Source organism: Pezoporus wallicus, unplaced genomic scaffold (genome assembly GCF_028554395.1).
Source record: "Pezoporus wallicus isolate ANWC-B61680 ecotype Strahan unplaced genomic scaffold, APGP_CSIRO_Pwel_v1 contig_8013, whole genome shotgun sequence".
In the NCBI taxonomy this organism is placed as follows: Eukaryota; Metazoa; Chordata; class Aves; order Psittaciformes; family Psittacidae; genus Pezoporus; species Pezoporus wallicus.
The window spans coordinates 799060-1037673 of NW_026636761.1; the positions used below are offsets into that span (position 1 = coordinate 799060).

The 238614-nt window shown below is 49.9% G+C and overlaps 9 protein-coding genes and 2 long non-coding RNA genes across 17 annotated transcripts in view; 9 read left to right on the top strand and 2 right to left on the bottom strand.

Moving 5' to 3' along the window:
• Window positions 1-1803: 1803 nt before the first annotated feature.
• On the top strand, window positions 1804-9164 carry PRDM12 (PR/SET domain 12). The gene is made up of 5 exons (XM_057401455.1): window positions 1804-2317; window positions 3151-3341; window positions 4228-4383; window positions 8102-8213; window positions 8701-9164. Exons 1-5 carry the CDS (start codon window positions 2104-2106, stop codon window positions 9081-9083), a joined length of 1056 nt encoding a protein of 351 aa, XP_057257438.1. The 5' UTR covers window positions 1804-2103; the 3' UTR covers window positions 9084-9164.
• Window positions 9165-10950: 1786 nt separating this feature from the next.
• Window positions 10951-15117, top strand: EXOSC2 (exosome component 2). The gene is made up of 9 exons (XM_057401547.1): window positions 10951-11226; window positions 11304-11405; window positions 11518-11563; window positions 11814-11903; window positions 12419-12484; window positions 12631-12699; window positions 13544-13720; window positions 13906-14034; window positions 14316-15117. Exons 1-9 carry the CDS (start codon window positions 11102-11104, stop codon window positions 14394-14396), a joined length of 885 nt encoding a protein of 294 aa, XP_057257530.1. The 5' UTR covers window positions 10951-11101; the 3' UTR covers window positions 14397-15117.
• Window positions 15118-20762: 5645 nt separating this feature from the next.
• Window positions 20763-99234, top strand: ABL1 (ABL proto-oncogene 1, non-receptor tyrosine kinase). 2 transcript variants are annotated; one of them, XM_057401545.1, is made up of 11 exons: window positions 20763-22015; window positions 76034-76207; window positions 76845-77140; window positions 82626-82898; window positions 87044-87128; window positions 87492-87669; window positions 89817-90001; window positions 92101-92253; window positions 92876-92965; window positions 93285-93449; window positions 95730-99234. In XM_057401545.1, the coding sequence occupies exons 1-11, from the start codon at window positions 21880-21882 to the stop codon at window positions 97427-97429; spliced, it is 3435 nt and encodes a 1144-aa protein (XP_057257528.1). In that variant the 5' UTR covers window positions 20763-21879; the 3' UTR covers window positions 97430-99234. The 2 variants fall into 2 exon arrangements, with proteins under 2 accessions (XP_057257528.1, XP_057257529.1); XM_057401546.1 differs by lacking the exon at window positions 20763-22015 and adding an exon at window positions 66529-66720.
• Window positions 99235-108800: 9566 nt separating this feature from the next.
• On the bottom strand, window positions 108801-121894 carry FIBCD1 (fibrinogen C domain containing 1). 2 transcript variants are annotated; one of them, XM_057401550.1, is made up of 7 exons: window positions 120317-120456; window positions 116579-117055; window positions 115633-115792; window positions 114742-114878; window positions 110169-110265; window positions 109719-109898; window positions 108801-109477 (listed from the first exon to the last, which is right to left on the bottom strand). In XM_057401550.1, the coding sequence occupies exons 2-7, from the start codon at window positions 117050-117052 to the stop codon at window positions 109218-109220; spliced, it is 1308 nt and encodes a 435-aa protein (XP_057257533.1). In that variant the 5' UTR covers window positions 117053-117055; window positions 120317-120456; the 3' UTR covers window positions 108801-109217. The 2 variants fall into 2 exon arrangements, with proteins under 2 accessions (XP_057257533.1, XP_057257532.1); XM_057401549.1 differs by lacking the exon at window positions 120317-120456 and adding an exon at window positions 121679-121894 and having other exon boundaries at window positions 108802-109477.
• An 11739-nt stretch (window positions 121895-133633) lies between these two features.
• Window positions 133634-151218, top strand: LAMC3 (laminin subunit gamma 3). Of its 2 annotated transcripts, none has more exons than XM_057401551.1 (28): window positions 133634-134083; window positions 137419-137723; window positions 137882-138012; window positions 138956-139122; window positions 139654-139842; window positions 139995-140112; window positions 140193-140291; window positions 140602-140738; window positions 142103-142219; window positions 142484-142676; window positions 142885-142997; window positions 143220-143438; window positions 145187-145375; window positions 145459-145704; window positions 146033-146186; window positions 146277-146419; window positions 146501-146679; window positions 146771-146909; window positions 147320-147525; window positions 147789-147865; window positions 147958-148092; window positions 148391-148535; window positions 148648-148809; window positions 149092-149194; window positions 149307-149506; window positions 149762-149908; window positions 150114-150213; window positions 150830-151218. In XM_057401551.1, the coding sequence occupies exons 1-28, from the start codon at window positions 133666-133668 to the stop codon at window positions 151078-151080; spliced, it is 4782 nt and encodes a 1593-aa protein (XP_057257534.1). In that variant the 5' UTR covers window positions 133634-133665; the 3' UTR covers window positions 151081-151218. The 2 variants fall into 2 exon arrangements, with proteins under 2 accessions (XP_057257534.1, XP_057257535.1); XM_057401552.1 differs by having other exon boundaries at window positions 133638-134083; window positions 148651-148809.
• Window positions 151219-153217: 1999 nt separating this feature from the next.
• AIF1L (allograft inflammatory factor 1 like) lies at window positions 153218-164733 on the top strand. The gene is made up of 5 exons (XM_057401553.1): window positions 153218-153348; window positions 157886-157952; window positions 160892-160933; window positions 162006-162168; window positions 163790-164733. Exons 1-5 carry the CDS (start codon window positions 153271-153273, stop codon window positions 163875-163877), a joined length of 438 nt encoding a protein of 145 aa, XP_057257536.1. The 5' UTR covers window positions 153218-153270; the 3' UTR covers window positions 163878-164733.
• Window positions 164734-166406: 1673 nt separating this feature from the next.
• Window positions 166407-210114, top strand: NUP214 (nucleoporin 214). 4 transcript variants are annotated; one of them, XM_057401554.1, is made up of 36 exons: window positions 166407-166510; window positions 167816-168011; window positions 168801-168952; window positions 169220-169424; window positions 169841-169911; window positions 170246-170309; window positions 171006-171109; window positions 171714-171820; window positions 172428-172494; window positions 173064-173187; window positions 175118-175279; window positions 176346-176802; window positions 178162-178337; window positions 178997-179088; window positions 179650-179739; window positions 180082-180231; window positions 180469-180627; window positions 182763-182866; window positions 183386-183568; window positions 184053-184138; window positions 184240-184323; window positions 184654-184890; window positions 185635-185796; window positions 186695-186803; window positions 189945-190020; window positions 190720-190828; window positions 191986-192091; window positions 193751-193824; window positions 195621-197372; window positions 198864-198937; window positions 199435-199591; window positions 201714-201863; window positions 204587-204758; window positions 208131-208273; window positions 209099-209123; window positions 209818-210114. In XM_057401554.1, exons 1-36 carry the CDS (start codon window positions 166469-166471, stop codon window positions 209849-209851), a joined length of 6255 nt encoding a protein of 2084 aa, XP_057257537.1. In that variant the 5' UTR covers window positions 166407-166468; the 3' UTR covers window positions 209852-210114. The 4 variants fall into 4 exon arrangements, with proteins under 4 accessions (XP_057257537.1, XP_057257540.1, XP_057257538.1 ...); XM_057401557.1 differs by having other exon boundaries at window positions 166454-166510; window positions 199438-199591; XM_057401555.1 differs by having other exon boundaries at window positions 166454-166510; window positions 198867-198937.
• A 10096-nt stretch (window positions 210115-220210) lies between these two features.
• FAM78A (family with sequence similarity 78 member A) lies at window positions 220211-229695 on the bottom strand. The gene is made up of 2 exons (XM_057401559.1): window positions 228769-229695; window positions 220211-221110 (listed from the first exon to the last, which is right to left on the bottom strand). Exons 1-2 carry the CDS (start codon window positions 229029-229031, stop codon window positions 220582-220584), a joined length of 792 nt encoding a protein of 263 aa, XP_057257542.1. The 5' UTR covers window positions 229032-229695; the 3' UTR covers window positions 220211-220581.
• On the top strand, window positions 226597-231112 carry LOC130595126 (uncharacterized). The gene is made up of 3 exons (XR_008971231.1): window positions 226597-226898; window positions 227024-227169; window positions 230999-231112. It is a non-coding gene; the product is annotated as an uncharacterized LOC130595126 (long non-coding RNA).
• A 751-nt stretch (window positions 231113-231863) lies between these two features.
• Window positions 231864-232545, top strand: LOC130595128 (uncharacterized). Its single transcript, XR_008971232.1, has 3 exons — window positions 231864-231955; window positions 232209-232345; window positions 232449-232545. It is a non-coding gene; the product is annotated as an uncharacterized LOC130595128 (long non-coding RNA).
• A 2574-nt stretch (window positions 232546-235119) lies between these two features.
• The window catches only part of PLPP7 (phospholipid phosphatase 7 (inactive)), a 12957-nt gene continuing 9462 nt past the window's right edge, over window positions 235120-238614 (top strand). The window contains exon 1 of the mRNA XM_057401560.1: window positions 235120-235879. Coding sequence (XP_057257543.1) covers window positions 235429-235879 — 451 coding nt within the window. The 5' untranslated portion in view covers window positions 235120-235428. The remainder of the gene's footprint in view (window positions 235880-238614) is intronic.

Below are 238614 nucleotides of genomic sequence, written 5' to 3' on the forward strand. Positions count from 1 at the left end.
TAAACTTGTTTCCTCTTAAATGTTAAAAAGGAGGGATAGCTGCGATATTAAAAAAAAAAGAGAGGGATGAGGAGGGGGCACACCAAAGCACCTTCCTAGGACCGGGAAGAAGCTTTGGGAAACAGCTGGGGATATTTAAAACCACGCGGAAAATGGAAGGGTTTTTCTTTCCCATCTTTTTTGCCATCACCCCCCTCCCGCATCCCCGCATCCCCGCATCCCCCGCAGCCGGGCCGAGCTGCAGCGCAGCCCCGCAGGGGTTTTAAGGGCATCTATTATATTTTTTGTCCCGGGATAACTTGAGGGAGGGGGGGAAATCCTTAAGGAAAAAGGCAACGCGAGGGATCGGCTGCTCGGCGGCCGCAGGAAGCGCTGGCTGCGGGAGCTTTCCACCTGATGCGTTCTATTTAGCGAAGCTGCGATGTTCGCACGCGGCTGGCGGCTCCCGTAGCCAAAATCCAGCGAAATAAACCCAAATAAACTCCTCTCTTAATGCACATTAAACCCCAAAGCAAGCCCGGCAGGTTGTTAACCTCCCCTTTCCAGGGGAGGGCTGCCTGTCTCCGGGCAAACACGCTCCGTAACCGCAGGTTTAGGTTGATTCCTGCCATTTGCCCCTCTTCTTGATTGGGCTAATAGAAATAATTGCACCTGGGCTGTAACATCATTTTCGCCTGACAAGGGGAGAAGCTGCCCGACAGCCTCACCCGATAAATACCCACCGGGGCCGTGGGGTTAGAGGGATTGGATTGTGCCAGTTTCTTGCCCCGGCCCGGTTCGGCCCCGCGGGGCTACAGTTGCAGGAGCCGACTTTGAGAGCTTGAGGAATTTGGGGACCCATCCTTCTTTCCTCCCCCCCGAGCTCAGCCCTTTACAGCCCCTCGTCCCCATGAAAATCAAAAGAACAAGGCTAAGGAGAGGGCTCTAAGCTCCGACACAGCAGGATTGGGTTTAAATCCAGCAAAGATTAACCCTTTGCTGAGTTGAAAGCTGCGGGCCCTAAGCGGGGGAGAGTACTGAGTTTTGGGGGGCCATTCTAATGTCACCTTCCCGGGGAGCAGGGTTGGCCGGGGAATGGTTTTGGGTGCGGGAATGAGGGTGCTGTGGTGGCAAAGCCCCGGAGATGCTCAGGATACTGTTGTCGTTGTGGGGAAGTGGAGGATCCACTCTTGCCCCTTCCACCCGTAGGCACAGTTCGCGGTCGTTCCCACCTTCCCTGGGTAAATGCAACGGGGATGCGGGATTCGGAACGGGCCGGGCTGGAGGCTGCATCCGGGAGAGCCCGGCCCCGGTTGCATGCGGGAAACAGCCCCGAGGGTGCGTCCCCTCTCACTCTGTGCTTGGGGACCCTCCCTAGGATTTGGGGGGCAGCGCCGGCCCCTCCCGCTGTCTCCGGTACCGACGCTTCGGCTCGGGGATGCGGGGGGCAGTGGGGATCCGCGGCGGCTCAGGGCTCACCGGGGGAACTCGGGTCCGTTCTCCCGGGGCCGCGGGGGCCCGAAGCCGCTGAGCAGGACTGGGAGACGGCCCCGGCTCCTCTGATTTCGTTGTGATGCGCAGCGGCCCCAAAGCGCCGCGTTTCACCCCAAAAAACGAGCGCAAGGACCGGGTGGGGAGCGGGGCCGGGCCGGAGGGCGCGCCCCGTCTGTGGGGCACCGGGGGGCTCATTGCTGCCCATTTCGTTGCCTTTTCGCCGTTCCCGGAGGGTGGCCGGGGGGCAGGTGCCCGGGTTTGCGTTTGTCTGGGCCAGGGGGGTGCGAGGGGCCGAAGCGGTGCGTGTGTACATGTGTGTATATACGTGTGTATATATATGTATATACGTGTGTATGTGTGTGCATGCGTGTGTGCTCGCCGTGTCCCTCCCTCCAGCCACCCCACCCCCGGGGAGGGGAGGGAAAAGAAGAAGGGGAGGGGGGGGCTCCGACGGCTCGCCTCGCTCCGGCAGCCCCAGTCTCTCCGCCAACGTCAGGGAGGTCATTAATAACCAATTAGGAGGGTCAATGAAGCTCATATATAGCCGGGCGGGAGCCACCGAGCCGCACGGAGCCCGGCCCGCCGCCTGCGCCCCGCCGAGCCCGGCCCGCCCGCCGCTGCCTCGCCCCCATGATGGGCTCGGTGCTCCCCGCCGAAGCGCTGGTGCTCAAGCCCGGGCTGAAGCCGCAGGGGCTCTCGCTGGCAGAGGTGATCACCTCCGACATCCTGCACAGCTTCCTCTACGGCCGCTGGAGAAACGTCCTGGGCGAGCAGCTCTTCGAGGAGAAGAGCAGCCCCAAGACCGCCTTCACTGCTGAGGTCCTGGCTCAGTCCTTCTCCGGAGGTGAGTGCACACCCCACACACACACACACACCCGGACCCTCCGGACCCCCTTCCTCATCCTCGGGACGGGCCCCCCCAGTGCCCGGCAGCGGGACGTGGCTGCCGGCGCCCGGCTCTCCCCAGCCGTGTAATAGCAGTTGACTGGGGAAGAAGGGCTTTAAATTCATTTGGTTAACTTGGGCTTGACCTGAGAAAGTTCCCACTTAAACCGCGGGCTGGGGGGAGCCGGGGGGGGGACGACCCGTATTCAGCCGCCCGGGACAATATCTTTTCTCTCGCCCCGGCACCGCCGGGGCGTCCCGGCTCCCTTTTCCCCCTCTCGGATTTTCTGTTCCTCTCTTAATTTACCATGAAGGCTAATTCCATTTCCATTCACTATATGTCAACCATCTCATCTCCCCATTTTGTAAGAGGAATTCCTGGGCCCTTTTAAACAAGCCCTTGCGCCATTCAGGCACAATGTACCGCTACAGCATTCCTAAAGGACTAATGAATTTAGAATTAGCAATTTCTTTCTAGTTGAGTTTAATGAATGCAGATCACTTTAACAGCATGACAAATTGCTGGATGGGGCGAAATAGACACCATTTAACCTCCTTTCTCAGCCCCGTTCCCTCGCCCGGCCGGGGCTGCTTTTCCCAGGTATCTCCTCAATGCCCCGGGGGGAACCTTGTACCGCTTTGTAGGAGCCCGGTTGGGCGTTTCAAAGGCTCAGCCCCGGGATTTGGGTCCCCTCTGTCCCCTCCTCGGGCTTCCCCGCGGTGGGGTGGGCAGGGGGTGAATGGAAGGAGGGCGGCAGGTCCCGGTCCGAGCCCCCTTGCCGCTGCCCGCAGAGGTGCAGAAGCTGTCCAGCCTGGTGCTGCCGTCGGAAGTGATCATCGCCCAGAGCTCCATCCCCGGGGAAGGGCTCGGCATCTTCTCCAAGACCTGGATCAAGGCTGGCACCGAGATGGGACCGTTCACGGGCAGGGTCATCTCGCCCGAGCATGTGGACCTGTGCAAGAACAACAACCTCATGTGGGAGGTAACGACATCCCCAGTATCCCCAGCCCCGGGGAGCAGCAGGGATGTGGTGCCGGGGCCCACGGGCTTTGCCCTGTGCTTGTGTGCTGTCAGGCACCCTCCCTGTGCCTCCCCGCCCGTGCGAAGGGCTGGCTTCCTCCAGGGCAGGTGGGGTTGGGAGACCCAAGGCCTTCTTCATCCAGCTCTTGGATGAACCCTGAAAGGCTGCTGCTCATGTCCCGTGCAGCAGGATCACACCCTGTCCTTCCCCGTGCACAGCGCATGAAAACAGCTCTGCCTTGTCCCCTGCTTTGTCCCAGCCCTGGGGCTCTTAACCTCAAATGAAGCCATGGGGTTCTGAGCTGCCAGGACATCATGCTGGGTTGATACCCAGCGGGTAGAGGTTTTTTTCCTCTAGTTATATTTGTTTCACTCGGTGTTAGACTTGCACTTCTTAATGATTATTATAAATTTATGCCTAATAGAAACTTGCCTCACCTTTCCTACCATGTTCCAAAGCTTCTTCCCCTGAGGTCCAGGTCTGGCAGGCACCATTCCAGGGATACTCTGGCTCCCATGGGCAGCAGCAGGGTGTTGCCCCCCCTTCTGCAAAGGGGCATTGAGGCCGGGAGCTGCGTTATCCCCGTGGGCATGGGCTGGTAGGGCCAGCTGCGCCTGCAAAGCAGAAGCAGAGCTCCTTTCTTCAGTTCCCATGCGGCTGTGTGGTCCAGCACCATGAGCAGGAAGGGTTTGGCAATTTCCTGGCTGCTGGAGGGGTCTCAGCGCTGATGCTGTGCTGGCTTTGAGCTTGTCCCTGTCCACCCAGGGATGTTATCCCAGGTGCAGGAGGTGATGAGGTTCATTCCACTGTGGCAGCATTGCTACCAAATGTTCTTTTCCCTTCCCAGGTCTTCAATGAAGATGGCACTGTGCGGTACTTCATCGATGCCAGCCAGGAGGACCACCGCAGCTGGATGACCTACATCAAATGTGCGCGGAATGAGCAGGAGCAGAACCTGGAGGTGGTCCAGATTGGGAACAGCATCTTCTACAAGGCTATTGAGGTAAGCGGGGCAAGGAGCAGCAGCAGCAGCAGGGGACCCCACAGACCCTCCCTTTTCCTTTTGGGCTGCTGCTGTGTGTCTGTGGGAGCACAGGGCAGCTTTGCCGTAGCCGGCACCCAGACCCCCTGGCACAGGCGGGCCCTGCAGGGAACAGCCATTGCATGAGCTTCAGGGAACAGCAAAGGACCCTTCTTCTCTCTGTCCCCTTTCAGTGGGTTCATGGGATGATGTGTGCTGAGCAGAGGGAGAGCAAACAACACCAAGCTTGTTTTGGGGTGTAAAGCATAAGAGCCGGAATCCTGGCCCAGGAGGGGATTTGGTCAGGAAAGGGGCGTTGATGTCCTCTTGATTTTTGTGCAGAACCCTCTTCTCTGCAGCAGGGCAAGTATGGGGAGTCCTGTGCCCCTGCAAAGCTTTTGCCCAGGGTCATAAGCAACTCTGTCTGTAAACAGCAGAATCAGGCCTTTGGGAGCCAGGCAGGGAGTGGTGCTGGTACCCCCATGCCTTGGGCTACCCACAGTGGGGCTGTGGAGAATGGACCGACTCTGCCTGACTCATCCATGTGCTCCTGTATCAAGTGCTGGCAGAGGCACGGGGACAGGCACTGGCTCCCAGGGATGTCCCAGGGCGCAGGTTGTCATGCTGTGGGATTAAAGGTGGAGGTACCCACAGCTCCCTACGGGAGATGTTGGGATAGAGATGGGAGCCTGGCTCCCTAGCTTTATTGATGCCACCTACGTACAAGTCACGCAGCACCAGTGGTGTGACAGTGGGGACCAGCCCTGCTTGTGTTGAGTGTTCCCGTAACCCGGTGGTAGCTCGGGGAGGTGTCACAAGAGGGAACATCTCCCAGCACTGTGGGACTGTTTCTGGTATTGGGTCCATACCTGCATGGGCTGCTGCCCTGCCTGCAGCTGGGAGAGGCTCTTGGCTAGGAAAGAGTGCAGGTGCCACTGGGTCTTTGGAAGGGCAGCTCCTGGGATCAGCCTGGGCTCCTAGGCTGTTTTACAGAGGAGTGGATGCTCAAACGCTCCTCAGCACAGGACCATGGCCCAATCCTGCACTGAGATAGCATCAGCGCTGGGTGTGGGATTGGTGCAGCAGGATGGGAAAAGCATATTGGGTGGCTGAGAACAGGTATTGTGCTGGGGAAAGTCCCATATGCCTCTCGGTTCTGCCACCTTTCCCCGCACAGCGCTCAAGCAAGAGCCCCAAGCGCTCCTGTGCTGCTCTCCCCATCCTGAACAGCCCTCCATAGGCTTCAACTGTGCCCAGTTTTGAGACCGGATGCTCCCCTGGGCAGCTGTACAATAGTGACAGCAGCTTAATTGCTTCTTATTACTGTTCCTATTCTGCAAAGAAGTAAAATAATTCCACGTGGCCATGGTGTAATTCAGCCATGTATCTCACAGCCTGTGTGAACATGGATGACGGGGCAGATGAGTTGATATCTGGGGAAGTGCATGTAGAGGCCCTCTTATAATCATGGTCAGTTTGCAGGCTTGTTCCCAGGGCTGAAGCAGTGAGCGCCAGAGCAGGACAAGTTTAATTCTCTTTGTCATGAGCAGAGATGTTGAGAGTGGTGAACCCCAAGTGATGGGGAGAACTAGGTGTGGGGATGAAGGGTGCCTGTGGCATGGTGCTCCTGCTCCCACTGCCACCAGGTCAGCACAAGAGGAGCAGAAGGGCTGAGGCTTTACGTGTTTGACTGCAAGAAAGGGAAGCAAGGAGTGTTTGAGGAGCTGGGTCACAGCCAGGCATGACGGGCTGAGGATCTGCATCTTCTGTGGGCTCTCTATTCACCCCTCTACAGCACATGTGTGCATGCACACACACATGCGGTCCAAAACCGCTTGTTCCAACTCATTGGAGTTTGTGCACCCAATAAGAAAAGGAAAAGGAGAGGATTTTCCTTTTGTGCTTCTCTCTCCATTTGTTAATCCCCTAATGTGGAGTTGCGGGCACACAGATATCTGTACCTCGGGCCTCAGCAGCCCCTGTTGTCACCCGTTTTCCTGCCTTGTCACTTCTCTCACCACAAACCCTGAACCGAGAGCACAGCATCACCCTGAGACCAGCCAGAACTGCTCAGTCTTGGGCAGGGGATGCAGTGACCTGAACCTGGGGGTGCTGTGCATGGGCACTGTCACCCTCCATCCCCTGCCAGCCATGAGGGGCTTACTGATCTCCTTATCCCCTCCCCATGCAAAGCTTCCTGCTTGCTGCATCCCCTTCCTAGTGGGCACCATGAGCTGGGCCCATCGCTCTGTACCCACCTCTGCTGCACCATCACTGCAGTGCAATATGCCTTAGGGTCTCTTTCTCATCTACCCTCCACAAAATCAGGTTTATTTTACGCCTTTTTTTGCCATTTGTCTTTAATATTTCCATGTGTTTTTTTCTGTTCCTGCCCTCAACAATTCCAAGCTTCTGCTGCTGGAAAATAAAATGAGAGCAGCAAGTTTTAGCCTTTGGTCTGAAGGCCACGAGATTCCTGCCAGGGCAGTTTAAATTGCTTTGGGGCATAAGCACACGTGTGCTCACCTCCTGCTGGTGCTCCAGCAGGATAAAACCTGCACACACATGTATGCACCCCTGTAATGTGGTGTGTCCTTTCAGCAATCTTTTATTCTCTTTGCTTCTATTAAAAATAACTCATTTTCTGCTAAAAGAAAATGAAACTGCACCAATTTGGGATGCAAGATGATATAGCCTTTCCCGTATACCTACTCTGCAGCCCCAGTGAGGTCTTTAAGCAGATGGGCACTTAAGCATATGAAGTCAAATTCCTGCTTTCGGGTGCTTAAAATTAGGCACATTATCAGTCTTTGAGTGATGCAACTCGTGAGCTGTGTTTCATGTGGATGATGCTTTTCTTGGTCTACTTGCGTATGGAAAGCTGTTATCTGAAATGCAGGAGTCTCCCATTTCTAAATTACGTTCTTAATGCCAGGGACCTGCAAGGGGAAAATGCATATATTTTGTAAAGTGATGTTATTAGTGTTGCCTGAACCGGTGTCGGAGCACCCAGCTTCCCAGTCATGGCCGCTTCATGCGGGGAGGCTTGAACGGCGTTTTCAGGCTGGTTGCTCCAGCTGCCCCAGCAGTGCAGAACGTAACGGGAATAACAGAGGAATGAGAAGTGCCATCATTTCAGGAAAACTGGAGCATGGGTGGTGCACAGACCTTTTCCTGGCCCTATAGATCTTGGGCTGTTGCAGGCACCGTGGCTTTGGTGTGGGTTGTGGGCAGCATCTCACACCTGTACTACGCTCTCCCATACCAGTCCCTGATCTCTCCTTTGATCCCTGGGCTGATGAGCCCTTTGCTGGCTCCTTGCTTTGGTCTGTCGCTTGTGCATCCACGCAGTTCGTGGGCCCACAAATGGTTTATTTCTCTATGTCTCTGAGAGCTGCAGGGACCCCAGCTCCACCTGTGTGCTCTGTAGCTGCTTATTTGCTGTCATGTTTGTGGCCCAGCCTGGGGGAGAGCAAGGTGCAGGTTTGTGCCGGCAGTGGATGATGCTGAGCTGTGGCATTGCCTCCAGTGCTGCAGCGTGGGCTGTGCTGAGTACTGGGGACTTGCTGGCAGGTCCCAGACAGCAGCAGGGCCTCGCAGGATATGGGCTATAGCCAGGGTAGGTCTGAAGTGACCGTTCAAGGGTGTTCATCTCTGCTCATCGCTGCTCCCAACATGCCATCTCTATTTCTTTTTATAGATGATTCCTCCAGACCAAGAGCTGCTGGTCTGGTATGGGAACTCCCATAACACTTTCCTGGGCATCCCAGGTGTGCCAGGGCTGGAAGAGGAGCAGAAGAAGAACAAGCATGGTAGGTAACATTGGAAACAGCCTTGGGTGCAGCATCTCTGCCTGTTCTGCATCAACCATGTCCACAGTTCTGAGGCCACAGGGTGGGCATGGGGCAGGTGTATCCCAGAGGATATGTCAGATTCTGAAGGGAACTGGGGATGACATAGGGACTATGAGACAGATCCATACAGCTTGAGTGGACCCCCAGTAATTCTGGGGGTTGCCCATGGCTGCTGTTAGTGCTGTGGTTGACTGCCTGACACAGCTGGGTGGGGAAAACTGCTTTTTGTGCCCCTCTACGGGGCCACATGTTGGCTTCAGTGTTTCCCCCTCACCTAAATTCGCATGAGCCCATTCCCAGCTCTAGTCCCATCCTGAAGGCCCAGGAACCAGCCTGTGACCCCAAAGGGAGCCAGTGAGGGGGCTCAGGGTGGTTATTTAGGACTGCCCCATTGGGGTTCAGGCTGTGCCCTGGAGCAGCTCCTGACGGTCCCTATTGTCCCCAGAGGACTTCCACGCGGTGGAGACGGGGGCCAGCACGACGGGGCGCATGCGCTGCGTCATCTGCCACCGCGGCTTCAACTCCCGCAGCAACCTGCGCTCCCACATGCGCATCCACACGCTGGACAAGCCCTTCGTGTGCCGCTTCTGCAACCGCCGCTTCAGCCAGTCCTCCACCCTCCGCAACCACGTCCGCTTGCACACCGGCGAGCGGCCCTACAAGTGCCAGGTTTGCCAAAGTGCCTATTCCCAGCTTGCCGGGCTGCGGGCGCACCAGAAGAGCGCTCGCCATCGGCCCCCCAACGCCTCCCTGCAGGCTCACTCGCCGGCACTGCCCGTGCCCCATCCTGCTTCTCTGGCCCATCACATCCCCACCATGGTGCTGTGAAGCCCTCAGCGCGGCAGCGGGTTTTGGGACAGCAAAGACCGGTGCTGAGGCATGCAGTGGACTAGGGGTGGTTGACCCGTGGCAGAGCTGGGGGGCAGAGGCAGGGCTGCTTTTTGTGTTGGTGGGGTTTTGGAGCATTGCTGTTTGTGTGGGGTATGGTAGGGGGGGTGGTGAAGGACCCCCCCCAGCTCTGAGCCGCACCATGCAGGATGCTCCCTGGGGAGATGCGGTGTAGGATGGGTGCTGCTGGTCCCTGGGGTGAGCAGGGGGACAAGGGCCACAGCTGGATGGTGTGTGTGGATGTGCTGGTGCACTGGGGCAACCTAAAAGCTTCCTGGTGAGTCCTGCCTGGGTGTGACACATAACCTGATAGAAGGAAAAGCTGCTCTTATCCCTTCTCCTGTGCTCCAGCAAGTGTCCAGCTCATGCATATCCCACTGAAAGACTGTCACAGCCCTATTCGTGCCTGTTTGGCTCCGGTGGCTCTTTCCAAGCGACCCATTTCCCTCCTCATTGAGCAAAGGGTTGCGTTTGCCCCCACCCTTGCCTGCCCTCCTCCAGCCCTGAGCCGTGCACTGGGGGTTTGCCAGACCCCACGGAGCGATGCCATGGGCAGAGGGGAGGGGGGGGGGGGGACAGGCCATGTTCCACAGGGATGCTCCCCGCTGGAAGTGCCCATCTACGGGCAGGTTTTGTGGGGTCTGATCCCCGGAACGCTTCGGCTGCTCCTTCTGCTGCCCTCCGGGGACAGAGGAAACCGGTCCCTGGGCCAGCTCTGTCCCCAAGGACAACTCCAAGCGCCCTCTGGAGTCCTGCCATAGGCGAGAGGGGAGGGCTGTGTATCATAGAGCTCGACAGAAGCTATTCTAATCTTAATTCTAAGTCTAAGGTGTATAAAGTTCTCACTAAACGGTGTTTTGACTTCCCGAGAAGAACAAGTGTCACTTTAACCGTGTAAATATTTATGTAAACATTATTTACAGAACTTTGATATTCTATATTATTTGATTGTATATGTACACAGTGTAAATACATTTGTACCTCTCTCTTGTATTCTAAATAAAAACTACTTGGAACATTTATCGTTTAGAAGAGGGGACAGTATGGAGAGCTTTATTTGGTTAAGGGGGGGGGATGTAGTGGTTGGAATGAGTGGAGATTTCAACCAAATAAGAGGTGAATTAGGAGATGTAGCATCATTTGTTGGAGCGAATAGTGCAGTTGGGAAGAGGAAAGACCCGTTTCAGGTATGAAAGAGAAGAGGTGGGTGCTGGCTGCAAGCAGGTACCAGTGTGAGGTCTGGTACCTCCCTGTGCCCACATTTATGCTCTATCCGAAGCAACAGCTATTGAGATCCTTCAATATCTTCCATGAATTAATGGTCATATTCCAGCTGTGATGGGCTACACACACAAGTCCCGCTTGGAGGAATAGTCTGATTTTTGGTGCTAAGGAAAAGAAGGATTTGCCGGAGGTCATTGCTGCCTTCTTTTTCCTTGGTATTTCCTCAGGACCTCTCAAATCTAGCTGGGCTTGAATTAAATGCTCAAAACTTCCACCCACCCCTATTATTTACCATTAGAAGAGCTCTGCCAAGGGAACTGTCAACTCACCCCTTAAGCCAAGTCTAACCACCACCCGGGTGTACACCTTCCTGCAGTCCCTACATGTGGGCTTGCGGCATTAAACACTGGGTTCCCCAATGCCCCTTGTCCTGCCTAATGCAGCAGGGCAGGCTCATGGGTTAGGGTTAGCCGGAGGTGGCCTCCCAAAGCGGGGTGCTGGGCCCCCCGTGCAGCCGGCCCCCGCTCAGCCCCACAGCCTGCCCTCACTAAACATGGCCGCCCTCTGCCTTTGCTTCCCTGACAGGAACCAATATGGCTGCCCGGACACCTCAGCGCCGCCCTCAGTCAAGATGGCGACGCCAGCGCCTTCAGGCGCCTTCCCGCCAGTAGCCAACATGGCGGCCGGAAGGTGCCTGCGGACGAGGTCACGGTGCTGCACCGCCCTCAGTCAAGATGGCCGCGGTCACCATGCGGTTGCCAGTGCCCCGCAAGCCGGCGGTGGTGACGGCGCCTCAGGGCCCCGAGAAGCACTTGGTGGCTCCGGGGGACACGATCACCACGGATACGGGCTACATGAGGTGAGGCGATGGCGAAGAGGAGGGGGCGAGGGTTGCCTGTCCTCGGGCTGTCCTCAGGCAGCCGCTTGTCTCCACAGGGGCCACGGCACCTATGTGGAGGATGACAAGCTCATCGCCTCGGTGGCCGGCGTGGTGGAGAGGGTGAACAAGCTGATCTGTGTCCGAGCGCTGAACACCCGGTGAGCGCGGGGAGGGTGCGTGCTGTGCGGGGTGAGGGCTGGCTCCCGGCCGGGCCTGGCGCCGGGCACGATGAGGTGTGTGACGGGCTGCTCTCCCTGTCCCCGCTCCCAGGTACAACGGTGAGGTCGGCGATGTCGTGGTCGGGAGGATTACGGAGGTAAAGCCCAGGGATGTGCCGCGGAGGAGGAGGGTGTCCCGCTACGTGTCTGTGCCGTGGTGTGACCCGCAGCGCTTGTGACACTGCTGGAAGCACGTTGTGCGGAAGCGCTGGGGTGGGGTTTAAAGCAGGCGAGGCGGCTGGAGGCAGCCTCAACCCCTGCAGCCTGGGCTGGCCGCAGGACATCCCGCTCTGCTGAAGAGCTGCTCAGCTCTACGTGCGTGTCAGCAGATGATCCTTCCTTCTCCAGGTTCAGCAGAAGCGATGGAAAGTGGAGACGTATTCCAGGCTAGATTCAGTCCTGCTGCTGTCATCTATCAACTTACCCGGTGGGGAACTGGTGAGTGTAGGCCAGCAGTGCCGGAGCCCTGTTGTCCTCTGCTTGCTTGGAAGCTGTGGTGCCTTTCGCACAGTACCCAAGGGCAGTGTTGGGTCTGGGGAGTGGGTCTGCAGTGCTCCGGTATCTTTAACTCATGGTGTTATTTGGACATAAACACTTAAATGTGCTAGTCTGGCTTTCCTTTGGCAACCACACTGTGTTTTGCTTAGCACCCAATGGTCCCCCTGCAGTGTCTTTAACTGATGTTTTCTCTTTCTGAACTACATGTAACTTGTCTTGCATTCTGCTAGGAAATCATGAGGGGAGAGGTGGGGTGGCCATGAGGGGTATGAGCAGCAGCTGTATAGTGTGGGCCACTATAGGGGGTGGCTGGGACTGGAGATCATGAGGGGAGATCAGTTTGTCCTTAGTGACATGGTTTAGTGGTGGGCTTGACAGGCCTGGGTTGATGGTTGGGCTCAATGATCATACAGGTCTTTACCAACCTGGTTGATTCTATGATTCTGTGATTTCAGAGGAGGAGATCAATAGAAGATGAGCTTGCAATGAGGGACTGTCTGCAGGAAGGGGACCTCATCAGTGTATCCTTCCACTGTTTGCACTCAGAAGAACCAAGGGTGCAGGGAAAACAGCCTGGCTGGTAGTGAGAGCTCTCTGCTGCAGGCAGTCAGTGGCTGTTGGCACCGGGCAGCAGTAGAGACCTTGTTTCCTTAAGTGGCACTGACAGGCAGAGGTGCAGTCTATATTTACTGATGGGGCATTGTCGCTGCACACCCGGAGTCTGAAATACGGGAAGGTAAGTTGTTCAAAAGCACTTGATCTTGGCCTAATTCTGCTCCATGTGACATCCTTTTGGAGGGACTTTGAAGAAAGCGGCTCTGGAGTAGAGCAGATGTTGTTATAACCCATTCCTGCAGGTTAAGGAAGAATATTAGTTCCTATGTGGTTACATGGATTGGAGTTTACCCAAAGTAGAGGAAGTGCCCTTGAGGTGCCCTTTGAGCTGTTGTTCTCTCGGACCACACTTACAGCCTGCAAACCCCCACTAGCCACTTGGGAATTAAACCCTGGGGAGAAATCTTCTGACTCAAACTTCATCACTGCTCTTCTGCAGGCCATTGCACCTGTGACTTCTTTCTTTTTCTCCAGAGCTCTATTTTGGGCTTCATGCAGTTGGCATTTATCTCTGGTTTTGTGCATTGAAATAAGCCAAGGGGCCACTGGAGTGCAGGCTGCAGTTTGGGATTACCAGACCAAGGGTATTAGCACTTAGAAGATGAAAGGGAAGTGTTCTTATTGCACAAAGGGCGAAGGACAGTGATTGGATTAAGAGGGAAAGTGTTCTGCTTAATTGGGCCTGTCCTCATTTTTCTGCAGGGATGGTTGATGTGTAGTTACGATCAAGATATTAACATTTGTGCCAAGCACTTAGAGTATTCTTCATCTTCAAAGGACTGCACAGGCACTAGCTAATCCTCGCAGCACTCCCAGAGGCAGGCAGGTTTTATATTCACTGTTTCACAGGAAAAGGTGTTAAAATTGACTGGTTCCTAGACTGGGAACAGAGTGTGTATCGGTGACTTGATGTGATCTGTGGTGGCTCATGTCTCTCATGCTGAGTCTCGTGGTCTCCTCTTCAGCTTTCCCAGGGTGTGCTCATTCAGGTCTCACCATCTCTTGTGAAACGCCAGAAGACTCACTTCCATGACCTGCCCTGTGGTGCATCTGTGATCCTCGGCAACAATGGTTACATCTGGATCTACCCAACTTCAGAGCAGAGAGATGAAGAGACTGGGGGCTTCGTCGCCAACTTGGAGGTGAGGGTTCAGGGAAGATCAGCCTTCTCCTACCAGTGATGTTTTCTTAGTCTAACATAGTCAGAGGCATGTGAACAACCTGAGGGCTTTCCAGATTTGGTATTAGGTTCATGGCAAAGCTTTTTTTACAGTAGGCTTGCATTATTTCCCTGTGTATTAATCTCTTTTCCTTTGTTCTTCCTCAGCCTGTTTCCATGTCTGACCGGGAGGTGATCTCACGGGTCCGAAACTGCATTGTAGCTCTGGTTACTCATAAGCTGATGCTCTTTGACACCAGCGTCCTATATTGCTACGAAGCATCCCTTCCTCATCAGGTACAGAAACTGGGGGTGTTTACTTTATTCCATGCTGTGGGGAGGGAATGGAAAGGCCTCCTCAGCTGCTGAAGTTAGGTGGTGAGGCTTCCTTTTGGCTTTCCAAAGCATCCTTGTAGTAAGTGACAATATGAACTTCCCCACTTCTGCCATAGTCTTGTTTGGCCACAACCTACTAAACTCACTGCTCATTGCTGTGTGTCAGGGATCCTTGTCCCCATCGAGTGTGCAAAAGTAGTAGTTGGTTTTTGGTGCCAATGTTACTTTTCTTTCCACTCCAGATCAAAGACATTCTCAAACCGGAGGTGATGGAGCAGATCGTTCTGGAAACCCAACATAGGTTGCTGGATCTGGAGGGATAGAGCTCATGCCCAGAAGCAGTCATTGGAAGTTCTGACATGGCAGCTTTTGATTCCCAGTATTTTATTTTTTTTTTTTCAGTGTTCTAGACCCCAACATTCATTTCATGCTTGGGAAACCACCAGAATTCCTCATTTTAACTCCCAGGATGCTTCCTGAGCTCTTTTAGTACAATAGTACTAAGCAGTACTTAAGTACAATAGCCTTCTAGTGCAGCATCCTGAAAAACTGGTATCTGACCTTTGTGAAGATGCAGGTACAAATGGGACATATCCCATAGCACTTGTGGCTGTGTCTAGTGCTCCTGAACCTCCTGCAGAATGATGGAGAGGAAGGCATGTGTTTTCTGATGCTTCTCTCTCCCCAAAAGGTTTCTGAATGGTTTTGATTTTCCTTTTCTGTGATACAGATTTGCCAGTGTGGCCTTTGATTGACAGCTCTTGTTCTTCTCTTTTGTACCTCTGATACACAGTCTTAGTCTTTAGGAACAGGAGTATCCACACCTTGGCTAACCACATTTTGGGTCTGGCTGTTTGTGGCTCAAGGGTATGAAGTTGGAGGTGCCACGAGTCCACATGAACGAGTAGCCGTGGGCAAGCAGTGTCTTCTCTGCCTGCGTGTTCTGCTGGTAACTTTATTACGACTACTGTAGTGAACTCCTCCTATGAGGAGGCTCCAGTATTGTTTTCTGTTAAATATTTTACATTCAATAAATTTTTGGAACAGATCAGTCATTCAGGAGTGTGTGCATTACCTTGTCTTTCTCCAGAATGAATTAGGTCTAACTGGAGAGCTACAGCTGGTTTGTTTCCTTGTGAAAGGAGACGGTTGCACTCAGAATGGTTGCAACATCCTCTTATCTCCCCCTCAACACCTGCTCTTCATCCCATCCAAGCAGGACATAACCTTCCTCTTCAGCATATCCTCTGTGCAGAATTCCTGTGTAAGCAGATTGCCTGCTGTTGTTCACAGTGGCTCTCTTAATACTGCTGCTCTGCAGGATCTCATGGAGGTGAGTCTTGCAGCATCTTTGTCTAGGGGGTCACAGGGAGCCAGCCCAGTATGATGCTGGTGAAGATCTCAGGCCAGTGGTTAGAGGTGTGCATGCTGAGCCAAATGCAGGCAGCCACTTGCCTTCTCTGTACAGAATGGATGTGATGCTTTCCTTGGTGCATCCTCTCAGATCTCTGGTGCTATATTAGGTCTGTCTTTGTTATACATATTGTGTATATCTATTGTATTTGCATTGTATTAGAGCTGCTTGAACCACAGTGTGTAATTCTTTAAAAGGATGAAAAAGCAAAATGTCAGCCCTATTTGTCCCTGAATCTAATTCTAACATTGCAAATTCTCATGCTTGCCCCAGGCTAAAAGGAAAAATTCTTTGCTCAATCTTTTGCTGGGAACTAGAAATACCCTTCGGTGCATGTCGCCTAATTGAGGCTGCTCTGCTTCTGGTCCACAGCAAGCACTAGGTGGCAGCTTCGGATCGTGTTTGTAGCATCCCCTTTCCCCGGCAGCTCTGCCTCATTGCCCTGCCGAATAGCAAAGGCTGGATGTCTGCCACCCCTACTGCTACCTAAACATTCGAGCATTATGGAGCTCAGTGGCTAAGGACAAGCAAGGACATGGCTAATCCGTTCTGCTGCTGCACAGCTCGAACTTCTGTCCGTGCTGCCTCTGTAAAATAAATTCTTGGGGATATTCCTGGAATGCTCAACACAAGACTTGGGAGTTGTTAATTTTGAGGTTTTGTGACGTTTCCTGAATAAGTGTTGCAACTATTGCATCCTCAGGATAACTTGGGACATCTGAAAACTAAAGCTTGATGGTGACACTTCCAAGTCTATGCATGAAGCTAGTGGCAGCATTACCCATACCTGTGTGGACAGGAACAGTGCAAAAAGGCTGAAAGGTTTCGCAGCATCTGCATATCTTAATTAGAAAAGTACCTCTTTTTTCCCTATCCAGTTGCTGTAGTTTAGCAGCTGTTTATCTTACTACCATATGGGGAGATTCAGGGATTTCTGCTGTGAGGCTTCTAGCTAATAAGCAGATTGGGGATATATATGCAATGAGATAAAGTATTTGACGTTCACTTTTTTAAAGCATTTTTGAAGGCTGATGGAGAGCTCTGTAGTTAATCCAGGAGATCTCTTTGCATCTTTGCCGCTTAAATTTAAACAACTGTGTGTCAGTTAAAGAGCAAAGGGCTGAAGAGACTATACTTCACTACCATCTGGAGAGATGTGATACCTGGAAATGGTTCTGATGAGCTGGCACAGGAACGCAAAATGCTTCTTTGTCCTCAAGCAACCTCTTTGCAGGCACCTAACAGGTCAGAAAGGGCTGGGGAGGGTGGTAGTTATGAGGTGTGAAGCACTGTTGGTGATGTGCTGAGGAAGTGTGCTTTGGGGGTTAATTTAGAGTTGGATCATGCTCATGTATTTAGCGTGAGCTGTCAGACCTGCAAGGTGAAACAGCACCAGGTTCTCATAATACAGATCTTGATAAATGGGTGCTGGTGTCTGCAGCAGGCTGTGTGGGCTGCACAGCTGAGTTCTTACAGATATTCATTTTCCTTTTTCCTCTATTTGTTTTTTTTTTTTCTCTCTACAGGGCAGTCTTTAAAACTGTGGTCCATCTCCAGGCTTCTTATGCTCGCCCTCTCTCCACATTGTGAACCTTCTTTGGTTATTTATTATCAATAAATGAATATACAACCTGCAAACCTGCTCAAGATCTGGACTTCAGATGCTTCAACTCTGAGCTTTCCAATTCCTCCTGCTTGCTGCAGCATTCCTGATATTTTGGCCTTAGGGATGTGTTAAATGGGGGGGGGGGAGTGTGTGACTCATGCAGTTCCTATGCTCCTGAATACTTTCATTTTTAAAACTAAGCTGGTAAGGTTTGGTTATGGATCTTTCCTGATGTGGGCAGAGAACCAAAGGTACCAGTATTTCGCTCCTTGTCCATGAGGGGGTAATTGCTGTTCTTTGCAAATTCAGCCAGTGTTGTATCAAGCCCAGACCTCAGTTCTGTAACAAGCCTTCCATGAGGTCATTGCTGGCAGTTCCTGCAGCCCCATCAAGCACAGCTTTGCAAACCAGCAGGTAACAGGTGATGACAGTGACAAAACTGCGTGGGGAGGGAGAAACTTCCTGAGCAGTTTCAAAGGTGTCTGAGAAACGCACCAGGGCAGCTGCCATTTACTGTTGATTTGGCTGCGTCACCACTTTTCTTTCTCTTGACAAATGTCAAGGGCCAACAGTGCTCATCCATCTTTAAAGCAACTGGATGTGCTGCTGGGGCTTCTGGTTTCCATACGGAGAGGTTTCATGTTCAGTCATGACCCGCAGTATGGCAAATGGCTCTTCCTTAATGCCCAGCAGATATTAATGGGTTGCCAGATGGGATCTGGGGGAGGCTTTGGCAAACAGTGGCAGCACGTGTATTTCAGGTGGGGGGAGCTGGGGCCCCTTTTTCCATAGGCAGGTCCACACAAAATGGTAGGCAGGCTGTATAAAAAAAGAGTTTGAAATGGGAAGTGCTCAAGATGTAAAGGAGGACTCCAGCAAAAGCAGTGCCCTCTTTAATCCTTGAAGTAGTCTGTGGGATTTTGCTAGGCATCTTCTAAGCAGGAAGGGTGAAAAGGAAGAAACCATGGCTTCTCCGGTTTGAGAACAAAACCACAGTCAGAAGCAGGGTGGGAAAAGCCTAAGTCGTCTTTAGTTTTTATATGAGAATCTAAATGCCAGGCATTAAAGCAGCTTAGAGCAATCTGATTTCTTTGGTCACCAGTGTGTGACGGTGTGAAGCCTGTTTGTAAACAGGCTGTGGTACCTGCCTGTGCTGCTTACTCCGGGGTTAATACAGGGCACAGATGTGTTTGAAAAATGGAGCTAATAAATAGTTCCCTCGCTGGTGAGTGCTGCCTGCAGAAAGGAGAACACAAAATCACTCATCTAAAGGAAAAATTTTCCAGTTTCTTGGTGCCAGTGTTTGATTCATTTACTAATATGAAGAACGGCAACTCCTCCCTCTACTCCCAGTAATAACCATTGGGACTTTAAATTTGTGCTAATGGGTTATTAATCCAATTACTGCTGCTCATTATATTACTTCTGTATCATCCGCATGCAGTTTTGCTGTTCAGTTGAAGTGAATGGTATAAATACAAAGCTCTGAGCAGACTTTAGAAGATACCAAAACCCCACTGAGATTATCAATCTTGAAATGGTTGTCTTGGGTTCCTGAGGACTGTTAATTAATATGCTAAGGTTTATTATATGGTTGAAGCTTAAAGATACTGTTCTGGAGGAAGGGGAGGAAACCTCCCTGGAGCTGCTGGGTGTAACAACTCACACTTAATGGAAGTGGGAGTGCTTCAAAAGGAACTGAGATTTGGTATGAAGTCCGTGGGATGTACACAGGCCACAGGTAGGGCTCGAGTGACAGAAACAGTCTGTAGGCTTTTTCATTTATTCTGCAGTCACCCAAGCTTCTGTCTTTTTCTTTAACAATTTCTAAATCCATCAGGCAGCTTCAGCTTTGTTAACACGAGACAGTCATGTTCACAGAACTGGCAAGCACCTGGTCTATTAGTTAGCACATTCATCTGCAGAGATCTCAGTGAGGCAGCGAGAAGCCTATATGCAGCCTGTGTTGTCCAGAACACAAGTCCTACTTATTTGCAATGACTTGTAGTGTATTTTGGTCAAGGTCTCCAGAGCACACAGACCTTCTGGAGTTCACTCTGCTCTGGGATTGTTTTTAGGAACAGATTTCTCTGAGGCTGCTTGGCCTGTGTTGACAGACAGCTTTGTTCCTTCAGTTTCCTTCAATCCACGGGAGCTGAGCGGGTGTTAGATCACAGCAGTGAGAGCTGATCTCCATTAATGATTTAAATCTTCTGATTTAACTCAGAAATTCTGAGTTTAAGAGCTGTGACCCTGGGTTTATCTCAGTATAACGCACCAGAATTTCTCCCTCCCCCGTGTAACACAAAGAGCCTCAATGCAATTTGAGTCACTGATAGAGAAATGCAGTGGGAATGGGTTGGGATCATTCTCAAGGCTAAAAATGAGTGAGGTAGGCGCAGGCTGGCATATCAGAGGTGGAGAATCCCATAGGGCCACATGAAGCTCTATATTTCAGATGCTGTTGTTGGAAGATGAAGAAGACACGTCTGCTGGGGACCTTGAATATGGCGCAGGAGACACGGAGTCTGTTTGGATTTGTCACAAGGGAGGAGTCAGTACAAACAAGCCGCTCCGTGGCCAGATGGTTACCCCGAGCAGGCGGCTAGGACATGAAACTGCATCTGTGTGTTCTCCTGTTGTGGAGCGGGAGCAACCACAGACCTTTGACCAAACCACCCTGACCTCAAGCTGCTGCCTCAACCCTCTTCTATTCCCAGGGTGAACCGGAGTACATACGAGAAGCTGAGTATCTCCAGCGTCACAGCGTCTTTAGCTCAGGGAGTGCTTGTGTTGCACACAAGGGCAGCACAGCACAGGCTGAAGAATTCGGGGTTTTTACCTCACCTCTGTACTAAACGGCACCTAAAAGCAGATTAACAACTGCCATATTCATTGGCCTCTATGGCTGGACTTGGGATCAATGTGCTCTGAAAGCATCAGTAAGGAAGCGAAGTCCTTTGTGCAAGCAGGGTGACAGATCCCAGCTGTGAAGCTGACGGTTGTGTGCACAGTGACACCGGGAGCACCTCTTCTTCCCTGTCTGTCTCAGCAAGAAAGCCAGGGGCCTCCCCAGCCTCTGTGCAGGAGGGATTCTGTGCCTATCTTGAGGGCCACCGAGCTCTTGTTTTCATATCCGTAAGAAAACAACTTAGGTCGCCCATACAAAGGGGTCAGGGAGTTGACACGGCATTTCTGGCTCCTGAGCTAGCACTTGCTAGCGATGTTACATGAGCAACCCTTGTTCCACTTGTCATTTCCACCACCATCCTCCCCTTCATCCCACTTCCCTCATGGTTCCCCTTCGGTTTTTCTCATCTTCCCTTTCATGCCTTTTCCACCCACCCCGTTTTCTCCTCAGAACCCTTCATGGCACCCCCACTTCCCTCATGGCTTCATGTCCCCCAGCCCCCTCTCGCCTCTCCATTCTCCTCACGTCCCCGCTCACGGCTCACCCCCAACCCCTGCTCGGTCCCTCACAGGCTCCCCCATCCCTTCAGGGTCCCCCCCTTCGCTGCCCCACACCGCGCCCCTTCCCCACCGGGCCCGCCATGGCGGCGGGCGCGGCACCCAGCCGAGGCCTGCACCGGGCAGCGGCCGGGCGGGAGGCGGGGGCGGTGGAGGAGGAGGGGCCGGAAGGGGATGTGACCGCCCGCCCCGCCGGCCGGGGACGGGGCTGCGCCGCGCCGGGGGTTCCGGGATCTCCCTCGCCGCCCGCAGCCGCCCCCCGCCAGTGTCGCTGCCCTCCCTGGCGGCACCCCCGGGGCACCCCCGGCCCTTCGCCTCTCTCCTCCTGCCAGGCCTGGAGGGCTCCCCTTGAGCCGCCCGGCCCCGCCGCCCCCAGCCCGGGCCCCCTCAGCACGTCCCGCCGTGGCCGGGCCGGGTTCGGCCCCGCTCCCGCTGCCCGCCCGGGCCTCGCCCTCCGCCGGCGTCCCCCGCGGGGATGCAGCCGGCCCGCTCACCCCCGCTTGACCTCTTCTGGCTGCTGTGCAGGAACCGGCCTCCTGGAGCGCGTCTCCGGCCTCGCTCCGCGGCTCCGGGCTCGCTCTGAGGCGGGCAGCAGGCCACCTGCGCCGGGCCCCAGCACTGCTTCGACGCCGCCATGACCCCCCGGGCCCGCTTGGCCTCCGGCGGGGTGCGGGAGAGGAGGTAGCGGCGGTGAGAGCGGCCGAGACCTGCGATGGAAGGAGGCGAGGCGTGGTGAGGAGCCCCTCGCCCTGAGGAGCCAGGCCCGAAGCTTCGCCTTGCTGGTGGACATGGTGCTGGTGTGCTTGATCCTGCTAGACTTCGGCGATACTTGAAGCCAAATACGTGGCTCTTTGGCCTTTGCTAACTCAATGCTATGCAAAAGAAAAGGAGGAAAAAAAAAAAGAAACCTTGACACTGATTGCAGTGGGAATGGCTGTTTCCTGCCCTGGGTGAGCCTACGTGTGGTTTCTTGCTTGTGAGATGAACTATTAATTCTCCTTTACCTGGTGGAAGACGCACTACACATGGCGACCTGAACCTTTGGTAGCGCTTGTTCGTTGTTAAGCAGTTGGAACTTTTACTTGTTTTCTTTGCATAAAGCCACCTAAGGAGCCTTGCTGCTGTCTTCAGAAGCATTGGAGAAACCTGCGCTTGTCTTAATTCTTCACCTCAAGTGACTTTATCACCCAGTGTGTGCACCCAGCGCACCCACCTGAAATACGTTTGTCTCCAAAGCTCCTTCCCAGCCTGCAAGATCAGGGATCACAGACTTCTTCGAACACTTCTCGTCCTGGGAAAGGCTGCCCATAGTTACTTTATGGGGCAGCAGCCTGGAAAAGTTCTTGGGGACCAAAGGAGGCCGAGTCTGCCTGCCCTGCACTTTATCAAGGGAGCAGGGAAGAAGGAGTCATCAAGGCATGGGGGCCCACACTGTAACGTCTTCGTCGAACATGGTAAGAGGTTTCTGTGGGTATTTCTTTTGGTTTAACTTTGATTTGCCGAGCTAGATGTGATACAGATCTACTGAAGGGCATGGTGCGGATACAGGGATGCTGTACTTTATGGAAGTCTTCTGTTTTCTCTCCCTTAATGCAAATCTTTTGTGATTGTTTAGTAAGAAAACACTTGGGGCAGATTGCTTGAAACCTGGGGCGAGATTATTGCAAAGCTAAATGTGACATACAAGGAAGTAACTTTTTAACTTTGTATAAGCTTCTCATTTCTGCCTTAGCTGTGTGCTGGTTTACAGTCTGGGAAGGTGTTTCATCCTTTTAGTTGCCTGTTCTGGACGTATAGACCAACCACAGTCGATGGGAATGCTGTGATCAGGGACAAGTGGCTTTTAATTATCTTTACAAAAGGGACTCTGCAACTTGGGGAAAAGACTTTTGCAAGGTTTGTGGCTATTGCTGCTTGAAACTGGTTGGAATAGAAGTTTCCTGTTGATTTGCTTCATGTGGTTACAGCACTTCTGGTTAGTGGTTTCTCAGAGTGATTTAAACCTTCATTTCGTGCAGTGATGGATTTCAGTGCTAGAGGATAAAGGTGGCCAAGTTAAGAGTGCAGCAACCCCTGTCACTTGCTGGTCTTCTGCAAGTTAACAGGGGACTGAGAATCTCAGGTAAGAAGCCAGATGAAAAGCTCAGTAGGACTCAGAGACAGGTTTAGTGATGGCTTCAAACGTTGCTTTATTTGTCTTTAAAAAGTAACCAAAGAAATTATAAACTGAAGGCATCTCTACCAAAGTGTGGCACAGAAATGCATTGTTTTGCTGAAACTTCTTGAAGCAATCCTTGCTTTTGCACAATGCTTTTTAAATTCTAATATTCCTTGAGAAGACGTGCTCCTGGCTGCTCTCTCCAGCTGGGGAACGGGGTTTTGCCAAACCTTTTTCCATAGTTTTTGTCCTGTCGAGGAAGTTTATCTGTGGACAAAACTGCATCTGTAATCTCAGCTAGAAACGGAAATATCTGCTGTGTCTGAGAGCACAGTGTAGTTAATGGCAAAGTTTTGATTTAGTTTCGTTTTAGCTGGGCTTTGCTTTCAAACTGGCTCTTATTCTGTGTTTCTAGAAGGGCCCAAGAAATCCCCTGCAGGGTTCAGCAAAGGCAAATCCTGTGTATGTACTCCTGCACTGACATACTGGTTTGAGTTCCAGCAGGGTTCTTTCTTTGAATTTCCCATACAATGTTTGTGCACTGAGGAAACTGAAGGTGATTAAGGGAAGGTTAAAGAACATAACTAACTTGTAATGAATGCAGCTAACTCGGCCCTCTGATGATGAACCCACCGCTGCATTTTCCCAAACCATGCTGTCAGTCCTGGAATACACCCGCTCCTCCACCCGCAGTTTGGTTGCTTCTTTCCCTACTTTGGACAGAGTTTCGAGGTCAGATAAGATGCAGCGAGAGCACTGGCTGCAAGCAATACAATATTAAACTACCTTTTGGTGTTTTGATGTAGCAGAAGAGCCAGAAATGCTCCTTTTTGATCATCCAACAGCAGTAGGCAGATGGTAACTTCTTGCCAGCATGACCTGAGGTCAGAAGATCCGAGCACTGTTGCAAAGAAAAATGGCGTCTATCATGTCCATACACCATATGTCCACAAGAGAGCTCAGTGTGTGATTTAGAAAAGAATAATGTTGAAAGGGGACATCAAGGCTAGGACATCTGTTAAAAGAACTGTAAAAGATCAGTCTCGCTTATCCACATGAGGAAGAGTTTCTTCCTTTGAGTGTATGGGATGGTTCTTCGAAGTACAGACAGAATCTGTACCGCTGTCGTTTGTTCAGCTCTTTTCTGAGTTTGGGTTGCTCATACCCTGAAAAATGCGATCTTAAAATGATGTGGAAAAATAAAAGGGGGAACCAAGTTAATTTTAGAAAGTTCTGTGTTTCTCTCTAGTTTTCTTGATAATTTCTTTGAAGTATACAATCTGACATACTTTATAATTGGTAGGACTGAAAACATTAAATACTATTCTGCCTATTCAGGTCTGGTGCCATGGGCTGTAGTTTGTAAAAATAGCTGGGTGTTTTTTCAGGGCTTGAATTCTTGCATGTTTGTTGTGCAGTATATTTTCATTACACAGTTTCTTCTAAATGCCAAACACTGTATCTGGCTTCTCTGTCACACTGTGCAAACTAGTTTGTCCCAGGAAAATAATGTTTCTTACTTTTCATAATTAAGAAATGCTTAAGGAGAAATTCCAGGGTGGACTTCTTAAAGTAATCCCCTCGGGATAGTCCAATTCTTGAAATAACTTCTTTGAAGTTCTTATATATTAAAACTCATGATTAAACGAAGAAAAAGCAGAGCTGGTAGTAGCGTGGCTCTCCTGTTATGGTTGTGTTTTGGTAAAGCCATTTCAGGACCCTGTTTCAGTGGCATCACTACCTGCTAAGTTCTACTGAGGCTCACTCAGCAGACCCTAAGCAGTGATTTTAGAGCATTGAAGACCTTCATTGCTCCAGTGGTACTGAGTCTTAGCTGAAAGGGTTCGTGTTAGCAGATACTAACAGTATAAGGCAGAATAACTTTCAGGCAAGTAATTCTGTTTCTTGGTCGTCGCACTCTTTGTGGCACTCAAAGCAATGCATCGAGAGCTTCTGAAAAGCGAGGAGGCAATTGGCCAGAAGTCGGCTCTGCTGGTGATCAAATGTGCTGTGAGAATAATGCAGAAAGGCTCTAAATTGTGTCATGAGTTGACAACTGAGGAGTGCAGTAAGGGGGGAAAAATAATCTATGGGCAAGTTTGGTTCTTCTGTCTTTGTGTTGCTGCTTTTTCCACCAAGGGTGTTTTACAAGCTGGAGTTCATGCTGGTGTGGTTTCCCTGGGCTGCAGAGCAGGCCCTGATGGGATTTTTACAGATTTCATCTTGACACAGATTACTTCATCTCTTAGACTGCTTGTAAGCTTGAAATTGAGAGCAAGTACAAAGGAAATGTTTGTGTCTACCCCTGTGCTTTTCTCAGCTGCGAAATGAGTCTGTAGTTGCTGCTTTTTGGGACCATCCAACTGAGAGAAAAGCTGTGGTCAGTAGACAGTTAGTGGGAAAGACTTTGTCAACACATTTCAAAGTTTGTGTGCTCAGGTATCTTGTGCCTTTCTAGAGCATGAACCTCAGCAAAACTCATATTTCTGAAAAGAAAGGTGTATTCCCACAGGGCTCAACTCAGATCCTGGAGTTTGCAGCGTTTGACTGGAGTGATCGGCAAACATTATGCCTTCTCTAACTCTTGGGTAGGCGTTGCTGTGCTGAATGGTAAGCAGATTCCCTGAAGCATCTTGGTAGAACAGTACCTCCAAGTAAAAGCAGCACTTGAAGGCTTACAAAATGAATTTGAATCATTAGACCTGAGATGCTGAGGTGAAGAGAAGATGCTGGGATATCTCTTCAGTGAGGTGATGGTGATGGATTTGGTCCACAGCTTTGAATTCTGTTTGCTGTCCTGTTGCTGCTATGGTCAGCAGCACAGCTGTGTTCGGAGAGGTGAAATCCTGAGCAGTGTCTTCACTTGTCAAGCCAAGAGTTTTATACATGTATTCCTTGCTGTGTAAATCGTGACAGTGATCAGGAATGGGGCCATCTTTTCATGGGCACATTGGTGGGAACTTAAGTGTAGGGTTTTTGATTTAATAATGCAAATTTATGGTAAATATCTTGATATATATATAGGTCTTTAAAATGATGCTACAGATGTATGTATTTGCTGTCATTGGTGCTAGTTTTGCTGTGGCATTCAGAGAAATTATGTGGGAGGAAGAAGAAACCTTCTAAAGAGGTTTTCATTATGAGATGTTCTTATATGCTGCTGCTTGTTATATAGAATGGATCACTGATGGATAGCAACCTGGTCTTACAACATTTTTGTAGTTTTGTGGTGTTTGAGTCATTCTGTAAAGTAATTACAGCTATGGCTAACTATAAAGAAGGAACTTTGTTTTTGAAAGTGTTACACCTTTACACTACCAGGAAGAAGCAGTTGTTGAGCTTTATTTTAAGTACCTTTAGAATATACTTAATAAAGTACTTGCACAGGAATTTTCTTTTCTCAGTTTCTTGTAGTGATAAAATGTGGTCTTTGTGATAGCTTCTCTTCCAGCAGATAAGTGATAGGGAAGCATAAACAAACTGTTTACCTTGCCGTAGAGACAGACTTCAGGAACTGGATCCATTTTTCGTATTCCTTTAATGCTGAGTATGTACCTTATACCTTTATAGCTGAAGTCAGCCTACTACAGTCTCTTTCATATTGGGTCTGAACTCTTTCCTTACAAGGGTGCTGAAAGTTTTAATTAGGCTGTAATTGGCCAAATCAGATCTATAGCATGAGCCTGCCACAGCTGCTAGTTGCAGAAATGCCCCATGACATTCACTAATAGACAAAAATACCAATTAAAAGTATATTTTCCTGTATTATTGGAAAATTTATTTTTAAGAGTCTTCAAGTTTCATAATCTATCTTATTTTTGCTGTTAAATTTCATGTTTCAACTGTCTGGATTGTGAAAGTGAGTAAATTACTTTATAATTGGTTTCTTCATCAGGACTTAGTGATTGACCAGCATATACAGGTACATACTACAGTATATGCCGTTATAATTACATTGGCGTCTGTTATTTTTATGAAATGCCAATTGTTTCATACCATATTTTATCTTATTTCTTTTGTTGTAAAGTCTTACTAATAACTATGGCTTTGGATATACTTTTTTTCAGCTGGGCTGTCCAGGGCACGTTGTGATCTAGCAGTACTATATGATTTTGTACTCATTATCCTTTACCCATCAGATGAGCTCAATAGATCTTCTTTATATGCAATATACATTTATTAGGTAGTCAATTGTTCATACATAGAAGTGATTTCAGTGAGATTCCTTCCATACTAGAATTCTGTTTCTTTAAACCCGGGTAGTTATAGACCCTGCATTTATCTCTTTCCATTGTTCCTCAGGGTGTTTTTATACCCTATCTTTGCTTCACCAGCTCCAAAACCTGAGACTTGAAAGAAACTGCTTTACTACACCCAATTCCACTTTAGGCCATTCATCTGAAACTGTATGATTCGCACTGGCCTGATAGAGGTCTGTTATGTAGAGCCTGCCTTCGGTATCTCAGGACTGCATTCTGAACTGACAAACTTTCCCTGTAGGTAGGTTGGAGATTTGTCAGCTCCCAAACTTTAATTTCCATCTCTATTAGGAGAGATTTATCCCCAGCTTTTGAGATCAGTTGCTTATGTATCCAACTGCCATGTGCTTCAGTACTAGTCTGGTTAATGCTGCTCATTGAATGCAGACTTGTTTACTGCCTCTGACTATATCCCTTTTCATTGTAAAGCTCTTGCTATATTTTTTCCTACTTCAATTTTCAAATACCAGTAGATTTTGCTAAGATCCTCCACAAAACTTGATCTATGGCTGGGATGTTAGGAAAGAGACCTAAGACTTGATAAACTGCTCTTCTGCAAGCTGAGGTGGAAGATGACAATGATGGGGAAAGGCTAATCCTTTTCCTGGGCAAAAGCAGTTCTGTTTTGTGCACTGACTAATCTTTGAAAACTTGCCATGTTTAAGCAGTTTATCTCTGTCATGACAACTAGGTAGTGCTTGCTTGTATTCCAGACTTCCATTAATGGATTGTGCTGGTTCTGCGTTCTTACTTAGAGATTTTAAGAGGAATGCTGTGTGAGAAGATCAGGAAAGGGAGGCTAGGAAAGCTGCAGGGTATTAGAATAGAAATCACTGCTTGTAGGTGCTCATCTCATTCAGCACACTTCAACATTTACCAACAAACGTTTGGTATTTTAAAATGAAGAGTTGAAATCTGAAGCTTGAAAGTGGGGAGTTGATGCTCTTGAGAGTTGGGAATCCCGAGTGTCATCCCTCGTGCTCTCCGCAAGCATGCGGATGGAGCAAGCGTGTCCTGAATACCAGCTTGCTTTAGTTTTTGCTTAAAGTACTTTCTGAAGTTGGTGTTGAAATTAGTTTGAGGGCTTTTGTGTTCTTTCCCATCATTTCTTTCTTGCTGTTACTGGTTAGGTTGTGAAAAGCATGAGCTTGCCTTTCCGCAGAGTGATTGCTGCTAATTTACATGGGCGCAAGCAAGATCATCATTCTTTCATGAGCGAGGAGGCTGCTTGATTTATGTTGTGTCATTTCTGTGCACTGTTTTTACCTAATGAATAGAATTTCACAATGGATTATTAATCACTAAGACTTTGGTTTCATTGTGTGTATTAAAGAATCCATACTGCTAGACGTTACCTGCCTTGAGAAGCTTCTTATCCATTAGTGCCGCTTCTCCGCAGCATTCGGGTGCGTTCATCTTCTAGACTTCAGTTCCTACCATACCTTCTCAATACTTCTATGCCTTTCTAGAGCCTGTGTTGTGTCCAGTCTGCCAGAAGCTGGGGTTAATGTGTGATGAAGACCCTATTGAATTATGTATTGTGCTGCCTGTTAAATTCTTGGGGTTTGGGATGGCAAAGCTCACTGAAGTACAGGATTCCCCCCTTTGCTGTGTGTTCCATATCCAGTGTCCATCATCATTGGAAGTACAGTTTGATCTGGGCATGTTTCCTGTGTTTGTCTTCACACTGATGCCGTATAGGTGGAAGTTTCACTTACTCTAACCATCCAGAATCTAATAACACACATGCATCAGCCCTATCAGGTTTTTGCAGTGACCCCAACAAGCTGGTCAGCTCCAATCCACATCTGGTGTCACTGATAGCTTTTTCATGGCCTTTTTATTGGGGCGTGTGTTCCCAGAACAAACAGTGTTGTTTTCCCAGAGGTGGAATGTGTGAATGGCAGTGGAATAAGGACATGGAAACTTTAAATAGGAAATTGCTTGGGCTTTCAGGAAATATTTGCTGTTTCATTTGTTTTCAAGTTGCACAATTTCCAAGGCTGCTTTTGAGGTGTTGTCTGATCTGTTGTAACTCGGGCTGTTCTCGAGGTCTCAGTTTCTTGTGGCATGACCACAGTGGGCTGTCAACAGGGCTGTTCTGCAGTAAACTCCACTGGTTTTATACTAGGGTTTTTGGTATGCCTTTATAATAAACCTGGAGAAAACCGAACTGTCATTTGATGCATTGGCCACCAGGTGTCTTCTTTGAATCTTGTTCAAAATGTGCTTTGGTTAAATCAAACCCCCTGCAGTAAGAAGCGTCTTGGAAATGAGCAAAAACTAATGGCAGGAACCAGGGTCAGAAGTGTCAACCGTGAATTTCAGGAATAGCGGCTGTCAAGTCCCTTTAGTTACTTTTAGAGCCTATAATCTTCTTGAGCTTGCTTGCTGATGGAGAAAGAGGTTGGTAGGTGATGTTTGCTTTTGCTGTAATGGGAAAATCTTGCTCCCTTGCCACCTCAAGCTCCATTTCAGCCTGTTCTTCATTTAAGAAAAACCCCAACCAACCAGAAAGAGTTTTCAGTGCTGTATTCCTTTTCCCTCACTGCTGTCTTCTACATTTAATCTCATTCCCCTGTCTCTTTTGTTATGCCACACTGACTCTTTAGAATTATATACATATTTTTAATTTCTTTTTTTTATTAAATTCTGTGGTCCTCTCAGTACAGAAATGGATTCTGTAAATCCTCTCATAGCATTGTGACTGGCATTTCTAAACATGCGAGCTTCTCCTGGTGAGGGTGCTCGGGGAATAACTGAAACCAGATTCAGCCTGTTACAGCTATTTCTACAGTTGGTGTTGTCTGAATGTCAGAATCGCTATTGCAGAGCTAATTGTGGAGTTAAACTGTTAGGAACTCATAACAATGCTTACAAAAGCAAAGCTGTAATCTAGTAAGCCTCTATTTTACTCAAATCTCTTTTGGGTGGGAGAATTCTATAATAATGAAGAAGATTTACTGCATCTAGCAAAACAGTGTAAGCTATAAATATGTATGCTTGAATGGGTTTTTATTTTTATTAGCTCTAAGTTCTCTTCATATATTCTGTAAATCTGACAACACATAATGTTCATTTAAAAGGTACATTCTAGTTTAGCCAGAATTACTGGAACAGCCATTAGAGCTATTGTTGTCTGGCTACACCTTAGGTTTGCAAATAACTTGGGAAGGCTCAAATGAAAGATTTTGAATTAATGCCAAGCTGTTATTTCGTCTTTAATATATTTACCTTGATGGATAAGAAGATGCATTTAAAATTCTCTGCAATCAAACCTTTACTTCTTTTAACACTATTGATGGATTGCACTAAGTGTGCTTGCTGTATACATTCTTACCCCCCCCCCCCCCCCAGTGTGCAGCTATTTAATACAAAATGGATGTTCTTTACAGGAAATTAACTGGAGGGAAGACGAAGCTATTCCCATCACTTGATACTGTTGATGTTCATGTAGAAGCTGCAATTCATTTGGGTTCTGCGGATTGTCTGTTATGTCTAAATAGAGCCTCCCACGCAGAGATTTGGATGTTAAGGTGCTATCACGTTTCAGGTGTTAAGTAGTAATTATTGTGATGAGGTGATCACATAAGACAGTGAAAGTGTTGCTCAACCTTTCACATTCCATGTCATGAGGAGAAGAAGATCTGTTGGGGAAACTTCGGTGTAATTAGACCTCACTGAAAGAATTACTGGTGCATTTTACCTTGCTCTTGTTAGAGAGTGGGTACACAGTGAGGCTGTGTGATGACAGGTTCACCACCAGATGTGTGTTGTGTGTTGATCACCAAGTACAGCTTGGAGACATATTCTGAATGGCTTTAAACTGGAAGATTTAGGCTAGATATAAGGGAAAGAAGTTCTTCCCTGTGCGGGTGGTGACGCCTTGGCACAGGTTGCTCAGAGAAGCTGTGGCTGCCCCATCCTTGTCAGTGTTCAAAGCCAGGCTGGACAGGGCTTGAAATAACCTGCTCTAGTGGAAAGCGTCCCTGCCGGTGACAGGGGGTTAGAAGTAGCTGATCTCTAAGGTCCCTTCCAACCTAAACCATTCTGTGATTCTCATTTTGAAATGCTAAAGGCTGTTACTGGTTAGCAAAATGCAAAGAGCTAGTAACACCTCTTAAATAAATGCGTAATGTTTTGAGCCAAGCAAAACGATGAATTAGAATAATAAAAGATGGATGTTCAGAGGCAACTACTAGCTTTAAATGCTAATAAAACCATCTTGATTACTGCAGGTTTTGCCTCTGCAAAGCAAAGGTACTGCATGACAGTTCATTGAAGAGCTGCCACAATGTTGATAAGCAGAGCTCTCCTGAGAGCAATTGTGAACTTCACCGAGTGGTAGCGTGGCTTGGTAATTGTAGTTAAAAACACAGGATTTGAAGAACATTAAATAAAATAGTGCTGCGTTTGTTATCAGTTAAGGATTCAGGGAACCATGAAATGTTAACATGAAATATTTGCATCCCACTCATTGGAATAAGTAGCACAAATCCATCAAGGTGATTTTTGTTCTAATTTGATAGCTTGGGTTACTTTTCTCCAGAAAAGTGAATGTTGTAGTGTGTTGGCCACATTCACATCATTTAATCCTGCCTAGCTACAGAGGCACTAAAACCACCAAAGTGAAAGATGCAGACGCCAACAGAGGAGATGCTTTCCAACTCAGACATCTCTGTCCTCTGCAAGGTCTCCAAATTAGGAAGTGGTGGGCTTCAGATGGCCTTCAGAACCTGATGATCTGGAGCCCCTGGAATGAGAACACGTTTCATGGCCACCAAAAAGTCTTGAATCACCCGGTGTTGCGGGTGCCTCATCACCCTGGTCTCCGTGAGTCATGGTGCAGCGGTGGAACGCTGTCTGCTGGTTGATAAAGGGTGGATGTTGTGGCTGAGATGGGGGAGATTACTGGTAACCTGCTTCTGTAATCACTGATACTGTGTGGTACCTGAAGTGCTTGGTTGGGCTGCGGTATTTTGGCTGCTCTACCTTTAAATTAGTTTGCATAGCTCCTTAGATGTCACTGTTTTTAAATCCCAGAATTAGAAGGACAGCAGCTCTTCTGTGGTTACGAGGCTTTCATCTGCTGAAGTTGTATTTCAGAAGGTTGATGAGCTGCTTGTGGAATGCTCCCCTAAGGCGAATCAAGCCCTTTGGGGAGGCGGACGGAGGACTGGAGCCAATCAGACAGGCATTTTACGTTTCAATTATTAATGTGGTACTTTTTTGTGAGTCTCAAATTGGAATTGCTGGCAGCTGAATTTTAAAAATGTACCACTTCTAAAATTTTTAAAAGTTATGCTAACCCCATGCAAGTAGAGGTGCTTTCTTCTACCTCAGAGACCTCTTTACTACACCCATACACAATCCCACTTGGATTTGAGGGCTCTTTATCCTTGCTTCTGTATGTACTTTGCCACCATGGAGGTACCCAGTTGAGCAGTGTACATAAAGGATGAGTCAGTGAGAGCCCTGCAGCCTCCTTTGGAGAATAAGGTCTTAACTTAAGGGGAGATGCATTGAAAAGGTAATTGTAGGGTGTTTCCTGACATGTAGTGAAACTCTGATTTATCTAAAATGGATACAAATATGCAGTTCAGTGTAAAAGGATCACAGGGATGCTGAGCACAAAGCTGAACAAACGGCTTTCTTCAAACAAAGTGGAAGAGAGGAGGTTGGATGCTTTCCCTTGCTCCTCTCTCCCCATCCAAAAAGTGCTTACAAGAAAGCATCTCGGAGTAATTCTTTAAGCAAAGTGCTATCAAAAAAAGGGGGCGAGGGGGGCAAAGGAAGCCTGTGGGTGAGCTTTTGCTAAGAAGTTCTGTCAGCGCACCTACACCCTCATGCTGTATTGCTGTGGGTCTAATGAAGCTCTGTGAACGCAGGTCCTGCCTGAATGAAACCCCACCAGATCTGGGGACACTGGTGCCAGGAGCTGCCTGTGTTCATCTTCTCACACCACACAGCCCCTCCAGCTCCTCTTGAGAACAACCTGTCCTGAGTCTTGATTTCAGAGGCGAACACCTCAACCTAAGCGGGGAGGGAACTTGGATCGTGGCTGAAGTTCTTATGGAAGGTTTGGCTTGAAGAGCTGGCCTTGCAGGGCTTGGCCTGGGGGTGTTTTATGAGACTCACAAGCAAAAGCAGATAAGAGGGATGGGGGAGGAGGAGGGAAATGTGCACGGCTTCTCCGGGGCTCTTCCGCCACTTCCTGCTGCGGGGGCGGTTATGAGCCAGCCGGGATGACAGAGCTCCTGCTATTTGGAAACGTAGTGTACCACAGATAAACCACCATAAGGACCTTCATTCCTGCTTTCCCTTGTGCCACCTCTGCTCTTCCTCCCACATCTGGCTCTTGCAGACGGTAGCAAGGAAAACTTGCTACCAAACCAGATAAAACCAGGGGAAATAAAAGCAGCTTTCCTCTATACCTGACATCAGTTTGAAAGTATAATTGAATTTGTTTCAATTGTTTCCTCTCAGTGCAGGGATTGTCCTTGGATAAGCTGGATGTCTGTTTTCAGGCTGGGTAATTGAGGTTTATGGAGGTAGTGATTCCAGGGATGTGCCAGTGCCGAGACAAGTGAAATGCTGCATTCCTCCTTGCAGCAGGGAACAGCAGTGTGCATCTTGGGTAGTTAACAAGTACCTGCTTGGCTTGTTCATAAGTGGAAAAACATCATTTGTCTTCATGTTCTTTAACATCATAAAGCTGCAGCTTCTTGCTCTATAAGCCCCTATAAATAGGTAATAAGACTTCTCCGTAGGAGTGGAAGAGGGTTAAGTAGAGGTGGAAGTGCTTGAAGGTACTCAGGGATGGGATAATTTGTGTTTGTTGGCTTAAATTAAAGCGCTGCCTTTTGTATAAGTAATAGCTCCGATACAGAGTGCTGTGCACATTCATTCTGCTTTGATTTTTCATTAGGGTAGGAGAAGATTTAAACTCTTAACTGTATAAGGATCCCTAGTAGATGCCTATCCAATAGCCACCTGGCCTTTGCAGGTATGTAGTGTACCCTCTGACATTTCCCACTCATCTTGTCGCTGCTCACCTTTTATCTACCATTTGCTGAAGCTGATTTGTTGTTTGTTTGTTTTATAATTGGTTTTATCCGTACCAAATTGTCCCTTTTCCTCTTAGGGAAACAACCGTCTGTCCTCAAATTGGATGCTCTTGCAGGTTGGCTGATCGCTTTGGATTCCATCGGACTGTGAAAATCCTGCTGTTGAGCTGGAGGAACTGAAATCCTTGTTTACAAAAGAAAACCATCATTTCTTACTGCCTGCTTGAAAAGCTGCTGGCCTGTGCTTGCAGGTGACCTGCCAAGGATTTAACAAAGAAAAATTGGATTTTATCCTCTTTTTTCTTCTCCCCTGGTTTTAAGATGGTCAAAGCTGGCGTAAAAAATGGTGGTGCTCTGAGAGGGGCTTTGTCTGCCCTAAGCAGCAAAAAAGAGCGAACTTAATCTTGTTTTTCTTCTTGAGTCAACTTTTAAGCTCTTGGATATATTAGTTTGCTATTGAAAATACTACTTTTTTCCTCTCTGCCCCTTTATGAGAAGGGAAATGGAGCCTTGCCCACTCAATTTGCTATTTTGACATCTTCTTTCTATAGTTCTGCGTAGTTGTTCCTTCCTGCTGCATTTTGGGAAGATGGTGCTTAGAGACTGGTGGTGTCCTTTTTGGACATGAAATGCATGTGAGATGCCAGTAGCACTAAGCTGACGTGCAGATATCCCTGCTCTGCTCTCCCACCACAGCCTGTAACTCTTCAGCTATTGCTCTAATCACAAGTGTGTTGTAATCTCAGATTGCTGCTTCTGTAATTAAATGTACAAGTTCATGTAATTTGTGAACAGTTTGATTTAGGGAAGACTTTGGCAGTCTCTAATGTGCAAAATATTACCTCCAACTGTTTAGTGGGAACAAAAATCATACCTGTTCTTGGGAAACTTGCTCGTCAGCTTTCCTGGTGCCACTGATCAAAGTTTTGCCCAAACCCATCTCTATGACTGGATCATACTGTCTGAGTGAGGGATTATGTAGACAGAAAGGTGTTGTGTGCTCAAAATAATCAAATAATCAAAAGCTTTCTTTTGAAAACCTGTATTTATTTTCCTCTTAGATTGCAATTACATGGGGTGGGTCTTTGATTTCCACTTAGTTCTTGCCAGCTCTTGAGGTCTGACCTGGAGCTTGCTGGGAGGCTGGTGATGTGATTGCAGCACTTCAGTGTGGGGCAGACACTTATGACTTCTGTTTCAGACACTTTTTCTCATCCGGCCTGTTGATTTTTATGTATTTTAACAAATAGTAGTAGCAGCAGCTGAAGAAACCAGGTTCACCTCTGGCAATCTCCCTTCTTCCATCAGCCCTGATCAAAACAGGGATGGGAAAGAGCAACGTAATTGTAGGGAAATGTTATATGTCTCCTTCATACCATAAACCCTGTACTTTAGGAAAGATTGTATTGCTGGGCTCAACAGCCCAGAAACATTGTCCTTCCATCTTTATCATGTTGTCCTTTCACTGCAAATAAGATTTTTGTAAGATGCTGTCTGAATTAATGCCATTTGGGTTTTTTTTTTTGGTATGTAAGGTTGTCTTCCTAGTGTTGTACAATGATCATTCCAGCTGAGATTGAGGTCCTCAATCAGCATCCATGTCTCAAAGATGACAAACAGCTAAAGCCAGGAGGAGACTCCATCTCGCTGTTGCCATCCTTGGGGCTTTGAGATTTGGGTTCATAGCACTTGGTATTTTTTCTGCCTCATGTCTAGGGACATTTTATCATCCTCCTCTTTCCTGTTCCAAGCAATTACCATTTATTTTATCTTCAAGCAGCAGCCTGTGGCAGTAAATTTTAGGAGATTCCTTCCCGCCCTTTATTAAGCCCTACATAATAGCTTCCGCTACTCAACTCACACATTCATTAAGAAGAATTAAACGAGTGCTGGCGGCCATTAGCAGAACGTTTAATAACCTCTCGGAGGGAAGGTGCAGCAGATTGGAATAGATGAACAAGGAGCAAAACCAAATGAAATAACATCATGCTCAAAGTCCTTAAAACCCCAGCTTATTTACATGAATGCAGCGCTTGGAAAGGTGCCGGTTTGAGACCCCTGGCAGGAGTCCCCAGTGTGGGAGGTCCATAGGTGGTGATGGTGAGCGCTTGATAGTGCTTGGTGGAAGGGTTGTGGGCTTTTTTACAAGGAGAAGGGGCATTTTAGTACGTTCTGCCCACTTGCCTAACTGCTGACGCTCTCAGCGAGGCTGATGGCTGAGCTTATGGACATCTGTCTTATAGGAGCTGGGCCATAACTAATAGTTCATCTCATCTGATATCAACCACACCACAGTCTTTAGATGCTGATGATGGCTGATCCCTGCTAGGTTGGATTACATGAAAAACCAAGACATCACCAGTGAGCAAATCACTCCTTCGTTGGTTCTAACTTCTGGTTTAAAGAAGATGCACTAGCTCTACTCCTTTCCAGTGTTTACCAGTGTTTTAATGTCTGTGTATGGTCTGATCTGTGTAGATGAAGGAAAGTCACTGGGACTTGTGTGAAATGTTCTTTTAGCAGTTTGGGAGAGTGGTTATGGATATGTACTTCCTCTTGTCTTGGTGGAAGATAAAATAGAGCTTTAAGTAGACACCAGCTACTGTTTCACCAGTCTGGTGTCTACTCCTGCATGTAAATTGTGATAGCTGTGCACACCGGCTTAAAACACTGTTCACGTGCTGGGCTTCCAATGGTAAGTGTATCTTTGCCTTTACTCCTCCAGGATCCAATATTGCCACATTGCTTTAGCACACTCAAGGCTTCAGCCTGACTTTTACTTGCAAAAGCAGAAAATTTCTAATAAATAAAAAAGGTGAAGGCTTTACAGTAGTACATCTGTGGCTAGCATTTCATAATGACAATGCTGAAAACCTTCATTTCACTGTTAACTTGTTCTAGAGAGAAAACTGATTCAAATATAATCCAGGTATTGTGGATGGCAGATTTTGTTGAGGTTTATTTTGTGGGGTGTTTTTCTGCTGTAGTCATTCCTGATCTCATTTGAGGAGCTCAGCAAGTTGAGAACAGTGACACAATAATTGCTGTTATTGAACCAAAGATGCAGCTTAAGACTTTTACCTGGATCACTAGATTCGATTGATATTTTAATTTGATTTTCTGGCAGATGAAAGATAATGAGAATCAGCTCAGTTGGATGTAGTTGCACTGGAGAATTCCAAATTTTTTTAATTGCTGTTTATTCCCTACTTCCTAGCACATGCACGTTTCCTCTTTTAAACTCTTCATTATATTTTAAGCATCAACAGCATATGAATGGAGTGAATCTGCACAAATCACTTCAATACACAATATGTTGCTAATACACTCAATAACTTATTTTAGTCTCTGTGCCAGATAATAGCTCAGATAATGGATTTCAGACACGTTGTAAATAACACTGGAGTGAGATGGTACAGACATTTGTTTTTAATGTACAAACGTGTATGTGAACCTGGTTATCTGCTTTTTAAATGGCCTCATCACCTTTCATCAAAGGGAAGAAGTAACAGGGAGAGGGGAAGACTTTGAGCAGATTGGTTTTGGATCTCTCTTGTTGTTTGATACATGGGCAACAAAGTGTTACTGACAGCAGAAATGAAGAGTGGAAGAGCTTAGTGAAAGAGCAGGATGAAATGCTGATGGTGAGCTAACATATTCTTACAGGGTCACTCCCTTGCTAGTAGGAAGCAGCTTTGGTAAGTCTTGCTGTTTTCCTCCAAGTTTGCAGTATTTCACAGTTGAGCCCTGCCTTCTGAATGCAGGTTGTCAAAGCTTTAACCACAACCAATGAGCCGCCCTACCTCCATCTCCAGTTTTTCCTTCTCCCCTTACCCTTTTCCTTGTGGTGTGAGCTGCTAATACTGGAGCAGATCTCTCTCAGTTTTAATTCCACTGGCAGCTTTTGTCCCAGATTGGAGAAGCTTGGTTCAAGGGGCAATGTAAATTGAAAATGGCTGCCCTCATGCTAATAAAAGCTAAAAAATTATAATAATATCTTTATCAGCTTGAACCAATTCCCTGAACCTTTCCTCCTCTCAAGTAATAGAGGCCATTCAGTGCTCTGACATTTGATCGGGAGCTCAGGCAGCCGCAGAGGCGAGCAGCAGCTTGCTAATGGATTTCTGATTGTCCTCCTGGTCCATTCTCCTCCTGATGAATGGTGCAGTCAGCTCTTGCAGTCTGGGGAAGGGATAAAAACACTTTGCCATCATGTCATTACATTTCTCTGGGAGAGGAGAAGAGCAGATTTCCTCTGCTGTCCCAATGGCTTGCTCTCCTGCCCAATTAGAGAGATATATTGAGGAGCAGCCTCCCTATTGAAGCTGAAATCAGTTTTACAGCTTATATTGGGTTTTTCCTGGGTGGCTGGTGGAATCTCTGCTTGCTCTGGGGAAGCAAGCTAGATCTAGCTTTCCTACCACTGTTCTTGTGACTGCCTTGAAGCACTGATGTTACATAGCTGACCGATGGGGGTCTATGTGGGGAGATGTGTGTTGGAGGGTGGTTCTCTGCCTCCTGGACAAAACACCTTTTTATGCCAGACCTCTGTTTCAGGTGAATGTAGCCACCTCTACCCAAAGTCAGCAGAGAGGGTCCCCCTGCAGACCTGCCTTCAATAGGGCTATTATGCACCGAGCTCTGAAATGTGCTGCTGTTGGTTTAGTAACACAGGTTATATAGGCTTGGGGTCCTGTTGTAGGACTTGTGAATGCTAGTGGGTAAATTAAGGATGAGCTTTTTATGGGATAACAAGCATGTTGAAAATGAATAACAACGTGGAAAACCCCCTTAATCTTAAGAATGATTCATTAGAATGTTTTTATCAACTTAAAACCAGCATTTGCAGCCCCTTTACCATCCCTAACAACCTGAACCAGCTCATTTCTTTCCCTTGAAGGATTGATTCACTTCCCTCTACTCCCGGTGAGGTGTGAAAGTGGATTTTGGGCTTTGTAATTAAGATATCTTGAGTTATTTCTGATTTGTCAACATGACTAATGAAAGGGCTTGTGCATTACATCTCCTTTCACTGCTGTGCTCCTGCATGTGGAGGCATTTTGGGGGCTTGGTGGGAGTAAATCAGCTGTGTGCCAGCCTGTGGACTGGGATCACTGGAGTAATGGCACAGTTTAACCCGGTGAGATCCCCTTCAGGCTGTGTTTTGTTTTGTTTAAAAACTCCAGGCTAATTTAGGCCTGGGTTTTGAGCTGCTTGAAGGTAGCTGGTGATAAACTGTGCTGTAACACACCTGCGTTATGAACATTAATAATGCCTTACAATTCGTTTTATTCCCAGGCATCTGAGAAACACCTGCTGAGTGATTTAGCTGGAATTTCAATAGACAGATCTTCTTCTCTACTTTTAGAAGAAATAACTAGTGTATTGTTGGCTTAGTGCTGTTTTGTGGCTTAAAGGTTCAGGCTGTGCATTGCTTTCCATCGCAATCTTCTTATGTTCCACAGCTACCTCTGTTGGCCTGGTTCAGATAAACAGCATTAACTTGTATTAAACCCTGCACCCTGCATGTGTAAACTGTGCTGCCTTTCGCTTGCACAGAGAAGTTGTACCAAGGGTAAGTCCTTTCCATGCAGGCAGTTGCCTCTAGGGAGAGCTGATGTACAGTACAGGAGCACTCTGTTCTTGGTGGCTTTTCAGGAACAATATTTATTGGACTCATCTGCTTGTGAGGAGAGCACTGTTTGCTCAGCACATGTTGTCTTTTGGTAGGATTTTGAAATGAAATTCCCTTAGTTGTAAGAAGCTTCTAAGTGAGATCTTCATGCTTCTCTAGAAGGGAGAAGGCCAGTTTATCTTCTTCTCTTGCTGTTCCTCACTTGTTTTGACTGGTTATTCCCATTTTTCCTGTTTTCATCATCTTTCTGCTTCTTTGTTTATCTCTAGTCACTTCAGAAAATGCAGAGCTGGCACGATTTCCTGCAAACATGGATCAGTTTCAAGGGCATCTCATACAGACCTACTGAGCACTCATCACAGGAGGGCTAATGTTCAGGGCATAATACCTGATGGTGTCACGTTGCCCAGTCCCATCCCTGCTGAGACACGCAGCTGGAGCTCCCCTCTCTGCTCTTTTGTTTGACTCCTCCATAAAAGCAAGTTGATTTTATTAACTTGTAATAGTTATACCCCTGTCCCGTGGACCAGATATCTGTACAGGCTTCCATTACCTCTTTGTTCATAGCGCGGAAACGTGCTTTTCTCCTGTGGATCCATAATGCTTTGATTTAGTGGCTGGTCTGGGGCCTTGTTTGCTGTTTGAGCTACAGCCAGTTGGGTTTGTTCTTTTCTAGACAGGGTGCCAGCAAACTGCTGTAGTCCCATGTTTCCAAACTTTCCCAATGACGTAGGAAATCACCCCTGTGCCAGAACCACCAGGAATCTTCCTTATCAAACATGGCTTTTTCCTTTCCTTGTGATTACAGTCTTGCTGAAAGGCAGTGTTCAGGCAAACGTTCCTCTTTGTGATCCCTGGGATGGGTTGTCAGTTTGTTAGGCTTCCAGCAGTCCTGTTTATTCACGTGTGCCTCTTTAAGTCTTGGGATGCAGCAGGTCATTTTCTGCTTTTGTTCACTGCAAAGCAGTTAGATAATAATTTATGGCTTTGTTTCTGCTTTCAAATCCCTTCAGAAAATGATGGCATATTCTTAACCCAAGAACCAGAGCACTGAGTCCCCTGTACCAGTGAGAAGCTGTTTCTCATCTGCCTTAGCACAGCACTGGGGCACTCTGCTGCTGATTGGGCCCTTTGGCTCTTACTTAAATGAATAATGAATTTTCCCATTCAACCAGAACTGGGTAAGTGGTAGAAGGGATGTACGTGCTAGATCCCTGCCTGGGAGCAGCAATGTGACTGGAAAATCAACTGTACTTCAGGCTTGCTGGCTGATGTGAAGGAGTATTTGCCAGTACGTGATGCCATTAGTACTTTAGGGTCTGTCTGCCCCCCACTAGCAGGTAGCTGTTGTGTGTAACAAGCAGTGGAGGTTTCATCCTAACCCAGTAAAACGTTTGTGTTGCAGGTATGGAATTAGTGCCTGGGTTTATTGGTTATCTAATAGCATGGTCTTCTGCTGTTTAACCTCTTGAAGGGTAATTAAGGAAAGGAATGGCAGCATAGCAGCCTTATTGTCAATCTGAATATGACTGGGTACAAGTAAGCAGTACTTTGTGTGCTGAAATTGGGTTTTTAGCCTTCCCTCCACCCCCTGCTCAGTGCCTGGCATTTTTTTCCCAGCTTGACATAAATATTTGGCTAAGACTGAAGGGATGAACAGAATTACGTACTATCAGCAGAATTAGAGGGGGGTTGGAAAAGCTCTGCCAATCACATCATGCACTGGGTGCAGCTAAGGCTTGACTTAATGCATTTTATTGTATTTGGCATATGCTAAGCAGGATGAAGATACAGTGGGTGCAGGTCATCGCCCACTGCGCGTTTCCCAGGCTTTGGGAGAGCCCTCCATCCAGGAGTTTGAGCAGGCCTCAAGCCTGGAACGAGCGGCATGTGTCGGTACCCGCTCTGCAATGTGACCTCTGCTGCATTCCCCAGGCTCATTCCTGGCATAACTTGGCCTCTCCATCCCCACCCCCTGTCCTGCCTGGTTCATGGTCAGGCTGGAGAACCCTGGTAACCCCAGCAGCGTGACTGCTTCATGGGAGAGCCAGATTTGAGGCACACTTAGCTGTTTGCTTGGAGGGTAGAGATAAGTCAGGGGCCGAGCCCACCGTGGCACAACAGAAATACTGGGACAGGAGGGGCTGGGACACAGGGGGAAAAGGCTTTCATCCCTTCACTGGTGTGTATCATGTGTGCTAAAGCAGAACACCAGCATTGCTGTCCTAGCAACATAAGAGCTCATGTAGCAGGAGAGGTGGAGAACACCTAAAAATGGCCTGGTTTAGGCAATGGCTTCTGTTAAATTTTATTTATGTGGAAGAAAATAGCCAACTGTACTTTCCTTGGCTTGCCAAGCTTTAGATCTGTGCAACCTCCCCATGTGAAGATGCTTGTCCTTGTTAGGGGTTGGGTAACCTTTTCTGCAGTAATTTAAGCAGAAGAAGAAATCCATAATGGAGTGTCAGCTAATGGGTTATGAGTCTTTATGTGTGACCTTTGGATTATAGCAAAATGTCTTAACAGGGAAGACCTTTTGCCTTGGGTTTTCTTCCAGGGTGTGCTCACCAGCCTGAGAACAGCTGTTGGAATGAGGTCTAATTAAGGTTTAACTGGAGATATCCACTAGAAGGACAGAGATAGGAACACTGGGAGAAATTAAAGAGACTAAAACGTGAAGGCTTTAAAGAAGAATAAACTGAGGAATGGAAGCTGATGCAATATTGGTGCAGTGGAAGAGCAAGAAAGGGTTGAGGAGCCACTCTGAAGCCAAAGGGCATTAGAAGAGCTGAGCTGGCAGATGTCAGAAGTCCAACTGGCTCAATTATTTTGGGCTGGAAGAGAAAAGGAGGTGAGGAACATCAGGGCAAGAGTTTGAAGAGCTAGCAAGTGAAAAGGGGTGGGTTTTGGATGACGGAAGTATAAATGGAGAAGGGCAGGAGGCATGTTGGGGTGAAGTGACAAGTGGAAAGTGGTTTGCTGGAGGGCCCTGCAGTTCTTGGAGGATGTATGGTAATGCTCATGCCCCGATGAATGGGAGTGGGTGTTGAATTACTAGCAGAAATGCCTTTTCTCCAAAATATCATTGTTAATCTCTTGCAGTGTCAGTGCTGTGTTTAAGTAGAAGTTCACAGCCCTTGCTTTTGTCACGTCAGAGTTCCAGGGGGTTTTGTTGCTGGCAAGCCTATTTACAGTGGCACAAGGGAAGTAAATTGCTCTTCAGGTGTCCCTGGTGCTGCTCTGGGAAGACAAAACAAAACCCCACAAATCAAAAGCCCTGCAGCAGATCCTGGTGGAATTGTTTGGGTGGGAAAAACCTGAGTGAACGCTCCTGATCTTCCTTGTAGCTCTGCAGAAACTGAGGCATCAAGAAGCGCAATGGGTTGTCCTTGGCCGTGCAGGTATAGTGCAGAGGCTGTTGTGCCTTGCCTAGGAAGTTCTGCCCTATACATTCTAGCCATAAAGAAAATAGGGCCCTTAAATAAAATATTCAGTCAGACTCTCTTTAAGCATCCCCTGGAGTTTCCTTTCTGTTCAGTTGCGTGCCAGAATGGGTTTGAAAGTTCTGCTGCTGAAAGTGGAAAACTGCACATTAGCACTTTCCATTGAATTTTCTAATTGTGAGCATGTGCATTTAGTGCCTTTAGGTTTTCATCGTGCCTTTAGAGTCACTTTGGGCTCTTTATGGAGGGAAGTGCCTTTTTCCTAGGAATCTGGGAATGTTTGAAATGTTGAGGACAGATTTAGTGTCTTTTGATGAGGAGGTTAGCCTGGAGCTTAGAGCAAAGGCCTGCGGGCTGTGAAAGTGCAGGGCTATTATGCTCACTGAGCCAACCGACTTTCCTCTCTGTGTGACCTCCAGCAAGTCCTGAGACCTCTTTGCGTATCATTCAACCCAGCTGGAAAACCTAAGTAAACAGCAGGAACCTTGCTGGAAGCCAGAAGCCTTGACTGCATGAGTTATTCTGGGGAAATGGAGTAAGTCATGAATGAGAATCAGGTAAACAACATGGAGATCGGATTGTTTTAAAGAGAAAATCATTCTGTAAATACCCAAAACCACTTTAATTTGGCTGGGTTTGAATGGGTGAAATGGTGGCTCTGTCCTACTTTACAGCAAGGGGGGGGGGGGAATAATAGATAACTGCAGTTTTCATCAGTCTGTTTACAGAGTCTGTAGAAATCAAGTTAATATTTCTATTAGACACATGCTTGGGCCCCATGCCACAAGCACTCATTTTTAAACCCTTCAATCTTGTATCATTTATGGAGATTGTATTGTCAGAAATAGCACTGTAAATAATTTATTTAGCTGCCAATGCTTTTCTAAAGGTCTCTAGGCATAATGCAAGATTTCCTCCAGGAGCTGTAACGCTTCCAGATCAGTTTGCTGTGGCAAAGGGATTCTTTATTTTGAGACAGACAAGAAGGATGGTGGAAATGATGGGCTATTTCAGGGGGTGGCTGGCGCCTCTTTCTTTTGCATCATTATTTTAATCTAGAGCAGAGCAATTAGTAAGTGAAATTATCGGTATCTCATTGTTCCATGGGTTGAATGGAATGAGTCAAACATCTCGGTGCACACAACCTCCTGCAACCACACTGGTGCTGTAACAGGTGACATGCTTCAGCATACATAGGCTTCAGTTTACGTATTTGATGTGTTTTCCCCTCTGTCAAGTGATGCCATTTCTAACTCTACTGTCAGTTGTAGAAGAAACGTGGCACTGTCTTCTCTTTGTACCGTTCAGTGCAAATCCCTCGTGGGCTGCCTGGTTTCCCCTCTCCTCCAGGCAGCTGGTGAACACTCATCCTCACATTCTCGGCCATCCAGACCAACTGCAGCTGGGTCTTGCGGCCTGCAACACAAGACTGAAATCAGTCAAGTTTCTCTGACTTCCAGAGACCAGAAACTTTGCTGGTTGAAGGGAAAGCCCAAATAAACATCAGCAATGTACTGGGAGGCTTGCAGGAAAGTCACTATTTCCAATTGACTCTTGAAAATCTTCCCAGATCTTTAGCGCCGTTATGGATTTCTGGGTAATGAGCAGAGTGCAAAGAAAGTTCCATGTAAACTGATTTGGTGCACTCCCCAAACAAATTAGAAGGCAAGAATCTAATAGGAAAGCAGGCAGAGGTAGCTGAAATTGCCTCCACAAGCTTTGTTTGCTGAAAGTTTAGACCCAGACAGCTGATTTAGCTTTAGCTGTGGTACATCAAAGCTCTTTCTGAAGCATTGGCAGCCAATCATGCGGAGACTACGTGGGTATCGCTTGCCCCATCAGCGTGCTCTGCTGGTCTGTACCCACCCATGACCCCCAAAGATCAGTGGTTGTTGATGGAAATCATAGTGATTCCTGAAATCTTGTCCTTGAGGACCCTTATGTCTCCTTATCCCCTTCAGTTATGTGTGGAGAAATCAGCAGCTTCGCATGAATTAAGATTATAAGCAATGTAAAAGAGAATCCCTAGCTTTGGAGGAATAACAAGCAGCACAGCCTGGCTACGGTTGTGTTGGAGGTGGCGATTTACAGGTATGGGATGAAAGAATGGATCCTGTACTTCCTACGTGAATCGTGATGTGCCTGATGCAGCCCAGCAGCCTCCTGTCCCTGTGGGCACGATGTTAGTGCCGTTTGCTAACAGCTTTGCCAGCCAGGCTCCAGCTTGATTAATAGATGAATCCTCAAACGCCTGTTTGGCGTAGATGTATGTATGCTTAAAAACTGCCTTTTGGAGTGCTTTGGGAAAACACTATAATAGTTAAAAAATAACTTGTATCTCTTCATGGCAGGTATAAAACATTGCGTTTTGACTCGAGCTGCAGATTAAAGCAGGAGGCTGTGTCTTTCCTTCTTTTTGTTTTAAACAAGCTGCATCCTTTATTGGCCTCTCCTGTGCGCCTCGAGGCCCCAAGGCGGCTGTTTCATATGAAACGGTATCGGTAGACTTTGTTGTCAATGATTTTTGTGCTTCAAAGGAAAGGATCAGAAACTGAATTTATCAGTTTTTAGACTGAAAGAACAAACTTCACAGTATTTGAAGTTTCTTTCCGAGATGATTTTTCTTTTTCAGGGCTCATTTTGGATTTGTGGTGTGATCTGTCCCGATGTTTTCATCAGTTTGCTTCCATACACAGGGTGTCTGGGGAGGGTGAACTCTGTGCTCGTGTCCCTTCAGCTGATGGTGTCTTTGTGGCTTTGCTTTTCTGCTGGTCCGCTGACCCCAGCACAGCCATTCGTAGCTCTGCCACTTGGTGACAGTCTTTTAAAGCAAAACCCTCACCGGTGAAACGAAGGTTTGAACTTGACTGACTCCTGTGTCCCCCTCCGCAGCAGATCTTGGTGTAAATAAGTACTGGGGCATAAGAACTTATCTGTGCGCCAAGCAGCGGTGTGGACACCCAGCTCTCCAATGCCAGTTTGCTCTAAATGCTATCAGTTATCAATCCCCATTAAATCACTCGCTGGAACATCCTGTGCAGGTAGGATTTGTGGAGTAAATGACAGGTCTGCATCACTGGATCTTGCTGGGAGGGGCTGTGACCTGGGATGACACATACCCACATGTTCACACCTCATCGGCAGCCTCTTAAGGCTGCTCAAGCCATATTTCTCCTCTCTATAGACTCATATAAAGGCACAATGTTAGGTGGGTGAGGGTTTCTGCTAATTTTTCAAGTGAAGAAAACATGCTTTAGGCAGGTTTCCTGGGTGGTGTTTTTCTGTCCATGTGGTAGCTGGTGCATACCTAGTAGAGAGGTATCTCACCTCTCTATCATACTCTATCAAGAGTAGAGAGAGAACTATGGAAAACTCATCTGAGCAACCTGGTGTAGTGGAAGGTGTCCCTGCCCATGGCAGGGGATTGGAACTGGATGAGCTTTAAGGTCCCTTCCAACCCAAACCATTCTGTGATTCTATTTGCAGTTATGTATTTGCAGCTGTATGTTTTATATGTCTATTTGCAGCTATGTGGTTTATAATCCCAGGCTCATAAAACAGAATACCTGAATACCTGGTTAAGACTAGAGTTTCCTCTAGAATAAACCAGCTGAATGGGGATGCTGAAGGCAACAGAGAGATCCTGATGCAGGGCCTTCTGCTCACCTAATCAAGCTTTTGATGTAAAACATAAATGTTACTCCCTTGCAGCTCCCTTGTTGGATTTTTCTTGTTTCTTAAATTCCCAGGACAGGAACATTGGTATTACAGAAAATGGTTCTCCCTTTTCAGCACTGAGACCCCTGTTTCTGAGCTGTGTGACCAGGGAGAGCAGGTCCCACACACCACTGGGAGTAGGTGAGCAGGAGACATCCAGGCTTCTGCAAGCCACAGGAGCAATCCCCAAATGCTTCCATCTTGCTCAGTTCCAGACAAAAAGTGGTTCCCAACACAAACTCTGAGGGATTCCTGTTGGTTTTTTTTACAGCCTGAGATGCACCAGCCTCTCCTGGTGCCGTATGTGTCTGCTTGTCACTGGAGGACAGCAGTCTCTCTGAGCCATCTTTATGTCTCTAGCAGCAGTATCTCCTCTGTCTGGGCAAAGGATGCTGTCTGCAGTGCTGCTTCAGCTGCTGCTTTCAGAGTCGGTTCTCTGCTTCTGATTCTGAATGGTTTTTAGAGGACAGAAGGGGAAGGAGGGGCAGAAATCCTCCATATTCCCAGTTTTGACACGACACCAGTGATATAGGTTAGTTTTCATGCTCTGTGATTAAGGCAGGGCATGCTTCCCTTCTGTAAATCTTCTGATGCAGAGTAATATTCATAAACCAGATCTTTATTATATATAGGATGCTTTTGGGTTTTCTTGTTGAGCTCAGAATTTCCATCACAATAAAGTGTATTGCTGAGAGCTGTGGATGAGCACCACCAAGGGCACAGTCTTGGCTCCCTTTCAGTAGGTTGGTACCTAACTTTAGGTTGTGTAAGCAATTAGTTTGGGACATCTGGCTTGTGACCACAGCCGGAGGACAATATATTGGATTATTTAGGAGGACTGATGTGCCAGGGAGATGAATTTTGAACTGCATTCCTTTCCATCTCCCTTATACACTGGAGGAGCAAAGGAGCAGCTTCTGCAGCTCAAAACTGGTCTGCTCCAGCTGACCTGAAGGAGCCCTCGCTTGTGTCAACACTGAAGACTCAGCCCTCTTGGAAGCCAGGTTGTGAATGCTGGGTTTTTTTCTGTGCTTTTCCTCCTTTCTGTATTTCCTGCAATATTAATAAGCTGTTTTGAAGTTACTGCCATCAGTTTCTCATCTGCGGTGCCCACGAGGCAGCGCTCCGTCGCTGGCTGCGATGACATTGTTTGGCACAAGCGGCTGCCAGGTGAGTGAAAGTCGATCTGGAGTTGTGGAGTGAGTGGAAATAATGTGGCCTGGGACATGTGTATGTAATTTGTTCAGATGATTCAAATGAGAGCCATGGCAACTGAGATAAACAGAGGAAAAGATACTGGAAAACCAGCAGCGGCTTCATTTTAATAGCACAGCCTTTCCTTCAGACAGCTCAGATGTTTACTATAAGAGCTCCATCTTCCCGCGTGGCTCTTCCTCCCCACCACCCCCACTGCTTCGCATGCCCTTAGTCATGAGATCAGATGGCTTCTTGGGTAAAGCACCACAGGCCAAATTCCATAGTTTCTACTTGAGCTAAAAGCCATTGGCTCCCTTCAAATAGGGGCTGCGGAATTTTTCTCACTGTTTGCACATAGAATCATAGAATGGTTTGGGTTGGAAAGGCTGTTAAGATCCTCTAGTTCCAACCCCCTGCCATGGGCAGGGACACCTCACCTTAGACCATGGCTCTGTCCAACCTGGCCTTGAACACTGCCAGGGATGGGGCATTTACCACTTCTTTGGGCAGCCTGTGCTAGTGCCTCACCACCCTCCCAGTAAAGAACTTCAGTGGTTCAAAGGAACCTTATCAAAAACAGATCTCATTTTAGTTTCAAAAGGCACTTTGTGAAAGCATTATGGATTATTATGATGTCTGAGCTCGGGATGTGCTTTTGCTAGAGATAAAACTATTGGGCAATCATAAAGTCAGTGCTGAACAAAGGTAATGTCTGAAATGTAAAGAGCGGAGTAAAGCACAGCACCACCACTCCTCCAATGTAAAGTTAAGGGTAAAGTTGGCTAATCTGTGGCTGTTGAATAACAAACAGCTCTTGAAAAGATCAAGTATGACTCCCATGCCAGGGCTCTATCACATGCTTGGCAGCGGGGCCGTCCTGCTGTGTGGCTTCTGGGCAACTGAAACCTCAAGCTGCAAGTGGAAACGACCCAGCGAGAGCAGCAGCCGCTTTGTGCTGCGCTGTGAAGAGAGGACTGGGGATGAGGACCCGAGTTCTGATCCAAGTAAATGATCCGGATGGCTGTGCTCACTCTCCGGGGTTGTGTAATCTTGCGTTGGGCTGCACTTGGGTATGCTTATCCCAAATCCCACCCCCCAAGGGAGCTGGTGGTGATTCACCTCTCTGAATCACAATTCCTGACAGCTTTTCTAATCGCTGTCCTTAGTGCGTCCTTGCTTCACGGGCTGCACATCCAGTTGGATTGGAAGAAACAAGCTCTCAAGCAGTTTAAATGCTGGTCAATTTCCTACACCAATACATTAATCCTGCATCAGAGTTCTGTCTTTGTGGCTCGTTTCTTTCTGCAGTTGCTTCAAGAATGAGCTAGGAGACACAGAAAATTAACAAAAGCCATTTAGTTAGCTGTAGAGATGTGATAAATATCCAGTAATTTGACTGTGAGGAAAAGCATGCCGTGGATATGCTTTTCAGTTCACGCTTTAAAACTGAATGTATTTATTTATTTAGAAAACCTGCTCTTTTTGTCATGGTTTGGCAGATCCTCAAGTCTCTGCCATTCCAAGATGCTGCAAATACCAATAAAAAAGTCTAAATAAAGTTATTTGAGCATACTTAACACTCTAAATACCTTCTTCCACATATGGTTCAATATAAAACTCCAAGTGTCTATACTGGGAATGCTAAACCATGTGTGCTTTTTTTGAATGACTGAAAATAAGGATTAGAGCTAATTTTGCATCATTTCACAGTAGGAATGGAGCCAGGCTGCTGGTGGCTGAACTCTGGGTTAACTCTGTGAAGCCAACCTGCGTTTCTTAGCAGGTACATGCACCAATGCCTCTGCCTGGTGGCTCTGAGCTACCTGCATGCGCCGTAAGGTCACAAATACTGTGATGTCTATGACAGATGAATGTTTGGTGCTGCCTCCCTAGGTGCAGGTCTGGAGATGCTGCCTTCATTGAGCCAGCAAGGCACCAGTCAGGAACCCTCTGCTAGCAAGGGATTTGCCTGTGTGTTGTGAAGTTGGGTTGGTCCTAGACATTTATCTTGCTTAACTTGGCTTGAAGTGAATAAGCAGGCTCTGTAGCAAGGATGCCTTTTCCCCAGGACGTGTGTTATCGGTGTTGGTGTAGGTGATAAAACAAGACACTCTCATCTTTCTCTTGGGTTTTCTTTCTCCACTTCATTATTCCATCTTATATGTTTATGTCACTTCCAATTCTCTGCTCTGAAAGATTTCACTGTGTTGAAACCTGAAGCCTACAAGCAGGACGCAGACTTTTTTCAGCTGCCTTTGCTATTGAGCAGCGAACCTGAGTCAGAAACCCAGTGTTTATTTTGCTTTTGGTACCATTCCTGTGTGAAAAAATTTACATAAAAGGGCTGTTTGCTCACTTGCAGTGGCTGGGGGAGCACAAGGAGCTGAGTGAAGGGATTCAAAAGGAAGAGATACAGAGTTCAGTCTTGACTCATGGAAGATGCTTTCCATAATCCCATGTTTTTGCGTTATCTATCTCCATGGTGGCTTCATGGAGTCCACCACTGGCACAAGTGCTTGGCCTGTGTGAGTGTTCCCTAAACCATAGAATGGTTTGGGTTGGGAGGGACCTTAAATCTCCTATAGGTTCAACCCCCTGCCATGGGCAGGGACACCTTCCACTAGAGCAGGTTGCTCAGTGTCCCCTCCTGGAACAGGTTTTCACTTTCTTTTTCTGCCTGCCCTTGCTGTCAGGTAGAACTGAGAACCAGTGGGGAGAACTTGGGAGGGATTTTCAATTTGTGGGGTGCTTTGAAAGGGGGCAGTTTGAGAGCAGAGCTTTGCAGGAACAGTCAATGCCAGAACTGGAACTATGAACCAACAGGGCCAAGGGGCTGAGCTGGATGGCTTGGAGTTAGTGGTGGGCCAGCTCTCGTAGGTGTTCAGTCAGAAGCAAACTATTTTCCATAGGATTTCAGAGTGGAAACTTAAGCTTTCCTAGAAGTATTCCGGAGGAGCAGGACTGCCAGTGATTAATGCCTTTCCAATAGGGATAGGAACTGCAGCTTGCTCCCTGCTTCACGGGGGTGATGCCTACTCAGGAAGAACACCTGATTTATTGGGTTCTTTGGTGGCCAGTTTCTGACTGGAAATGTTTGGAGCCTGTTTTGAAGCTGTGCAGAAGAGCGTGCTTGCGTCATCCAGAAAATGCAGTGAGTCAGTGGAGTCCTGAGGGAGCTGTAACGGCTCAAACAGAAACTTGGAAAACGAAATGGGGATGGATTTAAAGACACAGCGTTTGCGGCCTCTGCTCTGTTCGGGGATGGTCTGCGCTCAACCAAGGCATCAGTGGTGAAGGGGTTCGGTGAGGGCTTTGCTGCTGCTGTAAATACAAGTGGAGCTTTATAAGAACGATCCACCCGGGGCAGGGTGTGGAACTGGAAGAGGGTGTTAAGCTAGTTCTACTTGCCATTATGCTCAGGATTTTGGTATTTGGGGAATCTCCATGAATTCCTCATTGATTATGTGTGTTTTGGTATGTTAATGAATAACTTATTGGGAGGGACAGGAAGGAAGGCGGGGGGCAGCCTCTCCGTTTGGACCCCACTCATCTTTCTCGTCAACGTTTTCAACCGCCTTCAGATTTGGGATGGTCTCTACAGAGTTGCAAACTGTGCTATTGCAGCAGTGCAGCTGTGGTGGGGTGGCTCTTGGGCCGTTTCATCTGCCCGGGGAAGACAAGGTCCTGTTAAGGAACCACTGTGGGGTTTGTAAAGACATGCCCAGCTCCTGGCTGGGTCATAGCAGGTGTTAGAAGCTGGTGCCATCACTACGGGGAGGTTTGCTGTTAATAGACACTGCTCTTTTCATGTCCACCCACAGCTAGATAAAAGGGATACAGGATATACCCTTCCTTCAGACCAAACGCTGAATCACAGGAGGTCATTTCAGGAGTTAGGTATGCTCGTCTGGTTCCTATCCCAGGTGAAATAACCGAGGGCTGTGTGATACTGTTGGTGCATTGGCTGTTTTATTTGAGACCTTTGTAATTCTGGCCACTGCAGTATTTGGGCACCTCGAAACCACAGCTGAATTCATCTTTATGTTTCTGCAGGGAAAAAGCATCCATACAGTGGCACAAAAGTGAAGTCAAAGATAATGTCTTGTGCTTTATGTATTCCCTGTCGAATCCCTATTGGTTTTGCTTCAGAATTCAGAGCCTGTTTTCTGCACTTACAAGACCAACAGGCTGAGGCTGTTCCTCACAGCAAAAGTAATAAAACACAGCAAAAAGCCCTGATGAATCTCCCCTCTGGGTAGGCTTTTCCCTTACTGGGACAGAACATTTGTAACCCAGCTTCAGGTGCTGAACTTGGCTGATTTTATCTGAGCATGATGTACCAAAGCTGGCCGTCCCTTGCAGGTAAGGCAATCCTCCAGAGAGAGTGTTCTGAAAATAAAAGAACCAGTTTCTGGAGAGCCAAGAACGAAGAAAAATGAGAAAATCTGTCTTTTCCTGCTTATTTGGGGGTTTTGAGCTCAGTCTCTGGGCTCCCTCAGGAGTCCTCCCATGGTATCTTGGTAGCTACGTGGCTTAATAGGGTGCTGAAGTGTTCTGAATGAACATTCCTGTTTGTCCCAGCAGCTGCATCACAAATCTCCCAGCTCCCAGGGTCTGGAGCTGTCTCCCTATGGTTAGATTGTTTGAATGAATCATAGAATCCCAGCCTGGTTTGGGTTGGAAGGGACCTTAAAGCTCATCCATCTCCAACCCCTGCCACAGGCAGGGACCCCTTCCACTAGATCAGCTTGCTCCAAGCCCCTGTGTCCAACCTGGCCTTGAACACTGCCAGGGATGGGGCAGCCACAGCTTCTCTGGGCACCCTGTGCCAGCGCCTCGGCACCCTCACAGGGAAGAGCTTCTGCCTAAGAGCTCATCTCAGTCTCCCCTCTGTCAGTTTAAAGCCATCACCCCTTGTCCTGTCACTACAAGGCCTTGTCAAAAGTCCCTCTTCAGCTTTCTTGTCAGTTGTTTTAAGTACTGGGAGATTGGGCGCAGCAGGATTCCATGCCAGGCCTTCGGTTCCATGCATTTCCTAATTCACTGCATATACCCATTGCTTGAGTTCGCTTCCATTGGGTTGTACACTGACCTGCGTATTCTTCTGTGTGTGCAGGCTCTTCTGCCGCTTTCTTATCAGCAATATAAAAACATTCCGTGGCTGCAGCGTGCATGCACATCCCTGTTACCGTTCAGCTTTAACTCTCTTGCTGTAGCCAGTATATTGAGACCATGAAAGCTTCGTTAGTTCATTTTGCTTGAAGAGCGATACGGCCCCAGCGATGCTTATGCAAATGGATGATTCATTTATATCTTCAGAGTTGAATTTAAATACCTATAAAATTTTAGGTTTAGGCAAGTCATTGCATTATAGTTTTGCAGCTTCTGTGAAAGAGAGGTTTCTTTTTTTACACCCAGGGCTGTATTTCAGACCTGTGACCTTCTTCCTACAAAGCAAAGCTATTTCATTACATCATAGCTGTGCAATTTGACTTCTGATAGCTGACATTTGCATTTGTGTTGAAGCCATTAAATATTTGTCTGCTTAAAAAGCTGTAGAGGTTTCCATGTTAGCATGTAAATGGTAATTAAAAAAATAACTTAAAAAGTGCTATTCTTTTGGCCTTTTTGTTGGAAACAAAGGAATCATAGTTTTCCCTTCCATCATCACCCTCTGCTAGAAGAAATGATTAATGACTTCTTTGCCTTTGCAACTGCAGTATTTGGTTGCAGACTGGCTTCACTACTGATAAATACAGAAATTATTTCTGCAGTTAATCAGATGTTATCATATCCACAGCAGGTGACTAAGACCATACTCAGATGTAGTTGCTCTCCCTCCGCTGCAGTAAGCATCATCTCTGAGGGCAGGTTCCCCTCCGTGGCACTTTCCCCCTTTGTATATTGGTACCAGTTCACAATTTACATTAGCTTAAGTAATTGAGGAGCTTAGAGCCCAGGATCTGCTGCCATTCACTGTGGTTTGAGGCACTGTGGTTTCCGTGCTGCTCCCAGTAAAGTTAGATTTCAGGTAAATTGGATGAGACTTGTGTGAATCCTTTGGGGTGGAATGGATCAACGTATACTTGAAGCAGAATGATGTGTCAGTCTCTTACAATGTGTGTGCTTGCAGGCTTAGCATAGATGTTGAATATTTTAACTTAGTATTTATTATCATTAGTTATGGCCAACAGTTTTGAATCCTGCTGGATTCCAGCACTTGCTTCTCCCCCTGAACTGGCCAAAACGCATCTTTGGTCTCTCTGTAACTTTAAATTGCCTTTTTGTTCCTTCCTTGAACCTCTTTTGTCACCTATCTTTTGCCAGCAAGTCTTGTGAAAGCAGCACCCCTTGTGATTCAGATCAACTGACTCTTTGGCACAGGGACTGCAGCAGTGCTAGGGAGGACCCCTCCTGCTGGAGCCAGCCAGGGGCCATTGCCTACCCCCCTGTGCTGCGATGCACGTTGCTCAGTAGCAGGATGCTGGGTGAATGGGATGGAGAAAACCTTCCTCTGCCCACGCTGGAATGGGTAGCACTAAGATCCATAGGAATGTGTTCTTGGCATGGCAGGCTCAGGTCCTGCAGAGTTAAATTCCTCACTCAAGCTCACCCCTTTGGTAACACCTCCATGCCACTGATTATTCATCTTAAAACCCACAACAACAAAGGGGTAATTGCCCAGGTTTTGTAAAATGGCTATTTTTGCACATTCAGCCTCAGATGGCGTTTGACCCTTAATACAGATGGTTTCACTTCATGTATTTTGTTTAAACAATCCCTGTTCCTGGAAGTGGTTTCAGAATAGGCTGTTCCTCGTTGCTGTTTGTGTTTGCTTTTTCTTATGGTATTAGAAGAAGCTTGAAGAGAGCAGATTCAGGAAAGGGCAGGAATCAGCATTAACAGGCAGTTGTGGAAGCCTTTGTGTTTTCCAATTACAGTGCTGCAGCTTTGTTGACTCCTCACAGCTTTCAGGACTGAAGTGGTTTGGAGCGCTTCGGTTAGCCTGTAGAGCTCACTGCGTTTGTATTACTCCTCTGACTATGTTGTAGACCTCGGGGAGTCCCAGCACGTTCACGTGGAACAGTTTGTCATCTGAAATACCTGCTTTTCCCTAGTGTTCCCCCATGGGACAGGATTCTTGGTGTTCCAGCACACGAAAACCTCCCCTTTCTCTTGGGTACAAGTGAAGCGTTTCTGTGCGAGGGGGAGAAAAGTTGTCTGTTATCCTTGGATCTATCTCCTTTTCATGTCTGTTCTAATCCCTGCATGTGCAGGCTTCTCACAGGTTGTGCAGGATGTGGTGTTGATGCTGAATGCACCCTGGGTGAGCTGTGAAAAGCCTGCATCAAGTTCAGCCTCAGGAGCCTTTCCATGCTGCCCTCTGCCATAGCCACACTGCTGCCGAGGCAGCTCCACTTGATGGAAAGAATGCGAGTGCCCTCGAAGTACTTGAGAGATGTGTTCTATAAACTGGAAGCTGGTGAATTGGGTGTGTTACAGAACGCTTCACGTTCACATGGCACCTTCTAGCAGTGGAGCTCAAGGCTGCGACCTGATTTATAGCTGGCTTGTCCAGAAGCCAGGTGCCATGAGAGTCGTTCATGTCTGGAAGACAACAGGGGCACAAGTCAAGTAATTGGTTTGTCTGCAGTTACAGGAGAAATGTAAACCAGAGTTGGACATACCCGTGGCTTGTCTGTTCCTAGAGCGTATTTTTAAGCTGAAAGGTTAATTTCCCCTTACTTGTTTCATTCCTAAAATCATTTCATCTTAAAATACAGACCCAGGGCTTGACAGTGTTAAGCAAAAGTGAGCCAAGCTATTATCAGCTCTTCCCAAAGCAATAACCTGCTAATTCTCCCAATGACACTGTGACATCCTTCATATAACACTTCAGGTACAGTTGAAAACTGAGAAATCACATAGTCGGTGGGGTTCTTCCTCTTTGCTTGTTCTTGATCTTACAAATGGTATGTTACACAGCTTAAAATCTTTTGTGTTACCTCTTCAGTATCTTCTATTACCCAATGCAAGTGGTGCACTGGCTTCATTCCCCCTTGCCTCTGGAGCAAGTCCTGTTCCTTACCCCAGACCTTCCTCTGCTTTGAGATTAGTTTTAAAATAGGTTCTCCTGGCACTCGAGCTGCAGCGTGTGTTGAAGGAGGGCTTAGGGGAACACAGCAGCTCTTTCACCCTCCGAAAATCCTCTGGCCACATTCCAGGAGCAAGACTTACAAAGTCTGAGCTGAACCGGGAGAGGGGAGTAAACGGGGACGTGTGGCCTAACAAGAACCAGTTGGTTTTTGTGCTGGGTTTTCCCACTTCTTGGTTCAAGCCAGAGCTTTCCTTCTCCTTTAGTGGTACATGTTCTAGACTGCTTTGGTTAGTTCACTTTGTAGGCTTGATGTAACTTGATATAACGTACCAAACTTGGCTGGGCAGGCAGAAGAGCTTGCACAGGAGGCTTGAATACACTGTGGACTAGTAAGTTAAGTCTTCCTGCACTACATTTAGAGTAACCCCAAATTTTTATATCAGATACCATCTGGTAAAGTCAAATGAAGGTGTTCTACCAGGGTTATACATGGCAGTTTCCATTCCTTTTACAGTATGTTGGGAGAGAGGTGCAGTGTCAGGAAGTGTTGGATATTTGTGTTTACTGGGTGTGTTGTGTGACTTCTGCTTCATGGAGAAAGCAAGAACAAAGTAAGAGCTTGTACTAGAGGCTCACAATGTGAAGAAATAACATGGAGTGTACCCAACTTACGTATCACTGACATGAGACCTCAGTATGGACCGGGGGTCAATCAGAAACAGGAAAAGGTGTGAATTTAATAATGGAGTGGTGGTTTATCTTCTGCCTGGAACTTCATGGAACACCCCCAGAATCAGGAGAAGCTCATAGAGGAGCTACAGAGGAACTTCCTACTCCAGAAAGGGTTTCTGTATTTTCAGAGAGCATTGTCCCAGCTGCAGCACTGTTGCATATCTGGGTACCTGTCAGCTCTCCAGGAATTTGAGGCATTGCCTTTCCTACATCCAGGCTGGAGCGTGGCCAGTTACTTGAGGCTGGCTAAAGTACTTCCATGTCAGATGGAAGCAGGTCTTGCAGTGCTGAATGTCTCCGTGGTCTGTTTGATGCTCTCTGAATGATGAATGAAATGCATCTATATCTCATCCACTCCTACATTCACATCTATTGCTTCTGGATTCGTTTAGAGGTGTGGGAATGGTCGGTAGGATTAAGCTGTGCATACAACTCACTACCAGTGATATTCTCAGTATTTTGAATTAAGAAACAGCTCTCTGGGCCCCTTTTGATGCCAGCACTGTATTTGTATGAACATGTCATGAGGAAAGTCCTCACATTCTTGAACTGGGTCACCACATGGTTGTGTGAGCACTGGTGCCAACAAGAGGGAGAAGATGGGAAAGGCTGGACTGAGGCACTGTGGATTTAGATGGGGTTAACTGTATGAGGACCTTCGCTCCATGTCAGCATGATCTTTTCCCAACTGATCTCCATGTTTGCCTGTAGCACTCTGTTTCCTACCACCGTGCTCCATTGTGCGTATTTTCAGAGCTGTGGCAGGTATTTTACTTGTTCATTTGCTTGTTCAATCATTTGTGCACGTCCTCAAAATCCAGTTCTCCCCCCCTGAACAGTGGAGTGTTCAGTGAGGATCAGCTGAGCCTGCAGTGAAAGCTGTGGCAGCTCCAGGGCTGTGTGGAGCAGGGTGGGATAGCTTATAGGGTGCTGACTGTTGCTATTCAGTTATAGTTCCGCACTTCTCTTTATTTTCTGTCTCGTATGTGGGCAGACAGAATCTACAGCCTTTATTCACGCCAGCAGCTGTAAACCTCAGACCACATGTAATGTATCTGCTCTGTGAATGGCTCTGATTAATGATGGGCAGGTAGAGCAGAGAGGGAATGAATAGAAAGGAACTTTGGATTTCTCAGAACCCACGGAGAGGCAGAGTTTGGGGTTACTGGAGACCAGGAGCACTGATTTCTTTTTTACACCTTCGTTCTTTATCTTGCCTCTTTTGACTGGAAAGACAGAAAACATGGAGGTATTCCGCAGTCTCATGCCTTTTTCTAGATCTAAATGCAGATACGACAAGCATTATACTTTAAGCATACCAAAGAAACTTATCCTGAAAGGGTTTAACTTAAGAACTTTGCCCCTGACGAATTCAACATCAGACTTTTGTGTTGTTGTAATGGTGCAACCTGGAAGGAATATAACTTTTGGCTCTCGCCCCAAAGTTCAAATTAAAATGCTTCTTTTCAATGTGTTTACTGTTTAGGACTTGAAATACTGCTTTTAAATCCTTGTGAAACTTTAGTGCTAGGTCAAGTGCTTAGACTGCATTTGCCTATGCTCAGCAGTGCATGAACAGAATGGGTACCACTCTCTGCATCCTTGCTCTGGTTGGACCAATGCATCTTTGTATTTGCCTTTCTTCACAGTGAAGTTGCTTATTTCTGTCTGAGGTTTCTGCCTGTTGGCCTCATTCTTCACAAGGAGAAATTACTAGTCCTGCCTTTACGTCATAGTCCCAGCAGGACTCTTAAAACTTCCCATATTGTGTCTTGACAACAAAATAAAATGCTGGCCTGTTTGGAGGGAACCATTGCTGCGGGCAGTTGCATTTAACTGGATTTACTCCTTTCTGGGAGCATATATTGAATTTATTACAATGGGAATAAGAAGCCATTAGTGCTACGGAGCACCAGGCACTTCAGCTGCATGTCTGACAGAGGCTGAGAGTAGATGCGGAGGGTGGATAAATAGTAATTCCAATCAAGTGATTGTAGATGGTTTTATATAGCATCCTTTAGACTTCTGTAGATGCTTTTTTAGTTATGTAGTTACAAAGGGCTTCTGCTTTCTCCACATAAGATGTACTCCCCTGTGGCTGAATTAGGAAGTCTTGAGTTTCTGATTGGAGGAACTGTTGGGTTTTGTTGTTCATTTGGGTATGTTATTCAAAAAAAAAAAAAAAGAAAATACACTCATTGCAGCGTCAGGAAAGGTTTATGCTGTGATCCTGTACAGGTTTCTGTCTGTCAATACTGATGTATTTCAAAAGCATAACTCTTCTTGGGATTAGATCCCTAGAGAAAAATGATCTCTGCAATTGAATTCGTCCTGGTCTCTTGGTGCTGTGTGTGTTGCTCAACGTTACGCAGTTCAGAAAGTGATTGTAATCTTTGCTGAACTCAATGCTGAAAGAGCCTAGGTGAGCAGGGACTAGATGAGAAGTGTCTGGCTGGGCAGGGAGCCCTCCCTCACCCCAAAATAGCTGTGAAAGTGTCTATACTGCTGTGAAAGTGTCTATACTGCTGTGAGACCTCCTTTGTGTGGTCAGCTCCAAGGCAAAGGAGCTGAACTGCTGCTGGGTTTGATGGATTATTTGTTTATTGACGGGTTATTCCTTATGTCTGCTATGCAGGAGGGATTTTATCCTTTGCTTTTCAAGTACTTTAGTGACTCCTATACGCATGGCAGCACAAGTGTGCTGGCCACGTTCACAGACCCGTGCCCCACATTAAACTCTCCGCTTAGGAGATAAGATGCAGCCCAACTGCATGACTTGGGTGGAGAGGGCAAGACAGGAGTTCCAGCGATTCCACTTATGTTAATTCAATAGCTGATGCACAAAAGGGGTTTTCACACTGGCCAGGGGTAAGGCGCTCAGTGTGCATTGATGTTCCCCCAATGTGGATGATGAGATGTGGATAACAACCAGGCTTCAGGCACCTCATGCGGTGATGCTCGGCAGACCTCACCTCCTCCATGCGCCTCCCAATCCCTGCTGGGTCTAGTGCAGCAGTGGCTCAGTAATACTTGTTTTCTTTTCTCCTTCTCCCCTTCCACCCCCTCCTCACGTGTAATCTGAGCTCTTAGGCCTGCTCCTCTGCTTTGGCAGATTTTGCAGCTCTTGAATGGAAGAAATTAACCACTTCCTTGCTGTCAGGACTGAACCATGTTTTACTGGTCCTCCTGGCTCTTCCTGCCCAGTGCGGTCAGAATTACACAAGACAGCCCCTGAACTCACCAGCTTGGAGCTCCCCCTTTTAACCTGTTGTTTTAACTTCACTTTTTCATCTGCATTTCCTTGCCTTTTCATTTGAAAGAAATACGGAAACGCTCCCACTCCACATCTGAGTCAGTGTTTGGCAAAGCAACGCCTCTAAAATTTATTTTCTGATACTTTCCAAGTATGTATCTTTACTGGTTGTGTCCTGGCTCTCTGTAACCTCTCTCCTCTGGTCTGGCAGGAAATTACTGAACTTCAGTAGGATCCCTAAACTGATGTGACTCTACCTATTGCACAGAAACTTTGAGTCTCCGCACCCTTTAAGGGCCTTAACAGACTGTCCAGGCACTGGAAGTTGGGTGGTTATAGTGAGCAGAAGTTTGTGTGGTGGTTGTGGGTTTTAGGTACTCTGCCATTTTTATCTTTTCAGATCTGAATAGTGCAAGATGCTTCTTTTTTTTTTTTCCTTGCCTGCAGATGTTTCACAAAGCATTTAATGGAAGAGGCCCAAAACTTTCCCAGTGATTTGTGAAGAGCCCCTTTGGACTTGAATTTAACCTCGCAGGCTTCAAATGCAAACACCCCAGGCAGTTCCCTGTGGAGCTCGCATCCCAGCTTGCTTCTTTACATAAGTATGGTGAGGACTGAGCACCATTGTAGGGATTCAGTTTGTACTCTCTGCCTTCTGCCCTGCTGCTTGAGAGGAGGTTCATGTAGTTGAACATCCCATCTCTGAACTCCCACTGCTTCCAGCCGCCTCCTTCACTCAGGAAAAGTGCAAATAACAAACATCTGTTAAATCAAGGATTAAAACCAACAAATGCACATGTTTTGTTGCAAAATCCCCTGTTTTCTGGTGGTGTTTGCAGTGGACTTTCTGTAACCTGGGTTTGTTGTTTCTTTCTTTTCTCTTTTTGAAGTTTCTTCCTGTGGGAGCAGGATGTGTGAAGTGCAAGAAGTGTTAATATTTCATTGTATGTGCAGATACTTCTCTGTGCTCTTGCAGGGCCTTTCATGCTGTGCTGGATGGTATCTGAAGGAAGGAAAACACTCTCTGCCCTCAGGTGTTAACTAGCCTTTGTTCAAATTCATGTGTGGGTTGGGCTTTAATTTACAATATTGTCCCTTGTCGAATGGTCAAAATAACAGAAAGAGGCTTTTGTTTTCAATGTGCTATTTGAACTAACCCGGTTGAGTTTTGGGAAGAGCTTTAATGGCAAAGTATAATAATGGTCTCTATAGAAATGCTTTGCATGTGAGCTGGAAAAGGAGGGATGTCTACATAAGAGCTGGAAGAAAACAGACAGTAGCATCACTGGTGGAGTGGTTTTGAGGTAGGGCAGCACTAGAGAAACTCGGGGTGGCATTACACAGATCACTGAGGGCACAAAGGTTCGTCTGAGCAAGGCAGAGCCAGAAAACCACTTGAGCCCTCTTTGTCTTTGTCTGGTATTACTAATCCCAGGGGCATTGCTCATTCCCGGTGATCACCAAATAAGTGGAAGTCGGAGATCCTTCAGTGTCTTGGGCGCTTGGCCTTTGTCCTGAAGTGCATGAGCCAACTTGGAAAGTTTGACTGGGCTGATGTAGTCATTCCCTGTGCAGACACCAGTAAGGGCTTTTCTCCCCCTGTACCTGTTACGTGGCAGGTATTACAGCTACATCACAAACGTAACTCCCTTTCTGCGTAGTGCTGCCATTGCCAAGTCAGCAGGGAACGTTGGAGTATCCTGGAAGACTTGTCTTTGCTTGTGGTTTGGAGGAGTTACAAGGTGTCAATGAACAATTAGGGAGACTAAGAGGTGATTGACTCAAGTGATGGTTGTTTAAATCAGAGGTGGCTTCTAATGGCTGGGTGTGGGATGTGCACTCAGGAGGAACCCTGCCAGCCTTGGACTCGCGTAGTGCCGTGCTTTCTTTGGCATACCATAGTAGAGCTCTCATGACTTAACGTGCATGACCCACTGAGGCTGTGCTCATTACAAACAGTTTTAAAAGACTCCACCAGACTGTGTGTTGTGCTGCATATGCCAAGAAGGTAGAGCTCAGCAGGCAGGATTTCAAAGCTTCTAGTCCTCTCAATCGAGTACATACCAGTATCTACCCAAACGTTTGGCACATTGTATGCAAGAGTGGATGGAGGTGTTTAATGATGGAGGATGTGAAAACAAAGGAAAACTGGAATGTGTCAGACAAGCAGAGACACTGGCACAGGGTGCCCAGAGAAGCTGTGACTGCCCCATCCCTGGCAGTGTTCAAGGCCAGGTTGGACACAGGGGCTTGGAGCAAGCTGCTCTAGTGGAAGGGGTCCCTGCTCGTGGCAGGGGTTGGAGCTAGATGAGCTTTAAGGTCCCTTCCAACCCAAACCAGTCTGGGATTTTATGGTTTGTTGTTACATCAAAGCCCAGCTTTGTTATGGATGCATCTGTACCAGGTCCTGTGGTCACTTGTGGATTTCAACATAGGCTTCTTTGATCATTTTCATATACACATACATTTGTAATCAGGTAATGGTGTTTGAATGCGTTATTCCACTTTGTGAAAGATGCTATCAGAAGAGAGCTGTGTGGTATGGCACTGCTTTGTGGCATGGACCTGTTCTTAAACCTCAAGACAGTGACCTGTGAATGCCCAAAATCATGTGGAACCTTATCCCTTACTAAGAAAAATGCATCTTAGAAGTGAAGTGATTCTACATTTCATTGCTTCAGATAACAAAGTGCTTTATAACTGGCACAGAGTTAGTCTTTAACACATGTGGGGATGTTCCCAGCTGCATTTAGAGAACAGCAGGATAAAGCGCAGGTAATGCATAACTGTAAGCAAGAATCTTTCTTCCTGGTGCCCTCCTGTACTCCTTTGCTTTAACCACTGGTTTGTGCTGCTTCTGTTTCACATGGCTTTTTCCATCCCACAACAGCTGAACATGCCTATCAAAAAGCACCCGGTGTTTGGGGCTGCAAACTGTTTTCTTTCTGGGTTTCAAAAAAGGATTCTGAAACAAAATGAAGCTCTGCTTTTCAATGGGTGATGAGCACTCAAGCTGTTTTTAATGGTATCGCAGCGCAATTCACTCCAGCTGCAAACGGCATGGGATCGTGCCAAAACTCACTTTCTGTTCATGGAGTCCAGTCCTTTCACTGCTGCTGGTGTGTGTGTGTGATTGTTCCCTTTTGGAAGAATCATTCCTCAAGCTTCGGGTAGCTTTAAGAAAGTAAAGAACAAATAGTTTTCTGCTAGAAGCAGCTCAAACATGAAGGCAATTGGCTAAATAGGTTTATGCTCTTGTATGAGCATGGCCAATAAAGGCTAATGGATACTGGATTGCATTAACAAGAGCAGAGCCAGCAGGTCGAAGGAAGTGATTATTTCCCTCTTTTTGGCGCTTGTGAGGCCACATCTGGAGCATGGAGCCCAGCTCCCTCCTTCCCCTGCAGCAGAGGCTGATGCTGGAGCAGGGGGTGAGGGGACTGAAGGGGTCCCTGGGCTCTCATAACCACCCAGCTGGGGCCTGGAGAGGCTTTTAGGGTTTGATGCTGCCCAGGATGCTCGGTTGAAGTTTAGGTGCAGAAAGCCCAGAACAACCTGGAATAGATACCTCGGAGGAGGAGGTACAATTGGCGACTGTCTGCTCCCAACCAAAATAGTTTTGTCATTCAGCAGCAGAGCCTCAGTTGAAGGCTGCATTGGTCCTTTGGATTCTGTAGTCCAAAGGCTGCATGCTTTTCATAACTGATTTTATTCTGAGATGTCTATATGACAGGCAAGCATGAAAGGGATTAATAGATGTCAGCCATAAGAGGAGCAGAGTTCCCGTGACACTGGCAGTGTGGCTTTTATTCTTCTTCACCAGTTAATTTCATGGCACTCAGGAAAGGCAGAGGGTGTTTGCTCAAAGTATTTACAGCCTGGTTTGCCATAGTACAAAGGAGGAAACGTTGAAGGATGATGTTTGTGGCAGAGGGACCACACAAGCTTGTCTGCATGGAAACATAAAGGGAATTAATTGGTAGCTCTTTGTGTGTAACTCCCCAAGTGGATGCGTTTCTCCTACAGTGAGGTTCTTCTGCGGGCGGGTTAATTTCATTTCAGATGAGGCATTCTTCTTCGGGAATAAACACCCCAGGAGTTCATCAGGAATGTAATCCGCATTAATTCTAGTGGTGCTCATTGTATTAACCTTAATTGTAGCGGCTGGGTGGTGTTCAGGGGAGGCAGCCTTTGTACTGCGGGAGGAATGCTCTGGGGACTCTGCATTCCTGCAGCTGCAGCAGAAGGAGAAGCAGGATAAGGATGCTCCTCATATGGAAAAGAAGTTGTGTGCAAGAGGCCTGGTCTGCTCTTACAACGTTTCTTCATCCCTAGCTCCCTAAACGCCAACACTGGGCCTAAACACGTGATGGCTGAGTTCCTCCTGTGATTTCTGTAACCTTTCTCCTCCAAATCTGCTTTGAACTTCTCTTCCTTTTATTTTCCCCTCTCCCCAGTGCAGTTCTGCACAAGCTCTCTGTTGCATTCCCAAATGAAGGCAGGCAGGCAGGGAACAAGTGAGGTGCTGGTGTCTTTTGAAACTCTCGTGCTCCCGTAAAATAGAAATCCTTCTCCAGAAGCAAAGGGAGACGTGGGGAGAACCGCATCGTTGTCTTTCTGATGCGCATGGAAGCTGCCAGAGGTGGGGGATTGGGTCTGTGGCCTCTTCTCTTCTCTGGGCTCTCTAAATTGAGGAGAGGTTTAAGTTCCCTCGCTGCTCCCTGGTTTGTTAAATGGTGATACCCACATCCATCTCCTCTTTGGAAAAGTGTGACAGCGCTTTGTACGTCAAGCTGTCCTTGCTGTGATTATTTCTTTGCTAGAACTGATGTGACTTGTAGTTTAAAAAAGGCAAATGCTATTATTGCAGTTCAGTATGGGTTGAGAGAGTAAGGATTTCCTTCCAAGCCGTCTTTCATGTGTATACCCCATGGATCAGAAGAACTGAGGCAAAGTATTGCTGTAAAGCAGTGTTTAAGGAGTCTGAGCAGTGTTTGCTGTTTCAGAAGCATGGTCCTCAGATGCTGGAAACACAGAGAGTTTCCCCTCAAGTATTAAATGTCTGAAAAGATTGAGGGCAAAAGAGCACTAGCTAGTCAGTAACCTTTCCAAAACACACTGCTAGCTGTGCAGGGAAGTTTCCTAGGACAAAGATGAAGATTTGCTGCTTTGTTGATCCTGTGTGTGACACACAAAGTGCTCCGGTTCCAACCCACTGCCATGGCCAGGGACACCTTCCACTAGAGCAGGTTGCTCCAAGCCCTGTCCAACCTGGCCTTGAGCACTGCAGGGATCTCCTTTATATATAAATATATATTCTTTATATATATATATATATTCACACACGCACACATAGAGAATGCAAGTATCTAACAAAAATGCTGGCTGTTCTAAAGGAGGCACACAATGATACTAAAAAGTAATCTATACAAATGTAAAACTGGGGTCAATAATTAACATGTAGCCCTGAGAAACCTGCAATGGAAAGGCACAGTTTGCAGGGGAAAAGAATAGTTGGTAGTGGGAGAGTGAAAACTTGCCCCCTTGTGCAAGAGGAGTCATATCCTGTGAGTGTCATTGCATCAGCTGAGATTTCAATCTGTTTGCCTGTAATTGCCACAGAGCTTCTCCGACAGCATCCTTTGGGAAGGACCTCCAGCTCCCCTGCAGTTTTTGTGCTGGGTTACAGATGGGCACAGCTCTGTTTGCTTTTCCCTGTTGCATGGCACGGTATTTGAACAATTCCCTTAATACACTGTGAAATGACACGCTTTGAACTGTTGGCTATTGCCTACAATTCACTTGGTTTAATAACAGAGCCACGCACCACAAACACCAAAGCAGCAGTGCTGTTACCGCTCAGTCCTGCCTTTCCCCCTTCCCCAGGCTGGGGGAACTTGTTGCTTGTTGGGAGAGGAGGCAGCAGGGTGCAGGCAGGAGGAGGGTTAAGGAGCGAGGGCGTTGCTCGCCTGCCTGATGTCATGGAGCAGGCAGGGCTGAAGGGGGCCCTTTGTTGGCAGCAGAGTCCCAGAGCCCTGCCTGCACCCAGCGCCCCGCATGCGGGCAGCTGCCGCCGACTGCGGGCAGCAGCCACTCTGCCCGACTCGGTTGGTTTGGCTTTTTGCCTTCTCTTCTATTTCCCTTCTTTTATTCCTCTCCTTTCTTTTCCCCCCATCTTTCTCCCGCCAAAAGAGTTGGGAAGGAGGGAACATGGCTGGAGTTAACTCCCCGGGAGAGGAGATGCGGGGCCCCAGGATTTTCCGCCTCCCGGGCTCGCCCTTGTAATGCTTTTCAGAGCGCTGGATTTCTTAAACTTTTCTTGGATGTTTTGATTTAAACTTTCCTGGACATTTTCTTTTTAAACTTTTCCTGGATTTTTGAGACTCTTCCCAGATTTTTTTTTTTTTTGTTAGACTTTTAAAAGACTTTTACCGGATAATTCCACAGCGCGAGAAGAAGCTGAAAGGGGGGGGGGGGGGAAGGGAAACCAGACAGCCGAAGCCAAACTCTAACAAATGAAAATGTTGGAGATTTGCTTGAAATTGGTGGGTTGCAAATCAAAGAAGGGGCTTTCCTCCTCCTCCAGCTGCTACCTGGAAGGTGAGTACCCAGAGGGACCAAGGGACCATCAGCTGGGGGGGGGTTCTGTGCTTGCAAAGGGCATGGCCTGATGCTGCCACCATCCCAGACGTGAGTTTTATCCCTTGCTCGCGGGTTGGGGCCAGGCTTGGGGAGACGTTTGGTGCTGGCTGGGCTTTGGCATTCAGGGGACCGTGGGGTGTTCGTGGCATCCGGACCCCAGGTGACTTTCATTAGGAGCAGTATACAAAGGGAGCGCGGCTCTACCATTTATGGTTGTAAAATGTCAAGTGATCTTCTTGCCGAGCCCATAAACAAAGCCCTATCTTCAGGCCTCGGCTTCATACTTGCTTCACCAGGGAAGATTCTCCCTTGTTTTGAACAAGGGGGATGGTAAAACTCAACCCCAGGCGCAGGAAGAAAGTTTAGATGAGCCCATCAGTAAAATATTTTCAGCGTGCGTTCATACATGAGCTGTTAGTTCACTTTGGTTGTTCTCTTCAAACTTTGCTCTCCACTCATTTAACTGAATTCTTTGTGTTTGCTTTTAAAAGGTGATTTTTGACTTATACCCGTGGTCATTTGTAGATGTTAAACACATGGACCCGTCTAGTTCACATTGGAAGCCTGGGTGATGGAGGTACTGTGCTGTGCTGGAGGACTTGGGGCTGAGGTCTTGCTTGGCCTGACTTCAGGCAAGTTCTTCACCCCAGCCCCTTCGCTGTGCTAGCGGGGCTGTGTCCATCCCAGGACTTCTCCAACTTCTTTTGTGTTGCTGGATGTTGCTGCAGTAAAAATAATCCTCCTGCCAGGAGGACCGTGCTAACTCATCAAATCAGAAGCACGCAAGGCAGCAGCTGATTTCCTGGGGCCTATCGCAAGGCACTGTTGCTCAACTCACAAATATTCAGCGGAGAAATGGTCCTCAGAAATTCATGGGTTAGGAATCCAAAAGCTACAAATGGCTTCTTGTGGCAAACCCACTTGAAGGCGCTTTGGAACGAGGGGCTGTATTTATCAGATGCATTTAGTGGCTCTGAAGAATTTTCTACCCTCTAAAATCAAAGAAGTTTCCAAAGAACTTTCTTTTACGTATTTAAAGTTTCAGAAACCCAATAGCGGGCAGATGCACGTGAATAATAACTTTGATCTTTCCTACAGGACTGAACTCTTCTGTGAACTTTTTAGGTCTTTAAAACCTCTGTGTCCCCTGCCTCTGGCATTGCTCAGGCTGGGTGTTGTGGAGGAGCTCTGAGCCGTGCTGGGCCTCCTTTCTGTGCCCTTGGATCTTTCAACACAGCCCTGGGAGAAGAGGCAGAGCATATGGGGCCTCTCTTCCCTGCAGAACTGAATGCGAAGGGATGATGTTACAAGGGTGTTACCCTGGCTGTTTTTGCAGCTTTTCTCTTTTGTTTGTGTTACAACCACTCCCCCTCTCCCCAATTTGCAATGCAGTTGCATAATAGGATTACAGCAGGGGTTGACTTGAACCATATAGGTGGTATCCAGTTAAAACCAGGGTCATTGACACAATAAGTACTGGAGTATTTCTACTTTCTGCTTCCTGAGGACGTGGTTGCGCATTTGCTTTTTATGGTGGGATGGGAAATGAGCATTGGAACAACTTTTAAGTGATCTATCAAAGTAGCTCAGTCTCATTTCTCAGCCCAGCATGGGGCAAAAGTGAAGGCAGCATCCATGGGGTGTATTAAAGGTGAACAAAGGTGGCAACCATGACTTTAGTGCTGTGACAGTTAGGGCATAGGCAGCCCAGGACTCACCGCAATCGACTGTGGATCTTGTGGAGGGTGAGAAGTGAGGGTCTATGCTTATATGGGGGGGACAACCCCAAGGGTAACACAAGTAGGATTTTCTGTTACGTCTTTCTGAAGCTGAAGGTCTCAGCCTTTCTTATTAAAGTTATTGTGAATCTGAAAGCTCGGTTGAGGGCTCTTCAAAAGAGTGGTGGTGCCTTGCCCCAAACCCCTGTACTACAAAGGCACAAGTGAAAACCACTTGTTTGCACTACCTTTAAGAAGGTGAGCTTTTCTATGCGGGTTTGTTAATTTGGATAGAAGCCACTTCAGTGTGGCAGAAGGTGAGAAGGAGGCAGGTTTGTGTCAAGAGTTAGAAACTGGGGACCATTGGTCCTGGATCCCTGTGAGCAGCGTGTGATGGCTGGTCCATTCCTGTGCACATCTCACAGCCTCGCTGAAGCTTCTGAAAGGATTAAGGAGATGATGGTGCTATCATTGGAGGATTTAACTCTGTTCCTGTTATCTTCATTGTATGGGAAGCTGTTGAGGACCTGAGGGGAAAGGTGAAAGTGTCTGTACTATAGTAGACTATAGAACTTTAGACATGACTGCTTAAAGGTCCATTAGTTGTGTGGGAAACCAGTTGCAGCCAGGAGGATAGATTAAATTTTACCTAATTCAATTTCTTCTCTTGGTTTTCATGATTGAACACAAACACGACAACGTTTGGTTCATGAAGAGCGTGGGGCTGTAACAAAATCAAATCTGTTTATTGTATCTTTAAAGACACTTCTTGAAAATCCTGGGTTGAGATTGGGTTTGATACAAGGCTGATTTAATGCCAGGTGCATGTAGGTGTGCGTGTCTTTAACCAAGTAATCAGGAATGTTTTGTTTCCGTGGTGGTCCCCTTCTGAAAGGCTTTTATGCTCTGTTAGTTTGCAGGAGCAAGGATTATAGAGTGCTCTGTGGTGGTGTGGAGGGATGGCAGGTCCTGCATCCCTCTGCTGTGCTCTTTGCTGTGCACAGGCAGGTTTGCCTGCCAAAAAAGTTGAGACCTTTTCTTAACTTGATCAAAAATAAGTTTAATCTGGTTCTAACCATTGCTGAGATTTCATATTGATGTTTGAGCTGGCCATTTTTGCCCTCGTTTCTATTCCCACTAGTAAATACTATTTTAAAATGTGAGAGATCTGAATTCCTGTCATCTGCTTTCTCCTTTCTGCCTTTGCCAAACTGAATAATTCCTCACCCACTTCACACCAAGAAAGGGTAAAGAGTAGAAGGGAAGAGGCACAGCAAGTACTGCTGCCAATCTGATCTGGAAAACAGAACGTGTCCATGTCCCAAATAGGGGCTGGAATAGTCTTGCTGCCTTTTTGGGCTTGTTCTACCACCGAAAGGCAGAAGCCTTGTATAAAACCTGTCAGCATTCTCTGTAAAGTTTAAAACCCATTTTGGGGACACCAGTAAAAGTTCCCTGTTGTCTGTCTGCAATGATTCTGCTCTGCCAGCTGTCAGATTGGGTGTCTTTTCTCTTCTTTTTTCCCTAGTGTGTCTTGTTACAGCTCCAGCAGACGAGCCTGGGGAGGAGCAGCAGCCTGTAGCCATTGCCCCATTCCTAGAGAGTTTCTCTGTATGCACTGGGGCATGTATTGAGCCAGACCCAACCTGCAGTGCCAACGACTCGCCCTGCCCTGGTTCGCTGGGATCGGCAGGCAGGTCCTTGGTTCATCAGTTAGGAAGAGTGAGTGCTTTAAGGCAGCATTGCTGCCTCCCAGGGAAGAGCCTTCTGTTTGTTTCCTGTCTTCCTTGGCTATTTTCTGCTCCTTGCCTCTTGGCCTCTCATCAACCATTGCTCAGTAGAGTCCTTGCTTTTAAATGTGTTTCTGGCTTTGTAATGGTTTGCTGGTTATGTGCTTGTTCCAGCGGTTCTCGCCTGTCCCATCCTCATTAAAAAATCTAGTGCTTGCTACCATTTCCCATGGGATGTGGTGAGGAAAGGATTATCATTTCGTAGCAAAAGCTGTAAATGTTTTCAGACCTAAAATTGATCATCCACAGGCACATTAATCCTTCCCTGAGCAGTCTGGGGCTGCTTAGTGAAGCAGGGAAATACGACAGTAAATCTTGATGATTCTTGCTTGGTGCTTTCCCTCCCCAGGGCAGAAACAAACTTCCTTTCTTCTGCTTCCTACATAAGGAAACCAAACCAAAACTGTAAAGATAAAGCTTTCAGAAATACACACGTCATTGGGGTTTGCTTGGATCCTGGTTATTCTTTCCCCTTCCTCTTCCAGAGGTTATATTTTAAGGTCACGCAGCAGCTTAGTAGCAATTTTGGGAATAAAATCCAAATTTCTGCCATACCCACTATTCCAGCTCCAGATGTCTATAACTGTGATTAGCTGGCTGGAGAAAGATGATGTTTACCATGTCACTAAGGGGTTGTAAATGGAGTAAACAGAGTGGTTGACCTTGAGTGGGACCTGCAAGCTGATATAAGAGTGAACTTTCAAAAAGAGACACAACCAGAACAACAAAACCAAGCCAAAAGCCCACAACCAATGAAAAAAAAACAATTACAAAAGCCCCAAGATGACAGATTCATCACTTGGAGGACCAGGAGAAGCCACATCAGGGATTCTTAGTGTTAAACAAGAAGAATGTGGACCTGTTGGAGCAAGGCCAGAGGATGCCACAAAGATGCTGCGAGGGCTGGAGCAGCTCTCCTCTGGAGCCAGGCTGAGAGAGCTGGGCTGGTTCAGCCTGGAGAAGAGAAGGCTCCTTAAGGGGAGACCTTAGAGCAGCTCCAGTGCCTAAAGGGGTTCCAGGAAACCTGGAAGAGGGGCTTTGGACAAGGGATGTAGGGACAGGCCAAGGGGAATGGCTTTAACCTGCCAGAAGGGAGACTGAGCTGAGCTCCTAGGCAGAAGCTCTTCCCTGTGAGGGTGCTGAGGCACTGGCACAGGGTGCCCAGAGAAGCTGTGGCTGCCCCATCCCTGGCAGTGTTCAAGGCCAGGTTGGACACAGGGACCTGGAGCAAGCTGCTCTAGTGGAAGGGGTCCCTGCCTGTGGCAGGGGTTGGAACTGGATGAGTTTTCAAGTCACTTCCAACCCAAACCATTAGATGATTCTATAATGTCAGCCAAGAACAGAAGCAACAGCCATTGCCTGTGTTACAGAAGGTTTCATGGCCTGTGCTGTGGAGCAGTGACAGGAGAGGCTGAGCATGATCTCACTGAATGGGCGAGTGATGAGTCTGAAATAAAACATGAAACCTGCCTTGGTTTTAAAATCCTTGTTCCATCAGGCATAGGGAACCTGTGAAGGCCACTAAGGAAATACTGGCACAGAGAGGCAGCTGCTCCATCACATGTGCTCAAGAGTCGGGAACGTTTGAATGCCTTAAATCTGCACAACAACGATTCTGCCATTTATCGTCATTTCTTACAGGGGAAAAAGGAGAACGGGGAGAATGTAGGGTAAGGAGAAGCTTTAGACAGCAGCATGTGCTGTACCTCCAAAGACATTACTAGATGTATTCTGCGCTGCCTTGCTCTAGAAACCTCGTGATAAAAATGCCAGCACAGTTTGTAAGACCACAGGATGTTTGTTCTGTAGGGAGACAGGAGGTCTCTTCTTCCCTTGGGACTGCCCCACGGTCAGCTGTGGAGGAGCTGAATGTCATTCCATGCTTTTGCCTGTTTTCCAACCCTTCCCTTAAATTACTAAGGGAATTTTACTTGTGTTGGCCTGGACCAGAGCTATTCATACCTGAGAACAACTTCTTACACAGTCACTAGCAGTGATTCATGACTTCATATAAACAGTAATTAGCAGGAGATGGTTACATTATGAAACCTTGTAGTGTGCAAACATAAATATCTCCTAGTAAAAACTTAATTTAGAGGGGAAATGAAGATGTTCTTATGGTTAATACCTTAAAATAAAAGCTGCTGCTGTCTTATTTTGAAGTCTGCTCTGGTGTAATTAAGAGTTGTCATTTAGTCGGTGTTAGTGTTGAACTGAATCACAGCGCTGCTTTGGGACTCCTCCTGGGAATCCAGGTGCCATCCGGAGCACAGCGTGATCAAAGTAATGAATTGCAGTCTTGCTGTGACACAGCAGAAGACAAAGTGGATGCGTGGAAGGAATCACAGTGCAGAGATAACAGATTGCATTGCGCTCACTTCCTGCCCCACTGCCGTGGCAGGATACCCTCCTGTAGGTATAGCAGCCAGGCTGATTTATGAAGGAGGAATCTGACCCATTGGAGAGCTCAGCAGTGCTGTAAAATTGTGGTTAAAACCAGCAGTAGGAGGTGAAAAGGCTGTAATTTGTTGAAGAAGACCCTCAATATGTATGAACAGCAAGGTCTCATTCCTGCTCTCAAGGACTGTAATGTCTCAGCAGATTTGCTAGGAATGAATACTGCTGACAGCCGGCTGTACGTGCCTCCCAGATGGACGCGTCCTGTCTGCTTCTCTCGCTTCGTGGGTTTGTGTCCCGAGCCTGCTGACAGCCTCCTCTTGGGGCCCAGGCCTTTAAAAGTGTGTTTTGTCATGGTCTATCAAGCTTCTGCTACGCTCGGGTCATCGCAGCTCCACTCTTTCCTTTACACTCTTGTCTGTGTTGACTCTGGGCCTCATCCTGCCTTTCTGGCTGCCCTTCAAGCTTCATTCAGTCACCGCCTTCCCTACCTCAGTTCTTAACTTGGGGTTCCTGCCTTCTGGAAATACCAGCCCCAGCCCAAGAGCTGGGTCTTGCATCTCCCCATTGTGCTCTCCTGCACAGCGTGCACCTCTGTTTGGGGTACCAGTGACAGAGCTGTGCAGTTGGCTTGAAGGATACAGAGGATATGAGGCTATCTGTGTGTAGCATCTTATGTATTCACCAGGGGACTTGTGTGGTTTTCCAGCTTAGGAAATTCTCATCCATTTATTTAACAGCCCTTGTGTGTTGCTCTTGCTGATCCTTGCGTTTGCAGACAGTTATCACTGAGTCAGTGTTGGTAGGAATGTCACCAAGCAGAACCAGCCTTGCACCGCAGCTTGGGGGTGGTTTTGGTGGTTGACACTGTGTTATCTCATGCTCTGAATCCCAGCGCGTACCTTGGCATCCGTGTGTAATGAATCAGGCCCAGCATTGCCACAGCCTGGGCAGGAGGGAGGGATTCTTGTGGAGTGCTTGGCTTTCTTCCCGCATCCCCATCCGTGTCCATGCATGAGCCTTCCTTTGCCGGGCTGTGATCGCACTGGAGTTGTAGGGGAGCCTGGCTTGGATTTCCTGCCTTCCTGTCGAATCAGTCCCCTGTGGTGGAGGCATTTTCCTTCCTCATGGAGGGAGGTTATGGTCCATCTCATTGTGCTGGTTTAGGGGGAAAGCATCACAGCGTGGCTCCTTGCTGAGGTGGTGTATCTGCTCCTTGCAGCTCTCTGCTGGCTGTCTGTTCCAGGTGTTACTGATGGTGTAACTCCTTGGAGTATCTTCAGTCACTGCAGCACCCTGTGATAAGGGAGCTTAATGGGCTTGACAGGATCAAAGCGTTTTCATGGTGAAATGATTATAGCTTAATTTCTGAAAGTGGATTTTCTGTTTCTTATTGTCCCTCTTGAAGCAAACCCAGGCTGTTAAAACACATCCTCCTTCAGGAAACAGGGGAGGGAAGAAAGTATATCAGGGTGCTTTAAAACACCACCCAAGAGGCCACCACCTTTTCTGACAGTGGAATCATTTAGAAAGCAGAATCATTTGACTTTCCTGATTCACTATAAAAATAAATCTCCCTGCAGATACAGTTTGGGTAGGAAAGCAAGACCAGAAGTGTGTATACTGCTGTTCTGTGCTCTGCCCGCATGTGTATTACCTTTTCCACAGAATATAGTAATATTAATGTTCATAAATAATCATTCAGAGTTTAGGGCAGAGAACCTTTACCAGTGGTGATCGGACCAACACATGGAGGATGGCAATTTCTCATTTTTTTTATTGGCACTTTTCACCATCAAAGCTTAGAAAATAATGGGATTTGTTGTTGTTTGTGGGGTTGTATTGAGTGGTGGTTGGTTGGTTTTATTAACATGTCCTCAGTGGGAGGTGTATTTTGGTCCTGTCCCACTCCACACTTGATTTCATGGGGTCAATCTGATCAGTTCTTCACTGGTTTACTCGTGCAGCTTAGATATCCAGACCCAGCAAGCATGACTGTTGAAAACATATTTTGGTGTGATTTCATCTACATAGCAGCCCCTCTAGTGAGTATTACAAGTATAAAGAACAAACTGTGCTCCTGGGTGACCTGATAATGTAGAAAACACTTGGCTTTGGATTTATCCCTCCGAATCCCAAAGAGGGATTCAGCACTGGGTGAAGGGAGTAGGCGGAGACTGATGCTGAGCAATGAAAAGCAATTTCATGGTGCAAGGGGCTGGGTGCAGCAGGGCTGTTTCCTGTCCCCATGGCTTGGAGCAGCTTGGTCTAGCAGAAGGTGTCCCTGCTGGTGGCAGGGGACTTGAAATTGGATAAGCTTTAAGGTCCTTTCCAACCCAAACCAATCTGATTCTATGAAAGCCGCACTGATGCGTTGCTTTGTGTGAGGTGCTGTGACCCCACTCAACAAACTCATCCAGAGGGAATATAACCCCTCAAAAATTCCAAGGTTTTCCCAACTTGTTGTCCCGGGTTTGTGCCAGCACAGCTCCCCATGGGCAGAGTGGCACATCAGAGTGAGGGGGCACAACTACCTGGAGCATCACTGCCCCAAACACTCGAATCATGGCCCAGAGAGGAGGGCTTGTGGGAGCAACCTCAACAAAATTCCCTGGTGGACTTGGACTTGCCTGGTACTTCCTGAATATTACAAGCCTGATGTGCCGCAGTGTGCAAAACCCTTCTGCAGCTGGGTTTTACTCACTTGTGAAGCTTAGTTTTTAGGCATCTCTTTTCCTGGAAGTGTCTTAGGGTTCCAAAAAATGTGGAAAGCTCATTGTGTGAGCCTGCTCACTGCTGCTCTCTGCTTCAAGAGCAGCAGCAGGAGGGAGGGCAACTAAAAAGGCACAGCCTTCTGCTCGAATAAGAAGAGAAATGATAAAAAAATACCATGAAGAATAGATGTATCTCATTCTTAAATACCATGTCTCCTGTATCTTGCCTTGCCTGCCTCTCTCTGCTGCACATTGTGGCCATTTCATTTATAGCCTAATTAAGGGATTTACCTTTTAAAGGTCTTGGGTTTGTTTTCAGATTGAAGCATGCCAGCAGTTAGGCATGAGCCAGAGGATTTACCAGCAGCAAACAGCCTACGTGAGCAGCATTTACTGGAGGGACCAGGGAGAGGGGCTTTCCTTCTGTGTCATGAGAGTGGGAGCTGGGGGCTCGTGGCAGCCTGGGGACAAGGGTGTCTTGCCTATGTGGCAGGAGATGTGCATGGAAGAGCTGTCTGTCCTGTGATGCATGAGGAGCACACGTGTCAAGAAATAATGCAAATGAGGAACTCGGAGTGTGTGGGTTAACCAGATGGCTTTTATCAGCAAAAATGAACCTGCTTTCTCCTCTCTTTCTCTCTTCCTCCTCCAGAAGCCCTTCAGAGACCGGTAGTGTCAGACTTTGAGCCCCAGGGTCTGAGCGAAGCAGCTCGCTGGAACTCCAAGGAAAACCTTCTGTCCTGCCCTAGTGAAAATGACCCCCATCTCTTTGTTGCACTGTATGATTTTGTGGCGAGTGGGGACAACACTCTCAGCATAACTAAAGGTAAGGTAGCTGGGCAGAATGGTGCTGGGAGGGTGTTTAGGCATGGAAGTCACTGTGGAATAAGTTATATGCTAAACCCTCAGGAATTTTTGTTTCACTGGGGGAATTCTTCTTAACCAAATACAGATATCTTACAAACCGTCTGAAGTTTTTGCATCAGGCAAGAAACGGATTGAGATATTAAACTAAGCTGGTTTTAGACGCTGGCCCCGATAATTTTCATCGTTCAGTCCCGGTATGAAAATGACTGTACCGATACAGCATTGTCTTAGTCCTGTTCCTCATGTGTACTCCAAGTCACATCTGCTTACCTTGCTAATTGAAATGCTTATACACTGTTTAACCAGTCCTGTTCTCTCCCAGCCCCATGAAGCCAACTCAGCTCAAACAAAATTTGCTGGATTAAGTTTTTAAGCTCAAGCCATGTCAGAGCTGGTGCAGAACTGCTCGAGAGCTTAACAAGCTCCTGAAGCATGTGTGTGACTTCATTTGGCTTCGAGGGGACTACTCAAGCTTAAAGAAACACACATGCTCTCCTGTAGGAGACTATTTCATGACCTGTTAGCCACAAAGAACCAATCGTTGTGCTCAGCTTCCAGCTTTGCCATGTGTAAATGTATTTTCTTCTTGTGCCAAGGTGAAAAGCTCCGTGTCCTGGGCTACAATCATAATGGGGAATGGTGCGAGGCCCAAACAAAGAACGGACAAGGCTGGGTACCCAGCAATTACATCACCCCAGTGAATAGTTTGGAGAAGCATTCCTGGTATCATGGACCAGTGTCACGTAACGCTGCGGAGTACCTTCTGAGCAGCGGTATCAACGGCAGCTTTCTTGTGCGGGAGAGTGAGAGCAGTCCAGGACAGAGATCTATTTCACTGCGATACGAAGGAAGGGTGTACCACTACAGAATAAACACTGCATCTGATGGAAAGGTAGGCTGCAGGCTATCCAAACCATGAAAGAAAACCTTCCCTGTGTACTTTGTCCACTGACTGCACAAGGTCAAGCAGTAGCACTTGAATTGATCAGTTCTGAGCTCTGATCACAGTGTTCATCATCTGCAGTTATAATAAACTTGGGAGATTTCAACATGGCTGTGACAAAACAGTTTTACTCCTTTAGAAAACTTCTGATGAGCTATAATACAGCTCAGTTGTGAAGCACTTTAGGGTAGGAGATACTAGAGTTACATCAGAGGTGAAATGAATAGATAACACTAATGAGAGATCCTGAGGATGGATTCTTATCCCACATATTCAAAAGATAATCTCTTTGACTGCCAAATCAGAAAAGTCAGTGCCTGTTGCTAATAATCTTGTACTTATTAGAGGCAGAATGCTTTCTGAGCTATTCTGCAGTATTTTTAACTACTGTTTTGATTTCTCTACAGTATTTCAGCGTGAACATTGGATACGGGTAGGCATTTTCACTTCTATATGGGCCCTGTCTCTAGTTTCTTCATTTTCCCCCCTAGCTAGCTGTGTGCTGTGGCAGTGTTGCAATGCTACGCTTTGTGGATGCTGCAGAGATATATTAGGATAAAAGTGTAGTTTTCCACAGATTTTTGTTTAGATTTTCACAGAAACATTTCTACTGGCATTGGAGATTGGAAAATCTTTTTCTTTTTTAAACAAATCTATTTTAAGCAGTGTCTCTTTAGATCCTGTGCAGAAGCTGAAGTGTGAGTCTGGAGCAAGGCTGCTGAGGCTCTTCTTGCCAGCATCTCGTAGATGACAGATTCTATGCCATTAAAGTACTTCCACAAAAAAAAGATATTTAAGAATCAAGTATAGCAGGGGCCCACCATGGCTGATTTACCTTTGTTCTGCGAGAGCTGTGGTCTTCTTACAGCAGTGGCGACAGCAGAATCTTTCATATGAGAACAGAGGGAACCAGTATGGATATTTTCTATTTATCAGACTCATCACTCTAAAAGCTTTAATAAAATGAACAGATACCATTCAATAGTGAAATGCTTTGCATTTGCATTAGCAAACAGATTGTGAGACAATTCTGACCATGTTATTTAAAGCAAAGTATTTCCAAGTTACGGTGCTTTGATTCTTCCTTTTCCCTCCCATGTAGACACACTCTGTGGTCAAAATTGCACTGGGAAATGCTGACGTGCAGCATACTTGAAGAACTACATGGCAATCTGGGGTATTATTCCTCCTCCTGTCTCCCTAGTTGATATCCCTTCTATTCACATGGATGCTGGCAGACAAGCAGTGTTCACATGTGAACATCTTGAACCCGGGCCTCCTTCAGCTGGTGTAAATAAGCATGTGTCTGTGAGGTGGTAGCACGTGTTCTCCGTTTTAGCTGTAAAAGGGTTTGGCATATGAAGGCTTTCATCCCAGCAGAGCTGTTTTTATCCCCCAAAACCAAGTTCTGCAGGGGTACAATAAGCTCTTCAGGTCTGTCTTAGCCAGGTTAACTGTTCATTTTCCACAGTGTTGATGAACTGGTGGTTTTGAGCAAAGGTGCAGGTCAGTACAGTTCACTAAAGCAGATCTGCAGCTCATGAGGGTTGGAAGTACAAAATGGAAAAGTGGCAATAACAGAGAGCTGTGGTTCCTGGGCTTTGGCTCCTCATGCAGGGGCAAATGAAGAGGTAGCCCCATTCCTCCTGGTTGCCGTTCCAAGGCCCATCATCCCTGCAGAAGGGGCAGTTTGCCACATCCCTGCAGAAGGGGCAGTTTGCCACATCCCTGCAGAAGGGGTAGTTTGCCACATCCCTGCAGAAGGAGTAGTTTGCCACATCCCTGCAGAAGGTGCAGTTTGCCACATCCCTGCAGAAGGGGCAGTTTGCCACATCCCTGCAGAAGGGGCAGTTTGCCACATCCCTGCAGAAGGGGTAGTTTGCCACATCCCTGCAGAAGGTGCAGTTTGCCACATCCCTGCAGAAGGAGTAGTTTGCCACATCCCTGCAGAAGGGGCAGTTTGCCACATCCCTGCAGAAGGGGCAGTTTGCCACATCCCTGCAGAAGGGGTAGTTTGCCATCCCTGCAGAAGGGGCAGTTTGCCACATCCCTGCAGAAGGTGCAGTTTGCCACATCCCTGCAGAAGGGGCAGTTTGCCACATCCCTGCAGAAGGAGTAGTTTGCCACATCCCTGCAGAAGGGGTAGTTTGCCATCCCTGCAGAAGGGGCAGTTTGCCACATCCCTGCAGAAGGGGTAGTTTGCCACATCCCTGCAGAAGGTGCAGTTTGCCACATCCCTGCAGAAGGGGCAGTTTGCCGCATCCCTGCAGAAGGGGTAGTTTGCCATCCCTGCAGAAGGGGCAGTTTGCCACATCCCTGCAGAAGGGGCAGTTTGCCACATCCCTGCAGAAGGGGTAGTTTGCCACATCGCTGCAGAAGGGGCAGTTTGCCACATCCCTGCCTCAGGTGCTGCGGTGTTAAACTGCATTGGTTTCAATCTGTGTTAATGAGCCAAGCAGTGAATTGCGACAGCTTAAGAGGCAGGCGTGCTGCCTGCTCTACTGCTTCTGCTGCCCTGTCCCCAGCTGTCGAAGCAGAGGAGCTAGGAAGAGAAACAGCTAATATCCCTTGCTTTTCCCTCTGCAAAATAGAGACTGCTGGAGCAGGTTCCTTGCTCCAAGCTGCTCATGTCACACTCTATTACCCACTTCACAGCAGAGCATGGCTCTGATGGAGGAAAGCTCTTACCTTCAACTCCCTGAGCACCTGAGGCCTTCTCAGCCTGCTGTATCATTAGTCAGCTTGTCCAGGGAATTTAGTGTCTGCAAGTGCTGCAGTAAGGATGAATGGCTTTGGTGGACCATATCCTGTGACTGAGAGAACGCACTAAGGGGAGAAAGAGGTATTAGAGGGACATGAGGAGCAGCTGCTGCTCAGCATGGAGATGTGCCATGCATCACACAGCAGTACCCAGGCTTTTTCCTGGAGGAAAATGGAAGGGACAAGGAAGAGATTGGAAATGTGTACACCTTATATTTAGCACTGTTCATACTGAATGCATCGGGGTTCAACAACTTAAAACCATAAAATCCTCAGGGTATTTTTACTTTCTTTCCCAGTTTAATGGGTTGTATTCTTCTGGACTACCTTTTAATGTTTTGGTTGGTTGTTATTTAAGGAAGGCATTCAAAATGACCTTTCTTGATTTGGCTGGCACAGTCCAGCTAGTCATCTGGTAAACCACTTCCGTGGTGCACAGGACTTGGTTTTCCTGACTTGATAATACTTGAGGCAAAGCCTCCTATTGAGTAACCCAACTGAGTAAACAGCGTTGTCCTTCCAGTTCCTCCAGTCCTGCTATCCTCAGCATTCAGGGTGATGGATGCATGACCTGTTTGAGTCTCTTGGAGCCCCCAGCCGCTGACCTGGATGCAGACTCGCACCTTTGTCATGGACCTTCATGGATGTTTTTTTGGTGTGGCTGTTCAGTTTTGTCTGTTGCCTGGGGAGGGGGAGTCCCATCATGGTAAAGATGCACTGGAGGTTTGCATGGAGCAGTTTAATCATCCTTGTAAAAGACAGGAGAGAGAGGTGTGATCTGGTGGCAGAAGCTGCAATGGGCAGCCCGCTTGTACAAGCAGAGCCCCTTGGAACAGGACTGGTGTTATGGTTTGACTGTTGATGTATAAAGATTACCCAAATAACCACAGAATCATTGGGGTTGGAAGGGACCTTTGGAGATCATTTAGTCCACCCCCCTGCCAAGGCAGGGCCACCCAGACCAGGTTGCACAGGAACATGTCCAGGCAGGTTTTGAATGTCCCCAGACAGGGAGGCTCCACAATTCCCCTGGACAACCTGTTCAGTGCTCTGCCACCCTCACTGTAAAGTTCTTCCTCATGTGGAGGTGAAACTTGTGTTTTAGATCTCCAGGAAGCAAACTTTGAGAGTCCCTACGTAGCCTCATGCACTGCAGAAACGCTGAGTCTGTAACCTCTGTATGAGTACAGTTAGCAGCACCAGATGGTTTTCTTGGGGGAAATTATCCTGCAAGCAGCTTGAGTTAAGGCTTGGTAATGGGGTCAGTGGAGAAGGGAGGTTGCAGTGAACTCATTGGGCTGCATCTCAGCATGCCCTTCATAGCTGCTCCTTCCTTCGTCTTCTTGTGATACGTGCTTCAAATTCCAGATGAAGGTTTAAACACAGCATAACTCTGATTTCCAGGAGTGCTGATGGGAAGTCAGGCCTTCAGGAGTCAGTGTTGAGATGTGATCAGTGAGAGGTTAGAATCTGCCTACAGAATGAGCACATTTAGTGGGTGGATGTGGTTTTTTAAGGTAAATGGAAAACTTCATGTGTGTTTAAGGCATGGAGTGTTGTCTTGTGGGTTGGACAGGGTAATCCTCTTCCATTCCCCATCCTGCTGCAGGATTGCTGTAAACCCTTTAGCCATGTATTTAATTTCTCTCTCCATCTGTAACAAATCATATAATCTGTCACACAAAGTACAGATACCTCTAATTCCAATGAGATTTTGAGATCATCAATACAAACCATCATAAAAGCACGGCCAGCTTCCCTTTCCATACTTCTCTAATACCTCCAAGTGATCCAGGAGGTCAGCATAATTTTCTACATCCACGCTTACATATTTTAGTCCTCAATGTAACGTGTGAACTGCTTTTACCACTGCCAATACTAGAAGTCGTTCCCAAACAGGTATGGCTTGGTTTAGATTGTGGTTGTACTGGGTAATTCTTGGTGGTCCAAGCCGCACAGCTGTACAAACCTCTCCTGTTGTCACTTTTCTGTTCTCAGACCATCTGTTTTTAAGGTGATTTCACCTCTTTGATCAGGAAAGGCTTTTAGGCTTAAAATGGATCTTAATGTAAATGTTGAAATGGTAACAAATACAGATCTAACCTTACAGCAGGTTTTGATTCAGTGGTAATGGTTTTACTTCTGTGTTATTGACCAGTGCCCATCACAAGAATGGAACAGACCACTTCTCTTAACTTCATGCAAAATGCCATGCAGAAGCTTAGGCCAAAAGCAGGGAAGCCACCAGTTTGCTAGTGACACTCCAAGGAGAATTTAGGCAGGTGAAAATGTCATAACCCAGATGGCAATAATGGCATCAAGGCACTGAGGATGACAACTCCCTGTTCTCCAGGAAATGTCCCACAGTCTTTACTGACCAGCCTGTTGAAAATAGACACTTCAAGCAACAGCATGCCAATCGAATGCTGTTTGCAGCCATTCCTCCCATACTGTTTCAGTGAAGTGCATGTGTTTTCTCCTGAATCCATACCCTTCCCATGAAAGCACTGATTGTTCACAGCTCTGAGAGCTAGTTCCAGAGCTTGTGGAGCTCATGGTGCTGCAGCTCGAGTAGAAGCAACTTTGCTTTCTCAGTTTTATAATGTAGTTTCTGCGTATGGATGCTCCAGTGTGCATTGTGTGTATGAGCTTCCTCTTTCTCTTTGGTTCCTAGCTGTATGTCTCTTCAGAGAGCCGCTTCAACACCTTAGCAGAGCTGGTCCATCATCATTCAACTGTCGCAGATGGGCTCATCACCACGTTGCACTACCCAGCACCCAAACGCAACAAGCCCACTATTTATGGTGTGTCTCCAAACTATGACAAATGGGAGATCGAGCGAACTGACATCACCATGAAACACAAGCTTGGTGGAGGGCAGTATGGAGAGGTGTATGAAGGAGTCTGGAAGAAGTACAACCTTACAGTGGCTGTGAAGACTCTAAAGGTAGGACTCAAATCTCAGAGTATTCCAGTTCATCTCCGTTAAGCAAAGCATGTTCAGGCTGGCTGCTGCCCTGGTTAAACAGTTTGGGTCAGTGACTGCCCTTCCTTTGTGTGCTGTAGGCTTGGAAGAGAGTATCTTTGTAAGAACTTGATCCTGTTATGCTTTTATGTGATACGCAAAACACCCGTATCTAAACAAAGGAGGACATTAACAGCATAATTTTTACTTCAGAATAGATGAAACCATAGCAAAATAAAATAGAGTCCTAATGTCTTGCGTTCAGGGTGTGGCAAAGGTGAGCTGTTCATGGATGGATACACTAACACAAGCTGGTGTCTTAGGGAAAATTGTGGATTGTGAGTCAGTCAACTTGAAATCCAAAGGCTGTGCTTCAGGGAGGCTTTACATGCTTTGGTTTTGTGTCTTACGTGGCATCTTTCCCAAAAGACAAGCTCTCTGTGTACCTGGAAGACTTAAGCAATTCTTCACAGCTGCTTCTTCTCAAAAGAGAGAAGTGGAGGAAAAAGTGTATCCAAGCTAAAATACACTCAAATGTATAAGTGGCTTTAATGAAGAGCTGGATTATCAGCTCTGTTTCTGGCTCTGCTCCCTGATTTGTGTGCCTTGGTTTCCTTGCCTCTTGAAATGCAAATAATGCTTTAGGAGTTCATCAGGTCATTGCTTAGTTCATTTATGTTTATAGAAATGTCTTGCGATCTTCTGGCACCATCCACACACATTGCATTTGATTGCTTAATAAGAGTTTATGTTAACTTGACACCGTGTTCTCTCCTCTGATGGGGATGTGGTTTGGTCTTGCAGAAACAAACAGAGCAGGGGATTTTGTTTGTTTCTTTTCTGTTTTTTTTTTGCAGTGGAAAATGTGAAGTGGAGGGAACTGTGGGGATGCGTTAGGGTCAGGGGAAGAGCGTTTCCTTGATTTGGGGAAAATATTTCTTCCTTACTCTCTGAGCAGGGGCTACCGCAGTATTTCGGGGTTGCTATGGTTGCAGGAAGTATTTTCATTTTGGCCTTTTTTGTGCTCTGAAGATTCCTGTTGCTGCCTGGAGGAGAGTCCAGCTGCTTGCTTGCACAGGCAGCGAGTGACACCTAGTGTTATCCCTGCTTGTACCCAGCGCTGGGGACCGGCAGGGCTTACTCCGGAGCATGGCAGTGCAGGAGCTGGGATGTGACCAGGTTGAACAAAATGCCAGCGAAAAGGAGAGAGCAGCTCTTTCCTGGAACATCTTTTGCTATAACATCTCCTTTCCTGCTTCTGGTTGCAGTGTGAGGATACTCGATGTCTTCAGACTTCTCACTTCACTCCAAGCCAGTCATTGCTTTCATTCTCTTCTCTCCAAAACCCATCAACAAATGCAGATTGCATGTTATCCCATCAAGGTTGTTGTGCATAAGGAGAAACCTTAATACATACCATGGCTGTTTCAAATACATCAAATAAATATTTAATGAAACATGACTAAAAGTGCTTCATAATGTAGTACGGAGCAGCACGTTCCACTGGGGAATATAAGAATAACTAAGGAGAGAGTTGCGAAAACACTTCAACCTGCAATTATGCATACTAAAATCATCCTTAAAAGCAAATTTATAATCTTACCTTCCTTGAATCCATCAATCTGCTGCTTGACAGGTGGGATTGTCGCTTGCTTCAAAGTTTTGGGAAACACTTTAAAATCCCATTTGTATCCCAGTTCTACTGGGGAAAACAAGCTCTGTGCAGCTTCTGCACAAGCATTCGAGTGACTCACTCTGTTTTCCTCAGAGATAATATCTTTCGAAACTTTATATGACTCTGCTTGTTCCTTCCCCATCTGTTCCAGATACCTCTATAAGATAAAGGAGATGGAAGAACTAAAAGAGGAAAAGAAGAATCCTTGCAGCATCTTTTTTAATAGCAATGCTTACGAACACCCATTTGTTGTTCAGTTTTCTATCAAGTGTCTAAACGTAGCTCATAGTTGGCGCAGAACTCTAGTTCACACAAGAAAGCAACCGAAGCAGCACGCGCTGTTCCTCGCTTGCATTTAACTGGGAAGTGCTAGACAATGTTTTGGTGCCTAGATGTTTCCCAGTAAAACGTATCAATGGAAGCTCAGTTTGTTGCACAGGACACAAGGGTCTGCTGCTACGACAGGACACACTCTGTGGGATTGACACCTGGTGTTGATGGAAAGGGGCAGGAGTGCAGCTTTATGACCTGCATAGCATTGCACCAGTGCATCCTGCTGTGACTGTGGGCAAAGTATGAGGGCCATTTAATGGCTGAACTGTTGTGAGCTGGTCACTTCAGCACATTTCTTACTGCGCATCTCAAGTCTGCATTCATTAGGGCTGCCTCTTCCTTAGAATCATAGAATAGTTAGGGTTGGAAAGGACCTTAAGATCATCCGGTTCCAACCCCCCTGCCATGGGCAGGGACACCTCACACCAAACCATCTCACCCAAGGCTCTGTCCAGCCTGGTCTTGAACACTGCCAGGGATGGAGCATTCACAACCTCCCTGGGCAGCCCATTCCAGTGCCTCACCACCCTAACAGGAAAGAATTTCCTCCTTATATCCAATCTAAACTTCCCCTGTTTAAGTTTGAACCCGTTACCCCTTGTCCTATCACTCCAGTCCCTAATGAAGAGTCCCTCCCCAGGATCCCTATAGGCCCCCTTCCTTCCATTTCCCCTCCCTCTTTTACACTTTATTTTTTTCCCAGCAGAAAAGCCTGTGTTTTAAATGAGGCAACTTGTAGCCCTGATGTCTCTTAATGCCATGGCAGGCTCCTGTGCTCTGCTAGGAATATATTGTATAGCCACAACTGTCTTCCTTCTTCCGTGGGTTTGTGCAGTGGAAGATGGAGGCTGGTTAAGCTTGGTCCTTTGCATGAGATCAGATTTTCAGAGAGATCATTGTTACAGTAGTTCTCTGTATGTGTCCTTCCTATCAATTTGGTCACTGTGAGGTAGGAGATTTGAAACAGTGGAGCAGCTATGCAGAGGAGCAGCCTTTCAGAGCCTGTAAAGCATGCACAAGATAAATGCATATTTAGGGTAATTTTGCAACCTGGATTATTAACCCAGTTTCCTTTGCCAAAGAGAACACTTTAAGGTTCTGCTCACAAGGACCTTTGGGCTATTAGTTTTGACAGAGTGTGTTCAGCAAATCACAGCTGCCAATCAAGTTAATTGGCAATGAATAGTAAATGATTGAATGAAGCTGTTGGAAAAATGTTCCCATTGCTAACTGCAAAGCGGAGAGCTGGCTGCATCTTGCAGCAGCAGCCCACTGTTATCATTCTCACCAGCAGCAGTAAATCCTTTCCAATCCTTCCTTAAAACACTTTGTCCATGTAGCCTGTCAACATTAATCCATCACTGAAAAAATATATGGATATAGAAAGAAACATTGCTTTCGGAACAGATCTGTATTTTTGCACCTCTTTGGAATGACCTTCCGGCCATTTGGGTCTTATTTGAGTCAGAAAATACATGTTTTGAGCAAGATTGCATCTTCCTCGGTTTTGTGTTGTGCCAAGTAACTTTATGGCGTTCAACAAATAGGTAGTGACACGTCTGCCCAGAGCAGTTACGTCATGGGTCAGGCTCTAAATGCCAGGAATGAAATCTGGGAAACCTTGTGCTTTCAATTACGGAGCCATTGGCCTCCCTGTCTGGAAGGGAGGATTTCTTGCTCTTACCCAGTGAATCTGGGGACCCAGCTTCTGGAGTGTTTGATTGTGCCATGTCCTTCCTTTTATGTTCATTCTTATTTCTTCTCTTTTCTGTTTCTTGTCTTTTTGGGTTTTTTCCCCTGTTAAGAACAAGCACATTTTTCCTTTTCAGCTGCTGAGTGGTCCTGTGAGAGGCCCTTCACAAAAGGGATATGGATTTTCTTGCCCCCCAAAGCTCCATTAGAATAAGAATGATAAAAAAATATATATATTTTCTAAATCCAACAAAAACCCGCAGCGTTCTTAACTCCCTGGCATTGTGATGTGGCTACAGGGGAAATACTACCTTGAAAGAACTATGGCTTATGTTGTCAGTTTGCAGTTCTTTTTGTGTCCTCATACACAAATCTGTTCCTCCTCTGTGCATGCTGTCCTTGCCAAAGCTTTACCATTGTTCTGCAGGAGGATACCATGGAGGTGGAAGAGTTCTTGAAAGAAGCCGCAGTAATGAAGGAGATCAAGCATCCGAACTTGGTGCAATTATTAGGTAAGTGCTAAATACCAAGCAGAGGGATTTGGACTAAACCCTTGTGCAGTGATATGGATGTTAAGGAGCAGATAAGCTGCTTACCATACCAAGGCTTTAAATACAGACACTTATTGTCTGGTAAAATACACAGTTTGTACCACTAATGCATGATTTTTAATGATCTGGTCTCCCTAATGTTTCACTTGCCAGAGCTCGAAGCAGGAAATTAAACTTCTCTATTAACCAATTCGATGCAGAACTCATTCTTTCTGTGAGCCCCGTATTTCCACCCTCTGCAGGTATAAATTGCCCTAGAGGACAAAACCTGAAGATTCACTGATACTCTGAAACATTCATTGTAAACTTTATGTTGGTCCCTAGGGGTGTGCACACGGGAACCTCCTTTCTACATCATCACTGAGTTCATGACGTATGGGAACCTGTTGGATTATCTGCGTGAGTGTAACCGGCAGGAGGTGAATGCTGTGGTGCTGCTCTACATGGCAACTCAGATCTCCTCAGCCATGGAGTACCTGGAGAAGAAAAACTTCATTCACAGGTAGGAAGGGCGGTGAGCACCCCTGAATCTCAAGCACAAAACACCCTGTGACTTATTTTCCTGCCTTTCAGATCACCATGGCATTGACTTTGGTGTCCTGTATTTAACATATGAGTGCATTGTGTTCTGATACAGTACATTAACCTGTCTATAGGTTGGTCTTCTAATTGTTTTTCTCTCTGTTTTTCTCTTACCTTTGAAGTAGATGCAGGTGAAAGACATATCACTACTTTCTTCCTTAAGTGTAAATGCTTCCCGAAGTAACGGGCTCTTAATGGACCAGATAAAGTACTGCTCTTCCTTGATTCTAACAACCATTAACAACTGCAGCTGGTGTTGCTGGATGCGTGCACGTGCTCACAGCAGCAAAGCCACCCTCTCAGTGCCTTCTCATCCTCTGTTCTTTCTTATTTCTTTCAGTTTTTCCCATCCTCTGTAGGGATTGCTTCCCGCTATTGTCCAGATTGCACATTCGCTTTAATAAGCATCTCTGCAGTCGTAAAAGTCTTGGAGACTCTGACCTTTAAGTGTGCTGCAATTATGGCTGGAGCGTTGCGTTCTTCATCTGTAGAAATGGCCTCCTAGCAATATAATGACACATCCTGCGCCGAGGTTTGAGAGGCGCTGAGCTTTATACAATATGCTGCCTCTGCCACAGCATGACCTTTCCTGCCCAATTAACTGCAATGTGAAATTAGCACACGTTTTTTCATAGAGACAGATATGAAGATCGCGTGTAAAGTTGTAGGTGCTCCTCCAAGTCATGCATTGCCTTTGCTGCCTGAAAGGCCTCTTTAAATGCGTCTGTCAGTCAGTGAAGCGAACGGTGATTCTGCCAATTAAAATTTCCAGCCTTTGATTTGGATGTATTTCACCCCTTCAGCCTGTAGGAAGCAAACTTTATAAACTGCTTTGTATGAATCCCATTTGTCTGCTCTCCTTTTAATGTCATTTCCTCTTATTTCTGATGATCCATCTATCTAAAATAAATAGTAGTGATTTTCCTTATCAGCCACCCCCGTACCCACCTACCCAATTATTTTAAGAGTGTTGTCACAATTCACATCCATGGATTCAAATGCTGGGCTGTGACCTCATTTAATGAATCGGGAAGGAGGAGGAATTTGATTATGAAGAGGAGCTTTTATTTAGGCACACATTGTAGTAATCAAGCATTGATAAGAAGGTGTATTCAAAAACACTGTGAAAAATTAATGGGTACGTAGTAAGACGTGCTTTTATTTATTTATTTATTTATCCCAATTGAGCAGAACAAGCAAAAGAAGCAGCAGTGTCTGGCTCATATCTAAAGATCTCACTTGAGCCTGCTGGTAGAATCAATTTTTAGTTCAATGTGACATAATTTGGGATACTTAACAAAGCCTGCTATTAGGAGAAGTGTATTTGTGCTTTGTGTTTTTACACTCCAGAAGCATTTCCGGGGGTTCTAACAGCATTTATGAGCCAGGGAAGCAGTAAATGCACCGTGCACATCTCTTGCCTGCCAAGGCAGAGGCAGGTAAAAAAACGTGGAGGAAAAGCTCAATTTGCTTCTTGCTCAGGTCTTTAAAAACACAAGTACTGATAGCAGGGGCTACAACAGGTTTGAAAAGGCCAGAACAAGCTATGAAAAGGTTGTGCTGTAAAACGTGGTATTCTTTGGAGGAGGAAGAGCATTGCTGGGAGCTAAACCTGGTGCTCGAGCAAGGCCTGGAACAGGAGTTCTGGAGAGTGACTGGTGTTGGCAGGGGTGACCGAAGTGCTGGAGAGGTGGGCAAGAAGTGAGGCAGTGAGACTTGGTTTATTCAGTGCTCATCCTCAGCTATTGATAACTTGAGCACTGACATTTCTTTAAATTATTTTTATCCTGAGGGTGGCAGCTTTTATTGAAAGTGAGGGGGCTTCTTGAAGCTTTCACTTCAAATTAAATAAAAAAAAAGAGAAAGAAAAAGTTTGGATGACAGTCTTACAGAGCTGGAATGGAAAATAACTTTCCCTCTTACATAGATGTGCAGAACTACATAATTTCTGTGTATGAAAAATAATCACTCAGGCCCAGGTTTCTTTGGGAACGGCAAGTTTCCTTGCTGTTGCTGAAAGTGAAATGGTATAGGCTTCTCACTGCCTGGTTTTGCTCTTATTTTTAGGGACCTTGCTGCCAGAAACTGCCTTGTAGGGGAGAACCACTTGGTGAAGGTGGCAGATTTTGGCCTCAGCAGGCTAATGACAGGCGACACGTACACTGCCCATGCCGGAGCAAAGTTCCCCATCAAGTGGACTGCCCCAGAAAGCCTGGCCTACAACAAGTTCTCCATTAAATCCGACGTCTGGGGTAAGACTTTGCATGTATGAATTAATGCAGATTATTGTCATCTTGTCCAGGGCTGTGAGCTGAGAGCGCTGCTGAACATTTCAGGAGGGAGCACGTTCCCTGGTTTGAGCCCTATTGTTCCATGAGCTTGTCAGAGTGCAGGAACTAATCTCTGCTAAGTCAGTCCTTGAGTGGAGCACTGAGAATGCCAGCCTGGCTTTTTGTGCTTGATTCATTGGCAAATATGAAAATAAAGGATACTGTAGTGCTTATAGAAATGTATGAAATGGGGCTGGGGGCACCAGTACTACTGCCTTAATAGGCACAGGACTAGGAAGCACTATGCTGTTGTACAGCCAGGAGCTTTCTATTTCAAGGAGGAAAGCAAGAATCTGGTTCATTCTGCATTAAAAAAACATCCACAACTGTGTGTGTATCTGTCTGGAGATAGCTCCAAGTTCGTCCTTCTGCATTTTCAAAGAATAATCTTTAGAATGAGATGAGGAAGAATCAGAGTGAAAATTTGATGACAAATGGTTATTGAAGAGCCCTGAGGTGCTGGTGATAAGCGTAGGCTTAACTAAATGGAGCTATATTCTATCAAATCTGACTGCAGAAAAACTCATTGTACTTTTAATCAGCCTTTCTTTGGGTTTTATATCTCTGCCATAGCTTGGTCAAATCCTCAAAAGTGCCCAGTGACATGAGATAGAAGTCTGTGGGATGTGGTCCCAAAGGCACTTGGAAAATGTTATCCTGAGCATCTTCTATATAGAAAACCACAGACAGTGGTGAAGTAGCCATGAAGTTTACTGGAGTCTGGGGAGAACTGCAAAGAAAGGCTTTATTTTGAAGAAACTGATGCTAAATGTTTGATAGGCAGGGGAGGAAACCCAAAAGAGCCCCCAAGGAGTATGCAGTTGCTGACCAGGGTGTTTCTTCTGTTTTGGACTTGTATACGGTGGTGTTGGCTGCTCCTGGTATCTGCTACAGTCTCAAGGATGGATGCTGCTGTATCACTGCGGTGGCTGCAGGATCCCTGTTTCATTCAAATAGGAGAGTACTTGGAGAAGAAAGATCCAAAAGGAGTATTGGATATCTTTAATTAGGGTTAACGTAACCTCGTGTGGTGAGAGCTTGGGCAGAGGACTTTGAGATCTGATTAGAGCAAGCCAGCTGTCCCCAGAGGCTATGGCTGCTGCTGGGCATGCCAGAGTTTAGATGCTTTCACCTCAGTGCCTCCAGACAGCAATCAAAGAAAATCGTGCACAGAAATGTCTAATGTAAATTGCCCTTGGTGGTGTTACCATGTAATGTGATGTGATTTCCTTACTTATGCAGAATTGTAATCGCTTTCTCTTCAGGTTAAGAACAGAATAGGGTGACTGAACTAATTACATGCAGGTTGTTGAACTGCTGTTGAGCTTATTCTGTGTGCTCGACTCCTGGGTTAGCTGCCTGACCCTGGGGTTGACCTGCATCCCCATCAACTCTGGGGACTTGAATGCCTGTTTCAAGACCCTTTTTGTACTCTCCCTTTTCCCATTCAGCTTTCCCTGTGCCCAAACTGTCTCAGCCTCGCCCTGTCTTGTCGGTAGCAATTGCTGGAACTTCCTTCTCATGCTGCTTCCAGGGTTTCCCCTCTAGATCATGCTGCAGCTAAACAAGGGCACCCCAAAACCAGTGAGCTATTAAAGCGTGCCAGTCCTTTAGGGAGAGATTGCAGATGAGAGGAGCTGTCAAACTGAGGGAGAGACTGCAGTGCAGCAGTGAAACCCTTTCAACTAATCCACTGTGAAGTCTCTTAATTGTGCCTTTAATAGGACTTGAAGGATCTCAAGGCATTCAGGTTTGAGACAACTGATACATTGAAAATTAGTCTAATTCTACCCTGTCATATCGCAGGAGACTTGTCTGTGCTAACGAAGAGGCTTGTTACGCTTCCTTAACGTTTAAGCTGCTGCTGAGCATGGGATCTGAGCCACCCGGAGCTGGTTTAAGTGTGCAGCACTGTTTAGTAACTAGTCCCACTAAACATTCTCTCACATTTAAGATGAAAACAAAGGTTATTGATTTATATTATCCCCCTTTCTCTTTGGTTCTTTCTTTCTCCACTGCAGCCTTTGGCGTTCTGCTGTGGGAAATTGCAACCTACGGTATGTCCCCTTACCCTGGCATTGACCTGTCTCAAGTCTATGAGCTGTTGGAGAAAGACTACCGCATGGAGCGCCCTGAAGGCTGTCCTGAGAAAGTCTATGAACTCATGAGAGCATGTAAGTGTTCCTCAGGCCTGCAAATGCTGCTTTTTAGCTCTGCAGAAGTGCAGTAAAAGTGCCAGGATCTGGCCACATAGATCAAGGCATGAAGAACCCCCTGCCAGTTGTGTAGAAATGTTTGGTTCAAGCTGCTTTCCCCAGAAGATGAACACATGATGAAACCAACTATTCTTCTCTACTGGGAGCACACAGGCCTGGGGGAGATGTGTGTTGTTCATCTCGCTGTTTTCTTTGTCTCCTTTTCCCTGACAACTTAAAGAAAAGCTTGTGCTGTAAGGATGAAGCAGGAGCTTTATTAGGCTTCTTGCAGGACTGGCTGTTATTCTTCCACTGTGGCCCTTTGGTACGTGACTTAGTGCGGTACATTTATTTTCTTCCAGCAGTGCTCAGCGCCTGCTGTTCTATCCTGCCATGGGAACCTGATGTAAAGGGTGCTAGGTGTCTGCAACCATCACTGAGCTGAAGTGGTTGCAGGCACCCATATGAACCACATTCCCATGTCAGTATTTTCTCTCACTCATTTTATAAAAAGGGAACTGCAAAGCCAGCTCCTCCTGGTGCAGTGCACTGAATGCCTAATGCTGGTGGGAAGTTCTGAGTGGTGGTGTTTCTCTTTCAGGCTGGCAGTGGAGCCCTTCCGATAGACCTTCCTTTGCTGAGATCCATCAGGCCTTTGAAACCATGTTTCAGGAATCCAGCATATCGGATGGTAGGTGTGGGTTCCTCTCGGACCGGCAATTCCAGGGATGGGAAAAGGGCCACATTGTTCCTAAGCTGTTTTGTAGTGAAACTCAGTGCTAGGTTATGTACTGCCTGGTGTAAGCAGCATAGAAAGCAGAGGTGCCTTTATATGAGGGCTTTGTTTCTGGGCATACGATTGATTTTAAAGGGCAAAGTGGCTGAACAGCCTCAAAGAACCTCTGCTTTGTGTTGTTTGCTTTTCTCTTGTGCTGTTAACTCTGAACAGCGCAGTAGGGCTTTTTATCTTCTGTGGATTGTAGTGATTGTTTTTCTTCTGTGTATTGCAGAGGTGGAGAAGGAATTGGGAAAGAAGGGCATGAGGAGCGTAGTGAGCAATTTCCTGCAAGCCCCAGAGTTACCAACCAAAACACGAACATCGAGGAGAGCTGCTGAAAGCAAAGATGCCAACGAGGGCTTGGAGGCTGCACATGCTCGAGGCCAGGGGGAGTGTGGTAAGTTTTAATTAAAGTCATTATTCCTTCAGGAAACACAGAGGGAAATAAAATGTGTGTCCTGCTCCAAGTCTTCACCTAGGCAGAGCTGTGCCTAATAACAGGTGCCATCTCTCCGTACCAGTATTGTGCTTCTGGGTGACAGGCTGCTGAGCTTGCTTCCACGGGTTCAGAACTCCTTTTATTATCTTTTGCAGAGGTAGGTTGCTAATCCTGGGACCAGATCCAGCAGCTGAGAGTGTGAGTCCTTAACTGCAGCGGGATCGGCACTATACCTGCCGTTGCTTAGAGAAGCCCTAGGAATTCTTTCAACTTAATAGCTGTTGCCTGCAGCTCCCTTTAGACCAGAGCCTGAGAACAGAACTCTCTGATCATATCCTCTCCCAATTCCCTGTTAGGAGCTATCAGTGGGGTCTCCCACTGCATCCAAGTGTTGGGTAATCTGCTGTGTTCAAGCCACTTTACACTACCACGTTGCATTATTTAAAGCAGGACGATTGCTCAGGTTTAGCAAACCCCATAAGGGAGGTTTCTTCACTGTTCCATCCTACCAGATTTGTGCTTGCAGCACTGAAGAGTATTACTCTTGGCAGGTACCAAATATAATTTCAGCAAGGGACAGAAAGGTATTTACAGAATCTTCTATAAAATTAAACTCTCATTCAATCAGTTCCTTCAAGCACTTGCCTTCCCTTCTGAGGTAATAGAAGCAGTGATAAGATGCAGCATGTAAACAGGAGACTTGTATCTAGTTCATTTGGAAAATAACAAGGTAAAACAAACGACAGTGTATTTTCCATCCCCTGTTGAGGCTGCCTTCTCTGGCCATTCATGTGACTGACCTTTTTTGTGTAATGTCACATTCACCTAGAAGTACATGTTTCAGTAGCAGATGTACATCCAGGCAAAGAGAGGAAAAAAGAGGGGATGTAAAATGTTGGAAAAAAGGAAGTATCAGTGACTTAAGAAGGTTATTTACCATATATAGGAAATATAATTGCCTACTATTACAAGCTTTGAAGTAAAATAACTTCATTTAAATACTTAAGGGCTTTGAGAGATTCAGGTGCGGCAGGAATAATATGATTTTAACATTATGCTGGGAATCATTTCACTCTTTATTGTGAAAGAAAATATTTCACATTAAAGTTCCGTTGCAGTTCCCCCTTCTATTGTCAGTGTTTCCATAGCAAGGAAGCTGATCCTCTGTGCAAGCTGCTAGTTTTCTGTGAATCTCCACAGTAAGGTCTTGTAGAAGCATACTGTCTTCTCAGAGTACACAGCTATTTTTCTTCCATTCTCTCTTCTCCACCAGAATCCCTTCCTCAGCCAAAATCCTACCCAGAGCTTGATAATCACCAATATGTGACTAAGAAGCATCCTCCTTCTCCCCTATGACTCTGCCTCATCTGCCTTCTTGCTGCCTAGTTGAGCTGTAATGTCTATGTGCCCTGAAGGCATTGCTCCTCTGAATTATAATGCCATCTGAGTGCCTGGTCTGGGCATGAGACCCCCTGTCAGTCAAATACAGGGACCTTCAGGACTCCATATAAATTTATTATAAGCCACTATTCATTTTTAAATACCTCTTGTAAGTGGAGAAAGGGTCACCCATCATTTCCTTTTGGAGCAGTGCTGCTGGAGGAGGCTGCTATTGCCACTTCCGTCCGTTATTGCACGAAGCTGGCCATCGTCATGGTGGTAGGACCTGCAGTGTTCAGCTGTCAAAGGGTGCCATGATTCCTGCTTGTGAAAAAGTTATTTCCATTCCCCACAAAGGATAATGTTAGGAAAAGAGGTTAGGAGTATCAGAATTTAAATGCCCAAGGAGGCTGGGGATGGAGGTGGGTTACAGAGATGTCTTATTAATTCAGATGGTCAGCTGTTCGAAAGACAGCAACAGCTCAGGGACTGAAAGTCTCTTAATATTTATCTTCTTCACAGTGTGATGTTTAGACAAGTCTCCAGATATGAGGGTGGAAATCTGAACATAAACATTTCGTGTTTGTCTGTCGCTGTTTAAATCAGAAGCCTACAGGGAAAGTAGTTTGGCAGCCAAATCCTGTAGAAGCCACCTTAGAAGTGAATGTATACAGGATTAGGGACCACGTTCAGTGCAGGCTTGAGTGTGGCTGTACTTGCTTTACTCATGGTCTGAAGTTGTCTCTCTTCACAGAACCTGCACCTTTTGGAGGTGCTGCAGTGGTTTCATCCTGGAAGAAAACTGATTTTTGTGGCTCTTGAAGCAGCACTCAGTAGACTCTTTTCTGTCCCTTGCAGATCCTCTGGATCATGAACCTGCTATTTCCCCCTTACTCCCACGGAAGGAGAGGGTGGCCCTGGAGAGCAGTTTGAATGAAGATGAGAGGCTGCTTCCAAAAGACAAGAAGCACAACCTCTTCAGTGCCCTTATCAAGAAGAAGAAGAAGACTGCCCCTACCCCTCCGAAACGGAGCAGTTCCTTCAGAGAGATGGATGGCCACTCAGACCGCAGGGCAGGTGGGGAGGAGGAGTGCAGGGATCCTGGCAATGGAGCTTTCATTGCACCCCCTGCAGACCCAGCTGACCCCTCCAAGTTCCAGAGCCCAAGCAATGGGGCTGGTGTCACCAACGGGGTTGTCCCTGGGAACTCTGGATTTCTATCTCCCCATTTAGGGAAGAAGTCCAGCACGATGAGCAGCAGTCAAGGGGTGGCTGGTGAAGAGGAGAGTAGTTCCAGCTCCAGCAAGCGTTTCTTAAGGTCCTGCTCAGCCTCCTGTGTGCCCCACGGAGCAAAGGACACAGAGTGGAAATCTGTGACTCTGCCTCGGGATTTGCAGTCCACAGGACGCCAGTTTGATTCCTCCACTTTTGGGGGACACAAAAGTGAGAAGCCAGCACTGCCTCGGAAGCGGGCAAATGAGACCAAGACTGACATTGCTGTCAGGGGAACAGTGACCCCTCCTCCAAGGCTGCTTAAGAAAAATGAAGAGACCACGGATGATGTGTTCAAAGATGCAGAGTCGAGCCCTGGCTCCAGCCCTCCCTCCCTGACGCCAAAACTTGGCCGTAGGCAACCTGCTGCCCCTCCTTCCTCCAGCGTGCTCCACAAGGATGATGGAGTCAAATCCAGTGCCTTAGGTACCACTGTGACGATGGACCAAGGTTCTGCTGCCAAACCCAGCCCTGCTGGGTTCGTGGGTGCCAGCAAGGCTTCCTCTGAGGAGCCACGACTGAGGAGGCTCAAGCAGACCTCGGAGTCAGCAGGGAAGGACAAAGGGAAGTTGTCGAAGCTGAAACCAGCACCTCCACTTCCGCTCTCTTCATCCTCCGTCAGCAAGCCTGGGAAGGTTTCTCACAATCCCAGCCATGAAGCAGCAGCAGAGGTGGTGTCTGGGCCGAAATCCAAACAGTTGACTCAGGTTGGAGAGGCTGCAGGCAGTGATGCTGTCAAGCCAAACCAGTCAGGGGAAGGTGTGAAAAAGCTGGGGATCCCTTCTGTACCAAAGCCACAGTCCTCTACAAAGCTGCTGATGAGCACGGCAACCCCAGCTGCCTCTTCCTCAGCAGTACCCTCTGCCTCAGGTGGGGACCAGCCATCATCTACAGCCTTCATCCCTCTCATATCCACCAGGGTCTCGCTGCGAAAGACCCGGCAGCCCCCGGAGAGGATCGCCAGTGGCACCATCACTAAAGGGGTGGTGTTGGAAAGCACGGAGGCCCTGCGGATCGCCATCAGCAAGAACTCTGAACAAATGGCAAGCCACAGCGCTGTCCTGGAGGCTGGCAAGAACCTCTACACCTTCTGCGTGAGCTACGTGGACTCCATTCAGCAGATGAGGAACAAATTTGCCTTTCGGGAGGCCATCAATAAGCTGGAGAACAACCTACGGGAGCTTCAGATCTGCCCAGCAACGGCTGGCAGCGGGCCTGCAGCCACCCAGGACTTTAGCAAACTTCTCAGTTCAGTGAAAGAAATCAGTGACATTGTTCAGAGGTAGCAGAAACCAGGTTAAAAACCAAAATAATAATAATAATAACATAAAATCACCATGGGCCAAAGCCAACTGTGGAGAGAGCGACATGTGGACTGGCAAAGGACTGTGGGCGTTCAGCTTAGGGCTGTGAGAAAGACACAGACTGTGAATGGATGCCCCAGCTCCAAAGGGCAGGGCTGTGTTCAAGAGGCACTTTCCACCCTCTTAACTCAGTTTCCCTGTGTTTCTTATACTTGTAATCGTCTTATCTGTGGAGTTCTTGCCTTGTGGACTACAAGTCTAAATGCTGATGTCACACCATGCCTTTTTAGTAATATTTTATTGCTCTGGACAGACCATTAGGACTGAAGCCAGACTGATGGACACTGAGATGCCATCCTCCTCAGGAGGAACTTCCTAATGCATTTTCATCCCCTCCTTCTGCCCCACTGTACACATGGATGAGTGTTTGAATAGCAATATACCCACTGTGTTACTTGGGAGAGCTGCAGCAGGTGTGCCTGGCCCAAGTCTGATGTCTGCCTGACATTAATGCAACAGATTTGGTGCTCAGGAGGGAAGGGGGGAAATGGTTAATGTAAGGGGAGTTTTAATGACAGAGTGCTACAAGTGATGTTTGCTCAGATTCTCCCTCTGATTCCACCTGATGCCCTTCGTGTTTTGTTTTCATTAATTTCTTTATGCTGTTGAGATGAATTGCTTGGGCTCAAAATGTTGCAGGCAGCACTTGCCGATGTAGTGGCACAGGAGCCTCTTTGTGGATCTCCCTTGGTAGTGAAAAGAGACCACTGAAGGTCTGAAGAAGGATGTGCTGTCACACTCTTGTGATATCCAGTGTTAACCAGGCTGGTGTTTGGGGTGGAGGGTTGCAGAGACCGGGGAGCAGGAGGATGGTGCTGAGCAAGGCATTGCTCCCTGGAGGACCAGAGGGTTGCAGCAGGGGAGGTGGCTCAGGATGGATTCAGAGACACCACTGTGCCTCTAGCACTGGTTTCAGCTGAGCTCACCCATCACGAATGGGTGAGAACTGCTGATTCTCTCATTGACTTTCCAGCTCTTTGTTCTGGCAGGGGAGGTGAGACCTGGCTGCTGCCCTGCCACAGAGACCTGTCCTTTGAGGGGCCCTGATGCCTCCTTGCCTGTGCCAATGAAGATGCCAGTACTTTGGGGTTAAAACCGTCACTACCCTCATGCCGGTGCAGTTCCATCCAGCATCAAACAAGGATCTGTGAAGACTGCAGAGGCTTCTCGTAGGTGCATCTCCCAAGGAAACTGCCACAAAACGCTGACAGCAGGACTCCTGGGCTTCCTTTCCAAGGTCCTGTGACCTTCCCAACTAATGCAACAAGACTGGGAACTAACTGTGACTTGGGACAATGGTGAAAGAGCAAGGTTTAGGGCTATTAACAGTGCAATTTAACTCCTCTTAACAGTTCCAAACATGAGGAAAAAAAAAGCGTTTTCCATGTTCCTGTTCCCCTATAACTCTTGTGACCCCTCTTGTGTATCTTAAACACTAATTGCCTTCAATTGTATTTTATGCTGTTCTCTTTGGGACTGTTTTTGTATATGATTTCTAGTAGTTCACTCGTGTGTGTTCACGCCATTTCTCGCCCTCACAAACAGCCATGACTTAACACATGACAAATGGTCAAAGGAAAATACACACTTCTGCCACAGGCTGCCTTGAAAAATGTAAGGAGAAAAACCCCAGCCCAACCCTTGGACTGTCTCTTTCCTGGAGGTACTGTTTTTACTTTGATAACATATTGTGCCACTATATTATACATTTGTATCTCGTTATTACACACTTTTGTAGACTTGTCTTTTTTACAGTGTGTAAATAGCTCTGTCCTTCGTCTCTGTGATACCTAAGGGGGCTGTTTCCCCTTGAATTTGGTCCAGTACGGATTGTTTCTGTACACGACTTTCAATTCTTCCTTTTCTCTCTCTCTCTCTTTCGTTGTTTTGATTTATTTTTTATTCCAGTCTCTCTTGCGTAGTATATTTAAAAATAAATCAATGTTGAGGAAAACCTGCGTTTGTCTGTTGGAAGCCTCTTCTAACCCTGGTACCTCCCCTTAGACTCTGTCCAAAACCAGCTTCCCTGTGTAGGTGGTCAAGAGCTAGACAGCAGCATCTTTTCCGTGTCCTTTTTGATCTGGCCCTGAAAAGTCAGGAGAGAAATAAGATGCACAGAATAAAGACTGCGTCGTCATCTCTTTTGAGTCACTTTGCTCTTGTTTTTGGTGAGGTTTAAATCAGAGATTTGACTTTAAACTTTTCAGCATAAATTGTTATAACAGACTGGTTTGGGTCGGAAAATACCTTAAAGCTCCTCCAGTTCCAACCCCCTGCCACGGGCAGGGACACCTTCCACTAGAGCAGGTTGCTCCAAGCTCCATCCAGCCTGGCCTTGAACACTGCTAGGGATGGGGCTGTTCATCTTCCTGATAACTGTTTGTGTTCCACAATTCAGCTGCTGTTGTATTTTCCTCTTCTGCTATAAAATGATCTGTGGTTTCTTTCCTCAGACAGTTCTGGCTGCTCCCTCCCTCATTTCTGGTTGTCCACGCTTATTTCCTGTTTTCACATCACCTTCAGCCTTCCCAGCAAATCTTGAGGGAAGGACATATCCAGGTACTAAGCAGGCTCTGAAATGAGGTACTGCCTTGATTAACAAAGATGCAAAAGATGGAAAAAGGATGAGAAGGGAACAAGGGCAGATGGTGAATGGTGTGCCCGAGGTCCTGCAGTTACTCAGTGATGGTTTAGGGTTATAACCCTGCTCGTTTGTTTTCTAATCCCCTCAATAAGTCTGTCCTGGCACAGGGAACTGCTTGCTCGTCAATGGGAACAAGGCTCATTGGAAACCTGGTCTTGCTTGTGACAGCAATTGCATTGAGCCATTTCTAAATGAGCCTGAAGAAGATGGAAAGAGGAGCGGGAGGATGCTGTTGGCAATCATAAACGCAGTAAATGGGCTGCACTTGGCAAGGCTCAGGCTGCCTCTCAGCACTGTGGTAGTATCTGGTGATCTCCATGCAGAGCTACAGGGGGTTCCTGGTGGTTTTGTGACTGTGACCCTGGTAAAGAACAATGTCCAGGCTGCCCTTTACATGCAGCTATAGTGTAAAGCCTTGAATAGTGGTGGGCTGAGGGAAGATGAAGCTTAACCTGCCCCTAAATACAACTGCTCCCCATGATCTCCATCTCGGTGTGCTCAGGGACCAGACCATGGTTGCATGGGCAGGCAGGGGCCAGTTGATGGGGCTGGGGAAAGCCCTGGATCTGCAATGTTGGGAGTGGGATTAAAGGCTAAATTTAGCTGAGTACAGTAGGAGTTGATTTAACAGATCAATGCATTTAACAGTTTGATTGCTCCAATTTTCAAGGCTATTGAGCTTAAAAGTGAGAGTGCTCTGGAGGAAAAATAGCTGTCGTGTTTTTGTTTTGGTTTTTCATGTCTTTGAAATTACAATGTTCATTCTGTCAAGTTTTCCTTTAATGTCATCCTGCCTTTTGTTGAGAAGTTGCTTGTCACAAGATGTAAAGTGTGGTCAGTATTTTATGCTCACGCTTTCTCTCAAAAGGAGAAGAAAGTTATTAAGGATGGGTTGGTGTCTCATAGAGATGCTGCTGGACCAGCGTGCTGCCTGGCCCAGGGATGATTGGGGGTCAGCTAATAGCCTCTTCCTTCCCTGACATTAATTCTTGCATGGTTGAAAAGAGAGGAAAATAGACCTAAAGGCTGTGTCACCCTGGAAGAGGTGGTTCCAGGTGTCACACTGGCATCTCAAAGCGCATGGCTGCTGGTCCAGGTGTGGTTCCTGGCTTGGGTGGGTTGCTGAGAATGATGCTTCTGGATAAACCTTCCTCTCTGGTCAGTCCTGATGCCTTGGCAGTGCTGTTGGTGCCCTGAAACTGTGGGTTAGGACCAGCCCTGCAAGTCTTTTGACTGTTTAGGCAAGGCTCAAACCTATCGCCCTGAAGTGCTGCTTGGTGTTTTATCAGGGCTAGATCCAGCTCAGCAGAAAGCGTACCTACGACCCAGGCTACACTGAAGTGCTTCCCCAGCAATCACCCCCCTGTCGAAGGCTGTGTTTGTCCTAACATCCAGTGTGCTGATAGAGGTCCTACCCCTGCTCCCAAAGCTGCAGTGCTGAACGACCCATTTATGATGCATTACCCACTTCATGAGTCCCATGGACATGATTAAATCGTGTTCTTTCTCTACAGAGGATCCACTTGGGTTTCTGAGATTTGCTGCTGCTGTTGTATGAGTGTGTATAGTGCTGCAGGGCTGCTTGGGGTGGGGAGCAGCCTATGGGGATGGAGCAGATGAGTGGAGATAGGGCCAGGGGAAGGACCAAGGTTGTGCTCTGGTCAGGGAAGGACAGCAGTGTTTTATAGAGGGTCCCAGCAGTGGTGTGATGGCACCAAGTGTCTGCATCGGTCCTTGCATGGCTGAACCCACTGGCCATGTGTAGAAGCATCCAATGCTACCTGGTGCTGTCCCTTTGTGGGCTGTTTGCATGACAGTGGCCTTGCCCTGCCTTGTCCACACTGCTGCCTGTGTGACCATGTCACAACTAATCTGGCTCCTTCTGTGTGCAGGTGGGTTCTGAGCTCTCCACTCAAAGGTGTTGGGGGCCTGGGTGTTTCCTTGGGGGCTGCCCCACAAAGGGATCTGAGAGGGGTGTGTGTTCCAATGGGAACTATCCATGTCCGGCATGCAGGGATGGGCTTTCCAGCCTCCCAGGGGTCACTCCTGGTGTGTTCTCCCTCTCCCTCCTCCCAGACAACACCCCCAGGCTCCAGGCAGTTATTTTCCATTCACTTTTACCTTCTCCTCCACCAAGCCTCAATCACCAAGGAGCAGCAGTGAAGAGCCTGGAGCGCTGCCTGTTCCCATCGGCCATCCCAAGGAGTGCCCCTTTCCCCCCCCCGCCAGGGTAAGGAGGATGATGGCACCATCCCCATGGCATCCCTATGCCCATCAAGGAGCCCTGGGGTGCCTGGGCTGAGTCCTGCTCTGTTCCAGATACCAGGTAAGCGCTGTGGGAAGCTCTGGCTTTTACTTATGAATAAGTTATACAGAGGGTGGTTGTGCTTCAATCAGAGCCTCATTATACATATGGTTTTATCACGCTGCTCTGACCCTATTCCTCCCCTGGACTTAAGAGCAGGAGCTCAGGCATCCCCCCAGGCCCCACCATCACCCAGCAGGTTTCCTTTCCCTTCCCACAGCGCACGGTGCCACTTTTCCCTGCAGCGATCCATCACGGCAAAGCCAGGGATTTACCCGCCTTTGCTAACCCAGTGTTGCTCCGGAGCTCTTTGCCCTCCCTCCCTCCCATCCCTCCCCTCCCCAGCTCCAGCGCAGGGTAAAATTGATCAATGCATGCTTATTGATGGTTTGAATGCTCAAAAGAAAGGGGGGGGGGGAAGAGATGTTGCCATAGAAACATCGATAACGTTCCTGTCTCCGCTGCGCCTGCGTCCCCTGGACCCACAGCCTTTGGTGGGAGCTGGGAGGGATCAGGGTTGGGATTGGGGTGCCCAGGGTGGGTTCAGCCCCCCCCCCGGGTGCCACTGGGTTTGTTGGTCGCTGCTGTGGTCCCCATGGTGCGAGATGCAGCAGGGATGCAGGGGAAGGGAAATGCCCTTCCTCTCATCACAGCCAGCACCATCCTCATGCAAAGACCAAACCCTGATCACCTCTATTCCTGGACTCCCTCCCATTTCATGCCCATGGGGCTGTGACCCACATGTAGGTCCCTTCACCAGCCCCTGCCTCCATCACTCCTCCCTAGACCTGGTGTTTTCTTGCAGGTTCCAGCTTGCATCCATTCCCCCTTCAGTCCCACACCGCTCCCGCTGCTAGAGCAGCTCGCCCTGGCCCAGCAGTGCTGTATTAAGTGGTCTGTCTACTGATGGACTTTATAATGCGTGTCTTGGAGCCTGATTTCCAACCCCCACCCCCCCAACCAAGTCTTGCCACAGTCTTTGATTTTGAGGGTGCAATTTAGCTCTTGCAAATCATTGCCCTGCTTCGTTTCTGTGCCTGCAATGAAGTATTAGCAGTCGTTTGGTGTCTAACTTGCTGTTAGTGCCTGCAAACCAGGTAGTTAGACCTCTGATTACTAATATCTCTTGCCTGCAGTGGCAGGCACAAAAGCAAATGTCGTCATTGGCATTGGCAGAGCTAAATCTGTCCAGAGGAGGAGAAGGCTGAAGATGAGGCTTATCCTCTGCTGGATTTTGGGGCTCACACGTCCCCAAGCTGCACTGTTGGCAGCGGAGGGGACTGGAGAGCAGGAGCACACCGAGCACCCATTTGTGGTCCTGGGGAGGTGCAGAGGTCCTTGTTTCAGCTCCTCTGCACCCAAGTTACTGCAGGGATTACAGCAGGAACAAGTGGTGATAAGGCACCAGGAAGGGCAAGTGCTGGGTGATGTGACAAGGACACTGAAGGTCAGTCATCACCCCCTCACCCTGGTCGCTCTGACAGGTCCTGGGCCAGGCAGTGGGGCTGCAGCAGGACTGGGGATGCCAGGGCAGATTTCTGTGCTCCCTGCAGGGGTTTCCAAGGACAGGATTTTCTCAGCCCACTGGCTCGCACGCAGGAGCTCGTGTGAGCAGCATCTTGACAGTAAGCAGAATTTGCTGCCAGAGGGACTTTTCCTTAGCAGGCAGGAGAGCAGCAACGCCACAGCTCTGTGGAGAGCTCTGAGGGTCCTGCTCCTTCCCGACAGCCCTGTACCACAGATACCGGCACCATCAGCACTGCTGTAACCCTTCGGCCCCTCTGTGGCCATGCCAGCTCTGCCTGTCCTGGTGCAGCATCCCTGTGCCGCAGACAAGGCTACGTGTGACAGGGGCTTCTTCTTAAGGCACCCTCCTCATCTTCCATTGCACTGGCTCCGGATGGAACAGGAGGGCTGGAGCAGGGCTGCAAGCGGAGCACACACTCTGTTCCCCTTCCCCAAGCAGCAAACACTCCCCTCCCCATACCCTTCTGCCCAAGCAAACCCAGATGAGACGGAAGGGAAGGACGGGACTGGGTGACCCGGAGGACGTCGAGTCCAGGCGCTCATCTCCCGAAGCGGAAGGTGAAGCCCAAGGTGAAGTCCCCTTTGCTCCCGCTGCAGCCGTTGAGCTCCTGGGCCACGTTCCGCTGCGCTTCCCCCCCGGCCCGGAGCTCGGAGCCGCGCTGCCGGCCCGGCCGCTGCCCGGTCCCTTCCCCTCCATCGCCCCGCAGCTCCCGGGCGATGCTCAGCAGCGCGCTCCGCTCCTCGCTCCGCCCGCTGGGACCGAGCAGGGTCCGTTCCCCCCGGGGTCCCCGCTCCTGCGGCCGGCTGCGGGGGAAGCAGGTCCCCAGGCTCGGGAGGAAGAGGCCGGACAGCGAGAAGGGGGCTGTCATCTGGAGGAAGGGCAGACATCAGTAAGCACAGAGCATCCTCAGGCAGCGGCCAAAGCCTTGGCTGGCGCATGTGCCCATCCCACACCCCAGCAAGAAAACCCCTCCAGCACCCACTGCTCCTCTACACCAGCACCCAGTTGCAGCAGGGATGCTGGCATTAGGGTCTGAGCCCCCTTTGCCTTTCCTCTGCCTCCTTCAGACCTCCTCCCATTCATCTTTATCAGCTCCCTGCTGCGACTCCCCTGGTTCACAGCCAGGATGGGGCTGGCTGAGCCGGGCTATTACCACTCAGGTTGATGGGTTTCAGAGCTGCTCATTCCTCTCAGAAGCACTGCAGGGAGGACTTAAGTGCATTCACCTGAGCCAGGCTCATCCTCCCTGTGTGCAGGTCCTACCTGCAATGCCTTCCTAATGCGAGAGTGGAGGAAGGTGCTCGACATCCCTCTGCTTTATGGGGCTTGGAGGTGCTGAGCAGCGCGGCATGGAACGATGCTGGGATGACCTTGAGCGCAGGCAGGGCTGCTCTGCTGCCCCTTCCTCCTCCCGCAGGTCTCAGCGAGGGGCAATGGGGGTTTTAATTATTATTATTATTACTTTTTGCTGGAGATTTTGCCTTAAAATGTCACCGCAGGTGATGGGGACACCGCAGGGTGTCTGCCTTATGCTGATGGAGGGATGCTGTGGGTGCTCCTTGCTTCTGCGCTGGACACAGCTGAGCGCAAGACCCTGTTCCCTCCTTCCCAGCAACCTCTCTGCCCCTGGGGCTTCACTGTGGGGTGCTCCCTGCCTGGTTCATACCTTCTGCCTGCAACGATTATTGTCTTCCTCTAGATTAGCCTTTGAAGGTCTATAATTTGAAAGTATAGGCTGTAAATTGAGAGCTAATTCCAAGCAGGAGCATGATGATCCAACCGGCATCTGCCTGTTGCCTATTAGAATCCCTTGTTTAGTCTATGAATGACTAGGTATTCCTGAAGTACACGGCCAAGGTGATCCAGTAAAGTCAAATAATCGTTAATTTTAATTGCTGTGTTGTTAAAAACGTTCCCATGATCTGTTTATCTGCCTTTCTGTTACCTCCCTCTTCCCACGCAGCTGCCCTTCATGGACCCAAATTGCTGGGTGCACCCAGAGTGGGGAGCAAGCAATCAGTGCTGCCGAGTCCCATCCCATCAGGGGTACCAGTGGGTGTCCAGACCATCGCCCCTTGCTGCCTCCCACCAGTCTTTGCCTCCCGCACTGCCCATCAAGGTAAGGATGCAAAGCACGGGCAGACCCAGACCCAGACCCGGACCCACACACTCACCTCTTCGCCTCGGGCAATGCCCCAGAACTGCTCCACCGGCCCCACTCTGTGCCCAGACTGAGCTGCCCAGCCCGCACTGCTGGCCATTAAATACCCGCTGGTGCTAATGGCTGTGTGACCCCTTAGTGTGTGGCCCTGCTGGGGAGGGGGACAGGGGGCCGGGCTGGTGGAGCCGCCACAATGGGAACTCGGGTGCTAATTAGAGCACCTCCCTCGTTTGCTGTCTCATTTAGAGGAGAGGCTGCGTGTGCTGTGCTGGAGCGGAGGCACCGGTAACTGATGGGGATGCTGGTGGGAGGGAGGGTTTTGTCTGGGGGTAGCAGCACCCTCCATCCCCTTGTCTGGTGCTGGGGGTGCCAGATGTGTGTGTGAGTGTGGCGGGTGCACAGCACTAACAGAGAACCCTGAACCCCCAAACCTCCTTAGGGCCTGGCGCTGCACAGACAAGCCCCAGTGCTCCCACCCTCCTTGGCCAGCGCACGCAGTCCCCCGTGCTAAAGTGTGGTCCCCAACGCTGGCACCTTGCAGCATCCCCCGGGGCTGCTTCCACTGCCCCATCCCTGCCCTGTTGGGTCTCCCCAGCCCTTCCCAGCAGCACACAGAGGGGTTTTGTCAGGCCAGACCCATGACGGGATGGTGCTTGGATGCCATGTGCGAGCCCAGTATCACCCGTATCACGGTGGGAGCTGCGGTAACGCGGTGCTGTTCCCTTTGCCATCACCACAACGGGCTCCTCCACGGGCACAGCTGCCACCACACCAACTAACGATGAGTTCCTTTTATTAAGGAGTTTAGAAAGTCCACATGTACAGCTTTGGACACCACTCACACACGACCTAGACTTCACAGCACTGCTACACACCACGACCTGGCCCAGGGCTCCATCAGAACGTACGTGGCCAGGTCCTGGACCACCCCCCTCCCGAGCCATCCCTCCCCGGGGAGGTGTCACCGAGGATGGGTTTAGCCTAATTCAGGGCTGCGGCCCTCGGGAATAATCCTGGGAAATCCTGCATCTTGGCATGGATGAAATACCTCTCGTGCAAGTCAAAACAGAGTCATGAGGGAGTCCTGGGGGACAGGGGCAGGTACACAAGGGTGTGCTACCGACAAGCTGCACGTACAGCATCCCGCATCCCCTCCCCAGCACTGAAAACTACTGGTGGAGGGGGCCAGGGAAGGGATGAGCCTTCCCACCCAGACACACGGCTCCGTGTGCTCCTTGTCCTGAAGGTGAGCGCTAGAAAACCCGGCTACAGCTCATCCATAGGAACCGATGGACAGAAAGCAAACACGGGTGTTCTGCTCCCTGCCTGCGCACAGGGGTCCTGAGGTGCACAGGGAGATCCTTGGAAGCTGTTGGGGGGCTCCTGCTCTTGTGCTGGCTGGGAAATGCCACCACTGAGCATCCTCATGGCATGGTTTGAGCATCCAGCCTGTGGGCAGGGATGGAGCCGGTGGAGCTGGTGCCTGCGCTCGGAGCTCGTCCTTGTCTGCAGGCTCAGAGGAGCATCTTTGGCAGAGGGGGAGCTGCGGTGATCCCGAACACATCACTGGTCCCTGTTTTCCTGCCAGGACAGGCAGACAGGGACTCGCCCAGTGGGAGGAAGGGGCTTGTCCAGCACAGGATCCAAGGTGGGGAAGGCTTAAAGGAAAGGAGAAGCACGCAGGGAAGATGAGCCTTTGATCTCCCTGTGCCTTAAGCTGCCCTGGAAACAGGGATGCTGGGAGCTTTCCTGCTGTCCTCGGGCAGTCTGATGGTGTCCCTTGGGGACAGGGCAGGGGTTCTGCTCCCCATCGCTGCTGTAGCAAGCAGAAAAGCGTGGCAGGGTCCTGGCTGTCCCCCTCCCCGCTCTGCTCCCATAGAGCCCACTCAGGCCGGGTTGTTTTGGGGTCAGTTTTTGGACTTGATCCCCCATTTGAGTCTTTGCGGGGAGCCAGGGGCAGAACTGAGCCCCACACCTTGTAGCAGCTCCTCCTTGGGTTGGCTGGTGAGAAGCATCCTTCGCCTGTGCCTGGTTATCAGGGCCCTGCAGATGCTAAGCCCCACTTGGGGCTTCTTTCTGCAAAACCTTAAAGGGATTTGAAGAAATGAAAGGCTTTGAATATCTGCAGGTGCTGAGCCAGAGCATGGCTCATCCTGAGCAGAAATGAATGCGGATCCCCAGGCTGGGAGCGAGCAGAGCCTGGGTTGTGCTGTCCCGAGCCAAGGGGTTTGGGAAAGGTTGCAGCTTTTGGATGGTGAAAGCCCAGCGTGGATCCGAGTGGGTCTGGTTGGGGAGGGAAGAGCAGCAAAATGCAGCGGAGCCGTGCTGAGAGCCTTCCTCTCCTCCTCCTCCTCCTCGCTGTGCTCCCTGTTCCGAGCTCTGCTAAAACAGCTCCGTGCTGCTCAGTGCTGGGTCCTTGCAGCACCAGGCCAGGGGCGATGGGGACTGAGGAGTTTGTCCCTTTGTAGCTGCATCCTCTTGCAGGGGGAGAGGTGAGGGGTTTACAGACCAGAGAAGGAGTCACTGCCACAGTCTGGTGCCGGCACAGCCGAGCCCTCCCCATCCCAGTAGCACCATGGGGTGAGCTGGGACCATGGAGCAGCAGCTTTGCCCTCTGGGCTCTGTGGGGCTCAGGGCTCCACACACTGAGTGTCCCCCAGTCCCTGTTCAGCTCAGTGAGGCCACTGCTGGGTGTCTGTGTCTGAAGCAGAGATGAATGGAGGTGTCCCATCTGCCCAGGCTGCTGCAGCCCTGCTCCCTCCCTCCTTTTCCTTGCTGGGTACCACTTCCCACATCACTGCATCCCACAGCCCTCTCTTCCATGGGCACCAGCTGTGGGTCACACTCTGTCCAGGACACCCAGTTTGGCTGCAGGAGAGCTGTGGCAGCAGGAAGGAAAGGTCCAGTGATGTCCACGGGTGCCTGGGGGCTAAAGACACCCTCAGTGGTGCTCCCAGGTGCATCTTGAAGATGAGTCAGCCCTTAGGGAGCATGGGGAGGGTGGGAGACGGGGGAATGGGGCGGTGGGGTGGTGGGGAAGGGCAGGGGGTGGGGGGGTCTCATGCCATCCACCTAATTCTCCTCGCGGACAGGCCGGATCTTCATCTCGGTGAACTTGAGGGAGTACTGCCAGCCGGTCCAGGAGGACCACTCGATGCCGTCGGCGTAGGAGCTGTGGTGGCCCTTGAGGTACTGCCCGTTGAGGTTGGAGGTGTGGCAGTTGCGGTACCACCAGGCGCCGTGGTAGAAAGCCGCACAGTTGTTCTCCGAGTGGTCGTTGTCCAGGTCCTTGGTGGTGAACTTCATCCCGTTGTGCTTCAGGAAGGAGTCACCTGCCCCGGGGAAAAGGGAGCCATGATGGGCCCTTCCTGCCCCTCACCTCGCCTTTGGGCAAGCTCCTTGCCCTATGGAGCTCCCCTGGGCACCCTTTGGTGATGTACAAGGCACTTGGGGGTCACCCAGCCTGCAAATACCCAGATGCAGCCCCTCTCCTGCCTCCGGCTCCCTGTGGCTGCAGGGATGCAGCACCGGAGGAGGATGCTGACGCCCCACCGTGGGTTATGGGGTCCCTACCTGCCGTGCCCGAGTAGTCAGCGATGGAGATGGGGTACCCGTCCTCCTCGGGGTCAACAGAGAAGAGCCCCACGCCGAAGCTGCCGTAGTGGGCGAAGGCGGTGCCATTGTCAAAGTCCTCCAGGTCGATGCGGAGCTCGTAGCTGCCCTGCACTGTCAGCATGTGGATGCGCTTCAGCCCTGCGGCGGAGGCAGAGGGTGAACGCGGGGACCCCACTGAGGATGGAGCCCATACACAGGGTGTGGGGTAGGACATGGAGCGATTCCCACCCTCCAGCCCTTGCTCTGCTCTTGCTGCATGGCCAAGGGCATGGGTTGTGATTGGAGGCAACAGCCCCATCGCTTCCCTGCCCCTGTGCACCCACCCGGTCCCCCCCTGCCTGGTCTTGGTGTCCATTCCCTTGCATAGCGGACCGCAGGCTTCCCAGCAGCGCTGCCAGCCCCACACACCTAACCAGTGCTCCCCCGTCAGCTTCCCAAAGCCATCCCTGTAGGCTTCCCAGCCACGGAAGAAGTTCACGGAGCCGTCCTCCCGCCGCTGGAACACCTGAGGAAACACACAGGGCATCAGGTATGGGGCTGCTCCGAGCCTGCGCACCCCGGGCTCCCCGCCATGGTGCAAATTAAACCCTTTCAGCTCAGGGATGTGCTGGTGTGCAGGTCCCCAGGGGGATGCTGGATCATTATGTGCCAGCTCCCAGGGATGGGTGAGTTGGTTCAAAGCCCTCCGCTGGATCCTCTGCCTGGAAATGGGAGCAGAGCTTGGGAAAGCCACAGTGTGCTCCTGCAGGAAGGTGGCCAGTGCCCACGGGCACATCCCTGAGGCTGAGCACATCTCTCCTCCTCCCTTTTTCCTCTCCCGTTGCTCATCAGCACGTCATGCCCTGTGCGTTTCATCCCCCTTTTATCCATACTTTCGGGCTTGATTTGTTGACACTGATCCAGAAAATGCTGTTCTGTGTCCAGCCATTTGAACTTAATTAAGCCTCCAGCCCTGGATTAATTGCATTAAACTTGGCTGAGCCAGCCTGCCCGATTGCCACCAAGCGCTGCGTTCCCATGGCCACAGCAGTGATTTGGGAACAGCCATCCCATGTGCTGGCACCTTGGTTCTAAGTCTGGGCTGTGCTGCTGAGCCCATTCACCCTGGTTCCAGCATCCCAGGCTCGGGCAATGCAGCTGAGTCCTTGTGCCGGCCGGGAAGCACCGTGCTTTGCCGTGCCGCAGGGATGCTCCTGGCTGCTCCTACCCTCTTGCACAGGCAGGGTTTCATCCCAGAATGCAAAGGAGACTCAGCTTGTGTTTGCCCTTTACAATGGGTGTTTTGGGGGGCTGCGGATGCCCTGCTCCGGCGCGCTCCTCGGCACGGCTCTGATCCTGCTGTACTTACCTTCTAGAATTAGAGCCTTAATTTTTATCCCTGCGTTGAGCACTTGAGAAGCTGTGGTTAAGCCTATTTAAAGGGGCTTTCTTGAGGCTTGCTGGGAAGGGGGATGGTGCTGGATGGGGCCCTGAAGCTGATTTTCCTTGGCTCCAGTGCTGCCATGCAGGGAAGGCAGCAGAAGCGGCACCGATCTCCCTCCTAATCGGCTTTGACCCGAGGTTGTAAATAGGCCAATTGCTGAGCAGTGCCCAGGGAAGCGTGCGGGGCACGTCCCCGTGGCTGAGCTTTTGGCATGCTCAGGAATCATCACCTCAGGCATCGCAGCAGCCCTTGGAGCCTCGCTGCCCACCAAGCTCAGCCCCGAGGGGCTTGAAAGCAGGCCGGGAGGTTGCTGGAGGTGCTGTGTCCTCCTGAGGCTCCTGCTCCATCCTCATCATCCCTTGTGCTTCACCCCTGCATCCGCCGGGGATGTGGGAGCTGCCTCCCCGCACCGGGATGCTGTGAGCACCGGTGACCGCAGGCTCGCAGCCCTGCCTCGCTGCTCTGCTCCTCCTCATCAAATATGCATCACCCTCCTCTTAAGCAAAAAGGATTTCCTTCCCTTCTTTAAAGGCAAAGCTAAAATATTTATCTCCCCCGCTCTCTGCCTCCCCCGGTCGCTCTGAGCTCACAGGGCAGGGACAGGCTCCTGCAAAGGTGCCAAGCCAGAAAATGGGTTAAAACCAGAGGAAAGTGGGAGCGCCAGCCGGTGCCTACCATGGTGCTAGCGGGGAGGGAGGGCTCTGCTCCTTCTCCTCACAGCCCCCCGATGCCAGCTCCCACCAAACCCCATCAGGCTCAAATCACAGCCACAGCCTGGGGAGATGCTCGACCTCACACCTCAGTGCTCAAGCTCCTGGTTTCCAGCAGCCACAGCATGGACCCCATAGCCTCAGCCCTGTGGGGTTCCCTGCAGCCCCCATCTCCATCTTTGGGTTCAGCGATGGACAAGACAACCTCGGAGCACCACAGGAGCCAGACCCTGGGAAGCGCCAACCCTGTGTCACAGCCGGTGAGCACTGTGACCGGCAGCACTGTCCCCACCGGCAGAAGTGTCTTGTCCCCGTTCATGGTGACACATAAATCCTATCCTTTGGGAACAGCACACGTCACCCCAGGCTGCTCTCAGCCCCTGCCTTCGGCTCAGCCCAGCCTGAGTGTAAATGCATTGGTGTCTGCTCAAACCCCCAGCCCGCTCCAGGACCCTCCAGCGGGTGATGAGCAGGATGGGAGCAGCCATCCCCACCAGCATCCTCTGTGTGACAGGTGCCCATGAAGCTGGAAGCTGTCACTTAACATTACCACAGCCCTCACCCTGCTGGCACAGCCTTTTCTTACGCATCTTTCAGCTTTCCCACTGTGGACAATGATGCTGAGGTGGCCAGAGCCATCACAGCACCGTTGCTCACAGAGCCGAGATGCTGATCCCAGCTCCAGCAGGGCAGCGATGGAGGCTCAGGGGCACCATGAGGTGCATGGAATGTTTGCAAAGACTTCCAAAGACAACAGCATGTGAAAGGCAGCTTTTTCGGGCCTCCAGGATGCTGAGCCCCCCCCTGCCCTCCATCACCCTGTTACTACTTTAATTACATGCTGGAGGTGAGTGCCAAAGTGGGAAGTCGGGGTCAGGATGAGCAATTACATGGCTGCATCCTGGTGCTGCTGCCGTGCTTGGCTCAGCTGCAGTTAAAGTCAGTGCTGAGCACAGGACGCAGATGCTCCTGTTGCCACTGAACCAGACCGTCCCAGGCTGGATGTGGCCACAGTGGGAAGCAGAAGCGATGGTCCAGCGAGCGCTGTGCCTTGCTCAGCCTTCCCAATGAAGACGAATGACCAAGGACCTCCGGCAAGCGAATGGGGTGACACTAGAGGTGAAGCAATGGGGACAGGATGGTGCTGAGCAGCCACCCCGGCCAGGTTTGTCCCCAGCAGGCTGTCAGGGCAGCTCCCCGAGGTCCCTAAGCTGTCCATGCAGGCTAAAGCTGAGCTCAGCAGCTCCCAAGCTCCCGAGTCAAAATTGATTCAGCTGCTGCCATCGCTTCCATCCACCCACCCACATGCAAATGAGCCCAAATGTCAGGAGTGAGCGCTCCGGAGGAGGAGGAGGAGGGAAATTTCCCAGGCTCTGCGCTGCACCTGGAGCCCTGGAGAGCCCCAAGGACCACCCTGCACCCCCAACCCCATGGGACATGGCTCAGACACCCCCTGCACCCCAAGGGACCGCAGGTACGTTTAGGACCCTGTGCTGCAGAGCAACCCCAGGAAACGGGAACGGGAGCCTGGGGCGAGCATCCTCAGCGCTGCTCTGGATGCGCCCATCTCCGGAGCGCCGGGATTCGGCACCTGGCTCGGCTCCTTGGCCGCGCCGTGCCCGCCCCACTGACAGAGCCCACGGCGCTGCTGGTGTCAAATCCTTCCCTTCGCCCCCTTCCCAGCCCAGCCGGAGCCCTCCCGTCTGCAGCAGCTTTAAATAAGCCTCTGAGTGCCTCGCTAATCACCTTGGGCTGCGATTCGGGCAGCGCTTGAGCTCGGCTGGCGCTGCCGGAGGCTGCGCTCGGGGCTTGTAAGGACCCTTCCCACCCTGGCGAGCCAAGGGCGGTCCCCCCTTTTCCCCTCTATGAGCCCCCGAGGAGCTGGTTCCCGGCCGTGCCTCAGTTTCCCCACTGGTACAAGCTGTGCATGGCCGCCCGCAGGGGTGGGCGCTGGGCACTGAGGTCGGAGGCTCAGGAGCCCCTCGAGGGCAGCGGGGTAAGCTCTGTCCTGGCGCTGCTCAAAGCTTCTTATGGGAATCAGATCGTGGGGATTTGTTTCCTAGAGCACCCAGATGGAGGGGTGCTGGCTGCTGGGCTCACCCAGCCTGGCCTTAGGGAGAGGCTGCTGCCCACTGAGCCCCTGCCAGCTCCCTGGCACACCCTGCTCACTGCCTCTGTTACTATTACTTATTATTATAGAATCATAGAATAGTTAGGGTTGTAAAGGACGTTAAGATCATCCAGTTCCAACCCCCCTGCCATGGGCAGGGACACCTCACACTAAACCATCTCACCCAAGGCTTCGTCCAGCCTGGTCTTGAACACTGCCAGGGATGGAGCATTGTGGGGACGTTGCAGCAAAGCAAATAGGCCAGGGCAATGAATGAGTGAATGAGTGCAGTGAATGAGCCCCCCCGTGCACCCCTGCATTAGACAAGGCAAAGTGTGCCAGGTTTGGGGTCTATCCTGGTCCCAGCTCACCAGGACCACAAGGACAGGGCAAAGCACAGCCACGTGTCCCATGGCACCGGCCCCACCAAGGATGAACTCCAGCCATGGCATCCAGCTCCCTGCCTTAAACCACCCTCCATTTCCAGCTCCCCAGACCCAAGGCAAAGCCACCGTGCTCTGGCTGGAAGCACTGGGCAGTGCTGGCACAGGTAACATGGCCAAGCCCATTTGCTCACTTCCCTACGGGAGCCGGCACCCCATGCACAGCCAGACCCCATTAACATTTCTCCCCCAATCCCAATGACACATTCAAGTGCCAAGAGTGACATCTCCCACCCCAGCATCCCATGGCCAGCGGTGGCAGCACGCTGGCATCCCCAGCACGGCAGCAGCTCACCGTCCAGCCACCCCCATCGGTTGTCATGTCACAGTAGACCTGGAAGCCGGAGGGATAGTGTGTGGGGAAGATGGAGTAAATCCCATCCTCTTGCTGTCCGCTCACATAGATGTCAAAGCAGTCTCGGGGCCGGGAGCCTGCAGGGTGGCATTGGGATGGGGTGGGACAAGAGGAAGGCTGGTTAATTAGTGATCTAATTTGATGTCTTGCCATCTCTTTCAGGCTCTCAACCTTGCTGCCAGCTCTAGTTGGCTGCTTGGTGCTGCCTTGCTCTTTCTCCTCTGATGCTCAAAGCGAGTGATGCTCGGGGGGATGCAGCCACCATGGGGACCTCTCAGGGCAGCCAGGACTGACCCCGTGTCCCTGCGTGATTGCAAAGGCAGGCAGGGACCCAGATGGGGATGAGGGAGCTGATGCCTGGAGGTAGCTGCAGGCAGTGTGAGCACTTGCTCACAGCCCCAGGACAGTCTTACTCAGCTTCATCTCAACCAAATGATGAAGAATGTGGCTGTGAGTCCCGTACAGCGCTGCCCTCTGTGCCCAAGTGGAGGTGAAAAGTCACTTTTTGCTCTGCTTTTACCCCTTTTACTCTGCTTTTTTTAGAGCTGCATCTGTATGGAGAGCAAGGAGGTCTGCAAGGGTGTGAAGTGGGTTTTGTGCTGGCTTGGCAGGCTGGTTTGTGGACAACCGCAGGCTGCACGGTGAGAACCGCTCCTTCTAGGACACAAGTTTCCATCTCCCTTCTGCTCCATCTCCCCCCTCACCTTGCCAACCCCTCTGCTCTATTAAACCCCTTCTCCGGGCTGGTTTCCCCCACCTCACGCAGTGTTCTCCCTCCTTCTCACGGGGGCAGAGACCTGCCAGAGGGACCGATGAGGACCCACATCTCACCATTGGAGCAGCCCCGGGGCCGCGCTCCCCTGGCCGGTGCTCGCTGCAGGTCAGCCTTGAGCCGGGGCCGGGCTCCACCTCGCTCCTTCTGCAGCGTGTCGAGGACGTCGCTGACGGAGCTCACCAGCCGAGCCATGTTGGTCTGGCTCTCCGAGAGCAGCTGTGGGCAGGAGGGGGCAAGGAACTGTGGTTAAATGTGGTTAAACCCCTTCCACACCACAGCCCCTTCACCACCCGCAGTGAGGATGCTCTGCCTGCTCCCATGGCCAGGCTATGGCAGCAATGCTCCCTGCCAGGTTATGGGCTCGTGGGCACCCAGTGGGGACATAGAAGCCACAGCAGATCCCATATGGCATCTCCAATGCTTTTTGGCTGGGGGTCAGGGTCCAGATAGCTCCTATTTGTCACCCAGACTTGGGGGTGTTGGTGACGCCACCCCGTGGGATAAAGAGCATCTCTGGGCAAGGGATGGGATCATGGAGGAGGCAGGAATAGCCGTGTCCTGAGATAGCCGCCAGCTCTCTGCCATCCCCTGAGGTGACCCGGGCTGGGTGAGTGACATGGGGTGGCTTGTGTCAGAGCAGCAGGATGGGGAGTGAAGTGAAGCAGCGGGATTGAGCAGCTCCGGATGGAGGGAGATGAGCACCAGGAGGGATGGGCATGGAGCCGAGCATCCAGTGGTGCCCCTGGCATACCCAGGTAAGTGGGGGTGTGTGTGTGTGTGTGTGTGTGTGTGTGTGTGATTGCTGCATGAACAACCCTTGGGATGGTCCTGTGCTGTGCCCAGCTCTACTCAGAGCTGATCAATTCCCGAGCACCCATCTTAAACCTCAGTTCATCTCCCCCGGATACCATGGGCAAGAGATGCAAGCAGCCATGTCCCTGGGGACATCAGTACATGAGGGTCCCCAAGGAGCACCCTGCATCACCCCCAGCCCCAGCTCACCTGGATGAGCCTGCCCTGCTCTCCCTGCAGGGCGCTGAGCTCCTGCCCCATGGCGCTGTGCCCCTTCTTGAGGCCGTCGCAGTCGGCACGCAGCTGCACGGCGTGTGTCAGCAGCTTGGCCACCTCATCCGCCACGGTGACCAGCAGAGCCTTCTGCTGGCTCTTGCTGGCCTTGGCCTCGGCATCGTGGTCGGTGATGGCACGCAGCAAGGAGCTCTGCAGCCCCTCCAGGCGCCCCACGGTGCCCGCTGCGTCGGGGCAGTTGGGGTCAATGAAGATGTTGATGCGGGAGCTGTCGGCTTTCTCGATGGTGACCAGCGCGTTGGCTTCCTCGGGGTTGGTGCTGATGACCGGGGGTGACTCGGTGACGGGGGTGTGGTAGTGGTTCATGAAGAGGATGGCCCCCGTCACCGTCACGGCCAGGAGGACGGCCACCGAGAGCAGGACCGTGCACAGGATGTACCCGCAGCTCATCCTCTGCGGCAGAGACACGGACACCATCGCACCCATCCCGCTGCCCTTCATCACACAGGTGGGTTCAAGCCCTCACAGGCTTTGGGGAGGGGGGGGTGGGTCCAGCAATGAGGGAGGTGATGTTGGACATGGGGGTGATGGCAGAGGAGGGGACCACGGAGCTCAGTGAACAAAGCAGCTAAACCCGCCTGGAGCTGAAGGTATGAAACAGCAACGAGAGCAGCCGGTGGTGTGTGTTATCTAAGGAGGTGATGCTCCAGTGGAGGTGCAGTGCAGGGATCCCTGCTGCCCTGGGCACAAAAATGGGGAGAAAAAGGGAAAACACCCCCTGTATCCCCCAAAGCAGGGACTGCAGGGGTAGCAAGGAGGAGAGGGAAGGCAGGGGCTGAACCAAGAGGAGGCTGCAGGTAGATGATGGGGACGTGGCACCCAAAGCATCGTGGGGACCTGCTCTGCGCAGGGCCACACATCCAAGTCCCCCTTGTGCCCTCACTGCCTGCTGGTGGGGAGCGCTGCTCACAAAGCCCTCAGACCTGTTCCAGAGCCTCTGGTGATGGGGAGTTGCTATAGAAAAGGTCTCTGACACCCCCCCAAAGCCCCTGGGGCAGTTCTGCTGCTGCAGGGACCCATTGGCTCAGCCCATGGGAGCTGCTCCGTGCACACCGAGAGCCTTTTCTCCTTGCAGAGTGTGAAGCGCTGCCATCAACGAGAGGGAGCGGGCTGCCTCCTAACCCCATCAGCCCCTGTCCCCCCCCCGCCAGCTCCCCTTCTCATTGCACCTGCAGGACAGAGGCTGTGATTCTCCCCTGACCCCGGCTGCGGCTGTCACAAGGCATTGCAGGGCTGCCAGAACGCTGCAGATTCGGAGAGACAAAGCCTGCTTTCCCCAGAAACGAGGGGAAAATTGCTGCATCTGCAAAGATTGCCCAGGCCCTGTCCCCTCCTGTGCACATCTATCTGGAGTGACACCTTCCTTCAAGCACCCTTCAATTCATGCACGCTCCCGCAACCATTTGCATTAAGGTGACCCCCCAGCTGCAGTGGGGCTGGTCTGACCAAGGGCCTGCGGTCCATGCGTGTCCCACCAGCCCCAGGGGATGCTCTGGGTGTTTTCTCTAGCCCATAGAGTGAGGCTGGAGATGCAAATGGTGCTGGGTTGAATGCGAAGCTACCCTGCAGGGACCTTGCAGTGAGGCAGCCCCAGGCTCAGCCCCTTGGTGTGCATTAAAAGATGTCAAAGGCAATGAAGGGAGCTTTTGGTGAGCAACACGTGGAGGAGTTCGCCCTGTGATTGCGGATATGGAGCCCTGGCCTGGGGGCACGAGGGGCAGCGGGGAGCAGCAGGATGGTGCCAGACAAAGGTGCCTGTCACTGACAACCTTGCATGGACAGCAGGGTCCTGGGCTCAGTCCAGCCCCTCAGCACCCTGCAAGCATAGAACTGACAGGAGGGACCAGAGGCCGGCATTGGGTGGTTTGGGATCTGGAGCATGAGATGTCCCTGTGGCTGTCCTGGCTATCACAGCAGCTCTGCATCCTCCCATCCCTCGCGCTGCTGCTCCCCACTATACTGATGTTCCCAGCTCAAATCCTGCCTGCTGGGACACCCAGATGGGCTGCGATGACCGAGGCACCCATCTGAGCATCAAGGGTTTCAGGAGCAGAGCCACGCACGGCTGATGCTCATTTCCTGCAGCCACACAAATCCTTTAACACACTGAAACCCCGCAGCTGTATCCAGATGTTTTCCAGCCTTCAAGCCCCAGCGTCGCTGCCCTCCCACTGGCACTGGGAATTGGGGAAGGAAGCGGGGACCAATCCCCTTGGCAAGTGACCCCCCTCTGCTTGCCACCACCAGATCCCACGCGGCGGCAGCTTTACGAGTCCCACAGCATCCTGCTGGCAGGTTGTGTTACCTGGCAACCTGCAGTGGGGAGAGGAGGGAAACGCTCCACCAGCGGCACCAGCGATGTTCCGAAGTGGGGTGTGGGTCCCCTCAACCCCCTCAGCTCCCAGCATGGGGCCCTGCAGACACCTCTGCCCCATGCTCCTGCCCCAGCATGGACACAGCCCTGGTGACTCCAGGGTCTTTGCTGCCCGTGCCATGGCCTTAGGCTGCTGGGTCTTCCTGGCAGGACTTTCAGACAGCTGCAGGACATCGCCCTACCCTTGGTTATTGATGTCCCCCTGGGGACACCCATCGGGCTGGAGGTCCCGGTGTCTCCACATCACCTCTTCCTAAGGAGAGCAGAAGCTGAGAGTCTGGGATGTGCCCAGGAAGAGCAGAGCTTCACTCTCAAACCTGCTCTGGAGCTGGGGATGGAGCTTGGGAAGGAGCCTCAGGCAGGAACCGCGGCACTGTTGTACCCCGGGTGTGAAGCTGAGCCACGACCTGCACTGGTTTAGGTTTAGCTCAATGCTTGGCCACCCATGGGACAAGGTCCTTGGTGCCCCAGTCACACTGTGCCTGCCCTGCACCCTGGGGCTGTGGGTCCCCAATGCCCATCATGCCCCCCAAGTATCCCCCACGAGTGCCCGTGCTGGGTGAAGGGAGACAGCAGCTCCAGCGCATGCAGCCTGTGGGGAGGGAAGGAAAGGAGCCAAATTGTCCCCGAGACAGCGAGAGCAGAGCTGGAGATGGGCTGGTCCTTGGGGAGCATGGATGGAGGGAGGTGGCAGGAGAGGCTGAGCTCTGCCGTGGGAGATGCTCCTCGAGGAGGAGGTGCCCTTTGCTCCTGCCAAAGCCGCTGCTCTTTGCCGGCTCGCCAGGCAAGCTCTGAGCTGTGCTATGGTAGCAGTGATCACAGGCACCCCTGGGTGCTCTGCTCACCGAGCCATGGTACAAACCAGGACCCCTGCCTTGCTTCTGGGGTGGGTGAACGCTGAGGTTTGCATTGCCAGGGCTCAGCTGCTGCAGCAAACTTTAGTCCAGGTACCCCCACGTTACTGCCGGGGTGCCCCCAGCTCCAAAGCAGCCCCAGGACAGCAAGGGCCAGCCCCTGGACCCCCCAACCCATTGCTCACTCTAGAGCTGCTCCAACAGCTCATTGCACAACCCAGCCACTCACTGCTCCCCTGCCCGTCCCTCTCCATCCTCCTGCCTGCCCAGCTCTGCTACTGCTCAGCTTTGTGCAGGGCTGCAGCCCCCTTCCTGCTCACCATGGGGCTGTAGCCCCTGTACCCACATCCTCCCGGAGCCTAATGCTGCACTTCCCTGTGTCCCTGCAGGCACAGAGGCAGACCAACTGCATCCCACTCCCGTTACCTGCTCTCCTCCGTCATCCAAAGCCTGCCTGCCACTGCTCCTACAGCACGCCGTGCCTTGCAGCTCGGGGAGAGGAAGAAGAGGAGAGGGCTGGTGATCACACCAAGCTGGCTCCGTGGGTGAGCATGCAGGTGGGATGGGATGGGTTTCCACTGGAGCTTACAGGAGCTGGGAGACGGGCTGTGCAGCATACTCTGTCCCTCCTTTGCAAGCCCCTGCCTGAACCGCTGCTCTGGACTGTGTTGTCCAGCCCCATATGGGTGTTGGGGTCCGATCCATCCTATCCAGCTCATCCTTGGAGCCATGGGGGGACACAGAGCTGGTTGGATAGAGGCTCCAGCCAGATGCCACTGCTTGGAGCCCTGCATGGAGGGGATGCGTGCCAGGAAGGGGAGAGGAGAGTGAGGTTCCTCGCTGGGGTCTGGAGCTTCTGCTGCCTCCCAGTGCTGGCAGCCCCTCTCCAGCGAGGCAAGGGAGCCCTTTGCCATGGATGAACTGAGCGGGGAGGAGAGGGCTCAGAGGAGGGCGTGCAGAAGGGAGAAGTCAGGCAGCAGTCCCTTTCCTGCATCGCCGCCCGTGGAAGGAGGACGGGGAAGTGGCAGACCTGGGAGTCAGTGTGTCTCATGGCTGCTCACCCAGCATCGGGGTGCAGAGCAGCGGCGGGCGCTGCCCTCTTCAGCTCCTTCCCTTGACCCACAGGCTCCATCGCTGTCCCCCAGCTCTTCCCAGGCACTATTGCCCACGCTCCACACTCCTTCCCTTCCCACCACGCCGCTTTGTGCCTCCGCTCCCCTACCTGCTCGCCGCCCCTCGGCGCCTGGAGGCCGGGCAGATGGCCGCTACCTGCGCGCTGGGCTGGACACGTGCGGCCGGTTGTGAGAACAGGCTCCGGCACGTGTGCGGCACCGCAGGCTCTGCCACCGCTTCACCGCACCCCACCGCAACACCAGCACCCGGCGGGGGTCGGTCCTGGAGGTTAAGGCAAGGCCGCAAGCAGCTGGGAGACCCCGAAGCGAGAGGGATGCCTCTGGCTGCAGCAGGGAGCTGAGATGCCAAATCCCTTTTGCAGGGTTATTTAAGCAGTTTAAGGCATCGCAGGCGTGTGTGGCTGCCCCAAAGCGTCACCCGCTGCCCGGCAGAGAGGCTGGAGGGTGGGGGGACACTGGGTGCGGGTAAAGAACTCGGTAATTGGGGATGGGGGTGACGGGAGGCAGCGCGGGGGCTCCGCACGGCCGGTACAGCACCGGGCTGCACCGGGAGAGAGGCTCCATGGGGAGAACCGAGATAAAGGGAGGGGGGATAAAATGCGGTGGGACCCCCGGGCTGCCCCCCGCTGTCCCCCGCCGCCCCCCGCCCTGTTACCTGCGATTTCTCCTGCTGCCCATCCTCAAGTTGCGAGGCTCCTCCCATGGTTTTCCAGCGCTCGTTCCCCATCGCGTTGCCAACTTCCAGCACAAGTGCTCAGAGCCCCCCCGGACCCCTTCAGACCCCCGTCCCCGGCAGCGCAGCCCCCGGCCCGGCTGGCCGCGGCGGGAGGACGGGCGGCGGCGGCGGCGGAGGAGGAGGAGGAAGAGGAGGAGGGAGGAAGAGGAGGGAGGGAGGACACGGGCACGAACACGGGGGTGGATCTTCCCTCCCCGCCCGCCCCGCTCCCCCCCCCCCGGGGCTCCCCCTGCCCCGCTCAGGGGACACCGCCCGGCGATGCCCCGGGGGCTCCCCCGCTTTCTCCCCCAACCCCGGTGGCTCCGGAGTCATTCCGGATCCGAGCCCCTCGCCCTGCCCCGGGGCTCCGCAGCTGCCCAGATGTGGCGCACAGCTGGAGCGGCGGCAGCAGGTAAGGAGCGGTTGGGGCCAGCGGGTCCTGGGTGTTACGGGGTGCTCGGGGCCGGGGGGGGGGGGGTGTGTGTCCCGGGGACCCGCTCACCCATTTTCCAAGGCTCCGGTCCCCATCTCAGCACCCCATGGTGACAGGGCTCAGATCCACCGCTAAGGCAGGGATGGGCAGAGAGGGGGAGGGCATTGGCATCGCCCCCCCCCAAAACCAGTGTGCCCAAGGGTAGCAGGGGGCTCTTAACAAAACCCAGTGTATGGTGGAAAGCTGGTGCTGGCTGGGGGGAGGCAGCGGCAGGGCCCCCCGGCACACAGGGTCACACCGATGCCCACTGGAGCATCCCTCGCCCAAAGCCCAGCGTTCCCAGCCCCGAGCAGCAGTGCTGGCCCTGCGTGCAGCCAGCTCCCACACACCATTCCCCCCCCCAACATCCTGATTTACCACTATCTCTCCGGGATGTGGTTTTCTTTACCGTACCTTTGCAGCACCTCCCTTAAATCTTTTATTTGCCGCTTGTCTGACCTGCGGGCAGGAGCGCTACTGAGTGGCTCAGAGGAGCATCCTGAGAGCAGTGCGGGCTCAGCACCGGGCTAATCCGGCTGGGGGGAGGCTGGGTTCTCTCTTGAAGCCCAAGGAAATCCTCCTAGAGACCCCTGCACACTCCCCCTCCTGCAGTGTGGGGCTGGCCCCTGGGCAGACGGCACAATGGGGCTGGGGGATGCCCTGAACCCCCCCGGCTCTCATTCTCTGGAGCTCAACCCCAACTGAAACCCCTCCATCAGTTCCCATGTGGCTTCACTGGGGTGGGGGCTGCCTCCCTGCCATGGCAGGTACCACAGGGGTGGCAGGTTGTGTGTGCTGGGGGCCAGGGGTCCAAGCAGCATCTCCCAGGACACATACCCCATTTCGGACAGAGCTGCCTGAGTGCTGGGCTGGCAATCAGTGCCCTAAGGCTCTCTGGGGCGTGTTGTCTCCCAGCCAGGTCCAAATCCTGCCTTTGGCTGCAGGGATGTTGTGAGGATTTACCGGGCAATGCTCATGGCTGGCAGCCCAGCTCCTTCCCTGCGGATGCTTTTCAAGGACTTCCCTTTACAGCTGAGACCGTCCAGCTCATTGCACTGGTGGGGTGCTCAGCACGCCAGCGCCAGCCAGGCTCCATCCCCGCACCACTTGGCTGCTCTGGAAGCAGGAGGCCGCGGGCACCCAGGAGGCTGTTTTAGCTGAACTCCAAACAATAAAAACTTATCATTAAAAAGAAATGTATCTTGGCTCCGTGCGGCCTGGCAGCGCGGGCAGGAGTGATTCAGTGCCTTGTCAGCCCTGGGTGTTAGGCACGCCGAGCTGCACAACTGGACCCTCTCCAAGTCCAGCAACTCATTTTCTGCAGATGGAGCCGGGACCGTGCAGCCGCTGACGTTTAATTTGCAAGCCAACATACCTTGACATCACCCACCGCCGACCCGCGGGGCTGCTGCGGGAGGGGAGGATGGGGTTGTGCAAGCAGGGCTGGACCCTTGTAGCCCCTGTCGTGCGTGGGGTGACCCTGCTGCGCCCTGACATAGGGGTGCAGGGTCTTGCTCAGTGGGTGTCAGTGATGCTCCTGGACTTTAGGCTCGTGTGTGGTGCTCTGAGCTGCGGCAATAGAGCGGTGAAGGGCTGTGTTTCTATGGCTGCCCCATCCCTGGCAGTGTTCAAGGCCAGGTTGGTCAGGGCTTGGAGCAACCTGCTCTAGTGGAAGGTGTCCCTGCCCCTGGCAGGGGGTTGGAACTGGGTGAGCATTAAGGTCCCTTCAACCCAAACCATTGTATGATTCTACAAATGCGAGTGATGCTCAGGGTAAGCCACCCCAGCAGGTTTGCTGGCCTGGCTCATCACTGACTCACACCAAGCCATGTCACCTCCTGCTACCCCTGATGGGGTCTGGCTGTAGATGCAGCACTGGGACCTGGGAAGGGTCCCTGGCTCCCACCCTGCACCTCCAGTGGCCCCACAGCCCTGGATCCCCACCGGCTGTGCCAGCAGGGATGGGATGCTCAGGGTGTAAGGACTTGGGCACACACTGGGGCCAGGGTCCATTGGGCACAGCCAACTCCCCGGGGCTGACAGCAGCTTGTTTGGTTGGGGAGTGGGCTTCTGCTAGCAGCCCAGCCTGGATCAATGACAGACGAGGGATGATTCATGTCTCGGGCTGTGGCCGGAGGGCAAAAACGGAAGAGAGGTTTGATGTGAGGATGCCGGGAGGCTGCTGCGGCTCCCAGCAGCATTTCCCTTCCCCGCACTGGCTCTGCTCACAATGCCCGGGGGTCCTGGCTTGGCCTGAGGGCAGAAAACAACTGAAGCAACAAGAGATTGAACCCGTGCACTGAAATGAGTCTTTTAAACCCAGATCCAGACACTGTCTTTTATTCCGTGGTCCAAGACTGCGGGAATCACAGCGGTGGTGGCAGCGGGCAGGGGCTGGGGTCAGGTTGGCTTCATGCTCCTGTGGGGGCATGAAGAGTGAGACACCATGAGACAGAGCTCAGTGGCACTTCACCCTCCCTGTTGCGCTCACGGTCTGCATCCCCAGGGCAGCCGAGAGGACCCATGTCCACCTGAGACACGGAGCGGTGCTGGGATGGGGGAAAGGCTGACGAAGGGACCGACCCCTTCCCGTGGCCGGTGCCACCCGAGGCAGAGCCGTCGCTGTGCACACGCAGCATCAAACATCATCACCATATTAATAATGAAAGGGCAGCTCCTTCGGAGCTCTTCGCCCTGCGCCGATGAGAGCTCGCAATGCAGAGCAGGCACGTGAGCCTCATCCCAAGCAGCCGTGGGGAGAGCCGTGCTGTGGTACCCAGATTGTTCTCCCCCAAGCCACTGACATGGGGTGACAGAACCAGGCCAGGTCCCCCCTGGGTGCTCTCCTTGTTCTGAGGTTCCCTGTATGGGAGTGGGGCAGCCCATGGTGACCCCACTCCTGTCCCCTGTGCAGGATCCCCCATCCCACCGTGTCCCATAGGAAAAGGCCATTTTGGGGTCCAGGGAGCAGCCTATTTCTTGCAAGGGCAGAGCGCTCTGACCATCAGTGACACCACTCGCTGTGCCAGGGCCTTTGCTTGCCACAGGGGGAATCAATAGCTCAGACAATGAGACAAACTACCTGCACAGAGGGCTTGGGCTGCAGACAAAAGTGGGTCTGTGGCAGCAGCTCCCGGGGCATCTCTTCTGCTCATCCCTGTGTAAGAGCTTTGGGTCGGCAAAAACCTGTCTTTAACCCCTCACTTTTGTCCAGAGCATCTCCAAGCCTGGTTGCTCTTTGTGAGGATCTCAGCAGGACCAGACCGAGGGCTGAGCATCCCTTCTTTATCCTCTGTGCTAAACCCCCTGTGGATGCCCTCCTCCAGGTAGGAAGGACTCAACCCCCCTGTGCTGGTGGAAGTGGAGCACCCTATGCCCACCCTGCTCCCATCCCATGCCCATCTCCCTGGTGGTGCCCTGGTTGGGAGGACCCTGCTGTGTTCCCCCCGCAGTCTTTTCTCAGGCTCTTTTCTTTTTCTCCCACCAAACACTACAAAAGCCCCAAATCCTCCACAAATGAGAATTCTCTTTTTGTTCCTTGTTTCCTTTTGCTTCCTGCCACGGCACGGTATCGATTGGAGCTGATGCGCTGTAATCCACTGGTTCTGTGAAAAGCTGGCATCCTGGAGTCCCTGGAGGGGCCAGATCCTGCCCTGGGGTGGATCTTGCTCCTCTACGAGGCTTGGGGTGCAGCAGGAAGTCTGCGTCCCCCCTATTCCATCCTATCCCTCCCCTTGGTGAGGGGAGGCAATGCAAGCAGCTGCTTGGTGGGGAAAGGTCCTGTCTTAGTGCAGAAGCAGGTTGGATCCTGCTGGGATGGATGTTCAGAGTGCCAGGCACCAAAGGGAGCCCTCCTGTCCTTCCAATGGGGCAGGGGATGGTGGCACAAGTAGACACAGGAGCTGGTGAGAGGGTCTGGCTGTGGGGCTCTATAGAGAGGAGCAATTCAGCTTCCCAGCAGCCAAGAACCCAGCCTGAAAGCAGCTCAATTTGGGGTGCATTGCTGTACCTGCATCTGCAGCCCCTCTGCTCCCCCCTGCCCCACTCCACCGCCATTGCTGCTCCATCCACTTACTGATGGCAAATGGGCTGGAGCTCTGGGAAGCAAGGGAAGAGGGATGGAAATCCAGCCAAAACCCTTCCAAAACCACTGGCAAGCTTCTCATGTCAAACCTTTTCCCGCATGAAGAGCAGCAGCCCGGGGCCATCTGGAGGAGCATATGCAGGTGAGCAGGAGGTGGTGGTGCCTTCCCTGTGCCATCACCATCAGCAGCACCCCTAAAGGGCTTTTAGCTGGTAAACACTAACCCCAAAGGAGGGGTGGGCACCCCAATCCCAGCCGGATCCCTGGCTTTCTGTCCCCAGCTACCAAGAGCTCTCTGTTTAATATAGCAATTTGCAGAAGTGATGATGAATCCCAACGCAAACTGCAATAGCGGCCGAGTTTATTGCAAGACATTAATTCAGTGGTTTAATTGAAAGCGCAGGAGCAGGATGGGAAAGCACCAGCCCCGGGTGGGAGGAGGATTGCTGACCCTCCTCAGCTGTACCCACATCCACCCCTAATTCCCGGCAATCAATGAAGCCCGAATTAGCAGATTTACTCCTCAGAGGACTCCTCCATTGGCTGAGCATCACATCCCGCATCCTAAAGCCCCAAGTCTCCTAGCAACTCCCCAGCGCTGCCTCTGCCCACCCATTAACCCTTTCCCTGGAGCCCTCTGCGCCGTGAGCAGCACCCCAAAGCTTTGAAGGCATCGCTGCCACGTTGGGTGTGAGAAGAGGTTATGCAGCAAAGAAACCTGCGGTGGTACCTAAAGGATGCTCGGGATGCTCGGCTGGGCTGGCTAAGTCAATACTCGGAGGGTTTTATTATGGGTGGCACAGAGAAATCCTCAGGTTTATGTACTGATGGCAGAGGGTTGGTTTCTAAATGTCACAGTAGTTTGGAAGGTTTTATCCTCCTGACTTGCGGAGATGCTGCGAAAAGGTCAGGGAAACCCCAAATCAAAGCCAGCCCACACAGCTCCCATCCGGCATCGGTGTTAGGGGGAGCAAAGCATGAGCCAGCCTCTTCCTCCTATTTCAATAGCAAATCGATCATACTGATTCTTTGGGAAGGGCATGAATTGTGCTGGAGTCCCTCTCCCAGCCTCCCTGCCAATGGAAATGTCCTTGGAAGTGTAAAATCCCAGCAGGACACGGTGTCATATCCAGGCTCAGGCTGGAGGGTGTGAAGCTGCTCAGTGTGGGTGTTACTTCAGTTCGGATGTCCAACACATCCCTGGTTTTGCCTTTAGAGATCAAAAAGACGGGGGAAAAAAAAGGGTTGGAAAAAAAACAGTGGGGTTTTGGTTGAAAAAAAAACCCCAACCCAGTCTTTTTCTGTTTTTTGAACAGTCTGAATATTTACAGGCTGAGAAATATGCCCAAAGATCCTGTGCCTCTGAAAAGGATAAATCACTTCTCTTACTTTCATGTGCTTTGTTGGGCTTTATCTGAAACATAGTCATAAAATTACCAAATTGAAATTCGGAATGGGGGGGGTGGGGGGTGGGGGGAGAAGGGCAGAATATCTGGAGGGTTTTGTCGCTGCTTCTATTTCCTTATTGCCAAATAAAATACAATTAAAGCAACATTTTCGACGCCAGCCAGCAGAGCTAACATCAGTTTTCTGACGGCACTTTTCTTCTGTCAGCCAATGAAAATAAATGATGCAGGATTACCAGCGAGCATCCAGGCTCCGTGCCTGCAGGGGGATTCGGAGCAGCAGGCATTCGAGGACGAAACAGAGGGATTTCAGTCCTGCTCTAAGTGGAAATCTCTGGGGACGTGATGCACAGAACCCTCCTCCGCTGCCTGCAGCGATGCTTTGCTGCTCCCCCACTTCCCACCAGTGTAACCCAGTCCTCGGTACAGCTCCTGTTGGGGGGATGAATGAACCCAGGACCCTGCAGCGCTTTTGGGGTGCCCTGGTCAGATCAGTGTGGGTCTGGTCCCCCCATGGGGCTCACTCCTATGCTGGGGGCTACCGGCGGCTCAGCTGCTGACTGCTCCGAAATCCCCGTGGTAATTGGATGAGGGCACTGGTTTCCATGAGGATATTAAATCAGAGCCCCAGCTCCGATCCGGGGCGACACGCTTGGGAATATAAAGACACGGTAGATCACATTAGAGTGGGGTTATTTCTCCTGCTTTAAAGTCAAAGGTATCACAACAACTTCTTATTTGTCACAGAGTGTATTGTACCATCTCTTATTGATGGGAGGGAGATGTTTGTCACTGCAGAGCCCGCAGCAGAGGGGCTGAGCACTCACAACTCATCACAGCGATGGGCTCTCAGGGAGCTTTGGAAAGCTCTTAAGCCCTTTCCGAGCCTGCTTTCCCAAAGCTCCCTGAGAGCCCATCACTGTGATGAGTCGTGAGTGCTCAGCCCATCTCAGGGAAGAGCTTAAGGAGTGACTGTGACCACCAGCAGTTGTGGCTGTGCAAATGCAGGTCCCCCGTGTGGCAAAGCAGGAGGGGCTTTGTGTGCAGGAGCTCAGTGCCATCATCCTGAGCTCGCTCCCGTCTCCCCATGGGACTGGTACAGGGAGTCACTTAGGAAATGAGAGGGCTCCAGCCCCCTGGATAACCCTCCCTGTTATGGGTTTAGTTGGGTTGCTCGTTGTGGTGACCATCTGGTGGCATCTGCTGCTGCTCAGCTGTCACCTGCCCTCCTGGTGAATGGGGTGCCAGGGGACGTGTCCATGGACCCAGCACAGGGCTGCCATGCCAGAAGACTGGCTCCCATCACTCCTGCCATGGTGGGATGAATGGATGGATGGATGGATGGATGGATGGATGGATGGATGGATGGATGGATGGATGGATGGATGGATGGATGGATGGATGGATGGATGGGTGGGTGGGCGGGCAGAAAGACTTCAGGGGAGGACAGACAGACAGACAGATGCATCTCATTAGATGGCCTCAGGTGATGATAACAAGCCCATTAAAGGGGTTTATCAAGGCAGGCCATGGGCTGGCAGCAAGGTTTGCTGGCTTTAGCTGAGATTCTGCTTTTGGGCTGGGTAGAGCCTAAGCTCCTGCTCAATAATTAGAAAGGCTTTGAGGAGGTTTATACTGGTTGGCCTCACTTGTGAGCAGCCATAATATGATGAGTGATTAGGGACTGTGAAGCTTTTTAGCAGGTATCATTAAGCTATTGATGAGCTTAGCAGGGAAAGGGCCTTTTTGGCTGTGCCTGAAACCCACTGGTCCTGCCCTGACCCATCTCTTCCTCCCATACTGGTCCTTGACCTCCTGAGCCCCAGTGAGATGGGTGAAGCGTGCGTCCTGGGGACAATGACAGCTCAGTTGTCATCCCGCTCTTAGTCCAGGTCAGACCTGGTGTCCTTCCCCAGTGAGATGGTGAGCTCGTGGTCATGCATGGCTGAAGCTGGGATGTCCCTGTTTTCACTGTCTGCCAGGTGTGAGGAAACTTGGGATAATTAGCTCTGAAAAGGTGGCTTCCAGACATCTGCATCAGGGGAGAGGATGGTGACGCCTGTCTTGGCAATTGCTTTGGGAGCATCTTGCCCCCACAGAGCTCGTTTCCCAGCTATGGGACTACCCCATTTATCTGGGTGCTGCTGGGGAAGTCTTCATGTTCAAGGGGTTGTCCTCTTGAAGGACAATGTCCCTGCCTCGTCCTCCTCTTGTCCCCCTGAAGCCCTCAAAGGCTGGGAGCCTGCCTGCCTTGGCAAATCCTCCCTCAGCTCAGCAGCATCCTGCCCATCGTGGCCTAGCTGGCATCAGTAGCGTTGTATTTACAGCAGTGTTAATTAAATACTCTCTGTAATCAGTGCCATGCCTGACCCCGCTCTGTGAGCCAGGGTTGGGCTGTAATGTGCCATCACGGAGTGAGAACACGACTGCTGGCGTCCTGGGGATTTTCTAACAGAGATTTACTCATCCCAGGCCTTCCATTTCTCTGTTTCATGACATTTTGCAAAGTTCAGGTTTACAAAACAAGCCGGCGCGTGGAAGAGATGCTGCGGATGTTATTTAGACTGCATGTGCCGTTTCCCACTCCAGGGGATCTTCATCCTATGGGAGCAGAACTGAGGGGGGCTTCCAGATGTGCTCTCCTGGGCTGGTCTCCTTTGCCCATGGGGCTGCTGCTCTTCATAGCATCATAGAATGGTTTGTGTTGGAAGGGACCTTAAAGCTCGCTCGGTTCCAACCCCTGCCACGGGCAGGGACACCTTCCACTAGAGCAGCTTGCTCCAAGCCCCTGTGTCCAACCTGGCCTTGAACACTGCCAGGGATGGGGCAGCCACAGCTTCTCTGGGCACCCTGTGCCAGCGCCTCAGCACCCTCCCAGGGAAGAGCTTCTGCCTTGTATCTAATCTAAATCTCCCCTCTGTCAGCTTAAAGCCATTCCCTGCCACTTCATCGCCCTGCTGCAAAGCCCTCGGTGCTAGAGATCCCTGCTCCTCTCATACCTCTGTGTGTTGGGGAAGCAGTAAAGCACTGTGGCTGTGCCGATTGGAATGATTGTGGCATCATTCAGCTGAACCTGGCTCTAATCCCCGCTCCAGTCCCAGGGCGAGGGATGGAGTGGGAGAGATGGAGCAGTTGGGGCTGCTACCCCAGAGGGGCCAGGCAGGCAGGATAGATGGGCTGCTGTTGTTTTGGGGGCTAATTGGGATGCTCAGCTGCTCTCTCTTAAAAATAAGCCCTGTGTAAAAGCTGTTTGGGAGCACGGGTGCAGAGGCAGATGCTGCTTGCAGAATCCTGTTTTAGTGTGCAACAGCCTCCCAGGGGCTCAGTTATGGGCAGAAAAGCCCCTTTTGGCAAGTTGCTGGTGGCAGGAGCTGCGTGCTCCAGGAGGGTGATGCAGCATGTGTGCTGAAACCCAGGGATGGGGAGTGCGGAGGAGGGTCCATCCTGGTAGGGTGCAGCAGGCATGGAGATGCACCAGCACAAAGTGATACCTGGTGCCTTTCTGACCCATTGCCGTTTAACCCATGCTCAGCTCATGAGCTCTGTTGGTGAGACCTGGGGGAAAGGTGCATGACCAAACCTCCTCCTCAGCATGGAGCTGGCCTTGTCCTACCCAGCGCTGCAGCAAGGGCAGCTCATCCCTTCTGGAGAAGGTTCTGCTGTAGAGCAAGCGTGTGCCCATCTGGCAGTACAGGCCTGGGATGCAGCCGGGGTCAGGGGTACCCATCCAGCTCTCACCGCATGGGATGGGGCCACCCTCAGCCTCAGTCCCACACCAAAGCACCCTGTCTAAAGCTGGCTGTGCTGCCGGCTTTGAGCTGGGCTGCGGGGAACAGGAGCTGTGGCTCTGCACACCTCGCTCCTGCCCCCTGCCTGCCTTGTCAGGTCTGATCAGGAGGAGCATCAGTCGGCCCCGCACTCTCTCTCCAGATTTAATTAACGGGCCTTTCATCTCTACCCTGAAGGAATCTGCTATCTTCTGTCTTCTTAATTAACGTTCATTAAGCAAATCAGAAGAACATTTTCTCCTCGCCGCCTCCACAGCTCTTAACCCTTGCGGGGTGCCAGGTCCGTGCTGGGGCAGAAGGTTCCCGTGCTGTGATGGCAGGCTGGGCTGTCACCACAGCCTTGATCTCCATGCCTCTACTGCATTTGGACCAAAGGCCTGGGGCGGTGGGTGAAGTGTCTCCAGGCACAGAGGACTTCAGCTGAGGTGGGGCTGGGGGCAAATCTCAGCTCTGATTTCTCTTATGGACACCCTTGTTCAAGGTCGTCCATGGAGGACAAGGGGCTGCTTTAGCTCTTCTTCCTGCCCAGGGATGAAGCTCACCCAGGGCAAGGTGATGTATCTGTCTTGCTGTGAGAAGCCACTGTCCAGACCTGGTAGGCATCGCAGCGTAGGAAAGATGTGTCCAGCATCTTGTTCTCAGAGCAAAGGGGATTATTTGGGGCTACTCTTGCCCTTCTCTTGTGCAGTGACATTGGATGTGATAGGGTTTTCTCCGTGTAGTGTCGCCCAGATCTCCATCAAGCTCTGGCCCCACGGGCTGTGCTGGAGGAGGAGATGGGATGGGGATACCCATCAGCTCTGTTCAAATCCACTGTGCATCCCGTGAGCAGCCATTGCACCCTGGCTGCATGATCTCATTACTCTCTAATGTCAACCCCTCTGCAAGTGGGGATGGGTTGGGCAGGAAGTAATCTCCTGGGTGTGTGTAACACCCTGAGGAGAAGGTGTGAAACCCATTGCATGGGAGACCCTCTCCTGTCCCGGGCTTGCAGCCCCAGTAACAAGGCAAAAAGCAAAACACCTGGAAAACCTCACCCCTGCAGGATGCAAATCCCCTTAAAACAGTGGAGAGGCGCAGGGCAATTATGGAGCTGAAAACCCTTCTCTTTCTCCCCGGAGGCTGACAGCGGGTTTGCCACCGGCTGCCCGCTCCCAGGCAGCTGATGCACAGCTCCTCGGTGCTGGGAAATTCACCCTTCCCAGCAGAGCTGGCTCGGGCTGTCAGAGCCCGGGTCAATATATGGTAATGGGGCTTTGAAACGGCGCTGCTGCGGGAGCCGCTGCCGAAGACTCTGATTCACAGCTCCCCTCCAGTGCTTTCTCCCCGCAGCGTGTGCGGAGAAGGAGAATAAAACAAATAGGAGTGGAAGGGAAGGGAAGGGAAGGGGAGGGGAGGAAGGGAGCTTAAATTATACATGAGGGTTAAGCTTCCAGGGCTCCTGGGGGCAGCTCGGCTGAGGGCCAAAGGCAGTGCTCCCCTTTGCACCCCACTTCTGCCTCTCTCCTCATGTGCTGACACCCTCCTGCCCCCATGGGTCAAATCTGGAGGGTGCCACAGTCCTGAGAGGGCCCCCCCTCTGGCACAGACCATCCTGAGTGTTACCTGTGAAGCTGCTGATAAAGTGGCTTTGGCACCCTGCGGAGGTGCCCCATGGCAGCAGGCAGGGATGGGAGCCCTCATTCATGGGTGCTGGTGTGGAGGGTTAGGGGCTGTCCCACACCTAGCCAGGTTGGTCTGAGTGAGGGAGCAGTGTGATTTATGGGGTGAGAAGAGGGTGCTGGGTCTGCTCCAAAGCTTTTCCCTCACCCTCCTCTTGATTTTGGGGTTGTGAGAAAAGTGGAGACCCCCATCAATCTAAGGAAAAACCCATGGTGTGGGGCATGTATCGCCGCCAGCTCATCCCCGGGGCTGAGAAATGGAAAAGCTCAGCTCCATCTGTGCAGCTCAAGGGGCAAACACCCCATCCCCAAAGCAAATCTCCTCTGGAGGGATCCCATCCTGCCCAGCCCCGCAGCGTGTGGGACCAGGGGAAGCCCAAACCTCGCAGCCTGGATTCAGACATGGAACTTTCGACATTCCCAGCAGCTTCCACAAGGTGGACCTCGGAGCGAGAGGAGGTGCAGGGGAGGGGGACTTGTCCCATCCCATCCCATCCTGTCCCGCCTGCTCTCGCTATGCCATCCGGAGGAGGCTCAGAGTCCGGGCAGGCGAGCCCCAGCATGGCACAGCATCCCGTGCTCTGGCTGCTGGCCCTGCTGTGGCTGGTGCTTAGGGCAGGGGGCTCATCCTCCTGCTGGGACCCCCGGGGCCAGCCCCGCCGCTGCATGCCTGTCTTTGAGAACGCTGCCTTCGGCCGGGCTGCTCAGGCCACCAACACGTGTGGTTCACCCCCGGAGGAATACTGCCTGCAGATGGGCGCCCGCCACGCCAGCGCCCTGTGCCACCGCTGCGATGCCAGCGACCCCCGGCACCACCACAACGCCTCCTTCCTCACCGACTTCCATAGCCAGGAGGAGAGCACCTGGTGGCAAAGCCAGTCCATGGCCTTCGGCATCCAGCACCCCAACTCCGTCAACATCACCCTCCATCTGGGTAAGTGCCGGTGGGAGCCCCTGCGGTGCTCCATGGGCAGTGGGTGCAGCGATATCTGGGTGTGGATGCTCCTGCATCCCATAGCAATTGCTGCTGGTTCGGGGTTAAAGGCAGGATGTTCCCTGGGGCTTTTAGGGGGTGTTAGAAGGGAGATGCCCTCTATGGGGAGATCACCGAAGGGACTCGGGGAGGGTCTGCCCCATCCATCAGCAGTGCTCTGGTCCTTTGTGGGGTGAGGATGCCAGCACTGTGCCAGCCTGTGCTGTTTCCCAGCCACCTCTGCCTGGGGTATCTGCTCTCACAAGGCTGCTTTTTACCTATTATGCAAGTTTACATAGCGGGGGACAGGCAGGTCCCTATCCCTGGCCCCCCACAGAGAGCCTTGCCCGCTGTGGGTGAGCATCGTGGGGCCAAGCCTGTGCTGTTCACCCCCGGTGCACTGCTGAGGATGCCCAGTATGTCTCATGGACCCAGGGCTCTGCACACACAATCCCAGTTTTCCCAGCTGGGATCTGACCCTCTACATTTCAAATACTGTTCAAGCCGCTCCCTCGGAGGGAACTTAAACCCATGGGGCATGCCTGGCATTTTAAAAAGGTTTTTTTAACATTTGCCTGCCATCTAAACTACCCTGACTATTGGCCAGCGCTGTAAAATCTTCATTCTCTGCAGTCTCCTGCCATCTGCATGCCGAAGGGGGGTAGTGGAGGGGCTGTGATTGGAGCCGGTAAGGGGACAGCGAGTGCTGGTGGGACCCAATGGCCGGGGTTGGGGTGATGGTGGAGGGTCTGTGCCTGCCCAGCAGTGTCATAGGAGCTGCTTGGCTGGGTGAAGGTCACTGCTTTCTCAGCCCCCTGTGAGCAGATGGACATCTGGCCCTTGTCCCCAGGGTTGGGCTCCCCGCTGGGCATGAGAAGTGATGCAGGAGGAGCCTGCTCCTGCCAGCCCCATGGCAGGATATCTGCCGGCCACTCACCCATCTAACACAGGCTGTCATTGCCCCAGATTCACTCGTGTTTGACCCGGGGCACAGACAATCTGAATGCAATTTGAGAGGCCAAGCAAGCCATCGCTGCCGGGAGAGTTTGTGGCCACCAGTCCCAGCTCAGCACATGGATCTGTGCAGGCTCCAGCACACCAATGTGTGCAGCAGCCCCTTGCCCACCCTGAGCTGCCCAAGCCTCGGGGTTTGCTTCCCAGTCTTTGTTCTGGTTCTCCCCCACCTGCAGCCCTGTTGGACCCCACACTTGGGTTTCCAATGGAGTCTTGTCCAGCCCCTGTGACCTCCCTGCTGTGTGTGTCTCCCATTAACACATCCAAGGCCATAACGTTGCACTGAGCTCATCTGCAGTCCTAGTCCCTGTGTCCCTTCCTGAGCCAGAGCACTCAGAGTACTGATACCAGAGCATCCCCCTGCAAATGCACCCCTCCTCCTGCATGGCTCAGATACTTTGTTGTGTTGAAAAGTGCCATTTTGGTGCCCGGTGCATTGCTGTGACCTTTCCCACAGCTGCTGGGCCCTGTTCTTGTCCCAGCTGCAGACTCTTATTGCTACCTTAATGCTTTCACTTGGTTTATGGAGGAAAAACCCAAGTGGCCCCTGCAGCTCCCACATGTGGCCCAGGACGAGTCCTCGCTCGTCAGCTCCACTGAGTAATCAGGTTTTTAACCCATGGAGCATGTCCCTGCCATGCTGCTCATCTTGCTCATTCCCGAGGCAGATGTCTTGTAGGCTCTGCAGCGTGGTTACCTGGGGAGCTTATTAACTAACATATCAAATGAGGTGCACAAGACCTGTGTTTACCTGTGTGCCCTTGGTTGGCGTTAATTACATTATCCTCCTTTAAATCTCTCTTCTCCGAGAGGTTTCAGCCACGCTGTTACAGTGCATCCCACTCGGAGCAGACCACTAATCCCAAGCGCCCGTGGCCATTGCATTTACCCTTCAGACATCAGGCAGGACCCCAAAATACCCGAGGGCAGCCCATCAAAGACAGCAATCAGGGCTCCTGCTGCTGTCACCCTTCGCTGCCTGTGCACCCTCCCAGCATCCCTGTCCTGCTGCCCACTCAGCTTTGGGATGTGTCACACCTTCCCGAGCAGCAAAGGGTAGGCAAGCAGCCTGGGTTATTGTCTGGAATTCTTTTCTCTCGGCAGAATGAGGCTGATTTAAACGCCTGTCTGGGAAAAGCACGCGCTCCCTCGGGATGCTTCCCAGGGCAGCCAGTCTCCTCCACCCTGGCTGGAGGCACCGAGCTTGGGCTCCCCCAGCCCAGCGGTGCCTCCCCTTGTGCAGGGCTACTTGAGGCAGGAGCTGTTTGTTGACACAGCGCCGAGCTCCCTTCCTCTCCCAGAGGAAAATGCTCCAGGAGGTGATGGCCCTGACCTCGCTGCTTTGGTTGACATCCCCACAGGGACCATGATGCCTGGGAACCAGCACTTGCTGGGCATCCTCCCCTGTGCGGGGTGCAGGCAGGGGCACCCCCGCTGTTGAAGTCCCAGAGCATGGTGGTGATGGGACGATCCAGTTGTGGCCCCTTCCTGGTCCTCATCACCTCTGGGTGGGCTGTGAATGGGTCTGTGTGTCCCCCACCGGGTGCTCCCCGTGTCCCTGATGGGAGGCAGCTGCTTTTCCCAGCTCTGGTAGCTGGGCTGCCTCGGCTCCCCCGCAGCAAAGTTGCAGCACATATGCGACAGTATTCATATGGGCCCAATTAAAGGCTTGTTTTCCTAGTCCCGGAATAACCCCTCTAACATTCCCAACTCATTATCTTTTCAAATAAAGCCAAAACCTTGCAGCTAATTGTTTTGCGCTGTCAGAAGCGGTGCTGTTATGGAGCAATCCAGTCTTTGAGCTGGTCCTTCATCTCTGGCAATTAAGCGGTTCTGATGTTCACTTTGGTGTTTTCTTTTTCCCCTTTTTTGTTAATTCTTTCAAGCGCTTTCAGAGCTGCCCTGGGGATTGGTGCTTCTCTTTGTTTTCATCCCAGCAAAGACAGCGGCAATGCTGGGTCCCAGCATGCAGGTCCCTGGGAAGGGACTGGCCTTGACCTTTCCCACTTTCCTATCCCTGTGGCACTGCTGTCCTGGGGATGCTCCTCAGTGCCCTGGGCCTGACTCTTCCCCTCCGGCAGCTGGTTAAAGCCTGGTTTTGCAGTGGCTCTTTGATCCTGCAACCCGTCCGGTTGGATGGATCCGGATGGGGTTTGGGCTGCAGCGATGAGTAGCAAGGTGCTGTTTTAGCTGTGGTAGATGGGGTCAGTGCAGGAGGGTGCTGCTGGCAGCTGTGCGGGATGGAGTGCTGGGGTGCTGATGCGTTGCGGGCCTGTCCCTAGGAAAAGCCTATGAGATCACCTACGTGAGGCTGAAGTTTCACACCAGCCGCCCCGAGAGCTTTGCCATCTACAAGCGCAGCCGCGCCGAGGGGCCCTGGGTGCCCTTCCAGTACTACAGTGCGTCCTGCGAGAAGACCTATGGGAAGCAGAAGCGGCTCTTCCTGCGCCCGGGGGAGGACGAGCAGGTCGCCTTCTGCACCGATGAGTTCAGCGACATCTCCCCACTGAGCGGGGGCAACGTGGCCTTCTCCACCCTCGAGGGACGGCCCAGCGCCTACAACTTCGATGGAAGCCCCGCGCTGCAGGTGCTGCTGGGGTGGGAGGGGAGATGGCGCCTGGTGCCCTGGGATCGAGTGCGCTAATGCCTGTGGTGCCCTGCATCCTTGTAAGAAGAGCTGCAGGATGCATCCCGGTTGGGGAGCTGGTGGTCCAGACCAAAGCATCTTCCCCGTGTCTCCTGTAGGAGTGGGTGACCGTCACTGACCTGCTTATCTCCTTGAACCGGCTCAACACGTTTGGGGATGACATCTTCAAGGACCCCAAGGTGCTGCAGTCGTACTACTATGCCATCTCTGACTTCTCTGTTGGCGGCAGGTGAGAGCAGGAGTGGTGGGACCTTCCTGGTCTTGTTTGAATTATGGTTTTGGGGCAAACTGCCCAGATGTGGCTTCCTCCATGTATGAGCCAGATCTGGCAGTGCAGAGATGAGTGATGAAACCTTGAGCCCTTTCAGCTGTGGGCTTTTTCCCCTCAAGCTCTCTCCATTTGCCACCAGCTGTATTTGCATTTGCTTTGCCCCCTCCCAGCTTTTAATGGCTCCTATGGGTTTTAATGGTGCTGGGGCTTGTGTTACTACTCCTGTGGCCCTGCTTGGTCCCTAGGAGCAGTAAGAGGGGGTCCTGTGGTGCTAGCAGAGAGATACCTGGAGGCTGGTGGAGGAGCTTGGAGCATGGCCATGGCCTGAGGAGCTGCTGGTGGGATGGGGGAGCAGATGTGGGACAAAGAAGCTGGTGGCATCCACTTGGTGCTGCCCCTGGGCTGTGCTCCAGCTGGGAGGAGTGAGAAATCTCTCTATTGTGTGTAAGAGCTGCCTGCCCCAGGCAGGGCCATGGCTGCTCCCCACTGGCCAGCAGTCCCCATCACTGTCAGCTCACCCCTCCCAGGCTCCAGCAGTTGGAGCTGGTCAGCATCTCCCACAGGCCACCCTCAGTGTGCAACCTAAGGGCTGGTGGGGCTGGGAGCACCTCAGGGACACAATGGGAGCTTCAGTGCCAGCACAACCTGAGCTGCTTCCTTTGAAGCTTTCTGCTTCTCAAGGCCAGGCTGGATGTGGTTCTGGGCAACCTGGTCTAATTGAAGGTGTCCCTGCTCGCTGCAGTGGGTTGCAGTAGATGACCTCTGAAGGTCCCTTCCAACCCAAACCATTCTATGGTTCTGAGCAACCTGCCTCGCTGTGCAGCCCGGGCATGGCCCCAGTGCAGGCTGCTGTCCGTACAGTGTCAGAGCATCTCACTCCTGTGCTGGGGCCTTGCTGCAGGTGCAAATGCAATGGCCACGCCAGTGAGTGTGCACCGGATGAGGCCGGGCAGCTGGTGTGTGTGTGCCAGCACAACACAGCCGGCACCGACTGTGAGCGCTGCCAGCCCTTCCACCAGGACCGGCCCTGGGCCCGCGGCACCGCCGACGCTGCCAATGAGTGTCTGCGTGAGTATGTCCTGGCTGGCTCCGTGGTCATGGTGTGCGGTTGGTCCCAATGGGGTTTGCTGGTGCTGCTGCATCAGCACATCTGGCAGCTCCTGCCCTTGCTGCATGGGTTGGAAACGCCTGCTCTATCCCGTAAGGCTGCTCTGGGCAGGGAGGGAGGAATGATCCATCCCTGGCAGTGTTCAAGGCCAGGTTGGATGGGGCTTGGAGCAAGCTGCACTAGTGGAAGGTGGCCCTGTCCATGGCAGGGGATTGGAACTGGATGAGCTTTAAGGTCCCTTCCAACCCAAACCGTTCTGTGATTTGCCCCCTTCACAGCATCCTCCTGGGATTCCCCAAGATTTCTTTATGCCATGAACGCAGCCATCTGCTCCGTGCATGATACTGCACCAACAGCAGAGCCACTGCCAAAAGCTCCCACCGCTGAGCCAAAGCAGCCCCTCCGGCTCATTCAACCCCGTAGAACGTTGCTTTAACCCCTCTGCCCCCCAAGTGCCAGCCGCCATCTGCCTCCCCCCCTCCTTCCCGCAGCTTGCAACTGCAGCGGCCGCTCGGACGAGTGCTTCTATGACCGGGAGCTGTTCCGGCGGAGCGGGCACGGGGGGCACTGCCGCAACTGCCGCGACAACACTGCCGGGCCGCACTGCGAGCGCTGCCGGCCCAACCACTACCGCTGGGAGCCGCAGGCAGCCTGCCAGCCCTGCCACTGCCACCCCGCGGGTGAGAGCGCCCGCACCCAGCCGGGCTCCGGCCCCAAACCCCTGCCCCAGCCCGGGCTCGGCGATGGGGATGGTTGGGGTGCGTTGTCCTTTGCCCCGGGGGCTCCCCATCGCCCTGGGGTTGAGCCTCAGGGCTGGCCGGGGTCCCCGCAGGCTCCCTGCAGCCGCAGTGCGATAGCTCGGGGACCTGCCTCTGCAAAGCCAACGTGACGGGGTGGAAGTGTGAGCGCTGCAAGGACGGGTACCACAGCCTCAGCGAAGGCGGCTGCAGGTGAGGAGGAGCCCGGCCCCGGGCGGGAGCAGGGAGACAGGGCTGGGGTTCACATCATGCCTTTATCTTGCCCTATCTAGACCTTGTGCTTGTGACCCAGCGGGAAGCGTGGGCTCCTGCGACCCCAACACGGGGCATTGCACCTGCAAGGAGAGGGTGGAGGGGCACTTGTGCAACAGGTAAGCACTGTGACCCCCGGGTGGGGATGGGACCACTGCCCCTCTCCAGGTCTGGATCAATGGTGGGGCCCAGTGGTCAGTGCAGAGCAGGCGTCTTTCCTCCCGTGGGACATTGCTGCTTCCGACCCCCTACACAACCCCTTTGAAAGGCTTTGGGGTGGGAATCCTACAGGGTCACTCCCTGCAGAGGCCCTGCCAAGGTCCTCTGGATCACTGGGATCGGGCTCACTCGGAGCTGTCTCCAGTCCCCCCTATGGGATGCTGCTGTGGTCCCCTGTGCCACAGCCTCCTGCTTCCTCCCCGTGCACAGGTGCCAGCCGGGCTGGTTTAACCTGCAACCCCACAACGCCGCTGGCTGCACCAGCTGCTTCTGCTATGGCCACTCCACTGCCTGCACAGCAGCAGATGGCTACGAGGTGGCTCAAGTCCGCTCTGACTTCAGCCAAGGTACCAGCCCCAGCCCTGGGTGAAATGGAGGGCCAGCTCCAGCCTCAAAGCTCTGGCAGTTTGGGAAGGCTGGGGCTGAGCATCCCCCTTTGGGGATAACTGGTGGTGATGGTTGGAGGGAGGGGTCTCTGGCATGCCTCTATTTTGTTGTAAAACCTCAGCTTTTGCCTCCAGCTCTACGGGGATGGGCTATTCCCATGGCATCCCTACAAGCTGATGTGCTCCCAGGGCTCTGCAAGGCTCAGGGCACGCTGTAGAACCAGGCACAGCCATCCCACCACACCAGGGACTGCTGGAGCACTGAAAACTAGCTCAGAAAGATAAAAACTGAAAGGATAGAGCCTGGTGGAAATTTCCCCCTTATTCCCTCCTCTCCCCACCCTTGCCTAGGATAGGGCAGGGATGATGGGAGTCAGGGGAGCAGGATGGGATGCTCTCGCCCTGCTGCATCCAGGGCTATGCATGGCAAGGCTGGAAGCGTTCAGGATGCTCAGGGAAACCCTGCCATCTGCTGTGTGCAGCACTGGCTGCAGGCATCATGGTCCCCTTGCAGGGACCCCTGGGCACCCTTCCTTGCCTGCATCCCGACGGGATGTGCGCGCCAGCAAGCAGATGGATGTGAACACGCCAGGCGCTGGTTTATCCTGATTGCCTTTAAACCACTCTGCCAATTGCTGTAATGTCTTCCACGGCCTTGAAACAGAGCCAGGCTCTAAACTGAGTCTTTTTTCCACCCTTCATGCAGCCAGTTTGGGGCTGCTCTTTTAGGGACAGGTTTGGCAGAGCCCTGGGGCCGGGATGCAAAAGCCTCAGCACGGCCACTCCCCGAAGCATTCCGCATCCCGCAGCTGAGCTGGATCAGATGCAGGTTTCCTGTCCTGGGTGAAAGGGTCCATATTCGGGGTGATTTGATAACAGAGCACAGCCTGGGAGGGATTTCCAAGTGTTCAGCCTGGGGCTGGAAGAAATAACTGACCCTGGGGAGCAGGGGGGGCTTAACTGGTTTCTGAAGGAAACCAACTTAATGCAATTACACCCCGTCTCTCCTGGGCTTCCTGCCCTCTCCAGCCCACAGTAATGCTGGAGCCGCAGCACAGACAGGGGGGCAAAAGTTTAAAGGTAGTAATTTCCTCCAAACCTAAGAAAATAAACAGATGGGGGATGGATAGGGCTGCTCTCCAGCGTGTGGGAGCATGGAGCCCAAACAGAGCAGGGTGTTACAAAGTGCTGTCCCCTTCCAAAACCCTTTAGAGGCTTGGGAGGAAGGACAGAGCCCCCCAGAGCAGCATCCCCCTCCCGGTGCTGGGCTGGTGGGGACTCACTGCTCCCTTTTTGCCTGTGCAATGCTGTGTGCTGTCACACAGGGCCGGAGGGCTGGACTGCTGCAGCTCCGGGTACCACAGACCTGCCACTGCACTGGGCTGATGGGGAGATCATCACTGAGTGGCATGGAGAGGAGCCCGTGGATTTCCTTGCACCAGGTATTGTGTGCGATGGGTCCCTGGGGTCCTGCTCTGCCGTGGGGATTGCTACACTGATGTGTGAGGTGCTGGGCTCCATCCCAGAGCTCAGCCTGTCCCAGTAACACAAGGCCAGTGGGGAGGGATTGCAGTAGTGGATGAAGACCCTGGGAGAGCAGATCTGGGCTGGCCCTGCACCCTCAGGGTGACCATTGCTCTTGGCAATGCCCCATCAGAGCCGGTCCCTCCATGTCCTACAGCCTTTGCTCCTCTCTTCCCTTGCAGAGAAGTTTCTGCAGAACCAGCGCCTCAGTTACGGGCAGCTCCTGTCCCTGCTGCTGGGAGTGGAGGGGACGGTGGTAGAGACTGGGGTGCCCCTGCTCCAGGTCCAGCTGGTGCTGGAGGGTGAGGGCCTGGAGATCACCATGCCCAGCAGCGAGAGTCATCCCCAGCGTGGAAAGCAGGCTGTCACCTTCAGGTACCCACAGGGTGCTTTGGGGAACCTCGGCTGGGTTTGGAACACAGCGTGTCTGACCTTGCCTGGGCTGCCCTGTGCTCCCTGCATCCCTCAGGGATTTAACTGTGCCCCCTTGCTGTGCCTGCGTCCCAGTGGGGAGCCGAGCTGTCCTGCAGCACATGGTTGTCAGCCTCACCCTGTCCTTCCTCCCTTGTTCCTTCTCCAACAGGCTGCAGGAGGCAGAGGAGGGTGTGGAGCCTTTGCTGTCAGCCTTCAGCTTCCAGCGCCTGCTCTCCAACCTGACCGCCCTCCGCCTTCGTGTGAGCCACGGCCCTGGCCGAGGTGAGTGCCTCCGTGACTCATTCCCTTTGGGATCAAGCTGGGAAAGGGCTGGGGACATCCCAGCAGCATCAGGCTCTCTGGGATGAGCGGGTATAAATACCAATACCAGTACCAAGGGGTATCTTGGGGTCTCCTGTGTGTGTGTGGAGCGTTTTCAGGCAGGATGGAGAGAGCAGAGCCAAGGGCTGTGCCACCCCATCATGCTGCTCTCTGCTCTCGCAGGCAGGCTGTCCCTGAGCGAGGTCCAGCTCACATCTGCCCACCCCGGGCCGGGAGCAGGGGCAGGCTGGGTGGAGGAGTGCTCGTGTCCCGTGGGATACACCGGGCAGTTCTGCCAGTCCTGCGCACCCGGCTTCAAGCGCGAGATCCCCTTCGGTGGCCCCTTCGTCAGCTGCGTGCCCTGCGCCTGCAACCAGCACGGGGATTGTCACCCCCTCTCAGGTGTGCACCCCCGGGCTCCCCGTTCACCCCGTGCTACGTGCATGGGTGACAGAACCTGTCTTTGCTTGTTTCTGAGGGATGCTGGAAACCATCCGGGAGGTTGCGGTACCCAAAACCTGTAAGTTGAACTGGTTGTAAGGACTGGATTTGTAACTGCAAAGAGAGATAATTAATGAAGAGCAGTAACAGTGGGAGTTTATAAAGGGGTATCTTTCAGGGTACTTTATGAACTTCAAGGATGAGGAAGGAGAGGTGCTGCTCCTCAGAGGAGTAAGCAGGCAGGGGTCAGGGCAGGAGGGATGGAGGATGGGTCTCATAGGCAGCATTGCTGCCCGATGAGCAGAACAGGACTTGGCACAGCCCTTACACCCACAAAACGGACAGAAACCTGAGCAGAGGAATAAGGAAAAGAGCAGGAAAACAGAGCAGTGCCAGGCTTGCTGGAAGTTACCAGAGCATCCAGCTCTCATGCTGCCTGCCCAAGCCCTGTTCTGCTTCCAGATCCAGCTCAGAGGTGCGTGACTGCAGCAGGGACTGTGGCTTGAAGGGAGGAAAAAGCAGTCTTCAGGGCAGCGTGACTGTGTCTGAGGTGGTTTGTGGGGTGTTGGCTCTCCCCTTCCTCCCAGCAAAGTGTCTGGATGGCTTTGGTTGGGGAAAGGGGGCAGGACTGCAAACTGCTGCCTTGGAGATGAGCTGGCTGCATGAACCCAGCACCAGCCTCAGGGCTGTCAGCCCCAACAGATCAGAGCCATGAGGGGTTCACGAGATGCTGCCATCCACCCCTGCAGAAAGCAGCAGCTCTGATCAGCGCTGGGAATAAGATGATGCATTTGGTACCCAGACGGAGCCCCTGGGGCTCCTCGCTGGCTGCCTCCTCTGGGCGAGGAACTACAATAGTGTATGGCTGCGATGGGAAGGGCTGGCAGTGACTTTGTGCTCAGTCAGTGCCCCTGCCCTTGTGAGCAGCAGCTCTACAAACTCACCCCTTCTCCTGCAGAGCTGGGGCTGGTGCCACCGACTGCACAATCCCAAGGGATAGGGCCAGGTTTTTGATGTCCTGGCCCGGGCGCTGCCAGCCCGCCTGCTTCCTTTGGGTTTATTTTTCCTGCCACCCACTTTTCCTTTCCTTTCTATCGTCCTGCTCTGCCTGGATATGGGGAAAACGGAAACACACCCAATTCCCTCCTGCGCAACCCATCTGGTATGACCTGACCCCACAGATCGGGGGGGGGGAACCTCCCCCTGGCTCCTTAATCCAGTCAAGCAGAGCATCTGCCTGGAGGTGGGGGCATCCTTCCTCCTCCTCCTCCCCCCAGCTGATTTTGGAAGGCCATGACGCACCGGCTGGCTCCCAGTGGGTGCTGGCTGGCTGCTCCCGTGTTCCATGACAGGCTGGAGATCACACGCCTCGCTGCTGCTGGGAAATGTGTTGTGGATTATCGCAGGCGCCGACAGACTCCTGGCACGTTGACGGTGCTGCCAGCGCCGCCTCGTCCCAGCACTGCAGGGGAGGGCAGGACTGGCAATGTGGCTCTGGTGTCCTCTCCAAAACCTTGTTCCTTGAGCAAGGACAGGGAGGGAAAACACTCCAAGTTGTGGCTGGGGATGTGCAGGCCATGTGGGATGCCATGGCTGGAGCTGTGCATCCCTCTCTGGCCCTCAGCACTTGGCTCTCCATCCCTCCCGTGGTCCCTGTTGTTACTCAAGGCTGTTTCTGCAGACCCTCAGCCCCATGTTCCTCCTCGCAGGGCACTGTCAGTGCTTACACAACACAGAAGGTCCCTCCTGCGAGCGCTGCAGCCCCGGGTTTTATGGCAACCCCTTCACAGGGCATTTTGATGACTGCAAACCATGCCCCTGCCCCGGCAGCTCCCCCTGCACCGAGGTGCCCAGCACCGGGGAGGTTGTCTGCACCCATTGCCCACCAGGGCAGAGAGGTGAGGCTGGGGACGGGTGGGCAAGGGGGGCACTGGGCAGCGCTGGCATGGCTGGATCCTTCCCACCTTTTCGCCTTCCCCAGGGAAACGCTGTGAGCTCTGTGATGATGGGTTTTTCGGGGACCCTCTGGGGCAGAGGGGCCCTGCGCATCCCTGTGTCCCCTGCCAGTGTCATGGGAATGTGGATCCTAACGCAGTGGGCAACTGCGACCCTGTGTCCGGTCGGTGCCTGCGCTGCCTGTACAACACAACGGGCGAGCACTGCGAGAGGTGTCGGACGGGCTTCTACGGGGATGCGCTGGCTGCGAATCCTGCTGGGAAGTGCGCACGTACGTATGGTCCTGAGGGCTGGTCCTGCTCCCATCGGTCCCACTGCAGCCAGAATCCCCCAGCAGCGGAGGCAGAGGGTAAAAAGGGGATGCCCAACAGGTTTAGGGGCTGAGGGATGGTTAGGGTTGGTCCCAGACGCCTAGAAATGGTCTTTGCCCCCTTCCTCCACTGCCATCCTTCCTTGGAGATACTCCATCCACTCAAAGCCCTGTTTGATGGGGGGGATGTGGCCCTCCATGTTTATGGGGCTCAGCCCTGGTGCCCTATTCCCACTGTCCCATCTGTCAGCCCCATGGCATGATATAAGCAACGTTTTGTCTCCCATAGCTTGTGGTTGCAACCCTGATGGCTCAGCCCCGGGGCTGGAGGGCTGCGATCCCAGCTCGGGCCAGTGCCACTGCCTCCCACATGTGACAGGCAGAACCTGCGGGCTCTGCCAGCCTGGCTACTATGACCTGCAGCCCACCATGGGGTGCAAGAGGTAATGTGGGGCTGTGAGGTGTCAGCAGTGGCTATGGATCCCCATCTCTGGTCTCTACTCTTTGCATCCATCACTCATTCATCCCCCCAGCTGCCAATGCCACCCGACGGGGTCACAGGACAGCGAGTGCCATGCAGTGACGGGGCAGTGCTCCTGCCAGCCTGGTGTCACAGGGAAGCAGTGTGACCGGTGCCACCACGGCTTCTTCGGCTTCTCTGCCAGGGGCTGCCGAGGTAACGGGGATGGGGATTGCACCACAGTCCCTGAACCAGGGCCGGCAAGCATGGTGTGATGCCTTTCTGCCACCGCTGCAGCCTGCAACTGCTCGCCGCTGGGCTCCGTCACGCCGCAGTGCCATGAGAACAGCACATGTCTGTGCCACCCCGGCTTCGTGGGCTACAAGTGCGACCGGTGCCAGGCCAACTTCTTCCCCGACCCACCCAGCTCCCGCTGCCAGCAGTGTCCTGCCTGCTATGGGCTGGTGAAGGACGAGGTACCGCTTGTGTCCTGCCATTGCGGGTGCACCACCCCGGCCCCAGCGCTGCATCACTCTTCTGCTGTGTCCCCTCGTGTCTTTGCTGCAGGCTGACCAGCTGAAGGCCAGGCTGCAGGAGATGGAGGAATGGCTGCAACAAACAGGCTGTGATGCCCGCCCGGGCCAGTCCCTCATGATGAGAGATGCAGCTCGAGGAGATGGGCTGCCCAGTGCTCACCTCCTGCAAGGTATGGGGACACCCGTTCGCTCCCCACATCACCCTTTGGGGACCCTCTGCTCCCATAGAGTGGGAGTGACATGGTGGGTGGGTGCAAGGAGGTCCCAGGTCAGTGCTGGGATCAGCATGGGTGATGGGGTGACTGAGAGGGAGGCCATGCCTTGTTGTGTAGGACAGAGCACTGCAGGGATGCTTGCATCAGTGGTTTTGAACAGCCATTGATGGGCATTACTGGGGGCTGAGCTTTGGCCCATGGGGCATCCTTTGCGTGCTGCATCCCATGGTCCCTCCTGAGCATCTGGCAGCAAGTTGCCTTCCTCTTTCATCAGCAAGCAGTGGGAAGGGTCTTGGGCTTGGGGCAGCGTCAGGGAGCCCTGAACACGTCCATGGGCATCAAGCAGCTGCCTGTGCTGCCTGCAGGTGCCCGGGCCATCCTCTTGGCACAGGTAGGGCGGCTGGCAGGGGCGCTGGACACCGCGCAGGGCCGTCTCAGCAATGCCAGCCAAGCCAGTGGCTGCTCCAGCCACGGACACCCCAAGACCTGCACCCTGCTGTCAGAGGTCGGAGCTGCGCTGCAGTCGGCACAGCGGGAGATCCTGCATGCTGCAGACACCCTGGCTACCACGGTGCGGGTCCGGGGGGGGCTGGTGTCCATCCTGGGGGGCAGTGGGATGCGCAGGACTGGCGGGTGGGATGTGACCAGCACTGCAGCGGGAAGCCTGGGGTCCATGTGGGTACAGCCCTCCTCACAGCTGGGTCAGGAGGAGCTTTCTCCCTTGCTTGCCAACCTCCTCCAGCCCTTTGGGAGGTTCGCATTGGTGCTGGGCCGGTGGCATCCGGGGGTCCCTGCTCCTCGATGGGGTCTCACTGCTGCTGTTTGGGTTTCAAGGAGATTCCCCAGGAAATCCCTCAGCAGCCCACAGACTGGAGCCGCCGGGCGCTGGAGGCACAGGCACTGGCCTTAAGGTACATCAGCACACCCAGGAAGGGGAGGCTGCCTGCCTGGCTTGGGGTGCAGGATCTGAACATCACCCCTCCGTGTTTCCCTGCCCTTGCAGCCACGAGGACGCCTTGGTGCAGGTGGAGGCAGTGGTGGGGAGAGCGCTGCGTGCCTCCAACGCCAGCTCCGAGCTCCTGCAGAGCTTGCTGGAGGGGAATGCGACGGAGGATGTGCAGCGTGAGCTGGAGGCCGGGTGAGGAACTGGCAGCAAAGGAGCCCAGAGGGCACCACAGTGCCTTGCCCCTGGCCAGGTCCCTGTTATAAGACTGGATAACAGTGATTTAGCATCTGCCCGACAGGGATGCGCTGAGTCCCGTCAAACCCACTGCACTGCAGCGCTGCAGAGCAGAGAGCCAGGGCGCTCCGTGCTGGGGGTACTTCAGGGAAATAAGCCCACAGCATTTCCTACTGCACCCATGACTGGAGCCAGGTCTCAACGATCATCTCCATCCTTTCCGTCCACGGGTGACAGTGGCTTCCTGTGCACGTAGGTACGAGGAAATCCAGCGGGCACGGGATGAGCTGGGCGCTAGCGTGGCCGAGGTGGCAGCGGAGGCCAGGAGAGCTTTAACAGCCGTGCAGCAGGCGAATGCAGTCATGGCCGAGCAACTTCTGCTGGTGTCTGCACTGGGGCAGGTGAACAGCGTCCACACTGAGGCTCCTGCTTGCATCCCTATCCTGTTGGGCAGCGCTGCCTCCCGGGCAGGGAGGTTGCTGTCCTGGAGCGCTGACATCCCTGACCCCACAGCAGACGCTGCTGGCACAGGCTGGAGACCTGGCACAGGACACGGCAGCGCTGGAGCAGGCAGTGGAGGCGCAGGAGCCATCAGCTCTGCAGGCCACGGAGGCATCGCGTGCTGTGGCAGCCGGACTGCAAAGGGAGCTGCAGAGGATTCGTGGCTTCAAGCAGGTGAGTGCTGCTCACCTGCATGGGGTGTCCCTGTGGAGTAAGTGATGGGGACCCACTGTTCCAGCTGGAGCAATGGGCAGGCTGAGTGCATCCCTCTCCTGGCTCCTACCCAGGGTACAGCGGGTGGTTGAGCCCCATTCCCACTGCTCCAATGACTGGGAGGGGGTCAGGGTGCATGTTTTAGGAGACATCTCCCCTTAGGATCCAGATCTCCCAAGGAACTCACCTGCTAAGCACCTCCTTGCCCCCTCCCCAGCCTCACTTCTTCTCTCCTCTCCCCAGCTGCAGGACCAGGCTGGCTCTGCCCATGGCACAGCCACATCGGCCGTCTCACATGGGAAAGCTGTGCTCTCTGATGCAGAGTCCCTCCTGGCCAGCGTGGAAGGTAAAAGACACCAGCCAGAGCATCTCTGGCCACAGCTCAGCTCTCGTCACACTGGCTCTGGGTTTCAAGGGGAGAAAGGGGCAGTTTGGTGATGGCCGGGTTGTCCCCGCAGGCATGAGGAAGGTGCTGGGGCATCGGAAGGGCCAGGCTGCCCTGCACAGGAGGATGGCGCTTGTGCAGGATAGGACAATGGTGGAGACACAGAGGAAGATTAAACAGGCAGAGAAGACACTGGGAAACTCCTTATCCATCTCCACTGCAGCCCAGAGGACAGCCAGGGAAGCTGAGCGAGTCACTGGGGAGAGCGCCAAGGTCTGAGCAGAGGGATGTGGGGTGCGGGAAGCCCACATTAGGCTGCAGGACATGGCTGGGCTGGCAGCCGCCACAGGCAGAGCCCATCCTGCTCCAGGGCTCCCAAATACAGCTCCTGCTGCCCATCCAGCACAGCCCATCCTTGTCTGCATTGCAGATCAGGGGGATGCACCCGACCAGGGCTCCAGCCTAGGAGCCAGCCGTGGTCCCCCTGCATGTCCCGATGTGACTGTCCCCATCTCCATCCCTTTGCAGAGGGCACAGGCGGTGCTGCAGGAGAGCAAGCGTGCCCGCAAGCATGCCAGCCAGCTTGCTATGCGTGCCAATGAGACCCAGCGGGAGCTCTCCCGGCAGGAGCATGTGGCTGAGAAGCTCAGGAGGGACCTGGAGGAAGCACATCAGGTGAGCTGGGCACCCTCAGGCAGGCTGTCCTCCATGGAGCCTGGAAAGGGGATTTGCCCACAGGGGAAAGCATAGGGAAGAACCTGGGAGCTCGGGCTCCACTGTATGGGGATTGTCTTGGGGATGCTCCTGGGATTCCCTCCCTGCTCCTGTCCAGCCAAGGGGCAGCAGTGTCCCTGATCTGGGTTTCTGTCTGTGTTGGAAGGTGGGGATAGAGGTGAATGACATGGCAAAAAGTCTCCAGGAAGCCCGGGGCTCGCTCACTGCGGACATCGAGACCCTGAACGACCTGCTGCAGAGCCTAGGTGAGACAGGGCCCTGCGGAAGGGACAGCCTGTTGGGGTTTGAGGGTCTCCTGATGGCTGGTGCTGTCCCTCCTGCCCTCTGGCATCCAGGCTGAGCTGGGTGCCTCTGCTCAGGGTCTTAGCAAAGCTTCTTGAGGGCTCATATCTCAAGGAAAGCCCTTGTGCGGGATGGATTGGAGCTTGCTGAATGTGTGTGCTCATGCGTGGTGTGGGGACAATCATCTCCCTTGGCATCTCCAGGAGGAGCAGGGCTTGATCAAGGGCCCGGTCCCTTTGGAGCCAAGGGATGGGTTCATTCCTTTGTTGCTGGCTGGGTTTGCTCCATCTCCTCCTGCTTTGATCATCCGGGTGTATTTCTGAGTGCTCCAGCACTTGTGCGTCTGAGCAGCTTTGTAAAGGGGTGGAAGTCATCACCCATCTGTAAGAGAGATGTGCCCCAGCCCTGCCTGCAGCCACAGCCCTCTTTGCTTATCTGCCATCCCTGGGAAGCTGCACTGCCTCCATGCCCCGCTGCACCCGCTCCCTACAGTTTGCCTGGTGCCGAGGGTCTGGAGCACATCCAGAACCTCTGTTCCCAGCTCTTTGCCTCTCATCCCTGTCCTCTCCCTTTGCCCAGGTAACCTGGAGCCGGCCGTGCCAGTGGACGCGGTGCTGAGCGCCGGGAGGCTGCGGCTGCAGCAGCTGCGGCTGCGTGTGGCTGCACCGGGCGCCCTGGCTGGGCAGCTCAGCCTGCTGCAGCAGGAGGCTGCGCGGCAGCAGGAGAAGATCCAGGCGGTGGAGAGCGAGCTGGCTGAGATCCGGGCTGACAAGCAGAACCTAGAGGACATCCTGCGGAGCCTCCCCGAGGGCTGCTCGCAGTGGCAGTGACAGATCCATGGTGGCTGCTCCACCACATCTGTGCTCCCCTGCAGAGCGAAGGACACCCTGTGCTCACCAGCATCGATCCCCCCACCGCTCTCCATGCTGCTCTACATACAGTATCACAGCCCAGGTCCTTATTTGCACAGGTTCAGGCTCAGCATCCCATGTGCTCTGTGATGGACTTTGGCCACCAGCTGTCCTCAGGGCAGGGGGCAAGCAGCTACCAGTGACCACCCATGTTCCTGTAGGATATGGAGAAACATGGTCATGGAGCATCACAGAGTTGGTCTCTCACCATGGAGTGAGCAAAGAACTGCCACCGATCTCCATGCTAGACACATCCCTCCATCTGTCCCACCAGCAGGGAGGGACTGCTTATCAAGTGTGTAACATATCAAAGCTGCGGTGCCTCCTGCCCCAGGAGATAAGAGAGAGGCTGTTGAACGCATGCTGGAAGCTGGTCTTGCTGCACAGCATCCTGCAGTGCGATGCTCATGCGCTGGGGTCACAGAGGTGCAAAGACGAATCCTGGTGAAGCCAGGCAGTCCCAGCTGTCCTGTCCCGGCTCTGCTTGGCTCAGTGGATGCCACCAGGTCTGGCTATGAAGCAGCCCAGCTGCTGGCGGGTGGCAGAGCAATGCACTGGGCAGGAGGGGGCAGAGCTGATGCTTGCAGCCCCGTATCGGCACCCGAACACCCTCCCCGCTGCAGAGGAGCCGCTGTGGCACCAGGCAGCGCAGTGGAGAGCAGCAGGACACGGCCAGCTCCTGCCAGTGTCACTCCCGCAGGATGTCAGAGGTCGGTGGCTGTGTCTCCTTTAAAGGAAAGGCATGTGTGTGTGTCCACCCTGCACTCCCATGCGGCTGGGCCCGGCCCTTGCTCAGCCCACCCTGTGCTGGCTGCATCCTGACTCCAAGTAGCAGTTGAAGTCACTCCCATCAGACCAGAAAGGAGTCCCCAGGCTGGAGCCCACTTCACTTTTTAACCTGTTTAACCTGTTTTCTTTGGCTCACAGTGCTGGAAATCAGGTTTGCTCAACTCTGTTTGTAGTGCTAGATGTGTACCTGCTGCCATAGACACTGAAACCCCCAGTGTCATCTCTGGTGGGTCCAGTGGAAGGGACACAGGATTTTCCTACCAGGAACAAACCTATCATCTCCCTCCTAATTCTGCACAACAGCTGCCCAAAGAGTGGGGTGCCAGACCTGCAGCATTGCAGGGGCTCCCCGCTTGCTGCCCAAGAACAGCTCAATCACACAGCAGCACGAGCACATTGTGGTTCAGCTGTGGTGAGAAGCAGGGAGCCACAGCCACGTACCATCTCCCTGTGTTAACGATTACACATCTCCAATCCCCATACAGATCTGCTGCTGTTACAGAGATGCCAAGGCTTTGCCTTGTGCCTGCTGCTGAAATGTGGTTCATCCTCCCTTTCTGGTCTCCTTGGGACTCTGTTTTAGCTGGTGACACCTGCCTAGAGCCGTAGCCATTAAAGTTTCTTAATACAAGACATAGCTAAGCATCTGACCAAGCAAATGGCAGCAGGAGGGGGGAGATGTGCTTGCTGCCTTCTCTAGGAGCAGAGGAAGCTGCACCAGGGGTTGAAATGCAGCTGGGTTCATGGTGATGTGGGCCAACAACCTGACAATTCCTACTAAAACCCACTTTAACATAGCTATTTCTAAGAGGAATGCCTAGCCAAGACCACAACCTCCACAACAGGCTGCTCAAGGTTATGAACGATCCATCCTTGCAGTGTTCAAGGCCAGGTTGGGCAGGGCTTGGAGCAACCTGCTCTAGTGGAAGGTGTCCCTGGTGTACCTTTCCAACCCAAACCATCCTATGGTTGCATCCTGCCCAGGACAAGCATCCTTTGCTCGTGCGGTAGATGCTTTTTCCCTGCTGTTTCTGCGCCGGAGCTCACTCAGCACCGATCCGCAGCCGCTTGTGCTTTATTACAGCCCCGAGCTGCTCTCAAACAGCATCTTAGAAACGTGGTCCCCGCGGCGAACCCGCCGCGTCCCTCCCATCGGGGCTCGGTCGCTGGAGGCTGCCGGCCGCGGTACCGCTTCCCGGCCGCGTAGTTCTCCATTCAAACCCTCCCCACGGAGCAGGGAAGGGGTTAACGACCGGGGAGAGGGGCCGGTCCTGCCCGCCTCTATTTAAGGCGGCGGCCGTCGAGGGGCGGCTCCGAGAGATGGCGGCTCCGCGCCGACCGAGCGGCGGGGGGCTGCGGCGGGCGCCGCAGGACGGGCGGCTGGAGGAGATCAATAAGGTGGGGTTAGAAGGGGATAGACCCGATCCCTGCGGGAGGGAGCGGGGATGCGGTGATCCCGGTGGGGACGGGAGGGAGGAAGGGGCAGGTGGAAGTGGGTCCCACGGAGGGAATTTGGGCTGGATAAGGGCAGTGGTGGCTCTTTGGCAAGGGGGGGGGTTCCCTCTTCGGCTTCTCCACCCGTGGTGTTAGGATGCCACAAAAGCCCCTTTGGGAACATGCTACAGCAAGAATAGGAGCTGTTGCCCTCCCGGTGGGCTTCGACCTCCCCTTTGCGCTCTGATTTCTTCTCCCAGACCAAGAGGTTCTGCTGTTCAAAAGAGCAGACTTAAGCCTCTCTGGTTTTCAGCTGCAGTGGGTGAATGGGGAGCCCGGGGTGGTTGGATGTCCCACAGACCTCGCAGGGGGAAAGGCAGCTCCTGGATTAGTGCAAAGTACACTGGGCTGCATGCCCTTCATGCTGGGGTTAAGCGAGGTCCTCTCCTCAAGCTTTCAGCTTGCCCCATCCCTTGGTATAGCCAGTGAGGGCAGGTCTGTTAACATCCCCCCTGGCCAAGAGCAGTTCTGAGGGTGAAAAGTAGGTTTTCACCTTGAAACAATGAGCAATGGCATTTCCAGGGTCATTTTCAGGTGGAAATCACGGATATAGCTGATGCAGCCAGTGTTACAGGTGGAAAAATCAGATCACTGCACAAGATGAGAGCCTGGAAGAGGCAGTGGGCTTGCCTTGCTCTTGTGTTGAGTGGGCTGTGAAAAGTGCCAGTGTGTTCCTCCAGGCAGGGGTGAGACAGCGGAGGTGAAGTTTATGTAGGTCACTGGAGGGGGAATTGCGTCAATAGAAACCAGGAGGTGCTGGGGAATAGGAGTGGGGAAAAGTGTAGAATGAGAGCACTTGGCTGAAAAGGAGCCTTTGAACCCTGCTGTGGGAAGGCAGGCATGAAACCCTGCGCCAAGGAGGTGCATAGGTGGGTCTGACGCAACCCCCATGGCCAAGGTGGGGTTGACCCTTGGGTTGGGGAGGAAGGGGGCATGCTGTACCTACTGCTGCTCCAGAGCCGCCCTCCAGCATCGCTTGGATGCAGGGTAAGTACATGATCCTTCAGCTGGCAGGAGCACAAGGACTGAGCTTGGGAAGCCCCAGGATACTGCTGCTGTGCCACTGCTGTGCCCCAGGGTTGGGGGCTCTCCGTTCCACACAGGGAACAGGCTCCTCTCTTTTCCCATCACTTCTGGCAGGCTTTCTCTCTGGGTGAGGTTTGGATGACAAAAATGAAACAAGCTACATAACTTCCCACTGACGGAGCTTGCTTGTGTCCTTGCTGCCCTGTGTGTTGGCTCGGTGCTAGGAGCAGGGATTTGAGCAGCTAGAAATCAAGCTGCAGATAGCAGCTGCCTATAGACCCTGAGAAGCTGTTTGTGCTGTAGTGGCTATAGGCAGCAACCCTGATGCTGATGTGCTCTGCCAGCTCTGTTGTGGGGAGTTTGCTGTGAGAGGGATGCAAAGCAGCTCGCGCCTCCCTTGGACACAGAGCTGGCACTTAAACCTGGGCTGTTATGTGGCTGGAACCAGGAAAGGGGTTTCCCAATCCCTCAAGAGCCCCAGGGCTGCAAACCAGTTAAGTGCTGCTAATAACACCTATCAGGCCAAATTCCTATCAGGCTTAATCTCATTGTCTCATCCTAACACTTGACTCCCTCCCAGCCCTGTTTTCCTGGCTGGTTTCTACCCCAGAGTTCTCGTTGGGAAAAGGCCCTTTGGCACGCAGCATCCACAGTGCACATGTGTTGCTGAAGGACAGCTGAGTCCTAGTATTGAATTCTCTTTTCCAGCCCAAAACACTCCTCTGGGATTCCCTCTTGGCCATTCCCCTCTTCCTGGGGAACAGCAATCACATCGGTTGGCCTTTGTGCATCAAGGTGGCAAGTTTAATCCAGCACAGATTAGTTCCAACCTAGTTTTACCTTCTAATACGCTGGGCTGCGGGGAAAGAGTTCATCCTGATGGGGAGCAGGTACCTGCTTCTCCCACCCCAGCAGGCACGAGCATCCCTCAGCCCCTTCCCAGCCCCAGCAGGCAGGGAGGCTGGCATCAAGCACAAAGAGCCCAGCGAGTGCTTGGCCTGATGCTTTTTGGGGGATGCTCCTTTTTGGGGAGCAACGAAGGATCTGGCTTGGCTCAGGCTGTCTTGCAGGTAGCTGGGACTTGTGTGGCTGAATTTATTGGCTTAGAGAAGTCTCTGTGCCCCAGGAAAGGCTGTTGAGGGCAGGAGCACAGGAAAGGCAGAGGCTTATTAAGCAGTTCTTATTAATAGAACATGCCCCTTAAAATGGGAGCTTTTGCAAAGGGCTCTAGGAGGAACTTCGGCCACTTAGGGCTGAGTCTGAGTCACCGGCCCTGGGGACTGAATTCCTGTGTGCTATTGTGAGCCTTTGCCTTATCGCAGTCACAGCCAGGCTTGCATACAATGTGGAGGGAGGACTGCCTTTGAAATACGCTCCCCTGTTGCTTCCTTTGCCCTAGAGCAGAGCTGTGACACAGGTGGGCTGTCCGGTTCCTTCCAGTTGAAGTGCAAGGGGACTGGGTCCTGGGTGCGTGCTTGTGTCACCCATCCTGCTCTGGTACCATGCTGGCAGGGGCTGTTGGTCCCTCTACCCATTGTGTATGGATGTAACATTCCCTTCAGTCTTTGCTGTGCTGCTCCTTGCTCCCATGGAAATGCAGGGTTTTGCTCTCGCATCCCATCCTGTTGGAAGGGGGAAGCTGTTTGCTGCTCCTGCAGGGCAGGAATGAAGCCGTGACCTGGTGCCCAGGGGATGCTCTACCCCTGTTTAGAGTCTCAGTGATGTTTTCAAGTTCCTAATACAGAGCCTATTCAGTGGCAATAGCAGTGGGTAACACTACTCTGCTCTCTGGTGACTTCTTTTGCTGGCTGAGCCCAGGTCTTGAAGCTGAATCGGGCCTTTTGTGTTGGGCTGGCAAATGATACCCCTGGGTAGAAAATAACAGATAAATGAAATTGAGTTGACACAGGAGAGGGAACTGGGAGCTTTGCTTTCCACCACAGTTCTCTATTTGAGCTGGTGTCCATGGTGAAAAGGGAAGTCTGTGCCACGCTGGTTTAGTGGGCATGGTTGGGAGGAGGGGATGGCAGTCACTTCTGTCCTAGGGGACTTCCTATAAAATCTTAGCTCAGCTGCAGGTAAAAGACTTGCCAAAGCGGTGGTAAACTGGCTGTAAAGGCATCTGGATTCCCTGGGTAGATCCAGGCTGTCCCAGCAAGGAAGGAGGGAGCAAGTGTGGGCTGGAGGGGTCTAGAGATGTGCTGTAGAGTTGGGGTATCAGGCAGTGATCAAGTGTGAGAGACTTGGGGCAGGCTGTGGCAGCATGAACCAGGCATCAGCTTGGGTGTGCAGTGCTGCTGGAGCTGGCTCAGCACATTGCATGCGGGAATAGCTCCTCCTGGAAGAAAGGGGAATGTGCTTTGCAGGGCATGTGGTTACTGATGCCTGTGTGGATTTCATGCAGTCCTGATGCCCTAGAGCCTGCACGTGGGGCTGCTTTGGGGTAGTGGTTTCATTAATCACAAGTGGTGCTGCTCCACTGCCAGTGCCAGAGATCCTAGATTCCTGGTGACCCATTCCTGCCTTCCTTGTGAGAATGGAGAGCAGTGGTGGGGAGCACATGCCCAGAGGAGGGAACAGCCTCAGCCCTCTCTCCACTCTAACCCCTGGAGAGGTTTTATCTTGGACAGGCCACGCTCAAGCTGTGCAGATGTCAATGATTTCTGCACTGAAGAATGTGGTGCTGCTGCTGAGCACACATCAGTCGTTGAGCTGTGCTGGAGCTGGGCGGTGTGGGAGGGGAGAGGCAGGAGCAAGACCCTGCTGCTTTGCATAGCGGTGTTGATGGCAGGGCATGGTGGTGGAGCTGGCTGGGCAAGCTGTGGTCTGTTCTTTTGGGGACCTGAAGGGTTCTGAGGTGGGTCTGGGGATGAGCAACCAGAAGTGACCCTCTACAGCCTGAGCAGGGCAGTGGGGGAAATGGGGAGAGAGTCTGTGAGTGAGAGCCTGTTCCTTGCCCCAAGATGCAGGTCCTCTCTTGGGTGCGTGCTGTTCTGCAAACACTGCCAGTTCTATTTGCTAGCCCTCAGAGTTTACCCAACAACTCTGACATCAGAGTGCTTTTTGCAAGGACTAGGAGTCCTTGCTGGGAACAGGGGCCTGACCCCTGTGCTGTGCATGCTTAAGCAGGGAAGTGGGGAGCTGAAACCTTGGGTGAGCAAAAAAAGGGGTTCCTGCCTTTATTCCAAAGGCACATGGGGTTCAGTGCAGTTGGTGGGGAATCTGAGACCCCAGAGGCATTCCCCTTGCACTGGAATGTTAATGACAAGGTGTGGAGGGATTCAAGCCATTTGCAAGCTTCCTGGCACAGTTGCCCAGATGTGGCTCTCTGGGAACTGCACAGGTCTGATGGGTAATGCTGCATTTGTACGTTTTCCTCTGCATCTTTAACCTTGGGGATATTATTCTGTTTCAGGAATTTCTCTGTGACCCAAAGTTCAGCGATGAAGAAGATCTGGAGGAGAAGTTGGCAGTGTTCAAAGGTGAGAACTGGAGGCTTTCCTTGTCCTTTCAGCCCGTTTGCTCTGAACAGATTACTTTCCTCTGTGCTTGGAGGTTCTCTGCCAAATCCAAGTGACTGAGCTGGCATGGATGCCTCCCCCTTGCTTGTGGGATGCAGTGAAACTCCCTGGAGAGGTGTTTTTTTTTCCCACAGGAGCCTCTGTGCTTCCCTGACTTGCAGGGCAGGGACATGTCACCCTGCAGACATCGTGCCTGGCGGCTGCTGCTACTGCAGAACCTGCTGCGTGGGCAAAACCCCAGGGAGCAGCAAAGGAGGATGGTTTCTGTCTGGTTACCTACACAAGCTAGCTGGTATAATGGATGATGCAGTCCATCTTCTCTCAGTGAGTAGGAGGACTTCTTCCCACAGAGGAAAGGTCTCAGCTGCTTCCTGAAGGAGTTGAAGCCTTCCTCTCCCCAGGAAGAGAGTCCCCAGACTCTTCAGTCTGATTTAGACCTTCCCAAGCCCCCCAGGTACACAAGGAAACGGCAGTGAAATGTGTCTTAATCCTGGCCAAAGCCTACCTACAGGGGGTCAGCACATCTGGGGCTTAGGTTCTGGCCATTTGCTGGGATAGAGAAACAGCTTGAAAACTTGGGGTCCTCTGGAACTGGTCCCCAAGGTGGTTGCAGGGCAGGAATTGGCAGGGCTGTTCTGGGTGCATCCACTTTCTTTCCAAGCAGTGGCTGAAGGCAGTTGAGAAAACATGCCTTCTGCGTCACACTGCCCTTAAGGCTTGTCTTCAACCTGGCTCTAACCAAACAGAACCTGACCTTGCTTCCATTGCAGGCATTGTTTGTTATTTCCATTTGAATTTTGGCTTTGCAATCCAGCAAGGAAGAAGCTGGCTGGGGTTTTGTGATCCCTTACTCTGCTGGGCACAGAGGAGCCTCCTGTGCTCCCTGTTCTTTCTCTGTTGCCTTTTGTATGGCTTTGGCTTTTGGCTGCAGCCCTGCATTATTTTTCCCATCACAACTGGGGCTCTTCAAACATTGCAACCGTAGGTCAGAGGCGCAGAATCCCCTGTAATGAGAGCCTTTGGCATCTCCCCCCGCTGCCTCGTGAGCTTGCCTCCGTGGCCTGTCCTGCTCTCCAATGCCTCCTCCGGCTCTGCCAACAATCGGCTCATTGTGTGATGATGGGGGGGGGAATGTTTCTTCTCCTCTGTCCTCCCCAGCCGGGCCTGGGGAGCCCCCGTACACTGCTTCTGTAAATGCATTCGTGAGAGGAGGGACCATGCGTGGTTTTATCTCACTAAATCCCCGCATCTGGGGTGGGAGGGAAAGATGTGAGCCGAGGCTCGGAGCACAACGATGTGAAGCTGCCTCTGTTCTCTCTGCTTTTGGCCGAGCGTCAGCTGAGAAGGAAAGAAAATGTGTGCTGAGCACAGACATGGCAGAGCAGGGTTTGTGCCCCCGGCACACGCTGGGGTGCCTGACCCCTACCCAGGGAGGTGGCAGTGCATGTACACAGGGTCACGATGGTGCGGCAGGGTGTGGGGAGAGCCAGTTGCACAGCAAGCATTGCTTTGGCCCCGAAGCATGTGTGTGACAGCCCCGATTTCACCTAGGATTGGTTGCTCCGTTATTGAAGGGAGACCTTTATCCCTGCCTGAAGCATAGACAGCTTAGTTTTGTATGTGGTATTCCTGTAGGGTCTGTCCTGGTCAGCTTGTGACAGCAGTAATCCCTCAGTTAAGATCCAGATGAAGACATGCCAAGCCGTTCCTCTGCTTCCTGCCTGTAGCTGCCCATCACTCCAGTTAACCCAGCACTTTCCCTTCAGAAACACAGGTCACAGGAAGGCTCTGATGTGTGAAATACCCACTCTTGCCTTTAGCTCCTTAAATCACCCTGCCACTTCTCTGTTCACGCTCATCCACTTGCTGGTGCCCCTGGAGCAGAGGCAGAAAGTCCTTTTCCCTTGGGGGAAAGGAGCAGCTGGGGAGGTCTTGCTTAATTTGAGCCCTCTGAGGCTGTTGTGGGGAGTGCTAACTGCAGGGCAGCGATCTCTACAGCTCAGCGTGGATGGGTGGTGGCAGCAGGCAGCTTGCTCCTCTCATTTAGCAGAAGCGAGATGATAGGGGGCCCCCTGCGGTGCTGGGAGCTATAAGACAGACAAATCCTTGCCTGAAGAGCTTAAAGTCTAAATGGGGAGCAGCTAGCATGGAGAGGGGAGGTAGGAAGAGCAGGTGTGCCATTCCAAAGGTCAGAAACAGCACAGGATGGATTTGAGTTGAATAACCAGGATTTTGGCGCTCTTTTGTCCTGCAAAGCTAAACCAGACCTTCCTGAGCCGGCTCTGCCTTTCTCTGAGGATGCTGGAGTTGCCTGTTCGGCAGTGTTTGACACGAGGCTGGAAGGGCAAACAACCTGCTCCAGCCTAACTGCTCCTAGGTGTGCTCTTGGCTTTGCCCTCTTGATGTGGTCCTTGAGCATCCCTCCTGCAAGGTGCTGCTCTGGGAGCACAGCACACAGCGTTGGGAGAACTGCAGAGTCTGACCCTTGCTATTGCAGGCAGCTGTGTCATTTAATCTCCCTCCTAATCCGATCAAGATTCATTTTGAGAGTGTTCAGGGTGTTGTTTTCCTTGCTACTCTTTCTGGGAGTCTGTTCCAGAGCTTTGTTTTTCTTGCTGGCAACCGTCTAATGCTGTTCGTGGCTAGCTGATACCTTGTTCTCATGCCAGTGTTTTCCTTCGGTGCAAATGAAGAGCAGCCACAATTAAAGAGCACTTAACTCTAGAGCTCTGGAATTGAGATGTGTGATAAAACCACGTCTGGAGATGGTCTCACTCTCTGAAACTGTACCAGTCTTATCCCCAAACCTTTTATTTCACTGCTGTAAGCAGGCAGTGCCCCAAAGCCCTGCACACCCCCTACTCTAGCATCATGCTAACTTGCTTCTGTGTCTCTTCCAGAGAAGTACATGGAGTTTGACCTGAACAACCAAGGCGAGATTGGTGAGTGATGCAGGGATGCTGGGCTGCAAGTGCAACTGCTCACCGAGCTGGTGTCTGCTGTTACATCAACTGCTTCCTTCTGTGCTTGTGTTGCTGAGGAGGAAAACCAGTGTTCTTTTCCCTGTGTCCAGCCTTGCTTGGATCTTCATTGCCATTCAGGGGCTTCCTTGGCTGTTCAGCCCCTGCCTATCGGTCTCCCTTCACCTGCTTCGAGATCTAAGCTCTTCTCAGCCCTCACCCCAGGTTTCTGCTTAGCTCTTCCGCTCTCTGATCTAAATGCCCTTTAGAAGTTTTTAACATCTCCCTTTTTTCTCCACTGAGGTCATCCTCTCAACCCGCAGCATTTCCAGGGAAGCTGCAGGGCTTGGATGCTTTGCCTGGCTTGAGGCAGAAGTGTGTAAGACCAAGAAGCTCTTTGCTTTGCTGGGAGGGGAGCGGAGGGAAGCAGGGACTTGGGTGTGAGTCTGGCTCCTCTGAGCAGCCTTGGTTTGGGCCCCAAAAGCACCGGTTATGTAAAGATCTGGCCTGGAGCTGACACTGCAGTGCAGTCGCTCGCATGCTGTGCCCTTCCAGGAGGCTGCTGCCTTGTTCCCCTCCTCCATCAGTCCTCAAGCTGAAGGAGAGCCCTGACTCAGGGCTGAGCTGCTGTTTCCTGGAGGGAAGGGGCCACAGCTCTCAGTGCAATGGAAGGAAATGGCCTGTGGTGATGGGCACCTGCTCCCCACAGCCTGTTTGTCTCTGGCGTTAACCCCAGCGTTGCTTCCCTCCTCCCCATCATTGTGATTCTTGGCACCATGCTCTGAGCTGGAGAGCAGTGTCCTCGCGAGTCTACGGAGCACTTGGAGAGCTGTTCCTCCTCTCTGTGGTGTTTTCATCTTAAGCTGCATAAATAGGAAGTCGATGCTCTGTACTGGGCAGTAAACTGTACTGGGAGGTTTCTCTTGGCTTTCGGCAGCAGCTTAATGCTGTCAGCCTTGGAGTCTGCAAGGGAGGTGGGAATTCATTCCTACGTCCATAGGGTTGGTCTGTGCTTGGTGTAGTCACCTCAACACCAATCGCTTTGCTCTTGCAGACTTGATGTCTGTCAAAAGAATGATGGAGAAGCTGGGGGCTCCAAAGACCCACCTCGAACTGAAGAAGATGATCTCGGAGGTGACCGGAGGGGTCAGCGAGACCATCTCCTACCAGGACTTTGTCAACGTGATGCTTGGGAAACGCTCTGCTGTGCTCAAACTGTGAGTGTCCCTGGGAGCAGTGGGGAAGCAGACGTTGTTCTGCCTGGTGGAGGTGGAGCTGTGCTCGCTTGGTGTTCCTGGAGGGCAGACAAGAATCCTTGTGAAGGGGGAGTTTGCAGAGAGACATGAGGGTGTGCAAGCTCACGGCGAGGCTGAGCAGTGGCGAGTACTTGCAGCAGAGCTGCCTGCTGTGTGTTAGCACAGGCTTCCTCCCACAGGCTCCATGCAGAGCCATTCTCCTCTCCTGAGGGCGTGCAGGCACTCAGCACTGCAGGGCTCCTTCCCGTCCCTGCCCTGTGGCTCCCGCTGGCTTTGGGGACACAGGTTTCCCTGTGAACGGTGGCAGGACTTGAGTGGTGAGTGATGGTCCTGCCAACAGCGGCAGCGCTGGCTCCGGTTTCCCACAGGATGCTCCCTCCCTGCCTGATTGTGGAGACATGGGCAATAGATGGAGATGCGACACAAGCTTGAAACAGCCAGCTTGCGCTGGGAGAGGTTTTCTGCAGTATAGGCTGCCAGCATTAGCCTCCCATGGCCCCCTCTGCCCTCTCGACAGGGCTCTGAAAGTCCTGGTGTCACAAACGGCTTCCAAACACTTGCTTGGCTCCATCTCCACCCCATTGAAGCCCGGCTTTTCCTTTCACAGCCACAGAGGCCGGCCCTGCTTTTGTATCTGTAGCCACCATGAATAGGAGCTGCTCCTCTCCTTCCTCCTCACCCCTTTCTGAAGGCAGCTTTAGAAGCACAGCCAGCTTTCAGGGCAGGTTGGGAGGAAGGACCTTGTGCCCACCTCTTATGTGGTCCTTCTAAGCCAGTGCATGCTTGTTGGCCATGGGTCTCTCTTCTCCCCACCGAGTGCACTGTGCCTGTATGTTGGGATGCTCCTCTTCCAAGCACACACAGACTTCTGGCACCCCTCCTCTTCCTTCCTTTCCCCACCAGAGCAGGCTGAGCTCGTCTCTTATCTCCCATCTTTCCTCCCAGCTTCAGCAGCTTTCACAGATGGGTCCCTTCTCTTGCTGAACAGACGCCCCATTGTCTGTTGGGCTCTTTAAAGCAGGAACAGAAATGTAAAACTCGTGGCAGGAGCAGTGCAGCCCTTTGATCCAGCGTGGCAGCTGGCATTCCCAGCGTAGCTGCAGTCCTCGGGGAGGAAGACAGTGCGAGTGCTTGCAAAATGCTTGGGATTCTTCTAGCCAGTGCCTTGCTCTTTGTCTCTGCCCTCCTCCCTGCCTGTTGCTCGCTTGCTGTTGGCTTTTGAATGTTCTGCTGTGTACAAGGTGGGCCAGGGATAGAGTTTGCTTTTACGCATCAGGAGTGCTTGGCGTGCAGTGTGCATCGAGTGTGGCCGTCTAAAACGCGCAGATCCTCTGGGCTTTGAGAGGAAAACCAGCAGAGGTTTTAGGAACCCACTCCTGGGAGCTGCTGGGAAAGCAAAGCTCCCACCAGCCCGGCGGCACTGCCCTCTGTTGGCTTTCCCTCCTCTGCTAATTGCCGATCCCTCCTTTGCATAGGAGGCAGATGCTATTTTTCAGCAGAGAACATAATCCCACCCCCAGTAATGGGTAAAGATACAGCCACGTTTTGGTTTTATATTCATATTATCTGTTCTGCTTTGCAGGGTGATGATGTTTGAAGGAAAAGCCAACGAAGGCAACCCAAAACCTTCTGGTCCGCCTCCGGAGAGAGACATAGCCAGCCTGCCTTGAAGAGGACAGGCTGGATAACAGGCACTGTTTGCTTTGCTGGTCTGTAACAGAGGTTACCTGTGCTTTGTTACTCTTTACTACGGACAGTCCTAGTTTTTGACTAACCTGCCTTAGAGGAACAGCAAGGGAAGCTGGAGACCCCCAGTTTGTGTCTTTCTGCTGCATCCCTTAGCAACGTGATTTGTTAGACAGAAGCTGTAGCATCAAGTATAACGTGAGACCAAAAAAAACCATAATCCTGTGACCTTCCTCTTTCCTCTGCCCTTCCTGCATTTCTCAGATGAGGAGCTAACTTTCCTCCCAGTGTAGGGATTCAGAGGTGTGCTTGTCCTGCCCTTGGCCTTGCAGCCAGACATTGAGCATCTCTCTGACAGCAGTTTCATGGGTGCAAAGAACTAAGTGCCTTCTCGTCTCTGCCCTACACTTCCTGACTTTGGACTCGTTTTTCCCCTCCTGACCTCACCAAAACACAAGTCGGGCTCACACCTCTGTGGCTTATCTGATGCTAGGTGAATGCTGGAAGGTGCATGGACACAGAGGTGTGCCTGCAGGGCCTTTCACCTTGGAGGTGGGCACAGTGACTGCAGGGACAGCTTCTGCCCACTCCTTGGGTTCATCCTGCAGTCAGATCTTAGTGGGTCCACTTGCCACTGCAAGCGAGGAGGGTAAAAGCTACCGGAGGGTCCCCCTTCCTGATAAATCTCTGCTTGGATCCAGTCAGGAGCATAACCTCCCAGCAGGTTATCTGTCCTATCCATCGAGTGCAGAAACAAGCCTGCTGTTCTGCCTTTGCAGCCCCTCAGGGAGGCCAAGGGGACATTAAACCTTCAGGCGAAAGGAAGTTGGGTGACTGAGCTGTGAGGTCTGTCCTCATGCACATGCTCTGCCCCCGTGTGTCTTTCAGTATGGTCCCCTGCACTATGAGACAAGCCCTCAAGCCTGCAGAATCAGAATGGGTGTAAGTGTGGGCTATGAGCTGGCATCCAGATATAGCTGGGCCTGTGCTCCCCACACCGTGGCTACTGCAGGGATTCTTGCTCTATACTCGCTTTCTGGAATCCAGATGTTTCCTCTTTGCCCGTTCCCTCCTCTTTTCTTACATTTTCTTGGCAGCTTTTAACTTTTTTTTTTAAAAATCATGGTTTAATAAATAATTTTTGAAAGGAAACGCTGATGATTGACTCCGCTGGGCGATGGCTCCTGCCAAAGGCTGCACTTGGAAATAAAACCCAACATTCTTGCTACTGTTTGCGTGAAAACCAAAGCTGTAACGGGACGGGAAAACGATGAGCAAAAGCAGCACCAGTCTACTTTAAGGACTGAAAATAAATCTTCTGAAGCTACACTGTGTGTCAGTGTATTTAGTTTAGCTCCTCTGAAGCTTCATCTGTATGACTGATTGCAGATTAAGTGTGCTGGTTTCCAAGTCTGTTAATATAAACCCTTAAATAGATCCTAGAGATAGGTTTGGGCTGTCTTGGTCTGATCTTTATCTGTAATAACTGAGTGCTGTGGAGTTTGTGTTAGGAAATGCAGAGGCTGCCTGCTAAAAGCTGCCTTTTCTTGATTTACTGAAGGGAGCAGGTGGTGGTGCTTGTTGAAGGAATAACTTGTTTATCAAGAGCCGACACTTGCAGTGCTCCTCTTGAAAGAGGTTTTGGGTTGTTATTTTTTTCATCCTCTCTGCTCTTGAAGCAATTGCCTGAGGTTCTTGTCTGATGTGAGCTATCGAAATGGAGACCAGGCTTCCTGGGGGGATAACTGTATATGCTTTTCCTATGTGTTCCTCAAAAGGACAGCACTGCCCTTAGATCAGAGCCTGCGTTTGCTTTCTGCTGCCTCTTAGCCTCTGGGACCGCACCTGCTTTATTGGATGTGTGTGTTAAAGCTGTTGTTGGGTTAGACAATAAAGGGAGCACATCCCACAAGGGAAACGGGGTTGTGGTTTGCCACAGTTCAGGTCATGCCCAAAGCCATCGCTGCCTTGTGTCTCTGTGGTCCTGGAGAAGAGAAGCACGAGAAGCACAACCCGATGGAGCTGGGAACAGCCTTTCAAACGTGCCCTTGTCTCTATAGGGCTAAACGCCAAGGTGATGCGCTGGCGCTGAGTGGGGCAGGGGGCAGCAAGGCGAAGCCCTGTTAAAGCCCGCACTGCTCCCATGGGTCCCAGAGCACCAACCGAATCCGCTCACAGCTTCCCAGCTCACCCCCCCGGAGGTGCCCAGGGACCACCCCGACCACCGCACCGGGCGCTCCCACCGCAGCCCCCGCTACCGGGAGCGGGATGTGCTTAGAGCTCCAACAAGGGCGGCGCACAAAGCACCGGAGCCCCTCACTGTGGGCTGAGGGAGGCGGCGGAGCAGCCCCCGCCCCTCGGGGGCCGGTCCCCTCTGGGGCCTCCGCGCCTGGGCACCAGCGTTCATCAAGCCCCGCTCCGCCTTCACCCTCCCGTCCCCGCCTGGCGCAGCGCGGCCGAGGCGGAGCCTGCTGGAGGACCGCGGAGCACGGAGAGCGCGGCCCGCCCGGAAGCGGAAGTGAGCGCAAGCGGCGGGGGATTCCCGGCTGTGGCAGAGCGGCGGGGACCGCGGGCCATGGGGGACGACATGGACGTGATCCCCGAGCGGGAGATGAAGGTGAGCGGCGGGGAGCGGGTTTGGCTTGGGGCCGCTGTGGGCCGTGAGGGGAAAGGGGGCTTGGGGAGGGCTCGGTTCTGCGCTGTGAGGGGTGGTGGGTTATGGGGTACATAGGGCTGCGTGGTGTTGGCTCGGGTCATGGCGGCCCCCTTTGAGGCGGCCCTGGGGGGGTTGTGTGGGGCGGAAGGGGGAAGAGTGCGGCGTGGGCGTTGTTGGGGAGGGTGTTGGTAACGGCTGCGGAGGGGAGAGGTGGAATGTGAGGGGTGGAGGAGCCTTTGGGGAGCGATGTGCTGAGTGCTGCCGCCAGCACGCCGTGTGCTGGGGATCCGCTTTGGGAAGAGGCGCCTGTGGCTGTCTGCTATGGGGCAGTGTAAACTGCAGGGTCGTGCCGGGCTCTGCCGTTGCTGTGTTGACCGGAATGTAGGAGCAGGGACATGGGGGTACGGATTCCTGAAGCCCACGCCGGTGTTTGTGTAGCTGGTTTCTGCTCAGGCACCTGCACAAACAAGGGAGTTGGGCTGTTTGTTTTGTGGAAGTTTATGAGTTCTGCAGCCTCCTCAGGCCGAAGGAATGTTCTTACTCAGTGCTTTAGCAGTAATCTGGAACACACAGCTCAAATGCTTGGTTTGAGTTACTGGCCTTAGACCCAGTGCTCTGTTCGGCAGCTGGCACCTTGGGAAGTGAGGCTCATTCCTAAGGGGATGCTCAGGTTTTGCATGATAATAGTGGAGCTGAGGTTTCTTAAGTCAGTTTGTGTTTTGGGAGGTTTTTATCTCCTCTCCCTTTTGCAAAGCGGCAGTGTAAATTATAAAGAGAAACAAATGCAAAGAATAACATTATACAAAGTAATTACTGGGATGGGTGGTAGGAATTACTGTGTCTGTTCAGTGTGTTATAAAGTACCCTAGCAAGCAAAGATGCATCTAAGCAGATGTGTGCTTTTGTTCAAGCATGGTGTGTTTCTGCTATGTTCCCTTCTCTTTCCTTTTCGTTCTGTACCCGTTGGCTAGTTTTGGTATGTTTTTGAGGAGGTAGATGTATTCAGTTCCAACAGGTTTTATGAACATAGGCAGGGGGTAGAAGAGAGATTCAGCGATTGGAAAAATGTGGTGTGAATTCTGTCTTTCTTAGATAAGGCAGAAAATGGGATGGGATGGTCAGAGACAGTGTGGATGTGGACTTGGCCTTGGCAGGTTTGGCAGCTCTTGTGGAGAGGATTTTCAGCTTGCTGTCTTACAGAAACTGAAGTAAACTATTCCTTTTCACCAGCATATGTACAACTACTTCCCGATTGTCTTGCCACAGGATTTTCAGTTCAGAGCACTGAAGAAGGTCAGGATCTTCGATGCCCCTGATGATCTTCCCAAAGAGCGCTCCAGTCTCCTTGCGGTGTCTAACAAATATGGGCTGGTCTTTGCTGGTGGAGGAACCAGCCTGCAGATCTTTCACACTAGAAATCTCCTCATGCAAAACCAGCTGGGAGAGGATCCCAATAAAATTGGTAAGGTGCACTTGGGTCTCATGGTCTTTGCAGAGACAGCTTTATGTGGTTTTCTATGATATGGAGCTCTTGGCTTCTGATACAGCCCTTGTCATGCTCTTAAGTGTGCTTGAAATTACCACATTTTCTTGTGCAGAAGGCAGGAACAATATTTGCGGCATTTCTAGCAGAGATGAAGTGCAGTTGTTGGGAGCATGTCACCAGAATGCTCTGTGCTGACTCCTCTCCCAGTGTCATTCAGGTTTGGTCATCTGTGCTCAGTGCTGTACAATGAGGTTGCCTTTTTCCCTCTAGCCACATGTTGCTTTGGTGGCCAGTCTTTGAACCATGAACTTGTGCACGCATCAGGGATGTGAGTGAATGGAGGGGCAAAGTTCTCGCCCTGAGTTACCTGCCCTGGCTACATGGTTGTCCTCTAAAAGAGGAAGCAATCGCTGTTCCACCACCTAAGTTCTAAATACACCAAAGTGCAAAATGATTTTCATTGTCCTTAGTAACTGTACCATCTGAGGTATTCATGTGCATGCATAAGTAAACCCAAAAATCTGTCCACTTATTTTTCCTCCAACTTAGGAAGAAAAGTGGAATTTTCTCTTCTTTTTTTTTGGCAACTCTGAGACTGTTGGTGGAGATCAAGGGATTTGCTTTCACTTAGTTTTTCTAGACATTAACTTTGATGGCGGGTGATTTTTGCATGAACTTGTTCTAATGGTATTGTTTTTCAGGAAGACTTCTTGCTATTGAAATTTGTCCCCTTTATTTTATCTTTCTTTCCTTTTGTGTTTTAAGTGGAGAACGTTCAGAGTACTTCAGTTCCCATGAAGTTTCCAGTGCAGCACCTGGCTTTAAGCTGTGATAATCTCACGCTGTCTGTGTGTATGATGTCCAGTGAGATCGGTTCCTTCATTGCCTTTTTTGATGTCCGCACATTCTTAAACCAGGTAAAGTGTATGGAAAGTGGGTTGAGTTTTGGGGTTTGTTTTTGTTTTTCAGAATACAGCAAGAGGAGAGGCATAGCTTGGGTGGGATTTTCTGTCTCTGTGATATATCTTGTAAAGGAGTTACTCAGTAAACTCAAAATATGCTGCTTATTTTTTTTATCCATCATTAATTTAAGAAAGATCAAAATGGTTTTGAATTATGAATCTGGGGGGAGCTTGACTTTGTGCTCAACTTCGACCATCTCATGTGTTTTTCTTTCCTAAAAGGCAAAACAGCAGAAGCGTGCATTTGCTTATCACAAACTGGCCAAGGACTCGGGAAGCACAGCAGTGGTCAATGACCTGAAGTGGAACCCAGCCAGTCCTGCCATGGTAGCCATCTGCCTGTCTGATGGCAGCATCTCTGTCCTGCAGGTCACAGACTCTGTGAAAGTGTATGCCACGCTGCCTTTCACTGTAGCTGTTACATCTGGTGAGTGGCAGCCTCTGATAGCGTGCAGAGTATCTGACACTGGACAGGAGAAGCAGACTGGTAGATGTAAAAAGAATCAAGCTGTTTGTCTCAGGAGGAGGTTTCTTAATGAAAAATCCTTCACAAAATGAAGGATTTAAACTCCCTGAGACTCAGAAAATATGTTGCAATGTGGCCACCTTTAGTTTGTGCTGTCTCAGGCTCAATTTATTTCCAAGGAAGCATGTTATAAGGGTCATTATCTGTTGGGTTTTGATCTGTGCAGTCTTGCTTTCTCTGTGACTGTTTAATTCAGATTAATGATTTTTTTTTTTCCAGGGGAGAAAAACTGTGGTTTTAATTTGTTGGTTCTGCTTTTGTGAGGCCTTGTAACTCTCCAGTTCCTTAGAGCTAATGAAATTCTCTTTTTTGCTTAGTGTGCTGGAGCCCAAAGGGAAAACAACTGGCTGTAGGGAGACAAAATGGCACCGTGGTGCAATATCTGCCTGTAAGTATGGTTTGTAGTAAGGCCTTATGTCTGTTCATTACTTTGTAATATGCTTTATTTTCCTCGTGTCACAAGCTACAGAATTTAATCAGGTGGCACGTGGTGTGAGCTATATGAAGCTGCTCAAGTGCTTCAGTAATTCAAGTGTCTTAGACCAATGATGGGTTTAGTTTAAGGTTTGCACCTTACACTGAGAAATCATGATTTCAGCGTGGCGCAAAGTGAATGTTAAAGAGTGGGTGCTCAAAACCAGTTCTCTGGGCTTTCTTCAAAGCTTGCAGTTGGCTTTGTTTGTTGGCTTATTCTTTGTATTTAAGCATGGTTTCATTTGCAGAATCTGCAGGAGAAGAAAGTGATCCCTTGTCCTCCTTTTTATGACTCGGACAACCCTGTTAAAGGTACATCTTGTTTTCTCTTTTCAAATATTTCTGCTCATTCAACCTCATGTTGGGTTTAGTTCTAGCAGCTGTATACTGCACTGGTTATATAATTACAGTGTGAGTTTTAAATACTTGGAAAAAATAATTATATGTTTTAGCTCTGGGTTGTGTTACAAAAATTACCAGTTGGCCAGGGTGCTTGTCTATTTCTGGAATGCTTTAAATACGCATATTAAAAGCTATTTTTTGCTCACTGGAGTGATAGACAATACTGTCACAAGCAGCCTCCATTTAGCAGGAAGGTTTCTGGATATATATCCCATTCTCGTGTCTCCTGTGAGTTTTATCCCATCATGTCTCTTCAATAAAATGTCAAAGCAGTAAGTTTAGAAAAACAAACACTTGGTATGGACATGCCAGAACATCAGCCATGTTTGGAAACACTGGCAGTGTCTGGCCTGTGATAAAAACAAGTAAATCAAATACATTCTTTGTTTGAAATTTCTGGGATTAAATAGGGCTGTTTTTTTTTTCTTCCCCTAACAAGATTGATGTTCTCCAGACATACCACTGAAATTCTTTATCTTGGAAGTGATTCCTTGTTTGCTTGTTTTGTCATTTACTTTTCTCTGCTGTGCAGTGTTAAAATCAAGGTACAAGGAAGTATCATTCTGAAGTATTCCTGGCTGAGGTATTTGCTTCCTTCTCTTCCAGTTTTGGATGTGCTGTGGATTGGCACATATGTCTTTACTATTGTGTATGCAGCAGCTGATGGGACACTGGAAACACCTCCAGAAGTGGTCATAGCCATATTGCCTGTAAGTGCCAGAAAGTCACTAAAACAGGAGTGTTTGTTGGTTGTTCTTGACTTATTACAATGGCAAGTTGCTTTTATTAGTCACGTTAGTATTGTATAGACTTTGAGTTTGGTGCGACTGTAAATTATGGTTTTGGGGTTGGGGGGTTTGAGTGGAGGTAATAGTATCCACTTGAATGCCAATCAGTAACTTGTTCTCTGGTGAGATCAAGTTATGACAGGAATACTTCTATTATCTGAAGTAAACAGGTGGGAAGAAAACCTAGCCAAAATAAGAGACACACACACAAAAAATATGTATGAGGACTCTACATCACTTAGTTAAGGAGATTTTAAGGCTTGATGATATGCTTTTCCTTGGTATAAGGTTATTCATTACTGGGGAGGCAGGGGCTGTGAGATTTAAATTCCCTGGTAGCCTCTTTATTGTTCCTTTTGGAAGGAGGGTTTTGGTTTGTTTGCTTTGTTCTTTTTTAAGTGGTCTCATGATGCCTGTTCTCTCTTGAAGTATGTAGCAATTATTGGTGTACCCTGATGCAGTGGTATTTCTGGGAAAGTGCTTGATTTCTGTGATGGAAGGTAAATTATCAATGTTTGCTTTGCAGAAAAAGGAAGAGAAGCGACCAGAGAAGTTTGTGAATTTCATGGAGCCTTGCTACGGGAGCTGCACAGAGAGACAGCATCATTACTTCCTCAACTATGTTGAGGAATGGTAAGTGGTAGGAATCATGGCAGAATCTTCCTGTTGTTTCTCATGTCTGAGTGGTCAGTGCTTCTCTGTATGTTATGTCCCTCCTTTTTGTGAAGTACATAATACCTGAGGGTGAGAGAAATTAACTGAAACTATTATCTTGTAAATGCTTTGTTAAAGTACAGCTAATTTCTCCTACATGCTTTATCTCAGTGCCAACATACTCATTTGTCTGGTGTTATCTTGTTATATGTTGGTTGAAGCACAACCTTTTGTCTTGCTTAACTGTGTGTGAAGCAGCTGTCCCTAACTTTTCAACTACTTAACTTGAACCATCATTACTTATGATGATAAAGTGTCAAGTCATTGGAAGGCAAAGGGATTCAGCCCCTGGTGGCTAGCTTTAAATAAAAAAAAACCAAAGCCCCATCAAAACAAAATAAATGTTCTATAGTGGTGTAACCAATCATGCTTCCCTTAGGAGGCAGTTAAAAACATCCAAAGATGTTTTCATCTCGGGAAGAAAAGTCAGTTTTATAGTCTCATAACGTAGTTTTTAATTCGTACAGATTATAATGTGGAGCTGGGGGCCTTGTTGGTTTTGACCTGTTTGTGTCTGTGCTTACAGGGATCTGGTCTTGGCAGCTTCAGCAGCTTCCACAGAAGTCAGCATTCTTGCCAGGCAAGGGGATCAGGTAATATTTTTTATTCCTCTTCCATTTGTGCCTATGCACCTCCTCTTTCTTGAAAATCTATGCAAGTATAACCTATATAAGCCCTGAAGTACAATGAAATGGTATTTTTTTAGGAACAAAACGAAAACGCTTTCTTTTTGCATCTGAGTTGTACTGAATCTCAGGATAAACAGAATTCTTAGTTGAACAAGAGGTCAGAGTGGCACAAAAGAGAAAGGTGAAACAGAAGCAGTATGTTGTGAACCAGGTACCAGAAGTCTGTTTTTCATGATTCACTTGGCATTCTCAAAATTTGATAAAGCTGACTATAATGAAGTGATTCATATGAGTTCATCAAGTTAAACACTAAAACTGTCTGACCTTAACTCTGGTGTGCAATGAGGTGTGAGAAGTCACACAGGAATCTGTGGAGGGCCCTGATACTTCTGGCATTTGTTAATCTGACAAATGTAAGTAGTTGCTCTGTAGCTTTTTTGCAGTCTTGTTTTTCAACTGTACTGGGCTGAAGTTCTGCAGAAGGCTGATCACAGGAAAGCAGCAGGCAAAATAATTATCTTTATTTTTTGCAGAACTGGGAATCATGGGTTTTGGAGGACTCCAGCAGAGCAGAACTTCCTGTGACAGATAAGAGCGATGATACTCTGCCTGTTGGTGTTGCTGTAGACTACACCAGTAACATGCCTATTGTGATCAGTAAGTCTTGTTAGTCTTTCCTGTGGAATAATCCAACCATAGCAATATATGAGATATTTTTGAGGGGGAGCCTGGAGATCTGGGTTCTGGGAGATTGTTCTGAAAGGGAGACCAACGTATGTCCTGCCTTTTTATATCAAACCCACAGCATGTGGGCTTAATTCTGTGTAAGGATTCAAGTGGTAAAGTGTTAAATACAGATCTTGAAAGCTTTCAGCAGCCTGGGATACTGCACTAACACAGCAACAAAGCACCCGAGTTATATCTGTGTTTCACAAAGCTGGGGTAACAGTGGGTTTAAAGCAGTTGTACTCCAACACCAGTGATTTCAGACTGCCTGCGAGGTTTCCTTTGTTCTTGTAGCTCATGTCATTTTGCAGAACCATTTTGTATGAAGCACATTTGCACTGATCTAAAGGAAAAGTGGGTTAGTTTCAAAGCCAGAAAAAGCTAAGATCATTGAGGTGGATCCATAGGTTTTCGCTCTGCATTAAAGCACAGAACCTATACTGACTGAACCCTGCTGTGCTCTACATCTAGTCCGTTGCATCGCTGCTGTAACCTCTGTGCTGCCTGAAGGCTCTTCAAAGCACCTTTGTCAGAGGTTGAAGCTGGAGGTACATCTGAACCATTGCATTGTACCTTAGTGAATTCTGAAAACTCTCTCTTGAAACTTAGAGACAGGTTGAAATAGAGATGCCTTCAGGCAGAGTGGAAGGTACTGCAGTCAGGAGTTCCTGAAGAGCACAGGAGGATGCCAGTTAACTGAGAACTTTACCTGAATGAAAACCTACGGTAGGGAATTGAGGTCAACCTTTGTACTTGAATGCCAAGTTGAATTTGAAGCATTTTCTTTGTTAGTCTGTACAATTATTGGATTAAGAAACTTGTCAGGACAGATATTTTAAAGCCCAGGTTGTGCTGCCCTAGGAGTTTTTAGAAAGGTTTTTGGAGAAGCTTTGCTAACGCATTGTCTGTGTTCTCAGAGTGAAGTCAGCTCAGGTTTTGGCTACACATTAATTGGCTTTGCACTTCACTGCAAGGTTGGATTGCAAAGAAACTCATTTGTCCTGGAGCTTGTTCCCGTGTGGAAACTGGCCTTCCCTAGCATGCTTTTCGTGAAGAACCAATAGCTAGAGAAACATGGCCACCCACTGCACTGCCTAACAAAGCACTGTGATTACAGCAGATTTTTCCTGCATGCTGGATTTGTTGGGATATTTTGTTTAATTTAGCACAGTTAAACCATTGCAGATTTTTTTATTTCTGTATTGCAGTATCTGTAATATATTCTATATAATATTACAGGTATTATTTATTTATTCATAGAAATATAGGAAATGATCTGGGGCCTTTAACTATGCTGAGGCTATTTGAACTGAAGATTCTTAGGCTCAAAGCTGCAGCTGCACGAAACACAGATATTTTATATCAGAGGTTCAGATCATCAGGGTGATTGCTTGATGTTGGCTTTCTTTAAAGTTAAAAAGCTGTGAGTCTCTCTGTACTTTATGTACATGAATATTAATGATGTGACTGGACCCAGTGGAATGTGGGGATTGCTGAAGGGCAGAGAGGATTGAAGGAGGGAGCAGCGTATAGGTGAAGAAAAAGGTGCTTCAAGATATGAAAAAGCTTGGCATTGGAATTCATGGGCGAAAGTTTGGTTTTGTCATTCAGGAGGTGGCATTTGATTGTCAAAATAACCCTTCATCTATGAATTTATGAATCACGAAGTCAGGAATAGGAAGGAGTAAAGAAGGGAAAAAGAGAATTGGGCATTCACAGAGAAGCAAGGGAACAAAGACGCAAGTGAAAGCAAGAAGGGCCGTATGTAAGAAATAAGGTGCTAAGCAAATCACCTGAAGGTGCCAGTAGGAGCAGAGCAGGAAAGTGTGGCTGCAGGACTTACATGTGTGATTTCTGGCAGGTGACGAGAAGACCCTTCCTCCAGCTCCAGTTCTGATCCTGCTCTCTACGGATGGTGTGCTCTGCCCGTTCTACATGATCAATCAAAACCCGGGGGTTAGATCACTGATTGTGACCCCAGAGCCATTGATGTTAGTAGGGGAGAGAGTTCCAAAGTCAGCAGGTAGGTGCTTCGGTGGGTTAGGAGAGCATTTGTCTTTGTAGATCTTTGTCATCTTCATTGGTAAGTTTGGTAGACAGACATGTATGTGGTCACAGAAAATATATTTCATTCTTTATAATGGTAATGGGGAGCAGTTCTTGGGTGTTTTGTGCTCCCAGGACTGTTCTGTGAATCAGTGTGAAATTACCTAGTCCTGTTCATTATTCAGGATGTTGAGTACTTTGCAGACTGTGCACGTAGACTCTGTTCTGCAATCAATCTTTGGAGAACAGGGCCAAAGCAATTCTAAGAGGCGCTTTGCCCAGCTTTGGGGTGTATGACTGGAACTGCAGCAGTGGCTGCAGGCTCTGCTTGGGGACAAGGATCAAGCACTGAGCATGATCTTTATGTTACGGAGGGGTGATGGTTGTCCTCTACATGTTTTGCTATAGGAAGCCATGGTATGAACTAAAGTTTTGGCTGCAGCAAAAGCTTATTTAAACAGCAGGTTTCTGCAGCACTGAAAATTCTGTTTGCAGGTGAGGAGTAGTAGTTTTATCTGAGTTATATATGTGCTGCTGTATGCACTGTGAAGTAGGCAGTTTCCTGTGCTGGGTTAGGCAGATAAGGTGATTGTTTTGCTTGTTTGCATGCATGCAGTAGTAATTGCAAACTGACCATTTTCTTCCCTAAACCCAAATTTGCTTCTCGTTCCTCAAACAGAATGCTTTTGTTTGGCAGCCTGCCTCTCTGCAGCACTGTCTGACTTGTGTGCTAACAGCCTGTTTTATATAAGGTGGCAGGAGAAGGGTGAAGCCTTTTCACAGGAAATTCCAGAAAACATTAATCTGGGCAGACAGTAGTATTGATTTTGAGTTGGACTTTGTGCAGTTTCTGTATCACTTATTCTGTTTTGGGGCTGGAAGCCTGGCTCTGCCATTTCTCTTCCTCAGTGTAACTGTCTGTCCAGCTAGTGAGGTGTGGTGCTGAGCTGTCCCCATCAGATAGCATTTGGCCTTACAATGCCTTCTGCCATTAGTCAGTGCAGCTGTATGAGTCTCTTCCTTTCCCATTTGTCTTTCTGCAGGAAGTACTGCCACAACTCCAACCACTCCTCCAACTTCTTCAAAGCCTGACACAGCACCAGGGGTTGCTCCTGCTGCGCCTGCCTCAAGTCAGGCTCCTGCAGCAGGTGGAGCAGCTGCTTTTTCCTTCATGCCTTCAACTGTGAAGATGCCCGGCTCTACAGGCAGTGATCCTCCACCTTACCCCTTTGCCGGTGAAGCCTCCAAGCAAGCCCCGACTCCCAGTCTGACTGGAGCAGCAACATTCTCTTTCTCCTCTGCTTCTCCTAAGTCATCCGTGACCCCTGCTGCTTCTGTAGCCACTACTACAACTACTGCCACCTCCTTTTCATTTGGATCCATGAACTTCAAACCAGCTGCAGAGAGCTCACCAGGGCCACCTCTCTCCACACCACCTGTTGCACAGAAGACCACTTTTGCCACTTCGGCTTCTTCAGTCAAAGTGAACCTCAATGAGAAGTAAATAGATGCAGTAGTTAATGCAGTGGTTGCATATTTGTTAAATTGCTCCAGGCACGGAGTGTGTGGTAGTTCTGAAGATGGTTTCTGGCTTTTTGCCTCACAGCTGTTTCCCATGCTTCCAAGAAAGCACTGAGGAAGCCTCTCTTTATCTGAGTCATAGGACTCTGGAAACCCTCCGTGCACACAGTGATAGAGGTTATGTTCAGGGGCAAAATAATAGTCAAGGGATAATGCAAAAAATTAGACTGACTGTTTGCCAAATTGTCAGAGACCTGTTTTTTTCAGGCATCAAACAGTAATTCCATGCCTTAGTTTGATGCAAATTATGTTTAAAGACTCCTGGAGAACACTGGGCTTTGAAATCCTTTATGTCTGGGCCTGGTTTAGTGTGGTGGTGATAGCACATGCTTCTTTGAGTGTTTGTTGAAGGTTCCTTACCCCTAATCTAAAGAGCAACTCGCAGAGCTGAGAGGAAGCTGTACCCGTAGCTGGCTGATTTCTACTCCCATGGTCAGTAGAGAAGGTGCCAGACCTGATTTTGTTCTTCAGTGGGTGCTTGTCACTGACCATAGGATCCGAAAACTTCAAAGCCTGTTCATGCCAACTGAAAGCAAACTAATCTTGATTACAGACTGTGCAGAATGAATTTGGGTGATGAGTGTTCATATACCCACTCTTCCCTCCAGCTCCTGAGACTTGCTCTCTGTTTTCGGAAAGAATGGTTTAAAACACAGCTTTGCTAATTGGACTTGCTTTCTAGGGAGGGAAATTTCCATGTAAATGCATTGTAAGAAATTCCTGATGCTTTAAAGGATTATTTTTTTAATTAGGAAAATCTTAACTGCACCAGGATCTGATGGTGGCTCTTAATGGCTTTTTGAATTCTATATTTTGTGTATAAAGCAAATGATACGCTTGTGAATTGGCTGAATATTTAAATTGGCTGCCTTGAGGAGCTGAGTTTGCAGATGAGTAGAAATTCATAGTTTGCAGGGTTTCTTTGAGCCTTGCTGCATGGATGACACTAAAGACAGCTCAGATTTGCTATAATTGGTGCTTTGGTGAAAAACTACGAGGTGCATTTTGAAGCAGGAGGGTACTTTTTGTGGCATTTAACTTTTGCTCACTGGGTGGGTCTATGGTAGCAGCCTTTGTGGTACCACATATTCAGAAATGATCCTGAATGGCTCCTTCCTGATATTACCAGAAGCTACACTTGTAATGCTGTATCTGGAGCTTGAATTTTTTGCTGATCCCAGAGGATGCCAACTCATTAGAACCTAGTGCCTCATTTTGGATGGAGGGAAACAGCCAGGACCAGTTCAGAGCTGAAAGATGTTCTGCTTTTCATTGCAGGTTCACTGCTGTAGACACCTCTTCTCCCACTAGCAGCAGTGGTCAGTGCACTTCCCCAATGTTTTCATTCTCCAGCACTTCAAAAACTGCTTCTGGAGCTCCTCTGAGCCAGTCCACCCCCCCTGCAGCTTCTCCCACCACACCACTGAAGGCTTCGACACCTGTGCCTGCTGCAGGTAGGATTCTGATGCATGTTGTTGGGCGTAATGCACTGTAAGCAATGTTCTGAAAGTTTTAGGACATAATGAGCTTTGTTTGGCTTCTTTCTTGTTTTTCCTGCTGCCCTTATTGATGCAGTGAACCTCCTGATCTGCACACTGTAACGATGGGATGGATTTAGTGCTGAAACAGAGAAGTTTGGCCATTCGCATTTGCTGCTCCCTAGAGAGCCAGATGTGAAATGAACATATTCAGCTGCTTAAGTTCATCCACAAGTTCTGGCACTTTCAGTGATCTGTAATGCAACTCTGATTAGGAATGTTTCTGAGCAGTCACACAAATCAGTGCCTTATCTTGCATCTTGATCAGAAATGAGTTTAAATTAGATCACACTTGTTTGTTAGCAGAATAATATTCAATCTCAGAGGATCCTGTGACCATATTGAGGGTCCTTCAGGAATGTTAGAGCCACATGCTGGAGAGTGACAATTGTTATTGTTAGCAGGGAAGTTGAATGGGATTAAAACAGCACCTAAGGAAGGTGTGTTCTTGCACTAGGGCCATACTACCGTTGCTTTTGGATTTGACAGTGGCTATTATAGCTTTGTGTGATCGCAGCCTTTTTTTCTCAAGCTTTGTATAAGTTCATAATTTACTGTTTCTCTTTAAATTCCAGTGTCACGTCCTGCTCAAAACATGCTTTCCACTTCTTCAGTACAGAAGACAGCCAAAATCACCCCTTCTGCAGCAAAGCCAAGCTCTACTCAGGTAATGGGAACTTGAGTGGACTCTTTAGAGGCTGAATGTTTTACATGTCCTGTGAGTCACTTAGAATTCATTGAACTGAACGACTGTCCTTAGGTCAAAGAATTAGCTGACTTTAGACATTAAAATAGTAGCAAATCTGTGGGACTAAATCCATGTTTTATGCAGGTCTTTGGGAGCTGTGTTTTGGTGTATGTTGTCATAATCACAGTAACAGAAACTAATTCTTCTTGTTGGTATGGAAATGAGGTTTCACAGCTTTCCTAGCTAGTAAGCAGTCAAGAGTTGCCCTGACTGGCTATTAAGAGAGACATGGATATTAAAAGCAAAGCACTAATACAGAGCAGCCCACAAAGACTTTGTTTGCTTCCATAAAGCTTTAGCCATGTATCCCCAGGTAGCCTATGGTCCTACTTCAAATGTGAACATATCAGTCTTAGTCTGTGAAACTAGTCTGAATGGAGTTTCTAACATCAGGCCTCTTGATATTCTGAGCTCCCTGTTTCTAAGGATATATCCCTAATACTGTATTTTTTGTTTGTGTGGGTTTTTTTTCTTTTTTAGGGCAAATCATCAGTCCCCAACACAGCTCTAGATAAACAGGCCCACCAGTGGAAGGATTCAGACCCTGTCATAGCAGGAATCAGAGAGGAGGTGAGATTTCCAACCAGTTCTCTTAATTTTGGAAGCTGTAAGACCACAGACGCTTCAGCTCACCTGTGATCTGGTGGTGTCTGTCAGTAGTTTAGGAATCAGAATGGCAATTTTTCCCAAGTTAATCAGCCTGGTTTGTAATTGCTGTTTGTGTGTCCTGTTCAGTCATCTTTAATTTCAGCCACTGTGCTGGAAAAATGGAGTCTTTTCCCTGTTAATGTTCAAGAATAATTTCTTGCTTTGGCTGCAAAACAGCCAGTGTTTACTGTGTGATGTCCAAGAGCTGTGACATTTGTTCTAGTCCCTGCAGTGTTTCAGTGGTTGCACTTACTTCCTCTGTAGATTGCACATTTTCAAAAGGAAATGGAGGAACTGAAGGCCCGGACTTCCAAAGTCTGTTTCCAGGTTGGTACGCCAGAGGAAATGAAGATGTTGCGAACTGAGTCGGATGATCTTCACACTTTCCTCTTGGAAATTAAGGAGACAACAGAGGTGAGCAGAGTATCTTCAAACTGTTTAGCTCCTCAGCAGTGACTGTTCCTCTCCTGATGTTCCTATTTGACCTGCTAGAGCTGAAATGATGTAGATGGAGCATCTGACTGTGCTGCTTTAATGTGGGGGTAACATCTGCGTTTGTGCTTTCAGGCAGACCCTTGCAGAAGCCCCTGTGCTAGAGATGGCAATTAAAAATAGTTACTTTGAACCTTGTTCCATCTGTTCCATTTGCAGTCACTTCATGGAGATATTTGTATTCTGAAGACAACCTTGCTGGAGGGATTTGCAGGGGTAGAAGAGGCTAGAGAGCAGAACAAGCGGAATCATAGCTCGGGCTATCTACACTTGCTCTATAAGAAACCTTTGGATCCCAAGAGTGAAGCACAGCTTCAGGTATGAAGTGTGTCAGCCAACTTCTAATCTAGAGTTTGAAATAAAATAAAACTGAGGCTTGTGTAAGTGCCCAGCAGTTTTGGTCTCCTGTACATATTTATTGTTTCAGCGGGCCTATTAAAAGTGGGATGAGCTTTGTTTTCCATGAGTTTGCAAGATATGCTGAAAATCCTCTCCTGAAGTTCCTCTGTGTTGTTGCCGTTTGCAGTGATGACTCAAAACTGCTGAAAGGCAGTAGTTCACCTGAGATCCAAGTCTATTCTAAGCTTAGAATGTGACTCTTGACATCCTGTTCCTTCTCAGCCCGTAGTGTTTGCTCAGGGATTTCACTTAAATGAGTACTTTTTTTCCCCAACACTTTGTAGAAGAGTTCTTAGAATTATTTTTATCTTCAGCAAGTGCCTTGTGGAACAATTTGATGATTTATTATGACTTACAGAATTGTGTAGTTAATTTCATGGATGGCAGAACATAAAGCTAAATGATATTCTAAAAGCTGGGGCACAAAGGCAAATAACCAGCAGCACATAAAGAGGCTTTCAAAAGCATGAAAGAAACTAGGGGTGAAGCACTCTTGCAGCTCGTGATGAAAGGGCTATTTAACCCTAAGCAGAATAGAGTGAATGTGCCTTACAGATGATACTTGGTTTTGAGGGGAACTTACTAGTATATAAAAGATCTTTGACTAGCAGGCTGAAAACATAATTGAATGTCATCTTTATTACAGTAGGTATGAAGAGCTTGCACGCAGTTACTAGAAATCAGCCAATATGAAGTAATTTCTTTTAGGCCTGATCTCTAATCTTCACCTGGATTCTGTAGAGTGATTCTTAGTCTTAATTGTATGCCTGCTTTGATGTCCAGTATGTCTCTGTGACATTTCAAGCTTATGCTCATGACTTCAGTGAGGTGACAGCCTTGAAATTAGTGTTTTACTGATCTAGAGAGAGGATCATGAGGAAAGAGTAACAGTGAGAGAAGTGGAAGTGGATTGGAATGTATGGAGAGAGCTGTCAGGTCAACTTTTGGAAAGTGTAGGAGAAAGACGCCTCTAGTCTGACTCTTAAACCTTGTTCAGTCTACATCCCCATGCTCCTGGGTGATAAAAGCTCACTTAGTTAACTTCATGTATTGGTTTTCAGTGATCCTGGGGCTTTTCTGATGTCCAGCCATATTGATTTGCTGTCCTGAGAGTGACTGCTATATAACACTCCTAGTTGCTGGGGAGAGGAAACCTGTGCTTGGTAGTGTGTAACAGCCCACAGTAGGACTGGATTTGGTTACAGCTTGAGTATGTCACATTAGAATTTCATGCTCTATCTTGAGAACAGTTGCAGTGGAATTTTTCCCAAGCTGTGTTACTTGGCTGCTTCATCGTTGTATTTCAGCGAGCATTCTGTTGGGATGAGCTGAAACCAACTGCAGTTTCCATTTCCACTGTACGAGATCGGAGTTCAAGACATGTTCATGCCATGACAGGCTGGAGGGATGACAGTAATAAGACTGAACACTGGTTTTGTTTAGGGAGCAGGGCTTGTAGCCAGAGGTCTCTGGTTGAGTTGTGCAACTCTGTGGTCGTGGATAAGTCACTTTACTTTTTCTGTGCCCTTTTTTCTTTCCTACCTATAAAAATCAAGTTAATTCCTTGCCTTAATGTGGGAGTTATGAGCATTTGTGAGTATTTTCATGAATCATGGTCTGTGAATGCTGGTATCCTAGAGCCATGTGAATAGCCTGCAATGCTTTGAACACCTATAATTGTTGGAAGTTTCAACACTGTAAAATGGGAGCAAATGAATCATGTTCTGCGAATGAGATTTGAAATAAGGTTTGTTTTGTATAATGCCTGATGTTTGTAAAACCCTTTCTGCAAGGACCTGGCAACGTTTTGAAAACATTATGGAAAGTATTATTTCCAGCTGAGAGCTGGAATAAAATGTCCTGTGAGTGCTCCAGCCATTGATAAGTGGATTTTCACCATGTTGGGTTCTGTTGTGCTGGTAAAACTTTCCAGGCAGAAATATGGGAAAGTGCTGCATGGCTTGGGCCGGATGAGCTTAAAGAGTCTTCAACTTCTTCATCTGAAACTGAGATTTCTGAAGTGAATGAAAAGCTGACTTTGTTTTGCATGGTAGGAAATTCGGCGCTTGCACCAGTACGTGAAGTTTGCTGTTCAGGATGTGAATGATGTTCTGGATTTGGAGTGGGACCGGCACCTGGAACAGAAGAAAAAGCAGAAGTGAGTAACTGAAACTGGAATACAGAACAAGGAACTTGTCAGTGAACGTGGCGTTATTCTCGAATCAAACAGACAAAAACCCTTTTCTGTTTAACAGTATGATCTTTTACAAGGCATCTAGGAATGAAGCGTGACTGAGACACCTAATGGGAGCTATAGGTTCAGGCTGTTTGGCTTCATGCATGCTACAAGCTCTGCATCTTTGTGTACAGCGTAAATAGTGCTTATAGAAAAAAATGTAAGCTTTGTAGAAACCATTCATTGGTGGTAGCTGCTGAAACCTTTCTAATAAGTAAAACATCTGAAATTAAATGAGGTAAACTAATAAACTTGCAGCATATCCAAAGGAGAAATACATATTTGAGATGAACTGAACTGCTTTGGTGTCCAAAGCAAGGCACGTTGGATCTCATGGAGTTTAAGTAGCTAGTACCACTAAACTACTTTGTGTATGCATGCCTGCTTGTGGCCAGATAATAGAGTGGTCCTTATCCCTGTCTCTTGATCTGGTGTCTTAAGGCGTCTCATAGTTCCTGAGAGGGAGACCTTGTTTAACACCCTGGCTAATAACCGGGAAATAATTAACCAGCAGAGGAAGAGACTAAACCAGCTCATAAACAGCCTGCAGCAGCTCCGACTTTATAATCAGACATCTCAGTGGAGTGTTCCCAGTGATACATCTTCTCTTAGCAGTGCTCAAAGGTATGTGAAACACAAGTTCCTGGGTAGTGTTGACACTCCTTCTCTCTTTCCTCCAGCAATATGCAAGGGTGCATCTTCCAAAGAGTGCTGTTTGTGGATGTGGTATTGGAAACAGGATGTCCTAAAAGTCATACTAAATTATGCCCATGTAATAGAGAAGCTCATGGGTTATGTTGTGTGGTTCACTCTTTGATGCTTATCAGAAATTTCCCCTACAAGTTACAATTTTTATGGTAAACAGGACAATAAAGCCTCCTACCTCAGGGTACTGCTGGCTGTCTGAATTCAGGGGAGGAAGAAGAGAATGGCTCTTAGAGTTCCAAAATAAAGATGCATTTATTTAAATAGCAAAGTATCTAGAGGTGCCAGTTGCTCTTGTAGATAAACTAATGGTTCCAGTGCCTCCTTTTGTCCCCCTTTTGTTTCTGACTGGGTTGGTTTCTTTCTGCTGATCATGGTTTTTCACTGCTCTGTCTTGTCCCAGTTTTGACAGTGACCTTGAAAGCCTGCGCAATGCCTTGTTGAAAACTACCTTGGAATCACATGCCAAACCTCTGCCTAAAGTACCTGGTAATTTATTCTTTTTTCCTGCATTCACACCATAAATGTGAATCACTTTGGTTTTGGCTTGCAGTTTGATTATAGGCTAATAGCTGTCTTTGCTTTTCCAGCTAAGTTATCCACTGTGAAACAGGCACAGCTGAGGAATTTCCTAGCCAAGAGAAAGACTCCACCAATTAGGTCTACAGCTCCAGGTAAACCTTTAGTTGCCATAGAAGTCTGAAATCCTTTCCAGGAGGGTGACCTACCAGCTGTGGGAATCAGTCCTGAAATTACCTTTTGGATTCTAGCTCCTCAATCCCTATTTTTCATTTCCTGTTCCCTTATCAGCTGTCAGTAAGTTTCCTTCAGTTACTGTCTTATCAAAGACATCTTTTTGTCACAGTTAAGAATCCTGTCAATGCAGGATTAAAACAAGCCAGTAGAAGAGCACCCTAAGATAGAATGTCTCTGTTTTGGCCGTTAGGCTGGATGGTTCCCTCAACTTTTAACACATACATGTGATTTTGTTTCTGATATTGCAGCGAGTTTATCCCGATCTGCCTTCTTATCCACAAGATATTATGAAGATTTGGATGAAGTCAGTTCAACATCCTCAGTTTCCCAGTCACTGGAGAATGATGATTCACAGGCAGTGGATCAGGAAGAAGAGGCTGCTCCAGTCCAAGTCCCTCGTCATGCTCCTGTGGTCCGTACTCCCTCTATCCAGCCTGGTTTGATGGCACAGTCTCCATCCTTTGGGAAGCAGCAGCTCTCCCTGGGTACTTTGCGTGAGTTGTTTTTGCGGTGTCTCTCCCCTGTCCTGCACGTTTATCTCAGTATCTTTAACCACTGTGTCCATTGCCAGTGCTTCAGGTCCTGGAGAAATGAGGCTGCAGCATGCAGGTTTACATTGCCAGGTTTTTAGAAGCAGTTAGCAGACAGGCGTTGTAACCTCATGAACTTGACCTGAAAGCACTAAAATGTCTTGACTTATTGGCTGTGTTTTTCTGATAGCCTGTTTCTTTCAGCTAGTACTGACCATAGGTAGCATTGTCTTCCTTTAGTAACTTGCCTTAGGTGTATGCCATTATTTCTTTAAATAACGCCTAAAGACCAGGACACTGAAGTACTACTACATTTGGTTGGTGTGGCCAGAGTTAGGAGTTCTGAGCCCAGTGAGTCACAGTAAGAATTAAATTTGTATACTGTCAGTTTTCCTTGTGTGAGAGATCTTTTTATATTTTCAATCTCTGTATCCAGAGAGAAAGATATGGTGTCAGCAGACGTGTCTGTAACGGCAAACTGGAAGTCATTGAAATAATAACTATTGAGACTTCCTTGCTTGATTCATTGGGATATACAGAAACTGCCAGGGACAGATTGTGTTGATTGTTTAAAAGCCCTGCAGTCTTGCCAGAAGGAAGCTGTGTGCTTAGAGGAAGTGTAATTCAGCAAAGGCTTTCAAGTGTCTCTGATCTATAGAGTTATAATGAACTGTAATATTTTTGTTTGCTTGTTTTTAGTGTCTACATCTCCAAACCGAATCATACCGCAAGGGGCAGATAGTACGATGCTTGCAACAAAGACTGTGAAACACGGAGCCCCTGCTCCCACTGTCACTGTTCCAGCACCACAAGCAGCTGCTGCTGCAGCTCTTCGGAGGCAGATGGCTAACCAGTCCCCAGGTAAAAGGATGGCTAATTGCCTAAGTGATCTCTGAGCAGTTGAATGTGGCTTTCACAAGAATTTATCACTCTCAGAGGAGAAGGTCATCAAAGAAAATGTGACACAGATCTGTATTTGTTGCACCTCTGAGTTATCCAGTGTTTCTTTGTCTTCCTTCTTCCTTTAAGCCTGAGAAACTCCCACCTTGGGTTTCTTCATACCCCTACTCATCTGTGCAGTGGCAGAAATGTCGATAACTCTCAGGAGATCTTAGAGTAGCAATTGATCTGTGTGCCAGAAACTGCTGGAGAGGCACTGGCCTCTATTAATAACTGCTCATTATTAGCTAGGCAATTAAAGATCTGAACTGTAAAACAATTTTAATATTGAAAAGCTGAAGGTGAACTATTGAATTAAGCCTTGAATCTGCTTGTAAGGTTTTGAGTTGACAGGAGAAAGGTTTCCCAATTTAAGTTCTTCTTGTTTGGTTCTAAACAACACTGCAGCATTGGTGTAGAAAAGAAACAAAATTCAGTTACTAGTAGTTTATTTTCCGTGCCCAAAGAGAGCTTAAGTGTAGGAAATGGACTAGTGATATGAATTCTGGTGGAGGCCAGGTGTAACTACACAGGCCATGTCTGTAAGCCTGGGATGTTGCAATGTGGGTAAGGAAAAATTTGTAAGAATAAATAGGTTTGGTAAACTAACAATGAAAAATGTATCAACTAGATAGAAAGCTCTCTGCTGCTTTGGTGTCCACTAAGAAGGCTGACATACCAAACATTTTGGGCCAGCTACACCACATACCTTCTAGAAACCTGGATGGGTTTCTTCTGAAGTTACTCATAGGCAACCTATTGAATGAAATGCTTAATATGGAGAACATCTTTATCCGTGTTTTTTTCCTTTTCCTTAAAGCTGTAAGCACTTCCTTGACTGAATCAACCCTGAAAAACGTACCTCAAGTGGTGAATGTGCGAGAACTCAAGACTAGTGCATTGACTCCAGCTGTCTCTGCAGTCATAGGGTGAGTGGGTGCTCCCCTTCTTTCTGGTAGCTTTGGATAGCACTTGCAGTAGAGCAGGTCTGCCGATGGGGAGCAGTAGTAGTATTTTACATAGTCTGACAATGTAAGACCTAAAGTAGATGCATTTAGAGAAGAGTATTGAGTTTGTTGAATGAAAGGAAGAAATACTTCATTTCCAGGTCATTTAAGGATTTGCTAATGGCTTGTCCTGAACAAATGACAAGACCAGTGTTAACCTCCTTCTCCATTAGTCTGTGAAATGTGTTTTAGTGCTGCCTCTCCTTTTGGGATCCAGTGGTTTCACTGCTAATATGTACTTTGTATCCGGTGCCTCTCCAGTCACTATCTCTGCTCTGCCCTTCTGTGTGGGAAGTGCACCCCTTTGTCACTGAGTGTGGTCTGTGGCCTTAAGCTGTCCAGATGTTGTTCCTTATACTTCATCATCCATTACAGAGAAAAACTTCTCTGGAGTTATGCCTCTTCTGTGTGTCCTCGGATTCACCCGCTGGGGGAGGGAGAACTGTGCTGTGGCTTTTCTGGATATCAGACATCAGAATTTTGACTGAAGGGTTGGGTGTCACTAGGGGCTGATCTTTGGAAAAATACGGAGCTGCGAGTCTGTCTTCCTCACAAGTAAATGATGAATGTTGCCTTTAGCATTTAACCTTGAATTTGTAAAGGCTTCGTGTGAGTTAGCTGTAACACTTGGCTTTCCTACTTCTGTCTCCTACAGACAACAGCCAGCTCAGCTCATTCTAGAGATTTCTGTCTTATCACCAGGCTTTTTCACCAGCCACAGAACTTGTCCCTTTCTCTGTCCTCCTCATGACCTTGAAACTCTTTGCTTGAAGTTCCTACAGTTGCTTAAAACCAAGATAGTGATTGTCCGTTCTGGGGCTGGGGAGGCAAGGTCATCACTGAAAAGTCAGAGCAAAATTGGGCTTCCTGTGTAAATAAAGCAGGAGAAACTCACCACATATATTTGACATGTCCACGTGGAGCTGTAAATGCTTTATCCATGTAACCGTGGGCTATACGTGCAGCTCCTGGAACAATTTCTCTTGTGCATCACTTGTCATTTTCTTACTTTGTGTATACCCTCCATTGTCAAAGAAAAAAAAGTGATTTTTCTTTGATGCAGCTTTTCAAAAAGGGGAACAGAGTCTTGCAGTGCTGGTACTCAGCTGCTGACCTTGACATTTACTTCATGGCTTCTTCTGCATTTTAGTTGGGAAACAGTTTGGGAGCCTTTTGCTATTTTATTTTCTCCTGAAAGTGATGAACTGAGAGGGGGAAGGGCAATGCTACATCTTTTGAAATGAAAATTTGCAGACAGCTCTGCTTGGAAGATTTTGCTAAAAGCAATGTTGTGGCCAGGAAGAGTTCTCCACTCTTAGTTTCATCAGAACTATGATAAGGAAAGTGAACAGTACTGGCTGTACATAGACAAGGACAAAAGCGAGCAGTATGTCTCTTGAGTTAAACTGTAGTTAAAGACCTGTCTTTCAAGTCATTTTAGACTGACAGTATTGATTGATCTCTCTAATTTATAGAGCACCAGCTAGCTTGATATCTTGAAGGCTTTTTACAGTCTTATCTTACAGCTGACCTCATAAAAATGTACCCTCTAAAAAGTCTGCCCGGATGAACCATGCCTGCCAGTCAGGTTCAGCTCTAAAATAAAGAGCATTCACCCAGCAAAGTTAATTCATCTGGTTTTGCTGCTTCAGCCATCCTGGCTCTCTTCTGCTGCTGCAGCACACTCTTTGGGTTGTTAAGCAGTAACGGGTTTTCAGTCGTTATCAGTTGTTCAATGGCCTGTGGTGAGGTGTGTTGGTGGTCCCAGTCCAGTTACTTTATATATATAGTTTCCAGTGTAAAAAAAAAAACCTCTTTCCATAACTGAAGTCAAACCCAACATTTTCATAGCCTTGTCAGAGAAGCTTGGGTTAGGTGGTCTTTATACTGATGAAAAGGTCTCACCTCACATGACTTTCACAGACCTCCTGTTGGTTTATTCTTTGTTCAGGGTGCCTGTGAACTTGAAATTTACAGCTGTGCCTTCCCAGCATGGACTCTTTCCAGTGCTAATCTTGGAGTTTTTCTGGTTTTCTTTACTTTTGCTCTGGGTAGAGGGCAAATCTGGGCCATGCAACAGAGAGAGTGCTCATTGCTGGAAGGAAGGACTTAACAAAGCTGTTGAAGGCACAAAACCCTATCCAAGACCAGATGGCTATGCAAATTTATTGTTCCATGTGTGTATCCCCTTCCTTTGGAACATAGGAAATTTCTGAGTTAGCCCATCTCTGATCAAATAGTAAATGCAGCTTGAGAGTCCTCATGAATTAGGAGATGCACAGCTTCTGATGCCCAGATTCACTTACTGTCTGGGATTTGAACTTAAGCTTCTGGTATTGGTCTTTTAAGCTGCTGAGCCTGGTAAGCCACAGACCTGAGGAGTTGCTAAAACTGGATGGCTCATCCCAAGTTATGGTGGTTTGTTGTGTTAATGGCCCACAGCATGTAAGTAGGATGCTTCATCCCAGAAGTAGCTGCCATTCTGCAGCAATTGTCTGTGGGCTTTGCTATACGATTTATTTCGTGGTTAAAATTCCCAAACCTGTAATGTAGAATATAGGTTAATTTTATCACAGTTCTTGCCATGACTTATTAATGTTTATACTGCACTTCAAAGACACGAAATGCTTCCCCCCCACACCCCCAGCTTTGCCTCCTTGCTCAGCATTCAGAGAGTTGCATGTACTTGTCTGGGCTCCACACTACAAAGGAAGCTTCTTAAATTTGTTATCCACTAGGCATAAAATTGTAATCCCCTTACCTGCTGATTTTTCATCAACTCCCTGTAAAATAGAAGGGCCTGACTCTCTTCAGAGACAAGAGTGTGTGAAGAAGGCTTGATCATTTAAGTCTAGGGCTTTAAGCACATTTGCAGACTTCCTTTGTTAAATGTGGCTGATTCATTTAAGAGGTTTATTCCCTAACCAGATTTGTTAGTTTGGGGTTGTGTGTGGAATCTTTAATAGCGGTGGTTGTTCAAGTGTTCTGGAAGCTGTGCTTTTGAAAGGTGAGGAAGTCCTCTTTTAAACTAGTCATTTAATGTTTGAATTTTTACTTTTGAAGGTCGTCTGTACCTCATTCTGCAGCCCAGGCAGTCCACCAAGTTTTGGCAACTGTTGCTACAAATCAAGCTAAACAGGTATCTTTATAGAACCCTTTCCCTATGGAATAGTGTACCTGCACATGCTCAGCACAGTTTGGGGGTGTAATTGTTGGTGAAGAGGTCATCTAAAAATGTCTCTTCACAGCTTGCCCTGCATTCCTGGCAAACCACTTATTCATCTGTGACCTCGACAGTGTGATACCAGGCACATCTTTGTTATGTCTTGCCTTTTCTTTCTTATGAAGGCTTGCAGCTTTCTAGTGGCCATAGCCTTGCAGCAGTAAGGGTAGCAGCTAACAACAAACAGTATTGGGTAGATACACCAAAATTTCACCAAGAAAACTTGAAAAAGTGCTATGCAATCAAGGGAGAGAGTAGTTTGTCTATGCTTTTGTTCTACTGAAAACATTTCTTACTGGTCTACAAGCTGCTAGGTTTTACATTCACACATCAATAAGAAACGCAGCAGTCTTTGTCCCCTGGAATCACTGAGCTGTTGCCCGTGGAGGCTTACTGGCCTCTGCAAGAGACTTGTTCAAGAAGTTGAGTATTGACCCTGCAGGTAAGTGTTGGGGCATAATGGGCCTCAGATTGAAGAGCACTTCTAAGTGCTAAGCTGCCTTCCTCTGCTTAGTTCTTAAGTCATTGCGTGACTCTCGTGATACCAAACCAATGTCAGAAGGACCTTTGTTAATGGACAGACTGCACTGACCTGAAGTGTAACTGTGTTTTCAGACACCTCTATCAAGCTCACTTAAGGGACAGACTCCACCTTCCTCTGTGTGTGCACCCTGTCCCGTGGCATCTACAGCTGGTCCAGCATCTTCCAGCAATAAAATCTCAGGTAAGTTGTCTTTAGTGGAGATGGAAATAAGGCCTGGGTGTCTCTTGCTACCTATTAGGCTGCACAGTCCAGAGAATGAAGACACTGAGGAAAAAAAAATTGCCTCCACTGAGAGGTTGCTATGCTAATTTTGATGGTGAGAATTTGAAAAACCAAGGTACGGAAGAGCAGGAGGTTTGTTTTGCATCCTGCCCTATGTTTTGTCTCTGTTCCTGCACCTAGAATTCGGTGATAAAATTCCTTGTTCAGAGGGGACTGAGAATGTGTAACCCTTATCAAGAAATGTGGAAAGCACATTTACCAAAGTCTGCTGTGATTTGAAAGCATTGCCATTTTGTTTTTTAAACATGAAAATCATGCTGTTTTCAGACATGCTGGTTTGATTTCTAAGCACACAGCACCTTAGGAGTACCTGAACTAGCTTGAAACGAACAAATTCAGGTACTGGGTCTGTTGAGCACTGAACTTCAAGGCCAGTTCAGGTACTGTGATCAGTTGCACACGGTTTAGAGGCTTCTAAGGAAAGGAGTATACATCATTCAGTGCAAATGGGGGAAGATGAAACACTTAAGGAAAGAAGGAATTGATTTTTAATGTGTATTAGATAATAATGCTTGCACTGGACATGGTTTTATAAGCTTCTTGCATAAATGTCTGAAATCCATCTCTGATCTTCTGTCTGTAATCCATGGATGTAGGTTGCCTCTTAGCCAGGGGTAAGAAGCAGTAAAAATAACTAGAAATCATTTGACTTGGCAAACACTTGTTAAATTTTGGTTTATTGAAAACATCAGCTCCTGAATTTGACAGCACTTCCTTTGTATTTGAACCATGTTTCAATGCGTTGACGAGAGATTTTAACAAGGATTTCTTGATTTTTGTTTAATTTTTTTTGTCAAGATGATGACACCTATCTTTGCTCTCATCTGGTATATATTTTGCCTTAATTCTTTGAAATAATGAATGTGTTCTCTGATCTACCAACAGTAGCAAGAATGTTGCTGTGTATAAATACCAGACCTGGCATAAGTGGCAAAAAGCTTTGTTTCCAGTTGATAAAATTGCTGACTGCATGTGCAAACTGTTCCTTCCTTTTCTGATAGCTAGATGACAAGATGTTTTTTCTCTTTTATAACACTTGTTCTTGTATCTTATAGGACAAGGGACAGTAAAAACAGTTACAGCTGTGACTTCTTCTACCGTGCCATCCATACAAGCAACAACTGCACAGCTTAACAAAGCCTTCTCCTTTTCTTTTGTGGGGTCTGTATAACATTAATATTTCTTTGTAGCTGATATTAAACATGAGTATTGGCTGTTACAAACATTAATATTTCTTTGTAGCTGGTATTAAGCATGAGTATTGGCTGTTAGACCAAGTGTTACTTAAAAGCTGCATAATACTGGAGAATGGCACCTGCAAATGTTAGATTGGGGGGACGTGTTGCACTAGAATTCTTGGAAAAGACCTTCTTGTTTATGGAATCCTACCTGAGTGAGGTCTGAGGGTCTGTGAGAATTTGACACAATATCATGTTCCTTTGAGATTTTTCAGTCTGTAACTTACCAAGAGTGCATAATGGCTGGTTTGCTTTTCAGGTTTATCTAGAGTGGACTAATAAACACATCATACGCTCTGTGTACTGGCATTTCTCATCATTAGATGATGATTTGAGATTAAATTTCCAGTTAGGACTTGAAATTTGTACTGATGGTCAAACTTGCCGAATTATTTATTTCAGTATAACAAATGCCATGTTTTGGCTTGAAAAGTAGTCTGCTCATGAAGGTGACTAGGGAGTCCCCAAGCCATCTGGTGATTTCTGTTACATAACAGTAACACAAAACAAGGTATATGTTACGAACATGCAGTTATTCTGAAATCTCTCTTATAGAGTGTTTTTTCTTTTCAGTGATGACAGAAATATTTCTTTGATCATATCTCATGTTTGGGGGAGAAGGATGACTCCTTAGAAATGATTGTTTGAAATTCTGCATGTTTACCTGTCTGTTACTCAATTGAATTTCTCATTATGAAGTGGCTAATATTAAATGTTTCAAAACACTCACACTTTAAAATAGCTGATTTCTTTCAGTCTTAACTATTTCTCTGCCAATTGGTCAAGTGGATGTTACCCAAATGCCTTGCTGTGCTCTTCACAGGGCTAAAAGAGTCCTTTTGAGAGATGGAAATTCAGATTCAAAGTACAAACAGACCCAGCCTTTGTCCCAGGCTGCAGGGCCTCAGTCTATAAATCATATGCTAAATACAGTGCCGTTGTCAGTCCTGTCTGTTACACATCCTGAATTCTTCATCAGCAGCTGGTCTTTGAGAATCAGAGAAAGTTTAAAAAGCCACAGGGAATGAAGGTCTCTGGAGGACCCCAGTGCTCATTTTGACAGATTACAGTTTTTTTGCAAGACAGTATTTTTAGTGTGAAACAGTCATGGAAACTTTTAATACCTGAATTGCTATGAGTGATCTCCTTTTTGACAGGTGGTAGTATCCAGTTATTCCCTATTGTACACACACTGTCTCTTAGCTTTTAGCTCTTTTAAAGTCTAATTGCCACTGTGGCTTCTGCTCTCACTAGTCTCTGAAAAGCAGTTAGGACTTGGTGCATGGTGTTCTGCTTAGCTGAATGGGGAGGGAATACACAGCAGAATAGAAAGAATTTGGGAGGATGAGGGGTGGTCAAAAGAACTTTGACTCTTTAACCCTCTAGAAGGGTTACAAATAGGAGACAAATAGAGCCCAGTCATGCTTCTCTCTGTTTAGTTGTTGGAGAAACTGTTCTCGTGCCTGAGCGTTGTACAAGTCTGTACTGGAAATCCGAGTCTCAGAGTTGTGTTAATCATGGGGTTGGAAGTTTCACCCCTTTGAGCTAAGTGTCATTCTTTCCCTTTCTCCTTTCCTTCTAGGTCTGGATTTAATTTTAGTGTTGTCACATCAGCTGCTTCATCACCGACACTGCCCAGCCTGGCTTCATCACAAGGTTAGTTTGGAAGAGTGTGCAAACAATATCTCTTCACTGCTAAGAGAATGCTTACTCTTCCTAATTTGTGTGGTTCTTGTTTTATGTTGTAGTTCTATTATTAAAATTGCAGTAGCTGCAGTAACATTACATATATATGCTGGATTATGCCCTGTAATGCACAGAAATCTAGGCCCACCTGCCTTTTAACTAAAAGTAAGCAAAATACTTGCTGCCAAGAACATCTAGGAGGGACTGGTTTATGAAAAGGATAACATCTGTAGTCATTTCCTCTGTTGTCTTTAATCTGTAGATTTGAAGTTGCCAAGGTGGTCTGATGCAGCAAGCTGTCATTAAGTGGAATGAGCTTTTAGTAATGGGAGGGGAATGCTTGGGATGGCATTGTGTTGCTTCTGAAATTGAGTTGACAACATATAGTCCTCTTTTCCTTTTCATAGGCAGACAATACGTGGTTTGTCTGGAAAAAGGGGACTGATACATCTGTTTTATAGTATTATTGAGGATTTCTGCCTCAAATATCAGTCTTGCAAAAGAGATTGGATGGTCAAAAAGTCATTTCCAGTATTACTGGTTACTTTAATAAGAGATACTACCTCTTCTTACAAATCTTGACTTGTTTCTATCCTTAGAGCATCACAGCCACAGCTATGCTACTAGTACTCTCTTGGCCTTAAGCAGAGAGAATGAACTTGGCTTAAAACTTGAAGATTTGGTTAATGTAAAAGCTTAAGTAAATAACACTGATTAAAAGAGCAGTGGGAGGTGCAGGAGACAGACTTGTAAACCACAGCATTGTGCGAGGGCAGTTACTGCATGCTGCTCTGTGAAATGGTAGGAGCACCTTTGCCTGTGTTAGCTGGTGATGGAAAAAGAACAGAAGAAATTTCAGTGCCTCAGGAAGAAACAAATGCTACATTATTCAGTATCAGTAACTAGTATACTTAAATATACTTAATAGACATAGAGAGAAACACAAGGATAATACCAGCTGTGCTAAGCTTTTGCTTTTTGTTATTTAGTCTTCATGCATATTTCCTGTACCTTATCCAAATCAACACATAGTCCGAACACCAGTGCAATGTTTTCAAGTCAGAGTTTGGGTGCATTTGTTGCTCAGAAATGAAATTACAATGCCTCAAACTTGTCCAGTCTCCCTTGAAGCTTCAGCACTTTCACACAGTTAGACAGCAGTATATCTTGTAAGTGGGGCTGCTTTGGCAATTACATCTGAGAGCTTTTCTCTAGTCTTTCAAAGCTGAAAACAGGATGCATAGAAACTGGTTGGTCTATAAATAGTTGAATTTATAAAGAAAGATATGATTCTGTAGAATGCAGTGCCTGAAAGTATGTTTGTGACCCAACTCTGTTCTGAGCCTATTCTGCTCCCTACAGAGATTTCTGTAGTGAATGTCAGGGTTTAGCTGAACCAAATAAGGGGTGAAAATGGTGTTAACAGGAAATGGTCTGTAGTAACCAGGTCTTCTGTGTTTTATCAAGCTGTTGAAAAACACATCAGAGCTAAAGGCTGAAATTGTCTGTACTCAGAGGAGGATGGTTAAGTGGAGGCTATGACATGAAAGTAACAGTCTTTGTTACTGCAACCCTGTCCATAAAGGCTTCAGATGTCACTGTTGTCTCCTGAATGCACGTGGAAGGGGTTAGAGGCTTTATAGTTTTGAGGCAAGACCACTGTTTAGCCATCTGTAAAACACTAAAGCATGCTGTTATTGTAAGAATTATAAATGAGCTTTGCATACTGTAACTCAGTTTGTAACTTCTGTCACTCTCTCTGGCAGCCCCTGCTAAGGAGTCCACCCAGACTGACTCGTTTTCACTTGCTGGGGGTTCCAAATTTGGAGTAGCCCCTGAGAGCTCCTTCACTTTTGGGTCCCTCAAGCCAGCAAGTGCTCCAGGGGCCTTAGCAGGAAACAGCTCCTCAGGAGATGGTACCCAGCCAAACAAACCTGCAGCAACAACATCTTCTGCTCCATCCACAACGGCTGGCAAGTTGGATGTCCCATCTAAATCGGGAGATCACTTGTTTCAGAGCAGTATAGCTGGGGAAACTCTTGGGAGCTTCTCAGGACTACGGGTTGGTCAAGTAGATGATAATGCCAAAACCACCACTAAAGCACCACCTACCAGTGTTGTAGGAGCGCAGTCATCTAAGGTATCTACAGTACCTTCTGGGTTTACTTTTGGTGCTCCCCTGTTAGGAAAAACTGGAGAAGCTGCTTCAACCTCAGTCACATCAGCTGGCACAGCATCCCTGTCCATCAGCACTAGTGCCACAGGCAGTCTCTTTGGTAATGTCCAGATAACCAGCACAGGGTCCTCTGGGGTATTTAATCTTGGAAGCTCTAGTGGCAGCAAGCCCACCTTTTCATTTGGTGTTCAGCAAGCAAACAGTATGAGCACGTCCATCTCTACCCCTTCTACCTTCTCCACGTCAACGTCCCTCTCATTTGGAAATTTCTTGAGTTCAACACAAACTGCTGCAGCTTCTGCTAAGGGTGCAGGGGATACCAAATTACTGTTTGTGCCAGAAAAGCCATCTGAAAGTGAAGCTGTAGCAGCTGGATCTTCACCTCCAACAACACTCTCGCCACAGCCACAAATACAGCTTTCAGAGCCCATTAAAGAACCCGCTTTACCCCAGGCCACAGCTGGGGACATGGTCTCTGCAGGCTCTGGCACCACATCACCAGCATCTCCCCCTGATGCTGTTGCTGCTCCTGCCGCCACAAGTGATTTGAAGGCACCAGTGCCTCCTGCTGTTCCTGCAGCTGCCCCACCGGATCAGAATGTCCCAGCAGCAACTTCTGCAACAAACATTGCCTCTCCTGCAGAAGGCACAAGTGTGTTGGCTGCTACCTCTGATGCTACTACATGTGTTCAAAGTCCAGCTGTCGGTGCTCCTGTGTTTGCCCCCACTTCTGCAGGCTCCTCGGTGTTCTCTCAGCCTTCAAGTTCCAGCTCTTCTGGCTCAGCATTTAGCCAGCCTGCTGGTGATACAACTGCTGCTCCTTCCACACCACCTGTGTTTGGACAACTGCCAGCAGGTACCACAGCATCCTCTCCGTTTGGACAACTCACCACCAGTACCTTGGCCACTGCCACCGCTACTACACAGGCTGCCAGCTCAGGTTTTGGTACTTCTGCTTTTGGTACCACCACTACTGGGGGCTTTGGTCAGCCAGCCTTTGGACAAGCACCGACCTTTGGGCAACCAGCAAGCAGTTCTTCAGGTGGTTTTACCTTTAGCCAGTCTGGGTTTGGGGCAATGCCAGCCTTTGGCCAGCCAGCAGCTTCCACAGCAGCCTCAAGCAGTGGCAGTGTTTTTGGAGCACCAGCTAGCACCAACAGTGCCAGTTCCTTTTCCTTTGGACAGCCATCGGCCAGCACTGGAGGTGGGCTCTTTGGACAAAGCAGCCCTCCAGTGTTTGGGCAGAGCACTGGCTTTGGGCAAGGAGGATCAGTCTTCGGTAGCGCTGCCACCGTTACTACTACAACATCATCTGCTGGGTTCAGCTTCTGCCAAGCTTCAGGTAAGAACAAACGGAGGGAGATGTGATATCCCAGTGGTGATGTCTGGCTGAAGTACAGAGAGCACTGAGTCACTGGAGAAAGTAGGACATTTTTAGTGTCTTTTTTTATTCCCCCTATGGCACTTGAGGGTTTTTGGTTTGTTGGCTGGGTTTCTTTTCAGTTAGTAAGAAGAGGAGCTGCAGTGTGTGTATGAGGGGGAGGCTAATGCTGGAGACTAAAGAAGCTTTTGCTGTGCTTCACTCTTCATCAGTGGGCCTCTGAATGTAGCCTTGTCAATCCAATCTTGTATTCATTTTTATACTTACAAGTCTACCTTGACTTAATTTTGAATCATGAATTGTCCTGCCTGTACAAAAATAAGTGGGTTGGATTCAGCACAGTGTAAAAGATCTTAAACTAGTGTGCTGTTGTAAATTGTTACACTCAAGTGGCAAGACAGCTCTGAAATCATAATCAAAGCAATGAGTACAGATGCAGCACTTCTTCAGTGGGCTGCATAGAGTACAGGCAGCAGTAGATGTATAGCCAGGTATGGTGCTATATCATTATTGGAGATGGCAGTAGATTTTAAGCCTTCCAAGTGATGGGTTAGCAAGGAACTAATCTGTTAAATCTGCTTTTGCCTTTGGAAACATCTCAAAATGAAATATAGCAGCAACATGAGCATCAGCTACCTTGTCTACACAGTTCAATTGAATACTTGAACAGACCAGGCCTTCTTTGTCAATCTCCTTTTGTTCTCCACATTGCTACAATATATTGTTGGTTTTTTTCCCAAAGCTTTGTCTGTACAATCTTCAGATGGCTCCCAGGGACAAGTGAAAAGTACACAGTAATAATAGAGAACATGTATTTCCAAAGAAGAAAAACTAATTAGGCTCATTTAATTAAAAATGATGACACTGTAGGCAAACTGCTTGTTCATTTTAACTACAGTAACAGAGAATACTTAAATAGGGGGAAGTGAACTCTGCTTGAGAAAGGTGTTCCTAATTATAGAAATGAAAGTTTTACTACAAAATGCACATTGAAGTGAACTGGAAAATGGAACATGGAGTTCTTTTTCTAATCAAAACATTTCATTATCTATAACAGGAATCTTTAGGTAACAAAGCTTCTTACGCAAGCGCAATCAAAACGCTACAGCGCTTGTTCGTGACATGGAGGATTATTATAGCCGTGTTAACAGAAATCCAGTTCTCTTATATTGTTAGCAGCAATGTCACAATTGGCCTTTTGTTTTCTGTTTGGTTTTAAGTTGGCCAAAGAGAAAAGGAGACTGACTTTCAAATAAACTCTCAATGGAATTTACCATGTGTGTGTTGGTACATACTTTAAATCTGTCTAACCCAAATATATTTGGTAACGGTGTATCCTGTGTTTTGGTGTAGGAGACCTGTCCTCTCCCTGCTCTGGACTAGTGTCACCTCCCTGAATTGTCTTACACCCTAGTAATAGTCATGATGGTTTATTTTCCTTTCTCTTCTTAGCAGGTTTTGGTTCCAGTAACACAGGCTCTGTGTTTGGGCAAGCAGCTAATACTGGAGGCACCGTCTTTGGCCAGGCAAGTACTTACTGCATTTGTAGAAACATGAGACTGTTTATGTAGAGTGGACTTGTTCAGGATTCCCTGCCTATTTCTGGTAAAAAGGTATAATTTGACATACTCAGTAAAAAGCATCCCAGACTGTACTGAAAGTATTTGCTATTTTAGTGGGCACCAAAGCAGCATTTAAGCAAATGTTTTCCAAGGAGCATGAGGGATAAATGTTTTATCACGTGCAGGATAAGATAAGACATGTGGAAAGTCACCTCCTTTTATTCCATGCCAAGTGGACAGTGGAGGGTAAGTTTCAAAGACATTATTATTCTGTGTCACAGACAAGGTTTAAGACAGACGTGAATAAGATTTCACTGCATTACCTGTGGGGATGTAATTGCTTTCTGGTTCATCAGCTCCTTCATACATCTAGAGGAACAAGCCAAACAGAAAGATCTGCCTTGGGGGCTTGTGGTGCTTTGACTTTGTTTAAACCCCTTTTTGTCCTTTTTGTGTTCTAGCAGCCATCTTCTTCCAGTGGAGGCTTGTTTGGAGCTGGAAGTGGTGGGAGAGGTGGAGGCTTCTTCAGTGGTCTGGGAGGAAAGCCAAGTCAGGATGCAGCCAATAAGAATCCCTTCAGTTCCTCCAATGGAGGATTTGGATCTGCAGCTTCCCAGAGTAAGTGAACAAAACAAGAATACAAAATGTGCTGTGATTTCCATCTGCTTTTGGGATCCCATCTGCTTTTCTGCTGTTAGTCATGTTTGAGTAAATTCTGTGTTACCATGAAAGGCTTCTAGGGGGTAACAGAGACAGATACTACGCATCATGTGTAATCTGGAATTTTTCTTTTAGGTTTATGGAGAACAAATAGGGAAGCCATTGAAACTAAAAAGCAGATGCAGCAAGCGAGAATAATATCTATATTCTGTAGGGAATTTGTGGCCAAATGCTTCTTTAAAATGGAATATTCTAAATTCTTGTCACTGAATTTCTGCTTCCAACTTGACTGGAAGTTAGAAAGCTTTAATTATTTTTAACCTTCTCTAACTCTGGGCAGTATTAATAATCTAGGTTCAAGAGAAACCAAGCTAACAAGTATGTGATGGGTAGCAGTATCCTCAGCTTTGGCTCCGGAATGACTAACACATATGGATAAGCTCTCTGTCTGTCATTTTTTGTATATAGGAGGAGATGTGAATTTCTTCAGTCACATGGATGTAAAGAAAAACAAATGTGTGCAGTGGCTGGTTTGGGGATGTAGTCTGTTTTGGCAAGGAAGCAGAATTAATCAGTTTTTACCCAGATTTGATAGGCAGGGTGGGTCTCTCACAGGTAAACTCGTACAAGGAATTGTGTTGAAGCCCTCTTTGGGAGGAGGGGCTCATCCCTTGTCCTTTCTTTTTCTCCAGTTGTCAGCTAAAAGGCATCAGTCCACATGCGTGTGTTTGCTAAATCAGTCTGCATGTGAGGTGCCACACCAACCCTCCCACATGTTGCTTCTTGTCCAACCAGCCTACCAAAAGAGGCATGAAAAGTAGTTAAGAATAAATTAAAGCTGCTCACAGGTTCCTTTGCACCAGCGACTTTAAGGGGCTATTAGAAATTCTTTCTAGAAGCTATAAAGGATTAACTGTAAAGGCAAGAATCAATCACTGTCCACTAGTGTAAAGATCTGATTTTTGAATGCCAGAGTCAAGATAAAAACATGTTAGTTTTGAGTTTTCTGGGCTAATAGGTCTTGGTAATACCCTAAAATTTGAGCTGAATGCATATATGCCATTGTGTGCTCTAGCAATTAGTTGGAAATACTAGCAGGTGCTCTCGTGCCTTTCGTGTGCAGCAAGTGTAGGTCTGCACTTGTTCCATGCATTTGGATGTCACAAAAGGGATTCATAATGATTTCTGAAGTGTTACTGTTATTTAATGAGACTGCCCAACTTTGTTATTTCATCACTTGTGACATGGGTTTGGGAGAAGGGGAAGGCAGGAGGGGTGGAGTCCAGCAGGTAGAAAGCACAAAGAAAGGGAAACTGTGTCCAAGATGTAAAAATAAGGGAACAAAGGGAAGCTGTAGAATTCACTGCAAGTGGCTAGAAGTTGGCTTCAAGTCTTGGGAGAGCAAATTTATTTGTTTTATTACATCTTTAATGATCCTTTGGGATTAATGGTTGAGGTCAGTCCTCTAACTTTGCTAATTGATCCCTCCTTTATTGCAGCACTGGGTTTTGTGATAAAATAAAACAGATGGTTCACCAGAGAGGAGCTTTGGTTATTCTGTGTCCTGCCACTAGATGCTAAATCCCTCTGTAGCCTTATGAGAGAAGAAAACTTGAGCTATTTCTCAGTAAGGCTGGAAAAGTTTGGCTCCTACTTTAAGGTCCTGTGACATAGTTGTGTTAGGAAATACTAGCCATTGCCAGAATAGCTGAGAATCTTTAACTTATGGTAAACTCCTATTTGTGTTGTCAAGAGAGACTGATTCTAGCTGCTGTGATTTCTCACTTGAGGGATTGTCTTTTAGTGACTGCGGCACAGGATGCAACTAAACATATCATCCATCACTGTGATTTCCTAGATTGCAGCAATAAAGGGTTGTTGGTGGTCCGTGAGATCCAGAATGGATCTCGGTGAAACTACAAAGCCCTCTAGGAACATGGGGAAATTTGGCTTCTGCCTGCAGAGTGCTGTTTTCAGTGTGGTGTTCATTTTGTGCTTGGGGATCTGCTAATCCCGATAATAAAGTATAATGTAGGATGTTGTCTGTTATGAACTTCTCAACTCTTCTTCTTCTCCCCAGATTCTTCCAGCTTATTTGGAAACAGTGGAGCAAAGACTTTTGGATTTGGCAGCTCATCTTTTGGAGAGCAGAAGCCTACAGGCACTTTCAGCTCTGGTGGTGGAAGTGTGGCATCTCAAGGCTTTGGATTCTCCAGTCCAAACAAAGCAGGTACTTTGTTTAATCCACCCTCTATGAACAGCCATGGTTATCTGTGAGACATTTAGGATTCTACCATTTAGATGTCTACAGCCTGGACTCGATACATGTACAGGAATTGTCTCTGAACAATTAGTGAATGGAACTTTAGCTGGTGGATTCAAGGCAAGGATTTACAATTCTATGTGCAGAAAAGCATCCAATAAACTATGTTTTCAGGTGTTCATTCCAGAAATTCCCAAAAAGGAGCAGAGAGCTGTGTGAATTAGTTCTGGTCTTAGGTACCATAAAATGAGGAACACAAAGTATGGAACTGAAGAAATTTTTCCCATTTTAGATGCTTCCTTGGAATATTGTCTTCCAGACTTCACTCTGAGTTTTGTAACTCTTTTTGTCCCCATTTCTTCACTTGAGTGAATGCAGATGCCTGCAGTGGGAAAGCATCCTCATAAAACTTGCATCCGACATGGTTCAGGTCCTTCTCTTTTGAAATCAGTCTTGACCTGCCATCATCCTCTCTTCTGTTCTCTGCCAATTGAATTAATTGAATCAAATATTGGAAATTTCACAAAAGCTCTTTTCTTTTTACTGTCATCTGCCCAAAGAAGGAGCCACAAGAGGAGTGGTGAGTGGCAAAATGTTCATTTTGTTGATAGTCAGACAAAAATGGAGGTCCAAAGGGTCAGGCAAAGCAAAGCTTCTCTCCTTTATCCTCAGCCCATTCTTACAGTGCACATTGATGAAGATGGGTACCGTGCTCCAAGAGTGTCTGTTGAAGCTTTGTTACTGGGGGAAGTAGTAAAGATTTAGTCATCCTTGAAGTTGTCTTGAGAAAATGGTGCTCATGAGCTCCCTTTGGAGAAGCAGTGCACTGAGAGGAAGCGCTCTCTGCTTGTCATTAGCTGTGCTCTCATGTTAGTGAAGTGGCTGAGAGCATAATGATGGTGCTGTCAGATCCAGCAGCCCTTTGTAAGGTGTCTTTCAAGTATTGCATTCCACTTGGTAGCTGTAGTTTCTTGTGTCTGGCATACCTCCCATCTGCTGTTTTTGCTAGAGGAGGAGAAAGGCATTGCTGAAGGAAGTTCTTCTTTCATTCACCCACGAACTCTTTCCTTGCTTTTGGTTAGTTTCAGAATTCTTCTTGTGATAGGATTTTCAAGTAGTTTCTGCAGAAAATTCTTCCACTCACACAGAGCTCAGATCCTTCCCTCCTCTGCTTATATTTGCTAAACACCGAAATGAACGGGATGTCTTCCCCTTTCAGCTGCAGTGAAGGGTTTTGCTTGATTGGAATCCCCCTTTGCCCTGGTTTCACTACTTAAAAATAGTGGAGAAAGAAAAATGAAACATGTTAATATGCTTTGCAGAAGAGAGTTAATGCCAAGCAGAGCTTCAGCTCCTGTGATAAATACTCTGACTTCCTAGAGATAGAGGTAACAAGATACCTATTCTGTGTTTAAATAATTCAGGCCTAGCATTTATTATTTTCCAGACCTTTTGTGTTTACAGCCAAACACTATCTGTTACCTTGACATGGACTGGAATTTCACCCAGGGTATTGAAACGTGGGGTGGTATCCCATCCTCATCCCTAGTCAAACAACAGAGCAGGTGTCCCTCACGCTCCACAGTGTCAACTAGAAACAGGACAGTAGTATCAGCAGATGAATATAGAATAAAATCATCTGTGTAGGAGTCTAGATAGAGCTGCAGAAAGCAGCTAAACCCTGAAGAGAAATTGCCAAGAGCGGAGTTCAGCTCCTGATTCCCTGCAGGAATCTGCTGACCTGGCATTTAATCATTGCATGTTAGTTTCCACCACTTAAACCAGGATTAGATGATACCCTACCTGAATCTTTTTGCATCACGGCAGCACCTAAAAACCAAGCTCACTATCTATGATCTGATCTTAAGAGGTGAGGGACGCTTACCCATTGCATAAGGGAGTTCTTCCAGTTAAAGCACTTGCATGCATGAAGTTCTGTCTGCAAGACACCCGTGTGTCCTTCCAGAGCTTTAGATTAGAAGCCAGGGTAAAACACTGCAACCAGGCCACAGCAGCAAACGTGCACAGAGCTGACCTTTACAGGAGGCTTTTCATTCTGCACTGTTCTTTGGGGTCCTTTGGATAGTAACTTGTTTAAATGGTGATGAGCAGAGCTTTACTTTAAAAGTGACTACATAAGTTAAGCTTTTTTTTTCTGGTAAGAAGTGCTAGTTTTATGATGAAGGAAGAATATGTGTTTTTTGAATAATAATAAAAGCACCAGTCTATCACCTGCTCTATGTATGTTTATTGTAACTTGGTTGTTGTGCACATTTCTATCTCACAGTTAAAATTCTGGTCTTTTTTTTATATAAAGCCAGTAGAGATTCCTTCACAGTGTGCTACCATGTATGATGTATAACCACCTTCTAGTACAGCTCTGGGGATTGAGTCGATCTTGTGATGAAACGTTCAAGAGACCCAGAATATGGTTTTCTTCTGGATAGTCTCTTTAATTTGGTGCAGTTTTTTGCGTGCATTCAGCCCCTTTTCTTATCCCTGCCATACCCTGCAGTTTGGTAGCAGTGGGGCAGTTAGTTTTATAAATAATGCTGTGTCCATATGATAAGGTGAACAGCCCCATTATGGAGATTGTCTGCTTAGAAATCTAGTTCTTTGTTTTGTCTCTTTCTTTCTGCATTATTGTTGACGTGATGTTCTTGTTCCTTTTTTGCCTCTGTTTTGCTCAGGTGGCTTCGGTGCTGCTCCAGTGTTTGGCAGCCCTCCCACTTTTGGGGGATCCCCTGGGTTCGGAGGGGTGCCAGCATTCGGTTCAGCCCCAACCTTTTCAAGCCCTCTGGGCTCAACGGGAGGCAAAGTGTTCGGCGAGGGTACAGCAGCAGCCAGCGCCGGAGGATTTGGGTAAGCCACCGGGGTCCAGGCATGGGGAAAACAACGTTGTTGCATGCCAAACACTATTACGTTTAGCTACCTCTGCATTAAGGTAAAGAATATGTTCTGTGATTGACTGCAAAGCTCTAAGTGTCCATGGTTTGTTAGTTTAAAAATCAAAGAAAAAGGCAGAGAACGAAGACTTCATTCCCAAAGGAAATAATGCGTATGATCTCATTTCAATGCTGAAACTACTGTGTTGAATCTTTAGTTTCAGAGATTCAGAGGGGAAGGGATGCGAGTCATCTTGCAACTGTCTAAGGAAATGCAGGAGTATTTTCTGTGTGCACACTTAATGAGTTCAGATCTAGGCCTACAAACTGTGCCTGGCAGAGCAAATAATAAACATCGTTATCTGTGACTGTCTGGCCACCTTATCTGCTTGTGAGATTTGGGCTAGAGATACTAATGAGAATTCAGGCTGTCCTCTCACCTTTGGAGGTGGGATGAAGCATTTGTAACAGTCTGTGCTCCCGGAGCGATTCGTGTTTATCCCACACTGATTGGTTTTGTCTGTTTCTGTACCCCTTAAGCCTGTGCTTGGCACCAGAGCAGATAGCACTTCTTGTTTTGTTCATTAAACACAGAATTTCCAACCTTGCAAAGCAGCTTCTGCAATAGGCAGCCACTGCACTTCAGCATTGCACCACCAGCAAGCAACTCTCCTTCATGCCCTACAGTTATATTCAGACAGAATAGACCCAACTGAAAAAAGGAAAAACCTCCAGTGAGAAGAGGAAACTGGAATCTTGGTGTTTACTTATTTCACAAGCATTTCTCTTTTAGTTCCAGCAGGAACTGCCTTTATGTAAGGGACATTAGAACATCCAGAAGTGTCACCTGTTAATTCCCCATGAGTTTAGGCAGATGCCCATCTGCCAGGGCACTCCTGAGCTACGGGAGGCTTCAGCTCAGTGGTTCTGCTGCATCCTGAACTCTGGTGCAGCAAACTGGAGAGTCCCTTTGGAAAGGGTAAAAACACAGGCAGCTTATTTAAATCCCCACAAAGAAGGATGCAGGGATGACTTAGCTTCAACCCAAGTGATACTTTGTTGAGTTCCAGCTTGCACCCATTGTGCTGCAGGATTTTGTAGTGAAACTGGATGCGTTCAGTGACAATGTTGGAAGCTTAAAGATAAAATGGGATTTGGAACAAGCAGCATGATGATGCAAACAGAGCTCTTGCATAAGCACTCTGCAGGCTCAAGAAAGATAATTCAGTGGCTTTAATTGTGGCAAGTTTTGAGACTTTCTACTCTAGCAGGAAGGTGCAGACTCAGTCTGATGTTTTCAGAGTTTCCTGAGGAATTGGATCCAAACCTCACCATAAAATTGTGAGCAACAGCTTAATTCTGCAGTATAAGGCAGTGTCTGTGCAGGGCACCTCTCTTCTGCCTTTCTCTTGAAGTGAAACTCTAAAAATCCCAATTCTGGAGAAGTTACTTGCCAGTATGTTGTGTGGTATTAGCTCCGAGTGGCTGAGAACACCCTGCTAACTTCAATCCATGTGATTCATTGCTGCTTCAGTTCTGAAAGATCTGCATCACTTGATAAATGACTTGGGTGTCAAAAATAGAAACCACTACACTCCTGCAAAGTCTGTAATTCTGACTGTTTGTGAGCAAATCATGTTTTGCTTGCATAAACTAACCTCAAGTGCCTCTCAATTCTGTTTTGCATAGAAGCTTACAAAAGACCTGGAAATGTGAGCAAGCTAAGTTTGATTAAATTGTTACCAGGCAAGCACTGGATTTCATGTCTTTTTACGTAAAAAAACCCCAAACGTATCCATAGCTTGAGCTGTTTCTCTGCTTGTGCTGTGCTTCAGCTTTTTCAACAGGCATGTTCTTCTGGTTGCAACTGAAAGAGGCAGTTTGAACCACACGTTTCCTTGTCACTATTTTCATCTCCACTTCCTTTCACCGGTTAGACATGATGTGTGTGTTTAGTTGCACGGTCCTGAGAAGATGGAGCACTGTGAAAATCTCTCGTTCTAAAACACATCACTTTATCTTGCTGCTCTTTGAAAAATGAGCTCCAAAACTTGTTCTGCCTTTCCTGAGGAAACCGTATTTGCGGTTCTGAGCTGAAGTTGTCTGCATGTTATATAGGTCAAGAGCCAAACCAGAGGCACAGGGATGATTAGCAGGGCCATGAACTGCCCACTGTATCTAATGCTGTATGTGGAAGCGGCGTGTGCAGTTGACAGTGTCTGGGATATGAGAGGTGATGTCCTTTACCAGGTGAATTGCTTGTCAGACTGCTGCAGGAGTTATCTTTAATGTGGAGAGATAGATTTTGATGTGTGTGCTGGGTTTTTCTGGGTTTTTTTCTTTGAAGTCTACTAGATCTGGATGGATGGAGAGGTGCGTTAACGTGCTGTCAGCTCACATTTTAAGTCAGAAATGACAGGAGCTTGTGTAAGGCACAGCCTTGCGAAGCTGGCACGCTGTTTGACTCAACTGTCTGCTCATGGGAGGGCTGGCGCTGGGTTAGTGCTTGCAGCATTGTGCACTTGCAGAGCTGAATGCGCAATGTCTGTGTTTTGCCCAGTTCAAGTTAGAGAAACACTTGAAGCTTGGTTTTGGAAGGCACCTCTTAATGCTTCTCCCAATTCTGAATCATGAGTGGGGGCAGAGAACCGTGATGTGTACTGTGGTCTCATTAGTGTGTCATGCTGATAGCTCTACAATGCCTGGTTGGACAGAGTGGGTGGAGAAAGGAGACCAATTTCCATATGTAAAAATGCTTCTTATTTCAGTCCCCAAAAGCAATTGGGGAAGTACTCCAAGGGTAGGGGGGAGAAGTGCCAGGTAGGTGCAGATCTTCAGGGAAGCACTGGAACTGAGTGTGGTTCCAAATGGGCTGGGTGAGGGAAAGGAATTGAGATCTGCAGATGGTTCATGTAGGCAACAGGTTAAGGAGCCATCTGAAAGCTGGGAGTCAGGGCTCTGCTTTGTGCTCTGGCCATCAGCAGCTCATACCAATCCTGTGTTTGCTGGGTGAAAACTGCACAGGGGTGAAATAATATCTTCCATTTGATGGCTGGAGTTGGTATTTCCAAGCACTTAAAAACGTACCCTGTGTAAGCATGAACATATTTGTCTTTCTACCTGGTGTACGTTAAGCACAGGAGCTGAACAGATGTTTGTATGTACAATAGCCTTCCCCAAAAGAGTAAATCCATTTTCAGAGCGAGCAATTATCATTATTCATATCAGGTGGTCTCTCTCTTGATGCATCATTGTTTGAGTGTGCTGTTATCATTGCAGGTGTGGGGACAAACTTCCAGTGTAAGTTAGATGATGTTTGCAAATACTGATTTTTCTCTTTAAACTGCAGGTTTGGTGGTACCAGTAACAACACAGCATCGTTTGGCACACTAGCAAATCAGAACACCCCGACATTTGGCTCGCTCTCACAACAGGGAACCGGTTTTGGCACACAAAGCAGTGGATTCTCAGCTTTTGGGACAGGTGGAGGAGGTAGGAAAAGCTGAAATATAATGAACCTAACAGGCCCCATGTGTACAGCTTTCCCTGGAACGTGGGTGGGAATCCTCAGCTCCTTGTCAGAAATCTGCGTGGCCCTAATGCTGCTGTAGGGAAGGCACCACGGCCTGGAGAATTGTGCTGCAGGGGCGGGTATAGTGTCTTCCCAGAATTTAGCTCGTAATTCCATCACTGAGGTGCTGTGTTGCATCTGAATAAATCGCTCTCATCGGGTTAATGCTTTTCACCCCCTTTCATAAAGCTGTTCTTTCTTCTCCAAGGGAAATCTTGAGAAATAATGACTATTCAGTACCATATGCATGGGTCTCTGTATGTAAGCACTTGGTGTCAGAAGAAGATGCACTGCGAGCCTGAGCTGGAACAGCAATAGCCAGATTTTTATTTGGTGTAATTTGGTAAAGCTGCAGTGATTTATGCAGGGCTGAGAACAGAGCCTTTGGGAGATGATACGCTCATTGGTGTCACCATTGGCTTGTATTAAGCACAAGCTCCCTTTTCAGAGAGCCGCCCTCTATTTTCATGGAGAGGTGAATAAAGCAGGGACATTGTATGCAGTTACTGCTAATGAATGGACCTAGCTGATTGCCAGTGAAAGCAAAGCCCTCTTAGGAACTGAGGCAAGTCAGTTTTCTTCTAGATGGAGATTTGACTTCCATTGTTTGCCCATTGCTCTTTCCCTGGCCTAAGGCAGGAAAGAAATGCTTTTCAATCTGTGTGTGGGAGGGGATGTTTACTACAAATCTTACGCATTCATTTTACTTTTTACCAATTATTTTCTTACTCTTGCATTTCTTTCAGGGTTTGGGTTTGGATCAGCTAACACGTAAGTACCATTTTCTGTCCACTTCTTCCTTAAAAATACAAATAGAATCAAAATAGAAGAGTTGAATGGTTTATGAGAGCAAGCTTTGAAAGTAGCACTCGCACAGGAGTCCTGGTTTCCTCTTCAGTGGCACTGCATGGAGCTCAAAGTCCTGGCTCTCAGTGTGTGCTTTCCAGTGAGGTTAATCTTTCATATGAAAGAGAATTTTCGGTTAGATCACGCTCTTTCTTCACCTCTCAGGCACAGGATGTGCGTGCTCACGCTGTGTGTGCGAATCTAATATCTACTCCATTTATCAGGTTGAAACAAGGAATTAAATAAGTACTTTTCTGGCTGAATTGAGATGATGATTTACAGGTAAAGAACAGGACGAGGAGCCGAGGTTAGCTCTGTCATTCACTCTGCCACTGCCCTGCTCAATTAGGTTTAGCAGGTTTCTTAAACCTTAGTTTCCCTATCAAGCAGAGCATGTGTATCTCTCCAGAGAGAATTATGCTTATTCTAGATCCTTCCATCTAGGTATGATGTTATACCTGAGCATCAGGTAAAAGATGCTGGAAATACCAATGCGTTCTCATAAGCTTCTGATATTAGGGAGACTGGAAGAGTGTTTGAGAGAGCTGCTGACTTAATACTGCCTGAGGGAGACTCCAGCACTCATTGCTGTGTCGTTTCTTTTCTTCTTGCTCCACAGATCTTCCTCTGGATTTAGTGGATGGAGAAGCTAGAAACACCCTGAGCCCTCCTGCAGAACTGCCATAGCTCCTGCATTCATGGATCGTCCGCACGACCAATACAGTTTTTCTTTGAAATACAAGTTCTCAGACTTTTTTTTTCCTTTTTTTTTTTATTTTAAGAAAAAGATTTTGCTTATTTTTATGTAACACTTGTTCTCACTCTATATTAAACTATTTTATCTGCCTTGATGTTAGTTGTGTTGGAAGGCTTTATCTCCCTGCATCTAGAAGAAATAGATGTGTGCTGTGGTTACTAGCCCCGTAGTGGAGTTACCTTTCTGCTGTTCATACCATGCCTAGACGAGGGAGTAGCTCAAGTTGGTTTGTGATACAAACCAGCACGTATTTCATCGAAGAGAATGACTGATTGTCCAGGGCCCTTCACAAGGGGCTGAAGTTTTGCCCTGCTAATTTTAAGTATGGGATGGTCCACATGCTTCTCTCAGTGAAGTGCTAAAACTGAGTCATGTGTGAGCCAGAGGCTTAGTGGAGAAATAGGAAATTATCTGAGAAGAAACTGGCAGCGTGCAGAACACGTTCCCATGGCAGTAACATTCAGCAAAGAGGTGGGAAGGAAAAGCTCTCCTATTTTTACCTTTCTGTACATTTTACAGAGCTCAGAAAATGAAACTCGGGTTATAGGGAAAACTTCTGGCCCTTGTATTAAAGCGTGACCTCCATGCAGAGGCGTTAGTGATTCTGCAGCTTACAGTTTTGGCTGTGGGCTTGTGACATGTCTGAGATTGTGCTTGTTCCCTGTGGCTCTCAGCTTTAGCCAGGGTCCTTTGAAACTCTCATCTGTTTATACTTGAGCATAGTGAGCAAGTGGCTTAAAGAATGCCCTGAAGGCATTCTGGACAGACACTTTCTCTGTCTGATGCATCTGACCTTCACGAAACCTCTACATGATGTAAATGGGGTTTTGTTGCTCTCTGAAAAATGCTTTGGATATAACAGCTTGTGTATTAGTTGAATACATGCAGATGGGATGGGGTTTATCTTGTTGGTTCTGTTAGGACATTTTGGGGTAGTTCTGCTTTTGCTGTTATCAGCAGAAACATTAAGGTTTCTTTTTAATACCACACAATTTAAGTGTCACTTTTTGGTTTGGTGGGCACGTGGTGGCTTTTTGGGATTGTAAATAGTTGATAACAGCTTGGGTTTGGGTCCAAGTGTTCTAAACCAAATACTTCTGTCAACAGTTCCTGAAGAAATCCCTTCTTTCAAGTCAACCTAAAAAGTTAGTGTTATCCTAACTCCTGTTGTGGAAAGCATCCTTCTGATCTCTGCAACAGGGAATGACATTAGGTAGGTCCCCTTTAAAAAGGAAGACCACTGAAAGATGGGAATTACAGTGTACAAGGAAGGCTTATAGCTTTGCTATAGGCTCCAAGGCTTTTACATATGCCCTGGATTTCTGAACCCTGGCATGCTGCGTGTCAAATTGAGACAGCACCCTTGTCAGGGGGTTGTTTATAACCTCCCTTTCCCTCTAATGGAAGAGAGTGAGCACTAGAGATCCTTGGAGAAAATCTACTGCAATTTTGCTGCTTTGGCGATGGAAGAAAAAGCTGAAGATGGTTGAAGTGTGCCCTCCTGCTATGTCCTCCTTGACTATACACCATTTCTTATGGCCTAGAGGTGATACTGCTGCTCTGCTTTCCTTCCTCTTTATAAATAGCAGTTGGCCCAAACCATTGACCTTAAATTCTTTGCATTAATCTCCCCTCGCTGTGGCATGCGACACCTCCTAGCGAGGCCATATCAGCTGTGCTGCCCCAGATAGCTAATGAACCTCTTGCTATGGAGAAGATTGGCTCGGTAGGAATGTGATGTTGGCACGCTGGACCATTTCAAGTTTCTCTTGTGGAATGATGGGAGCAGTTGAGGGGTTGTCCCTGCTGCGCTGCTCGCTACCTGTTAACTCCTTTACCCTGGGCGAGTGAAGGGCCTGTGGAGTCACTCCAGATCCTGACTGAACACTGATCTCCTTGCCACGCTTCCAACATCATGGCTGAAACAACCCAGCCCCCTGAACTGCGTGCCCTGTTTCCATAGTAGCTGCTGGAGGCGCCGAGCAGCGCAGAGAGGCTGATCGTGACCACGAGCCTACAGGAATAAGCACAAAACGGCAGCAAAGTCGGCTTTGAGCAAATCTGCATTTCCATGGGATGAGTCAAGGGCTTGGCGAGCGCCTGGCTCTGGGTCGGTGGTTGCCAGGAGCTGGAGCTGGCTGTCAGCTGCGTTAAGTGGTCTGGGACCTCATGGCCTCCCTCCAGGGTTCTGGGGACAGATGTCCACCACAGAGTAAAGCCACTACCGCAGGAGGCCCCGGCTCAACAGAGCTGGTAAAGAAGCCAAGGACTGACTGGGCTTGGAGCCCTGGTTCTGGTGGCTTTGTTGTCCGTGCTGGTTCATCCTCAAGTTAACTGATAGCAGTGACTGCTCTAAAGGAGCTTACCCGCTTGTCTGTGCTAACGTGGCCGTGCCTTTTTACCCTGCCAATTCCGTATGAGAAGAAGCCTCGCCAGGCTTTCATCAAAGGTGGATTCTTAATTATTTCTAATGAAAGAACACATTTTTCCCTCCCTTGAGACCGTGCCATGGCCTGGAGGCAGCGGGAAGCCGAGTGCTATGGCAGAGCGCTAATGATGATGTTACAGGCTCGGTGGGCAGAAGGGAGCCTGAGGTGTAGAGAGAGGATCTCCCCAAACCCATGGAGAGACCAGGACGGGGATTTCTGCTTCTTGAAAAGGGAGGAAAGCTCCTCAAATCTCTCTGTAAAAGGGGCAAAACGTGGCTGTGTCAGAGGCACAAGAAGGAATGAGAATTATTTCATCTTGTGTTTTGAAGAGGTTTACTGTATAATGCTTGGTATTCCAGAATACAGAGGTCTTGCAGAGTGCCAGTGGTCTCAGCGATACCCCTCAGTCTGGATCCATCTCCTGGGAGAGCAGGCCATTGTTTCTTTGGCTCTTCCTTGTCACAGCACCATAATGCCATAAGAACAAGGAGGGGTTGCAGGGTTGGAGCTCATCTCGTGCTGCCAGGTTATATCCCATGTGGCCACCTCCCTGCCAGAGGAGAGCCAACCTGCACTGACCAAACCCCTGATGGTGCTCAATGGGAGAAAGCAGATGTGTTTGACGTGACCATCCTGCTCAGGGCAGGCTTATCGGGCTCAGCAGCGAGCTGCTGGGCTGTGCTGGTGTCTGTGTGGTGAGTCTCAGGCAGGAGGAGGATCCCCGTGAGAGATGGGGGAGGTTGGAAAAGTGCTGCTGAACGTTCCAGGCCCTTGATCCAGCTGCTGGGAGCAGGGTGGAAAGGTGAAGGAGGGTGGTGGCATTACTTCTCCCACCCTTTGCCAGCAATCCATGTGGAGCTGCCTCGCTTTCCCCCCTCAGCCCATCTGTGTCCCTGCTGCAGCAAGCCCAGAGGCTGAAGTGACATTTTATTTATCCCTTCTTAGTTTTCATGCGTCCTGCCCTTGTGCATTGCTTCCAGCATCGCTTCCAAGGAAAAATAATCCTGCATGAGCATGTCTGCTGGTGCCGAGGGAGTGTTTGTTCCCAGATAAATGTCGTGCTGAGCCCCAGGGGCTCAATGGGATGAGCAGCCCGTGGTCAGCAGTGAGACCAGCGCTGTTCTCCCCCCTCTCACAGCAGCGAGACCCCAGGGTGATGCAGCCATCAAGTAAAGACCATTCCTCACCGAGGGATGAGCTTGGACGTGCGAGCATCATTTTCAAGCTCTCTCCTGCATGGACTGTGGATGTCTGTCCCGGCTGCACGAGGACCCTGCGGTTATGCTCAGTGAGGTTACACTCCCCATGTCCCCTGCCTCCCACCATCCCCACCTCTTTTGTCCGCGGTCACAAAGCTCCTTCCCCGTGTCTCTGGCTCCTGCTGCAGTCAGGACTTCTCCTACGTGCCCTTATCACGCACGGGCACACTCTGTGCTGCCAGCGCCCGTGTCTGAACTCATCCTGTTCCCAACCACGAGATAAGATGAGGTGTGGGGGCACTGCTCCTGGGGGTGTGCAGCCATGGGTGATGCTGCAGCCTTGGGCTGGGCTCCTGCCTCGTCACCGCATCCCCTTCCGACAGGGACAGGACCCCTTTTTGTTTTGGAGCCGTTCCTGGGTCAGTGCTCCCTATAGTATATGGGGTATGTAGTATAATATATGCATATAGTATATGGAGTCTCTGCAGTGCTGCTCTGCAGGCACCAGGAGCTTCAAATGCACTGCGTTTAAATGATGCTTCAAAGGTGAAATAAGCTATTGCCCTATACTGAGGGAAATAGGGGACAACCCCACAGTTATGAACCAGGGCAGGATCAGACCTCACTCTCCAGTGCTGCTCTCCTGTGTCTGGGCTTTTTGGCAGGGCTCTGTCTCCAGTTTACACTGACTTACAAAGGTGTTACTAAAGGCAGCCTTGGGTACCTCGGTGCAGATTAATGAGCTGTGTTATAATTACACGGAACACATGACGCGGTATTTTTGCTCTATTTTTTTTTCAATAGATGCCTCAAGGCTCTCCAGTGCATTGCTAAAAATATTGGGCTTTAACACTTGAAAACATGCGAAGGAACAGAGCGAGTGCTTGCAGCTGCTGCACGTGAGCAGCTAAAGGAGACGTGAGACAGAAGAAACAGGAAACAAAACCTGATTTGCATCAGCAGAGGGAAGTCCCTGCAGAGCGCTCGGAGCAGGATGGGGAGGCCGGTGCCCTCCACTGAAGGAACTGCTGCCCCTGCTTAAAACCCGGCTTAGGAAATCGCAGAGCCCCAAGTGGCGAAAGGTGAAGTTTGAATTGCAGCCCCTGTACCCACTGCAAGGAAGGGTTGGGGTTGGTGGTGCTTGAACGGGGCTCCAGCTCAGCAGCCAAGGTCCTCCCCATATCCTCGTCCTTCCCGGTGTCCCTGTGCACACAGTAAGGGACCGGGTGCTCTTGGCTTTGTCAGGGTGTCACCCCAAACAGCTGCGGGCTGGCTGCTGTCCTCTCCGCACCCCTCCCTCCGCATCTAGGACATCTAAATTTAACCTCCTCCCAACAGATGAGCGGGACAGTTTCCACCCTGCAAAGGGATCCCGGAACCTGTCCTCTCCTCGGGCTCCATCCCTGCACATTCCCTCCCTCAAGCCATGACCTCCTGTATGTGCCTTTCCTCCTGCCCTTGGCTTTGTGCCGCCGATGGAACTCCCCAAACGGGCCATGTGGCTCTGTTTGATGTGGGCCCGCACCTCGGTGGTGTGGATGCTGGCGCCGGCTCTCCCCACTGCAAAGGTTGGCTGCAACCTTCAAGGGGCACAAGAGGCTTGTAGCAGGCTCCAGGCAGGACACGAGGAGAGGCAGTGAAGGGGGGACATGGGTGCGAGGTGCTCCTCATTGGGGGTGCTCCACAGGAAAGCCTTGAGCGTGGTGTGGGTCCTCCAGTCTGACCAGGCAGGAGGGTTCTGTGGTACTGAGTGGAAGCGGGTGCAGCAGGTAGAGCAAGTCTTTGCCCTGCTGCTCCTTGGAGAAGCCTTGATGCTGCTTTACAGCCTCGTCAGAGAGCAGCAAAGCTACTGAAAGGACAAGGGAGAAATTTGTGTCTTCCTTTGGCGTGTGGGCAGGAGCCCTTGGAGGGGTTGGTCATGGCAGGAGGAGCTGGAGCACGGACCTAGGAAGTGCCAGGATTGGGCTCTGTGGATTAACAGGTCAGTACAGAAGCTGTGCTCCCCAAAAAGAATCCCAGCAGTTTCCTTTCCTGGAAAGCAAATACAATCATAGAATAGTTTGGGTTGGAAAGGACCTTAAGATCATCCAGTTCCAACCCCCCTGCCATGGGCAGGGACACCTCACACTAAACCATGGCACCCAAAGCTTTGTCCAACCTGGCCTTGAACACTGCCAGGGATGGAACATTCACAACCTCCCTGGGCAACCTATTCCAGTGCCTCACGACCCTAACAGGGAAGAATTTCCTCCTTATATCCAATCTAAACTTCCCCTGTTTAAGTTTGAACCCGTTACCCCTTGTCCTGTCACTACAGTCCCTAATGAAGAGTCCCTCCCCAGCATCCCTATAGGCCCCCTTCAGATACTGGAAGGCTGCTATGAGGTCTCCACGCAGCTTCTCTTCTCCAGGCTGAACAGCCCCAACTTTCTCAGCCTGTCTCCATACAGGAGGTGCTCCAGTCCCTGATCATCCTCGTGGCCTCCTCTGGACTTGTTCCAACAGTTCCATGTCCTTTTTATGTTGAGGACACCAGAACTGCACACAATGCTCCAGGTGAGGTCTCACAAGAGCAGAGGAGAGGGGCAGGATCACCTCCTTTGACCTGCTGGTCACGCTCCTTTTGATGCAGCCCAGGATACGGTTGCTTTCTAGGCTGCGAGCGCACACTGCAGCTGGCTGAATGTGAACACTGTGGGGGGCAAAGAACGATGGAGTTAATACAGGGCGGTATTTCAACCCCACTTGTGTTGTGTGGCACGTTTTAACCTCTCCTTTGCCTGGGCTGGAAGGGGCAGAGGTGCTCTCTGCTGCCCGGGGTCCCCATGCCTGGCTGAGGGGCTGCCACTCTCCAGATGTGCCATTTACAGCTCAGCATCTGACCGTGCTTTTGCTAAGTAAGCATCAGGAACCCCAACTGTGGCAGCTCAGCTGCTGCGGTGCCACCAGCGCGGCTCCGTCCTGCTGCTGACAAACACGGGGTGTCTGCTGGGGGTTTGAACCAGAGCCCTGCGCCCGATGCGGTCTAACAGCTGAAGGGGCACCCGTGGGAAATGGGGTGCTTATTGCTGCCTTGGAACGTGCGTGCAGAGGTGGTGGAGCTGCTGGTTCAAGAGCGGCTTCCACCCAAACGACTCCAGGCGGACGCGTCTGAAAACGTCACTTTATTTCTCTGTTATAAAAGCAGGGTTTTGTTGGTTTTACATCTCTGTAAGTGTCCAGACTCGGTACATCTCGGGGTGGTTTTCACAGTATCTCTGCAAGACCAAGGACGATTCTTATTGCTGCGCCGGGGCTTGGGCAGCCCTCGCCTTACCCCTTGCTGCTGGACCCAGCCTTGCTCACTGCTGCGCCGGCTCAGCAGGTCTATACCCCCCCCAACACTGCTTCACTTCTCTATTGACTTTCTAAGGGGCTGCCCCGCTCTTGCCATGCTCATCTCAGCGTTAAGGGTAGGAAAGGAGAACCGTACAGCCCATGACGCTGTGGGGCTAAGGGGAGGGTCTCGGCCAGGGCTCACCCTGCTGCTTCCCACCCTGGACCACCACAGGATTCTGACTGGGATGGTCAGGCTCTAAAGAGCCGAGCATCACCGATGGGAGAGGCGAGGCAGAGACAAGCTCACGCGCATCAGGATCCCATGGTGGTGCCCCATCGCCTTACCCGTGTATCCTTTGTGCATTCCTGGTTCTGTAAGAAGCTGCCAGAGAAGGAGCTTTATTTACCTCTTATTTACCACCCTACTCAGTGCAGGATGCCCTGGGTCCCCAGACATTTAAGTCCCCATTGGGACCCTGTCAATCCCCATTCTAACCCCATGACCGTTAACCAGCCACAGCAATAGCGATGTCTATAGCACCTGCAACTTCCAGCCGCTATTCCTTCTCTATTCAATCTGTCCCAGTCAGGTCTGTAACGAAGCAGCGTTGGAAAAACATCACTTTTAATCACAACGCATGAAATCTCAAAAGAGGCAGCATCACTTTTCTATGCCATGTCTGGTGATGGAGGTGGAGGGGCACGTTTCAACCTAGGCACGGGATAAAGGCATTCTTTGGGAAGGGAGAAGTCCATGCAAAGCCAACCCCAACGTGAACTTTGAATTTCATATTTACTGCTTAGCTGGGTCTGTTCAGTGCAACGGAACGCATTAGCCAGGAGGTTACTATCAAATTGCATGGATGCATCCAGTCTACCAGGTAGAGGGAAGTAGGAGGAACGAGATTTAATGCACTGGGAGACTAAGTCCGACACAGAGCTAAGTGGAAAAGGACGTAGGTGTTCCCTGAATGTGGTTTTTGGTGACTGAGAAGAAATCTTTCCTTGGAATTCCTTCGTGCAGCTTATTAAGACAACTGGGTCCGATTTCTTGGACCCATGCTGACATCAGTGAGAACTGTAAGTACTCAGCACCCGGAGACAAAGTGAGTACCAGGCATAAATACCCCTTTCTGCTCATCCCAACGGGACTGCATCCAAGCGGTAGCCGAGATGCGAGCAAGCGTTATCAGCTCTTCACCCACAGCTCACATTTTGTCCTCTTCTGCGTGTATTGCCTAGGAGAAAACACAAGTCCCAAAGGGCTGTGCCAGTAGAGCTATAGTTAGCATTTGAATCTGTGTAAGAAAATGGAGTTTAATACAGAGTGACCGTGCAAGTCAAAGTCTCCCTAGCTTCATCCTGTATAGTCCCAAAGCCTAGATTTAGGCTAACTTTGGCTCATGGATTTGGGTTTGATCCAGTCCTCTTGTCTGCAAGCTGCTTGTGATGCTGGACTTCCTACCTCTGGGATCTGCCCGATGAAGAGAGCAGCTCCGTGACTGAGCATCTCTGAACACCAGCGCATGGAGGAGGGTGCTCTTCCTGGGAAATGGGGGTACAGTGGTTGCAGGGACCCAGGATCCTTGTTTGCTGGTTTGAGATTGTCATGGCGGGGGGATCTACCTTCTTGACCTGCTTTCCCCGGGCAGGTGATGTTGAACCTGGTGCCAAGTCGATGACGTGGCTTTGGAGAAGTGGGAAGGAGAACTTCTTGCTGGTAATGTCCTGTGTGGGAGATGAGGATGGCAATAGCAGCGAATCGGTGCCTCCCCGAGGGGAGAGCCTTTAGAGCAGCGTGTGTGTGGTTGTGAGACCTGTTCAGACCAGCTCAGCAGGGCCAGGCTTGTCTCTGGCACGCCGAGCTCTCTTCAGTCCTTGCTCTCGAGGCAAATTGTTAACAAGAGATGTTTTCTAGGGGCAGGAGCTGCAGAGGGAAGGGGAAGTGCTCTGCCTCAGGCTGTGTGCTGGAGCAAGAGAGCAGAGCCTCCGCTTCCCATCCTGTGCCCTGTCCTCCAGATGCCACCTCTGCTGCAGGACTTCCTCTGCCTGCAAACCATGCCCTTCCCATTCCAACGGCTCCTCCACGCCGGCTCCCTCTGCAGAAGTGCCTCCGGTAACCTCTGAAGCCTTATTGAAACCTACAGGCTCCACCTCCTGCTCCAATGCACCTTCCTTACTGGAGGATCTAGACCCAAGACTCAGTGCTGCCCTGCTCGCACCTTCTCACGCCTTACCCTTTGCTACATGGATGTTTGTGCAGTAACCAGACAGGCACAGTACCATGGTCCTGTCCGTACCCCATTCCTGATGGGTGCGTAGACCGTGAGGTCATTTGGAAGAAGATTCTCTAACCCCAGCGTGATTTGTTGTCATGGGAAGAAGAGTTTTTCCTAGCTTCTGCTTGGAATGGATGCCTGTTATTTTCAGCTGTGGCTGCTCCTGAATTATGGATATTGCTGGGTAGACTTGGTAGATAAGATCTGCCCTCGCTTACACCCATGCATCTCCAATTACTTCAGAAGGATCCTTTTTATATCCCGCTCTTCTTACAGCGCTGTCAGTTGGATTTCATGGGAAAACTGGGCAACAGCTTCACCAGCAGCCCCAAGCTGGTGGATTGCGGGCTGTAGCTGGCAAACATCTGTGTGTCTTAAAGCCAAACCCCGTGGGACATCATCCCCTCTTGGTGTATGTTACCTCCCAGGGCCACAACTCCAGCTCTGAGCTTGTCCCGTACGATTATGCTAACAGGAGAGTGAGACCACCAAGCGTAAGCAGTGCAAGCTTCTTGCTACCTCTTCTGTGAAGCAGGGACGTGGCCCAGTAGCTCCCACTCGAGAGACATCCTACCGCAGGTTTGGTATTTGCATTGCTTTGAAACTGAGATTATTTCCATGCTTTCTTGATCCAGGTTGTAAAACCAGGAAGATTCTCTTTTTACCGTGCTTCTCCCAACTTCAGGCCCTTTTCTTTTCCCGTCCATCAACACCCTGATGGATCCATCCCTCGCTCCAAAACTTTCTCCCAGAGATTCTGTAGAAAAAGGACATTCTGCCTGGTGGTGGTGGTGTTGGTTCGTTGTTTTTCAGACGTAGCTTTAAGGCAAAAGTTTGGCAATGCAAAGCAAAGTCTACATAAGGCCGCATGACTTGGATTTGCAACTCAGAACCTGATAGCTTAAAAAAAGAAAAAGAACCATAATCCCTATCTTAAATAATGAACTTTTCGCTCCAGGAACTTGTTTTGTTCTCAACCAAAACGGAAAAAAAATAAAAGGAAAAAAAAAAAACCAAACCCCTTTTAAAATCCCAAATAAAATGTCCTTATTGTTCGGGGCAGTCTGGACAAGCTAATGAGACTGAAGTTCAAACAGTAACTAAAGTAGGGAAGAAAAAAACCAGCTCTAGGGGTAGACATCAGTGTTAGTTTCTTCCCTTAGGAATCCAGTGATGAGACAGACCCCGGTCAAAGGTCTCCTCTTTAGCTTTAGCACAGTGAAATCCGTCCCAATGGGAGAAGGTAGAATGGTTGCATTTGTTGAATGAAGAAAAAGTGCATTCTTGATCTTGCTCAGATTCTACGTGTGTGTTCTAATACCTAAGTGATTGTTTTGCTTCTCGGGTTCGTCGGTTCGTTTCTCTTTTTCTCCCTTTTGGTGCCGGGACGCCAGGTTCGTATTACCGATGTTTGGGAGGTATCACCACGAGCGGCTGCCCATCCTTTGGCCTCCACATGAGTACCTGAGCATCATTGGCATTGGGTTTGACAAGGGCACTGGGTGGTATTGGCTCATTCTTGCTAAGGACCTGGGGCTGCTCTTGAGCAGAGGGCTCCTGCAGCTTGGCACGCTGCCCCAAGGGTCTGCTGGGGTTCACCTCGATGCCCAGCCTCATGCGCCATTTGATAGTCTGCAAGGTCACCATCTCGTTGGTAGCCGTGTTGGTTGCCACCAGCCACGTGGTGAAGCTTTGATCCCGGTGAATGCTTGTGAGTTTGGCCACGTTGCTCTCGCTGACGGGCACTGCCCACGTCACGCTCGGGTAGAAGTTGTCGTTCATGCTGATGTTGAACTTGGACTCCTTCTTGGTGGGACCCACGATGGTGCAGGTTTCCGTCGTGTTCCCGTACCAGGGATAGTTCACTCCATCTGAGTCGCTGATGGCCTGGATTTTACCGTCCAGGAGATCCGGAAGCTCCCAACTTGACCTGCCGCAATCAACAGCAAGTTATGGATAATGCATTAATTAATTAGATTAGAAGCATGCCAGGCTTCAAGGAGGGGGTGTGAATGCATCCCCCTCCCCTTCAGCTTTTACTTGAATTTGTGCCTTTCACACCATCCTGCTGAAAACGCCCCATCCCTGCCCTTAAAACTGCCTGCCCATTTCCAGGACTGATCATGGAAGTCTGTCCTGCTGTTAAACACCACTGAGGAGCAAGCATCAAGCAGGGATACCTTGCAGGGACCGACGGTAGCCTGGAGTGGTTCAAACTGTGTCTATTTAAGGCTGCAAAGGGTAAGTGCTCCAGCGCTGGAGATAACGCAGTGTTGCAGGTATCTCCTTGCAGGTCTTTGGCTGTCTGAACACAAGGACTCGCCCCAGCACTGTATTCACCGGTGAGAGCAAGGCTCGGGGCTGAATTGCCTTCTCTCAATAGCACAATATCTCCGGTGTCAGCAGAAGATCAGGCAGGCTCAGAGCTGGCCATGGGCTGAGCTGACAAAAGGACCAAGCGATTGAAGTAGGACCCAACATAAAGCTTCCCACTGCCCTGTTCTGTTCTTCCCTTTCAGTCCCTGGATAAGCCGCTGTCTCTCCCTGCTGTCTGCCTGGCGCTGCCCCTGTAACCCATCCTTCTCCAGCCCTAGGAAGGACCCAGTTCAAAGGCTGCACCCCAGGCTCTGGGCTGGGGATGCTATTACAGTAATCAGAGAAACTGAGGTCAGCCAGCCTGTAAAACTGCCTGAGCCGGTCGCTGGGCGCTGCGCTTGCGAGCAGGCAGAAAGGTCGGGCTTTAGAGCGAGCAATGGAGTGAAAACTGCCTCTGTCACCTTGCAGCGCACAACTGGGGTTGCGTTTCTTTATTAACTTCTGATTTAATTAAGATGAGGTCTGCCAATAGGAACAAACTGCTGTAAATGCCTCAGACAAAGGGTTAGGGACAGGCAGAGCGATGGCATAACCACAGAGCATGTGCCAGGTATTTTAAGGACACTCCTTTATAAAGCAGGCTGGTAGACATGGCTCTGATGTATCTTCTCCTTCTTGCTTACGGATGAGCCCTCCCAGCATCCAGAGATGCTGAAGTGGCAGAAGGGGCTGTGTGGCAGCAGCTCCCAGCCTTGACCCACCATGGGGCTGGGATATGAGGCTGTATCTCAGCCCTCCCCCCCAAACCCTGTGGCCCCCTACATAATGGGACATAGTTTATCTTGGGAGGGACACCGAGGACATGTGCTCAGGCTCAGCAGAGTGACTGTCCAAGCCTTTATTAAGCCCAGTGCTGCAGCTTAAAATAGCCCCTTTGGCTGAAGCAGGGGCTGGAGTGGGCGCAAGCAGGCAGGGGGCTCATGTGGGGCCCAGCCAGCTCTAACCCAGCGCTGGATGAGCTGCTCCTCTGCTCTGGCCAGGACTAATGTGTCAGTCTCACAAGGCTGTTTTGTTAATTAGTTAATGACCGTGAAGTGCCTCCATGTTTGGAGCCATTGGATCGCTCAGCAGTTGGCTGTAAGTGCCTGGCTGGGGCTAGAGGATACTGCAGGGGATTTAAAGATCTCATTTCTCTTTTCACCCTAGCAGGGGGGGGTCCGAGTTAAAAATGCCCCCTGTGCCATGGCAGGCGTTGAGCAAAGGGCTGCCCTGTGCAGGAGGTGGCTGGTTTGCAGGGCAGATATGGCCTGGGAGGTTAAGGGCAAGGCAGGACGCATGCTGTGCAGCAGGGATGCAGGGATGCTCCGAGCAGCAGGACCAGGGTTATGCAAGCGCGACATCTCCGTGCACAGATTTAGGGGCTGCTGTCAGCTCTGGCACCGCAGCTGCAGCAAATCCTCCCCTCCCGAACCCATGGCCAGCAGGCAGAGGGAGTCCTTTCCCTGGAAGAAAATCTGTAGTGAAGGCAGCCAAAAGGAGATCCCTGAGCAGCCCTGCCAGGACCCCCATTGCTGCAGAGACGTTGATGCGCTCTGCTCTCTAAACCAGAGTCATCCTCACTCGCCATCCCCCATGCTCTTCAGGGAAAAGCCCTGGGGATGCTGGATGAGAGCAGCCCTCAGCAGGCAGATGAGCAGAGGTCGTGTCTGCAGCCCCCACCTCCTCCCCACCACACAGCCCGGCTCTGAAACACCATCTGGGGGCTCTTTCTCTCCCTTTCAGCAGATGGTTTAGGATTACTTTCCATTCAGTGGCCAGGACCCAGCTTGGCTGTCACCTGGGGATGAGATGTGATGATTTCCCAGAGGTTCACCCTGACAGGCGTGGTGCTAAGGTGCAGCTGCAGCATCTCTGTGGGTACCACAGTGCCAATCTGGGACCTGGGATGCTGCAAGAGGCTGGTGGGCGAATGGCAGAAGAATCAGGTAGAGGATGCTCTGAAACTGCAGGGCAACTAAGACCTGCTTGTCCCTACACATATCAGATCCCCAGACCAGTAGAGAATCCCAGACTGGATTGGACTGGAAGGGACCTTAAAGCTCATCCAGTTCCGACCCCCTGCCATGGGCAGGGACACCTTCCACTAGAGCAGGTTGCTCTATTATCAGGATTTGCCCAGGGTTTAAACGAGAGCAAGAAGTGGATCTGTGTCAGGGCATGGGGAGGTTGCTGAAGGCAGGATGCTGCCCTCAGAGCCTGCAGAACCTCAGTGCAAAGCCGAGCGTGTTGGTGAGCAGCATGGCTGCGCTCAGGCTCAGAAGCGCATCCTGCTTAGGAAAAGGCATTGGCAGGAATGGGGAAAAAGAAACTGGGCTGTGTTTCCTCAGGGAGCACCCTGTGTGTGGTTAACCCTGGGGTTTCAAAACCACGAGGCTCTGTCTGCACAGCTTAGCCATGAGAAGAAAACCGAGGCCTTATGATGATCCCATGACTGGAGTGAAACCAGATGGTTGCTGCTGGTCGTGGTTGGAAAGCCTGCATGCTGGCCAGGTTGGTAGCCTTTGCTTGCATAGCGTGTCCGTGTTAAACAATATGCTAACAACTGGCTTTTTTGGATGATTTTGAACAGAACGCTGTGGAATGGTCTTTGGCTGCATCAGCATCTTTCTGTGGTGGTGTGGAGCCAAGAAAAGACCAGAAAGTGCCCAGTAAACACTTTGCTGACAATAGCAGGGAAGAGGCATGAAAAGAAACCAACCTATCTGGTTTCGTGGATTCACCGTGGCTGATCAGCTCCAAAATCAGTAGGTTCCGGTTTGTAATGCTTGTTCCTGCCTCTTCTGAAACCTTCACGGTCAGGATGGGCACCACCAGAGACTGGATGCTAACAAACCCCTATTAACAAATGGCTTTTTCCTATCAGAAGGAACTTTGAGCTACTTCTTGTGGCACAAGCATAGCCCTGCTGCTGACAGCCAAGCAGCTTCATGTAGGTTTTCGCCTCCTAGTCCTCATTCAGATACACTCCTTCCTATTCTGACACATGAAATGAAGCCCCCCAGCTTACCCCGAGCCCCCCCCCAGCACAAACTGGAGCCATCACTGCAGTGACCTGTGCAGTGACAGCAAATCCAAGCAGAGCGGCCTCCGGCCCTGTGCATCCCGCAGTGACACGGGGACGTTCAGTTAACCTTTTACGACAGGCATCAGGCACTACCAGCACCAATTCCTTAAAGCCAGCTCCTAATTAGTCACAGGCCAGGTGGACTTGCATAACCTCGTGCTTTCCCACACCCTTCCCCTCCACCAGCTGCCTAGATGGGAGAAGCCGATCTCGGATGCTGACTGTGCTCGGTGCGGGTACCGGTGCAGTGCGTGTGGGTGCAGTGAAAAGCCGTCTCGAGTATTTCGCATCCCTGCTCCTGCCTCCCTCCCTCCCCTGCGCCTGTGCTGAAAGAAAGGGAACCTGACAGTCGGAACTGCTTGATTTTAAATTGCCCTTTCCAGCGCCTGTCTCGCCTGCTGCAGCACAGCGAGAGACTCAAGCCGCGGTTACAGCAAAGAACAGGAAGGAAATTCAAGATGTTGTTCCCCTGTTGTCGGAGTCACGCTGCTCTGGTCCCTCTTCCCTCCCCATCCTCCAGCTGCGTGCTCCTCCTGGTGAACCGGCAGCGCTGCTCGCTGCGTGCTGGTTCAGGGAGTAACACCAGCAGAACGCTGGCATTAAGGGACAGATTGCTGCTGCTTTAGCTGAGCAGGCTCAAATCGGGCCGGACAACCTATTTGCCTGTGTTAAAGTGTCTGCATACAGCACAGGTAAGGGCAGCAAAGCCTTTTCCTCCAAACCCCCAGAGGGTCAATTCCCACTGTGACCTGACCTCCCTTTGCTTCCCAGGGAAAGGATAACCTTATTTTTCTCCTGTGGTGAATCTGGTTTTGACTGTGTTTTCCCTTCCGAGGACTCGGGGTTTATTCTCTTGACAAGTTGATTTCTCGAGTTCATTGTGCCTCTGCTGCAGGGCATAGGAGATTTACTGTCACAAGAGAGATGCCGGGTAGGTAAAGCGATGATGTAATGCTGCAAGCTGCCCCATCAGGGAGAAAGATCCACCTGAAACTTCTCCAGATTCTGGGCTGATCATATGCAAACTCCAATTTATTTCTCTCCCTGTTTTGCATATCTCCATCTGCACCGCTTCTTGCACATCTCCATGGAGATGAAGAAACGAGGCTGGATAATGCTGTTCTGGCATCACCCAGCCACTAACACAGGTCCCAGCAAGTGCTGCATGATGGGGAACCAGCACCCATGGGGGAGATCCCAGTGGGGACCCCATCCAGCTGCTCCCACACAGGCCTGATCCTGATGCTTCCCACTGCACAGCAGCATCCTTCCCTAAGGAACAGGGTAAAACCCTGCTCGAGGGAGCAGCAACAGCAGCCAGGAGATTGCCCCAGTTCTGCAGGGAAGTGGGGTCAGAGAGCACTTCCACATCCTCATGCTGGAGGTTTTCACATTCCCAGCAGCACCTACTGACTTACATGTAAAATAATGCCAGCGTTCACGCGTCATCTAAGCTTTACTTGTTTTCCTTTACACCTAAAACCACTTTGTTTAGCCCCAAATGGCCAGTGCCACTTTAAATGTGTCTGAATTATTCCCTCTGTAACTAATATCCCTATATAGGCACCGCTCCATCTGCTCCAGTATTTCTCAGCTGTTTCTGTCCTCAACCTAATGGCCAGCTTATACACAGCTAACAACTTTGGAGTATGGAAGTGACAAATTAACCCAAAGCCTGCTGTAAGCACTGATGCTCCGAAGGATTTGTGATGATTTGGTGTTTTCTGTTTGCTTGTCACCCCAGTGATCACAGATATGTGTGTGGCAGCAGCCTCTCTCCATCATGGAAAGTTGGGACAAATACTCTGCCGGCATAAATCAATGCAGCTCTGTGGAGGTCAGTGAGATTACATTGAGTTACACCAGCTACAGGCTTTGCCCATCTTTCGGATAGGTTTGTGTCCTGTCCCTCTCTCTGTAAAGGTCTTCCAAGAGCATGTGTCAATGGCATTGAGAGAAGCCTTTCCTCCCAAACACCTTTATTTATAGCTTTCAGATGGTGACAGGTCTATAGAAAGAGAGTGGAGGAGCAGGCCAATTCCTGCTTGTGTTTGGGTAACTCCTTTCTCTGTATCAGTTAAATATCAATGAACCTCTTAGGGAAAAATCCTTGTTTCCATGATTTTCTAGATAATAACTCCCTGGCATAGCTGCAGTGCTCAATTCTGACTACCTGTTTCCAGCACTCAGCCTGTAGATACAACTTTTCCTTGGTCTCAAAGCATTCCAGTAAGGGAAGACTGTACCAAACCCTCATTCCAAACACAGGCAAACTCAGGTGCAGGGAAACAGAAGGATACAGCAGTGCTCTGCTGTACAGAGCAGCTCTCTGCCCAATCCTCCTTGTTTCAGTGGATGTGAGCTGTATTTCTATACAGTGGACTTCTCTGTTTTCCTTCGCAGCTGGTCGCTGAAGACAGGATTTCTAAATGAGCCTGAGAATTACACATGCAAATCCCATAGGCCTGGAATTGGGAACATCTGAGCAACAAATTGTCCTTGCTAAAGATGGTGCCGGAGCCAAAAAGCCTACAGATTTCGGGCCTGCTGTAAGTACTTTTAAAATCAAGCTAAGCTGGTCTGCTCCCTCGCTGAGCCTCACTGGTGCTGTTTGCCGGGTGCCAGTTTGCTTCTCAAGGCACTTTATGCTTGAGCAGAGAAGGGACATGGGGACAAAAGTGGGGGGGACACTGTCATGGCTACTCCTCACTTGCCTTTCGCTCTGGTCCACATCTTACAACACGTATGCGCTTTATATCTGAGATGCTGAACCCGTGTCCTTATCTGAGCTTACAGGCAGGAGGGAGGGAAGAAGGGCCAGGATGTGCGTGCAGATGTTCAGGTTGATGGCAGGGAGGCACTGCACTAAGTCAGTCTATCCTGCTCTGCAGCCCTACCCGGTGTTCCCTCAGCCCTCCTCACTGACCGTCTTTTAAGCCACACAGAATGACCCTTGAGGGGCTGAGCCAGCATCCCTCTAACACCAAACACTCAGGTGAGCAGATGGGAGAGTTCCTTAGGATCTGACCTTCCCGTCCTTCCTCCCTTGCCCCTGAGACCGGGCAGCATCAGCACCTCCAGCCCCCAAACCATCTGCCAGCCCAGGGCTCTGCGGTCAGGCTCATCCCCGTGGCTGGACAGACAGATCTCTACTGCACCCAGCGCTGCCAGCACCGTGCACTGCAGAACTGCTGGGCTGTGCAGGCATCTGGACATCAGGTGCTGTTGCTGCTTTAACTGCGAGCCAAATCCTGCACCAGCGTCTGGTGATCAAACTGGCAGAGGACTGGGGAGGAGGTGACTTTTCTGTGGGGAGGTGACATTTTCATTTCACTCGCTCCTGTCTTATTCTTACTGTCTGACCAGTAACAGGGTGGTTTTCCTGTGCCAAACAGCCCCTCACTTCCCCCTATCTTATACATATACCTATCTTTCTCCTCTTATATTACCCCAAAAGTGGGTAATGTGAATTTTTCACCCTGTAAAGGGTTTAACTCTCAGTGGGTTAAATCCATCTTGTTCTGTCCCTGTAGGCTGCCTGCTGCCATAGGCAAGGCAAGCAGGATCCATCCCCTGATGTCAAATGTGTTCCCAAAGCTGCTGGGCCACCGAGCCCCCAGTGGTGGCCCACTGCAGCAGCAGCAGTGCCCGCTGGGGCCAGCAATGTGCCACAAGTGTCAGCCCTTGGGTTTCCCTGGGGCTTCTCAAGGAGCAGATTTACCCTGGGAGGGATGGGGAGGATGCAGACGAGAAGAGCAGGGGGTCAGGGGGACCCTTTGTGTAATGCATGTATCAACAGGGCTGCCTGCGGTACCAGGGCTGATCTGGGCTCCCAGGATCTCCAGTGCTGCTCAAAAGCTGTTGGGAAATGCAGGATTGCTTTTGGGTTCCTATCAGAGCAAGTGGGTTTTGGTTATGGCTTGGGCACATTTCCATTAGATGGGAAGAACACCCACTCCTTTTAAAGGGCAGGGACAAGCTCTCCTGTGTTTTAAACATAGGGTAAAGTCCTGTTAAGTTTCAGAAGAGCTGGGTTTTAAAATCAAACCATCTGCATTAGAATTTTCAGCTTAATCCAGTACTTCCACCCAGGCCATGGTCCTTCCCACAAGGCAAACGCACCCGCACGTGCTCGTGGAAATACTTACATTCCCTGCTCCCCGTAGTGATTGTAAAATTCCATGTGGCTGCAAGCCTGGATCCAGCCCACAATCCAGGTCTCCTTCTTGGGAATAGGGGGCACCAACACTTGTGCAGAGGCTCGGAAGTGAGGGGTCCGGTAGCGCAGGACCACGCTGGAGGACTCGTCGATGCTGGTGGGAATGGGATCGATGGAGGCTTTGACTTCAATCACTGAAATACTTTCCCGGAAAACTTTGGATTTGCAGCTAATACTCTGAATACAGCCCATGGCATACCCCGAGTACAGTCCGACGCAGCTCCTAGGGTACTCCAGCAATCCTGGGGAATATTAGGCATTGAAATTATCTGGTGCTAGATCAATTACAGATCTTCTTGGTTTGTAATCTCAAAACTGATATCCATAGGATAGAAAATTCATCACGTAAAGCCTTAATTTGAGTATCTGTCTTACAAGTACTGCTATTTTTGAGGCTAGCTGCACTTCAGAAGCAAAAAGGGCCTTTAAAATTGTTTTCCCCTTTTAATGACCCATTAAATGTATCACTCGAACAGTCTTTGGGTTAAAAAAAAAAGGGCTCTTGAGTTCAATAAATAACGGTGGTGTTCTTAGCCGATATATTTAGTCCTTCCTTTCCTCAGATGCGGTCTGTCATTCACCGTCAAACATAGAACTAGCCGGTATTTCCCTTTATTCTTTGGATGAAAAGCAGACTGTTGATAGACACATCTATATAAATAATGAAATAGTTTTTAGCCCCGGCTTGTCACAACCGGTGTGGATTTCCACTTCCTGACTTGCAGTTGTTCAGAACTTCCTTTCGCACACAAAAAAATCACAATAATAAACCCGAAAGAAACGACGGGTGGAAAACGCACGGAGTAGCCAAAGCCCCGGTGCTTGGAGGCTCCTCCGCCGGCGATGCGGTGGGGATTATTATTAACTATAATGCCCTTTCCTTAGAAATAGCCGGAGCCGCACGGACCGACCGGGGGTCCCGCTCCCGCAGCGGGGCCGCGCTCAGCACCGCGGAATCACCGCCCGTGTCATCCCGCCGCCACGCACCGGCCCGGGGGGCGCCGGCCCCGCGGCTCCCCTTCCTCCTCCTCCTCCTCCTCCTCCTCGGCGAGCGTCTCTCCGCAGGGGTGTCCGACCCTTCCTCCTCCTCCTCCTCCTCCCGCTGCTGCTGCCGGCCGAGCGGGCTGCGGCTCAGCCTGCGGGGCTCATGGGCTGCCCCGCACACACGCGTGGGCCCCGCGGGGCGGTCACAGCATCCCGCGGCGGCGGGAGCAGCGCCGAGCCCCGGCCGCCGCGCTCCGCACCGGGCTCCGCACCGGGCTCCGCGCTCCCTGCGCTGCGCGGAGGCGCGGTGCGGCGGGCGGAGGTGGGGGGGGGGGGGGGGGGGGGGGGTGTATAGGGGGGAGGCTCCTTCTCTCGCTCCTTTTTTTCCTCCCTTCGCCTCTTTGCTAGATGCCCGGGGAGGTGAGAGGAGCAGGATCGGTGCCTCCGCCTCCTGGCTGCAGCGAGCTTCCTCTCTCGCAATACATTCATGCATACGGGGACAGCGCCGGCCCCGCGCTCAGCCTCGCCGCTGGAGCTAAAGACGGGGGGGGGGGTGGTGTCGGGGAGGGCTCCCGCTCCGGTCGCAGCCGCAGGATCAGAAAGGCAACGGGGTCAAACTTTGCCCGAACTCGCCCGTTGCTGCTCCGAGCCCCCCGGCGCTCCCCGCCGGCCGCCCGGGCTGGGACCGCCGCATGACAGCGGCCCCGAGCCCGCTGCGCTCCCTGCCCGCCCGTCCTCCCTCCTTCGCCCAGTCCCATCCCTCCTCCCCCTTATTTCGCTTTTAAACTGCAGCTGTTGAGGCTAACCCTCCTTTGCAAAAAGCAGCATTTCCTCCCACTGCTCCGCGGATTGTGGGTAATGTAGTTTTGGTGAGACATGTCTCCCCACCCCTTCCCTTCCCTTTTCTTTTCCCCTGTGTATTTGCTCTTGGGGTTTCAGCTTAAGAGTTCCCTCTCCCAGCTGGAGCTCGGGTGGTAGATTTGGGAAAGGGGTGGTCTCCTTCTGTGCAAAACCTGTAGCCCTAGGTTGATGGACTGGGTTTCAAGCAGCCAGAAAGGCAGAGCTCTCCATAGCAGCGCAGCGACTGAGGGGCAACTGGAATAGAGCCTTAGGAGCCACCCAAGGCAGCAGCGGCCCGTGGCAAACTTATAAACTTCTGTAATGGATCATTTCAGGAGTAACGCTGCTGAGGATCCCAACGGCAAGAGCTGAGCACCAGGAGAGGGGTGTGCGTGTCCAGCGTTTTGGTAAGAGCTGCTGTGCATTGAGGGGGACGCAGAACTCCGGGTGCGTGTTTGTTATTATTATTGTGTCCTTTGTGGTGTGCTTCTACGTAGGAAACCTGGGGAACCAAGAGTAAAAACCTCTCTGCCAGTGATGCCTTCAGTGTGCTACAGCGGAGCAGAGTGGAGTAAATGTCTTTTATTCATGGAGACATGGGATCAGGAATGGTTTGGGTTGGAAGGGACATTAAAGCTCATCCAGTTCCAATCCCCTGCTACAGGCAGGGACCCCTTCCACTAGAGCAGCTTGCTCCAGGCCCCTGTGTGCAACCTGGCCTTGAACACTGCCAGGGATGGGGCAGCCACAGCTTCTCTGGGCACCCTGTGCCAGCACCTCACAGGGAAGAGCTTCTGCCTAAGAGCTCATCTCAGTCTCCCCTCTGGCAGGTTAAAGCCGTTCCCCTTGTCCTGTCCCTACATCCCTTGTCCAAAGCCCCTCTCCATGTTTCCTGTAGGCCCCTTTTCAATACTGGTATATAGTCCTTCCCACCCCGTGCTCTCAACAGGCTCGATGAGCTCACGCTGTGCCTGGCATTCTCCAGCACTGTGCACTTGCTGTCTGCCCTCCGATGGGAAGGAGAGACCGGAGCTACTGGGTGATCCTGACAAGCGAATGCCACGGGATGAGGGGAGGCTCTTTTCCACTGCAGCGGGTGGAAAACACCCCATCTATTGCTTTTCTTCTGTGCATTTCTCAAAGGTTTGGCCAAGTATTTCCTTCAAACTTCCCAATGAAGTGCACAATTACAGTCACTAGCCCCGCCACAGCTACAAGAGCCAAGAACACACTCAAGTTACAAGCAACTTACCATCACGTAGTACAAGAAAGAATGGAATGAGCATCTCCAAGTGCAATATCCAGTTGCTTCAGCAGCCTCCAGAAGGTGTTGAAATCCTTTGACATTTCCAAGACTCTTTCACACTTTTCAAACAAGCTTGTCACACTTTCAGAGCATCATGAATCTGGTGAAACTGCGTCTTCAGCACCTCCATTCTCATGAAGCTTCAGCCAGGTTTTGCTTCAACTTGGCTGTCTCTGGTGTTCTGGTCAAGGAGGAAATTGCATTATCTCATTCTAATTAAATCAGATTTTTTACTGCAGATGGAGTTTTCTCTGGGTTTTGGTCGTGCCCATCCCCATCACGCTGCTGGGAGTGATGAGTGTGGCTGCACTGAGCCCGGTACTAAACAACTCCTGTGCCCGAGAGCATGCTGCTCACTGATGGAATGGTTGGAGAGGTGAGGCCAAGCTGTGATAAGTATGAATTAGGAGTGTCTGGTGATGCTGTGTTGTGTTTCCTTCTGCTCCTTGTTTGATGAACCTGCCTATGTCTCACTGTAGCATGGCCGTGCTCCATTCCTCCTATTATTACCCCCAGCACTGTGCCTCCATGTCCTTCCAGCATGGTTTCCTGGTTTATGGAATTGCAGGATCTGCTCTTCACCATCTGATCAGCAACACATACAAGCGGCCCACTGGAGGCTACGCTGTGCTGTGCTGATGGGCCTGGCTGGATCTGCTGCCTGTGCCATGCACACTGCAGAATATCACATTTCACTTTGGCCAAGCTCTCTCCTTTTCACCCCCTGAACAATCACACCCAGGAACACCATGGGTTTGCTTGCAAGCACTTTGGCTGCAAGCTCTGCTTCTTGGCCAGGCACTGCTGGAGGCTGGGATGCACCAACACTGCCGGTGAATCACAGAGAAAGGGGATGTTGCTGCCCTTCCCATCCCACCCCATCTCCAGCCATCCATGGGGACTTGTGGCGGGCACCCCAGGACTGCAGCACAGGACACTGCAGGGTGACCGGGAGGCAGGAACACAGTGAGGCTGAGGGAGCTGGGTGCATGGAGCACACCAGATTTGTCCATGCGGATTTGTCCGTCCGGGCATTCTCCCAGGTGATCCGTGTGGATCGGGTGTCAGGCCTGGAATAGCCCTGCTGCAGCAGGAAGCCTGTCTACAAGCTTAGCAGGGATATTTATAAACCCTGGGGTTTGTGGCTGTGTTGTGAGCAGTGCAGCAGGACGGTGCTCATCATGGTCGCAGTGCAGGGACTGGGGTGGTTTCCTTCCCAAGCTCGGTTTCCCTGGCTGGATCTGGTGCTGACAGCCCACCCTGCTGCAGGAGAGCCCAAATTGCTTTCCTTTCCCACTGCCCTTTTGACAGGGGTTTGCTGGTGCTGCGTCCATCCCATGCGACCCTTCCTCCTCCATCCCCTTCCCGCTGGGGCCTCGGGCTGGGCTGTGATGCTGGACTCTCACAGGGAGGCTGGGGCAGCTCTGTGTGTAAGGCAGGGAAATTCCCTTATATCAGCATCAACAGAAGAGACAGGCACCAGATTAAATTAACTCCCCGGGCTTTCAAGGTACTTTTTACCCTGTGACATGCTCAGTAATAGCTCAGCATCCTGGGCACTGGACTGGACAGAGGGAGGGATGATTCTCCCTCTTTCTGTAGGCTTTCTGTGCCTGTGATGTTTGCAAAGAGCCCCGCACAGCAGCGGCCCTGCATGGAGCTGGAGAAGCAGGGCACCCATCCAGCGGGGAGGTGATGTCTGGAGCCAAGCTAAAGCGGTGCTGATGGTTATCTCCTCGGCTCATGGCAGGTGGGTCGAGATTTACCACATGCCTCGGAGCCGGGCAGCGGGATGAGGGCAGGCAGATAGGGACAGGGTGCTGACTGCCCTGATAACGTGAGAATGCTGCTGAGCAGACAGTGACCAGACAGGAGCTGGTGGGTGTCGGGGATGTGACAGTGCCAAGTGGTACCCGAGCTGAAGGGGGTTGTGGTTTATGGGCTGCCTGGGGTGGGGGGGGCAGCTCTTCCTCCAGCTGGAATCATCACAGATGAGGGGTAACTTCCTAGAGGGTGTGATTCAGAGATGAATTGATGCGATTTTCCCTTGAGAAAGGGAAATATGAGCAAACCCAGGAGCTCCTCAGGACCTCTGGCACTTGTTCGGCCAAGCATTGCTCTCGCCTCTGGTCAGTCGGTCAGTCAGATGGGCAAGGGCTGGATGCATAATTCTCACAGAGGGTTTGAAGAGCTATGGATTAAAAGTGCAAAGAAAGTGCAAACTTTTTCTTACTGTCTTAGGAAGCCAAGAGCCACCCCTCAATTAGCACCTCACTCTCTGTTGTAGTTTGGACTGTTAAAGACACCTGGGTGCCTGATTCCCTGGGTTACCTGTCCAAATACTGACCTCCGCAACTGGGTGTTTGTGTAGGCAAACGTCACTGTCACCGAGAGATGCGCCTGTTCAGCTCCTCGGTGCAATACTCATCCTCTCCACTTCTCTGCCCACGGGGGATTTCCAGCCTATGTGCATAGGAATAATCGTGTTTCTCAGGCGTGTGGGTTGTGTGGAGCCGTGACAGCTCCTTGCCCAGGGAAGGTAACCTGCCTGTCACCCGCTTTCAGCCTGGGATGTGCGATGCTGGATGACACGGCACAAGCGTGCGGTATTGAGGCCATGCTCAGCGCTGGGGGCAGGAGGATGGGAATTCATTTGTGGTGCCGTGTCTCTTTTAATCAGGAGGCAGGTGATGCTTCTCTTTGGTCCAGGAACGAGGTGAGTGATGGGAGATGCTGCGGGGGTGCATCCTGAGCGGGAAGGGAGGATGGAGCTCGTGATGCTTGAAAGGTATCCATCCAGGGAGAGGAAGGTGGTGTTTAGGGTGCCCTTGCAGGGGGGGGAAGATGTTGCAGAACAGATAAATCAAGAAGATACCCAGGTAGAATTCCCTGTGGGGAAGCCCCTAATCAACACCCAGCCTTGGAGCTTGCAAAGCCAGGCTGCACAGTACACGATAGGAGCAGTGCTAGCTGCCATGGGGAGAGGGGATGCTGTGATCTCCTCCAGCTCCTTCTCTCTGATACAGAAATGTGAATTGCCGTGCCTAAAAGAACTACACTTCCCAGTTTCCCTTGCAGCCCAGGGGAATAAGCAATTGGAAGATTTAAATAGACCAGGCCAGAAGCAACCAACCTTTGGCACAACGCTTTTCCCTCCTCTTCTTCCAGTCTATTGGCTGTTTAACCTTTTTCCCTGGCACTGGAGTGGCTGCCAGGCCTGGCATTAATTCTCCTTCCAAGCTTGCTAGGCCCGTGAAGTAAACAGCCATGTGCATTCCTTACTCTATATTTAACAGCTGCAGTCTGTGCTGGGGGGCAACTGCAACAGAGGGGAACCTTTGCAGCTTCCCAAATTCACGGCTTGTGAGGGTAGGAGTGGGGGAAGCTTCCTGCAGGGAGAAGAGGGATTTCTCTCCTTCCCGGTGTTTGCAGAGCAGGTTGCGTTAAAGAGAGACTGCAATGCCAGCATCCCAGCCGCGGTCCAGGGCAAGAGACAGGAACAATGTCCTCAACAGGGCTGAGTTCCTCTCCCTGAATCAGCCCTTGAAGGGGACCCAGGAGAACAAGGGCTCCGGCAGAAAGCAGAGCGGCCAGGCCGGAGGAGCTGGTACCCAGAGCAGCAGCCCCAAGGAGCGGAGGCAGTCGCAGCAGCTGCCCGAAGAGGACTGCATGCAGCTCAACCCCTCCTTCAAGGGAATCGCCTTCAACTCCCTGCTGGCCATCGATATCTGCATCTCCAAGAGGCTGGGGGTGTGCGCCAACACAGCCTCCTCCTGGGGTGGTGCCCGCTCCATGATCAACCTCCTGGGGATAACGGGGCACGGCATCCCCTGGATCGCGGGGACGCTCATCTGCCTGGTGAAGAGCAGCACGCTGGCAGGCCAAGAGGTCCTCATGAACCTGCTGCTAGGTGAGTGGCAAACCTCCCTCCCCACCGGGAGAGCCCAGCCCTGGTCACAAGGGGCAGCAGCAATGGGACTCCTCCTCTGCCTGCTCCCAGCCACCGGTGTGGTTGGGAAGCAGGGAATGACCTTTAGGGTGAATGCTGCACGTATTGGCTGTCCCGGTCATGGGTACCATGGGTGATGGGTGTAGCAAAGAGTTGTCTGAGAGGGAGCCAGGAATCCTGGAAGCTGGTGGTACCCATGGAGTAGGGGCAGGTCCTCAGTCCTGCACGGGACAGGCTTGTCCAGTCAGATCAAGGAAGTGTCTGTGATGTGCAGGTGTATACCAGCAGCCATGTCTGTATTTAATCTAGGGTCATCTGCATCGGTGGTTTGATAGGTGGGAAAGCGTAAAGATTTGAATCTTTGATACGTGGATCGATTCCTGAAGATATCCTTGAGGAAAAGGTGTTCCCAGACCTTGGTTCACATCTCAGCCACCACGTGATGGAGTCCTGTCTCCTTCCCTGCTGCAGTTTGATCTAGTCTCGGCCTTCCCTTGAGGACCTTTCTTGCTGCTGTCCCATTTCCGTGTGCTAATTTGACCCAGAGGCTGTGCAGGTGGGCTGGGATCTCTCTGCCTTTCCTGCTAGTCCTCCTTTGCGTGGTGGTCGGTGTCGTTGCTTCTGGAGGTTGGGATGTGTTAAAGGAGTTGCCTTCTCAGTTAAGCAGGGCCTGTTCCACCTGTGTGGACCAATGCCCCACCAGTGACCATGCTGAGCTCTAGGCATGACTTCCCTTAGATCCTGGCCCCAAACCGCCCTGGCCATGTCTATCTGAGGACCTTGCTCTTCTTGCTCTTCTGCTTTTGGCATGGTGCTCAGTTATCATGTTTTTCCTTGTGACTAACTGCTATCTCATCTGGCTGGGATCCACCCGAGTGTTTCACCCTCTCCCAAAACCAGCGATTGGATCTCCCACTTTTGGTTGGTAAGAGAAATCAAAAAACATTGGATTTAGGCCTTTGCTTCTCAGGGATCCTTTTGAGAAGACATAGGGACCTTGTATTTCAGAGGCGCCCCAGGTAAGGGACCACTGCGACGCAATGTGGGCTCTGCAGCATGGCCCCAAGCTTTTCTTTCTCACAAGCTCACCTGAACTGGCTTGCAAAGCACAGTGGTGCCTTTTCTCCCCTCTTGCCTTTGAAAGAGCCCGTCCTTGTGCTGTGACATCTAGAGAAGGGAGGCCATGGCAGGGAAGCAGCCAGAATAGCATCAGCGTGATGCAGAGCCCGCTGATGTCAGCAGCTCTTCCAGGGGCTCCTCAGTGTGCTGGGTCAGCCTCTCGCTGAGAGAAGCTCCATTTAAAAGGGCACGAGGATGAAATAGGAGGTGACGAACGTCAACGGGCACCGTGTCCAGATGTCTCTTGACCTGAGAGCCTTTGATGGTCTTGGAGCATGAAAACTGACCTCTTTGGCTCCAAAATATTTGCGGTCCTTATAAAGCGCTAGTGCCACCTTTGGCTTAAAAACAAGGTAGGTTTTCTCACCCTTCTGTTGCCATCTGAGGAGGCCAAATGCGAAGCCACCTCTGGGGCACATAGGAACTTTGAGTATCGGGTGGTCACTGGGAGAGCTCAGCCCTGCACCACTGCTTGGGTCTCAAACGTGGTGACTCGACAGCTCCATGGAGAGCTCCAAAGAGCAGCCTCCAAATCGCTCCTTTTTGCCCTCCAAGCGGACATCACTGAGCAAAGCACCCTGAGCCTCTGTTGTCAGAGCTTCCTCTGCAGGACTCGTGTCACCCCACAGAGCTCATCTCTGCGTGGCCTTGGTTTGATATTCCAGATTGCAGTCAGAAACTCCGAGTATCCGAGTAGCTGCTGGGGTAATATCTGCATTGCTGATGGAGGAAGGAGCCTGGCTCTGGAGCGTGGCTCTGGTGGACCCAGGCAGAGCCCATGAGAAGTGGGGTCTTGTGTAGGTAGGAAGGGCATGACACAGCTGCTGCATCTGGCATCCTCGGTCCCTCCCGCTGCTGTTTTCCTATGGTTCACATCCATCAGGATGTGCTGTAAAGTCCTCCTGGGTAGGGACAGCCCAAAGGGAGGGGAACCTCCTGATGCTTCCCTGGTCTCTGGGGAAGAGGGAAGCGGGGAAGCCGGTGCTGTCTGTGGTGCCCCTTCCTCACCTCCCCTGTCTGTCCTCCCTTCCCCCTGCTTGCTGAGGGTTTCATACATCAAGCAGAATTTCTGATGCAGTCTCTGGGCAGGGAGCCAGCCCATCACAGAGCACTTGTTTAGGATGTGCAATCAGGCTTTCAAGGCGAGGAGACAGGAGACTGCTGGAATGGGACCGGGAACCTGGCAGAAGCATCACTGCAGATGGAGGGGGGGCACTTGCGCCCGAGGAGCTCTTGCCAACACATGTGGGAGCATTTTGGGTGAGGGGGTCTGACGCCGGGCTGCTCCATCCATCCCAACTGCAGATGTTGATCAGCAACCCCAAAGCAATGTTTTCCCTCCGTGTTTGCCATCTGTGATGGAATCTATCGATTCCCCTAGTCAGCCCTCCCAGCAAATGCCAAACAGCCAGAGGAGCACGTTCACGAGTTGCTGCCGAAAAGATGGAAGGGATCAGATATCTGTGCCCACTGTACAAAATCCCTCTGCCAGAATGTGCTTTCAGGAAGACTCTATCGGCGCTGCCAGCCCTGGCTGTTGAAGAGTCAGGAAGAAAGTCTGCACCCCTCAGCCAAAC

Coding starts and splice junctions, on each gene's coding strand:
- FAM78A (XM_057401559.1), bottom strand. CDS start 229,031: ATGGGCTGTATTCAGAGTATTAGCTGCAAATCCAAAGTTTTCCGGGAA. Junction 221,111..228,768: donor CACTACGGGGAGCAGGGAAT/GTAAGTATTTCC, acceptor TGATTGCGGCAG/GTCAAGTTGGGAGCTTCCGG.
- ABL1 (XM_057401545.1), top strand. CDS start 21,880: ATGGGGCAGCAGCCTGGAAAAGTTCTTGGGGACCAAAGGAGGCCGAGT. Junction 77,141..82,625: donor ACACTGCATCTGATGGAAAG/GTAGGCTGCAGG, acceptor TTTGGTTCCTAG/CTGTATGTCTCTTCAGAGAG. Junction 92,966..93,284: donor GGAATCCAGCATATCGGATG/GTAGGTGTGGGT, acceptor TGTGTATTGCAG/AGGTGGAGAAGGAATTGGGA.
- LAMC3 (XM_057401551.1), top strand. CDS start 133,666: ATGCCATCCGGAGGAGGCTCAGAGTCCGGGCAGGCGAGCCCCAGCATG. Junction 140,113..140,192: donor CTCAGCGAAGGCGGCTGCAG/GTGAGGAGGAGC, acceptor TGCCCTATCTAG/ACCTTGTGCTTGTGACCCAG. Junction 146,420..146,500: donor CTCTGCCAGGGGCTGCCGAG/GTAACGGGGATG, acceptor CCACCGCTGCAG/CCTGCAACTGCTCGCCGCTG.
- AIF1L (XM_057401553.1), top strand. CDS start 153,271: ATGGCGGCTCCGCGCCGACCGAGCGGCGGGGGGCTGCGGCGGGCGCCG. Junction 157,953..160,891: donor GAAGTTGGCAGTGTTCAAAG/GTGAGAACTGGA, acceptor TGTCTCTTCCAG/AGAAGTACATGGAGTTTGAC. Junction 162,169..163,789: donor CGCTCTGCTGTGCTCAAACT/GTGAGTGTCCCT, acceptor TCTGCTTTGCAG/GGTGATGATGTTTGAAGGAA.
- PRDM12 (XM_057401455.1), top strand. CDS start 2,104: ATGATGGGCTCGGTGCTCCCCGCCGAAGCGCTGGTGCTCAAGCCCGGG. Junction 3,342..4,227: donor ACAACAACCTCATGTGGGAG/GTAACGACATCC, acceptor TTCCCTTCCCAG/GTCTTCAATGAAGATGGCAC. Junction 4,384..8,101: donor TCTTCTACAAGGCTATTGAG/GTAAGCGGGGCA, acceptor TTCTTTTTATAG/ATGATTCCTCCAGACCAAGA.
- NUP214 (XM_057401554.1), top strand. CDS start 166,469: ATGGGGGACGACATGGACGTGATCCCCGAGCGGGAGATGAAG. Junction 192,092..193,750: donor TTCTCCTTTTCTTTTGTGGG/GTCTGTATAACA, acceptor CTTTCCTTCTAG/GTCTGGATTTAATTTTAGTG. Junction 198,938..199,434: donor GAGGCACCGTCTTTGGCCAG/GCAAGTACTTAC, acceptor TTTGTGTTCTAG/CAGCCATCTTCTTCCAGTGG.
- FIBCD1 (XM_057401549.1), bottom strand. CDS start 121,750: ATGGGGAACGAGCGCTGGAAAACCATGGGAGGAGCCTCGCAACTTGAG. Junction 117,056..121,678: donor GGCAGCAGGAGAAATCGCAG/GTAACAGGGCGG, acceptor TCTCTGCCGCAG/AGGATGAGCTGCGGGTACAT. Junction 109,478..109,718: donor TGACTACTCGGGCACGGCAG/GTAGGGACCCCA, acceptor TCCCCGGGGCAG/GTGACTCCTTCCTGAAGCAC.
- EXOSC2 (XM_057401547.1), top strand. CDS start 11,102: ATGGCCGCGGTCACCATGCGGTTGCCAGTGCCCCGCAAGCCGGCGGTG. Junction 11,227..11,303: donor ACGGATACGGGCTACATGAG/GTGAGGCGATGG, acceptor TTGTCTCCACAG/GGGCCACGGCACCTATGTGG. Junction 12,700..13,543: donor GGAGTCTGAAATACGGGAAG/GTAAGTTGTTCA, acceptor TCTCCTCTTCAG/CTTTCCCAGGGTGTGCTCAT.